Here is a 284,744-nt window from a genome sequence, read left to right as displayed (position 1 = left end):
TTTACAAAGGGAGTTCATTCAATTTTACCTTCAATGGGATATGAATATATTCTTGAATAGTTCTTTAATGGATAGACGCTTTCCATGCAGGAATGACAAAATCATAACAGTAATTAAAAGGCTATTGGTAAGCCAAATACATCACTTGCCACTGTAAAAAAACAAGGCTATTGGAAACTGAGTCTTTCTTATGGGGCATCTCTGGAGAGATCTCCAGCAACAGATGGATTTATTTTAGTGGGTAATTTATTCAACAGATAAACAAGGTGTTACAATTCAGTGGCCCTGCTCTCACTCTTATCATCTTGGGCCTTCTGGGAAGGTTGAAAAAAAGGATAACATACTGAAACTGAAATGGACAAAGTCAGATGTTTTGCCTTGACCAAAGGTGCTATCATTAGTTTTAATGGATGAGAATTATTGAAAAGTCTATATCCTTAATAATAGACCTTATGTATCTTCTGAATTCTGATATGACCAAAAACTGCAAGACTTTAATGCACATGCCAAGGAAATATTTTCACCAGATGAAGGAACTTCTTTGTGACCCATTAACTGACAATCAGACCTTTTATGATCTTGAGTCTGAGAACTGAGTCTAATGGAATTGAAGTCAAAGGTTGCTCTTGAACCCCATTGGAGGTGAGTATCATTCTTCTCAGAACCCACACTGCATTAAAGTTTCTAAGCCTCAAATTTGGGTCAATATTTTACAATTTAAGGGGCTCCCATAGATTCCTAGAACTGTGCAACTGATGGAGACTCTAAGGTAAAGATGATCAGGAAAAAACTTCCCCAGAAATAGATGCCCTCTTAGATACGGATAGCTTTTCTCAAGACATCAGAACAAGACTCCTCATCATATCCCACTTTTTTCCTAGCTTGATTATGCCATAACTAGACTTTGGGACTCTTATCCATACTTGTTCTCACTCTGTTTTAATTTAACCTGCTTATGGGATGGAGATTTCTTACTAGCTTAATTGGAGATGGTTTGTGCCATTGCTAACGCTTTTTGTTGCATGTGGATAAATACATGGGGTATTTTAGATACTTAGTTTCTACAGGGAAGTTATGAGCAGGCAGTTTGGTTAAAATGAAAATTTTAACTAAGTAGCTTGTGCATAATAGTGAAATTTCCTTATTTGGCTCATTCTCTCATCATTCATTTTTGTTTGATCTGATTCATTGGTTCCTGAGCTAAGGAGCATGATCCGGAGCCTTAATATTAGCCTCCTAATAGTCATAATAGCAGCCTCCCTGGTCCCCTGTATTCTCACAAAGTCGTAAATGTCTACTGCAGTCATCTACTAAACACTGAATGAGGTGGGGAATTAAGAGATGTTTTGTAGGAGGCCTCGGATTTCGATGAGCACTGGGCCCAACAGACCAAACCAATAGAGTTCAAGCATGGTAACTCTGCTTTGGAATTGTTTACAAGTTGTAAAGAATTAACTATGCTGCAGACAACTAGTTAGGCTGTGACCAATTGGTTGGTGGACTAGACTGTTCACAATTAGGTTGTTGTCTATTTCTTCCCTGCATTTTCCTATAAATGCTATCTATCATGTTCTTGGCTAGAGTTCTTAGAACCTGCCCAATTTGTGAGTCATATTTTGCTTTGTTTTTTTCTTTGCTCAAACTCTACCTACATAGATGACCTAAGGAATTCCCTCCTCTTCACTTCTTAAAACCTAGAAATGGGCTACAGTGGACTCTCATTCTTGCATAGATGCAAAATTGGGAAAAGATTAGCAGCTCTTAAAATGGAACACATGCTTTCTACTCAGCCAGTCTCCATCATTTCCTGTTGGTCACCATTTTCTTGTTTCATTACTTTAATTTCCTAGTAAATGCTTAAGCTTGTGAGCCCTGACCTCAGGCTTCCCACGGGTAAGAGCTTCACTGAACCCAGGTAATTAAACCCTCCTCTCATTTAACACTTGGCCATGAAATTCCAAATGTGCATAGATATTTTCTCTTCATTCAAAGCATAATTTGCTTAAAGTTTGTAAACACCATATGCATATATGTTTTCAACTCCTAATTTTAAGAGGAACTTTGGGCTTGGGGTCATCTTTCTTGCTGACTTGGATTTGGTGGAAATAATTTTGTCTCCTGTAAAGTGTAAATTAGGCACCAGCTGACTTCTCTGCAGGAAGTTACCTCAACTGCCCTTGTGAACCAGTATGTTGGCCTGAGAGCTGGGCCAAACAGCCCACAGGTGATTTCAGAAATACCCAGTTTAGCTGTAAATCACTAAGCAATGTGTAATCTCACCACATAGGAAATGGCTTGTCATAGTCCTCTTCAACCCTATAAATTCTATCCTTTCTTCAAATCCCAAATCCAGTCTCAACTTCTTCTGAAATCCTTCCAAGGCTATACTGGTTGTGTAGACAAGGCTTATTATTCAGGACAGCTTCTATGACTGGCTTTGTTCCTATATCCCAGACCTTAATCCCAGATCCTTCCTCACTTCCTTGCCTCATCTCCCATCACACTCCTTCTTGGCCCTCAGCTTGCCATAATCCCATTACGGCTGCAGCCTTAATTTCCCTGGCACCTTATGTCCTGATACAGCCTCTCTGACTGCATCAGCTCTATCAAGGTCTGTTCCTCCCTTGGGACCTGTACTGTTACCACCACTGCCTTCATCTTCAATAAATGCCAACTCTTTTGTCTATCAGATGCCAAAAACAGTAAGAGGATGAGAAAATGAAAGAACAAATTCTTGGAAGGCAGACAGAGAAATGGGAGGAGGAAACTCCACTAGATGCTGACTGACAGAGACCCTAGTGTCTTCTTCATTCAGAGTTGAAAATGAACTACTGGAAACATGTGGGTACGTGATTAGCCACCAGTGGTCCAAATCCATTTTTCTGTTTAGATGGTATCTTCAGACTTGAAAAGAACTTTCCTGAAGGAAGAGGCCAACACGACCAAGGGAACAGTCTGAGAGAGCAAGTAGGGGAAGCACTACCATTAGGAATGAAAAGAATAAGGGGACAATGGACATTCGGGCTGCTCATAATAGAGAGTCAAAAACAATACAGGGTAAAGGGATTGGTGATTTTTTTTTTTTTATTGGTACCTGTCAATAGGCAGTATTGCATAATGTGCCTGGGTCCAAACATTTAAAAATGAAACAATGTTAATTTAGGGTGTGCAGATAGGACATGAGATAAACTAATTGTTTGGATTAAAGTAGTCTGACTTAATCGCTTCAAGAAATGATCAAAGTTTGGTTCACGTATCTAATACATAATGAACATTGAATAATATCACAAGCATGTTGAGATTATATGGACAAGATGCCTAATGAAATCACGCTAGATAACATCTAACATGATGGTGAAATGCTGTCCACCTATCAGTCATCTCACATTCATGAGTTAAGTGACTTCCTGATATCTACAAAGGCCTGTGATGAGCCAGATGTTAGAACTACTGTAATGAGGATGAAAGACATAACCCCTGACTTCAGAGTAATACTGCCTAGGATCAGTTATATTTGGCTGGAGGCAAGTAACATCTATGTCCTCAGGGGACATTGAGACATGAGGGGCACTTTTAGTTGCACAGTGACTGAGGTTGGCACTGGCAACCAGGGATACTAAAACATTCTGCAGTGTACAAACTTTACTAATAAGCCAACAGTGCCCCCATTGGGAAATAGTGGTAGTACAAGGTAGCATGACCCACCATCTTTGAAACAAATTTTTTTTATCATAGCAAGACAAAGTACATAATTTTTTTTAAGTATAAATTTTCAAGTTTTCTTATGAAATCCCTTTTAAATATCATGATATTCTTCTAAGTGACTTTGGAAAACACAAGAATAGAGGCTGAGAACAAATTTAAGTTACTATTAGTTTTGAATTTCTATCACTTAATTTTTTTGACCTTGAGAAAGGATCCTAACATAAAGCAAATAGTAGCTAGTTCACTGAGGTGGTATATATGTTGTTGGGAGGACTAAAGGCAGTAATGCCTACAATTGCTTTATATAGTATCTGGAAATCCAGATACTAACAAGAAGTAGCCATTATAGACAATGTGGCCTAAACAGTTGTGGTGTGGAAAAAGATGTTGTTATAGGTAGAAATAGTGGGGGATGAATTCTTGAAGAATAAGGACATCTGAGGTAATGAAGGGAAGAGAGGAATGAGAAGGGAAGGAAAATGGAGAAATGATCAAGTCATGAAGACTCACCTGGAAGGTGTTGTTCTTATTCTATTGCAGTATGAAAAGTGATTCATTTCCTACACAGATAAACTTGAGCAATCACATGCCTCTGAATTTCACCCTACTCTAACCCTCATCTTCTTGATGAATCCAGTGCACCCCCAGAGGAGACAGGCAAACCCATTCTCTCAGATATTCCTTCCTCAGGTGTTTTCCGTCATCTGAAGGAACAGGTCAGTATCCAATCAAAATCTAACCAAGCCCTTTACCTAGCCTCTCTTGGTAGACTATCACTATATTACAAGATCAGGAGCAGGGGACAAAAACAAGAAGTCTAAGAGTGTCCAGAGTTTCCTTCTATCTTTGTTTGCTTGTTTGACAGTGTTAATTGTCTTGTCAGAAGTTCTGCAAAGTTACTTCAGATTATTATTTGGGCAAATGTCTCTTGGTTAGTGTGTCCCCCTAGCCATGAACAGAGTTCTAATGTTATAGAGGCAATTCTTGTGCCAGTTGCATAATCTAGAGCAGAGTTTTGGCCTGTGATCATGAAGGAGGCAGAGCCATGAGGAAGACTCTCTTTTCTAGCATTTACTCCCAGGCAGGCCATTGTGGGCTTTGTAAATTCTTATTGACTCTCCTAGATTGTTAATGTTGGGCTAATTATAGGAAGTCCCAGTTTTACAGGTCAAATATTGGTTCCACCCACAATTTAATGAAAGAGGCAACATCCCAGCTCCAGGGTAGAAGTTGCTCCTTTCTTAGTCTGACCTTTGCTCATGCTTTCCTTTCCTGTTCAGTGTCCTCTCTAGGCACATCCCTGTAATGGTATTTAACAGGTTCCAAGGACAGGCAGCTCTATGAGAAGGTAAGTTAAAACTTGCAGTCATGGCCAGTGGGGCACATCTCTGTTCTGTGCTTTCAGATGTCACCAGGAAGGTTCTCTTGGATGGGTTTTGGCATCTACCATCGGCTAAATGCTGAGCTCTTCAATTGGTCCCCTTGATCAGAACAGACAGGTGATTAAATTGTAGTGACATTTGTTTTGTTTAAGAAAGAAAAAAATAAAGACATGAAACTATTCCTTGCTTTCCAAATTCACACTCTAGAGCTGATTGTCCAGCAACATTATGAAAGGATCTTGGCCTTCCATATTGAATAATCTCCAAAACCTATCTTCCAGGCAAAAATCTCATCATTCCATTTGTGCTATGAAATCAATAATCAAGAAGGCAGTAATCACTCTCTGCAGGAGGAAGCTGTAATAAATTAGTGATGTCTGCCTTGAAAGCAGAATAGAAAGGTGGCAACATGTCTTCCATTTGTTTGCCATCTCTGGTCTACCACCAAAACTGGATTATGGAATTGCTTTTCCTGTTATTACTAGGGTCACAGTTCAGTCCATTGTGCCTGTCCTTGGAACCTGTAATTACCATTAATAAACCTATTTTTACCTGGGTAATTGTATCCCATATCTTCATGCCACTCAACTTTTTGCATTCAATAGAATATTTACTGAGCCCCAGCTGTGTGCCAAGTGCTATTCTAGGACAACGTGTCAGTGAGGAAGAAAGGCAAGATCCTGTCTTCATGGAGCATATTTCCAAGTAGGGAGGCAAATAACATACAGTTACACACAAGAACATTTCAGGAAATAAGTGCTTTGAAGAAATAGAACATACTGTTAGTCAACTTTCTGTCACTGTGACAAAATGCCTGAGATAATGAACTTATAAAGAAGAAAGATTTATTTTGGCTCATAGTCATAGTCAGGTGGCTCCACTGCTTTTGAAACTGTGATGAAGCAGTTCATGGTGAGGAGGGTCCAATGAAACAAAGTTGCTCACTTAAGCTGTGGGCAGCAGATAGAGACAGGAAGGGGTCAGAGTCCCAATATCCCCTGCAAGGCCCCAAGAACCTAACTGCTTTCCACTAGGCCCTACCTCCTAAAGGTTTCACTACCTCTAAATAATGCCACAGGCTGGGAGCCAAGCTTTCAATACATGGACAGTTGCAGGATGTTCAATCTCCAACCACATAGCAATGAGGTAAAGAATGACTAAACAGGATTTTGTTTGTTTTTGAGAGAAGAGATACATATTTGTAAGATAGTAGGAGAATGGCTGTATAGAAAGAGAAATCAACGATTCAGGAGAGAGAGAAGGGTAATAACAAGAACAACTTGGATTTCCCTTTCTCTTCTACATACAATGTCTTTACCAGATCTTCTTTTCTCTCACTGATCCCTTGGCAATCTGTGGCCATAAGCTTCTCTATGCCTCCAAGGTCTTTTCCATCTCTTATGTCTCACTTATGTCACTGTTGTCATTTCTCAATGACAGTCTCCCATGAAAGTGCAAGATACCCTCGCATCTGGTACCTTCAGATAGGTGTAGGTCTTTCTATACTATCTGAACTCATGCATGGGTTGGTTTTTTTGTGTGGGGGTGCCAGGAATTGAACCCAGGGGTGCTTACCACTGAGCCACATCCCCAGCCCATTTTTATATTTTATTTAGAGACAGGGTCTTGTTGAGTTGCTTATGGCCTCACTAAGTTGCTGAGGCTAGCTTTGGGAACTCTGATTCACCTGCCTCAGCCTCCCAAGATGCTGGGATTACAGGCGTGCACCACCGTGCCTGGCTCACTTGGGTGTTCTTAAGGTTGGGACTGTCTATCATGCTGTCAATAAGAAATGGCTTCCCTCTTATACTGTTATGCTCGAATTCGGGACCCCCAAAAGACCACCAGAGACCATGATCGATGTAAGCAGCAAAGAGGTGTTTATTGCAAGCTAGCTCGGTCCTCCGCACACACAGCAACTGGTGATGCTGAGAGGCCTCGAGCCCAGGGTTTGCAGCAGTTTTATACATTCTTTGGAGAAGGCAGGGACCCCCACATACATCGTAGCATCTCTTAGCAAATCATCACACACCACAGGAAAATCAAATAACAACTCTAAAACATAATTAGCACATTCACTGGCAGGAACAAGTTGGGTAGGGATGATTGGTTACTACAAGAGGGGGATTCATTTGAACTGATTGGTTTAAGCCAAGAGGGGTGTTCGTGCTGAACTACATGGTTTCCCAACACGTTATCAACCACCATAAACTACTGGGAGGGTCATCTGGCATCCCAGGTATTTCCCTGTCTCATGCTGATTGGTGGCTGCTAGGGAATTGCTATGGATCCCCACCTAGCCTGACTGAGTCAGGGACACCTGGCTGCAGCAGATCTCTCCTGTTATTTGTAGATAAACACTTTAGCAGGGTGGGAATGTGCCTAGGAGTGCTCTGTGGGGCTTTCCAAGGACAAAGGTCATGTCCCTTCCTTGGACAGGCTTTGCTCTGAGGTAGAGGCTGGTTTTTCAATACTTCTTCCAAAGGATCCATTTTCTACATCTGTTCCCTCAAAGAATCCTCTCTGTTTTAGGCAGCAATCGCAAAGAGATTTTTGGTAAATCATTATGGTCAGAGAGTATTAATCTTTCTCAGTAGAAGGTCAGAGCAATCCCTATAACCACAAATTCCCAAATTTATGGCCAGCTGCTTATTTCCACAAATTTTTTGGGGAAGGGGGATACCAAGAATTGAACTCAGGGGCAGTTAACCACTGAGCCACATCCCCAGCCCTTTTAATTTTTTAATTTTTAAGACTGAGTCTTGGGGCTGGGGATGTGGCTCAAGCAGTAGCACGCTCGCCTGGCATGCGTGCGGCCCGGGTTCGATCCTCAGCACCACATTCAAACAAAGATGTTGTGTCCGCCAAAAACTAAAAAATAAATAAATTAAAAAAAAAAAAAAAAAAAAAGACTGAGTCTTGCTAAGTTGCTTAGGGCCTCACTAAGTCACTGAGGCTGGCTTTGAACTTGTGATTCTCCTGCCTCCACCTCTTGAGTTGCTGGGATTACAGGCATGCACTAACACACCCAGTTCATTTCCACACATTTCTGAAAAATAGTAGCAAGCATAAAAGTATTCATCACCAGAGGACTTTGGGCCCAAATCCTCACATAGATTTCCTAAACTTTGTGAGTTCAGTCAGGCTCTGCAGAGGTTATAATCAAGTAGCTCAAAGCATAGACTAAATTCAGTCCCACATGTAATCGTGAGCCCGACTTTTTTTTTTTTTTTTTGGCACCAGGGATTGAACCCAGGAGGGCTCGGCCATTGAGCCACATCCCCTAGCCTTTTTTTGGGGGGTGGGGGAGCAGGGGGAAGACCACACTAAGTTGCTTAGGTCCTCGCTAAATAGCTAAGGCTGGCTTTGAATTTGTGATCCTCATGCCTCAGCCTCCTGAGTCCCTAGGATTACAGGCATGTACCACCACACCCAGCCTGCAGCAGATCTTAATCTTAGCTAAAGTGGTAGTATTTTACTCTGTTCCAGGACAGAGCACTCACCCAAGGTCAGACAGCCTACCATTAAGACAACTTCTCTAAATAAGAGGGCAAAGAGTTAGAAGATCTCAAAATAAAGAATTTAAAGAAATGCCAAGAGGGAAAAGAAACACAGCAAAACTTTTATCTTTTACTGATTCTACCACTGTGGCCTGATTGTTTCTTTGACCTTGACCAGTACCAAAATTCCCCTCTTCCTTCATCCTTCCAGGGTGCATGTCACAAGGTGTGATAGAGGTTCACAGGCTCTTCCTAGAGATCTGTGTGCGCCATAAACATAAAGCTCCCAGCTTGCAATTAATAAAACAATCGAGTTGTAACTATCAAGTGTTACCTCTTCAGGATCTCCTCCCAAAAGGATCCTCGTATCTTCTTACTCTTATTTTCTAGATCTGACATTATGATCTTGTTGCTAAAAGCTCAGTCTTTGTCTCTGATGCCAATCCAATAACAAGGACATGGTTTTTGAGAAAAAGGAAAAAGAAGGTTTATTGCTTTGCTAGCAAAGGTGAAACATAGGGGATTCCTGTCCCAAAGGCTATGATTCTGCCCATCAGCAGGAACAGGGAGCTTTTAGAGAGGTGACTCACTTGTTAATTTGGGAAATAGTCATTTCTGAGATCTTCTGGCACCATCCCCAAAGTCTGGATTGCTTCATTCCTATGGTGGGTGTGTACTCAAGTACAGATAAATCTGCCTAAAATGGGGAAGAAAGGCCACCTTGTTTCCCCTGGGTTTAGGGAGGTACAGGGAGAGAGAAACATGTCCATTTAAAAAATAAGTTGCAGTGGCAGAGTAGCAAGGGCAATCAATATTCAAAACATAAAGTGGAACCACTGTTACAATCTGGATTCCTGAGATTTGTGCCTCATCACATTGTGAGAAAGAGAAAATCTGATGGTCCATTTTGAGAATATAGTATTTAGCCTTAAATGTAAAATTAAGGTGAAAGATCCAATTTTTGCAGCCATTTCGAGCTTCCCAACCTGTATCCAGTCATAGCTATTTTAACTATAGCCCTTCCCTTTGCCCACTCTAATTTTAAAATTAGCCAGTCACGTAGATTGCAAGCCTGAGCTTCTCCTATCAGAGCCTGGGATTCCTCCACATTTCTCCACCATAATATTCTGCCTCACCTTCTGCATTAGGGATAAAAACAGGCAGACTGCCCACCCAAGTGTGATTGCTTGCCACACTTCATTTGGTAGCACACTGTTCTGCAAAAGTAAAGTTTGCCTTACAGAGTAACCTTTGAGCACATGCCTGATTTCTTGTGGCACTCCAATATTTCTAAAAATATGGCAATTCCTTTTGTGATTCTTCAATAGAGGAAGAGTTAAGAAAAATTCTTCAGGCAGCCAGGTTAAAAAAAAAAAGAGCTCTTTCAGAAACTTTCCATTGTCTATGGGTCAGTATCTTCTTTGAAATTTAATTTTTACATCCCAAAGCTCACGTCTGTTTTTTTGCTTCATACTTTAAACCTAAAACATGTTAACTAGTTTACGTAAGATATATGTTTGGTGGGCTGGGTACAGTGGGATCCCAGCTACTTGGGAGGCCAAGGTAGAAGGCTGTGTCTGAGGCCAGTCTGAGCAAATTTGTGAGACCCTGTTTTGAAATAAAATTAGAAAGGACTTGCATGTAGCTCAGTGGCAGAGTGCAATGTGTGAAGCCCTGGGTTCAATTGTCAGAATCACTAAATAAACAAATAAATACAAATATGTGTGTGTGTGTGTGTGTGTGTGTGTTACAGTTTAGATATGAGGTATCCCCTGAAAGCTTATGTGTGAGACAATGCAAGAAGTTCAGAGGTGAAATGAGAGAGCATGAGCATTGTAACCTAATCCTGGATTAATCCCGATAGGGATTAACTGGGTGGTAACTGAAGGCAGCTAGAATATAGCTGGAGGAAATAGGTCGGCTAGGTCAGTGGGGGCATGCTTTGGGGGTGTATATTTTGTCCCTGGTGAGTGGAGTGCACTCTTCTTCCAGATTGCCATGTCCTGAATCACTTCCTTCCTCCAAATTTCTCTACCATAATATTCTGCCTCACCTCAGGATTAGAGCAATAGAGTCATCATCTATGGATGAAGACCTCTAAAACCATGAGCCAAATAAACTTTTCCTCCTCTAAAATTATTTTTGTCAGATCTTTTGGTTATAGTGGTGAAAAAAACTGACTAAAACAATATACATACAGATATATGCATATATATATATATACATAAATATATATACACACACATATGAATATTATGTGTACATATATATTAATATATTTATATAAAAATCAGGTACCAGTTACATAAAAGCAAGCCACTGTCTCTTTATCAGTGTATGAATTTTGAATGTATAAAAACAGTATTAAATTTTTTAAAATCACTTGGATTGTAATATGGTTGCTTGTCAAGTCATGTTTTTCTTTTCTTCTTTTTTTAAAGGGTGCTAGGGATGGAACTCAGTGATGTTCTAACACTAAGCTATACTCCCAGCCCTTTTTACTTTTTTATTTTGAGACAGGGTCTCATTAAGTTTAAGGCTGGACTCAAACTTGCGATCTTCCTGTCTCAGCCTCTTGAGTAGCAGGAATTATAGTTGTGTGCCACCATATCCATATTTTTTCTTTCACTCTTGTAACTCATGAGACAAAACTGACAGTTATCAGATTTAATCTTCAACTAAATAATCATCACTCTGACTTTAAGAGGAAGAGAAAGCAAAAAATAATAAACATAAGAGTTATAGAGTTTCCCTCTTGGTGTAAGAAAGTCAGGAGGAACATGCATATGTTTTCAACAGAAGGGATAGTGTTCTAGTTTGTAAATTGGGCAGCCTCACAGATGCCTCACTACTATAGTTGGATCTAAAATGCCCCCGGGGGTTCGTGTGTTGAAGGCTTGGGCATAGCTTGGTACTGTTGGGAGGTGGTGGAGACGTGAGGAAGTGGGGCCTAGTGGGAGGCAATTAGGTCATTAGGGGCATGCCCTTGAAGGGGATATTGACACTCTGGCCCCTTCCTATTTCTCTTTTGCTTCCTGGCAGGAATGAGATGAGCATCCCCTTCCACATGCTCCTACCATGATGTACTGTACCACCATAGACCTGAAGCAATGGGGCCAATCAGGCCATGGACTAAAACCTCTGAAATCTCTGAAACCATGAGCCAAAATAAACTTTTCTTTTTTTTCCCTAAGTTTATTGTCTCAGGTGTTTTGGCACAGTGACAGAAAGCTAATACACTCACCATGATTTATAATGTACCAATATGGTACAAACATTCTTTTATAGATACATCTTTTTTTTTTTTATTAGCTACACATGACATTACAATGATCTTAGCTATAGTTACATCTTTTTTTTTTTTTAAAGAGAGAGTGAGAGGGAGAGAGAGAGACAGAGAGAGAGAGAGAGAATTTTAATATTTATTTTTTAGTTTTCGGCGGACACAACATCTTTGTATGTGGTGCTGAGGATCGAACCCGGGCCGCACGCATGCCAGGCGAGCGCGCTACCGCTTGAGCCACATCCTAGCCCCTATAGTTACATCTTATGTAAAAAAAAAGTGGTTTCATCTTTTTCCAAATGGGTATTTTACTATTCCACCACATTCATCATCGAGATTTTCCATTCTGCTCTGATATGAAAAAGTGTCCTTATGTCTGTTGTACTATTCTAAACCATTGCAAAGTGTGTCCATCCTTAAGCCAATACTATAAAGTCCTAATTACTATAGTTTTATACTTTATTTTGATACAGCTATGAAGAATAATATGTATACTATGAATTGAAATGCATTTTACTGTCATGTATAACAAATTAGAATAAATAAACAAATGTAAAAATTTTTAAAAATCTTTACATATAAAAATTTTATATATTTATTAAATATTTTCATATTATATATTATTTAATGTAATATATCTTAATATATTATGAATATATAGTTTATACATTTATTTGTGTATATATATGTAATATATATATATATATATATATATATATATATATATATATATTTCCTTCTAAATAATTTTATCTGCCTCCCACAACTTTGACTATATAGTATTTTTATTTTTATTCAGTTTAATATTTATAATATTAGGTGTATCCATAGTTAATAATCCTGGAGAATTAAACTTTCTTTTTTTTTTTTCTTTTTTTTTTTTCAGTACTGAGGATTGAACCAGCCATCTTATTTTGTTTTGTTTCATTTTATCTTTGGTACTGGGGATTGAATCTGGGGGCACTTTGTCATTGATCTATATCCCCAGTCCTTTTTAATTTTTAAATTTTGAGACAGGGTCTCACTAGGTAGCTTAGGCCTTTGCAAATTGCTGAGGCTTGACTTGAACTTGTAATCCTCCTGCCTCAGCCTCCTGAGTTGCTGGAATTACTCAATTAAACCTTGTTCTAGAATGGATGTATGTGATTTCTGCTATGTGCCTAGTAATCTGGGAGCACTTTAATCGGGTTTCAGAGACGGAATAATTAAATCTGAGTTGTGATGCCTCTAAAAGCCTATTTACATCTGTGTCAACTTTAATCCTAGGGTACAGGCATCCCTTTGGGGTCTCCATCAAAAAGAAGAAGAAGAAGAAGAAGAAGAGGAAGAAGAGGAAGAGGAAGAAGATAGACGAAGGAGGAGGAGGGGGAGGAGGAGGAGGAGGAGGAGGAGGAGGAGGAGGAGGAGAAGGAGAAGAAGAAGAGTTTATCAATCTTTCTTCTTGGCGGACCCTAAATTCCAGGCCTTATGCCCTAGCTCCATGAGACTGTAAAAGGCATTGCCTCGCCTCAATCTCTGAGATTGGCAGGTACCCCACTAAACTCTCATTGCGAAGAAATATGAAAATTATTGCTTTGGTATCTGAGTTTTAAAGGTCACGATTCTGAACTTATTAATTCTGGATTTTTTAAACTGCTGCTTCTGTTACATTTTCCAGATAGATAATAATATCATTGACACATAATCATATTTTTGTCTCTTAGCATTTAGTATTTATACAGGAGATGTAGTGTATTCGGCCAGACTAATTTTGAAGCTTGCCTTCCAGCCTGATGCTTTATATACTGTGTACTTTAGTGTGAGTCTCATTTTAGTGATTTGGCATAGAAGGAACAAAGCATTTTCAATCCACATAGAAAGCTCTTTCTGTCAATCTGAAAATGTTATTTTATTCCATAATTATTGCTTCTTCCCCATTTTTTCTGTTTTTAATTAGTAGAATTATTTACAACTATGTATAAGTCATGTCTCAATTTCCTGTTCTCTGTAATATTCTCTCACATAACTTTTCCCTTTTGTTCTGCCTCCTGGGAGAAATATTCAAGCTTGTTCTTCATGTATTCCTGCTTTTATCTTCTATATTATCAATTCTGTTCTTTAAGGATATTTTTAAATTTTGCTATCTCACTGTTTTATCTCTTTGTGGGTTTCTGTCTTGTTTTATAAAGGCTATATCTTTTATTCTACTGAGGGTACCACAGCTGAAATTTTCTTTTGGAGTGTACATTACATTATTTTTGAAGATATATTTAGCCTCTGAACCTTCAGTCAATTTCCTTTCCCTTGTTTCTGTAATTTATTTACAGGTTCCATATTAAACTGCCTTTCTCTTTAATCATAACCTTTATCATAATATAGCTTACATTTATTGAGTTCTTACTATGGACTGTCTCAAGCATTTCTTGTGTATTGACTCACGTAATCCTCACAACTCTATGAAGTAAGAAGCATTATTAATCTTATTTTACAGGTGTGAATGCTGAGACATCAAGGTTAGTAATTTGCCCAAGGTCACAGAGCTGTAAGTGGTGGAGTCAGGATTTGAACCTAGACAGTCTGGCTCCAGAGTACCAGTCAGATTCATTTTTTAAAAGGCAAATGCTATCTCAGAATTTGACAACAGACAATGTATATGGATTCCACCTAGCTCTGTTTCTATTTGTGTGAAGGTCAAACTCCACTCTCAGCTCTGCAGTTGAAGGGCAGGTTGAAGTGTGTGATAATCAACCCACTTCTGACATCTGGTAGGTACTCATCTATTTAAACTCTGCACTGGATACTTAAAACCAATGTGGTTCTTGAAAAGCTATAGTTTCAAATGGGTTCCAATTCTTTCTCTCAATACCTACTCTGGCAGCTCTTTATTTGTAGGGATTACATGACCCAGGATATAGGTACTACTGCCAATCCCTCACTCTGACATCTCCAAACACACACACACACACACACACACACACACACACACACACACACACTCCACCTCACTACTTAACTACTTACTGCCTGGTTAAGTTCTGGGAAATTGTTGCTGTCTTTATACAGATGAAAGAGATAACAAAGAAGGAAGAGGAGAATCCATCTTTATTACCTCATAGAACCCCACAGTAGCACAGCAGGGTCTTTGAGTCAAAAGGCACACAGTGGGCAAGTCTGAAGAGTCTTATGTTTTTCAGGTATGTTCTGTTTCATGAGCCAAAGGGAGGGAAAAGTTTGTCTTAACCTTCATTTGTCTCTTAAAGATGCCTCTGAGCCAGGCACTGTAATTCCAGCCTTTCAGCAGGCTCAGGCAGGAGGATCATGAGCTCAGAGCCAGCCTCAGCAACTCAGTGAGGCCCTAAGAAACTTAGCAAGACCCTGTCTCAAATAAAATATTAAAAAGGGCTGGGGTTAAGTGCCCCAGGTTCAATCCCCAGTACCAAAAGAAAAAAAGATGACTCTGAAATTCTGGGTTTATGTTCTCCCTCGAGTTTCATTCTTAAGCTGATTGTAAGCTTCTCCTCACCATTCCCTACTATGGCTTCCTAGACACTTTATCAGAAGTCCAGAGATGCTGTATTACAGGCTGTGAAGCAGATGCATTTTAAACCAGAAGTCCCTCAGCCATTGTTTTTAAAGCCTACCAGATTAGAACAGATCAGTGATCAAAGGCATTCTGAAAGGTATCGAAGAACAACATTAATTTCTAAACCTGATTGCTTTCATCAGTTCGGCCTTTGTATATACAAAGATATTTTTCAACTCAGTATCTTCCAAATCCTCAGGAAAAAAAAATCCAATCTAAACTATCTGAAACAATCTTATACCAGAAAAAAAAAATGGGGCAATCACTACTAGTTGCCTGCCCAAACAATAATATTCTCTCGTCTTCCTGAGTAACACAACTCCAATTTTAAAAGGACTGACTACATTTTTCAGCTTCCTTTAAAATTGTGTGGCCATGTGACATTATTTTAGCTGAGGAAATGTGAGTAGAGGCCAATGGGGATAGGGTAAGGGGACAGAGCCCAGGAAAAGAAAAATCCCTAAACAATTGGAGATGGCACCTCTTTTTTTTTTCTTCCTTCTGCTTCCTACATGGAACACACATATTATGCCTGGATTTTCAGCAGCTATTTTAAACCATGAGCAACCTAGAATGGAAGCCCTGTACTACATCTCTTGGAATTTCCTGGGTGATAGGTACATCTTTAGTCTGAATGAGGTGGCTCTTCATGGGCTCATAGGGCAGCTTCAGGATAGGGGCTTGTCATCAAGAAAACCTAGCCATGATGAGAAGCCAGCAACTTTCTGGGAAGAGGAGAAGGGTTGGAGAATTAAGTGAATAATCAATCATGCCTCTCCAATGAAGTCTCCATAAAAGTCCTTAAAGCACAAAGTTTGGCAAGCTTCTGGGTTAGTGAACACATCCATGTGCTAGGAGGGTGGTGTACCCCATCTCTAAGGGGAAAGAAGCTCCTGTACTCAGGACCCTTCTAGATCTCATCCTATGTACCTCTTTATTGGTTGTTCATCTATGCTTTTTATCATATCCTTTATAATTAACCAATAAATATAAGATGTTCCCCAAATTCTGTGAGCTGACATAGCAAATTATCAAACCTGAGGAAGAGGTAATAGGAACCTTTGATTTGTAAACAAGTTGAAAGTGTGGGTAACTGGGGGGTATATGTCTTTCAATTGGTGTCTGAAGTTAAGGGCTGGGGACTGGACCCTTAACTTATGCCATCTGCATTAACTTCAGGTAATGTCAGAATTCAGTTAAACAATAGGATACCAGTTGATATCTCTGAGAGTTGGAGAATTGGTTGGTGTCACAAAAACATACCTCTGGTTTCATAAGTGAAGTATTGAGAATGTAGAGAAGAAAAATGTTTTCCCTATGCAACCACCATGTTAACTACCTCTACCATCCTAACCCACATACCAAAAATGGCTCAGAAAACATACCAGGCACTGAAATTAGACAACTGCAATCCCATCAGTTTAAGATGAGACATTTGGGCTGGGGATGTGGCTCAAGCGGTAGCGCGCTCGCCTGGCATGCGTGCGGCCCGGGTTTCGATCCTCAGCACCACATACAGTCAAAGATGTTGTGTCCACCGAAAACTAAAAAATAAATATTAAAAATCTCTCTCTCTCTCTCTCTAAAAAAATAAATAAATAAATAAGATGAGACATTTCCGGGCTCCTGTGTGCCTTTCATGGTATTCAATGACTTTCTGAGCATCAGATCACAATGTTGACAAAAAAATCCAAACTGACAGAGTGCTGCACAGGCTGAGCTAAAATCCTGGCAGAGATTCAAGGGCCTGTTGCATGCAGGTGCCGGGCCTCCTACTGCCTTCAGGCAGCCCAGCTGTAGTTCCACATTAACGACACATTCAGGAATCTTACAGCATAGGTCATCCTTTGGCAAAAACCCCATTTTTTTCCCCAAATAAAATAGAAGTTGTAAAAATTATAGTAATCCTTTAACTTTCCATTTCAATGTGGTTAGGAATGTGTATTCAGATCATTACATATACCAATGAACCCATTCCTAGTTTTTCTGTCTGTAGCCATGTTGCAATCATAGCTCACCACGGAGTAATAATAAAATGCTTTAATAAGAATTTATTTACATATATATTCATATAAGGTGTTTTATAGCCCTTTCCTGATCAATTTCGAGTTAAGATTCTGTGCTTATCAAAAATTCTCACTCTTTTCTTTCTCACCTACAATCTGTTTTTTAAAATCATACTGATTTCATCTGCATGGAAAAGCAGAGTCCAAGATACACTGATTTTGGTAAATGAAAAAATACTGAAAATCTTACCAGACCCCCAAAACACATAGGCTAAAACTGCAACAGGACCCAGTTTTAAGACATGCATTACCAAAACTTGGGGTTTTAGAAGCCTAGAGACATTGGGACTGAGGAAAAAATCACCCTTGGGCAATTTGGGTAATTCCCTCCCTGAAAAGCATGATTTGATAGGAATCAGAAAGATTCCTCTAGCTGCAAATTTTCTGCCACTGACCTATTTGAAATACTACCTATGTCTGAAATCCTACCACTGAAGACCTCTATCCATTCTTCTGAAGTTAGGGCAACAGGTGCTCCTGGGAATGAGAACAATAGACAACAATGATTTTATTCTCCAAGGACAGTGACCTAGTTTATCAGTGCCTTCCCAACCTCACAGCTACCTGAGAAGTAAATCAAGACTCCAAAAGAGATGAGTGGGGGAAGGGATGTGGGGCATGAAGAGTGGCCACAGCAGAGAGGTGGGGAATACTCAAGAGGGGTGGGGAAGTAGGAGATGTGGGGCCCCAAAAGGGTTCTTGGGAAGGAGAGGGGACATGCAGAGGACTGTGGTCTAATGCAGGAACTAAGGACAGGTGGTCTTCAGCATCATATTTTGCCCCCAGTGGAGACACCTGGGTAAAGGAGCTGACCATAGGGAATAAGAGGCAGCAGTGTATGGAAAAAGCCAGCATGTGCAACCCCTCTGACTTCATATGGACACTGCCTTGCCAAGACCAATACAAATTCTATAGATGCTGTTCCGGTGAGCTTTGAGCCTGTCTCGCAGCCCTTCACGAGGTCAGTCTCCAAAAACTGGTTTCCTAGTCACGTGGGAATGAGTCAGGGCCCTGCCAGGCTGGATGGGTGTGGGAGTGGGTGGGAGCCCAGGAGACTTGCACAAGCCTGGACTGCTGAGGTCATTGGAAGGAGTGCAGCCGCCTTGAGAAGCCCAGTAGGATTCCTCCGGGAAACTGGGAGGGGAGGAGCTCCAGGCAGCAGGATCTCTGGGCCCTCTGATGTGCCCTGTCATTTCCTGGACCAGTGTATTAACAGGAATAATGAGGCTAGATCCTGTCTGTCCCTGTGGGTAAGAGGAGCGCCTCAGAGGTGTTAGAGCCAACACCCCCAACCGCCCCAAGCTTGACCTTTTGTTCCTGGACTGTCACCTGGCACTCCTAGGCTGGACAGTGACGTCAGTGAATCTCAAGGGGCTTGCTTTCCTGAGCTGGCAGGGAAGAATGAGACTCCCTCTGGAGGAGACTGGTATTGGGGTCACTCCAGCTTGGGCCTGAGGGGAAAGGAATAAGGGATACTGAGTCTCCAACCCAGCTCAGTCTTGAGGTGAGGGGCCTCAGCTAACCCATGATTTCGGCAAGTGTAGAATACAAGCACCTCCATTCCCCCAAAACCAGCAGCTGTGCAAAGACAGGGAGCCAGTCTGACAGGAATGAAGACATGGTATGGAAAGCAGAAAATTAGACATAGACGAGCCTATCCCTGCTGTTAAGGAGTCCTGTCACACCTAAGCTGAAGTCAAGAAGAAAACTCTCCTGTGGTGATATCAAGAGAATATGCCTCAGTAGGAGGAGGGGACTTTTAAGCTCCCACCAACTCACCACCATGTTTGCCCACCTGTAGAAATTCTCGATTGTCTTTTGGTTTAAAACAGCCAAAAAGATGCACTATCTATTGAACACCTCCTGTGTGTTAACATCCTGCATGTGTATTCTTCAGGGTACTGGGACAGGCACAGATAAAGAACCACGATCCTTTGTGTCATCACTCTGGGCTTGTCTGAGCATGACAGTTTGTTTACTCATATGACCGTCCAGTCACAACACAGGGGCAGAAGCAGCCCAACTTCACCCTTGGGGAGGGAGGGGGACCAAGGGAAGTGACCTGCTGGCCCAACCTGATCCCAGATACTCAGCAGATAAGGCTGAATGTCAGCATAGGCAATCTCCAGCTCTGGTGGAGCAAACAGTGAAGAACAGGGGCCAAAACTGGGCTGGACTCACGGGTGGCTGGAGGTCACTGAAGGTAGCATCAACAGAAACCTGGAAGTCTAGTCAAGCAGGTTATCTACTATAGGGAATCTTCAACTTTGTTCCAGATTTAGGAGAATTCTCCGGTCTGTGGCTGGGCAACTGGCAGGTACAGGCAGTGAGGTGGGTAACCTACCGGGTTACCAGAAAAGGAACCTGAGAATAGAAGATAAAGGGGAATGATGGGGTTCAGGACTTGGATTTTCGGATGTGATTCTGGGTTAGATTGTTTTGGATCAGTAGAGGGGAAGGTGGATGAATTGCACAAAGTTAGGGAGTAATGTGAACTGGATGCTGCATGGGAGGAGATCCACCAGCCGGGCTAAGAAGAATTGAGAGCTAGGGGAAGGGGCTGAGATCTTGGGCATCAAGGAATCTATCTTCTGCCTATTAGGGTACACAACCAAGACCTCTACTAGGCCACATGGAGCATTTGTATGAACTAAAATGGTGCTCCCACTGGGCAGACCAATATTGTAGACACACCAAAGGCACATAGATGGCACCTTCATAGGAAGAGAAGGGGTCCACTTCCTCCCATAGATGCAGCCCACAGCAGAGGAAACATGCAGTCAAAGCATGTGCTGGATTTCAGTGTCTATTAGGTCAGCCATGGATGTCCTGGGAATTGCTCAGGGATAGGGCTCATATACCAACCTGTACTCTCCCCGGAAGTGGGCAAGCCTAAACCTCCCAATGAGCAACCGTGACTGTGGGTGGGCTTAGCTTCTGACAGAGGAAGTGGTATTGGAAGAAACTAGTCTTTGTGTAAGTTGAAAACCAGCTCCCACACCTCAGCTGCCACCATGCAGTGTAGACTGTAATTGATTCTTGTTCACACCATGTTGGAATTTCAAGAATCAGTGCTAATAACACCCCCTCCCAGCCTTGCAGCCCCAGAGCCATAGCTGGAGAGAGGCTGATAAGCTGGGTAGGCTCAGCCACCACCTTCAGCTAGAATCCTGACCTGCAGGTTACAATAATTACCAGGAACAACTAACATTTATGGAGCACGTTGCAATTTACCATGCACTTTCACGTGCATTCTCACTTGCTCCCCTTGAGGTAGGGATTACACACCCCTGCCCTTCAGGAGTCCCTCCTCTCCACCTGCATCTGCTCTTCGTATCCGCCTCCCCACCTCTACACACACACACTCTTTGGGAGTCCTGATTGACTCATCTCAGGCCGTCCATCACAAACAAGAAGACAGATGCTGAGAAGTCTTACATGGCCAGGTGGCATGGCAAGGAGAATGGAACCTCCTGCTGGGGTTCCCATCACAGTCTTGCCATTTCTGCCTGTGTGACACAGAGCAAGTTGTCTCACCTTTCTGCATCTAAGTTTCTCTATACATGAAATGGGGCTATTAGTAGCTACTTCATGCATAAGATGGTTGTGACAGTGACAGTTTAAACACTTAAATGGCCTAGCATGGACAAGGACTCTTAGTATAGAGGGTCTGCTTTCATAACATCACCTGGAACTAGGTCCACCAATTTGTAAAATCTCACATACTGTCTGTCTGTGAAACAAAATTTGTTTGTAGCATCCTACATGGGATTTTTTTTTTTTTCCGGTACTGGGGATCAAACCCAGAGGTACTTTACCACTGAGCTGCAACCCTAGTCCTTTTTTATTTTTTAGTTTGAGACAAGGTCTCAAAAGTGGCTGAGTCTGACCTCGAGCTTGTGATCCTCCTGCCTCAGCCTCCTGAGTTGCTTGGATTACAGGTGTGCATCACCATGCCTTACTCACTGGGAAATTTAATTGCTGATAAGTTTATTGAGCATGATTTCACCCCCACATAAATAGACAGAGTCAGCTAGGTACTCAGAGAAGTTGTCTACAAATGCAGGTAACTAGGATGAGGGAAGCAGGTGAAACTAGCTAGACTGGGCGGTGTGTCTCTCCCCCGAGGGAGGATCAACTGACCAAAGGTGACCAAGTAGGAATATAAATCCAAAGCAGCACCTCCCCATCTTCCTGTTTTTCATCAGGATCTGACCATTTTTTCAACAGAGCCCCCCCAATAATAATTTCTTAGTATAAAATATTCAATTTTAGCAATTCTTTTGAATTTCTGTAAAATTTGGGGCCAGAACAGACCCAACTGCAAGTAGCCAGTTTATGCCACAGCTCTGAGTTGCCCTCTCTGACTGCCATCCCCTGAAGCCTCTGGTGCCTGCTGACCATTCCTGCCTCTCTGGACCTGGCCTTGTCTATCCCCACACTGGACACCACCCTGCTCCCTCGGCTCTTTTGAATCCTTCAGGTGATAAAAGTTCAGCAATGTAGGGCACGGGTGTTCTGCTTGGAGCATTTCAGAGGGAAGAGTTTCCATAAAAATTAGTCAAACACCATGGAGTATTTAAAAATACTGGGCTATACAATACAAAATGAAATGAACTTTTTGTTGTGAGGATGCAGTAGGAAGTGTTAAGTGAATCGCACATATATAAGATAAGATGCTGTGTGCTCACTATAATTTTTTAATACTCAGGGAAGAGATTTGAGTAACACATGAAAATGTCATTAAATAAGGGAGGAATTTCTAAGTCAAGCCTCCCAACATCTGATTACAGATGGAGAATCAGAAATTTGCTCAGGGTCCCAGAGTGGGAACCCAACACAATACTGCCCATGTGCTCACTAAGTCCACTCCTCCAACTTTAATGTACAATTTCTGCTTTGGAGGTGCATTCACAGTGTGTCATCTCATGCATATTTGTAAGGGGGTGCTTCTGGTTGTGCGGGGTGTCACCAGAGCCTCAGGAAAGTAGCTTACATTTGCCTTCTACAGTTTCCCAAGGGCTTTCATGTGTTTCTTTGCTTTTACAAAAGGGGCAAAGGCATAGAAGAAACTGGGCCCTCAGATAAATACCACTTATAAGTCATGAGACATCGTGAGCGATATTTGGCCTTTTTTTTTTTTTTTTTTTCCTTTTTTTGTAATTGTAGATGGATGGACAGCATTCCCTTAATTTATTTGTGTATTTTTTTTTTTATGTGGTGCTGAGGATCGAACCCAGTGCCCCTCATGTTCAAGGCAAGCACTCTGCCACTGAGCTACAGCCCCAGCCCCAGTATTTGGCTTTCTTGAGCCTCCTTTTTTCTTCCTCTAGATAATGCTAGCTGTACCTTAGTATGGTATAATTATTCTGAGATTTTCCCAGCCCCATTAAAGACATGTTGCTGAGTCACTATGATATTGGACCTGAGTCCAGTCCAAGGATGCTTCTTGGTTGACAAGTGATACCTTGAGAAATGGTACAAAGTCTCTGAATCCAACAGAGAAGAGTCCAAGGACAGAGATGCACATGTGCATGCACCACCAAGTAATGGCAGGCAGAGAAGGCTGCTGAAGGGGTGGCCCTTGGGAACCCATCCCTGGTAGCTGTGGCAGTTCATCCACCCTGTGAACCAGACTTCAGGTCACCAGGCTTTCCTGCATCAAGGACCAACAAATGCCTTGGCTGGAGCTCGTGGCCCTGTACCTGGCTGGCTACTGGAGCTGGAACACCTCCTCCCTTACTTTTGAATCATTTGGCAATCCTGGTGCACGATGAGACCAGACTGTTATAGCAGTGAATTACAGAGACGATGACCTCAGCAAGACAGGATTAGTGCTGAAGACAGTCAAGAGCAGCTCCTGTACTCAGACTTGCGGAGAAAGTCACACATTCTGGTAGTGCTAAAACTTGAGAGGACTGACATTCAGGGTGGAAAGGATTTTCCTGAGGGGAACAGTAGATGAAGAGTGACATTTGACAGGGACAGGGACAGGATAGCCTGTGGTCTCAGTTGGGCTCATTCTAAACTTCATCATTGTGGTCCTAATTAACTTGGGAAAATCTCTTAGTTTTCTTGCCTATTGTCCTCCCCAATTATAAAAATGTAAATTCGTCTTCATCTGGTAGATATTTACAGTATGCAGGGCACTGTATTGAGCACTTTGCATTATGTGTCTCAATCCTCATAATGAAATAGATTCTAATATTATTTCCATTGTCCAGATGCAGAAGGCGTATAGAAGTTTAGTTATTCACTACCCCCCCCCCAAAAAAAAAAAAGAAAAGAAAAGGAGTGATAAATTTTCATAGGAGGATCTGAGGAAGTCTTCACAAAAGAAGTAACATTGGAAATAAGAAAAGGAGAGAGGACAGAAGTATATTTTAAGCAGAGAGATCAGCTTATACTAAGACTCAGAAACAGGAAATGAGCTGGAAAAAATTAAAGTAGGATTAGACTGTGAGCGTTTAAGTGGAGTTGGGCAATGATGTGTCATGGAGGACTTTTGAGTGGGGGGGTCACATGACCAGATTTGTTAGGTGGCTTAATGATTCTACAATGCCTTTAAGAATCAAGTTTTGCATCCTTCATTTATTATGGGTTCTACAATTTACTCTTAATTCTCCACCACTTGCATTCCACTCCCAGTTTTATTATCCCAGTGAAGTTGATCTGTCTGCTACTGTTTAAATTCTCCTTAGAAGGAGACAGGCCTCTATCTGCCTACACCTGCATACACATATGCACATAGAGTGAGATGCAGGCCTGGGAAGAGGAACTGGCAAGAGAGAGTGGGAGGGAGGAAACGGAGAAGTCGACAGCATAAACAGATAGGCACTGTAGCCAAGAGGAGGGTTAGGAGAGGGAGCAGCTGGTCAGCAAGTCACATGTTGCCAAGAGGTTAAATTGGATGAGGACTAAAAAAAGGCCCTGGGATTGAGCGATGAGAAGGTCACCAGGGACTACAAGGACAAGTTCTTTGCCCTGTTGAATCAGAGATAGAGCAGCACAGACAGCACAGGCACACTCAGTTTCTAGAAATTTGCAAAGGGAAAGAGAAAAAGATTGATGAGTGAAGTGAGATTTGTGTTGTACTTTTTAAAAATTCTAACTTGTTATGTATGACAGCAGAATGCATAAAAGTTCATATTACACATTTAGAGCACAATTTTTCATATCTCTGGTTGAAAGACACCATTTCATATCTCTGGTTGAAAGACACCATTCGTGTCTTCATACATGTACTTAGGGTAATGATGTCCATCTCATTTCACTGTCTTTCCTACTCCCTTGCCCCCTCCCTTCCCCTCCCTCCTCTTTGCTCTATCTAGAGTTTGTCTAATCCTCCCATGCCTCCCCCCAACCCCATTATGAATCAGTATCCTTATATCAGAGAAAACATTAGGCATTTGGTTTTCTGGGATCGCTAACTTCACTTAGGATTATATTCTCCAACTCCACCCATTTACCTGCAAATGCCATGATTTTATTCTCTTTTAATGCTGAATAGTATTCTATTGTGTATATATACCACATTTTTTTTATCCACTCATCTACTGAAGGGCATCTAGGTTGGTGCCACAGTTTAGCTATTGTGAATTGTGCTGCTATAAACATTGATGTGGCTGTGTCCCTGTAATATGCTGTTTTTAAATCCTTTGGGTTCAGACCAAGGAGTGGGATAACTGGGTCAAAAGGTGATTCCATTCTCAGTTTTCAAAGTTTTCCATACTGCTTTCCATATTGGCTGCACCAATTTGCAGTCCCACCAGCAATGTATGAGTGTGCCTTTTTCCCCACATCCTCACCATCGTGTTGTACTTTTTAGGGGCAGGATGTAAACACAGTTGAGAAGATGAGCTTCAGTCATGTGAAGGGGCACTGAGAGAAAGCAGGAAGGGACTGAAAGACCTGGAGGTAGAAGGAGGAGACTTCAGTCTTAGAAATGGAGAAAGCTACAAGCTAAGTTCTGGGATTTCCTTAGAACAACAGCTGAGAGATGAAGTGTGCAATCTGATAGGGGACTCTGAGAAGTGGGTTTCTATCCTTTGCTTCACAGAAATATCATGAAGGTCATTGTTCCACCTTCAGAAATCTGGCCTTTATTCTCCACTGCCCCCAGACACACATGCTTACTTCATGTTTCTGGGACTGTCCCTTCTCAGGGCCTCACTTTTCCTGCCTGAGGCTCCTTAGGGAATCCTGGAGGAATGGAGGGTCACATAAGGAGAGGGTAACTGGCAGAGAGGATGGCAAGCCAGGGCTTGGTAATGCAGCTGGAGGCCCGGGACTTCTACATTCTAATATCAGCTTTTCTTAAAAGACTGGGCTCTCTCCAATTCATGGATAATTCCTGTTCTACCTGTTCACCAATGATGCTTCCATTTCCATTGCAAAGATGAACTCAAAGAAGCTGGTATCCCAAAGGATATAAAAGATAGTAGTGTATGGAACAGGAGAGACCTGCAGCTGCCAGCATACATGTCATGTTCTTGCATACTAACATAATCACAGTGCAACAGTGAGTCACAGCAGCCAGCAGAGCTGCAATGTGATTAAGTCTTTATAACCCCTCTGCCTGAGCAGGACAAGGCATGTTCTTTAACCCCTCTTCTGCCTTGGCCTAGCACAGGAGGGGCTGCCTTTGGGTAGACTTAAGATGGTAAGTCCAGGGCATTGGGAAAGGACCCTGACTTGCAGAAAATACTTCTCTGAGATAGCAGCCAAAGGATGCAGATGCCCCTGGGAGAGGTGACACATGGAATCCCAGCATCCCTGGCAGTGGCAGCAAAAGATTGCCAAGAGGACAGGTTGTCTTACTGGCATTCTCCACAAACTTAAAATGCCATCATCCACCCCAAGTGTCTGTCCTGGTTTTACTTAACCAAATATTTCTGTCATCCGAGAGTTTATCTAAGTGAGTATAAGAAAAATCATTTCTTTTTGTAATTGTCCTATTTGAACATGTTTAAAGCCTGTCCTGAAATCTATGGGAAGGGGACCTGTAACTACCAACAGTAGTAAGAGAGGCAGTCAACTGGGAACAGCAGGCAGATGGGAAGGTGGGGTGAAGAGGTGGCTTGAAAATAGGGGATTAGGTAAAAATGCACACTGAACACTGAGACTCCCTCACCCTTTCCCTGCTAGTTCCAAAAATAATGGCAGCCAGGCTCAAATATCCCAGGAGAAAGATTGGAAGATCTTAATCTGCAGAACTGAATCACAGCAGGAGAAAGGTGTACAGATTTTACAGATACTGGCATTTGGAAACACCTCTGTGCAAAAGTCCCATTGTTATTCAGATACCCTACAGCAGTTGGCTCTACTCTACCAGATCCAACCTCCCCTCGTTTTTCTTTATCTCATTTTCTAACAGCTTTATTGAGCAATAATTGACATATTCATATTTAAAGTGTACAATTGGTACATATATGCATACACTCATGAAACCACCACTACAATCAAGATAGCAAACTATCCCTCAAAGTCCCCCAAAGCTCCCTGGTAATCCTCCCTCTTGCCACTCCCTATCCCACTTTCCATACCCAGGCAATCATTGATCTTCTTTCTGCCAATCTAGATTAGCTTTCATTTTCAAGAATTTTATAAAAGTGGAATCAGAGTATATACTCTTTTAATCTGGCTTCTCTCACTCAACAGGACTAATTTGAGATTCAACCATGTTGTAGGTACCTTCAACCTTTTTCAAAATAAATATTTTCAAATGTCCCCTTTAGTCTCTAAAGTTAAATTCATAGTTAAAACATTCAGTCTACTCATTTTGGTTTAAAAATCATGCTGCCCTGATGAAAGGGAAATAAAAGTAATTTGTGATACAGTAGCATGTGTTCCACTATGTGAGGAGTTGGGCAGCATGTGGATGACTTAATAGATGCTTTAATCATCTTGTAGTGAATAAGTTCAAATTCAAGGCAAGTTAGACCATATTCAACTGAATATTGTTGACACTTTTTAAATTATATTTTGCAATGTTTCTAATACCTGTGTATTTGAATACCCTTGAGTAAGGTGAACAATTGCACATAGATATTGGTATATTTAAACACAAGCAATCCTGTTGCCAGTAACATGTTTTCCTGAATAGTGACAATCCTTGGTTAAGTTGTAAATAAAAGCCCAGTCTCCTCTCAATTTAAACAGTGGTTGCATTCTTAAAAATCACAGGGTATATTAAGACTGTGTGAATTATTTGTATTTATATAAAGCAAATTCGATATGGATCCAATAATTATAAATAGATTTGTGTCCACTAAACTATCCAATAAGATATTGAAAGTAGAGTAGGACACAAATAGGGTCTCCATCCAATAAATAAACAATACTTATGACACACTAATACAAAAAATATACATTTATTGTTTATCTAAAATTCAAACTGTGTTCCTGTGTTTTAGCTGACAACTCTAGACACAGCACAGTCTTTGTTAAATGGAACTGATCCACAAGTCAATGAGCATACTTAGCTCACACACACTTCAATCTAGCAGGTCCCCCAATAACTGTGACAACTAAAAATCCTCACGACTTTCCAAAATTCCCAAGAACTGTCTCTATTGAGAACCATGGTCCTACAGTGAAGATGGCCAAAAGCAAGCCCTGCCCCCACCCCAAACAAAACCCTCATCAGTTTCTTAGTGATCAATTCAAACATTAATGAACAGCTAGACAATTCAAAAAGAACTTTAAGGTCAAAGACAAAGGCTACAGCAAAAATAAAGGAAAATGGGACTTAAAAAAAGATCAAGAAGAAAAATATCTAGGGGAAAAATGTAGGTGGTCTTTGGAAAGTTAATAGCAAGAAGAGAATGTTATAGGAGAAGGACACATCTAAGAGCACTTGGAAATTAGAGTTGAAAAAAAATCAATAGGAAGGGCAGAAGATGAATTTAAGAGAGTATTCCAGAAAGTAGAATAAAATAACAAAGAAGTAGATAATAGTAAAGAAAGAGCTGGAAAAGAAGAGTATCAATTCAGGGACTCAAACATCCAATTAATAAGAATTCTAAACAGATACAACAGAAAAGTTGAGAACAATTCTAGAAAAATTCTGAGAACAAGAAGATACAGATTTTTTAAAGGGCCTATCAGGTACCAGCACAAAGAATACAACTTATACATGAGAACATTTCAGAAACTTGAGGATAAAAAGAAATTTCTTAAGAGGAAGAAGTATATCAAAATAACTAACAGTAAAAATAGCAAATTTAGGGCTGGGCACTGGCTTAGGAGGCTGAGGCAGGAGGATCTCTGAGTTTAAAGCCAGCCTCAGCAAAAGCAAGGCCTTAAGCAACTAAATGAGACCCTGTCTCTAAATAAAATATAAAATAGGGCTGGGAATGTGGCTCAGTGGTCAAATGCCCCTGAGTTCAATCCTGGGCACCCCACCCCACAAAAAAAGCAAATTTGAGGTCAGAGAGAGACTAGGTATTGAACCCAGGAAATCTTTACCACTGAGTTAAATGCCCCACCCTTTTTATTTTTATTTTTCTAAATTTTGAGACAAGGTCTCATTTCTGAGGCTCTCACTAAGTTGCTTAGGCTGGCTTCAAACTTGCCATCCTCCTGCCTCAGCCTTCTGAGTTGCTGGAATTACAGACATGGGTCACTATGCCTGGCAAGAATAGCAACTTCTTAGCTATAATATAGAAAGCTAGAAAACATAGAGCAATGCTACATTTTTTTTTTATCCATTCCTCTATTGAAGGGCATCTAGGTTGGTGCCACAGTTTAGCTATTGTGAATTGTGCTGCTATAAACACTGATGTGGCTGTGTCCCTGTAGTATGCTGTTTTTAAGTCCTTTGGGTATAGACCAAGGAGAGGGATAGCTGGGTCAAATGGTGGTTCTATTCCCAGTTTTCTGAGGAATCTCCATTCTGCTTTCCATACTGGCTGCACCAATTTGCAGTCCCACCATGCCTTTTTCCCACATCCTCACCAAACATTGTTGTTTGTCTTCATAATAGCTGCCATTCTGACTGAAGTGAGATGATATCTTAGAATAGTTTTGATTTGCATTTCTCTAATTGCTAGAGGTGATGAACATTTTTTTCATATATTTGTTGATTGATTGTATATCCTTTTCTGAGAAGTGACTCTTCAGTAGAGGAATGGATTTTAAAAATGTGGTATATATACACAATGGAATATTACTCAGCAATAAAAAAATAAAATCTTGGCATTTGCAGGTAAATGGATGGAATTGGAGAAGATGATGCTAAGTGAAGTTAGCCAATCCCCCCCCCCCCAAATAAACAAATGCTGAATGTTTTCTCTGATATAAGGTGACTGACTCATAGTGGGATAGGGAGGGGGAGCATGGGAGGAATAGATGAACTCTAGATGGGACAGAGGGGTAGGAGGGGAAGAGAGGGGGCAGGGGGTTAGCAAGGATGGTGGAATGTGATAGACATCATTATCCAAAGTACAAGTATGAAGACATGAATTGGTGTGAATATACTTTATATACAAACAGAGATATGAAAAATTGTGCTCTATATGTGTAATAAGAATTGTATTGCATTCCTCTGTCATGTATTTAAAAAATAAAATCAATTTTTTTAAAAAAAGAAAAAAAACATGGAGAAATGCTTTCCAAATTCTAAGGGAAAATTAGTTTTCAGTCTAAAATTTTTATACCCTGCCAAGCTATCAATCAAATATGAGGATAATGAAATACACAGACTTGAAAGATCTCAAAAGAATTTTCTCCCATGCACTCTTTCTTAGTAAATTCCCTGAGAATGTGTTCCATGAAAATGAGGGAGTCAATAAACAAGACAAAGTTTGCGGATCCAGGAATGGGGATCAAATATAGGTGAGAATCAAAGAGTATTTCTAGTCCCAGAGCCATGCCACATAGTTGGCCCTGAGAGCAACTAGTCAGCTTGGAGAAAGAGGATTGAGGCAGGAAAGCTGCCTGAAAGTTATCTGTTAAATTATCTGACATGTAACCACGTGGATAAACATATTAAGAGGAGCCAAGTAATTTAAGCAAATGGGATAGGGAGGCAATTAACCCTGGCAATGTCCAAAAGTTTACAGAAAAAGGAAACATAATTACAAACATTCTTGGCTCTACACTAAACAATATTTATAGAGTTGTAATAATATAAACACCACAGTGGAATTTAACCAATAATTACAACATAACTATATTGGTAGAAAGAGGGATAGAAAACTGAAGTGAGGGATAGCAAGAAAATTATCTCTTGTTGAATCTATGAGAAATTACTAAAACCTAAAACTGATGACTCTAACCAACGATATACATATGATCACATAAATATATATAGTGAAAAAAAAAAAAAACTAAAAAAGAGTTTAGGAATCCAGCAAGCCCACTACAGGAGACATATCCAAAGGAAATGAAATCAGTATATTGGAGAGACATCTGTACTCCCATGTTTATATCAGCACTATTCACAAAAGCCAAGAAACAGAATCAACCTAAATGTCTAACAGTGGATGAATGGATAAAGAAAATGAATTATGTACATAGTATAAAATACTATTCAATCCCTAGCTAGTCTCCCCCTGGCCGCAAATTTACTATTTTCACTATTAGCTATTTTAGTATGATGTTTTTCCTCTTAAGAAACTTCTATTTATCCCAAGTTTTTGAAATGTTGTCATTTATAAGTTATATTCTTTGTGCTGGTACTTGATAGGCCCTTTAATTTTTTTTTTATCTTTTTGTTCCAAGAATTTTTCTTGAATTATTTGATAAATGCCTTTTCTTCCATAAATAAGGATGCAATCCTGTTATTTGTGATACCATGGAAGGATCTGAAAAATATTATGTCAAGCAAAATATGCCAAATACAGAAGGACAAATACCAAATGATCTCACTCATATGTGGAAATTCAAAAGGTGATCTCACAGAATTAGAAAATAGAATAGTGGTTACCAAAATTGATACTGGAGTGGGTAAGAGGCGGAGAAAGATTGGTCAATGGGTACAAAGTTACAATTAGATAGAAGGAATAAATCCAGGTGTCTTATTGCATGGTAGGGTGACCACAGATGATAATAACATATTATAGATTTCAAGATAGCTAGAAGAGAGGTTTTTGAATGCTCTCACCACAAAGAAATTACAGATGTTTGGTTGATGTGCTAATTATTCTGATTTGATCATTACACAGTATATCCACACATCAAAACATCATTGCATTCCAGAAATATACATGTTATTATATGTTGACTAAAAACACAAATAATGTAAATATTGATGGGGGAAACTACAGTTTAGAAGTCAATGCTATAGGAGTCAGCTTTTTTCCTTTATGAGTCTTTGGATATTGTTTGACTTTTAAAGGTAAGTGTGTGCTTCTTAGATAAAACTGAAAATTAATTTCAAGAAATTAACGGCTATGGGGCTGGGGTTGTGGCTCAGAGGTAGAGTGCTTACCTAGCACATGTGAGAATACTGGGTTTGATCCTCAGCACCACATTAAAATAAATAAATAAAAGGAGCAAAGTAGACCAGCTCCTTTGAAAAGGGAGCCAAGGACTCTGGATAGAAAAGGACCATGGAGGAGGGGGTTGGGGAAGGACCTGCTATGCACACCTGTTACAGCCACATGCTCTCTGCTTTCCTCTGCCCCTCTCTCCCTTTTGTGTTTTGCCAAGTCACCAAAGGCAGGAAGCTACTTTCTCTTTTATACAGAGCAACAAAGGGATGATTGGGTTCAATAATGAGGACTGATAACTGTAACAGAAAAACTATAACTGAGACATGGAGAAGCCACAGAAGATGCAGGCTGTTTTCTCAAACACACAAATAATAATAATAATAATTATTATTATTATTATTGTTATTATTATTATTATTATTATTATAAAAGAAAACTGGAGTCAAATTAAACAAAGATTCCCAGCTACTGAAGCACATTGGGGGCAGGGTAGGGGCCAGCGGGACTAGAAGATGTGTCTATCTCTTTAAATCTTGCTCTAAATTGCAGGTTGCCTTGTTGCGGGGTGAAGATTAGAAATTGTTTTTTCAATTATAATTGAGACTTTTATGTTGGTAGAAAAAAAATCTATACAAATGGATTGTGTGGTGTGTGAGAGAATATGGTATGTGACACAGGTAACCATATTTAGGAAAAACTGTCTGCTCGGATCACAAACCCAGAACCCCCATCCTCTACCATCTGAATAGGTAGCAGCTTTACCTGGACCACAGATCTGGAGTTCATAAAAAGCGATCGCCTTATATTAGCTTAACCTGAATCCAGGACTTGATGAGAAACAGCATGAGCTTCTTGAGCCTAGGGCGTCTCAAACCAGGTCTGATTATCTGTCCACATTGGCTAATCACAGATTCTGGTTGAGGTGACATTGAAGTGACTCTGCAGAATATACTGTGGTCCAAGTGTGTTTGTGTTTCAATAACTACTTCATGAAGAAACTTTGATCACAACATTCAATGTTCATCTACTGGGGTGAAGGACGTGGTGTGGTTAAGAGTCGTCTGACCCTCTTGCCCAAACTCTGACAGCTCTGAAAATCAAACCCAGCTTCCTCCCTCTCTATGGGGCCAGCTGAAGGCAAAGTGTGACAACATCACAGTCAAGTTTTCCTTCCACCCAATCTTGCCTGTTTCCTAACAAGCAATGATCTCAAGAATTTCCCCTAATAAATGTCTATTCACTGATAGAAAAAAGAACAGGAGATGAAGAAGAAGAAGGAAGAAAAAAGAAAGGAACATTGAATGTTTAATAAGTTTGTTGAAAATCCACAAACCAGAGCTTCAGGTAATCATTTCTGAAGAGGTTATACCATACTTTGGTTGATTTTTCTCATTGTGCATTTTAACTAGACACTAAATACCCGTCAAAGTGGATTTGATTTGATCAAAGGTCCAAAACCACCATCTCTCAAACTGCAGAGTTCTGGGATCCCCAGATAATCTGTGGCAAAAACTCCCTTCATTTCTGATGACGTGTGAAGTGATCTTGGATCTGGCTACAGGGAACTGCCATTAGTCAAGCGGAAGTCACTCAGGGCTACTATGCACTCACCCTGGTGGTGGTGGGGCTTGTGGTGGGGAGGGAGTTCTTGACACAGCCATCCACACCAGCAGTTCTTGCAGTAGGTCACAGTGGACTCATAAGAGTGTGCACATGTGAGAAAGAAAGAGCCTGCCTCCCTCCCCTAGTTCCCTGCCTTCCAACTTCTTCCAGTAATAACACGCTAACGATGCAGCTGTCCCCACTCCTCAGGATACCAGCTACTACTCAATTACTGCTGACACTATTTATTGAGTGGTCACCGCATGCCAGGCACATGCCTAGCTTCAATCAATCCCTGTAACAACCTCACGAGACCATGAATACCATTTTCCATTTGAGAAAACAGGCTTTAAGAGGTTAAGTAACATGCAAATACCAGATGGAGCTGGTATGCAAACTAATGGAATCAGAGCAGAAATCCTGTTTCTATTTTTGTATAAATAAATTCGTCTTGGGTTTCTGTCACTTACAACCAAAAGAGTGCCATCCAGTATAGAAACATTTGTATGATGGGCAAAACATGAAGCCACCAAGCCACAGAAAGGCAGGCAGCTGGGCCTGAGAAGCTTCTGGAGCCAGAGATTCACACCCTTGAAGGTTTCATCCCTGGTTTCTGTTGCTCTGCATGAGATTGTTTCCTGCATTAAGTGTTTGATAGTTTGTTGGCTTAGAGTGATTATTTCTGAGATTACAGGTGATTTTTAATTTTATTTTAATATTTTATCTGTTGGATTTTTTTTTTTTTTTTTTAGTTTTCTGCAATCTGTTTCTTATATAATGTTTAAGAAGGTTTGAAGAAAACAAAATTAAAACAAACTCCAAAGTGCTAACTGCTCGCCCCCCACTTCACTGTTAACTATCCCAGAAAATATACCAGGCAGAATCCTGAAGGCTAGGGACATGGACTAAATGTGACTGGATGAAATGCAGAGATTTCAAATTTTTTTTCTCTCATTTTCTCTTTTTCACCCCAACTTAAAGAGGCAGACGGGGCATCACAGAACAGAAAGCAAATAGTATGCAAGATGCTTTCTTTCCTGGCTTTTATTTCCAAAGCTTAAGCACTAGGTAGGGGAAAGAAATTGTGGATGGAAGCAATGTATGAGGAAGATGCATGAACTAGATTCTAGATGCATGATTCAAGGTTCTAGAAAGATCTGCCAGTGAGAGGGGTAGGAGGCAAAGTCTCTAAGCACTGGTGCCAGAAACTAAGCTTTTCTTTTTTCTTTCTTTATTTTTTCTAACTGTTCATTATATGATTGTGTAAAAAAGTTAAGACAACTCTCTAGTTATTCGTTCATTGAACAATGTGAAAGTATATATGGGAAGCACTAATGTACGGAAACACTTCAGCCTTCACAAGAAAAGCACCACCAAACAGGTAGTTCTGTAAAGAGGAAAAAGCCATTGGATCAAGTCTCTGAAGTTGTTTCTATTTTGAAATTATTCCTTTAAATTTACAGTTCATCAGAGTCAGAACTCAAGCCAAGTGAAGTCCTGTGAAGATATTTTTTTTTTGTACTCTAGTTTCTGAAAAACCTTCAGGAATTGCACATTCATGTTTTTTTATGCATAAATGCACTCTGTCCTGCTTTCTGCTTCTCTGATTCTGGATGTTACCCACCAAGGGTTCGTGAGCTGGATGCTCCAGGATATATTCCAGAGTTTTCTCTGCTGACCTTCTCCCTTCCATCTGGGGATAAGCCCAGTCCACAGATAAATCACATCCTTCTACCAAGTAATGACCAACTTCTTCAACCCAAAAAAGAGATTAAGAGTATAGGACTGGGAGTTGTAGGATGGGAAAGAGGAGCATCTTTGCAACTCATTCCATTTTGTTTGTTCTAAAGGTTTTTCAAAATACATTTATATTTTATTTTGGAAGAGTTTTAGACTTACATAAAGTTGCAAAGATAATACAGAAAATGACTATGTACATATCACCCAGTTTCCCCTAACGTTACTAAAACTAAGAAAAAACAATATCGGGCAATTTAACTAGACTTTAGATTTCACCAGTGTTTCCAGTAATGTCCTTTTTCTGTTCCAGAATCCAATGCAAAATACATACTCCATTTTGTGATTTGTTATTTTTAAATTTAATTTTTATTTTTATAAAAGTTACACATATTCACAGTTGAAAAAGTAAAACGATTGGACATGACACATAACAAAGAAAATCAGTCTTTGGTCCAAGCCCTCCTCTCCTCCAGTTTCTCTCTCAAACAAGGTCAGCTTTCCCACTTCTTTCACCCTCTTTCCTCTCTATCCAGTCACCTGGGCCTCTGAACTCTTCCTCAAACATGCCAGGCCTATACTATTTTAGGGCCAGTGGTTTGCTCAGACTTTGCCCATGTGACATCTACCCAATAAAGTCTACACCCTGACCACCCTGTTTGCATAACCTCACCTACACACACCCATTCTCTCCTACTCTGCTTTGTTCTTTTCCCTCCTAAGACACCATTCTTATTGATTGGTTTTGTATATTATTCTCTTTTCCTACCCGAAGACAGAAACCTAGAAGACAGTGCCTGGCACACAATTGTCACTTGATGGATATTGAATGGATGCACATTGACAGAAAAGGAAAGCCGGAAACTGTTAAGTTCCATCCTCCTTCAGGTCTGCAGCACCTCTAATTCCCCTACTGACAGAGCCTACCATGGAGCCAGCTGCAAGGAAAAAATGTGAATTGCAAATTCCAGCCCCAGAATTACACAGTAGAGTGGAGAAGGGTGGTTTTACAGCTGAGAGACAATAATGTAATAACTGGAATATACACACATATACTATCACCCTGCACTAATTATTCACAACTGAGTCCTCTTATATACCATTATTCCATTTCTTCTTCTTATTATTATTTTTTTGTACAGAGGATTGGACCCAGAGGACTTTACCACTTTATTCTCAAACTTTTTTTTCCCCCCAGATTCTTTTATTTTTAGACAGGCTCTTACTAACTTGCTGAGGTGGCCTTGAATTTGTGATCCTCCTGCCCAGCCTCTGGAGTCACTGGGATTATAGGGGTGCACTAGCATGCTTACATTTCTTTTGTTATACAACGTTTTTCCTAGATTTATTAATTTCTTTACTTTTCTATTTCTCAATTTTATCTCAGTTTTGTACTCAACAGTCTCACATAAAACTCAATACAAACACATCAGAAAGCTATAGGTTCTCTGAGCCACATCATTCCATGCAGTTCTCTGTCCTCTTGCCTTGTTTTTGCATTGGTTTAGCTTCCTTATTCCTATATCAAGTCTTCTCATATTCCCTAACAGCCTCTCAATATAATTTTCCATAGTCAAGTGCATCAGATCATCCATCAGTTCTTTTATTTTTCTTCATCCTGGAACCCTCTACTTCCTGCTCCCAGCTGGGTTGTTTCTTCTGGAGGCCTGCTGCATAACTGTTGTTCTGGAACTTTCCTTCCTCACCATCATGAATGTCCTTCTCTCCTATATCAAATTCTATATTTCCTGGATCCCAGTTTTCCTCTTTCTTGGATTATTTTTGAGGCTCACATCTTCCAGTATCTTTCTAAGATAGATGTTTTCCATATTGAACTGGTCTGTTCTCAGCTTTGATGAATAGGTTGGGCAAGGAAATTTAAGTTGAAAACTATTTATTACAGTATATTAAAGATATAGTTTTGTGGTATTTTAATTTCTTAAATTGCTATTGAGAAGTTCTGGGTTATTCTGCCTCCCAGTCCTTTTTATACATCCTATTTTTCTTTTTTGTTCTCCTCTGGACTTTTCTAGTTTCCTGTGGTGTTTGTATGTTTGTTGATTTGCTTGTCTGTTTGTTTGTTTGGGTCTCTGGTGATTCATGACTGTTTGCTTACATGCAAAAAGGAGAACCTGAAAGGCTATTGACTGTTTGGTGTGTATGAGTGGGGCTTGCGGATTGGCAGGCCTTGCCTTATTATAGGATGATTGGGAAAGGATCCAGGCATTTTTTAATATCCTTTCAGTATTTTCTCCTAAACTGGTTAGTTTTTCCAGAGAGAAATGATTTTGTTTCTTATTTTAGGTATTTCTGAGGGACTGGGTGTACTGGGGGAAGGAGATCTGCTTGGCATAAGGACTATTACTCAATCCCATGCTTTTCAATATGGTACTCTTTTTTTTAATATTTATTTTTTAGTTGTAGTTGGACAAAATACGTTTATTATTTATTTTTTAGTTGTAGTTGGACAAAATACCTTTATTTCACTTATTTATTTTTTTTATGTGTTGCTGAGGATCGAACCCAGGGCCTCGTGCGTGCAAGGTGAGTGCTCTACCACTGAGTCACAACCCCAGCCCCTATGGTACTCTTGTTCTGCCCTCTGTTGTCCCAACTCCTCTTCAGTTCAGCTTTTGTGGAGAATACATTTGCTCTCATTCCCTGCCAGAGTAAACAATTTGCTGACTGTTTCGGGAGGAAATATAGAAGTCTAAAGGTCTTATTCAATCTTCTTGTTTGGAGTCACACCCTGTGTTATTTCTTGGATCTACCACTATGTGACTCTGAGAATATTGTGTAGGACCTGAGTTTCTTCCTCTCACCTCTGAAGACCTTTGAGACATTGAGGGTCTTCAGCCCCTCCCACAAGCCCTGATCTTCAGAAGATGGATTTCTCTGTCTAGTGAGTAATACAGATAGGAAGATACAGGAGATGAAGAAGTGGGAAGTGACAATGGGATGGAGCAGATGGAAGACTTCAAAGTACTCAAGAAGGATAAAAGTTGATTGAAGAAGTGGGGGGTGGGAGTGCCTCATCAGGTAGTCCAACACAAAGATCATATTGCCACCACAGCATGTTTGGGGCCCAGTCAATAGACAGAGGATTCTGGAGGATGATGAAGGTGGAGAGTAAACTGGGGCCAGATTGTGGATAGTTTGAGTCTCTTATCTAAACCAGTGGATCTGATGATTAAAATCACCTGGAGAGCTTTTTAAAAGTGCATGAACCCCACCCAGGCTTTCCCAGGAATTTACATGTCTTTAAACTTCCCACATACTTGTGATGAACTGATATGTTTAGGGACCACTTCCTTAGGCAAAGGAGAACCATGGATGGTTTATAACCAGGAATCATGATAAAATTGGAAACTTTAGAAAGATGAATTGGATAGGCATCTTCAAGGTGAACTGAATGAAAGGACAGGAGACAGGGACTCAAGAGAGTTTATTTCAATATCCCACACAGATGATCATGAGGATCTGTAGGAGGAAAGTGATCATGGAAACAGAAAGAAGAGATTATGACAGTCTGACTGTGGTGGTTTAAATTGTGTCCTTCCCCTAAAATTCATACATTGAAGTCCTAATCCCCAGAATCCTCAGAATATGACCTTATTTAGAAATACAGTAATTGTAGAGGTAATTAGTTATTTTGAGGACATTCGGATAGTCCCTAATCTGACTAGTGTTCTTATAAAAATCAGAAATTTGGACACAGGGAAGACATGCATATTGGGAAGATATGTGAAGAAAAGTAGGAAGAAGACAGTGTATACCAGTCTCTCCATAGCTGGAACAAGCCCTTCCTCCCTAGCTGACAGCTTGATCTCAGAGTTCTAGCCTGCACAACTGTAACAATAAATTTCTGTGGTTTAAGTCACCCAGTTTGTGGTACTTTTTACAGTGGCCATAGAAAACAAATACACCACAATTTTGGAAACATCTTTCTAGATCCAAGTTACCTCTTCTTCACTATACCATTAGCAATGTTTCCTCCAAGCCACCCTCTAGAGAAGGCTGGAACCTCTAGTTGCAGAGTGAGGCATGTGTTTCCAACATGGTAGGATGAATTTCTACCTGAAGAGTGAAAAGGGTGGCTTTTCCAAATCATCAGCCAGTTAGCTCCCAGAAGCCACCTGAAAAAGCAAAGAACCAACTCTAGAGATTGGACACAAAAGACGCTATTCGTGTGGGAAACAATGTTCAGTCCTCCCACATGAGGAAGGTATTGTTACCAAGAATTTCAGACTATGGGTAAAGCCAAAGGACAAGGGAGACTCATTTGTGTGGAGTCATTAACATCCCACTGGGGGCTCATCCAGAGAAGGCAGAGCTGAAAGACAGGGAACAATCTACAAAAAGGAAAAAAAAAAAAAGCAACATTGACGATTCTGTCATTTAGTGGTTTAACCTATGCTGAAATAACTATCTTTCTTGGTTACAAAAATAATTTCCAAGAACTCAATACATCAGAATTAATGGCATGATGGATGATATAGTTTCACGGGACAGGGAGGGGTGAGCCCCCCCAGAGCTCAATTCTTGTCCTCCCTCACATTCTTGGTCAGCCTAGACCCATGGCCAGCTACTAAGTGCAGTCCTTGCTAACATCTTTGACCCCTTTAATCATTTGACCTGCCAACCTTCTCCCACCACCTGCTCACTCTAGGGCTGGCTGCCAAGTTCTACTGGAAAAAGTTATCACAACTGTGATACCACAGGGTCTGCTAAGTATTCCTACTCCCCAACACATCTAGCTCTTCCTGGTTCATGGTTTTTCTTCTGGAGTTGGCTTTCTGTTGCTTTCCTCACAACCCTTCAAAGAATTTTCTAGGTTCCACAGTCTCCTGTTCCATTTCCATGCCTCTCATTTTCAACTGAGGATGTCACTTTAATTTTCCAGTTAAGTAAAAGTCTCCAGGCATATGCCACATCAGAACTTCTCCCTGTCCACAGCAATCCTTTCCGGAGTTCCTCCTATTGCAGAGGAAGAAGTGATGATTTCAATTCCGTGTCCAGGCAAACTCACCTCTGCTCTTTCAATCCTCATTACAACACCAACAAGGTTGTTTATTTAAAACCAACAATACTTTTTATTACAGAACATTTTAAACTCATAGGAGTGGTTTTATTTACTTTTTATATCTTCAAACATGTCCTTTTTATTTGTAAGTTTAGGTCTCCACCAGCCTTAAACACAATAAAAAGAATTTTTTGTTGTTGTTGGCTTATTTTGGTACTAGAGATTGAATCCAAGGATGCTTTACCACTGAGCTACATCCACAGCCCTTTTCATTTTTTATATTGAGACAGGGTCTCACTAAGTTGCCCAGGTTGGCCTCCAACTTGGGATCATCCTACCTTACACTTCTGAGTAGATGGGATGACAGGCATGTGCACTATGCCTGCAGTGCTTCTGTTTCTTAACTTCCTATGGTCTAGTTTCAATCCCTACCATTCCACTGAAATTAATCTTTAGTTTTGCTAACTTTATTGTTTTGAAATAAATTGCAATTTTTAAAATTTTTTTAAGTTGTAGATGGACACAATATCTTTATTTTTATTTGTTTATTTTGATGTGATGCTGGAGATAGAACCCAGGGCCTCATGCATGCAAGGCAAGCACTCTACCACTGAGCTACAACCCCAGCCCTATAAATTGCAATTAAAAAAAATTTTTTTTTAAAGAGTTTCCATATGTCCTTTACCAGTTTCCACAAATCGTAGCAGGTTAAATAAACAGAGTTCATTTATCAAAATCAGGAAATTATATTGCTATAATACTATTAACTAAACTACAGACTATTAGAATTTCACCAATTATCCACCATTGTCTAACTTCTAAAAACTGTTCTTTTAAAACAAGCTTTTTAATCGAGTCATCTTAAAGAACTTCTTAAAAAAACTTAAGTTCTGAATATAAAAATAAGGAATCTCAAGTAGAAAATTAAGAGCTATAAAGAAAGAAGAAAATAAAAAAGACCCACAATCTGACCAGAGATAAAACTAACTTAGTAGGATATAGAAGAAATAGAAGACTATATTAAATACCGCCAACATGGTGTTATCATAGGCAAAATTATGTGGTTTTCTTCAGGAAAAAAAATATTTAAGAGATAAGGGAAACAAGTATGTTAAATGATTCATGAAATAGAGTAAGCAACTGCCATGTGTAAACTTTGGATTCAAATTTAAATATACTGCAAGAAAAAATTTGAAGACAATCTGTGAACTATGAGTATTTATTTGGTAATTTTTTTTAATTGTTAATTTTTATGTTTATCTAAAGAACATTTGGGCTGGGGTTGTAGCTCTGTGGTAGAGCACTTGCCTCGCACATGTCAGGTACTCAGTTCAATTCTCAGTACCACATAAAATAAATAAATAAAATAAAGGTATTGTGTCCATCTAAAACTAAAAGAAAATATAAAACATTCATTTTGGAGATATATATGGAACTACTTAGGAATATAATAACTGTTTCAAATAGGAGAGTAGGTGAGGATATAGGACAGATTCGCCATATACTCATAACTGGTGATATTGAGTGATAGATGAATCAGACTCATTAAACTATTTTCTCTACCTTACTATGTGTTTTAAATTTTTCCATCACAAAATGCTTTAAAAAGAAAAAAGAAATCACCACTTCCCATTTCTCATCAACAAAGTTTGATCTTGATACTCATCTATTAAATATTTATCACACATTTTATTAATATATTTTATTAGCCTGATATTAGTGAATATGATCTTTGCTCTCTCAAACTTACAGCCTAGTTTAGAAGATTATACTTTCACAAAGAAAAATGGAGAACAAGTTGGGACAATATTTAACAATGTGTTTAATCAACTGTAATCAAATTTCATAATGTGTAATCTAGATAATTTCCCGGGTGGTCAAACTGGGGAGGAGTCGGTAGGAGTTAGAAAGTGAGGTAGGGACGGGTAGAGGCAGAAATCTCTCTAGAAGGTTAGGCTGACCTAAAGGCAGTTGAATGCAATAGGAAAGTAAAGGTTGAAATAATTTTACAGAATAATTATACCTGTTTTCACAGGGGGGCAGGAAGGGGAAGAGGATAAACCAAGAGGAGTCTGCCACCTACTTAGTTAATGGTTCTTCGTGTTGGAGTACCAGTAGGTGACAATGGATGCCAGTTACATTGTTCCCATGTGGTAATTATCATAATTATAAACACCAGGGAATAATATTTACCTGTCAGAAGACTGGGTGAGTAATGGGTGTCTCCCAAACCTGTTGCTGAATAAAAGCAACTGCAATTTCTGGAGAATCAGCTTTGATTAATGAAGCTTCTGTGTTTTGGTCTTTATTTTGAGTCTCCAAGTTGCCATTCAGATTAACAAGGTCACTTCATGATTCACCTAAGAAAAAAGGATCTGCCTGGAAGTCCAATCTGCCTCTCAGTCACAAATGGTCTTAAGTAAGGCATGACTCAGTCTGAGTTGTAAAGTGCAATTTAAGGAATCCTAGAAAGAAACCTATGCCCCCAAAGATCTCCACCAAGAGCTTGTCCACATGTCTGAAATTACCCCATTATGTATCTTGCAGTTGTGTTCAGTTCCCTTCTTACGAATGTAAGCATTCCTGTACAAAGCACACTGAAAGCTCAAATCTTTCGGTTTGAATGTGATTAACCTGCATTTTAGGGGAGGAGAAAAGTTCCCTGCACCAGAAAGGTGGGGGACAAAATAACCAACACCCTGCCTGGCTTAAACAAAAAGGCCCCTGTCTCAAGACTCAGACAAGACCGGTTCCTCTGCTTCTGCAGGAACCTGCAGTAACTAGAAAGCCAGCTTGGTGGAGCCCGCAGGCAGCCCACCCTTGGACGTGCAGAGTGTCAGTCCTAGCTGTTCCCAGGGGGGATAGCACGTGGGAGGACAACTAGCTGTGCTCAGAACCTTGGTGGCAATGGATGCAGTTATGTAAGGTCTTATGAAATACGCAGGACCGGCCCTGGAACCAGTAGTAGGGCTGCGAAGGGAAGGGAGACTCATACCCACGCAGGATATGGCTCAGTCCCCTGCTCAGAGGGGCGCTCTAAGAGACTTCGGTACTGGCTGGACAAAGGATGCTACGCCCGCCCTGCCCCGCACCCGCCCTGAGCTTTAGGTCTCCAGGGCTCACGAGGCCTGCTCTGGCGGAGTTTCAAGTTGAGCTAGACTGGAGGGCTTTAAATGAATGACGTGGTCTATTTCTGTATGCGATTCTCATCGTCCATCCCCAAATCGGCTCACAGCCACGCTCGCCCTCACACTGCAGCGATCGGTGCTCACACTGCCACCTATAGAGGAAAGGAGAAATTGCAGTTGGGCAGCCATGACTGAAAGGAAGATTTCAGAACAGGGTAGTGTGTATTTGGGATTACCAGAACTGTTGGAATTACGTTTATATTCCTTCCAAAGAGCACACAGCACTTGGCAAAAGATTTGATCTAGCCCCCACATCCTCTGGAGGTTTCCCTTTGGTTATTGTTTTTTTTTCATTACTGATGAAAATATCTACACAAATGCAATTCAGTGTTGTAAAACAGATGTTCACCACCAAAGCATGTAATTGGTGCACATCTGACAGAGCTGGTTTTTTTTTTTTTTACCAGTGCCACCGCCGTGATGTCAGTGTGATTTCCATCACAGTTGGCTCTGCCCTGCCTTCATTGCTCAGAGTGACCTATGTAACATCACCAGTGGTCATCATCTGGGTTATTCACAGCCCATCAGTTACCTCATTACCCTGCTGTGCACCAGAGCATGTCTTTCTTCAAGCATTTCAATACCATGATTCCGAAAATGAATGAACACTGTAAAAAATAATTTTAGAATAATTCCATTAGAATGATGGTTAAGAGTTTTAATCCTGACTCCAACTCAATGCCTTTGTGACCTTGAGAAGGTTATTCATCCTCTCTGTGCCCTAGTTTCCTCACCTACTGCATGGAAATCATAATAGAGTCCTCAGGGATTGCTGTGCATTTTGAGTGAGATAATACATGTGAGCACTTGTAGTACAGCATGCTGAGAAAGAAAAAGGTACTTGAAGCTCAAAACATCCCATTGTGTGCTCAGGTTTGAGACTTGATAATTTGAGGTTATACAATAACTTCCCTTCTTTGTGCCTCTGGCTTTTTGGTCTATAAAATGCAGATGATAAGAGTCACTCTATCTCACCAGGTATTTATGAAGATTAAATAAGGTAATATGTCTACCATGTTTAGACATGGTAAAGATTCAATTTAGGTTAGTCTTATAAACCTAACTAGCCTTTGCTATTTTTAGTATTCTGCTGTTCAGAAGATTCTGATTTTTAGACTTCCAGATAAATAATCTTCATCTGTTTGTTCATCATTTTCCATGTGTCTCTAGTACAATCATATGGGATCCTGCTGCCACCGTGGGAGGTAAGTGTCCTCATGCCCAGTTTACAGATGAAGAAACTAAGGCTCAGAGTGGTTTGCTCACTTGCCTGGGTCAACAGCAAGTGGAACTAGGACACATACAGCTTATTTCTCCAAGATTAGCGCTCTATTTACTGTATCACAGCTGCCTTGATAGTGCCTCTCAATATGATGACTACACATTTTATCTTATAATCTTTTGCCAGATGTCCACACAGTTCTCAAGTTTTTCAAGTTGTGGCAACTTTGTAATAAGACCACAAATGTTCAGGAAACTAAAATACAATTAGAGTCCTTTCTTCATAACAAACCTCCTTTGTGATTTTTTAATGGCTCATTAGGTGTTGCTTTCAGAGGGTGGGCTGCAGAAGGCCACAGAGTGGACCTGGGGAGTGGGAAGGGGCCAGATTCTTAAGAGCCACAGGTGTTAAACCTTGCCCCTCACCCATTCTCAGCACTTCACACTTTCTTTTTGAAAGCTCCTCAACTGTAGTGAAATTACTGCTTTTCTTCCTCTTTCTTCCCTGACAGACTGTAGGCTCTGTGAAGCTCAAGACAGTGTCTAATGTGTCAGTTCTCTCCAAGTTCTTTCGATTTTCTTTTCATAAAAAAAAAAAAAGAAATGCTGAGAAGAAGCTATTGATTGAAAGGAGTCAAGAAACAAGATGACATTTCTTTAGACACTTAATAATAGATCTAAACCAATCTATATTATAGAGAAAGAGATTAGGAATAGATTTCATTATTTTGGCCAAAGAGCCCACTGAAGAACTAGCTTCCTTTCCTGATTAAAAAAAAAATACTAACCACCAGCATTTGTCTGATACCACCCATGAGCAGACACTATGATATATACACATATGCTGAGAGACTTAATATATAGTTGGTCCCAAGTAGCCACAACTTCCATGTCCATGGATCAAAAATATTGGGGGAGGGGCTGGGGCTGTAGCTCAGTGGTAGAGTGCCTGCCTCGCACATGTGAAGCACTGAGTTCAATCTTCAGCATCACATATAAATAAGTAAAATAAAGATATAAAAAGAAAGAAAGAAAGAAACAGGCTAAGGGAGTTTGGGCTTATCAGGATCACACAGCTAGTAAGTAAAAAGAAGTTAGACTTGAACCCACTTCTAACCCTAAGAGAGAAAGCTTTAAGTCCCATCCTGCCTCCCAGGAGTGGCAGAGCAGCTGCAAAGTGGTGCATCAACTCAGGGGAGGCATCTGATATGGAGGCATCTTATGCGGTAAGGGTATGCATGCTTCCTACACGCACCATCTTGATTCCTTCATTTTCCACCCCAGTGGCTGGAACTTGTACCAGAGTGATTTTCTTTGGCTTCTTCCTCTGCTGTGCCTGGCATTCCTGGCCCTGACTCAGCTCCAGTGCTCTCTGGCTCCAGGGCAAGCGGCAGTATCCGGTGTCAGAGATCAGCAAAGCCCTCCATGTGACCACCCGACAGACTGGCACTCATCTTCCTGGCAGACTGCAATCACGCCTACAACGGGTGGTTTCAGTGGCTGTCGGCCAGGCCAGCCGAGGCCTCATCTCTCAGTCGAAAATGCCCAGGTCACAGGGAGCAGCTGATCTTTGTGCGTCCCTGGCTCCCAAGGCCAAATGTTTCCACTCCATCATGCAGTCCTAACACCTCCCATGTCCTTTATTCATGTCTCCATTTGCCCCTTTCCATTAAGCCTCCCAGAGCCAGATTCTTTTATCACTGACTAGCATGGACAATTTGCTTCTGGAGTTTGATTTCCAAATACACAACAGCCCCATTAATTCCAGCCATAACTATGCAGGTAGCCCCAGATATTCAATGGCTTCTTATGTCCAATATTTTTTTTTAAGCTTTTTAAGGGTTGTTTGGAACAGAATTCCAAATCCATTTTCTTGTTGTATTTGGCTCTAAAATAAACATTAGGCCCCGCGGCAGACTGCAGAAACCATCAATCACATGCTGGACACCTGCAGGAAAGACAGTGGAACACCAAGCCAGTGCCAGATGCTCTATGCCAATGTGGTAGTCTGTGCCAGCCCGGAACTTGAGGAAAAGTAAGGACAACTGGAGAAGGCATTGCAGGAGGCCAGGATTCAAGCAACTCACAAGGCCACAGAGCAAGAGCTTCTTAACTCCCAGGAGCAGAGGAGCCACTGAGAAAGCTCTTAAAATGCAGATTCCAAAGTCCCTTCTCCTGAGATTCTAATTCTCATTCCTTGGGCCTACAGTAGGGTCCAGAACCTTCAGGACCAACTGGGATCCTCCTGAAGCAAGAGATCCACAGATCACACTCAGAGAAAAGTTACCCAAGGGACTAAGAACAACCAAGAGATGGACCCAGAGCATGAAAAGAGAGGGAGTATGAAGAGAGGAAGAAAGAAAGGAAGGGGGAGAGAAAGAGGATGTGATATGAATGAGAAAAAACAAATCAGAGATCTCCAGAATCCTACATCTCTTTCTACTACTCATGAATCCCACATTCCAGACAGCAGTCAGCAGCCTCTCTTTGTACTTGTAGTATGAGCAACACCATGGCAGTCATCACACTTTAAATTCTTTTTAACAGAATTATGTTTATCCTGTTGAACTTAAAATATACCTCCCATTATTTTTATCTGATCCCCACAGAATAAAAAGATTTGAAAACTAATTATCATGTGACTGACTTACAGTCCATAATCTTTGTTTATGAAGCAACCTTATTGAGGTATAATTGATACATAATAAAATTCCCATGCTTAAAGTGTGCAATTAGAAAAGTTTTCACACAGGGAGACACCTGAGAAACCATCCCCACAATCAAAATAATAAACACATCTCATATTCCCAGAAATCTTCTCATTCTCTTCTGTAATCCGTCCCTCTGCATCCTATCCTCTAACACACTTAAGAAACTACTGATGGGTACATAAAGAAATTTATGTACGTGGAAACTTATAACTATTTTTTGTCTGACTTCTTTATTCATCATAGTAGGTTTTTTCCTTCTTCTTCTCCTTCTCCTTCTCCTTCTCCTTCTTCTTCTTCTTCTTCTCTTTGCTTGTGCATGTGTGAGCTGTGGGTGCATAAGCAATACTGGGGATTGAACCCAGAGGTACTTTACCACAGAACTACATCTCCCACCGGCAGCTTCTTCTTCTCCTTCTCCTTCTCCTTCTCTTTCTCTTTCTCCTTCTTCTTCTTCTTCTTTTTGATACAGGGTTCTGATAAGTTACCCAGGCTGGTTTTGAATTCGCAGTTCTCCTGCGTCAGTTCCTGAGAATCCAGGGTTACAGGTGTGTGCCACCATGCCCAGCTACCTGATCATTTTGAGATTTATCTATATTACTATATATCAAACTCCATTTTTTCATTGCAAAGATACCCCAAATTTGTTTATCCATTCATCTGTTGATGTAGGTTTGGGCTGTTTCAGCTTTTCATTATTACAAATAATGCTTCTAAACTCTTTGTGTGAATATACATTTTCATTCATCTTGGATAAATATCAAGGAACAGAATGATTAGATCACGTTAGGAATATGTTTAAGTTTTTAAGAAACTACCAAATTGGAGCTGGGAGTATAGCCCAGTGGGAGAGTGCTTGGCTAGCATGGCTGAGGTTCTAGGTTCAATCCCCAGCATTGCAAAAATAAAGAAATTGCCAAAGTCTTTTCCAAAGTGACTGTACCATTTTACCCAAGCATCGTGTGAGAGTTCTAGTTGCTCCACATCCTTTGAAATACTTGGCAAGGTTGGTATTTTTAATTTTAGTAATTCTAATGGATAACCAATAGTGTCTCATTATTGTTTTAATTTATATTATTTCCATTGATAAATGATGGTCAGCATCTTCTCATGTACTTATCTCCCATCCATATGTCATCTTTGATTAAGTGACTGTTCAAATATTTGTCTTATGTGCAGGAGAAAAGGGTTGTCTTATTATAACTAACTTTTCCCCTCATGATTAAATTAAGAGCAGTGTATTTAATTCATTGTCTTATAAAAACATTTCATATTTTATGTTTTTTACCCTGAAGTCAAAGAAGTGATAAAAAATACGAGCAAATGAGAAATTCATTAAATTTCATTTTAGAATACCATAATGTTATTAAACAGCTCATAGATAACTCTTAAACCAAATGCTTATTCTTTATGACCTAATAAATAAATAAACATAGGAGAGTGTGGGAATGTAGCTTAGTGATACAATGTTTTCCTAGTGTGCCCAAGACCCTGGGTTCAATCTCCAGTACCACCAAGAAAAAAAAAAAAAGAAAAAAAAAATATATATATATATTTATATATAAAAGTAAGTTCAAAGCTTCAAATGAATAAAATTACAGCAAACTCTAGGGAAAAAAATTCTAAATGGAAACAAAAAGTAATAAAAAAAGTTTTCTCAGGAGCCAAACACTAACAAAATAATTTGTAAACTACAGATTATACAATGTGATTGGCTACTATAGTGGAGTGCTTTAAAGTGTACAATACAGGCATATAATATATACTGGGTTTACAAATTAATATCTCCATTATTCTGTGTTTACCTGGTAAAATAACTTTTTCTATCTCAAACATCAGAAAGAAGCAAAGGAGGTCAGACACAGTGGCACATACCTGTACTCAGGAGGCTAAGACAGGAGAATAAAAAGTTCAAGGCTAGCCTAGGCAACTCAGTGAGGCCCTGTATCAAAAAATAAAATAAAAAGGGGTGGGGGACAAGAAGCTCAGTGGTAGAGCACCCCTGGGTTCAATCCCCAGTACTGCAAAAAAAGAAAGAAGCAGCAGCAAAAAAAAAAAAAAAAAAAAAAAAAAAACCCAAAATGCCCGGAAAAATCACATTAGGCTAATTGCAATGCCTTTACACCACTAGGCAATGATGAAATCACAAAAGAGGTCACAGCAAGCCAGAAAGCCCCAGAAAAGCAATTATCAACTTAGTGCTTTTCCTATCATGTAGAAATATTCATTTAGCCACATCATGTACAACCACAAAAATGGAAAGTTATATTCCATGAATGTAAGTTATGTCAAAATACATTCTACTGTCATGTATAACTAAAAAGAATAAATTAAAAATTTTTTAAAAAATAGAAATATTTATTTAGTTCACCAAAGGTGGTTCCAGGAATGATATCCCTCCTGATTAAGACATGTAATATGTTTCCTTAACACTTGTGAAATTTGTAGCATCATAAAAATGATTGGTAAAAAATGCTAATATCCCCTCTTGGTGTGTTGACCTGAGTTGATGGCCACTCTGAATTCCGCACATGCATTGTGTCTTTTAAAAAAGCAACATACTATTCTATTCTATTTTTTTTTTTTTTTTTTGGTACTAGGGATGGAACCCAGGGATGCTTTACCACTGAACTACGTCTCCAGCACTTTTTATTTTTTATTTTGAGACAGGTTCCCACTAAATTGTTTAGGTCCTCACTAAGTTGCCTAGGCTGGCCTCCTGCCTTGGCCTCCAGAGTTGCAGGGATTCCAGGGGTGCACCCACCATGCCGAGCTAGCAACATAGTATTCTTGACCAGCACCTTGATTTACTTCCTAAGCATTGTGTTGACCTCTTCATAGGGTGAACAGCTGTGTTATATTTTTACTTTTTCCATCTCTCCTTTTTCCTTTCTGGTGTCCCAAGATTTCTTTTACCCTTCTGTCTCAAGGACTTCCTCCAGTCATTCTTTAGGGTAAAACAGGTGTGCTGGTGACAATTTCCCTTCATTTTCTCTTATCTAAGAATGCCAATTCCCTCCTTTATTTCTGAATAATGTTTTCAATGAATATTGGATTCTGGGCTAACAGGTTCTTTCTTTCAGGACTTGAAAAATGTGGTGCTTCCTTTTGCCCACCATAGTCTCATAGTTTCTGAGAGGCACTTCGGCTGTTCAGATCTTTTTAAATTTTATTTTATTTATTTATGTTTGCTATGTGCAAGATGTCATTTCTCTCTCTACCTCTGCTTTAATTTTGAAGTTTATAATGTGTCTTAGGGTAGATTTGTTTGGATTTAGCCTGTTTGGGGTTCACTAGCCTCTTAAACCTCTAGATTTATGTCTCTTGTCAAATTTAGAAAATTTCCAGTCATTGTTTCCTCACATTTTGGTTATGATATTTTTCAGTTCTAAACTTTCCATTTGGTTCCTCTTTATATCTTTTCTTGGCTGAGATATTATTCTGATTTGTCTTAAGCATGCTTATAATGGCCCACTGAAGCATTTCTAAAATAGTTTCTTTAACATTTCTGTCACCACCTGTGTCATCTCCACATTGGCATCTATTGATGTCTTTTCTCATTCAGGTTGAGATCTCCCTGGTTCTTGACATGATGAGTGATTTACTATTATATCCTGGACATTTGGAGAATTATAAGACTCTAGATCCTATTTAAATTTTCTATTTTAGCAGGTCACTTCATACACCATGTCAGTAGGAAAGGGAGTTTGATACTTCATTACTGTCAGGTAGGGGTAGAAGTCCATGTTCTCACTTGTCCTCCATGAACAGAGAAGGAATGTCTTTACTGCTGTGAAGGTGAGAGAGCCAGCTCCCCACGTGGCTTCTACCAACATTATTGGACAGGGGTGGGGGGTAGGGGGGACAGTGTCATGGAGATACCACCCCAGCAGGGAAGGTGAGGGTGATTTATTATAAACTAGATAAGAGTAGAAGTCTAGATTACCTTTAATGATAGGCGTAAGGCCATGTTGGTTATATGGGTCATATTTTTCTGCTTCTTTACACACCAGTTTGAGCCTTAAGTTTTGATTTCATGATGTTTTGAACAGATCCTGAGAATTGCTCAGTTGATGGCTATTTATTCCCCACTAGGGAAACGAGACCCTCCTGTGCTCAATACTGAGTGCCCCAGGAATTTGAAGCTTTCCAGTCTGGTTGGTAAGAACTGGCACTATCCCCAGCCTTCTGTGAGCACTGAACCTGGTTGCCTCTAATCTTCTCAGGTGGTTAGCCAACGCAGCTAAACTAAATTTGAGGAGACACTCAGAAGATCTCCTGGGTTCTCTTTATGCACTTCTTTGCTCTCTTCATCTGTCCCATGAACTCTAATTACTTTTGTGTCCCCAGACTCTTACCTGTTTCCTTAACTCAGAGAGTTTGCTCAGGCTTCTGTCAGATTCCCTCTCTCTGAACTGTGGCTTGGGAACTCTTTCAAGCAGAAAACTGGAACAATTGAAGGAATCTCCTCCTCAGTTCTCACCTCTCAGGAATCACTTCCCTTCATTGCTTGATGTCCACATCTTGAAAGATATTATTTCATATATCTTTATGACTTTGTGGTTGCTACTGTCATTTCAGGCAAGAGGGTAAATCTGAACACATTACTCCATGTTGGTCACAAGCAGGAGTCTCCTAGGGAAGTTAATTTTTATTTTTTAAAAAAGAAATCAAACTTTCATAAAATTTTCAAGAATAATACAATGAACAGTTACCTATCCTTTACCTATATTCACCAGCTAATATTTTGTCTCATTTTCTTCTCTCCAGGTAAAGAGATATAGATAAATATACACACACATCATTGTTTTTGCTAAATCAATTAAGAGTAGGTTGTAGGTATCATGCTCCTTAACCTTAAATACTTCAGCATCTACCTTCTAAGAACAAAAATTCTCTTTCTCTCACCCCCTTCCCCACTCTTGGTACCAGAGATTGAACCCAGTGGTGCTTAACCATAGAGCCATATTCCAGCCTGCTTTTAATTTTTTTTTTTTAAATTTTGATATGGAGTCTTGCTAAGTTGCTTAGGGCTTCTCTAAGTTGCTAGGCTGGCTTTGAACTTGGGATCTTTCTACCTCAGTCTTCCAAGCCACTGGTATTACAGGGTACATCACCACACCCAGAAAGAATATCTTATACAAATACAAAACAATTAACAAATTCAGAAAATTTAGCATTGATAGCAAACTATTATATACTATATAGTCTTTGACAATGCACCTTATAGCAATTTTTCCAATCCAGAATTATAAAATGCCCTTTATTTATCAAAGACATATTTTAAAGTATAATCCAAATGAGTCTATAGTTAGCCATATGCCAGAAAGTCAAGGGGATGAGATTGTCAGCCTGCTCTGCCCCCAAACTTCAGCCCATTCTTAGCTTGCCCCATTTTCTTCCTATTGTCTACCTTTGCCATCCATTCCTCTCTCCATCCTCCCATCCACTGTCTCTTATGTTCTGGAGGCTTCCAAGTGGTAGGGAAGAGGAATGGCATGCCCCAAGGGTCCTCCTTGGGGACCCTCTATCTGGGGCCTGTAGATGGAATAGCTCTCTTCCTCATTTGGCTCTATGATGGGTGTGAAGCAGAAATACTCAGAAGTGCTCAATGAGGTCTGCAGAAAGCCATCCGTGATCTACATGAGGACCTTCTTTGGCATGGATGCCAGGGAGGGATAGGCTTGGCACTGGGAACTTCCTGTGACTCTCTCATATGTCAGACCACCCAACGCGCATGACCTTTCCTCTACTCTGCTAGAAAGGTTCCCTCATAGTAGCACCAGAGATGGGTGTAACCCATTAGGAACTGAACAGCCCACCTTTATCCTGTCTTGGTGAAGAACATTCTGTAGAATCTCTTTGATGTCTCCCAATAAAAATAAAGCAGGCACAGCCTCCTTTGTGTCAGAAGCTGGATCTGTCTGGTAGGCTTGCCTGTCTGAAGCTGCCCTCACCCCCACCCCATTTTTAAAACTACTTTCTGTGTTTTGTGGGTTTTGTTTGCTTGTTTGTTGTTTGCCATTCTGTTTTTCCTAGCTTTTATTTCTCAGCCAGCCCATTTCACTGAGGGAAGCCCCATTCCCACCTCCCATGTGGGACAAGAGCAGGAAGGGTCCAAAAACTCACAGAATGAGATTTCAATAGACAAACTCAGAAGTGAAAAACAATGAGACAAAAAAAAAAAAAAATCCTGCTACAAAATAAATGAGGTGCAAAAGGATCAACTCTGAAATATGAGCAGCAAACCTCATCCAGTACCACTTGTGCCAGAGGCCTCCCAGCTATCCCGACTCCCCATTAGTTCCCATCCTGTCTGCTTGCCATGGCACCCACATGCTTTGGCCTTTTGGAAAAACCCCAATCCCAATTGCTGATTCCTGAAATCTGACACCCGATCTACGTCAGATCTTCCTCCCTCATTATTGCAACTAGAAGGGCCCCCATCTCCACAGCCCTCTGTGTCATTCATGTGCCACTGCTCTGGGTCTGCCTGGACCTGAAGTTTGTCTATAGACTTTGAGCCTCTCCCAGACTGCAAATTCCTGTGGCATCATGAAAGAAATTTAAAGCTGTGTGAATAATGATAAGTGCTTTGGAGTCAGACCTGGTCTCAAATCCCAACAAATGGCTGACCTGGACTAGTTCCTAATCTCTTCTGTGATCCTTAGTTTCTTGATCCATAAACTGGAGACATAATTTCCATATAATTATGGTGAAAATGAAATGAAATCAATTATGCGAGGACTCTGTTCAGTACCTGACATATCAGATACTTTGAATAAATGTTCGTTCTCCTCCTCTTATTCGTTTTTGAATCCCCAAAGCCTAAAATTCACTGCCAATATTTTATTCATATTTTAACAGTCTGTAATTACATGACTAAGTCATATTCATCATGGAGCAATCAAAATATAGAGAGAGGCAAGGTGGGTGTAAGGGCGCATGCCTATGATCCCAACAGCTCAGGAGGCTGAGGCAGGAGAATAGCAAGTTCAAAGCCAGCCTCAGCAAAAGCGAGGAACTAAGCAACTCAGTGAGCTCTTGTCTCTAAATAAAACACAAAATAGGGCTGGGTTGTGTCTCAGTGGTCAAGTACCCCTGAGTTTAATCCCCAGTACCAACAACAACAACAAAAGAATATAGTAAGAGGTAAAAAGAAGTTAGAAAATCATCTCTAATCTCCAAACCCAAAGATGACTAGTATATAAATTGTGTATATGTGTGGAGATATATATATATATATATATATATATATATATATATATATATATATTACCTTCCAAAACTTTAAGACTACAAATACTCCTCAACTTACAATGAAATTAAGTGCCCATAAACCTATCCTAAATTGAAAATATCATAAGTTCAAAATGATTTTAATACACTCTATTGAACATCAGAGCTTGGACTAGCTAAACTTAAACATACTTAGAACAGTGATATTAGCCTATAGTTGGACAAATCATCTAACATGAAGCCTATTTTATAATAAAATACTGAATATCTCATGTAATTTATTTAATGCTGTACTGAAAACTGGAAAATAGAATGGTTGTGTGGAAATGCACATGCAATCTTAAAGTCAAAAAATCAAGTGCTCAGTGGTAGAGCACTTGCCTTACACTTGTGTGGCACTGGGTTCGATCCTCAGCACCATATAAAAATAATTAAATAAAATCAAGGTTAAAAAGACTATTTTTAAAAATCAAGGTCAAGCCATCGTAAGTCAGACATTGTCTACGTGTATGTGTGTGTGTGTGTGTGTATTTATTTTACTGTGTACAATGCTTTACAATCTTTTTATATGTAACATACAAAAACATCTTTCATTGTCCATAAATAATACTTTTTAAAAATATCATCCATTATAGCTATAGAGTAATTCTGTATAGGGATGTATCTCAACTCTCTCAACCAATCCCCTGTTCTTCTTTGGAAGGGGAAAAAGGCTGGAGATTGAACCCAAGGCCTTGGACCTGCTAAGCAAGTGCTCTACCACTGAGCTATACCCACAGTCCCCAACCCCATACTCTTGAACATTTATATCATTTGCAATTTTTTTCCACTATTTCTAAGCAATCACTGTGATGATCAAGATTGTAAATTTTTGTTCTCATTCTTAATTATATTCCTGGGGATGGAATTGCTGGGATAAAGAGAATGTGGAAACATTAACCCTTTTGATACACATTGATGAATCGCCTCCAGAAAGTTGATATCAGTTTATATTCCTACTCAGGATATATAGTGATTCTTTTCTTGTCTGTCTTGGTATTTAATTGTTATTTAAATGCCATCTTTAAAAAATGTCACTTGGGTTTATTGAACTAAATGAGTACACTTCTCTGTCCATCTTGACCCTCACACCAAATCCATCTACATACTTGCAAGTTTTGCCTCTCCAGAATGAAATGGTCACAAAGGGAAAATTCTTATAATTTGCTTAAAGCTGACTGACCTTTGCCTAAGAAAGAGGCAAAAGACCAAAGAGATAGAGGAACAAAGACAAAGTGTTGAGAGGAACTGAAGAGCAGCAGGGCGAATCACGGGACTCCAGTGCTGGCAGCAATGAAGATCAGGATTATGGGGACAGGTTTGGAAGAGAGAGAATAGGAAAGAACAGCCTTAGAGGCCATTCTGAAGGTGATTCAGGCTCTGCCAGTGGGAGTATTATTGAAGATATCTGGCTAAGTTCGAATCCAGCCCACATTGGCAGACAAGTTACAGTTTTTACTTGCTCTTACGTAAACTCTTTATATAATTTTTGCTCTCCTAGTAATCATTTTCTCCTCAATCCAAACTGGCCCGATAAATAATAACTAGGAACCTTTGTAGAGCATTTTCCATGTGCCAGGTGCTATGCCCTACATGAATAATCTAATTGGCTCTTACAATGACCTCTTAAAATCTGCACTATCATTATACTCATTTTACAGAAAAGGAAACTGAGGCTCAGGGACATAGAGCAGCTTGTTCAAAGCCAAACAGCTAGTGAGGGGTGGAGGAGCCAAGATAAGAACCCAGACCCCAAACCTGCCTATCTTTAAAATAACCATAATATTTTACAGGGGCTACTGTCTTTTCCCAGTTCATGAGCATACTGGATCATATTTCATATGGAAGGCCAAACAGTCATGAGAAAATCAAAGTAAGATTCCAAAGGAGAGTAAAGAAAAGATGTTCAATAATCCTACCTCTCTCCTTCCCCAACCCCAATTATCCAAACATCTACTTTGTTAGAACAATTCATACCTCCCTCACCAAGCAGGGGTGGATTTAATGTACTTGACTGTTGGGAAATTGGACACTAGTTTAGGCTCAAAGGACCAATCTATTCCATGATTCACATATTGACTTTCTCCCCATACAGTCTGCTCTAAAATGGGTACTAGAGGGCTGAGGATGAAGCTCAGTAATATGGTGCTTACCTAGCACAAGTGAGGCCCTAAGTTTGAGTTCCAGCACTGCAAAAAATAAAAATTTTTAAAAAATGGGTACTAGGAATTCACACTTCACAAGCCCTATTTGTACCTGGCTACCACCCCTTAGGCCATGTCTGCCCATGGGGGCTCCTCTCCCACAGACCACAGTGGGACTTGGCCATAGTGAACAGGCGCAAACTTAAAGCTTTAGGAAAGAGCCACAGAAGGACCTTCTGTCTGCAGCTCCTGTGGCTATGTGGCTAACCAGGGCAGCTGCAGCCCCCTCCGTTTTCATGCCACAAAGGAGCAAGAGGTTGTTACTGAGGCTCCCGGGCTTTGATTCTCAGTGGGTTTAAAGCCTGGGCTTGACCTGAAGGACTTGTACTTTCTCCAGCCAATACTGACTAGATCATATAGGGAGCCATTGAAGGCACTGTGACATATTTCTGTTCCTCATGACAGCATCTTCCTGGAAAAGGCCAAGATAAGTGTTTCATTCTGGCTCATTGCAACACAAACTACTTCCCAGCAGCTGATGGGTGGGGAGGGAGGGTGGGAAACTGCTTCATTATTTCCCAGTTGAGTTCCACTCCCTCAATGAGACTTTTCCAGACTATTCCTGCCAATGAGTCCTTGAGCTGCATCCCTCCCCTCCTCTGCAGCTTCTCTGACCTTCTGGAACATTGCTTGTCTCCATCAACCATGCAATTATAATGCCTTGTTTGTTCCATCACGAAATGACATGTGAATACCGCCTTGTTTCCTTTACCAGATTGTGGACTTCTGGAGAGCTGGGCTGTATCTTCAGATATTTTTATATCTTCCTCCACCTCAGAACATAGTGTTACATATCTTCCTGGTCTCCCTATTTAACACTCCCAGTTGAATAGCCTCCTCTACTCCAACCTGAAATATAAATTATTTACTTTGTTTAATATCTGACCCTGTTAGGTTTGTTCCTAAAAGATGGGGATTTGTGTCTGTTTTGTTCCCTAGTTTTTCTCCAGCATTTAGAACAGTGCCTGGTATAAAGTACATACTCAGCTAACACATACTGAATTAATATATGAATTAAGGAAGAAAGATGAATTGAAGCACCAATACTTCTGGGAAAATGACCCTTTTCCACTTCAACTTTCCAATGACAATTGTATGTATTTCTCTTTATGAGTTTCAGGAAAATTTCTTTAGGATCCCAAAATAATTTCTTTTTCTTTCCTCCTCCTCCTCCTCCTCCTTCTTTTTCTTTTTAACTTTATTTCTAACTCAGGAAATTCTGGGGTAAAGAGTTACTTCCAGTAAGTAACTGAATTTTTGCTGTACTCTAGTGGCTACATATATTCTCATTTAATCAACATGTCCCTCCCTTAGATTAATACTATTAAAACCATCATTTTACTGATGAGGATCTGAATATTCTAGAAAGCAAATAACTTGACTGAACTCACAGCTAGTAAATGAAGGAGCTGGGATTTGGACCCAGACCATTGCTGTTGACCAACAATCTACTTTCCTCATAGAACAAAATCCAGGTTTCCAGGATTTTGCTTGAGCTTCCTTCCCCTAGGACCCCAGGCCTGCACAGACCAGGCAAGCCTTCTCTGGGTTGAGATACCCAGGAAAAAAGTCAGTTACTAACCAGAGAACTAACAGACAGTAAGTTTATGGTAGGAAAATAAACTGAAACAACAGTTCCTGATCAAGGAAGTCTCTCGTTAGGTGCAGATGAATCATTTTAGTTGCACCCTAAACATTAACTAAAAGAAGACAACTGCAGGTAGAGCAGGTATCAGGATAGGGGGAGGAGTTAAGTTTCGGTCATCTTGAATTTGAGATTATCAGTTCAGCTCTCAAAAGCAAATATTCTGAGGCTGGGTTGTGGCTCCATGGTAGAATATTTGCCTAGCATGTGTGAGGCACTGGGTTCAAATCTCAGCACCACATATAAATAAATAAAATAAAGGTCCATCGACAACTACAAAGAATTTTTTTTAAAAAGAAGATATTCTGTGAACAGTTGACATAAGTCTGAAGTTCAAGCAAGAGAGCAAGAGATATAAATGTGGGAGTCCGCATGTTGGAAACTTGTCTAAAGCAAATGCCTCAGGGCTGCCAAATTTGCCTCTTAGCTGTCAGAGCCTCAATCCCGAGGACTATGTCAAATGATTTTGAAGAGCTAGTGAGAGCTACATATGGGTTTCAGAGTGACCTGAATTGCCACAGCTGCTCCATTAGGAAGCTCAAGTTTGACTTATTTCCCTTCTCGCTGGAGTTCTTTTGGGATCCCATGAGTGTATGTGATCACACTCATTCACATCAATTCACATCACAGCAATTATTCAATGGCTGGAGTGGTTAACCCCAGAGATTGCCTCTGGGATTCCCTTTTTCTTCGGCTTACATCTGCCCAAAGCACTTGTAAATGGTTGCAATTCTTTTTAGATATGTTAAAACCACAAGCCAGGCCTGGCATCTAACTTGCTTCTTTTAAAATGACTTTGTCTGGTCTAACTTTTCGATGACTTTCTTTGATCTGAAACAGGAGACAATAATTTCATAGCATAATTCAAGGACCCTCCAATTTCATATATATATATATATATATATATATATATATATATATATTTTTTTTTTTTTTTTTTTTTTTTTTTTTTTTCTTGGCACAGAATGTACCACCCTAAGTACTCAGTCAGGACACAGCCCACCCCTGCTCATCCCCCACTTCTTCCCCCCACCCCCCAAGAATGAAGATGGAGATTACTAGAATGAGGGCACCCAAGAGAGCGGTGCTCAAGGAGCATTTCGAGAACTCAGAGCAGTTGACATAGGTATCTGAAAATAACTGACTGAATAGATTTTTTAGCAGCATTGAGAAACCAGCTGAGGTTGGAAATCATAAATTAGTTCTGCAACCAACTAGCCTGGCTGTGGAATTTTCTCTAGCTGAGCTCAAGCAGAGAAAACAAATGTTAGGGATGATTCAGGGCTAGGAAGTGGCCTGGCACAGGTGCATAAGGAGAACAAGTTATGGATCACTGATGAGAATGCAGCTGAAACAATTGCAGTAGGTAAGGAAGGGAGGGAAAACCAGAAGGAACTGGTATACCATATCCCATCTGCAGGTGAACCAACAAAGACCTCAAGAGGACAGAGCATGGGGCTGGGGGCTGGGGGAAGGGGGGCGTGGATCCAGGAAAGGCCAGTCCAGGAAATTAATGCAGCTGACACCTCAATGCTCAGTTGGGTTCAGTCCCCTCAATCACCCTGTCTTCTCCTACAAACAAGGCAGCAGGAGTCCTACACAATCTCCTCAGTCATGCTATATCCTGCCCACCAGAGATTCCCAGATATGGGGGTATAATGGAACTTCAGTTTCTCAGGAACAATTCAGTGCCTTCAGCTTAATCTGTGCCATTCCACCTTTTATTGGAATGACGCTGAGATATTTCACAGCACAGAGGAATAGCTGAAGCATTACATCTCAAGAAATCAAGGACCAGGGAAGCTCTGAGGACCTCAAGAACAAGAAGTAGGGGTAGGGAGGGGGAGCATGGGAGGATTAGATGAATTCTAGATAGGGAAGAGGGGTGGGAGGTAAAGGGGGCAGGGGATTAGCAAGGATGGTGGAATGTGATGGACATCATTATCCAAAGTACATGTATGAAGACTCGAATTGGGTGTCAACATACTTTATATACAGAGATATGAAAAATTATGGTATATATGTGTAATAAGAATTGTAATGAAAAAACAAACAAACTACATGTACAAAGGCATGAATTGGCGTGAACATACTTTATATACAAAGATATGAAAAATTGTGCTCTATATGTGTAATAAGAATTGTAATGCATTCCACTGTTGTGTATTTAAAAAAAATAAAATCAATTGAAAAAAGGAACAAGAAGTAGAGACTCAAGGACCATTAGAATGATCACTCTCATCTCACCTTCCTTCTCTCCTTTGATCTACAGGTTACCATCCCTCTCTCTTCCTGAGAAAAGGTAAGAGCATGGATCCTGGAATTAGTTGCTTCAGATTCTAATTCTAGCTCTGCTTTTCCTTTCACCAGCAGAATGACCTTAAGCAAGTTACTTGTTCTCTCTGTGCCTCAGTTTCCTTGTGGCAACAACCATAGTATCCACCTCATAGGTTTGCTTAATGATTTAATATTTCAAAAGAACTTGGAAGAGCCCCTGCCTCGCTCCAGGTTCTGTCTACTCTAAGAGAAGAGTTTGGACATCAAAGATATTTAAAAGCTGCCTAGGGGTCAGGAAACAGCAGGAACTATGGTACTACTCACAGTCAGGCAGGAAACATACCATCTTGTTAGAAATAGGAGAATATATTCCTCTCAGACCCTGCTCTACCATTGCTTCCCTTACCCTCAACGAATCACCCCACCTAGTACATCAAGAGAAAACTGGGCACCTTGCTCTACACACTACTCCTACATTCAGATGTCTGCTTTGAAACCCATCCCTTACCTTTCCTTCAGCCCTGCAAATAAGATGTCCTCTATGACTTAAGAATAATCCCTCCTACTGTCTTTCGTGCTTTCATGTTCTTCCTGAACACTTTTGTTCCATCAGCCATTCCCTTTCTGGCATCTTCTTTCTGCCCACCCACCACAGGTCTTCCACCTCTTCCTTCCCCTTCCGATCAGCATTGAAGCAAGCACAGATCTCTCATACTCAAAGACAAACAGCTCTCCCTTGACCGGCTTCTTTAGGTCTCCACGTACCTTCTTCACCAGCATCTCAAGAGAGTTGTTTCCACTTGATGACTCCATTTTCTTCCTTCCCATTCTCTCCTCCACTCTCTGTTCTCCACTTCCCACTCACTTCTAAAAACTGGACACCTCCCTGCCATTGCCAAATGTCAGACCTATGCTTCATTAGATGTCACTGCTAACCTGATTTGAAACTCTCTCCTCTCTAGGTTTCTATGGGAATACTGTCTACAATCATGCCCCTGCCTCTCCCACCACTCCTTTTCCAAGTCTTTGGTGGGCTCCTTCCTGTCTCCCCTCACTTTTGAATGATCCATCTTCCAACAATTTACACCCTCTCTTCATCTTACAGTTTTTTGACATGGCCTAATTGAACTTCAAGGTTTCAACCACTCCCTACATAAGCTAATGAAACTCACATCTATACCCATTATCTTAGTTCTCCCTCTGAATGTCAGATTGTCTATCCAACAGCCCATGTGGCATCACTTGGAGGTCCTCCTGAGGCCTTGCAAATACATGATGGGGGTTTAGGGGGAATGTCTAAAACCATATCTATAGAGAATAATTGGAGACACAAGAGCTGTCTGATCCACAGTGGAGAATCTGATGGGTTAGGGTGGCGAACTGGACCATAGAGGCCAACAAGGAAAGGAACAGGAAATACCCTGTATATACCCCAAAGGGCCAAATGAAGGTCAATAATTGGAAAGGACAAATTCCTAATGAACTCAAAGACTTTGAAAGTCAGAATAACTCAAAGGTGGATGTGGCAACCTTATAAGGTTTTGAGACCTTGGTAACTGAGACATCAAAACATCAGCTTTAAGTTCCTTCAAACTTCAGGAGTCTATAATTCTTTGAGGAAGAAAAACTGAGTTTATGTAGATTTGATTATATTTTCATTTAAAACCTGATGATGCTGCTGCCAATTGGGTAGCTGTTTGCTGGTTGGAGGCTTTAAACACCTAAAATGGAAATAACAGGGGCTGGGGATGTGGCTCAAGCGGTAGCGCGCTCGCCTGGCATGAGTGCAGCCCGGGTTCGATCCTCAGCAACACATACAAACAAAGATGTTGTGTCCGCCGAGAACTAAAAAGTAAATATTAAAATTATCTCTCTCTCTTAAAAAATATTTTAAAAAAATAAAATATAATAAAATGGAAATAACAGCAGGAACATTTTAGGATAACTGAGGGAACCGAAAAAATTGAATAAGTTCTAAGTCAGGAAGAACTGACAGTAAAAGAAAACTCATCATGGCCCCCTTTCTCAGAGATTTGTACTCAGTTGTAAGGAAACATTCAGTGGATACAGATTTTGCGTTACCCAAAATGCAATAGAACCTTTGTGTTAAAGCTCTGTGTCAACAGACCTAACCAGGGACAGGCAGGGATCACTGCATCTGGGTGGAGCATAATGACCTGAGAGCCAGGCAGAGAAATACTTTTGTACCTGAATCTACAGCTATCTCTGCTTTCTGGATAGAGGACTGAAGTTGCTGTCGGGAGAAGGGTGGCTCCCACTTAACATCAGGTGCTGGGCATGTCTATGTGACAGTGTACCCTAACACTCCGACAGCTCCATTCCTGGGCCATCCCATCCCATAACGTGTAATTATACTTATGTTTTCTTGCTTATGTGACTCCTACAAACTCTTCCTGCTTTCTCCCTATTTAGACCCTACATTTGAGAAGGCTCTGTTCTGGAGGAATTTGGGAGCTTAAAGGAGTATGATCCCTGGAATCTAAACTGCCCTCTGAGCCATCTTCCAGCTCCCTGGGACCCTGTCCATCAGCCTTGAGCCTACTTCCATCAGCCTTGAGCCTACGTAGGCCTGTTCCCTGGGTCTAGAGCGTAGGCTTTGTTGCCTGTGAATGGACTCGTAGGTATGATGAATGGCTAAGGCCAGTGTACAAAGCATCTTGAAATTAAGGATGGAGCCAGGAAGAGAAAGGGGCAGACTAGAGACTGAGGTCTTCCATTTTTCACTCTTGCCCTGGGTCTTGAAAATCCTAGATGTCTGTCCCAGGTACAAAGATGAATGAGATCCAGTCCCCGACTCTAAGGAATATCAAAGAATCAAGCAAACCAGAACTCAAGGTAATACTCAGACTAAAGATTGCTTCTTCTGTCATAAGCCTGCTTCCTCTGAAAGACCTGCTCCTTCCTGGCAGGAGGCAATTGAAGCTCAAAGTGCCTCCCTATCAAAATGATCTCCAGTTCAATCTGACCCCAACCCATGCCCAAGTTTCTTCATCTGTCAAGTAGAAATCATAATAACTACCCCTCACATCTTGCATGACCACTTTAAGGATAAATTTAGAACTGACCACCTGATTTCCCAACATCCAAGGCTATTCTAAGTAATGGCTTCTCAAAGAGAAATGCAAGAGCTAATTTGGGGTGAGAGACATTAATACTCTGGACTACATATCATGGGCTAGCTGTACCAAATTTTTCAGTATGAGCTGGTCCCCATGTTACCTAATGTGCCTCTCTATACTAATACCCCTTAATTGACATTCATAGGTATGTACCCAAGAGATGGAACAAAATTTAATATCAGGCCAAGCAGAGTATAACCTGAGAAGATAGATCTCTAGCAAGGACTAATGCTAGCTGTGGGGAAACAGGAACACTTTCTCCTTATGGTACAGACCTTATGGAAAGCATTTGGCCAATATCTATCAAAACCACACAGTTACCTTTGACCTCCCAAGCCCACTTCTGGGATTTTATCCCAGAAGTACACCTGCATTCCTATGAGATGACATTTGTACAAGGTTAGTTATGGCAGCAGAGGTTGCAATAGCAAAAGGTCAGGATTAACATAAGAGTCCATAAAAGAGACTAGGTTAAATATATACTGTGATACATCCTTACAACACAATACCTTAAAGTGGAACAAGGAAGATTTCTATGCATTGATGTGGAAAAATCTCCTTGATATATTATTTGTGCAGGAAATAGCTTGAAATAAAAATGCATCTTAATATTTTTACATCTGCTCATGTTTCATAAACTCCATTTTATATTGTTTTTATTTTTAAGTCATGTGACTATTTTAACTTTGCAAAGAAAGAAATTAACAAGGAAAAAAGTCTCTCCAGAATGCATTACAGAAGGGTAGAGTGCTGGACTGGTTGGCAAAGGAACTGATTTGATCCTGGCTGGGTTCCTGGCTGCTCTGAATTTCCTCAGCTGAAAGAGAGAAGGGAGTGGCCCTTTCTGTTTTCAGTTCCTTCCAGCCCTCCTCTTCTATAAATAAAATGCTTTCCTGGATCATGCCCTGTTTTATATCATTGCTACCTTCTGTGCCCTTTCGTTTGTATAGACAAATGCAAGTTGACTGAGAATGTTTGGCACCAACTTCTGGAGAATTCCCAGCATCTCACAATCCATATTTGGTTACTTCCTACTCGAGGATTGTATTTCTCAATTGTCTATGTTCATATGCTTCCCTCTGAGGCTTAACTTGGAGGCTTTTAAATTTTCACTTTAACTTGGATTAATCCTTTTAGAGAGCAATTTGGTCATATAAAGTCACTCATAAAAGAGTTTAGTAGAGCTTCCTGTTAATTTCTTGGGTAATTAACCTCTACATAACAAAGTCCAGTTCTGTTTTGTTCATTCATTTGGAATTACTTCAGTTAAAGATTGTGGGGATGAGGAAGTATGGGTGATAGACATCCATGCACATAGGATATAGAAGATGAGGACAGCTGGATTGCTGTGCTGTGTCTCTGGGAAAAGAAGGGCAAAGCCGGGGACTGACGAGGAGTCAGACAGGGTAGTACACTGTGCCTAGGGGTCTTTCAGGGCTCTTTGCAGGACAGATTCATTGCTGTGCCTTGAGATTGTGCGAAGGAGAGACACTGTGTAGGAGTAGTACAGACAGAAGTTAGGCCAAAGGAAGACGGAGGAGCTCTGTGAATATAAGATACCAACTTATCTGTCATATGCTGGTTGGTCCTGGTCCCAGCTACACAGGAGGCAGCTTGACTGTCACATCTGGCCAAGTGCCTGATGCTGGTGTGAACAGTGTTGATATAACCTCCTGAGATGCTCAGAAATCCCAGCATGACAATTTTATCTCTTTTTTTTTTTCCTTTAAAAAGACATTTTTGCCCAGAAACTTAACATTTGTTAATTAAATAAAATCCTCAATTCAATAGTCATACCCCTCAGTATTTACCCAAAGGAGTTAAAAATATATGTCCACACAAAATCTTCATATGAATGTTTATAACAGCTTCATTCATAACTACACAAATTTGGAATCCAACCAAGATATCCTTCAGAAGGTGAATGGATAGATGAACTGTGCTACATTCAGACAATGAAGTATTTATTCAACACTAAAAATAAATGAGCCATCGAGCTATGAAAAGACATGAATGAAACTTAAATACATATTACTAAGTGAAAAAAGCCAGTCTGAAAAGGATTCATCCTGTATCTAAAAAGTCATCCAGTCTAAAAAGGCAAAACTATGGAGACAGAAAAAATATCAGTGATTGCTGGAGGTTAAGGGGAAGGGTGAGATGAATAGGTGGAGCATGGAAGTTTTTAAGACAGTGAAACTAATATGTATGATACTATAATGGTGAATATGTGTCATTGAACATTCATCAAAACCATAGAACACATGATGCCAAAAATGAATTCTAACATCAACTATGAACTTTGGGTGATAATGATGCATCAATACTAACAGGTGTACCACTCTGGTAGTAGATATTGATAATGCAGGAGGTTGTGCATGTGTGGGGCAGCAGGTAGATGGAAATATCTGCACCTTCCTCTCAATTTTTCTATTAAAACTACTCAAAAATAAAATCTCTTTTTTTAAGTAAATCCAAATTTCCCTCCCTCAAAAACGGATTCTTTTCCTCCATATTTATTTATAGGCCCTGATTATAAGAACTTAATTTTCCAGAAATGAAATAATTGTGTAAGTAAATTTCTGCTATTTTTCATGTAGCATTGCCTTAGAAGTCTATGGCTTCAAAGTCTCCATAATGATTTCTTTTTTTTTTTTGGGGGGGGGGGTAATGGGAGTTGAATCCAGGGGCACTTAACCACTGAGCCACATCCCCAGCCCTTTTTAGTTTTTATTTTGAGACAGGGCCTTGCTAAGTTGCTGAGGCTGGCTTTGAACTTGCAATCCTTCTGCCTCAGCCTTCCAAGCTGCTGGGATTACAGGTATACACCACAGTACCCAGCTATAATGACTATTTTGATATATACACTATAATTTAGTTAACCATTTTCCTGTTATGAAGTTCCCTGTACATTTAGCTTTCCTATCCTTAGACAATTTTCCTTAAAATAAATTCTCAGGAGGGGCATAACTAGATTAAAAGATATGAACATGGTGGATATTTTTGTTACTTTCTTGTTTTTCCCCTTTCTCAACTTTATCCTACCCATAGCCATAGAGTTTACTAATACAATTAGGCAGATTATCTATCTATGTATCTTGGCCACTATTTGAGGGTCAAGATTTTATTTTTCTATGTACTTTAATAAACTTTTTAAAAATTACTTTAAGTTACTGTAACCATTGTTTTTATTTTAAAAGTAATGCTACAACATTGATACATATAATCTATTATATTCTTGAGTTCATTTTTGAAATTTTCCATTGTTATCTATCAATCCTTTATCATTTTTTTCTGTAGACTTGTTGCAAAATTATTCCTTCACAATAAAAACGAATAATCTTTGCTAGTTTTTCAATACCTTATTTATTTATTTTTCAATACCTTTTTTAATTTGTTCTTTTTCATTATACATGACAGTAGGATATATTTTGACATATCATACATACATGGAGTATAACTTAGCATTCTTGTGGTTATACAAGATGTGGAGTTACACTGGCTGTGTATTCATATATGAATATAGGAAAGTTATGTCCAATTCATTCTATTGTCTTTCTCATTCCCATCCCCCTCCCTTCGCCCATTTCCCCCACTGGTTGGTCTTTCCCAGTACATCTGGAGAACCTCCACTCCTCCCTCCTCCCAGCCTATTGTGAATCAGCATCTGCATATCAGAAAGAACATTTGGCCTTTGGTTTTTTGGGACTGGCTTATTTCACCTAGGATGATAGCCTCCATTTCCATTCGTTTACCAGCAAATGCCATAATTTCATTCTTCTTTATGGCTGAGCAATATTCTATCGTGTATATGTACCACCCATGACTTGATTTAGATGTTAATAAACTTCTAGACCAGGAGTTTGTTTTGGTGTGTGGTGTGAAACCGCAGGAAGGAGCAGAAAGCAGTTTTTTTTAAAATATCTTTATTTTTAATTTTTTTCATTTTTTTATGTGATGCTGAGAATCAAACCAAGTGCCTCACACATGCTAGGCAAGCACTCTACCACTAAGCCACAACCCCAGCACCCAGAAATCAGTCTTTATTGATTATATTTATTTTACAGCACATACCATCCCTTCCCTGGCCATTCATTTGGGCAACATGAATACAGTGGGAGTAGTTATTTTTAAGTTAACTAGTCAACTTACACACTCCTCCACAAGACTGGTCTTCAATTTTTTCAACCTTGAGTCTTAATCTAAACTTCCCTTCATCAATTAGCCCCAGGCCTTCTACATGGCAGATATTCCAGAATTGTTATTAATTTGATCTGATTTAACATCAAAATGAGCTGTTATTTGAAAAACTAAAATGGAAGCTGGAGGATATTGCTTTTCATCATCTGGACACATCCTCACTGGTTGGTCTTTCCCAGTACATTAGTAGACACAGAATGGAAACCTAGCAAAGCTGGGGTGGGCACAGCTAATAAATAGAGCCTGGTGCTTGCTAAGCAGACAGTCTCAACTTCTAATTATGTATCTACCACTTCCTAGCTGGAGGCCTGGGGCAATCTGAGCTCTAGGAACCTCACTTTTTAACAAAAGCCCCAAAGAACTCCCATCATGGTCTAGAGGACAGTTAGAAATAATAGAACACCTAGCACGGTGTGTGGCCCTGAGAAAATGCTAAGTGCTGGTTAACAATGATCATCCTCCTTACTTCCATAGTCCTGGAAAATATAAGTGCATTAAAAACTCTGGAGAGGCTGGAGAACATCATGGGAAAGCATGAATATCAAGAAGGAAATGTAAAAGGTATGGAAGAACCATTTACACACTCATTCTGCCCACCCCATCCCACTGCCCCCTACACACACACACACACACACACACACACACACACACACACACACACACCCCAGTTCCAGGCCCACCTGTCTTTGCTAAAGATGCTAGGGACATCTCATCATACATAAAAATAGATCCTGGCCAATCCTCTAAACTTTGTCTGAGTCTCTCGGTTTATCAGTTTAGTTGTCAGTCTCTAAAAGGCTGAAAACTTCCCTGTTCATTCTAGCACACAAAGCAATTCCCATTTCTGAGAATTTCCTTTAAGTGCACACCTATGAAATAATGTCTTTATGAAGTTACCAACCACTGCAACAGAAGACTGGAACCACCTCAAATCTCCATCACTGGTGCACTGGTTAAATAAACTGTGACACAACCACACAAAGGAACACTCTGTAGCTATAAAAAAAGAATGAGGAAACAGGGGACAATTTCCTGGGTTTATGGTTAAGTAAAAAGAACAGGTGGGCTGGGATTGCAGCTCAGTGGTAGAGCACTTGCCTAGCACGTGAGAGGCACTGGGTTTAATCCTCAGCACCCCATAAAAATAAATGAATAATGGGCTGGGGTAGTAGCTCAGTGGTGGAGCACTTGCCTCACATGCGTGAGGTCCTGGGTTTGATCCTCAACACCACATAAAAATAAATAAATAAAAATAAAGATATTGTGTTCATCTACAACTAAAAAACTTTAAAATTAAATAAATACATGAATAAAATAAAGGCATTGCGTCCGTCTACAACTAAAAATATTTTTAAAAAAACAAAACAGGTGTAGCACAGGTTATAATGCATGCTACCTTTTATACAAGATTTCCAAGAGCAGCAGCTTCCTCTTCCCAAGTTGGAAAATCACTAACATAGGATTCATCCCTGGAAACCAAGGCATGTTCCACACTAGGACATGAACAGACGAAAGGAGAAAAACTATACCATCATATTAATGGGTAGTAAGAATTTATTTGGTCTCATACAGTATCCATCCTGATTCTTAAAAGAATTTTAAACTCATTGATATTAGAGATAATACAAAGAGACTCTCTTAATACTATAAATTTATTAAAAACCAATAGGAAGGCTGGGTTTTTGGCTCGGAGGTAGAGTGCTTGCCTAGCATGTGTGAGACACTAGGTTCGAATCCTCAGCATCACATAAAAATAAAATAGAGATATTGTGTCCACCCATAACTAAAAAAATAAATATTTTTTTTAAAAACAACAGGAAATATGGTGAAATAATAAAGGTACTGTTATAAAATCAAATTCAAGTTAAGAATAAGTTATATTTGGGCACATTCTACAAGTTCTAACCAACATATTGAAATAAGAAAAAGAAAGAAGAAACAATTACTATTGATGTAGTGTTACAATGATGTAGAAACAATTCAAATGATGTAGTGTTAACCAATATAGGTCAGGCTAAAATCAGAAATATCAGGCAATAGAGCCCTATGTGGCTACCAAAGATCAAGAAGTAGAACTACATTTACTATTGTGAGAAAGTATCAAGATGTAGTATTAAATGTAGGAAGCAGATTACAAGCAGTTTCATACTATGATTTCACTTAAAATATATATTTATATTGTTGAATATATATGTAGAGAAAAATATGGAAGGAAATTCACCAAAATATATAGAGAGATTATTTCCCTGAGGTATAGGGTTATTTTCGATACTTTTCAGTTTTCTCGAATGCTTTATTATGGCCATTTTTATAATAATTTTTAAAACCAATAAAACTCTTTTACCCACCAATGGGTTGTGCATACACAAAAACATCATCTGAGGTCCTTGGGGTGAGTTGCATTTCTCCTTAAGTGGTAATGTTTGTGACCTAAGGTCTCTTTTCAACTCATCCCTACCTCTCTGAAAAACCATATTGATTTTGCTTGGCTTGGTTCCTGCCCCTCTGAAGGGAAGCCGTAAATCACTGGGTTCCAACAAAGCCTCTTCTGGACTCTATTCCTCAGTTGACCATGGTATCAGTATGTCACCCAATCCTAGGCCCATTCTAGTTTTCTGAAAGAAAAAAAAAAAAAGCTCTGAGATCTCTGAAGGCGGCCCAACTTACCTAGAGTTAAGATCCACCTGAAGTACCAACAGTGGGTACATGTGGAAGTCACTGGCAGTCTCCGACCTCGAAAAGCCAGGCTTCTCAGTCCCACTGTTGGGCTGAAAGTCATGGACAGACCATGCCAAGTCCAACCACCTCCTCCCATGTTGAGGACCTCAAACGTCCCTCACCTCTGCCCCCAGCCTCCACCTCAGAGAGCTGGTTCATTCTGCTACCTCATTACTCAGACCACATTTCATAAACCGTGTACTGGCTACCATTCCCCACCTCATCTTAGACACATTGCCTAGCACAGGTGACTACTATGTGTAGTACATAGGGTCCTCTGATTCTCCACTGTATACCCTGAAGTGATAAGAAGGCCCTCAATTTCTCTAGGGAGAGGACTGCATTGACCCTCTCCCTGTGTCAACTTGAGTCATAATCTAGAAGCCCTTCCTAGAGCCTTCTTGTACTTACCCCATATCCTGCCATCTTTCTTTCTGGCCCAGTACCCACCACAACATTAAAGGTTGGTCAGGCCAACTCCATGAGGCTGCATATCCTCGCTCCAGCCAGGAGCATTCCCTTCAAATCACTGTAACATTTAAGTGAGTGAGCAAGCCACACCATTGTCCCAGCATGACTCAGTAGACTGAGATGAAGTCTAGCCTTTGATCATCTTGAAAAATATTGGCATAGGCATTTGTTGTCTATCCAGAACCAGCTCCCTATCAGCCTCCCCTTTGCATAATTCAGTTACAAACCAAAAGTAGTATACAAATACAAATGCCTTCAAATAGAGTTGTTTTGAACCTGGTAAACTTCACTGTATACTCATTTCTACCTGGCTTGGTTATTTGATTTCTAACTCCAGAGCATTTAAGAAAAGCAAACTAGAATGAGAGAAAGAGGAAGTTGTAGGGTAGACACCAGAAGTGACAGGCTTATTAGCATGGAAGAGTTGGATATACGAAACCTCCTAGAGGAAGCAACAACCCGTGCCTCCGACACGTCATTGATTACCACACAGCACAATAATTCATGTTCATAACGGGAATCCCTGGTAACCCACACATGGACCTGAGACAACCCTCAGCATACTCCCTGAAGATACCTAGGATACCTAGGTGTTCCCAAAGAAGTCCCAAACCTCTGAAGGCTGCCTACCCTGCTCCTCCATGGAATGCTTCCATCAAAAGATTTTGCGCAGACATCTACAATGGCAGCAGCAATAAGTTTTCATAATTTATACAGTTCTCAGAAACCGATCAGAAAATATTTCTACTACTGATCTATTTCTATATTAACACACTTAAAGTACAAATAGTGTTTAACTACACATGTGCCTGTTCCTAGAACTAGCTAATAGAAGGGAAAGAGAGCTAAACCAATTAACCGTAATGACAAGCTTTCTGATTAAACTCACCTTCCTCGTCTGGAAAATGGAGCTAATAATACCACCAGAAGCACTTAAAAGATTACCATAAAGATCTTATAGGATGGCTATGCGGAAGTTCCATAGAAAGGAATAAAGACTGTGTTCTACTATAGTAATTCCCCTTATCTAAATTTAATCCCCTTATGGTTTAAAATTACAGAAGAAGAAAAACTACAAGTACATATTTCTCAAAGGTTAGAGATTACGCAAAGCTCATAGACAAAATAATTGACTTGGAATTAGAGACAGTTCATAGGGGACTTCCTGCCAGTATTAGCAGAAGGACATTGTTAAAGGAAGAGCGACACCTACCGCACCTAACTATACTGCAGTTGACCCAGAAGGCTTCAAACCCAAGCATGACCTATGCAAATTTTAATCAGTTACAAAAATAAAATTAAAAGTGGCCAACTAGTATCTTCTCTGGAAAAAGCACAATATTCTTACATTTAAAAATAACTTACATCCAGATGCAGTGATGCCTGCCTGTAATCCCCGCGACTGAGGAGGCTAAGGCAGGAAGATTGCCAGTTTGAGGCCAGCCCAGGCAATTCAGCAAGACCCAGCAATTTAGTGAGAATATGTCTCAAAACAAAAAATAAAAAGGGCTGAGAATGTAGGTCAGTGGTTTTATCACCCCTAGGTTCAATCATTGCTACCACAAAAAATTGGGGGCAGGGGTGATGTCATGAAAATAGAAGGGAAACCATCAGGGTAGAGGAAGGGAAGCCGAGGGACAGAGAGGGGACAGCAAGGGGAGTTATTAGGAGGTAAAATTGACCAAATTATGTAGTATACATATCTGAATGTGTCACAATGAAACCCCACTATTCTGTAAATATGTGCCAAAAATTTTTTTAATGTTTTTATATTCAAATGCAATACATACTAATTGTAGAAATTTAAAGAAAACAAAGATCCTCCATTAATATCCTTATCAACACTTAACACTTAGAGTCACTGCCACAACCTTTATCATTTTTCCCTTCATTCTTCTCGTCCTCATTCTCCATCTTTGCACATTGTTTAAAAAATCCATTAAAGCATGCTCAGGAGGCTGAGGCAGGAGAATGGTGAGTTCAAAGCCAACCTCAGCAACAGTGAGGCACTAAACAACTCAGCGAGACCCTGTCTCTAAATAAAATACAATAAAGGCTGAGGATGTGGCTCAGTGATTGAGCGCCCCTGAATTCAATCCCCAGTAGCAAAAAAAAAAAGGCAAAACCCCTGATGCTGATGAGGGATAATGATTGCTAAGAGTTTAGTGTGTATTATTCCACACAATTTTGTGATACTAGAAATGCATATCATCCGAAACAATAATAAGACAGTACTGCTTTGTTGCTATTCTTCAGCCAGAAACCACCAGGGCCAGAAACACAGGTGTAGTCCAGGAAGTTGGGTTTACTCCTCTTTGTGGTGAGGGGAAAAGCACACCACAAAGAACTGTGGGCTATCAGTAAGAGAATATGAAAGAGAACTTATTATGGAACTCAGGCTTACGGTATGTGGTTTGAAGAAAGCAGGGCATTGCTTGGCCTGGATGACATCAGGACACAGGGCAATTCTATGACTAGGTATCTGAATAAATCTCATCTAGAATTTAAGCTAACACAAATGGCATTGCTTCTTTACCATTAGCCTGGATAGGTGGATGCTTGGTCATTTTTGTTGGTTTGGCCAATATTCTTGTTTGTGCCTGTGTCTGTGATCAGACATGATAATGGAGTGGTTTCATTTTCATCTTGATCTATTATTTTTTAAACTTTATTGCATTATGTTAATACCTTTATTTCTATTTCTTTATTATATGTGGTACTGAGGATCAAACTTAGTGTCTCACATGTGCCAGGTAAGCACTCCATCACTGAGTTACACCTTTAGCCCCTTGGTCTGTTATTGACACTGAGTATCCTTATCTAGTGTTGATGTTCTGTGATGTCAGTCAAGTCCAGTGGAACACTAACTGAATGACTTTGAGCAAGTAACTTCTCTAAGCCTCAATTTCTCTGACTGAAAAATGTAGTTAATTATGCCAATCTTTCTAAGGTTGAGTTTAGTGTTTATAGTGTTTAGCCTAATGCTTGTGCCATATTTAACAGGTTATAATATTTTAGGACATCATCATCATCATTAGTACTATTACTATTTAAGGCAACTATTAAAATTTAAGGCATTTATGCTTGGAAAGGGATGTTATATCTCCCAGGGACACTTTCATTCTTTCACTCTGAAAAAATGAGCAGGAAAGACCTACCTGTGAACAACCAGACATAAAGAAAGAAAAGAAGAATCTAGGCTGGAGTTCAGAACTCAAAAGAGAGAGAGGAATATTTAACTGTATAAGGGATCACCACAAAATCACCTGTTGCAGGGCATCAGCCTGGGAGGCAGAGGATCCCAGAGGCTGTGATGTGGCACTGTAAAACCAACAGAGCTGGAGCTAAGTGGACTCCTGTAGGAATACTCAGCCGATGTCACCTTTCAGCAGGGCCCTAATTCTTTCCATTATTCACAGTAAGCCAGCTCAGAAATGGCCATATTCATTAAGTTAATAAATATTTATTATTATTTATTTATAAATATTATTATTAGATACTCAATACTTACTATCTACCATATGTCAGGCACTGTTCTAGGTACTGTTGATATATCAGTGAACAACTTTCCTTAAAGAATTGGAGCTTATCTATCAAGCACGCTTACTTGTGTCTCGGCTTAAGTGGTGAATGACTGCCAAGTCCCCTTTTCTTGGTCATGCAGGGAGAATTCAGATGAATCCAAGTGAGGCAGTTAAAAGCCCATACTTGACAGACATGCAATGTACTTGTGAAGGCCTGAGCTTTAACCGTGAGTTAGTTCTCTGCTTCAACCTCCCTGACTACACAGGTCCAATCAGCCTCCTCAAACTCTTCAGGGAGTCCTTGGTGTTTTAAAAATAAGCTATGATAAAACACACAGACATGGAAATAATTATCATCAAGGTAGAAATTTATTCTTACAGATCCCTAGAAGTAGGAGGCATAGCATTCAAGGGGGCCACAAGGGGAAGCACCAGAATCAGTAGGGAAGCTCGGGGAGCAGAAGAAAACCTGGGCTAGAGCCTTTATTGTGGGAAGGGATGGGAGAGGCAGGATAAGCAAGTTTTAGATTGGCTAGATTGAATAATTCCAGTTGGCTCTAGGGCATAGGGGCTGTCTCTAGTTATCTGTACCTGGCCCTGGGGTGATAGATCAGGGGGATAAAAATCCAGCACTGAAAAGCCCTGAGAGATCTCAATAAAGGAGATAGTTGGGGTAGGGGCTCTGGATTGACTGGTGTGCATATAAAAGTTCACCTGCAGGCAAGTCCTTTGTCCCATGGAGGGGATGTGTCTCCAGAGTCAGCAAGCCCCCAAATAACAAAGCATCAAAAAATACCAAACATAGCTGAGCACTGTCACAAATGCCAGTAATTCTAGCTTCTCCAGGGGCTGAAGCAGGAAGAGAATCGCAAGTTCAAGGCCAGCCTAAACAACTTAGTGAGAGTTTGTCTCAAATTTTTTTTAAAAAAGAGCTGGGGATATAGTTGAGTGATAGAGCAACCCTGGTTTCAATCCCCAGTACTGCTGAAAATATGTGTATGTGTGTGTTTTATATAATACATATACATATATATATAATATCAATTTATAATGTATACATACACACTATATATATATATAAATGAATAACTGGAAATCACTGTGGCCAGGTGTGGGTGTGGTGGTGCACACCCATAATACCAGTGACCGGACAAAAGGATCACAAGTTCACCACCAACCTCAGCAATTTAGTGAGACCCTCTCTCAAAATAAAAAAATATAATAATAATAATAATAATAGACTGGGGATGCAGCTCAGTGATAAAGCACCCCCGTGGTCAATCCCAGTACCAAAACAAAAACAAATTTATCAGAATGCCATATAATAACTGCATTAAACTCATTTTTTAAAAATACAGAAGATAAAAAGGCATAATGAATATACCTGAGGTGAACCTCAGTCCCGGGAGGATTTTATTCCCTATCTCTTCAACTCAGAGGACTTGTTTGAACCCAAGAGGGAAATGTTGGTCCTAGGATACAGTGGCAGTTGCTGACTCCTGATCCCACTCCAGGGGGAGGCGGGGAAAGACTTAGCTTGCAGTGTATTAACTGCCACTTCCTAGAGCCCGTGAGATGGTGTCAGCCAGGACATAAATGAGGTCTGAGACTCATCTGTAGGCCTAAACCCTAGGCTCAGTCAGTTTAGGGAAAACACTAGGCCCAGGGCTGGGAGCCCTGGTTTTCACTTATTTCTTCACAGGGTCTGGAGCAGCCCTCTAAATCTGATCCCTTATCTTGACTCTTGCAAACATCTCTGCCTCCACCTAATATCCCCAGGGAGTTGAATCATTCTCTGTTTCTCTCCCTCTCAAATCCCAATCAGGACCTGATATTTCACATCAATCCTCTGGACTTGCTATTTACAACTTGCTATGTTACAGAGAAGCCCCACCAGAGAGAACAGAAAATTATAGAAAGATTTCTTTGTTGCTTTTATTATGGTTTTCCTCAAGCTGATGAAATCTGTTCCCAGTCAACCAAGAATAATCATCTGTCGCCATTTCTGGCCCCCCTCTGATGGGGCAGAGTAGCCAGGAGGGTCAGAGCCCAGTGGGTACTAAAAGAAGCCCTTTCCTGACATTATCAAGGCCACCAGTCAACTTGTAGGACAGCTGGGGAAAGGGAAGGAGCTGAGGAAAGGGAAGGATCTGGGGATTCCTAGGAAAGAAAGTGGCTCTGCTTCCTGTTGACATCAGGGCTAGTGGTACGATAGAACTGCCTTGGTATACAAGAGCCAATAATGAGCATCTCTTTCTAGCTCTTACATTGGCAGCAGACCACTGGTTAGAGGTGGCAAGCTGAGAATCAGTTTATGGACCCATAACAAGAGCCAAAAGAGAGAATTTGAGATTGAAGGTCTTAAGTGGGCAATCTAGGGAGGTAACACAAAACATAAGACCCCCCCAACAGCTGCTGTATTATACAAATCTAGCAAGCCCCTGACTGCCAGAATCCTAACAATCCTCCCTGCAGGGACATAGGGGGCAAGACCTTGGTTTGCCCAATCCTGCACACTCCTTCTGTGCCCTTGTCCATGGTCTTCTCCCTTCCTCACCCCCAATCCAAAGATGATGCAATTGGCCATATTTCTTCCAAAGTTGGTTTTGCATTCCTATGCTAACCCTCATTCTTGGGGCTTGAATTTTCCACCAACTAAGATGGGGTTCCCCTCCATTTATACCTGTTTAGCCTTCCTCATTTTTCTTACATTCATCATGCCAGTTCTCCAACCACAGCCACAGTTCAAGGACCACAGGGCCCAAATCCACTGTGATCTAGCTCCTCCTCTCCTTAAAAAAAAAAAAAAAAAAAAAAACCTCTTCTTCACCCTCACCCCACAGATTCCTGTCCCCTTGGAAATCTCTTCTCCTGCAAAGGGAAACCAACCCATAACCTCAAACAAATAGGGCTGCAGGAGGATTAACCAAATAATATGGTGCCTCCCTCCACTCCCATACAAGGACCATCAGGTCACAAAGGTTAGACACATCTGAAGTTTACAGAACTCACAGATCTGCCTAAAACCTACACACTGGCTAAGATCTGGCCAGAGATGGCCCAGGACAAGATGTCTGTGAGGAAGTGGCCCTCTTTCCACTGCATGAGAATCACAGTGGTTGCATCTGTCATGGTTATCACATGGTTAAGTCATATGATTATGGCTTAGTAAGTCATTGTTTACAATAACAGGATCTACTGGTACAGACAGTGCTTTATTTTTTATATATTTTCTCATTTAATCCTTGCAGCAACCTTGAGGTAGGTATTATTATCCCCACTTTACAGATGAGTAAACCAAGGTCCCTAGGTTAGATTACATATCAAAGATCATATTATTAGTGGCAATACCACTGATAACTCCAAACCCAAGGGGACTCCAGTAGTTCACAGGCTGCTGCCAAGGAAAACAGAGCAGAAAACTGGTAAGGGCAGGATCATTCACTGGAGCTTCAGGGGATCCCTCACCAGGGATGAATGAGGCACATACACAGGCCAAGACCAGGACTGAGCAGGAGAAGCCTAGAGCACGCAAGAGCTGTGAAGCAGGAAGAGGTCTGGGTATTTGGTCAAAGTTCATAGTCTCTTCAAATGTGCACAGATCCCAGCTTCCATGGACAGGATAAACAGGCTTCCAGGAGCAATAAGTCCAGGGACTGGCCACAGGCAGCAGGGCAAGGCCAGGAGGAGCTGCCACAGAGTGGCACCCGCTTGGCTTGGCCCAAGAGTGGTCACCGCAGGCAGTGGTCCTTTAACTTTATTAAGGCCTTGAGAAGCTGATGAAATCCATAAAACCTCCCCCAGAAAAATACAGACACACAGTACAGACGACATTTTGCATACAATATTAGGGAGTCCACAGGCCCCAGGTGGGTGACTCCTGCTTTGTGGCAATGGTATCACCCTGAGTAAAGTCACTGATGCACACCTATCTTCAAGCTGCTTACATGTCCTGTGACTGTTCCCCCTTTTGTCATCCCCTAATATTTATAATGTTGTTAAGTTCATTTTTACTGGGAGTAAAGGAAAGGGGCTTCAGCCTACACTGCAGCCAGGGAAAGAGCAGCTGTGGCATGGCAGTGGTGGCAGCCAGAAGGCAAAAACAAAGAGAAGGATGGGGGTCACATGTACCGCTGCCCTTCCCACCTAGAAGGTCACTTCAGGAGCTTTTCTCTACCCAACTTTACAGAAGGGTTGTAGGGAAATGGGGAGAAGGGCAGTGTTTAGTTTCCTTTTGGGAAAGAAAGCCATTTCCTGACTGGCTACAGGGTATAAGTTCTGCAGGCAATGACCTATTCCAACCTTCCCACCTCTACCCCGACCCCTAAAACACCTAAGCATCGGCCCAGTCATTCATGCACACGTGGCCGTGTCTCCTATGAACACCAATGTATTTACACCTACTCTTTTGTGGAAGGGAAAATGGGACAGGAAGAATCTCAGGGCAGAGGTTTCATGTTGATGCATGGGGATCATGCACTCCCCACAGAAAATCACTAAACTGGAGAATCAGCAGAACCACCCTGAGGAGTCAGTGCACATTAGCCCTACCCACCTCCATGGCTCTTCCTTCTGGCCAGGCCCACCCAGAGCAGTCACTGCTCTGAGCCCCTCCCCAAACCTAATGGGCTCAAGATAGGAGGTCAGGGCTGAAGGGTTACAAAGGCTCAGAGGTGGGGAGGGGAAGGTGGATTCCCTGCAGAGAGCAGTTCTGATTTTTCATGAGAATCACAAACGAGGCAAAGACCCTTCCCCAAGTCCATCAAGGCCTGGAGAGGGCAGACACTGAAATCTAGGTGATCACTCAAAGAACACTGGGAGGCCAAGATGGTCTTCCAGGCCCAGTGACCCTGGTCTCAGTGATCACTTTGTTTCAGTGGTCATTCATGCACTAGTGGTCACCTGCCTGGCTCTAGATGGATGTTTCATCACATGTGGCTAGAGGAGCCCCAGTTAGCCGAACGTGGGCTGGGCTCGGGCAAGGATCAAGCAGGAAGGGTGGAGGGAAGCCACCAAAGCCACTGCCCCTCTTGGCCAGGGCCAGAGGCAGCCGTTCATCTTCAGGAGAAGGAGAGGGAGGGTCTTGGCTGTAGCTTGTGGTCCCAGATGGTGGGGCCCCCAGGTCCAAGCCCACCTTGTCTCTAGCCAGAAGTTCCCTCTGTCGCCGTCGTTGCTGATGCCGACCAATCAGGAGGAGAGTCAGGGATGCTGCAAGAACCCCCAGGAAGAAGCCAACCAGTCCAGCCCCGACTGTGCGGGCCCGGCTTGCAGGGGCTTGTTGGCTACCCCATACCAAACTGTAAGCCGCAACCACACGGGCTGCCCCACCCTCCTGACATTCACAGGCATAAGCACCCATAGCCCCTGGGGTCACCACCACCTCTAGCCCATCCCGCCGGGGGGTGAGTGCAGTCACTCCACTGGGCTGGTGCCACACACAGGATGCCCATGCCGAGCTGGGGGAACATGGCAAGACCACATGTGCCGCTGTAGCCACGGGAACTTCAAACACTACGGGGTGTTCTGCAGAGAGACAGCACAGGCACAAAGGTGATGAAGCTATAGTCTGGGGGTACAGGAGAGAGAAATGTGGGGTGATATCAGACATGAGATGGGGACAAAGCTGAAAAGGGGATGCCCAAAAAGGGTAACGCCCTGGGACACTGGCTGCCGTGTCTTCCAGGATCCAAATTTTAAACTAGGTATAAAATGGACAACTTTTAAATCCTTTTTAGCCACTCTACCCACAGTTTTCATAAACCATACAGACCTCCAGGCTCTTTCGGACACAAAGAAGAAACATCTGCCGACTCTATGTCTTGGACCAACCTACAGAGACGAGAATACTTGGTAAATCCATTGGCAGCATTCTCTTCTACTCTCCTCAGTACCACAGTACATTCACACACAGATTACATTTCTATCATCAAATAAATCACCCCTAGAATTAGAATTTATCGCCTAAATTTTCCCCAATACCTCATATTCCTCATGATATCTGCCATATCAAATTCAACATATATTTCTAGAAGCCCATGGTCTGCTAGAAAGGTGTTTTGTGGGTGAGCTTTAAAACAAATGAGAATATTTGATCTCCAACACAATACCAACAACAAAAATGCCAGGCACAGTGGTGCATATCTGTAATTTCAGCGACTCTGGAGGCTGCAGTAGGAGAATCACAAGTTCAAGTCCAGCCTCAGCAACTTAGTGAGATCCTGTCTTAAAACAAAAAAAAAAAAAAGTGGGGATATAACTCTGTGGTACAGCATCCCTGGATTCATCTCCTAGTACTGCAAAAAGAAAAAAGAAACAATAATCTTCTAAAAAATGGACCTGATTGTCCACAACCACAATGTTTTTTTCGGGAGACACACACACACAAACTAGAGTTGTTGTTGTTTTTCTCTTTTTCTTTTAGAAAAACAGCAAATTTCTTTTCTGTAAATACTAATCAAAATCCTGTGAGGATGAGATGACTTTTAATTTCATAAAGTAGCTTGTCTATGGAGGAACTCACTTTCTCCAACAGCTGTTAATATATATTGGCCCTGATGTTTCAAACAACACAATCTGGTATTTCCACGATGTGGGTGGACAGTGATGGCAAGATGGACAACTCACTGCTGAACTCTATGGCATCACTCTCAGAGGTATGGATACCAATGAGATCTCTACTAAGGCTGTCAGTGAAGGCCAGGTAAAAAGTCTGAACACCTGAAAGCCTAGACTAGAGGCAGACTCCATTTGAGTGTGAATTCCTTCAGTATAAATTAAAGTCCCTGAAATAAGCTCCAAGAGTGGTATGAATGAACGCAAATTTCCAGGGTAAAACAAGGCTGGCTGTTGAGTCTAATGGTAAGTGGGAAATACAGGAAGACTATACGTACAGCTGTAACCACAGGAACATCATAGTCCATTTTTTTCTCTTTTGTGTGAACTGATATGAAGGGCAGAATGTTCAAAAATATCAAACTAGGACACTGGCATATACAAACACCCCATGCTCCTCCTCTTACACCCTCCAAACTCACATATATCCCAAAGAGAACCTTTAAGGCTCAAATACAAAGGACACCTAAGGCCAGTGAAATTCTTATTTTAATAAACATTACAACAAGAAAGGAAAGAATAAACCATTTTCTTTTCTCTAGACATGTAAAGTTTTCCCAAAAGAAACTAAAAGACCTGTCACAGTTCTTGATTGAAAATGCAAAACTGCCAGGCCTGATGGTACATGCCTGTAATCCCAGCAACTCGGGAAGCTGAGGGAGGAGGATCCCAAGTTCAAAGGCAGCCTGAGAAACTTAGCAAGGCCCTAAGCAACTTAGTGAGATCCTGTCTCAAAATAAAAAATGAAAAAGGGGTGGGGATATGGATAAGTGATTAAGCACCTCTGGGTTCAATCCATCATACTAAGAAAAAAGAAAGCAAAGCAGGACAATCCTGCCCTCCTAGAATTACTTTATGTCCTCAACTGGCAAAATGTCAAGTCTGATTAAGAGATCGTACAAGATTTTACACTTATAATTAAAAATGAATATCAGAAAAACAAAATTAAATTTTATGAATACACTGACTATAAGTCAGTTATCATTTTAAAGTTTCATGATCTTTTGACATTTGTAATTAATCAGTTTACTTCTAAAGGATTTGTAATATTGTTGTTCTACAGAATATCAGGGTTCTATAATATGCTATGGTTCTATTCACACTTGAAGTTCTGGGATACACAAATAGACTGTAAATTAACGAGGCTTCAAGCAGAGAAATCTCAAGGTTAGAAAAATGCATGCTCCAAACAATTGACCAAAAATACCCATTAATATCTCAATTAAAGATTTAAAAACACTTAAAAAACATATAAACCAGGGTTGGGGCTGTAGCTCAAATGGCACAATGCTTGCCTAGCATGTGTGAGGTACTAGGTTCGATCCTCAGCACCACATAGAAATAAATAAAATAAAGGCATTCTGTCCATCTGCAAAAAAAAAAAAAAATATATATATATATATATATATATATATATATATATATACACACATACCAATATCAATTTTGATAGACATTACTTAAACTCCAACTTAGGTTATTTTTTAAGTGTATTTAGCTGGGGAAATTAAAACATCGACTAGATATTTAATGACACTTAAGAAATTAAATTTTTGGTATGATAATGGTGATATCCATTATATAATATAATGATTATCTTTTTAAAAGAATCTATCTAGGTGAGAGATATATGAAGAAAGATTTATAGATGAAGTGCCAGGATGTCTAAGGTTTGCTTCAAAACAATAGGTAGAAAGTGAGAGTGTTGATTAAAGCAAGATTGACTAGGAGTTGATAATTTTGAAACGGAGGGATAAATACACGGAAACTCATTATATTAGTCTCTACTTTTGAGTATGTTTGAAAATTACTACAATAAAGTATTTTAAAAGTATTTTAAAGAGAGTCCTTATCTGGTAGAGATCTACGTTGAAATATTTAGGATGAACACAAACAACGTCAGGGATTTTCTTCCAAAATATGATGTGTATTTTTAAGTTAATTGCTAAATGGCAAGTGGACCATAGGAGCACAACATGAGCAAGAGAAGATCAATCAGGAGGTTATTAGAGCAGTCCAGTTAAGAAGTAATGAGCTTACATTACTGGTGGTAGCAGCAGAGGTGAAGAAGAGAAGCTGGACCTAGGATAGGTTTGGGGGCTAGAATTAATACAAATTGCAATATAATGCAGGCAAGGTCTGGCTTGAAAACCTGGAAGAAAGGGGTTCAGTTAATCAAGATAAGGACCAGAGAAGGAGCATGTGAGGGAAAAAGGAAAACAACAATACAATCTCAGACTTAATAAGTGTGAGTTGCTTATGAAGAATCCAAGGGGAACATCAGGTAGGCAGCTGGATAGGGAGTGTGTCTCAGCTAGAGACACATTTGTGGTCAGCATTAGCACTCAGATGGCACTGATATCACCTAGAGAGAATGTTGAAGAGTAAAGAGAAGGGGTCCAGGACTTAGCCCTGAGGAATATCAATACTCAGCAGCTAGATGAGAAAGGAATCAATAGGGTAGCAGGAGAACACAGAGTCACAGAAGGCAAGAGAAGAGAGAATTTCACGGAAGGAGGGAGTGGGAGACTGTGAAAACACCTGAGAGCCCCTATAAGATGAAAACTGAGAAGCATCTACCAGAGATGGATTCAGTCCCACTGTCTGACATGGAGTGTCATTGACTGTCATTTGACTAACATAGACTCAGTGCCACTATCAGCACAGGTCTAGCACAGAGGCAAAGACATTGATGAGACAGCACCAGATGAACAGACAGATGAATCAGTATGGGCTGACAGATGGACACAAAAGTGATACAGACACTAACAGAAGAGAAATACACAGAGTGACAGGATAGCATTAGCAGACTGAGAAACAAACAGACATGTGGATGGGACAGAGTTCTGGGACAAGAGACCAGTCCAGCTACACTTACCCTCGGTGCTCCCCAGCATGGACCACACACGCTTCTAGCCGGAAACTCCAGGCACAGACAGGGTCCTGGGCCAGGATGCACTCTGAGCAGCTCTGGAGACGGTCACAATTGGTTGTGTTCACTTGTATTACCTCAGTACTGGAGCCAATCAGGAGCCAACCCTACAGAAAGGGAACAGGAAGGGGAATGTTGAATCTCCCAAATCTCAGGGTCACATAACTGGCTCTAGACTCAGATGTCTCTCCACCAGACTCCCCAAAAATCTACAACTCACATGGTACAATTTCATGTTCTCAATGGGCTGAGGCTCTGGGAACAAGGCCAGATCTTCAAGGACACTGAGCTGGGCTCCAATACGCACTGCTCGGTGGAGGTGTCCATCCTCTGGGAGGCAGCATGGATCAAGAATAATGGCATAACTGTCTCTGTGCATGGGGTTCTGATGCCCGTATGTATTAGGAGACCCTCTGTGGGATGGGAGTATGTAAAATGCTTGACTGTTCAATGTACCTGTCCCCAGGTAGAGCACATCATACTCTTTCCCTGAGAGGCTGGCCACCCTGTGGGCCACGACTCTAAGATAGGCTGTATCCGTAGTGACCAGCAGAGGGTGGACGTCAGCTGGAGACACTGGCCTATCCATGAGTGGGTGGTCTCGGATGAAGGTGAGCACGCGGTCAGGAAGGGAGAGTGATGAGTCAAACTGCTGGAACTTCATGTTGTTGGTGATGCACTAGAGGAAACACAGGGCTTAGGGCGCCTCTTGCTCTTTAATTCAGGCCTGTGATGAAGACCTGCCCCCTCCCCCTCACCTCTCCAGGTCTGGGCTGGGGCACATCATTGTCCATGACAGGCTGTCCCCTACTGCAGTCATGCTTTAGCTCTCTGAAGGGGCCATCCAGCACTGTCCGAATGTCTTGTGGTCGGAAGGCACAGACAGCAGAGATTGCAGCCCCTTCCCTGAAAGAGTCACAGGTTGGAACCAAATATCTGGGGAGAGCTGAGGGACAGCAACCCATCCCTTGTCGAAAGAAAAGACCTCCTCTCTTGGAGGAAATATGTGGGGAGCCACACAGCCAGTGGGGGAGAGTCCACCCCTCTGAGAAGACAGCACTTACACTGCACCAACCTCACAAATCTCCCACCCTGTAACTCTCCTTCTCACCACTGGAAGGAAAAGATGCCATAAAAGATAGGGGTCCCTGCTCCAGGCTCAGGTCGAAGCACAGCCATGTCCTGCAGGACACTGGAGGCCCGGCCATGCTCTGGCCCAGGACACAGTAGGTCAGCTTTCAGAAATGTCGTCCACCTCTGCTGGAGGGTCTTCCGGCCCCCAAGGTCTCCCTGGAGTGACAAGCACATGGTAAATTCTCTTTAGAAGATTAATACTGGGCAAGAAGTGTGAAGATCAACCCAAGTTTCCTCCCTGACTTCAGGGTAGCCACAGACAGATGGGGAGACTCAAAAATGCAAGGACAGACAGAGAAACTGTGAGGACAATGAGATACAAAGATGGATGAGGTCACAATTATAATGACAGTGATGAAGTCAACTGTGTACTTATAAAGTACAGTTTATAAAGTACCTTGTTTAGCCTTCAGATTAACCCTTACAGGTCAACACTGTTATTATCCTCACTCTACAGATGAGTGTCAAAGATGATAAAGGTCCTACCCAGGGTCACAGAGGCAGTAAGTGGTAAAGCAGGATTGAACCCAAGTCTGTGTGCCACCAGTTCATGTGCTACCAGTCCACCTCCTATGTCACAAGGATAATTGTGGAGGTGAAAGAGGCAGGGACCCTCCCTCACACTCCTCAAGCTCCCAAGGTGGAAAAAAAAAATCAAGGCAGAGAAAAGCATGAGACAGAGGAGAGATGCAAAGGCCCTGAGAGAAAAAGACAGGAAGAAGAGAGCAGGAGACACCAAACAGACAGCTGGGATGGGGGTCTCACCGCACACACACGGGCCACCCGTGGGACCTTAATGCGCTCGTATGAGTCAAATGCTCGGGTAGTCTCAGTAAAGAAGAAGTAGATTTCGTCGTCTCCATCTTCATCCCCCCACTCGGCTGGGCTCAAGGCCACCGCTGCGACAAAGGCGGGGGCTGGGGAGACCAGTGGCCTCAGATCCTCACAGACACAGCTAGGATCACCCAATCTCCACCCAGTCTGTGTCCCAGGGCTCCCCTTCCCCTCTCCCCACCGTTAAGCCAGGATGGCAAGGTCTCTGTGCGAATCCAGTCCTCAGCACGACCCACAGCTCGAGAGATAATCGGCTCCGTCCCCAAGTAGTTTTTCACCGTGGCAGCATAGAGGACGCCCCCTGCAGGGCGACAGGGAAGAGACAAGGCATCAAAGACTTACTGAGGGAAGCAAAAGTGGTCACAGGCAGAGCAGGGAATAAAGCAGGGCAGCAACTTTCAGAACTGAGCGCCCACTAAGTGCCAGACACCACTGAGTACATCACAGGAATCCCCTGATTACCAGTAAACATAGAAATAAACCTCTTGGGACAGTAAGGAAATCAGGGTTAAGGGAAACTGCTGGAGTGTCCACTAGCACAAAGCGAGAATGAAGGCCTCTCCTGTGGAAACCAGGTTTGTTTGGGCAGTTTTGTGCTGTTACAATATGCTAACTAACTATATTGTGACTCTCCAGGAGGGGCATTGGCTTGGTAGCACATTCCAATCTTATGTCATTTCTCCACCATGGTCAAGTCTAAGGAAACTAGTATTCTTTCTGAACATCGGTGGGTGTGTACTGCCCTAGATCGGGTCACAAATGTAGGTTATACTAGAATTGCTAGGGGACTTGATAAAAATGCAGGTCCCTGGACCCAGCATTCTCATTCAAAGTTGGAGGCAGGGGTGCATCCCAAAAACCTGCATTTCAAAAACAAGCAATCAATTATTCTGATGCAAGTGATTCAGGCCTCCTTTGAGAACACTAGCCCAGAAGATGAATGGAGGTTTCACAAACAGCTGGAGAAGCAACAGAGGAATGGGGTCCTCCCTCCTGCACAGAAGAGGGGCAGAGGCATCACACAAATGGTGGGTATGGAAGAAGAGAGAAATCCAAGACACTCTGGGATAGGAGGGAGGTGCAGCTCTGTGCACTGAGTGGGAAAGAACTATAGCCACCTCTAGTAACACTGTCAAGGCCTCAAACACAAGCCGAAAGAAAACTGAAACAGGGCAGCAGCAGGTCACGGACACCTGCCTAGAGTCAAGACACCAGGAGGCTTGAACTACCTCTACCTAAAGGAGTAGCATCTCTGAAGAATGAGAAATTTGTCAGTAGAAGGAGGTCTTCACAAGCAGTAAAGAGGAAAACCACGTCTGGGGACATGGGACACTGGAGGCTAAAGCCCAGAGGGAGCTGTCATGCAGGGCAAGTGAGCAGAAAAGAAGCTGTAGGGGTAGAGACGGGCACCAATTGTGAAGAGTCTCTTCTATCATGGGCTTTACCCTATTATTTACCCTATTATTAACCAAGCCAGGAAATGACAGGAGAAGGCCCATGATGGGAAAAGGTAGAGAGAAAGTGAGTTCATCTGTTGGACAGACTAAGGGTTAAGTGGCTTCAGGACATGGGTCAGAGATTCCAGAAGGCAATGAATAAGAAGGATCTGGGAAACAGGGCCAGAGTCAGCAACTTGGGAGTCATCACACATCCTGCTTAAGTCACAGCATTAATGACACAAAGGTAAGAGCCAGGAAGAAAAATAATGCAAGGTCAGGAGACTGAAGAAGCAGGAGAAAGCAAAAGAGGCTGATGTGTATGAATGTACCACAATGAATCCCACCATGAATGTGTGGGTGTGGGTGTATGTATTATTATAATGCACTAATTAAAACAACAATAATAACAGAAAGGATATCAATAGTGTAGGGCAATCAGATCAGGGGGAGGAGGAAGGGAAAGAAAACGGAAGACACCAGGAATGAGATCGATCAGATTTTGTTACGTACATGTATAAATATGGCATAATGAATCCCACTATTATGTATAATTACAACGTACCAATAAAAGTTTTTAATAAAAAAAAAAAAGAGGCTGTGTACTGGAAGCTGGTGCACAAAAATCTCAGCAAGGACCATGAAGGCTTGAGCTCACTGGCTTCCAGAAGCAGATGAGAGTAGAACCACATGGAGGAAAGCAAAACCATCTTGGAGATGCTCCAGAGAAGCTGTGTGCCACAGGCACTGGTAGGATAACCAGTCTTGAAAACTCTAGAGCAAAAAATGGCCAGGAAGCTTCTGAGGGCAGCAGAGAAGGGTGGAAAACATGGGGAAGAGTTAGGAAGGGGCAATTGTTCCATCATTTAAAGTGTGGAAAGAATCCAAGTGTTTCAGGGCCAGGAAGACTTGGCTTGAAACCCTGAATATATACTTGTAGTATGATACAAATGAACTTCCCTCAACCTTAGGCAAATGAACTTCCCTCAACCTCAGGTTCCTCAAATTTAGAATAGAGATAAAAGTAAATGCTGAGGATTAGATGAGATAATTACAGAGCCCTAGCAAGGGTGTGACACATGGCAGTTATTCAGTATGTTAGTTACATATCCTTATGAAATCTCAAAGGGCCATATGCTTGACTTGCCAGAAGAAGAGTGGGAGCTATAAAATTACAACCCATTATCTTCCAGAGAATTTCTGGAAATAAAAACCAAATATTGGTCATAGGTCCCGGCAGCAAATAAAGCAGCAAATAAACCAATCCTCGTACTTTCAAGGAGGGAAAATGTGGGTACAGAAAAGCTTGGATTAAAATTTTCTCTAAACATCAGATGTGGTAGCACACACCTGTAATCCCAGCAATTCTAAAGGCTGAAGCAGGAGGATCACAAGTTAGGGGTTAACCTCAGCCTCAGAAACTTGCAAGGCCCTAAGTAACTTACCAAGACCGCATCTCAAAAAAATAAAAATAAAAAAGACCCGGGATGTGGCTCAGTGGTAAACGCCCCTAGATTAAATATCTCGCAAAATTCGTAAAAAGCCAAACTCTCATCAAAACTGTGTCATAGATACCTTGAGACTGAAAGGAGATGAGCTACAGGAGACAGTTATGAATATTTAGGGAGCATGGTTTAGGATATAAGGTTAAGGAAAAACAATCATTATTCTGGAAAAAGTAAAGGACCACAGGAAACTATGCAAAGACCCAGCAGTGGATGGTGGAAAAGAATCCCAAGGTTTAAAGAGATCAATGGAGGAATCAGCAACAGTGGAACCTAGAAATGCAGAAGAGAACACAATCACTCAGGGTGGAATAGCAGAGGGTCACTGACACTCAGGCACAGGATAAGGGATCAGACAAGTCAGGAGGAAATAGCAGGGCTCCAGATGCTCCAGGAATACCAGGGGGCTTGTCACAGTCCTTCACACTCACTAACCCAGAGAAGGGTGTTATCAGCTACAGGTGTAAGCAAATACACAGTCATGAGGACAGGAGTCCAGAGGAGGATTCAGGACACTGCAGGCCCAAGAGCCTCCAAGACAAACTCAATTCCAAAGCAACTAAATTGCAATGTTCATATAATAAAATATCTTTTAATGTGCAATTGTTTGGTAAAAGATTGCTGAACGGATTAAGTCAGTAAACATTAGTACATATCTAGCTATTGGCAAATGATGATGGGTAAAAGAGTGATGTCTACAATTGAGTTCAGTGAAAAAGCTTGTTAGGGAAAAAACTACTGGGGATAAGAAAATTCAGCCCTATTTATTTATTTGTTTGTTTGTTTACTTATTTAGGTACTGGAGATTGAATCTAGGGAGCATTAACACTGAGCCACATCCCCAGCACTTTTTAATTTTTATACTGAGACAGGGTTTTGCTAAATTGCTTAGGGACTCACTAAGTTGCTGAGGCTGTCCTTTAACTTGCAATCCTCCTGAGTTGCTGGGATTACAGACATTCACCACCATGCGCAGCTAATTCAGCACTATTTCTATTTTTTTAAATATGCATATATGCCTGCAGGAATAGGAAAGAGTATTGAAGGAGCTGTAACTCTACTGTGTTAATGATGCTTTGTTTCTGACTAATGGAATTGGAAGCAATTTTTGTTCTCTTCATACTTTTTTTTTGTATTCACTGAATGTTTTTTGTAGTGAGTATCTTCTATTTTTATAACCCCCAAATTAAGATATTTTCATTTTAGTAATATAAAGAATTAACACTCCAGAATATGAAGAATCACAGCCAAAGAAAATCATAATTGTGTGTGAAACAGATTCTTACACTGTGCTACTAACCCAATACTGAAAGGCCAAGGGGTGTGTTATGGCAGTGAATTTTTCACTACACTATGGAGGTTTTAATTTCCATTCTGATGTCAAATGCTCACTTCTAAAGGAGATTAGCAATAGGAAGTATATGTTCATTGGTTTTTAAAAGATTGTAAACATGCCCTGGCCTTGCTTTTTCCATTTCCTTTTCTTCTTGTGGTCGGATGCTTTTCAGAATAGTTACCTCCTACTCTAATATTCTCCATTTCCTTATGTAAGGACTAGGCCAGCTGGCTACCCTCTTCTTTTTTTCTAACAGCCTATTAGTAGGACATAATTAGCCGTTTGGAGTTACAGTGTTTACTCTTCTTTTCCCTCTATTGGCTGTGATGGATTTCTATTAACTGTCTTGTTTCAGTGTATGAATGCCAATCTTGGGGCAGATACACATGCATTTAAGAGGTAGGCTTGGACCCAAAACACTGGCAGCAGCCAGTGCATTTGGAACATTTGTAGTGCTCCTTGGCAGATGCATTATCACAGGATGCAGTGTCTGAAAACAGTGGATAAAAATCACAGGATGAGTTCCCAAGGAGAAAAGCAAAAGCTTTTGAGCTTTTCTGCTCATCTTGATGAAAGCCCAATTTGTTCCCTTTGGTAAGGGAAGACCAAATATGAATGACTGCTAACCTTGCTGATATCCAATGACGCTAAGCACTCAGAGGAGGGAATGTAGGTGGAACAGCAGGTTTGGAGAAGGTGAATAAAAATGACAAGCTGAGTTTGGAGCATGATGATATTGAGATTCCTGCAGGACATCCAAGCAGAGGCATCTGAAAAGTAGCTGGGTATGTGCTCTATACCTTCAGGACCTGGGAAACACATACAGACTGGACAGGTATTTGAATGGAATAGAAAAAGAAGCCACATGCCTGGCTGAGATCACAACTATTTAGAGTGAGAAGAAGCTCTTGGATGGTAGCCTGAGGAACCCCTACATTTAAAGAATGAGCAGAAGACAAAGAATCCACTAAGGAGACTGAGAAGGACTCAAGATTGGTTTTAGGCTAGCGTGAATGTTACTGTCAAAATATTTGTGATTTTAGGCTAATGTGGATGTTACTGTTAAAAAATTTTATAAATTTGAATAGTGCAAATAAAGATCATTTTGCTACTTTTATCTAAGTGTAGTATAAATTAATGTCATATTGGAAATATAGATTTATAAGGCTTTTCCCAAAAGAAATATAAGTACCAATAAACACATGAAAAATTGTTCAACATCACTAGTAGAAATACCAATTAAAATACACATTAAATTGGACTTTGGAGGAGGGCACTGTCTCTTTGTATGTTTGTTCACTATAATACTTGGGACTGACAAGGGTGTGATGAAGCAGGCTCTCTTATTACTACTGGTGGGACTGAGAATAATTTATCCAAATCTACTGATCACCATAAAAAAAATCTTTACACTCCCTGACATAGCAACTCCATTTCTTAGGTTGACTCATATGCAATTAATTAGATTCATGTAAAGAATTAACATGAAACTTATATAAAAAAATTTATGTTGTAGCTTTTCCCTGTACTGGGGACTGAACCTAGAGCACTCTTAACAATGAGGTACATCCTCTTGTCTCAGCCTCCCAAGTAGCTAAGATTATAAGCATTCACTAATTCATCTGACTTGTGACACTATTTATAAAAGCAATAACTGATTTTAAAACTTGAATGTATACTTATATGGAAATAATTAAATTATCCACATTAATCTGATGGAAATGTACACAATTACTAAAAATCATGTTTTAAATAATAATATAACTACTATGAGAAAATGCTCAGTATTAATAATACCAAATGAAATATGCATAATTATATTTTACTTATAAATACCCATAGACAATTAAAGAAACATAAACAGTTAAGGAAAATCCTCATTACACTCCAAAATAATAATATTGATTACCTTGTGATGATAGAACTACAAATAAAAATTTTACTTTCTTCTTTATAACATTTCTGTTTTCTAATTTTCTACAATGCACATTGTAATTTTTATAATTTAAGAAAATACTTCTGTTATTATATTCTAAAAATACTTTAATTATTAAAAGTTCTTTCTTTTCATTTCAAAATATCTCTTTTATGTTTAAGGATATTTTTATAGATTTTTAACTGAGAAATTTGGTTCTAGTCCTTACATACTGTTTTCACAAGTTTCTACAGTGCCATTTTCAAAACAGAAGGGCACAGTGGATCAATACTAAAAGCCCCAAGTGAATACTGGCTCTTATGTAAACCAAGAAAATTTTTAAGTGATATCCCTGTAAAATAAGAACCACAGATGAAAATTTATAATACTGGTATTGACTGTGATTTAGATCTGAGGCAACTAGAGACAGAGTTCCTATGTTAACTGGAGATGGTGGTTCTAAACTAGAAAGTGAATTCTGATCACCTCTGTCAATTAACAGCTAAAAAACAAATCTGAATTGTTTTCCTGTGTTTTTTTCTTCCTTTGGGCAATGCTGAATTTTATCTTCTGGAAAAAAAATAAAAATAACTTGAAACCTTCTTGAAAGTGCTCTTTCCACTTTGTCACACAATGATTTTATTTATGAAATTAGTCTTCTTAAACCACATCCTAATACAAATTCACTGAGCGGCTGAAAATAAATTATTTGTAGAGGTTTTCACATGCTTAAAGATTATTGCTTGAAATAAAGTATGTTAACTGATTACTTTAGATTATTGCATTTCAAAGTCATTTATGCTAATTAACAATTTTGCAGAATTAAGAAACATTTACAATGACTGAAACTCAAGAAATCTTTGTTAATGATACCAATGGCTGGCTCAGAGTTTTCCCAAAGATGCTAACAAAAAGCCAAGAAAAATATTGTTTTATTCAAACATGTGTAAGGATAAACAAGTCCTCATCAATTTTAAGAGTAAATGATGATAATCTTGATAATGTTGGTATACTTTTTTGGGGACGGGGGTAGATACTGGGTGAGGATTGAACTCAGGGGCACTCAACCACTGAGCTACATCCTCAGCCCTATTTTGTATTTTATGTAGAGACAGGGTCTCACTGAGCTGCTCAGTGCCTCGCTGTTGCTGAGTCTGGCTTTGAACTCATGATCCTCTGCCTCAGCCTCCCGAGCCTCTGGGATTACAGGCATGTGTCACCAAGCCAAGCAATTGGAATACTTTATGCTCACTTTTAAAAGTTTTTTTCCTGAAAAGGAAAGTCATTAACTGAATGATTAAAGAATGATTTCATCTGTAATGCTTTTAATACATTTCCTAAAAATGAAGTCACACATAAGAAAAAAACTTCATCATTAGATCCTGCATTCTAATTTTTGTTTTACACAAATACTGTTCAAAACTACAGGTAAAAATTAATTTTATGATAAAGTTGACAAAAAGTCAGTGAAGAAAGAAAAATTAATATGATGAATGATGCTAAGTAACTGATTTAACTATTACTAGATAGGAAAAAAATTAATTTAGTTGCCCATCTCATGCCTTTCATCAAAATAAGTTCCAAATATAGCAAAGAGTGAAATTGGGGGGAGAATTTTTTAGTAAGAAAAAATTTTATCTGCTCTCTAAATGAAGACGGACTGAGCCAGGCACATGCCTCTAATCCCAGCAACTCAGGAACCCGAGTCAGGAGGATCACAAGTTCGAGGCTAACCCCAGCAATTTAAGGCCCTAAGAAACTTAGTGACACCTTGTCTCAAAATAAAAAATAAAAAGGGCTGGGAATGCAATTCAATGGTAAAGCACCCCTTACTTTAACCAAAAAAGGATAAAACATATAATCACAAAAAGAAGTGTAGGACATTAATAGTCTCTTAATTGGCCCAAGAACAAGAACAGAGGATTGCCAAAAAATAAATTTTAAAAAAGTCCTAAAACACAAAGATGTTCAACTTTACTAATATTCAAAGAAATACCAATTAAAACAATGTGCCATTTTAGTACCAAATTAACAAAGTTTTTTTTTTAATGGCAACAATACATTACAGTGAAATTTATGTGAGAAAACAAAACACTCTCATACATTGCTGGCTTAGGGTGTAAATTGGTACACCGTTTCTAAAAACTCAATTAGCAACAGATAATGAGCCATAAAATGTTCACACCCTTTGCTGTAGTAATCCATTTCTAGACATCTTAAGGAAATGATCTAAAATGAGGACAAAAAAAAAAAAAGTGTACAAAAATGTTTACTACAGCAATATGGAGAATAGAAAAAACTTCAAATAATCTAAATAAAAACAATTTATAAACAATTTGGAATTTCTTAATTTATGGTATGCTCAGGGAGTGAGTAATGATGTCATTAAAAGTCTCTCTACAAAGAATTTTTATATTATGTATGGTATGTATCTATGGTATAAATTCACACAATAAAATTCAAAATTATATCCATGGGGTAAAACATTTAAAAGTACTATAAAATTTCCATGGAACTGCTTATTTTATACAATCAGAAGAAAACAGCTGGGTTTTCCCCGAATTTGGAAGGCGGATGTGGGATGGTCTGACCGCAAATACAGGTCTTGTAAGACAAAAACAATTTGCTCTCTAGCTACCAAAGAATTAGACAATCATTTTCCAGAATGACTTCCACACTTGAGCAACCGTAGATGTATTGTTCAAAGAAAGCACCCACAGGAATTTATTTCACAATCATTGCTGATTCCTCCAAACAACAAAGCACTAGACAGCAAATGTAAGCACATAAGTATATATGGATGTACACACACATTTAAAAGGCTAGACGTGCCAGGCATGGTGGCACACTCCTGTAATCCCAGAGGCTCAGAAAGTGAGGCAAAAGGATCGTGAGTCCAAAGGCAGCCTCAGCAAAAGTGAGGCACCAAGCAACTCAGTGAGACCCTGTCTCTAAATAAAATACAAAAAGTAGTGGTTGAGTGGCCTTGAGTTCAATCCCCAGTACCCTAAATAAATAAATAGCTAGAAGCAAATATCCTAAAATACTAACAGTGGTTTTCTAAGTAGAGATATTCTAGAACTGTATTAATACAGTAGCCACTGGGATACAGGGGGCCATTTACATTAAATTAAATAAAACTTAAAATTATTTCCTTCGATCACACTAATCACATCTCAAGGGCTCAACAGCCACAATAGCAAGTGGTTACTGAATTGCACAGTGCAGATCCAGAATATTTCCATCATCATATAAAGATTTTTAGACAGTGCTATTCTAGATTTATTTTCTTCTTTATGTATTTTTTCCAAATTTATTACAATATGCATTGTAGTATATTCCTCTTATAAACAAAAAAATAAATACTATGGGAGAAGAAAGTGACATTAACAGAGGAAACACTCACATAGAGAAGCAGAGGAAATATTCTCTGGAGAGAACTTTGGGGAAATAATACCCTGTGGGAAAAAGCAGGTGGTCACAGGCACTCAGGGAAGAACAGGAAAGGCTAAAAAAAAGACATGGGAATAATAGACATTCCAAGGAAAGAAAGGACACAGAAATTCCAACAGCAGGGGTGGGGAAGGAGGCAATTAGAGCAAGAAATCACAGGTTCTTGTCTCTCCCCACTCACCAGCCATTACAGCTGCTGACCGCTGAGCTGGCTCAAAAGGACATTTCCCCCGGCCACTCTCAAGTCTTTCAACCTGCTGGAAACTGGACACATCCTACAGACCAGAAGGGGGGCAGTTGGTTTAGGGGTCACAGGGAAGGTTCATAGTGAGAAGTACAAAGATGGTCAGATGAAACAAAAGCTAATTCCCCTTCACCTCCCATTCCTTCTACTATCATCCCCACACTAAGTCACTATTCCTGATTCCCTGCCCCCATTCTTCATTTACCGTCTCTGCTACCCCTTTTTCACAAGTTAGTCCTCTTTTCTTAATACCCACAACTTATATGCCCTGATGAATGCCTACCTGGGATGGCCCTAAAAAAAATGCAACAAGGCTGGATATGGGTCTTTCCTCTGAAATGCTGCTGAACTGTGGAGTCTGCAACTAGCTAGAGAACATGCTACAGGACAAAGAGGACCAGAGAAGAAAGCAGGTCTCTTCAGGACTGGAGCCCTTAAGAAAGGCAAATAAAAGTACAGGCTGACAGAGGACAAACTAAAGCCCAAGGCCTAGGGGGAAAAAAGGAGCATCCTCCTTCTACTACCCCAAAGATGAAAGACAGTGCCAGAGCCATACATCCAAGAGGAGAAGGGAATCTATAAGGTCATTGAAGAATGACCTGAAGCTAAGATGAAAATTCAAGATTTTAAAGGCAGTACCATCCTCTAAGGACTGACCTGGGTGGGAGGCAAGAGACCAAAGAGTTCCACCAGGGCCAGTCAGAAGCTACCTTAGGCTAGCATCCAGCACTAAGAAATCCTTCAAAAAAAATCTAAAAATGGAAATTGCAGATGATTTCAACCTAGGACTGAGAGGGAAGTCAACTGTGGCTGACTGGGAATCAAAGTTACAGCACAGAAATGCCAGGTATGCTATCAGTAGCTCACAAACTGGTGTGGCTATGGCTTAATTACTGTGATGTAGAATAACAGAATTAACAGAATTTAATCAAAGAGTAACATAGATATATATCTCCCAAGCTTAGTATACTACCAGCCCATTCAGATTCCTCATCTCTTTTCTGTAGATGCAAACAAGATTTTATTTAATCGAGACACTCTTGAAGAGGGCCTATTAAAATGAGATGTCTGAGGTGTCCAAAATAGGAGATATTGGGTCCAAAGAGCCTAATGGATTGAAGACCCCACAGAGGCACAAGTGCTCCACTTGTATGGCAGTGGGAACATCTTCCCCTGAAGAAAAAGGTAACAAGTTTGGTGATATCAAGGTGTTTGGGCACTCTGGAAATGTAGTAAATACCTGCTGCTTGCAGCTGCCTTTCTTCCCTCTCACCTGAATGATAGCAGTGCCCTCCTTTCCCCATGCTCTCTGGTCCCATCCCCAGTTTATCTATATATACACCCCAGATTAATCTTCCAAAGTATCAGCCACTGACTGGATAGTAGATTTTGGAGAAAAGGAAGACAAAAAGGCTCACCATTGCCTGGAGTACAAATTCTAGTCCAACCTATTTATTTTCCACTGCTTCTCAAAATGATCTTTGTTCTAGCCAAACCAAATCACCTATTATTCCTAGAAAACAAATTATGTTGTCTTATCTCTATGCCTAAAACTGCTCCCTCACATTTTACCAAAAACTAAAAAGATGAGTCTCTTCTCAGTTCTCATTCTCTTCAGTCATCACATACCATTTGTTACTTATGATTCATTCTCCTTCTTGAAATATTCTATTCCTTGGCCCTTGAAACTCTATCTTCCTGGAGTCCTTTCTCCTATCTAATTGTCACTTCTCTAGCTCCTTCTTTTTGAGCCTCTACATGTATATTCCAAGAATCTATCCATAATCCTTTTTACATATCTTTCAAAGGTCTCATTCATTCTTGTATTTCCAGTCTTTCTATGAAATCATTCCTCAAACTCTACAGGTCTGATGTCTTCCAAACCCTAGTTCATGTTTTCATTGGACTGCTAGACTTTCTCACAGAGATTGCTTATCAACCCTTTACAACTCAATGTGTCAAAACTAGCCCCCTCATGGCATCATCATGTCATCTAGTCTTTGAGAAAGTGAGCTTCCTATTAACTAGACATATTGTGATTATTCTATGGTCAAAATAACCTTCAACTGGAGTGTGAAAAGGGCAAGACCTTTCTAATATATTCTCTACAGAATATAGAGAAATAGATATATAGAACATATAGATTATGTGCTGCATCATCATGGTGTCAGTTAGCACAGTCTCTCAAAATCAGTTGTGATGGAAGCAAGTCCCTCAAACTGTAAGCCATGGCTGGATAGAAAGGTTCTCATGAAAGCACTGAAGTTAGAACTAGTTCTTTGGTCTTGGTCGAGGTGAATAGAAGGCATATAAAGGACCTCGCCCAAATGGTAGGTAAATAAAAAAAGATGAGAAAGATAGCTCCTGATACACCAAACATGTCAAATGCCACAAGAAACGGAAGCCAGATAAGGTCTTTGGGGCTGTGGGCTGAACTAGTAGGACAGGACAGTAGAGCAGGACCAGACAAACCTAGGTTTCAATTTTGGTTCTGCCTCTGCTAGCTATATAATCTTAGATATGGGACTTAAACTTCTCTGAACTCTTTCCTTACTTACAAAATGGAAACAAATAACACCTAAATATCATGATGTGGTGACAAAAAATTAAACAAGAATATAAAGTAGTGACAAGCCTACATAGATACTGGACGCAATGGTCATTATTATTGTTAGAAACTAAAATTTTTCTCTGGTAACCGCTGAAGTTCCTTCAACAAATCAAATTAAACTATGTTCCCTCTACCATCTGATAAGCTGGCAATGAAGGACAGTACTTCAAAGTTGGAGCTGGTAGATACAGTGCTTAAACTTCCTTTTTATAAGAACCTTCATTTCTCCATGATCAATTCTGAGCAAGTTGTTGTATAAAGAGCAAAACCCTCAGAAAATTATACATAATTTCAATGCCATCTGTCTAGGACATGAGCCATTCAGCACTAAGGATAAAGCCAGAACTCAAGGAGAGGGAGTTTGCTGGGTAGCAGGATAAGGCTCAGGGTGTGGCTTGAAGGGTTAAGCTAATCTCTTTCTCCTATAAATGAGTTTTGATCAAAGAATTTGATGAGTCTGTTAGATAAGAGGATACAGAGAAAGAGCCAGATTGGTGAGAGTGCAGAATACAGAACCCTGGCTTCACTCTTCGTTGCTGATATTCCTCAAGAATGGATAGGGATCCAAGTCACACCAATCCTAACAGATATGTCCAGAACATTCTCCATCTAGATATCTTATCTAGATGTATATCAGTACCACTACTACTTCAAGCTTGATGAGAACTGAAGGAAAGTAGACCCTCAACATTACCTAATGGGATGTAAAGATTTTCAACATCAACCTGAAATGAGAAACCTTCCCAGGATGAGAGAACTATCCAGACCTTTGTAAGGAACCTATCAGCTGTTTTATGCCAAAGGACTTAACCTAAGTTCAACTAACCCCAAGGGTAACCAAAGGGACTGGAACATGAAGCATATGCAATTATAACATTCTAAGCCCAAGATATGAGGCTGGTCTGTAACAAAGAGGCATTTGGAAATACATACTGACTTGATCCAGGTGGATTACTGGATCACAGCAAACTACAGAACAGGGCAGTTAAGATCCACAGTTAAGGATCAGGATCAAGAAAGGGAGTTGTTGTACTAAACAGAATACAAAAGACATGTGAGGTTTTTTACTCACCTAAGACCTAGGCACAAATGTGTGGTGCTAGAGGACTGTGCTAACAATGTTTAACTGATGTAGAAAGCTGAAAGTTCAAAGACAATTACCATCCCAGGAACAGGGCAGTGTCTAGACTAGATGTCATTGGGTGTACATGTGTCCCAAGATTGCCTAGGATTGAGGGTAATGAAGCCCAGGTTTTCAGCAGCAATGAACAGGATCCAGAAGAAAATGTGGCTGACAGAGTATCCACCCTGAAGGCCAGAGTACTGGGCATCACATTAGTGGGCAGTGACATCAGAAGGTATAAAAGCTGAAAGTCATAGCCTACACAGAATGAGGTTGACAGTGGAGGGAAGAGAAGGGGGCGAGAAACAATCACATGCTATAGAAGGAAGGAGGAGGCATGGGTTACACTGATTAAGAAATAGGCCCAAGGTGCCTGGCCAAAGTATTCATAGGGCAACAGAAACCTAATTTTCTGCTTTCTAAAGGCTCTCTTGGATCTGACCTCTCCCCAGCCCAGCCAGCATCCCTAACTTCATTTACCATCTCACTGCATCTCATACCTCACCCTCTACAGAAAACTTCCCTGTCTCCCTTCTTTTTTTACCCTCCCTCAGTAGCTGACACAGGCTCCACCCTGTGAGGACACCCCTTATCCCAATGCTTATCATGCACAGTATTTGTTTTAACCATGCCCCACTTGGTCACTCACAGAAAACCCTTCCCATCCTCCTACCCACCACCCCCACATAACTCATATTGGTGCAGGCTCCCTCTCCCTCTCCTCCCACCCTGTCACTCACAATAACCCCGCACTTCGGATCAAAAGCGAAGGTGCCACAAGTGAGGAGATGAGAGGCATTGACAATGGCGAGAATCTGGACAAAATTGTGACATTCATCCTGGGGGTTAGAGACGGTTAGAATCAGAAGCAGCAGGTACAAGGAAGGGTAAGGTAGGATCAAGACAGTTAGATGCAATTTGGGGATCAGGGATGATGGGTGATGGTATCAGCATCCCTGCCTGGGATGAGAGAACTCCAGGGGCCTGACACCAACTCAGGGATGGGCCAAGTTCTCAAGGACTCTCAGGACAGAGCCTGAATTTAGTTACACCTACCTCTTTCTTGCCTTTCTTCCTACAGTTATGTCTGTGAGCCTCAGGCACCATCCAGTCAATCTGAGAAAGGAGTAGTGACCATTTTCCCCAGGTCTCCCACCCAAACTCCCTTGAGATCAGTTTGACAACCTCCATCAATTTGTGAACTTCTGACATCTCCTAGAGCACTGTTTTTCAATTTATTAATGGAAGGTTCCCACCCATTAATTGATTAAGTAATTAATCAATTGTGAAATCACAACCAACATTGTTTTAATGAAATAGAATCTATCCAATGTATCACACATATATAAGAGCCAATACTATTTCAAGGAAAGTTTCTTTAAGTACACACTTGTGTACCAGTAACAATATAGTACTAATGTGTGATCAAAAAAGTTTGGAAGCTGTTTCCCTAAAACCCAGACACTGTGGCCTCCTCCCCATCACCCTGAATCTCTCCCATAGCCTCCCTAGACATCACAACCCTATCCCTATCACTTGGCTAAAATAGTGGATAATCCCTCCCTTCTAGTATCACCACTGTTACATCTTGAGTTATTATAAAACTCCCCAACCCACATTCCATAAAACTATCGCTCTAACCACATGATATAGGGCCTGGGGACCTCCCCACTCTCATCACTCACCCTGCGAGATCTTTCCCCTGAGAAAGGCAGGGATAAAGCGAAGATGGTGTCCCGGGCGCCAACATAAAGTGTGTGGGAAGCAGGATCCACAAGCAGAACAGAGTAATTGTATATATGAGGAACAGCAAACCGGGTGAGATAGGAGTCAGCCTCTGCAGAAAGGGAAGGGGAAAGGGAAGAATGATATCAGCCATTGCTTTGTAAGGGTTGGATCTACTACAGCAAAGCCGAAAGGCCAATTTTTGTTTTCTCCCAAAATACCATTTATATGGCAGCTATCAGGGAAAAAACAGCACCTTGACAGGTCGACCATCTACACTACCCCAAGACAACTGATGATGTCAGAATATTTAACATGCAATCCAGTCAAGTATGCTTTTTCCATAAAAATATAAATAACAGCATAAATATTAAGTCTGTGATTTCTATTCATATCAATGTGATCCCTAATTTGAAAATATACTAAAGAAGGTATAAGTACTATTCTAAATTGTGGGGTTTTATTTTTGAATCCTGCTTAATAGTAACTACTTTTTACTTGTAAATGTTTTACTCTTTTACCAATACATTCGGAGTCTACCTCCTCTCTCAGTCACCTTCCTTGACCTTCCCTCACCCCATTTCACTTAAAAAGGTATAGTTTAGTGTAGTGGGAAAAATTATGTGTTTCAGAAATGGACCAGTTTGGATTTAAATGTGGCTCTCCCACTTACTATATGATCCTGAATACATTACTTGCCCTCTCTGAGCATCATTTTCCTCATCTGTAAACAACACCATCCAGGATTGTTGGGAGAATTATGTGAGATAACATATGTGGAAGCACCTGGCATGTACTACACATTTAACAAATAGTCCCTGTCTTCTTTATGGCTGCATTCTGCTTTGGCCGAATCTAACCCCTTTCAGCATTCAAAACTCATTTTAAAAATAACTTCATATGTGTTTACCTTCTTAGCTTAATCTAATTCTGAGGATCCTATCCCTATACAACTCTGCTCTATAAGTTTCAGCTGGTTGAGTGTCCTCATGGTGATAACTAGCCATCAACCCATTCATTCCTAGCTATGCTGAGGTGAGCCCCACCCATCCACTGTTCCACTGGTGCTTATTTCTGCGCTGTATTCTTCCTGCTCTCTCATGCTTAGTATAAGTTCTGAATTACCCAACCTCCTTTGTTTTCCCTGCTCTGCTTCACCTTGCCTTCTAGACATCTCTGGATTTCTGGACATCAATTCAGCCTGGCAACCTCAACTTACTTTTTAGCTATTGTTCCAGCACAAACTGAAACTCCAGGCTCTGACCACAACTTTGCCCTGGAGATTCAAGCATCCCTATATGTTTCTGACCTGAGTTTAGACTCTAAATTACTGTTACCCAGTTGTAAGCTTTTTCCAAGGGTACTCTTGGTTTTACTGGTTCTGTCTGCCTCCATACCCACTGAGAAGAAAACAAAGGTCCATACCACACTCATGCCCACCTCAACAGAGTCTCTAAAATGTGAATGACCACTTTTAACCTTGTGGTATCTATCCCCTGGCTTCTTTCACATCTTTTCCAAGGACCTGGTCCACTCTTCTTTTTTCCTTCTGAAGACTTCCAAAATCATTTAAGCAAAACTTTACTGTCAACTGATAAAATGGTTTCCAACAGTCGATGCAGGGAATGGCCAGAGGGAGCACAGAAGGTTCAAGGAGTTAGGGGGTTAAAGTCAATCTGATTCATGGAAAAATGGGAGCTAGTGTCAGAGATGAGAAGGGACTGAGTTTGGAAGACTGAGGTGGTGAGCTGGGTAAGAGGCTTGATAGCAGAGGGTGCATTGAACTGATCATAGAGAAATGAAGTTCAGAAGATGTAAATGCTGAGCTGGGGATCCAGGGAGTGGTTGAATTAGAATGAAAGAATGAAAGGCCTGGGAATGGAATGGGCTTCAAACTGGAGTGTTCGACACAGGTATAGGTATGAGGGACTAGGGGAATAAGGGAGAAGGAACTTCTAAATGGACACCCCGATCAACTCCCAAGCCCACCTAGGGCCTCAGTATCCTCCTCTGCACGGTAAGGGATTGACCTATCTAGCGGTCCTGGAAATAAGGGTCTGAGGGAGCAACCTGGGTGTGTCGTAGATGCCGAGGCGCGAGGCCCGGGCTAGGGCTAGGGTGAAACAGCAGAGTGCCGGAGTCTTGTCTGGGTCCCTGAGGGGCTTAGGCGCTGCGGGGGCACGGTGCAAGGCGTTGAGGGGGCCGTGGTGCTGCTCTCCAGGATAGGAAGCGGGTGGGTGTGAACAAGTGCGGGCGAGGGCTGCGCGCGGCGCAAAGGGCTGAGGACGAAGGCGTCCGCACCTTACCAGAGATGGGAAGCGAGGTCCTGGGCACAGAGCGTGAGACGCGGCCGGACACGGTGCCGCTCAACACCGCCAGCAGGAACAGTGGCAAGGGTAAGACCCGAGGTGGCCCTGGGCCCGGGCGGGGCCGCGAGACAGAGGCCAGCATCTTTGGCTCCGCCTGGCTGCAGGGTGGGGCGCGGCCAGCCGCCTCGGCTCCGGGCCACCGGGCCGCTGGTCTCGGCCTCACTCGGGTCCTCTCGGCCCGGCTCGGCCTGAGGCGCGAGACGAAACCCAGCCCGGCTCCGCCCATCTAAAAGGAACCAATGTCGGGCCTTTTTCCTTTCTCCAGCCAATCGGAATTGAGTAGAGGAGGGACTGAGGAGGAGAGGTTCATCCCAGGCAGAGGTGAAGCCAGACCCAGGTATAGGTGGGAGTTCTACCTCTGAAACAGGCTGGAGGTGTCACTTCAGGACCTCCGGTAGCGAGTTTGCTCCAGTCACTCCACAAACCCAAATGTCCATAACTGTAGGGAAAATACATGGGTAAATGGATACAACCATCAAGTTTCTCAGAATTATTACACAATCACCAACACAGAGATACAGCGACACACACACACACACACACACACACACACACACAAGAAAAAAAAAACACTAAAAATCGCAGTCCTTATCCTTAACTAGCTCAGGGTCGTAATGGAGCTCCCAAATGTAAACAAACAACGGAAAATAGGTAATTGCAATACAAAATTATGCATGTTTGCTGTAGTAAGGTGCCCCAAAGGGGATGTAGATATTTTTTGCCAGAGAAAAGCAGAAAGGTTTTACAGAAGAGGTGACATTTGAATTGAGCCTTCAAAAACGAGTAGAACTTTGAGATTGAGGGACAAAAACTGTTCACTTGGATATCCTACATACAAGGCAAATACGGGTCCTGACCATAACTTACTATCCCCTACATCCTAATCCCAGTTCCTCCTTCAAGCACTTAGACCTTTAACTTATAGGCTCTAATTTATAGTATTTATTGCTTCCTCCTTTCATCCCCTTTGCATTAGTTATCTAGGCTGCATAACAAATGTAACAAATTCACTTTCAGGATTTGGTAGCTTTAAACAAAAACAAATATTTATCTCTGCAGATGGGGCTGCAGTCATTTAAAGGCTTCACTGGGGCTGGAGATCCACTTCCAAGATGGCTTACTTTCATGCTTGGCAAATTGGTGCTGGATGTTGGTAGTTGTTCTTCACATAGATTTTGTGGGTTTGCTTGAATGTCCTCACAACATGAGACGGCTTCCTCAAAGCAAGTGATCAAAAAAAGCAAGAAAAAAGCCACACTGTATTTTATGACTTAGCCTCAGAAGTAATTAATATGTGATCGCTTCTGCCATATTCAGTTGGTCACACAGATCACCCCTGATGTACCATGGGAGGGGGACTTTACAAGGGTGAATATGAGGATTTCAGCCATGGAGACTGGCTACCACACCCATATGTATGCAGCCCCATATCTTGGTAATTCTGATTATAAATAAATCTGTCCTTTTCCTTCCATTATCATTTATCATTTAGGACTTCATCATCATTCACCTGGACTGTGAAATAGTTTCATTTTAAGATGCTATTTGCTCTGATTTGATCATTATACACTGTATATATGTGTCAAAACACCACATTACACCCCACAAACTTGAACAATTATGTATCAATTAAAATTAACTAAAACTTGTGGAAAAAAAAAAAACCTTTTCTCCATTCTCTCCCCTTCCAGATTGCTGTCAGAATAATCTTCCTAAAGCACAAGTTTTAGTTTATTCATTTGAAAGTTTGAGGGTCTATTATGTAGTAGACATCTTGATAGGTACTAGAGATATGATGTAAGACATGGTTCTTGAATGCAAATTGCTTATTCTAAAAAATCATATTCTTAAGATTAGTACCTTAGATCTTTCTGAAACCTTTCCTAATGCAAACCTTAACACATGGGGACCTTCCTTGAGTTTCTTCCTCTGGCACCAGTATATACCTCTCTTTAGGTGCTCCACAACAATCTATTAGAGGACTTAGTTCCTTTTCTGACAATGAGTTAGGTGTTGATTTTTCAGTCTTTTGATTTTTTTTTTCCAAAAATCTTTTTTCAAATTTTATAGCAACACACAAAAGTTCGTTTTATATTGCAGCCTAATCACATTTAAGTATACATATTCATAACATTACTGAAATGAATTTTTCACAAAATCATACTTCCATCATGTTTACCTTTATTTCAGGAGCTAAATTCTAGTGTTTTCTATTGTGTTGCATTTTATTCTATTCCATTTCTTAAATTGCTGGTTGCAGTCCACTAAATTGATTTTTAATACTCATTAACAAATTGTGATCCCTACTTTTCACTGTTCTAGGTAGTCTCATTCATACTAATTTAATTACTATCAACTTTCTAAATCTTTATTTCCAGGCCATATTTTTCTCTTCAGATGTTGACACATACATTTCCACTCATTTTAACACAGGCAACTTGATTTCAACATGTTCAAATTGAGACTGTCATAATCACCCCATTCAAGCAAGGGTAACTGGGTAGACGGTGGAATCAATGTTCTTTATCTTTTGACTTAGCACCATTATCTTTTCAACCAGGGATTTTGCATTCATTTATTCAATAAATATTCATTGAATGCCTACTATGTTCTAGGCCCTGTCATTCTGGATTCCTCCTAATCCATCCAATCTCCAAGCCTGTTTATTTTAACTCCTATTTCTACCTACATCTCAGCATCCCCTTTAACAATCTCTAATTCAAGTCAGTATGTTCTTTTGCCTGAGCTATTTTCTACTCCAGTCTTGACCCATGTCCAGTTACCATCACCCCAACTTCAGCACCCAATCCTTTCCCCTGGGGCAGATAAGTGTTCTGTCCATTACACAAATCAGGTCATGTCACTCTTTTTCTTACACACTTAATTGAATCCATCCACTCTACCTTGCATTTGCCATGGGATAAAATCCAAAATCCTTAATATGATCCACAAGATCTTACCTCTGGCCTTTTGCATACCTCTCCTGCTTCATCTTTACCACTCCTCTTCCACAAAACTATATCCCACACTGTCTGAGCTTCTTCATTTGCTCAGAATTCCCTCTACATGGAATGCTCTCTGTGCCCCTTGCTTGGCTAGCTCACATTTACTTTTGTTCATCACTTGAAATGATAATTTCCCCTTTTCCAGGAAGTTCACCCCAATTCTTCAAGTGTATACCATCCTATGTGCTCCCATAACCTTGTGTTTTCTCTGCTGTCACACATATAATGCCACATTGTCATTGCCTAAGTACTGGTCTATTCCCCATAGACTAAGTCCAGGAAGACAGAAACGATTATATTTCAGAGCCCACCAGTACCTAGTATATACTCGAAAGTCAGCAAATATTTGGTGACAATTTACTTAATACCTCTCTCAGTGCTTATTACATTGCTTAAATATTTAAATGTTAGTTTTGTTTCTCCAAAAAGCAAACACTGAGATAAGATTAATGGTATAAGGATTTTATTAGAAGAAACACCTGAGAGAAAAATGTGGAAAGGGTCAGGAAAGGACAGGAGAGAGGTCACACTGTGATGGAAGAGTTTGACTCCTAAGGAAAAAGAAAGACTGAGAATGTTCAGACAAGGCTGTTAAGTACATGTGGAGTCAGAGTTGACTGCTAGAAGAATTCTGTGTTTCCCAGGAACAGGTCTGCTTTATCCCTATCATACTCCATCATTGGCTGAGAGCACCCTGTGGGAAGAGAAGTCTCTGGGCAATATGGCAGTAGATTTCTAAGGCTGCAATCGATCCCCTGGTCAGTAACCCTCCTTGTACTTTAAGGTTTCTAAGCACTTTCATATGGCATTACAGTTGGTTACTCTCAGAGAATAATTCTTCAAGGAATTATGTAATATTCTCCCACACTTGGCACAATTCTTTGAACATTTTTCAATAAATTCTGTTCCAGATGAATAGAGGGTACAGGAAAAAAAGTTATTGTAGCTGAGAGCAATGGGTGTATGTTTTCAAGTTAGTCTGGTGTTAAGGTTGAGTCTGATAAAGTAGTCACTTATAATGGACCTTGTAACCAAAAAGGAAACAAAAAAGTTTTTTAAGCAAAAAGTAACATGAGTAAAATCTTTTTACAAGAATGATTCTGACATCAAGTGGAAAAGATAATCTGGAAATTGGAGACAGGAAAACTAATCTAGAATACATGGGTAAGAAGAGCTATAGATAAGTTACCCTTTAAATTGAAACACAGGGATTCTATTATACATCAGACTGCAGGGTTTTAAAAAGGACACTAGTGTTAAATATTTCTGTTTTTATTCTGAGGAGCTGGTAAGAGAGGCAAAATGGTCTAGTGGAACTAAAACACAGGCAGGTGACTCTTTTCCTATTGAAACCTTTCCTGAGCCACTCATTAAAACATTGCCTCACCTCACCTGCATTGCTACTGTTATGGGGAGCTGCTCCAGAAAGCACTAAAAGTCTGAATTTCAAATCAAATAGAGCTTTATTTACCTGGCCAGGGACTGTCACCCACCATAGAGACTCAAGCTTTGTGGGAGGACAGCAGCTTCCTGGTCCATCTAAGGAGAATATAAGAACAAAAAAACACTAGCCAATCACAGAAATTAAAACATTAATAAGTGGGACCTGTGGGCTCTAGGCAGGACTGGAATTTTCCAGTCAGCAAGCAAGCAATAAACAGAAGCTAAAAAAGCATTAGCTTTGCAGTTCAGTTGACCACAGTCCCAGGGCTCAAGCAGGTGCTAGACAGTCATATCCTGAATTTGGGCAGGGGTTGGTGGGGCGAGAATCTACTTCAAAGTCATGTACACCCACTAGGGCAGTCAAACCCAGGATGTAGCTCACCACAACCAACGACCACCGCTGCATCCTGAGTAGGGTACAATTTGTGGGGTACAAAGTACAGAAAGACAAATTTTTAAATAAGAAAACAGCTTTAGTTTCTATTTCCTAGAAAAGGGTCATGCAGTTCTCTCTTCACAGGGACAGTAACACAGAAACTAAGATGGAGTTTCTATAGTCACATCTTTTTACTCAAATGACTACAGTCACCGTAGTCCCATAACCCCAGTAAAGTGGAATTGTTGCAAGTGACTAATGAGTTTCTACCAGAGCAATTGCTTTGCACACTCAGTACTAGTAACTTATTTGATGCCTACTTAAAACTACAGTTATCTTATGGCCTACACACACATTTTTATCTGTCATCTTACTAATATCTATAAACCCTATGTCTTTTATCCTATGCAAGTCTACAAGATCAAGTTGCTATGTTAATTAATCTTATCTATATATTAACCCACTTGCTTATAGTTATTTATAACTATACTGACAAACTGACTTATTCTATGGCTTAAATCCTATGTTTTATAGTTACATGATTTTTCTACTATTACTTAGGCTTATTCCTGATGAATTTATGTCTTACTATCGCTTATCTATGTTATCTTACCTTATTCCTATAGTCTTTAATCTATATCTATTGCTTATTGATTATATATTCTATCTTACCTTATACCTATATACCCTATATCTATGACTTATTGATTATATTTATCATTTCACACCATAACATTACCTCACTTGCATCTCTGGTAACAGAGGCAGAGAAGAATAATGACAGAAACTGTCCATTTCTGATTTGGTACTGGAATTTCTTTTTCTTTCCAGTAGACTAATTCAGAGGAGAATATTTATTCCACCAGAGTTCAAGTCCCAGACCAAACAGCCAATAAGGTCAGGTTGCTCCTAGCCCATCTGAAGTGTGTTGAAGGGGCTGTAGGAATTAACTGAAGTAAGTGACAATGAATCCGAGTAAAAGGACACCATCTTGGAAAGGAGTGGTTCGAAAAGACTAAAAAGAGCGGCCTGAGGGTAGATTAAGCTCTTTCATAAGGGGATTGAGAGAGCTTTCATGTACTTATTGTACCCCAATCCTTGCACAATACAGTGTGCTCGCCATAAATATTCATTGAATAAAATAATGACTGAGTGAGTGAACGATGCTACTAACAGGTTCCATGGGAGGAAGAAGGAGGCTCAGGTTTAGGACATAATTTCCAACACAGATACAAAACTCTACCTAAAGACTAAACTAGGACTGGTAGCAGTGGGTCTGAGGACTGGAGACCATGAGCTGAGGCGCTTTGAGGAAAACCTGAGGCTGCCCCACCCAGGTTCCGCCCCGCCCAGGTCCTGCTCCGCCCCGCCCAGGTCCTGCTCCGCCCCGCCCAGCTTCCGCCCTTTCAGACCAGGCCTCGCCCCCGCCCTGCTACAGGCTGAAGGGGGCGCCCACGGCCAAGTGCCTTTGCTTGAGATCCCGACGGCCAGGTAATGGGCCCTGCTTTTTCTGCGCCTCTGGGTGGGAGAAGGAATCTAGAACCTCGCGGAGGGAGGACAGCGCCTCGAAAGCTGGGCTAGGGCGGAGTTCAGACCCGCCCTCTGGCAGGTGTTCGCAGCGCAGTCCTGACAGAGCTGAAGCCTGAGGCTCCCTCAGGCATCTGAGGCGCGCCTGAGCGGGCTGCAGGCCTGTGGGGCCTCGAGAAATTTTTAATGTCTTTAGTCAGAAGAAAACAATGATCCCTTAAGGTCAAAGAAAACGTTTTGATTTTTTTTTCTCATAATAGGGGAAGACTTGACATTTTTAGGGCCCACTAAAATCGATTTTTTTTTTTTAATGGAGGAAGGGGACCGTGAAGAGAAAAGTGCCTAACTAAAGCCCAGAAATTTTTTGCTGGGATGGAACGCAGGGCCCCGTGCATGCTAGGAACCCTGTGGGAGGAAGAACCATTGAATCATTTAATGCGGAGGGCATGAGAGCTCCTGCCTGTGAGCCCCAGGTGGAAGCTGAAAGCCTTTGGGAATCTGAAAGACACCTGGGGGATTATTGGGTGGGCTGGAGATGTTCTGGAGAGTGAGCAAAAGACACAAGTACAACTCTGGGGCCAGGGTAAGGATTTTGGATTTTGTTCCAAGTGTAACTGGAAATCACTGAAGGGTTTTTAGTAGTGGAGTAACTTGACTTTTGGTTCAGGCACAGTTCCAGGTTAAACCATTACGAGGGTATTCTTGGCAAAAGTAAGAAGTGTATAGTCAGCAATAAAGTCAGATCCTGCCCAGATGCAGTATATGATCATGTTTAAGGATACCCTTACCACATTTTTAGACAGTCCTCCAATTGCACATTAGTGTGGCATCTAAAAATGACTGCAAGTTGCAACTGCAAAGAAATCTTAATCATGGGGAAAAGTACATTTGTTCCCTAACCCTCAAAAACAACGTCAAAACACTGAAACCTCTCATTACTAAGTATATTTTTGCATACTGTAAAACTAATATTTATTTTTGCATACTGTAAAACAAACACTAAGAACTAAAGTGTTTTTTTAAACAAAACAAAAAACTTCTCAATAGTTTGAACAGTGCTTTGCTTGCTTGCTTCTCATAATATAATTTAGGATTGAGCACATATCTTTTCTATGCCTTGGCGGTGTTATACTCCAAGTTTGGATCAGTTCCAATACTTTATCCTTTGTGCTTTCCATTTTGTAAAATACCCCTGAGAGTTCCTTTAATAATGAAGTTCTTTTCTTGCCCATGGCACTTTCATTCTTTTCTTCACAACCACTTTCCTCATTTATGTTGGTAAGTTCACTTTCATTAAGTTCCTCTCACTGCATACCTAGAGTCTATGAAAAGGTGGCAGTGTCAACATTCACACATTCAGCTATTTTTTTCTGTAATTCCATTTATGTTCTATTTGGATTTCACTTTCAACATTGCCGCTTTTGTTTCTTTGCTTCACTTTTATTTTTGTTGGCCAATACCCACTTTCATTTATTGATTTTTATACAATGTTATGTGGGCTTGTCACAAGGAGACAAGGAAGTAACGCATTACCCACTGTGCATAAACTGAATAGCAAATATGCAGTGACCATTGACCAAGAAATTTTAAAAGAAGTAACATAATTGATCACTGATCATTATGTGCATCTTTTACTTACATAATAATTTGTAGACTAAAGAGCTAGATGCAACTTTTACTTTATATAATTACTCATAATTAATATTCCTTAGCAACTGAAATTTGAACTGTTTTGATAGAGGACTAATGTTAATTGTCTACACTATGGTAACTGAAGTCTGTATACTGGAATTATTTAAACTGAGAACTAACTATACTTAAAATGACAGTGTTTTCAGATGTGAAGGAAGATGGACAGTTAAATAAGACGTCTGTGTTTATATTTGTGTGAACCTGTCAGTCTCAAGTTCAGCATTCTATATAGAATTGGTCTCATGCACTTAATTTAAAAATAAAGTTAAGAGATACTTATAAGTTATAGCATATGTTTTCTTGGTAAATATATTACACATTGATTTGGATTTCTGGTTCAAGAATACTTTCAACAGTATTCATTCATTTAGTTTTTTCAACTGTAGCCAGAACATAATTAGAATTCAATAAAAAAAAAAAAAGAAGTTGAGGCTAAGGATATAGCTCAGTTGGTAGAGTGCTTGCCTAGCATACTACAAGGACCTGAGTTCAATCCCTAGCACCACCACATACACCAAAAAAAGTTGAATGAATGCTGACTTCCATAGCCTAAGAAAGAAATACAAAGAAAACTACTTCACAGATTCATTTCAAGAAACAGACACATTGGTGCATCATTCTCGTATCATCTAGATACCAAAATGTTTCTGAAAATTATCATAATAATCTTTCTCTTAAAGAAACTTTAATTTTCCTTGCATTGTTGAGCTAAAATTATATATACATACACATACACACACACACACACACACATATATATATATATATATATATATATATATATATATATATATATATCCATTTTAGTTCCCAGAGCAGGGGACGATTTTAATCTTTTATCTACCTTTTTTTATGTTTCTTTTATGATTGTCCTAAAGTTCTTTTTGAAGTATTTTTATTGATAAACAAGGAATAGAAAAAGTGTCATAGAACTTGTACATATAGTTTAATAATTAGTCACAGTAAAGAAATAGAACATTACTAAAAAAAAGCCCTGAACATCCCTTTGTCCCTTCTAGTCATAATGTCCTCCTTCCTTTCTAGAGAAAATCACCACCCTAGTTTTTGTGATAATAGTTTCCTTGCTTCTATTTATGGTTTTACCACTATGTATGATCCCTAGGCAAGCTAATTAATTTTATTATTTGTAAAATTTACATAGGTAGACTTATGCTATGTGTACAAACTATTTGTCTTCTTTTTATTCAATATTATGATTTTTAGAGTCCTCAGCATTGTTGCATGTAACTGTAGTTCATTTGTTTCATAATGTGAATATACCATGATATAACCATCATAATGTAGATTGACATTTGTGTTGCTTATAGTTTGGAGTAATTGTGAACAAGTCTAGTATAATCTTTATGTTGCCAATATCTGACTTTGTTAATGTAACCTGATGCATATCATTTTTCACACACTATGTGATTGTGAACAAAAAATCCAAAAAGATCTATGGATAAATTATTATAATTAGTAAGAGAGCAGCAATGTTGTTAAATGCAAAGTCAATATGTAAAAATGAATTATAATTCTATACATTAGCCAAAAATTAACAATGAATTTTTTAAAGATGTCATGTAAATTAATATTTAAAAAATAACAGATACCTAAGACTAAAATTTTTAAAAGAATGAGAAAAATTTGGGAAATTATGGATTCTTTTAGATTTTCTGTATACACAATCATATCATCTGCAAACAATGAAATTTTCTTTCACTGTAGTACCTTTTATTTATTTGTTTTGTTTATTGCCACCTTCACTACAGTGTTGAATAGAAGTGATGGTAGTAAGCTCTTTGTCTTATAGGGAAAGCTGTCAACCTATTACTGTTAAGAATGAATTTGTGACTGGGGGTATAATTTATGAAGCCTGGGGTTTATTCCTGGTACCAAAGAAAAAGAAAGAATGGTGTTTGCTCTAGGTTTTTATAAACATTTTATTAGATTATTCCTGTCATCTATTCCTAGTTATTGTCTTCTTTTTATTCAATATTATGTTTTTTAGAGTCCTCAGCATTGTTGTATGTAACTGTAGTTCATTTGTTTCATAATGTGAATACACCATGATGAATGAATCTTTTTGAATCTTTTTCTTGCATGAACATTATGTTTCAACAAAGACTTTTTCTGCATTTATTCAGATGATCATTTCATTTTCCTCATTTACTCTTTTAATGTGATGAATTACAGTAATTGATATGCTTTTGAGATAAACTCACCTTGGTCATGATGTGTTATTTTTATACATTGCTAGTTTAAATTTTCTTTCTTTCTTTTTTTTTGTTTAGGATGCTTACATCTTATGTTCATGAGTGAAATTATCTTACTTTTTTTCTTATAATATCTTTATCTGGTTTCAGTATCAAAAGATTATGCTAACCTCCTAAGATTCATTGAGAAGTTCCCACTTCTATTCTCGAAAGAATTTGTTTAAAATTGAAATTCTTGGTCTTTGGGAGTTTGATGAAGCCCATCCATAAAATCATCTGGCTTTTGGCTTAATTTGTAGGACAATATTTGATTATCAATTAAATTTATTCGATAGTTATAGACAATTTAGGTTTTAAAATTTCATTTTTATTTGTTGTTGGTTAAATACCTTTTTCTAAGAATGTGTTCATTTATCATATTTATTGGCATAAAGCTATTCATTCTATCCTCCTTTACCCCTTTTCATGTTTTAACATTTGTAATGATAACCCTTCTTATTCCTGATATTGGTACCTTGTTCTCATTTGTTCTTGTTTCCTCATCTGAGGTCTGAAGATTAGGGTAAATAGCTAGTAAAAAAGGAAAGCAAGGTTTTTGGAAGCAGAGAAAACAGCATGAACAAATGCACGAAAGCAAAGTTATATTTGATATTATTTCAGTGAAAACCTTGAGGTGAAAAACAGCTTCCAGTGAGGTCGATAATCAAGTCATGAAGCGTCTTGAAGAGAATTTAAATTTTACCTTATAGGAGTTAGGAATAACCCAAGAGAAACCCAAAAGAGGAATAAATGAGGTTATACTTTCATTTTTAAGTATTACTATGTACTAAACACATACAGTACTAATGAATGAAGTCAACATGACAAAGTTTTCCTTGGGAAAATTATAAAGGGAGAGACAGTCATACAAGCCAATTACTGTACAATATAATAACTACTAATAAAGAAAAAAAAGGTTTATGAGTGCCAATAGCTTTTTCTGAAACTAAAGTTAGATTTTATATAACTTCTATATTGTTACCACTCAACATCTCTAAGCATCTCATGCTTACATTAGTCAAACATCTAGATCCCTTGGGTACTATTAATACAGGATAGCCTAGAAAAGCTTTAGTACCCAATTTGACTCCTTCTGGACTTAGTCCTCTCAGCTAGTATTCTTTGTTTTAACAGAGCACCCAATTCAACATTGTGAAAGCTAGTTGTTTTTTCTTTCCTTCCTTATAGGTATACAGAATATCCAGATAGTGGCTACACTTCTACCCCTGGTTTGGCTGCCATGCATCATGGGCGAGCTATTGGTAAAGGGCCCTCTACTGCCACACAGACTAGCCAGCAACCTCCTCGACTTCTCATTGTGCACATTGCTTTACCAAACTGGGCTGACATCTGCTCCAACCTCTGTGAGGCTCTGCAAAACTTTTTTTCTTTAGCCTGCAGCTTGATGGGCCCCAGTCGCATGTCTCTCTTTAGTTTATACATGGTACAAAATCAACATGAGTGCATCCTTCCTTTTGTGGTGAGTATTTATTTATTTTATCCTGAAAGCAAATATGAGGTTTTTGGAACAGAGATCATAGTTTTTATTAATAGTAAAAGCCACACTTTTTCCCTTATCCAGTAGCCCTCCAGTGGTACTATTAGACTATCATCTTGCCTACATGGGGGGCTTCTCCTGCATAGAATTCTCCAAATTATTAACATTTAAGGTTGAAGTAGGCTACACATTGCCCCACTCCACTCTTGAGAGAAGGAGAAAAACCTTGACCTTTACAGTACTTTGAAATATAAACAACTGACTCCTTTCACCCACTTTGAAATCTGAATGTATAAGGAAATAAGTCTCTAAATCTCTTCAGAGGTCTCTGAGGCTAAAGGGTCTATTCAAACACCCTTTAACTTCACAGACTTGTCCTTTACCCCAACGGCCAGTTTTATTTTTCAGAAAACCCTAACTGTGCAAAAACATAAAAATACTTTCTTTATGTTCTACTCAGGCAAAACTCTTAATTCCCTTTGGATAAAACTCCCAATAGAGTTTTAAAAAGCATTGGCTGAACCATGGATAATGTTTTACAAAGCACCCCCACAAGCAACTATCTATTCTTAAACAAAATTCAACTCTTCCCTTTTTCCCTTATATAAAAAGTTCAGAATCACAGGGGTGAGAAAGACTTCTAGAGGTTCTATGCATCTTCTTTCTTGAAGCAGCCTTGCTGCTAATATATTTATCAAATGGACATAAATTCTATTCTTCAAGATTCCTAAGGGAGGAATTTCATAAATCTGTTGCTACATTATTAGTGTAATATCTGATTAGAATACACTCATTTTAATTAATGCCTTATTTCTCCTATTGAAAGTAGAAAGATAACGTTTCTGTTGGTTTTTTAAAGAAAGGAAAACAATATACATTGCTTTATGCTTCTTGGGTTACAACATTAAAAAATATAACATATCCTTATTGCTTTGATGTGTCTTAGGCTCATAGAAGCTAGGGCTTTTCAAAATGAATCACATAGGGAATGTTTTGAGTATAAATGCTCCAAGTGCCAAGTCTAGTGATTTTGTCCGTGCATTGTTATTTAGGCTGAGTTGGGGATGAGAAATGAATAAAATTAATTAAGGGATTCAACCAATGTTTTTTACAACTTGAATAAAATTTGGTTCCTCTATTCGTTGTGTATTTCTATGAAACAAATTATACCAAAACAATGGCTTAAAGCAATAAACATTATCTCATGGTTATTGTGAGTTAAGCATTCATAAGCAGCTAAAAGGTGGTTCAGGCTAGGAATTCCTTGGTTGTAATCAAGGTGTCAGCCAGAGTTTTAGTCATACAGAGGCTTGACTGAGGCTGGGGGATCCAGGTCCAAGATGGAATATTAATATGGCTATTGGCAGGAGTTCCTATTTCCTTACCAGTTGGATCTTTCCATAGAACTATTTGAATGTCTTCATTCTGTGGCAGCTGGCTTCTCCTAGAGCAACTGATTCAAGAAAGGGATAGGACTGGGAATATAGCTCAGTTGATAGAATGCTTGACTCACAGCACAAGGCCCTGGATTTCAATCTCCAGCATCACAGGGGAAAAAAAAAAAGGTGAGGGGAGGGGTATAGTAAAGAGGAAGCTAGGATACCTTTTATGTCCTGGTATCAAAAATAACATACTATCACTTCTTCCACATTTCCACCCATACTGTTCCACCCTAGACAGAGTAACAAGGATAAGATTTACCCTCTTGCCTAAGATAACCAAAACGTGATTTATATGAAAATAGCTTCCAAGACACTGCATAACATACTTTTAGAAATGAAAACTATAGCTTCTGGAATGGAAAATAATGATAGGGTTAATGGCAGATAAGACATTGCAAAAGAAAAAGCTAGTGAACGTAAAGACATAAGAAATAGAAATTATTCAAAATGAAACACAGAAAGATAAGAATACTTACTTTTAAAATTAAATAGTGCATAAGTGAGCTCTGGGACCACTTTAAGAGTCTAATACACATATAATTAGATTTTCCAAAAGAGAGGTGCAGAGGACTAGAACAATATTTGAATAATGGCCAAAATTTCTCCAATTCTGATAAAAACTTAAACCACAGATCCAAGAAACTCAGCAAATGCCAGGCACAGAAAATAAAGGAAACTGCACAAAGGCACATCATAAAAAAAATAATAATAACCTTGTGTTAAGGAGAAAATCTTAAAAAGGAACCAGAAAATTATAAAAAATTTATACTTTTATAATGCTGTAACCCAAGAAGCATAAAGCAATATATATTGTTTTTCTTTCTTTAAAAAACCAACAGAAATGTTATATTTCTACTTTCAATGAGAGAAATAAGGCGTTAATTATCACATACAGTAAAACAAAGTTAACTGCAAGAAAAGGTTTCTTTCTTTTTCAACATAATTGTTTCAATCCTTTACGATAATTGTTCTTGTTGATGCTCAAACTGTTCCCTCTTTGGCCAGGGGAAGCCACATTTCCTTCACATTTTCACATTGGATGCTGTTTGGTTTTTTTGTTTTTGTTTTTATTTTGTTTTTAAACCAGACCCTAATAGTGTTTGATAGCATTTTTTGCTTTCTAGAAGGATAAGATTGTCCCATGTTCTTATATATTTATTCCCAGACCTGGATTAGCCAGGAAAAGATTTCTTAATGGAACCAATTTAAATAAGGAAATAATAGAGCTGGGCATCGTGGCATGTGCCTGTAATCCCAGTGATACAGGAGGGCTGAGGCAGGAGGACGGCAAGTTGAAACTAGCCTGGGCAAGTTAGCAAAACTGTCTTAAAAAATAAAAAGGGCTAGAGATATAGGCAGCAGTAGAATACTTCTGGATTCAATCCCCAATACTGCAAAATAAATAGATAGATAGATAGATAGATAGATAGATAAATGATAGTAGAATAACATCCTTAAATTAGTGAAAATACTGTCAATCTAGAATTCTATACCCAATAAATATCTTTCAAAATCTAAGGTGGTACTTCCAATTCCAGACAAGATTAACCCATTAGGCCCCAAGTTTTTAATTCTTGAATATTTTAAAGAAATGTACACAGGTATATTATAATAGATTAGAAATCATAATCTATTTGTATTATTATATTATTATGTATTATATATTATATATAATAAAACATTAGAATTAATATAGTATGATTATGTATAATATAATATAATGTATATATTTATTAATGTATATGATTATATATTTATTTACATGTAAATATTATACATAATTAGTATGTTGCCATATATTATATAATTAATATAGTAATATATAAAATCTTTTATTATATTAATTTATATCATATTATTATCATATAGACAGAAAATATAGTTAAGTTTTATGGGTGTTTCACATTTGAGTTAATGGGACAAAATTGGTTAAATAGATTTCTTATTTATCTTGCTAAGTAAATCCCTGGGCAGTAAATATAACGCAAACATAAGAAGACTCTGAAAGGATAAGAGCCAGATGTGGTAACACAAACATGTAATTCCAGCTACTTAAGAGGATGAGATGGAAGGCTGAGGCAGAAGGAAGGCAAATTCAAATCCAGTCTGGGCAAATTAGCTAGACTGTGTCTCAAAATGAAAGTTAAAAAGAAGGCACAAGATGTAGCTAAGTGGTAGAGTACTTGCCTAGCAAGCATGATATCCTGGGATGAGTCCCCAGTATCACCAAAAAAAAAAAAAAAAAAAGGGGGGGAAAGTTGCACTAAATAGGAACCACAAGATCTGAGAGATGACACAGCAAACAGTTTGCTGGGTTTCTTTAGCCTCATAAAACCTGGACCAGGTCCTGAGAAACATCTTCACTCGAATGCAGACCAAACAATACCACCCCCCAAAGAAAGCCTACTTATTCTAGCCAAAAGACCATCCTACTCCAACCAATTCATCATGGGAAAACACACACACACAATTCAACAGCTATCAGTAAAGACCAAGTGGGGAGTTCACTCTTGCAGAATTGTGATAAAGCACCTCTCCTTCCCTGCTGAGCAGTCAGAGGAGACTTAGCGGAAAGCCAGGACTTTCATATACACTTGACAGGATATTTGACAAGGGAAATAGAAAAAATATAATATAAATTACACCTATATCAGAAATGAAATGAGGTTATCATTGTAGACCCAGTAGACATTCAAATGGTAATAAAAAGAATGCTACAAACAGCTGTACATGCATAAATCTGATAATTTAGATGAAATGGACCAGTTCCTTGAAAAGTACAAACTATCACAATCACCCAGTATGAAATAGATAGATCATTTAAACAGCCCTATAACTATTAAGGAAATTAAACACATCCTTTTAAAACTTTTGAAAAAGAAATCTCCACATGGTTTGGGGAATTCTACCAGGCACTTAAAGAAGATTTAACACCGTTTCTACACAATCTCTTTCAGAAAATACAAGAGAAGGCAACAATTCACAACTCATCTTTTAAGGTAGTTATCCATACCAAAAACAGACAAAGACAGTACAAAAAAAAGAAAACTGAAGACCAATATCCTTCATGCATATACATGAGATAAACTTACCAGAATGTTAATAGAATTCACCAATATATTTTAAAAAAATACACCATGACCACATGGGGTTTATTTAAAGGATGTGAATTGGTTTAAAGTTTGAAAACCTGTCAGAATAATCTATATTTAAAAATTAAAGAATAAAATTAGATGATTATATCAATTGAAGCAGAACAAGCTTTGGACAAGATTCAATACCTACCCATTCACGTAAAACTTATAACTTTTTAACTTCCTATTTAATTGAAGTGATGAATGCTTTCCCTCTAAGACTAGGAACATGACAAAGAAGTCAGTTCTAACCATCCGTACTCAGCATAGCACCAGAAGTCATAGGCATTGAAATAAGGTAAGAAAAGGAAATAAAAGGCATACAGTTTGGAAGGGAAGAAATAAAACATCCCTATATGCAGATGACATAATGGTCTATTTAGAAAATCCCAAGAATTTTGTGCTACTTTTTAAGGACAGAAATGTCAAAAAATGTGTGTATATTTTTTAAAAACTACCAAAATGCCCTTTGGGAGATATACCAAAACCTTGAATTAAATGATGAGAGCTTGATCCTCAGATAGAGGAATTTAATCTTCAGATCCTTTCCACTGGCAGTTTTGCTTCTAAGAAATTCTCTCTACAGTAACCACTAATCTTCTTGTTACAAATATACAAACATACAAAACACTTATTGGTCATTTTCAGACACACAATTCACAGAAATTACCACTCGGTAATATGTTAATAACATTAAGCAGGTATTATGGAATTCTCACTGCACAGGAGGCATCGCTAAATGTTTCTTCATATCTTTCACTTATAACCTAATAATAGTTGTGCATCACTTAAAAACAGGGATATGTGCTGATGAATGTGTCATTAGGGGAACATCATAGAAATACATTTACACAAACCTACATGGTGGAGGTCCATCACTCAACATGGTCTCTTTATGCAGTCAAGAGATACAAGATGTATAAGGCTGCTGCTGTTGTAATATTGGCATGCTATTTTACAGTAAACTTTTTTATAAGTAGAAGTACACTCTAAAATAACTAAGGTAAATATATAAAGTAGCAACATTGTAGGTTATTATCACTATCAAGTAACACGTTCTGTATATAATTGTATTGCTGTACTTTTATGTGACTAGCAGTGATGCAAATTTGTTTACACCAGCATTACTACACATGTGAGTGATTCTGATGATGCAATGGCTGTGACTTCATTAGGTGTCAGGAATTTTCAGCTCCGTTATAATCTTTTTTAAAATTCTTTTTATTTTTGCATATTCAATGTTAGCAGAGATCCTATTGCTTAATAAACATTTGTTCAGATAAAATAAGTGGAAGAAATTGCTCATCTGAGTCACACTTCCCAGTGATAAGTCTTCCCCTGGTTCAACATATGGATCTAAATAAAACCTTAGCTGGAGGGAAGGAAGAGAGGAAAGAAAGGAAGCTTCTAGAAAGATATTGAGCAACTAATGTTGCATGCATGTTCAATTAGGGCATAACAAATCCCATTATATACGATCATAATGCACCAATAAAATTTTTTAAAAAACATTTTCTGTATCTGACAAGGTCAGACACATAAACTTGGCTAAAACAGGCCTCAGAGAGATCAAGTTCCACTTCACTGAAGAGAAAGTATCTACCAGGTGTGTCATCAGGAGATTCAGGTTCAGTAATTGGTGTATTCTACCAAATGAGCCTGGTCAGACCCTCCAGTTTCTATTGAAGCTGAATATGGTCTCCATTTCCTCATCACTCAATGTGAAGTCAAAGACCTGAAAATTCTTGACAGTATATACTGGTGTCACAGACTTGGGGATCACCACCACATTCCTCTAGATCTGGAACTGAATCAGAATGTGGGCAGAGGATTTTTTGTGTCTTGCAACAATCTCCTAATCTTGGGGTCCTCCAGTAGTGAAGGGTCTTCTGGTTTGGCCCAAGTATTTCTGGAAAGCCCAGGGGACTGTAGGTTGTGACAGTGATGCCTTGGAGTGGCAGTACTGGATCCATTTCTCCTAGGTGAGGTATGGGTGACACTTGACCTGATTGGTCACTGGTTTATATTCAAGGCTTATTCAAGATCCTTTCAATCTGGAAATGGTTGAAGTTAGAGACACCAAGGGCTTTCACCAATCCCTCATCCACCAGCTCCTCCATGACCTCCCAGACATCCAAAGATGTTACTTTACTAATGAGGTTGTTGCCTTTATCATTCTTTTGGGGAATAAGTCTTTCCCACACTGAAATCCCTGGGGCCAATGAATAAGACAGACATCCATATAGTCTAGTTTCAGATTCTTGAGGGTCTTCCAACAGGCTTCCTTCACAAGTTTCCTTTCAAAGAAGGTGCACCACAACTTGCTCACAATAAAGAGGTTCTCCCACTTCACCACCTTCTCTTGGATCTTCTTCTGGAAGGCTTCTCCCACCTCATTCTCATTATGATAGACATAGGCACCATCTATGTGGCAATATCTTGCATCAATGGCCACCATCAAGGCTTCTTTGACTTTGCCTGGGGGAGACTTCCAGGTGCCTAGAACCAAAATGGGCATCTTGGCTTTGGTGCTGAGCTCCACAAAGGTGGCCATGATTGGTGCAGAAATGGTTCTGAGAGAGCAGATAGATGTCTAATGTCCTCCATTATAATTTTAACAGACCACCACCATCATTTACTGCATGTGGTACCTGACTATATATGTATTTGTTTATATATATAAACAAATTTATTTATATATATATATAAACAAATATATAGATTTGAACACAAGATCCTCCTGCCTCAGTTCCCAAGCTGCTGGGATTACATATGTGCGCCTCCATGCCCAGCAGTAGATAATGAGAGTGACCAGATATTAAGGGAGAGTGTTCTTTCCAAAAATAGACTTGTACAAGGAAGTACACAGAGGGCCTAGAAAAAATCTTAACAACCTGATTTAAGTTTGGACAAGCAAAGAATCTTTGTCACATTCAGTAGAGGGATTCAACAATCTCATGATAATCTGGTAAGGAGGATATGTAGGGGAATAAATACCCTGATCTCACTCTCCTCTCATATCTAGATCTAATCCTGATGCCATTGGCTACACCCTACTTGAAGCAGGAATGTGAGGGAGTTCATTGAATCAGTCCCTATAGATTTGCTTCCTGAGGCACCAAACAAGGTAGAGGAAAGTAGAGAGTGATCTAGAAGGGCAAATGGAAGGTATCACATAGGAGGATGTTGGGAGATAGGACCATGTCCCAAACAAAGGGACTATTTTTTCTACACAAGTAGCTGTTTGTTCCCCCGGCACTCCCCAGTAAATATAGCCCTTGTTGAATCCTTTGATTCCTTTATCACTCCATAAAGAAAGGCAGACAGATTTATTCTTGTCAGGAGCTTAGCTAAGCTAGGAAAGAGAGCTGAGCTGCCAGATATCACAGTAAATCAACAAGTCAAAAATGAGAGGGTTAAGCCTTTAATCACTTACTGTGATAGTATAAGCAAGAGTCTAAGCTGGGAAAAGTGCCAACTCTGCTGTTCCATTTGCCCCGATGGAACTGTGCATTGGCTGAAGGTCAAATGGACCAGCATTGATATGGGAGTCATCTCACTGTGGAGGGAAACTTGAACAAAAAATTCAGGCAGTTTTCTGACAGTTTTCTCAGGAGTTTGGGACAGCAAGTAGGAAAGACTGGGAGTGGAAAAGTACTCAGTATTGAGAGCAGGGAAAAGTGTCTTCAAGTTTTCTTTCTCCTTCCCCCATAAGGACATCTTGGCAGAAGCCCTTGAAGAGGACCTAGCCCAAGAGCTCAGATAAAGAGACCTAAGAATGAAGGCACCAGAATCAGGAATGCAACTATTCAAAGAACATGCTGTGTCAGACTTGAGTCCTTTTCTGCAACCCCCTTCACAGATAGCAATACATTGGTGGTGCACTAAATGTAGTGCAGAGAGGGCAGATTCTCTCCCATTGTCACCCCATGAGGCCTACAAGGCAAAACCTTTCAATTGCCTGTAATCCAGCCTGAAAAAAATCACACATAGGTTTTTAACCAGGAGGCGTATTCTTTTCTGATAATTCAGGAAAAATTGCAAGCCAGTATTTCCTTCCTACAGAATAATAAGTTCAGCAAGAGTTAAAAGTTCAAGAAAATTACAGGAACAATGGTGTCACCTTTTGTATAGAACATTCCAATCTTTAAGAAAAACATGACCTCAAATCCATTGACACTGATCTATATCTGACATTTTCTATCTACAGAGGGAGCTCAAAATATACATGGAGGAAATCTTATCCAGAATGAACACCTCAATATATCACCTCATATTTAATTTTTGAGTATAATCAAATCCTTCTGAACATCTTATAAGGAATCATGGCAGATGATTCATAATTAAAATATTAGACTTCCTTTTATATCCACTATGTCCTTAATATAAATAATTCTGACCAAGATTATTCATTTCCCTTCAAAGCAGGGTTTTGGAAGAATACCCTTACTGTGAATATCTTTCCAGTTATTTTAATTTTGCAAAAATGATAGTAAGGTAGAACAGTGTTCTTAGGAAAACTCAGACAGATGTCAGTTATTCATGACCTATAAATGTGATGCAATTTCCAACAGGATAACCAGACATCCTGATAATGAAGCTTACATTAAAAACACACAAAAAATAAGACTATCCAGGGACTATTTCTATCAGATATTAAGAACATATCCAAACAGTATGATCCTGGGGAATGAAAAGACAGAGCAATGGAATATACAATTTAAAGTCCAAAAATAAAGCACAGTGGTACATGCCTGTAATGCTAGCAACTTGTGAGGCTGAGGCAGGAAAATCACAAGTTTTAGACCAGCATTAGCAACTTAGTCTCATTTTTATGAAATGATTACCTAAATACAGTAATCAACAAAATCAAGGCACAGAAAAGTATTGTAGTCCCTTCTATTTAGGAAAATATTGATAAGATTGAATAATTTATATTTCTTTCTCTGGAAAGAATCCCAGATTCTGGTGATGTTGATTATCTCCAGAAAGTTACTGGTTAGCTAAAGAATAAGAGTGGAAAAATAATTTTTTTTCTACATAGCCTTTCAAAGTTTGAACCCTGTGAATGTATGTATTCAAAATAAATAAATAAAAATTAAATATTAAAAACAAATTTATGCTGATAAAATATGAATTTATGTATGTAAGATTTTACTTTTTCATAAAAAATTTTAATCCCCTTTCTTAACTGTATTCTGATTTTTGATGTTTTATTGGTGTTTAATAATTATACATAACAGTGGGATTTGTTGTGACATATTTGTACATAACATAATTTGATCGATATTATTCCTAAATACATCCCTTTACCCTCCTCCCTCCCCCATTATCTTTTTCCTGTACTCTACTGGTCTCCTTTCAATTTATTTTATTTTTTCTGTTTATTTTGTGTGTGTGTGGTACTGGAGATTGAACATAGGATGCTCTACCACCAAGCGACACCCCCAATCCCTTTTTACTTTTTATTTTGAGACAGGTTCTCACTAAGTTGCCAAGGCTGACCTTGAGTTTGAGATCCTCCTGCCTCAGTCTCCCAAGTCCTGGAATTACAGGCATGCACCACTGCACCTGACACCCTTCCATTTTTTAAACGGAATTTTAAATTGATGCATTATCATATGTAAAAGTGGAGTTCATTGTGATATATTCATATGTGCACAAAGCATAATTTGGCCAATTTCATTCCCCAACACATACCCTGTCCCTCCCCTCCTTTTCCTCCTACCTCATATTCCCCCTTTGTCTATTCAACTGGTCTCTGTTATATTTTCATGAGATTCCTCTTTATTCATTTTTTCTCTCTAGCTTCAACATGTGAGAGAAAACATTTGGCCCTTGACTTTCTGAGTCTGGCTTATTTCACTTAGCATGATATTTTCCAGTTCCATTCATTTACCAGCAAATGACATAATTTTATTATTCTTTATGGCTGAGTCTAACCTCCAATGAAATATATGTGAGTTGTCCTGAACTACCTAGAGCAAATTATCTATAGGATAATCTTTCAAAGTTCATGTGTGAAAGCCCAGAAATAGAATTAATAGAAATAAAATTCTTAGTTGGGAAAGATACATGCCTGTAATCCAAGCCACTTGGGAGGCCTCATAAGGCAGGAGGATGGCAAGTTTGAGGCCAACACGATCAACTTCATGTGACCATGTCTCAAAATGAATAAAAAGGGCTGGGGATGTAACTAAGGGATGAAATGTCCCTGGGTTCTATCCCCAGTACTGAGAAAGAAAGAAAGAAAGGGAGGGAGGGAGGGAGGGAGGGAGGGAGGAAGGATAAAGAAAAAAAGAAGAAATAGAACTCTTGGATTTTTCCAGCCAAGGCATGTATATGATGTCCAATGAGTATTAGCCATATTGGAGTCTTCCAGGTCTACTGATTCTTGGAGTTTACCTAGCATTATCAATTGTTTATTCCTTATTTCTCTATATTGACTTTCTTATAACCCACTAGAGGGGGCCACAGCTTTATAGTTTCTGAAACCCTCCTCAGTTTTACCTCAATCCTGGCTTATACTGGACTAACTCCAGCTTATACATTTGTGACTGATGCCTCCAGCGAAAATATGGATGTCATGGTATTTAAGAACAAACCTTGATTTCATGAGCACACCCTTTCAACTATATTTCTAGGAATTAAGTCCTACAGAGATACCACCTTGAGAATGCCCTTGACCTCATGTCAGTACTTGCCTATCACCACTGTGCAGTGAGATAGTTAAGATTCACTCCAAACCATAAAATTTGTGTTGCTTTCTTCAAAATATTCAGCCTAACATCTGGATTTATCTGGTAATAGAATCTAGGCATGGAAAGTGGATGCAGTGTTGCACGCTTGTAATCCCAGCTACTTGGGAGGCTGAGACAGGAGGGTAATAAGTTCAAGGTCAGCCTGGGCAACTTAGCAAGATCTCAAAATAAAAATAAAAGGTCTGGGGATATAGCTCAGTGGCACTCTGCCTGCTTGCCTAGAATGCATGAGGCCCTGGATTCAATCCCCAGTACTGACATCCCACCTTCAGACACTCTCTAAACAGAGAGCTTTGAGAAAACACCTGATGAAATCAGAGTGAATTTCCATATACACTGCCTGAAAGCATGTGCCTAAATAAGAATAAGACCAGTTTGAGGTCCTGGATGTCATATAAATACCAGGACAGCTTTCTCTTTGAGATGGGTTACTATTGGTCCTAGCTAAGGAGCTCCATACTTAATTACTATGCTACATGGAAACAACACCCCAATATTCATTTGAGCTTATTCAACCCTGAGTTTGTGGTATAATAAATAATAACTGTCAACAATCTCATCACCAGTTTCAATATATAATTCACTGAAAAGAGAACAAGCTGTAGAGTGATCCAAAGGACCCACATTTTCACTCAGGAACTCCCTAGAGCATGTTTGAATCCTCTACAGTGAAAACCCTACAGTCCCATCCAGAGAAGTGAGGTGGAGACACAGAGGAAAGTTATGGGATTGAACTGGCTGTGTCATCTCCTTTAATTATGCCTCACACCCAGATTGTATATTTCAGGCAGCTGCAGAACTATAACTTGGGAACACCAGACTCATTTTCCTACCATTCAGTCTTTCTTTACCTAAGAGTTCCCATTGGTTCCCTGGCTCAGGTAGTTTCATGTTTTAGATTTGGAATTCAATTCTGAACAATTTGTATGATTACTGTTAGAATGATGCCTAGATAATTCATGAGAGAAAAACAATATAGGACTAACACCAACTAATCGGGCTAATGACCTATGCTGGGTTCACGAGAGCTAGCTGCACTAATAAATTAAGAAAACAGAGAGCTACCTGCACTAATAACTTAAGAAAACAGCAAAAGAAGCATGCAACACACAGAAATACCTCTTGCTTGCAGGAATCAGTGACGGCTCTCAGTCTTAAGGGTCCTTTGGAAGGAAAGAGCAAGCCACCTGAAAATCCTCTATTGGGAGAAAGACATTAAGTTCAACCCAAATGAGGCAAGGGATTGGGTTTCAGGGGGGTGTAGCCCAGTCTCATTGGGTGACGCCCACTCCCAGAGCATCATTCCTCTGCTGAGGTGGTGAGATCCACCTGTTTCTGCAGGTAGCAGAAACACCTCCGTTGCTCAAGGCTAAGGGTTCATGCTCACTTCTGTGTGGCAGCTCCCAACATAGGGCTTTCTGTAGCTTTCATTAATCTATCATCTTGTGATATATAGAAATTGTGTGTGGGCCAAACTATAGGAGCTCTTCAAATCCTAGGCAATTAATGTTTCTGCAAAGCCTGCATTTTAAAATCACTTCCAGAATCAAAGTAATTAAAAGTGAGTTCCTGAGAGATCAGATTCCATTTTCAAGGGGGCACAAAGCATATTTGTATTTTAGCCTACTTTCTATTGAACTTGTATCTCAAAGATGTGGGTTTTTTTAGATGAACTGGGCACACAATTTCCTCCTGTGAAAGCAAATAGGAAATATTCTCTTCTACCTTGGGCATTTAACTTTACTTATATGAACCAGGAGTACCCTCAAATGACTAAACATATTCTCTGATTACTGTCAGAAAGAAGAGCTCAATACCAATACTGCCAAAACTACTGCATTCAGTATTTAAATAGACAATACCTTGCTGACTTAAGTAGAAAAAGATTACTAGAAGATTACATCTTTTTTCTGAAGGTTATCATCTCCTTCTGATAGATACATTCTGTAAGCTATTCTATTTTTAAAATTTTAAAAAATTATAGAAAAACTGAGGTATAGCTCAGTAGTAATGCTACTACTACTCACACATTCCTACCATATGTGAGGCCCTTCATTCAATTCCCAACAGAGAGAGAGAGGAAGAGAGAAAAGGAAAAATGCAGAAAACAACCTCTTTGTTTTCATTCTGAAGATAAAAATACATTTAGTGTTTGATTTTTAAAAATTTTATTAGAAAATTTAAATGAAGAAAAAATATAGCCTTTTGATTGTTGTCAACATTGTCAGTAGAAACATACTATAGTTACTTCCAGAACACTATCAAAAAGAGAGAAATTTTTAAAAAGAGCTGAACTTTTTAAATGACATTGAATAAGTTAAGATTAGATTCAAATGAGAGTAACAGAAGCCTTAAAACTAACATGGCTTAAATAAGATAGAAATTCACTTCTTAATTTTAGACAATCTAGGGCTGGTATGGTAACTCAGCAATCAATAGAAAATCATATCCCTAACTTGTTTCTTCACCATTTAACTACCATCTGCCACACAGCTACTGTCCCATGATCCAGGTTAGCTGTATTACCTAAATTCCTCATCCTGTCTTCCATCCAGAAGCGGGGGAAAAAAAGGAGAGCAAATGCTGTCCCTCTCCCTTTAAAGACATCATTCAACCAAAAGTTGCAGCCATCACTTTTGCTTGTATCCAATTGGCCAGAACATAAACATATTAAAACACCCAGCTATATAAGAGACTGGAAAGTATAGCCACTAATTCAAATAGTCATCCACCTAAAACTTCAGTTCTGCTACCTAAAAGATGAGGACAGATATCAAGAGACAACTAAAAATCTCTGCCACCAGTAAAAACAGAGAAAGACAGATAAAAGTAATAGAAGGAAAAAAACACAACGTTTTGGAAGCTATAATAAAGATGGGCATATGATAATTGACTAGGAATTTTCAAGAATACTAAATCTTAAGCCAATATTGGGAAAGCCAAGGAGGAAATTACCAAGTTCTTTAAAATATCCAGAAATGAAAAAAAAAACAAGTACCTCTGATGGTAAGAATGGCAATAGAGTTAAAAGTAGAGAGATAGTTGAACATTTGGCCTTTCGATTTCTCCTCTACTCCAAAAGTGAAACAACTGAACCATCCTTTCTCCAACAGAAAACTGGAGGTTTCATTTCTATAGAAGGACTCTACCTAGGGGAACACCAAGCACAATTAAAGATGAGAATAACTTATCTAAATAGGGAAATTAAGTGAATGTCTCATATTGAATGCTGAAAACTCTCCCAACAACACACAGTCCCTTTCATTTACTTAGTTTCCAAAATGCTGGTAAGGAAGCTATTCCTTCCATGAATGGCTTTTGCTGACCAAGAAAGAAATGCAGATACTGAGATCAGAGACTGCAACAGAATGGCTCAGGCTAATCACCTATAGCTAAACCTAGTCAGCAAGCCCTACCAAGTATATAGGGCTTCACCACAACTTTTTTAGTGCCCAATTTGCAAATAAAGCAGATACAACAAGGATCAACACACAATTTAGGAAACTAACATGAAATATAGACATAATCTTAGTCCATTTTCTATTTCTATAACTCAATACCTGAGACTGGGTAATTTATAAAGGAAAGAAATTTATTTCTTACAGTTCTGGTGACTAGGAAGTTCAAGGTCTAGGGATTGCATCTGATATGAGCCTTCTTGGCAGTGGGACTTTTTAGAGCCAAGAGATGGTGCAGAGCATCACATGGCGAGGGTACTCACAATGATGCCCCAACTGGCCTTTATGACAGACTCACTCTTGTAATTACCAACCCACTCCCTGGATAATGTACTCAGACATGAATCCATGAATGGCTTTCCCCTCATGACCCAATCACTTCTTAAAGGTCCCATCTGATACCAATTCTTTATGCCTCACAGTGGGAGCTAACTTTCAACATGAGTTTTGGTGAGGACATTTAAACCATGGCAGATAGCAAAACCAAAAGAAATGAAAAAAATAAAACTTGGAGATGCAAGAAGATACAAACAAACAGAGAAACTACCATTGATATCCTCATAGTTAGAGAAAAAGATATACCAGGATAGAGGATGCTTTTTTTAAAAGTCCATGAACAAAAAAGAACTCTTGAAAATTTTAATTTAATAATTGAAATTGAAAACTCAATAAGAAGCTGGACATAGTGGCACACACCTATAATCCTATTAATTCATGAGGCTGAGGCAGGAAGATTGCAAGTTTGAATCCAGCCTAAGCAACTTATTGAGGCCCTAAGTAACTTAGCATGACCTGGTCTCAAAATTTAAAAAAGGGCTGGGGATGTAGCTCAATGGTGCCTCTGGGTTCAATCTGCAGTACAAAAAAATCAATAGAAAGGTTAATATTCATAGATAATTTGAGCCTAACTCCAAAAGAGCAAAATTATAAATAACAGGAAAAAAAATACATAAGAAAACTGGCAAACTAGTTCAGGGTATCCAACATCTAAACAATAGGAGTTATAGAAAGAGAAAATACAAGAGAGGAAATCATCAAAGAGATAAAGAAATTTTTCCTTGAACTCAACATGTTTCTAGATTAAAGGAGACCACAGGTGCCCAGAACAGTAGATGAAAATATATTAACACTAAGATACATTTCATGAAACTTCTGAAAACTGAGAACAAAATTTAAAATCTTACTCAAGAGAGAAAGACTTAGTTCTTCTACACATGGTGACATGTGCCTGTAATCCCAGCTACTTGAGAAACTGAGGCAAGAGGATCAACCTAAGCAATTTAGTCTCAAAATAAAAAGGGCTGGGAATGTAGCCCAGTGGTAGAGCACCTCTGGGTTCCATTCCCACATCCCCAGTACCAACACCAAAACAAAAGAAAGTGGGGGTGAGAAGAGGTAGGGAAAGAGAGAATGAAAGAAAGAGAGAAAGAGGAAGAAAAGAAGGAAGGAACCATGCTTTGGTCTTCTCAAAAGCAACCTAGAAGGCTAGATGACAGTGGAGCAAGGTTTTCAAAATTCTGAAGGAAAATTCTGTCTAATTCTGTCATCTAAGTAAATTATTAATCAAATGTGGCACACGCCTGTAATCCCAGCCACTAGGGATGCTGAGACAGGAGGATTGTGAGTTCAAAGCCAGCCTCAGCAAAAGCAAGGTACTAAGCAACTCAGTGAGACACCGTCTCTAAATAAAATATTAAAAGGGCTAGGGATGTGGCTCAGTGATTGAGTGCCCTGAGTTAAATCCCTGGTACCCCATGCCCAAAAATGTGCAGGTGAAGTATAAGACATTTTCTGACATAAAAAGTCTAAAAATAAATTTTTCCAATATGGTAACTTTGGTTGACAACAATTAACTGAATATTTCAAAAAAATAAAGAGGGATTTGAATGTTCCCAACAAAAGAAATGACAAATGTCTGAGGTGATAGATATGTGAATTATTCTGATCATTACACATTATGTACATGTGTTTAGAATATCACAGTATACCCCATAAATATATACAATTATCATATGTTCATTAAGTATAATATATTTTCAAAAATTTTTCCTCCTATTAACCCTCTCCTAAGAGCCTCTGAAGAATATATTCTCCAAAAAGAGGGAGTAAACCAAGAAAGAAACCAATGTAGGATCCAGAAGACGAGTTTCAATACAAAAGCACAAAAAGAAACTCCAGGATGATGGCTCACATATCCCTGTTTGCAGTGTACACCCAGCACAGCACATGAACAAACACTCCAGACAGAAAGCAAGCCACAAGGCTCCACCCTGGGAGACAGGTCTTCAGAAAAATAAAGGTGACAAAATAGCTACAGTATCTTAATATATTGAGAGGGGATTTAGACAACTGATGAAAAGTTTAGGATTTAAGGAAGTAGAAAATTATGCAAACTTAAAGATTAACTCTAGGAAAAAAATGGATAGTAATTATATCACATGACTCAGATGCCAATAATTTTTATACAACCATAATGAAGTAACTGAATATTGATCAAATTTAAAACTAAATATTGAGATGAAGGGATGGGATATAGGAGAGCTATGTTGGGGGTGCATATTAAGGCAAAAAGCAAGACATAAACAAGTCAATGCCTACAACTGAAACTCAAACAGCTATATTACTGGGTAAAAAAAAAAAAAATTTTGCACAACCAGGTGGTTCCTAATTCTTTTTGTTTGTTTGTTTTCGGTACAGGGATTGAACTCAGAGGTACTCTACCACTTAGCTACATCCCTGGTGCCTGCCTCTTTTGTTTTTTTCTGAGCTTTGTTTGTTTTGTTTTGTTTTTTGAGACAGGTTTTGCTTAGTTGTGAAGCTGGCCTCAAACATGCTATCCTCCTGCCCCAGCCTCCCATGAGCTGGGATTACAGGCATGTTTTTTAACAAAAAAGGAGACAAAACTGAGTAGCAGCTGAAAGAATATTTAAAAAAAAAAAAAAAAAACATTTTTATTGGTAGCTGTCTGTATGATTTTTGGCATATAACTCAAAAGAATTTGACAATCTGATTGACATACCACCTTAAATTTATGAGAACAAGTTTTTTTAATGCTGCAATAATAGAAAATAGGAATAGAATTGATACTGAATATTGTATCATTTATTCAGTAACTTGTTTATTTATTCACAGATACTTGAACTAATTGAACTCAGCCTGTCCATCCTATTAAAAGTGCATTTACAATTAGAGTTTATGCTTCATGCCACTGTTTCTCAAAATTGTTATATGTATATTGTTTTGATCAATTGCATATAAACAATAATTCTAATAATGACCCAATCTAGATTACTGTTAGAGCATAATCATAGGGAATTTAGATATTTTGCTATTTAGAGATATTTTTGATGCATAGAAGTGTGAGACAATCAGGTTGCTAAGCATAAAATTACATTATGATAAAACTTTGTGAGAAGTGTAATGGAAGTATGAGTTCAAGGAGAAAAGGAAACAATATAATGTCCACTTCTTAAAAAAATAAGAGCTTGTTCAAAAATTGAATAATGGTGAATATCAAATCACCACAATATTCAGATTCTACTGCATTATGTTTTGAACAGTGATATTAATAAACTATACTAGCTAATTATTAAACTAAAACTAAGGGTTTTTTCTTTCAAAAGTTGAGGGCTTTTAGTTGAACAGAATACAACAATTTTTGTTGCAATTTTTATTCAATGCAGAAATGTAATTTTATTTCAAACAGCAAGATAAAGTGGGCCAGGGAATTATCATATACCATAGTGTTACCGCTGTTTACTGGTGACTAGTCCTTGCTTCCCCAGATGCTGAAGTAGAACACCAGAGTAGCACTCCGAGGCAAGTGGAGAATGGAAAGTGGAAGGCTTTATTAAAGGACAGCAGAAAAGACTTCTTCCCGGAGGAAGAAGGGATCCCAAAAGGCAGAATCAGTGGAAGGGGGAGGTCTTCCCTTTTATATCTAAGGTCTTCTTTTAGTCTTCCCACATTTCTGTCCTTTATTTCTCTCTATCCTGTGGTGATAGAGTGCAGATGGGAAGGCGAAAAGGTGGGAGATAGGTGGACTGATGGGGCAGGGAGGAATAATCTGGGCAGGAAGGGCCTGGGGTGGTTTGATTAGCACCTCCCTGTTTTCTGGGAGCTGCTTCTTTAACAGTTCCTTAGGATGGGTTCCAGGCCTTGGGGACAGTAACTTTTCAATTTCCCCAGGTGTTGTTCTGGTTTCCTGGACTCCATTCTCGATAATGGTCTCCATTTTCTTTATCTTACTTGATATTAGACCCGATTTACCTAACTACACTAACTACCTATCTTTAAATCTGGCTTCAATAGTACAATAAAGTAACAATGTTTTCAGAGAATTATTTTTAGGTGAAAAAATTTAAATTGTCAGAGTAAGAAATATACTGTGTATAAACATACTCCTGAAAAGCCTGAACTCAAGCTGTGACAAGGGAATCTACAACTGAAACAAATAAAATTTGGGAAAAGTATTCTGTAATCTGCAAATAATTTTAGAAGCAGATATTTCTGCATCAGAATGTTATAAACTAAAACACCCTCAAAACTTTTATTAACAGCATTTATTGTAATAGTGTAGCTTTCCATGACACATTAATTTTTGGCTTATTTCCTTTTTCTTTCTCAAATTCAGCTAATGAAATATATTGAGTAAATTTTGAGGTAAATTTTTAAACTCTGCTTTCTGAACTGCTCTTTGCTATTTAGTCCATCTTCTTCTGTTTTGTTATCTTCTATTTTGTTATCTTCTCTGTTTTGTTATCTTGCCCCAAATTGCCCTCTGTTTCACATTCTCCTTGATCTTGTATTTACCTGATACCTTTACTCATGTCTACTGAAATCATGTGATCCAGAATAAGTATGTTTGTGTGGGGGAGGGGCGGTTCAACTGAACTTTCTGGTGGAGCTGAATACCTCATAGAACTCTGTATACTTTCTATGGTACTCTTTTCTTCCCTCTATGTCCTTTTAAAATCTCCTATAACTATACATTTTATCTTGCCTATAAAAGGAATCTGAGGTATTTCTTCTACTGGAAAAATGTCTTATTTATATGGCTTTTCTATGTCACTACTACCTGCCTGGGTTTTATAGCTATTGTAAAAATCTCTTGGATCTTCAGTCCTGCTCCAAAATTTTCAGGTATATCAACTGAAGATGAAAAAAGAGGGCTTGTGTCTTTCTCTTTTACCTGTGTCTTTTGACAATATAACCATCCTGCTTTTCCAGCAGATTTCTGCTTCTTGTTTTTGGTGAAGAAAAAACACTGAAGTATTAATTGGAGTTGGTTAGCTCTCATCTTTCCTATTCTGATCAATCTGACCTGAGGATGCCTTAGATGAATGCCTTTTGGAACTGCCAGAAGACTCTGAAAGGTTCCTCTTTTGTTTCTTATGCCTTTTGTGACCTCAAGAGGAAGAGGATGAGGAATAAACAGATAAGCAGAAGAAACACTGAAGAGGAAGAAGATAACTTTCTTCTTTTCTTCTTTTACTTTTTTCTCTTCTTTTAAGAGCACTTGTTTCTGTTTTCTTTGTTTTCTGCTTTTCTTCCTATTCAACTTTTTCTCTACATATATTTATGAAGTTTCTGCAAAGCGTCCTCTGTATCTTTAAAATCTCATCCAAAGCCAAAACTTTCTTATAGTAACTTTCAGAATTTAAAAAGTTTTCTTCTTCTAACTGCCCTCCTCCTTCTACAAGTAGTTGGCAGAGGTATTTTCTTGCATTCCTGTGAGTTGGGCAGTTGTCTAATGCAAGCTTAAAATCTTCTGGACTTTTTTAGATTTCCTTTTGTCATGTATAATGTTCCTTGAGCTACCAAACCTTCCACATTTTGCTTATCTATTTCCGGAGCTTTATTGTATCCATTCATAGCATCCACATGGCATTAAACCTTAAGATAGTTAACTCCAGTATTCACACATATTAAAGCCTAAATGCAGACAAATTTTTTCTTAATGCAGGAGCAAAATCATCTTCAGAGAAATTTTTGCTTTATAGACTTCTCATTAAAGATGGTGTATTAGATTCATCTATTCCTGGTTTTCCCAGAAGGAATTCAACTAATTCTGGATTAACAAATCCCAGGGATCTCTGTATAATATTTTCATAGGAATCTAGAGAATTACTATTTAGTTCAACACTCCTCCTATATTTCAAAGGAAGTTCTTCAGAAGTAATTACACCTAGTTTAATAACCAGATAGGTGTGGCGAAAGAGATGAGCTATAAAGAGACACTGCTAGTTTTTCATGAAATCTGCCAAAATCCTTGATTCCATTTTGAATAATGTCACCAGTTTGGTAATATGATAAAGGATCCCCATGGTGACTGTGAAAAGGCATATCTCTTAATGGAAAAATAACTGTGATTTCTAAGTGGGATATGTCTCTTGTGATGCCACTTCCTAAACAGATTAATACAATGAAAAAACAAAATTCCCAAAGTAGAATTAATTCTTTCAATCACTATATCACCATTTTCAATATCTTGGAAAAACAGCTCATTCCCCTCCACATTAAATATTCCCATGACTTGCTTTAAAGGTGGGATGACTGCATAATGATCTACATTGTCTTCATTAACTTTAGAAGTTGTAGGTACATCTGATTTCTAGGAAAGTGCAAAAAGTTAATCTGCTTTTTTGGAGATGAATTTTTGTATCTCAATATTGTTAATTAACTCTATTCTCTTTTCTGCCATGTAAATGCTACTTGGACAGCAGCCTCCAGCAGGCTCTGATACCCAGCATAGAAGGCTCTAGAAGTACTGATTGTCCTGCTATTCATTCTGGTGTAGCAAGGACAGCAATGACCACAGGTGGTAATTTAGCAACTGCCCCAAATGGTCCCCATCCATGACTAGAGATTGTGGCCTACTAGAACTTGATTCCGTGTCCACCACTTGAATCAGTGGTCAAGAAGGTTGAGGCACCAGCCTGGAAGCTGCCCCAAATGAACAGCACTTACATAGATGCTTCCTGTAGGATAAATATTTTTATTTTAAAATGTTAATATTTTAAAATGTGCTGGTAGAAAAAAAATAAAATAAAATAAAATGTGCTGGAAGTTCCATCTTTAGCAACTCCTTACATTTAGAATTTTAAAATTTAGGTGTCAACTTAAAATGTATGAAGTTATATATGGCTTTTCAGATTATTTTGGGATGTTTGCGGGAAGAAAGCTCAAAACCTATTAGGCTATTCTTAAGGCCTGATTTGTTCTCATTTCTTTCTTGAATATTTCCTTATCTCCATATCTAGATTATGAGTTCTTTTTGTGTCAGAATTATTTCCAGGTGCTTGTATTTTGCCCAAGATTCAGGAAGAGGAAAAGGTAAATAAAGGAAGCAACCCCAAAGAAGTCAGGAGTTGACTTAAACAAAATTCATACCCTGGCAGTTCAAGCTCAAGGATTTTATGAGCATTGTAGATATTACTCAGTTCTGTTCTTTGGTCAGAAAGGTTTCCCCATCCCAAAATATAAATCCTTCTTACCCCCTGCCTTCCACTGATGCATGGAATCCCTTCAAATGGTGACACAAATTTTCAGACTGCATCTATTCAAAATGCATATATCCTTAGAAGAAGTAACATTGACCTAAAATCAAATTAAATTATATTGTTTCCTAAGAGCAAGTTTTTGTAAAAAAAAAAAGTATGAGAAGAACCAAGAGGTTACTTGTCTGGGGTTTACATGTTAGCTTCTTAAGTTTACTGCAAACCATACCAAACATCTTTTCTTTACTGAAATGATCCTGAAGGATGATTAGGCAGAACTTTTTGATTCTGAAATGATCAACCATATCAAAGTCCTCATTTCTGGGAAAACATGATTCTTAAGTAGAGAAGCTCTGTGGTGGACTGAGAAATGAAGGTAATGTCTAAGGGTAACCCTGCTAATCCTCCAGTTTGCAGATTACACAAATTAAAACTCAGCAGTCACAACTGGACCTTCCATTGGGTAAATGAATGAATTAAACACTTCCTTTCCTATGGTTGGAGCTAAAGAGATCACCATGTTAAGTGAAGTAAGCCAGACTCCGAAAGTCAAGGGATATATGTTTTCCCTCATATGTGGAAGCTAGAGAGAAAAAAAGAAAAAAAAGAATCTTATAAAAATAGAAGGATGATCAGTAGGGTAAAGGAAAGAAAACAGGAGGAGGAATGAGGGCAAGGGAAGGTACAGGGTGGATTAAATTGACCAAATTATGTTACATGCACATACAAATATACCACAATGAAACCCACCATTTTTAGGGAAGAGAGGTGGGAGGGAAAAAGAGGGAGAAGGGGAGTTGCACGGAAGATGGAAGGAGAACCTCATCGTTATACGGAATACATGTATGAGGTTGTGATGAGAAAAAGAAAAAAAAAAGTGTCTCACATTAGATTGGATAGAGAGAAATGATGGGGGGGAAGGAGTAGGGGGGATAGGAAGGGCAGCAGAATAGAATAGACATTATGATTGCTATATATATATAGGTGACTCTATGACCAGTGTGATTCTGCAATCTGTACAGTTAGAAAAATGAGAAATTATACCCCAATGATTCAAATGTATGAATTGCCAAGATCATTGTAATGTCATGTGTAGCTAATAAAAAAAAAGAAACCCACCATTTGTATAATTATTGTGTACCAATGAAAATTTTTTAAAGTTAATACAAAAATCAATGGTCTTTTCAATTATTTGAATCCTTGCTAGAAGCAGAACCACAAATCTAAAATCTAAATTTTATTTAATCTTTTGAATATGTTCCTTAATTTACAGATTAATAAATCAGAATTATTTTCTAGATGATATAAAATAGTAGATTGAAAGCAGTGGAACGGTACAACACAAGGACTGAATGAATGCACTCTAATGTAAACTATGGACTTGAGTTAATAATATTGTATCAATATTGCCCCATCAAATATAACAACTATGCCATACTGATGTAAAAATATTATTAACAGAGGAGAAAATGAGCTGGAAGAAAGGGAGTATGTGGAAACTCTCAATTCTATAAACTTAAAACTGTTCTGAAAAATAAAGGTTATTTATTTAAATAACTATATAACTCTCTCTTTCCTATATCTGATAAATCTACACAAAACCTTTGTGGCTAAAAGTTTTCCTTCATTTGGCATAGGTAAGATTTTAGTGCATAGTAGGCATTCAGTACCTATTGGTCAGATGAACAGATTTTTCAGGAAAGAAACTACTGAGGAGTAATTGATAAGGAAGTTAGACTGCCAATTAATCTGAAACTTGGGTCACTGAAAATTTGTGTCTTTTATTGATTTTTTTTTCCTGCAGCAAGTAAAAGGGAACTTTGTTAGGTTGAAGGCTTGCATTTCAGAGCTTCGCATGATAGAGACAGAAGGTTGTTTCCGACCACAAAGCACTTCTCTACAGCTGGCAATACAGGATGGACTCCAGCAATTCAAACAATACAGCAGATATGTGACCACAGGTGCTGCTCTGCCCTACACTTCCCTGGAGGTAAGAGATGCTGGCCTTTAAGACTCAAAGCCATCCTCCCATTTTGGTCTAGATAGGTGTTTCATTATTTATAATCCTTAATCCTTGTATTGTTCTCTGTTTCATATACATTGAATGTAATTTTTCCTTTTTTTTATGTACTAGGAGCACTTAACTACTGAGTCACACCCCTAGCCCGTTTTTAAATTTTTTTTTTTTTTGAGACAGGTTCTTGCTAAGTTGCTTAAGGCCTTGCTAAGTTTCTGAGGCTGGCTTTGAACTTACGATCCTCCTGCCTCAGTTTCCCAAGCCACTGGGATTGGAAGTATGGGTCACTACATCCAGTGAATATAATTTTCAAGGCTAGATTTTCAGCTCCCTGCAAACAGAAGACATATATCATATATGATTTTTAATATGCAGATTGTCAAAAATGGAAGATCAAAAATAGGAACTAAAGTGAATTAAGGAAAAACTGAATCAAAATAAAATCTGAATATTCCATATGCCTCAGATTTTTGAAACTTCCAAATATTAAGCTTCCTAGATTGACATATATAATTACCTGAGTACCCTTAGGAACTGAAATAGTTCTTAATCAAATCTTGTCATCAAATGAAGTAAAGTTTCTTGAGATAAGCAATTATGCAAATGTAAAACATCTACTATTCTGGTGCCAGATTGAAATAATCTTAAAAATATAAATAAGTCATGGCTGAATATTCCATGGATATATAAGGGAGATGAATTAAACACTTTCAGCCTTTGGTAACCTCGGACAGCAAACAGATGCATTAAAAAATAATTGCAGAGACTTCTGGTTTCCAGTTTTACATGTAAGGAACTTGGAAGTCACCACTTCATCCTAACAACTAGCAAAATGTTAAACAAACTCAAAGGTTAACAACTTTATTTGGATCCCTAAGAGAAGTTAAGATCACAAAGCAAACAAACTACTGCCTCCAAAATTAGACACAGACAGATACAGAAAATCACAACACACTAGATGAGAAATCTCCACTGGAACCAGAGCTGGAGTAGGAAAACTTGAACTTTAATTGACGAATTGCTGGAGGATAAATATGGACAAGTCTGAAAGTTAAAAACTCCCAAGACACCCTGTCATGAGAGCTGGCCCACAATTTTGTGAGTTTTGCCTTCAGAAGTACAACCAGACTCTCATAGTAAATATCAGGGGGAAATTCCCTCATACCTCAGACTGGAGAGGAAGAGTGTTCTGTTCTTTTTAACAAGTTGTGCCCTCAGGAGAAACAAGTTCAACAGAACCCAACCTGCTGGGATTTTATCAGAGCTTAACTGATAGGGAGGATAAGAAATACCAAACTCTTTTTTTTTTTTGGAAAACAGTTTGATGGCTCCTTACAAAACTAAACACACTCTTGGATTGTCAGCCAACAATTGTGCTTCTTGATATTTACCCAAAGGAGTTAAAAATATGTGTCCACACAAAACTCTGCACATGGGTGTTTATAATAGCTTCATTTGTAACTGCCAAACTTGGAAGCAATCAAATGTCCAGCAGTAGATGAATGTTTAATAAAACTGTTGTTCATCCAGACAATGAGATATTATTCACTGCTAAAAACCAATGAGCTATCAAGCCAAAACAGACATGATAGAACCTTAAATACATATTACTAAGTGAAAGAAGCCAATCTGAAAAGGCTATATAATTTATTATTCCAACTATATGTCATTCTGGGAAAGGCAAAATTATTGAAATAGTGAAAGGTTGGTAGTTGGCAAGGGCCATGGGGAGGGAGGAATGAATAAGTGGAGCATAGAAGATTTTAAGAGCAATGAAAATACCTGTATAACATTATGTTGATGGGTGCATATAGTTGTACATTTGTCAAATCCATAGAATGTACCACACAAAAAGTGAGCCCCAAGGTAAACTATGGACTTGGATGATTATGATGATTATGATGTATCTATGTAGGTTTATCAATTGCAACAAATACACACTCTGGTGGAGGATATTGATCATGGATATTGCATGTTTGAGGGCAGAGGGTATTTAGGATATCACTTGCTATCTCAATTTTGCTCTGAACCTAAAACTTATCTAAAATAATAAAGTTTTTGAAAATAATAATTATTGTGGATTTCATAGGCATCCTACTTCATCAATCAAAAACATCTAAATATGGGCTGGGGATGTGGCTCAAGCAGTAAAGCGCTCGCCTGGTATGCATGAGGCACTTGGTTCGATCCTCAGCACCACATAAAAATAAAATAAAGATGTTGTGTCCACCGAAAACTGAAAAATAAATATTAAAAAATTCTCTCTCAAAAAAAAATCTAAATATTTTTAAAAATGCATATATTTAACAATTGCCGGGCACAGTGGCACACACCTGTAATCCCAGCAGCTCGAGAGGCTGAGGCAGGAGGATCAAGAGCTCAAAGCCAGCCTCAGCAAAAGTGAGGCACTAAGCAACTCAGTGAGACTCTGTCTCTAAATAAAATACAAAATAGGGCTGGGGATGTGGCTCAGTGGTCGAGTGTCCCTGAGTTCAATCCCTGATACTATATAATTTTATGTAGGAATTTGTGTTTGGCAAGTGAAATTTAATGGAACAATAGAATTTAATGGAACATTTATATATATATATATATATATACATACTTTTTTTAAACAATTGCCTTCAAGTTTCAAAATCCAAGACAAAACTTATGAGAAAAACATACAGTGTGTTCATTTAGATGGAATAAAATATTATACACAAACACCTCAATATTCCTTTAGGTCCCATATATTGGTCAAAGATTAGCACATTTTAGAGTAAAAAAAAAGCAACAGAAATACCTTAACTGGATCCAAGATAAACAAGGGAAGAATCAGTCTAAGAATGCTGTAAGGAAGCACTATAGAAAGAAGGAACAACAGGCTTCCTAATATTTAATGCACACTAGTGAGTGAAACTTAAGGATCTTATTTCCTTTGTTTTTATGTAAAAATTAAAGCATTTTGAACAAATGATATGATACCAGTGCTTCAAGCAATCTTAAAAGATTAAAACACAGGTGTTGCTTTTAACTGGTCACTTTGTAGGCTCAGCCTGATTGGAAGGTTCTGATTACCTATTCTACCACAATCTGCCAAATGAAATTGGTCTGTATCACTTCATGGCCTTTTGGCTAAGATTAAGTGAAATTTTATTTGTAAGTTACAGTTAAATCATCCTCTTTACACTAAACATAATAGCCATTACCATAGACTTCTGCTGTGATATTCCTCACTCTGGACCTCTAGGAAAATAAACATGTTGATTCTTGGATTTTATTTTCAGATTACTGTCCTGACTTCCCACCCTGGAAAAGAAGTGGTCAAACAACTGGAGGAAGGGTTGAAAGATATAGATCTGGTCAGGGTCAGAAGGCTTCAAGTTGTTGAAATCACAAAGGGAATCCTGGAGCTCATGGACTCAGCATCTCCAGTTGAAGAGCCCAGCAATGATGGTAAGGGGGATTTTTTGGTTTTTGTTTTTGTTCCAAGATGGCATCTCATTATGTTATCCAGGTTAACCTCAAATTCACAATCCTCCTTGCTGAAAGAATTTTTTTTGAAGTTAAAAGAATGATAATATCTGTAATGAGTAGTTTTTATGGGTCAATAAAATTGTTTTCCATGATCTTCTTATGTTCTTAAGTGATAAATTAACCAGCAGATTCCACTGCAGTTCAGATGATTTAGGTGTTAAATTTTGTAATAGTTATTTTATTTCAGAAATAATAGTTAAATTTTGTAATAGTTATTTTATTTCAGAAATAATAGTTAAAGCTGAAGTATTATAAGTCTAAAAAATAAAACTTACTTCATCCCCCTAATCACTTTTAAGATATTGTGGAATCCTTACAAATGTTCCTTTCTATATACATACACACACTTATCCATACATACTTAATATTTTAATGGGATCATGATATACCTAATATTCTATAAATTCTTTATGTATGTTAGATAGCTATCAGTATTATAACTCTATCTCATTTTGAGACTTCTTGATTTATTATTGTGTGGCTGTACCATAGTTTGTTTAATGACATTAATTTTGCTGTTATAATTAATGCTGCATGAACAGATTTACATGTAAGGATGGCTGCATAAGCTAATGACCAATGCAGTCACACAGACTCCTGTATGCAGAAAGGCCCCATGCTTGGGGTTTAATGCTTTTTGGCTGCTGTCTTGAAATTCTTAGTAATTTTATGTAGGAATTTGTGTTTGGCAAGTGAAATTTAATGGAACAATGGAGCATATGCCAGGCCTGGGAGCATTGACTCACATATGCCCTGCCTCCTTCCCACCTCCTCAGAATGGGTTCTCATTTGCCATCTCACCAGCCTCAGAGACTCTGCCCTTCCTACCCCTGTCCAACAACCACTGTTAGCCTCTGTTCCCCTGCTAGACCAAGTCCTGGACAATTCAATCAGGGTGAAGCAAAAATGCCTTTTGTGCTGAGTTGCAAGACCAGGGCCCAGGCACCTGTGAGAGTCTATACTTCTGGATAAAATTGTTTTCCATGATCTTCTTATGTTCTTAAGTGATAAATTAACCAGCAGGACCTGAATGTGTCAGTCAGCTTGTTGTCACTACGACCAAAATACTTGACAAGAACAACTTAGAGGAGGAGAAGTTTATTCTGGCTCATAGTTTCAGAGGTTTAGTTCATGTTCAGCCAAGTCCATTGCTCTGGGCCCAAGGTAAGGCAGAACATCATGGCAGAAGAGTATGGCAGAAGAGTCACCTCCTGGTGGCCAGGAAGCAGGGCAGGAAGAGGGATTGGGCTGGGGAAAATGAACCCTCCAGAGCATGCCCCCAATGACCCACTTCCTCTAGTGCCTCACCTGCCTACAGTTACCACCCAGTTACTCCATTCACACTAAGATGGACTGATTAGGTTACAAAACTCATGATCTAATCATTGCACCTCTGCTATAACTTGAGTGATAGATGAATCTAAACTGGTTAAAAAAGAAACTCTTAAACTTCATAATTTGGTAATTCCACTTGACTTACTAAAATGATTTCATAAGGGGCTAGGAATATTGCTCAGTTGGTAGAGTGCTTGCTTCTCGTGCACAAGGCCCTGGGTTCAATTTCCATCACCACACACACACAAAAATCATTTCATAAATGTCCTTTGCCTTAGAATTAAATCCAGCAAGGCATTAATGGTCTTTCCTCACCTAATCCTTGGCCTCGATTTACAGCTTTTCTCCCACCTCTGTCTGACAAGTCCTGGTAATGGGAAACCATGAGTTCATCTCTGAAAGTTAATTATATCTTACTTTCTCACATCTCTGAGTCTCCTTTCCCAGTGGCCCTTTCCTCCTCCTCTGCTTGGCTAATTCCCACTTGTCCTCTAAGACTCAGTTTGAATAAAATTTCTTCCAGGAAATGTAGGATTATAGATTATTTAGATGTACTTATTTATACTTATCTGCATTTTCCCCTCCAAAGTAATCCTGGGAGAAATTCAAGAATAACAGTATAATGTTAAAATCAAATGATTTCCTTTTGCCCATTAGACTAGCAAAGATAAAAAATAAACAAGAAAAATGTCTGGTTGGGAGTCTCATTTACTATTGATGGAAGTGTAAATTGATATGATTTTTTTGGAGAGTCATTTGGCAGTAACCATATATATATATGTGTGTGTGTATATATATATACACACATACACCTATATGTTTGGCAATAACTATATATAAACATAAATATGTATATGTATATATCTAAATATAAATATATATATATAAGTATATATACACACAAAGTTTTACCTCCTAATAACATTTCTAGGAATTTATCCTACAGATAATGTTTGTATACTCAAAGAGTTATATACTCAAAGAGAAGGTGACATAATTTGTGAGTCCAGAGCAAAGCCAACATGCAGAGCCCCTTCTTTCAAAAAATAGATAAAAGACCATTGAACCAAATGTGGTGGCACAGGCCTGTAATCCCAGGGGCTTGGAAGGCTGTGGAGCCAGCCTCAACAATTATCGAGGCCCTAAGAAACTTAGCAAGACCCTGTTTCAAAACAAAGACTGAGGATGTGGCTCAGTGTTTAAGTGCCCCGGGTTCTATCCCTGGTACAAAACAAATAAACACAACCCATTTTAAAAAACCATTTTTATATGTACTAACATATAAAAAATTTTCTCCCATGGACTCTTTGTGGAGTAATATGGTGGGTCTCCTGTTGTGTGTGAGTGTGTGTGTGTGTGTGTGTGTGTGACTGTGTTGTGTGTGTGTGTGTTTAATTGTGATAAGAACACTTTACATGTGATCTACTCTTGTAAAAAGTTTTAAGTATAGAGTATTGTAAACTATAGGCATAATAATGTTGTATAGTAGTTCTCTAGAAGTTAATTGTTTATTTATCATGTTCTGGTGTTTTTTTTCTTTTAAATTTGCTAGTAATATAACATTCCCTCAATGTTATTGTGTGGATATGAGATGTTCCCCAAAAGCTTACCCTCCTACAATCCTTTCTGGCTAAATGGCCCCTTCCAAGGTTGTGACACATGGAAGTGCCTGTTCTTTTGATACTATTATTGATCTCTTCCTTGTCCCACAAGAATAACTTCACTCTTTCTCCCCCCTCACTTGTTCCCTCCTTAATTAATTAGGAAGTTGGTAACTAAGGGTGTGGTTTCTCTGTCAAATTCTGACATATATGGATGTTTATTGCAACATGAGGCCTCTGACATTGTTTTGGAGGGTAACCAACCTTAGCCATGTGGTTTGTGAGCTCTCACCTATTATGCATACTCTGCTTTCCCAAGCTAGACTCCTCATTAACTATCCTTCTTTGTGTTCCCATACCTCTACTCCTAGTAGTCTTTTCTCTGAATTCCTTCCCCTGTCCTCTTCTAGCCAAATCCTCCCACTTAAATCCTAATTCAGTTTCATTACTACCATATTAATTTTCCTCTCCTTAGAATAACTATTATCACTTGTGGTCTGTACCACACAATTCAGCACTTAATTATATACCATCCATAATTGTCTACCATTGCTTTTTTGTGTGTGTGATAATTTTGTCTGTTCACCTGACTTGTGAACTACTTGCTATCTTTTCAATCTGCATTAAAGTGTAAGAACCTTGGAATTAGAAACTTGTTTTACCAATTTCTGTGTCACAGTGTAGAGGATATTCTAGATTATCAGAAAGTATTTTTTAATTAATTGATTACAGTTATATGTGTGGGGCTATTTGGCTCAGCATCCCCCACATCCCCTTACTTTGGTAACACTTCCATCTTCCTAGTTAGAGTGGACCATGACTCAGACTGAAGCAATCATAGTTCTCCAGGACATTAATCAGAGTCCTTTGCATTGAATTCCCCAAACTAAATCTTGTTAGAGTCTGTAAACAAGTCAAAATAACACCTGGCATTTTGCCAGGGGAATGTTAGAGTTCGTAAACAAGTCTGGATGGTGCCTGGCAAAATGCCAGAGGGAGTGGTTTGAGAAGTAACAAAAGCGAGCCATTAAGTGTGGAGATTCCTTATTGGTTGACTGATGTATCTAGTTTATGCTAATTAGATAAGCTGTGTGGAAAGTATAAATACTGCTCCTGTCCTGCAATAAACGGCTCCTACTCCTGCTGTATCAACGTACACAAGTTGTTCGTCACCACCCCCACCCCCACCCCACCCCACCCCACCCCACCCCCCGGTTATTCTGCTGCAGCCGGACTGCAGCAAAATCTGAGGGAGAGAAGCTGTTTTTCTTTCTCTTTGGTCAAGGACAGATAAGTCATCAATTTAGAAAGAACTTGTGTCTATAATAGCATAGAGCTCAGAGTACTCTGAGGCTGCATGAAGTCTTTATTTAGAATAGTTAGTGGCTTGTGCTTATAGAAGAGCTTATAAATGCAGGAAAACCCCTTTTATCTTGTTTTACTGGTATTCTCCCAGTATCTTCCTATTTGCTTCTAAATAATTTATTATCCCATAAATTGCTTTAATCCCTCTGTGGACCAGATATATATATATATGCCTCATTGCTTGAAATATCCCTAGTTTATCTGCACTCTACTTATAATTAATTCCTTTATTTCTTTAGTTTCCTTTTGATTCATTTTGGCATCATCAGGATATTTTCAACAGCAGCTTCTCTCATTCTCAGAAGGATGTATGCTCCAGAAATAGGTTGCCTAAGTCTAATTCACAGGTATATCACTTCCTAACTGCACAACTTTGAGTAAGGTATTTAGCCTTGTTAAATCTTAGTTATTAATTCCTAACCCATGTAGTAGTTGTTGTAATTAAATGAAATCATGTATGTTAATTACCTAGAACATTATAAGTAGTCAGTAAAAAGTTAGTTATTCTTAATACTCATGAAAATTTTCTGAGACTTTTTTAATATTTAATTTTTTTAGTTATAGTTGGACACAATACCTTTGTTTTTATTTATTTATTTTTATGTGATGCTGAGAATTGAACCCAGAGCCTCGCATACGCTAGGCAAGCGCTCTACCACTGAGCTGCAACCCCTGGCCAGAGACTTTTTTTTTTGGTAGTGCCACAGATTGAACCCAGGGCCTCACATATGCTAGACAAGTGCTTTACCACAGAGCTATACTCACAGCCATGAAATTGGCTTATATGACCAGTTCCTAAGTAAACTGTCAGTTACCTGAAACTAAGTCTGTTTCTTATACATCTTTGTATCACTAGCACTTAGCACTCACCCTGACATATGGTAGATTCTCAATAAATGTTTCTTGAATAAATAATTGAAAAAATATCAAGTGATTTGGAAGAGGTTGTGGCTACTGTCTATGATGTCAGCTTAAATGTAACATATTCCAAACACTCATAGCTTCCCTATGTAATCCATAGTATTCACACATTTCTCATATCTAATTAGAATTTTTGAAACTCTGATGAACATGGCATTAATTAAATGAAAATTGTACTTTTTTTTTCCAGTTCTGGGGATTGAACTCAGGGCTCTTCCCACACTAGCCAAATGCTCTATCATTGAGCCACATCCCCAGCCCTGTACTCTACTTTTTGAAGACAGAAACAAAACAAAAGAAAGGTTGATATTTTAGACTAGTTTTGAAAATAGTAGTGAGAATATATCCTTCAGTCAGTCTAAATTCTTTCTTCATTTAGTACAGTCCTGCTTAACAAGAACTAAACATCACAAGGAAGACTTAGAGACTGAAAGATCCAGAATCATTGAAGAAAGAATTAACTTAAAAATTAGGAAAGTAGATTCACATTTTAGAAAATTTCTTTAACATACTCAACCTAATTGGAACTCAAGAAGTATAAATTAAGACAATGAGATATTATATACCTTGCCTGAATGGCTAACATAAAAGAATGAAATTACCAAGTGTTAGTAAGGGTACAAAACAACAAAAGCTCTAATGCTTTGCTACTGGGAGTGTAAATACGGACTCCAATTAAGGAATATTGCTTGGCATTATCTTAAAAAGTTGAAAATATGCATGCTCTATGTTTTAGCAATAAATAATTTTATTCCTAGGCATAAGAAGTGCCTATGTGCACCAAAAGCATATATAAAAATGTTCATAGTAACTTTATTCATAATAGCGCCTAATTGTATATGCTCCAGATTTTCACCAATAGTAGAATTCATGGTATATGGAAGCATATTAATATACTATCCAATAAAGAAAATTAATAAAGGAAAGGTATACCCAAAAGCATTGGTCAATTCCACAAACAGAACATTGAGAAACAAATGCCTCCTGGATAATTTTATTTACATAAAGTTCAAAAACAAGCAAAATATTCAATGTAAAAGGTAAGACCAGGAATCCTTTTGAGAAAGAGGGAGAGTAGTAACTGCAACTGAGCAGAGATGGGGGCTCAGGAGTGCTAGCCCAGGTGGTAGTTACCAGATGCTTCTGAGTCAAAATTTAATGAGTTGTATGTTTACATTTATGTGTTTTAACCTTTGTCAATATTGGTCTTATACTGTATAATAAAATAAATTTTTAAAATAAGAAAAATGTCCTTTAAAAGATCTAAAATTAAAAGGTTAACTTTATATTGCATTCACATTAATCAAGATTTTCTGATCATTTTTAACTTTTAAAGTCTATTAGTTGTTTTCTTCCAAATGTATAAAAATACTTTTGTTCATTTGTTATTACGTTGTTTAACTTGTTCATTTTATTCTTTATTTTAAAATTTAGCTGAAAGATCCTTCTGTGTGCTCTTTGTTGTGGCTTTTGTCCTATGATTTAAACATCTTTTGTAAATTATACAGACTTAAACATTACAGAAGTATAAAAGAGAAAAATGACCCAAAATGTCACTTTCCAGAGACAACCACTATTAACAGTGTAGGACACAGTCTACTGAAGTGTCCTACTGCTGTCCCTGCATGTACATGTGTATGGGTAAACAGGTAACATTATTGTTACTATTTCCTTTTACAAAAATTAGACTAATTATTACTCAGCCAAAAAGAAGAATGAAATTATGGAATTTGCTGGTAAATGGATGGAACTGGAAACTATCACGCTAAGTGAAGTAAACGAATCCCAAAAAACCAAAGTCTTAATGTTCTCTCTGATATGCAGATGCTAAAACACAATAAACAGTGGGAGAATAGAAGTTCAGTGGACTATACAAAGGGGAATGAAGGGAAGGAAAGGGGTATGGAAACAGGAAAAACAGTAGAATGAATCGGACATAACTTTCCTATATTCATATATGAATACACAACCAGTGTAACTCCACATCATATACAATCACAAGAATGGGAAGTTATAATCCATGTATGTATAATATGTCAAAATACATTCTATTGTCATGTATAAATAAAAAGAACAAATAAAAAATGACACTAGGGGCTGGGGTTGTGGCTCAGTGGTAAAGCACTCGCCTAGCATGTGTGGGGCGCTGGGTTCAATCCCCAGCACCACATAAAAATAAAATAAAGATATTGTGTCCAACTATAACTAAAACAAAATATTTTTTAAATGAGACTATATCATACTCACTTCTCTGGACATTATAGATATTTACTCTTAATTATTCATTTATTTAGTAATTTTTCCATTAGCCACTTAACAACTGAATCCATTCCTTTTAATATCTATAAGATATTACATTGTATTACTTCATTATCATTTATTATTTAACCATCCTATTGGATTTTTACAATATAGAACCATGTGGCCTTAAACAAGTTAATTTAACTCTTTATTCCACAAATTTCTCCTTCATAAAATATGGCAAAAAATAGCTACTTCATAGGGTTTTGTGAAGATTAAATACACATTGCACATAAAGCACTTACAACAGCACCTTGTACAGATCTCATCTATTGATTTTAATAGTAGTGTGGTAATAGTCATGTGTGTTTGTGTATACCTTTATATACCTTTTACTGAGAAAATGTCAAGCTCTAAATACTCATATTTTATGCTTTTATTGATACATTATAGTTATTCATTATAGTTCAGATTGTTTTGACATAATCATACATGTATGGAATTTAATATGCTCCATTTTAGTCTCTAGTGCCTCTTCTTTCCCTCCCCTCTATTCCCTTTCCTCAGCTCTACTGGTCTTCCTTCTATTTATTTATTTTTAATTGGTGCTTTATAAAATATGTAAAGGTGTAATTCACTGTGGTATATTTATACATACACATAGCATAATTTTGTCAAGTCTATTTTACATTTTCTCCCCTTTCCTAATATCCCCCCCATCTCTTTCTTCTCCCCTATTGATCTTTCCTCTATCATTATGATATCCAACACCCCCCCTTTTTTTATCCCTTATTTTGCTCTAGCTTCCACATATGACAGAAAATATTCAACCCTTGATTTTCTGAGTCTGGCTTATTTCACTTAGCATGACATTCTTCATTCCATCCACTTACCAGCAAATACATAATTTCATTCTTCTTTATGGCTGAGTAAAATTCCATTGTGTGCATGAGATATATATATATATAAATTTTCTTAATCCATTCATATCTTGATGGGCACCTGGGCTGGTTCCATAACTTGGCTCTTGTGAGTTGTGCTGCTATAAATATTGATGTGGCTGTATCATATTAGTATGCTGATTTTAATTCTTGGAGATAAATAGCTGGGTCATATGGTGATTTCATTCTTAGTTTTTTGAGGAATAGCCATACTGCTTTTAGAGTGGTTATATTAATTTGCAGTCCCACCAACAATGTAAGGGAGTACCTTTACCCCCACATCCTCACCAGCATTTATTATTATTTGTATTCTTGATAATTTCCATGGAGTGAAGTAAAATCTTGATGTAGTTTTGATTTACATTTCTCTGATTGCTAGGGACATTGAACATTTTTTCAATGTATATGTTGTTGATTTTTATTTTTTCTTTTGAGAAATGCCTATTTAGTTCTCTTGTGCATTTATTGATTGGTTTATTTGCCTTTTTTTTTTTTTTTTGGTGTTAAACTTTTTTCAGTTGTTTTTGTTGCTCTAGTTGTGTAGTATAATTTGAAATCAGGTATTGTGATGCCTCCAGTGTCACTCTTTTTGCTCAAGATTGCTTTGACTATTTGGGGTCTTTTATTCTTCCAAATGAATTTAAGGACTATTTTTTCTAGTTCTGTAAAGAATGTCATTAGTATTTTGTTGGGGATTCTGTTGAATCTATATAATGCTTTTGGTAATATGGCCATCTTGACAGTATTAATTCTGCCTATCCAAGAACATAGGAGGTGTTTCCATCCTCCAAGGTCTTCTTCAATTTCTTTCTTCGGTGTTCTATATTTTCATATAGAGATCTTTTACCTCTTTGATCAGATTAATTCCCAAGTATTCTTACTTTTAGGTGGTGGTGAATGGGACAGTTTTCATGATTTCTTTCTCAACAGAATCACTATTAGAATATAAGAAAGCTATTGATTTATGAATATTGATCTTATAAATACTGTATTTTATCAAAAAGAAGACATGATCATCAAACAACTTTTGACTTCAAAATCCCTCTACCCATTACACTACTTTTATTTATTTGTTTGTTTGTTTGTTTTTAGTTGTAGATTGACACAATAACTTTATTTTATTTATTTGTTTTTAATGTGGTGCTGAGGGTTGAACCCAGTCAGTGCCTTACACGTGCAAGGCAAGAGCTCCCCCACTGAGCTACAACCCCAGACCTGCACTACTTTTATTTTTGCATGTCATCTCTCCATTGACCACAATCAAGTTTATGTTACATAGTTGTGATTCATGTATATAATTTTATTTTCATGTATATAATTTTATTTTTTATTGTTCCCATAACATTTCTTCTCTGCTCTTTATCTATTTTGTTCCTCTTTCTTTTTCGCACACTTTAAAAAGGGCTAAGAAGTGTTGGTACAAGACAGAGATATGAAGAAGTTTCCCTCTTGCAGGGAAAGCAGTACACTTTACTTATCTTTATATGTCCTCCTTACCTATAAGCAATCCTACACCCTAGAGCAAATTCCTAATACTGGATCTTGATCATAATAAATTTAGAATCTGCTAAAGTTAATCCCAAACAAGAGTCATAAATCATGGGAATAATGCTGCTAGCTTATTTTGTTCTAAAATAAATTTTGAGCCTCAAAGAAAAGATATGTGAACTAAAACCATTTTTTAACCTACTCTAATAAATTTGCTTGTAGATAATAGTGAACTGACCATTTACTGTTCAAAACATTCTGTTCTAAATAGTTTCTCCCATATTATCTTATTTAATACTTGTTTATCTAGATTAAAACACTAAGGTAAACTGAAGTCTCGTCCAAATTAAGTTTTCCAGGTTTCTTGGTGAAGGGAACAGGGATTCAAGTCCAAGTTCTCTGGCTCCAAAACTCACGTTTAACTCTTTTCCACTATCTCAGTTGAAAAATACAATAGAGATAATTAACAATTCAAAAATTCATCTTTGAAAAGCCTAATAAAGTTAAGAACCCTCTGGTGAAACCAATGAATAAAAAAGAGAAGGCATAAAAGTTAAAAAAAAAAAAAGGAGGGGAGAGTAGGCATAAGAAAAAATGTTAGAAATTAGAAAAAAAATGATATAGTAATGACAAAATTGGATTTATCCCAACAATACAAGGTATTTCAAATTAGAAAATGTGTGTGTGTATGTATGTGTATGTATAATTTACCATGTCAAGAGATTAAAAGGCAGAAACCATGTTATCTTAATAGATACAGAAAAATGTATGGTAGGGCCAGGTGCAGTAGTGCACACCTGTAATCCTAGCAAGTCAAGAAGCTGAGACAGGAGGATCACAATTCAAAGCCAACCTCGGCAGTTTAGAGAGGCCAAAAGCAACTTAATGAGAACCAATCTCAAAATAAAAGAATTTTTAAAAGACCTGGGGATGTGGTTCAGTGGTTAATCCCACTGAATTCAATCCCTGGTTAAAAACAAAAACATGAATAGGACTAGGAATATAGCTCAGTGCTGGAGTGCTTGCATTCATGAGGCATTAGGTTCAATACCCAGCACTGCAAAAAGAAAATGAAAGCATACAATAAAATTAATATCCATTATTTAAGAGAAAAATCTCAGCAAACCAGGAATAGGAAATAATTCAGTAAAGCGTATCTGTCAAAAATCTACAATAAATATAGTTTTTACTGGTGAAATGTTCAAAAGTTTGCCTTTAAAAATCAATAATAAGACCTGGCATAGTGGCACATGCCTGTAATCCCAGCAGCTTAGGAGGTAGAGACAGGAGGATTGTGAATTCAAAGCCAGCCTCAGCAATTTAGTGAGGCACTAAGCAACTCAATGAGACCCTGTCTCTAATAAAATACAAAATAGAGCTAGGGATGTGGCTCAGTGGTCAAGTGCCTGGTGAGTTCAATCCCTGGTACCAAAAAAAAAAATCAATCATAAGACACAGACCTGCCCCCCATCACCAAATTAATTCAATTTAACATTGTTATTCTAACCTAGTAGGACAAGAAAAAAAGTAAAGGATATGATGATTGGAAAGGAAAAAACAAAATTCATTATTTACAGATTCTTTGATTGACTAAATAGAAACCAAAAGATTTAATGGAAAAAAAATTTATTGTAACTAATAAGAGTTGTGCAAAGTGGCTGCATATAGGATCAATATACAAAAAACAATGAAGAAGAGACCTGGTAGAGATTCAAGATGGCAGATTAGAGGAAAGCTGCATTTCTAGTTGCTTTATGGCTTGGGATTCAAGCAGTGGGGATACTGTTTCCCAGTGAGGTGGGTGAAAGAGAGATTTCACTAAAATTCAATCTCAGTGAAAGTGTCTTAGAGACGCAAAACTTCAAATGCATTGAACAAAGAAGAAAGTACATTGGAGACAAGCTGGTTGCAGCAGCAACAGCAGTAGCAACAGCAGCAGCACTGGTTCACCACAGAGGAGAGGAATAACACAGAGAAACACAAATGAACAGATTTGATATATGGAAAAAACTGAAGTCAAAAAAGCAACCTGAACTTAGCTGATCCAGAGGCTGCACCATGAACTGGTGCTTGAAAAGTGCTCTGTATTTCTCAACTGGCAAAGCAAAGAGCTAAGGTAGGAGCCATCTTGAAGAGACCACATTGCAGCTGCTGCTACTTAAGTCAGGATATCATAGTAAACATTGCCATACCACCCAGTAAGCTCCTATCCTGTGGCCTAGGGTGTACCTAGTAGAACATGAGTAAAACAAGCACAGGGAAGATTGTATCCAAGAGGATTCAAGTAAGAAAAATGAAGGGAAGCCAGTTCAGCTTTTCCTTTAAATCTGGTGGCTCAAGTGACCAGCTGACAAGGGTTGGGAATATGAAGAGGTGGGTATGAATACACTCAGGGACTAAACTTGGGGAGGCTGTGTTCATGGATAGCTGTGTGTGGACAATTGACTCCCCTACTCCACAAGTAGAATTCCTGGGAGGCTTCTGAGATCCAGACTCCCACAAGAGATTGGCATCTGCCTGGCCCTAGGGGTGTTTTGATCTAATCTCTCCAGAGCACATGCCACCCAACAAAGCTCCTATGGCCTGATTATACCTAAGCCCCAGCTGCTAGAACTCCCCTCATACAACTCTGCAGGCAGCCCCACCCTGAGAGTTCACTGATATGGTCTATGCGGACAAAACTACAATTGACAGTGTGTCTCACTCCATCCTACCTTATACTGATGAGAAGCAAAGCTGAGAGAGCTATTTCAACCAGCTTCAGTCTTAGGCCACTTCAACTGGCAGCTCAGTGAGCAGCACAAAAAAGAGGAAGGGGTTAACATCCCCCAGCCCTTACACACACACACACACACACACACACACACACACACTCCCCCCCCCCTCTCTCGACATAGACCAAGAACAAATGGAAAGGACAGTTGGGCATCCATTCTGTTCAACTATTTTGACCACCTCAATACAGACAATTCCTTCACTTTTGTTTAAGAATCTTTTTTCCATTTATTTCCTTGTCTCCCCAACCCCATTGGTATTCTTGCTGTGCTGATTGGTTCATGGATATGTATACACACACATAACACACACACACACACACATATTTGGTTTTTTTCTCATTTTGGGCATTTTTTAAATGTAGTTATTTTCCTTGCTTTGTCTTTTGAAGGTTAGAGTTTTTACTTTGCTTTATTTTGGTTTGGTTTGGGTTTTGTTTCTCTTTTTTCCTTTCTTTTGCTAACAAATTCTCTTCTTTCTTCCTCTCTCTTTTTAATTTATTTTTTCCTATTCTTTCTCCTCCTTCATTATAACCATCACTTGCTACATCTCTTCTGCATTCTCTCTGTTCACCTTTTAAACATTGTAAACTCACATTCTTTTTTTTTTTTAATTGGTATTGTGGATTTAATTTAAGAGTAAACCCCTGAGCTACATCCCTAGACTTTTTTTTCTTTTTTCTTTTTTCTTTTTTCTTTTTTTTTTTTTTTTTGTACTAAGGATTGAACTCAGAGGCACTTAACACTGAGCCACATCCCCAGCAGGTTTTATTTTTTATTTTGAGACAGTGTATCACTAAGTTGCACAGGGCTTCAGCTCTCAAACCACTGGGATTACAGGCATGTACCACAGCACCCAGATCACATCCCTTTTTATTCTTATTTGAGACAGTCTTGCTAAGTGGCTTTAGGTCTTGCTAAGTTGCTGACGCTGGCCTTGAACTTGCAATTCTCCTGCTTCAGCCTCCCTAGTCATTGGGATTACAGGCGTGTGCCACTATGCCTGGCTTATAAACTACTTTCTTCTACCTTTCTATCACATTTTCCTTTCTCTTAACTGTATTTTTACCGTCTTTCAAAACTAATCCATTTATATAACTCTTGCCTCCACCATTCATGGTGCTGCAATTACTACTGCTGTGAATGACATAGTTGACGCCTACCATTTGCTTTAAAGCCAGATCTAGTTCATGGTTATTATTGGTTTTGCTGTTAACAATTGCTGACCTCACCATTCCTAGTTTTTTGTTTGTTTATTATTAATGTTGTAGATGTCATAGTAGGAGCCAGGTATTTATTTTAATGTTGCATATTGTTTGTCACTATCATTTGTTTCCCCCTATCCTGTGAGGTATTGGGAACCTACAAGGACACTACAAGTTCACAGAGTAGAAACTTTACTGCCGAACTAAACTCAGACAAAAGACTGCACAGTTTGCTCTACACACAAATTAATGACATTCAAACTTCAGCTATACTTTAATACAAAGAAAGGAAGTGACAAAAATCCAAGCCAATGTCCAGGCCCCAAGTAGGAATGTCTAGGTATAGGCCCTCAGATCCTACTCATGGACATCCACTACTACATCAAAAACAGAGAATTAGCCAGGCTCAGTGGCACACATTTGTAATCCCAGCAGCTCTGAAAGTTGAGGCAGGAGGATTGCAAGTTCAAAGCAGCAAAAGTGAGGTACTAAGCAACTAAGTGAGACCCTAAGTAAAATACAAAATAGGGCTTGGGATATGGCTCAGTGGTCCTGAGTTCAATCCCTGATACACACACACACACACACAAAAAAAAAAAACCCACAGGATTAATCAAAGCCTGTGGATATCACATCTGTAAGAAGATTTCAATCTAGACCACTCTAGCATACTTTGACAAAAGAAGTCTGTGCCCTAAAAAGGCTCATACATAGGAGTGGAAGAGAAATCCATCCCAACAGATACATAAAAGTCAACACAGGAAGACATGAAATATGAAAAAACAAGGTAACACAACACCTCCTAAAGTTCATAATTCACTAACTGACCTCAAAGGTATTGAAGAAGACAAAATACCAGATAAAGAATTCAAAAATTTGATTTATAAAAATGATCAATGATTTCCAAAAGAACACAGAAAAACAATGGAATGAGTTAAGGAAGTCAGTACAAGAAATGAATAAAAAAATTCAATAAGGAGATAGAGATATTGAAAAAGAACCAAACAGAAATCATGGAAATGAAAAACACAATAAATCAAATAAAATATTCAGCTGAAAGTCTCTCTAAAAGAATAGATCAAACTGAAGACAGAATCTCAGAGTTGAAGACAATGGCCAGCCTTCAACACTCAGAGAGTACTAAAGAAAAGAGAATAAGTAATCATGATTAGAATATACAGAAACTCTGGGACAACATTAAGAAACCAAATTTAAGAATCATTGGAATTGAGGAGGGTTGCAAGATGCAGGCTAATGGAACGGATAGCCTCTTCAGGGAAATAATAGCAGAAAATTTGGAAAATTTTCTGAATAAGATGGACATCCAGATACAGGAGGCATTCAGAACCCCAAATAGAAAATATTAAAAAAAATTCTCTACAACACATTATAATTAAAATATCTAACATGCAGATCAAGAATAGAATTTTATGATGATGTCCTTAGCCCAGCAGCTCCAACAACTCGCCCTCCCTCAGAGTGATCCCAGTTTCTTATCTAGAGATGAAGTTTCCTCTTTGTTGTTTGACCCCAAGGAAGTGTCCACCATCAACAAGGACACTGCCTTTGCCATCAGATGCACTGGCCTGGAAGAGCTGCTTCAAATTAATACTGCCTTTGAGCAGTTTGAAGCACCATTGTTCAGCCAGCTAGCAAAAACCTTGGAGTGCAGTGTTCAGATCAAAGCCATGAACAAACAGTCGGATGAAAATATTTCATTATTTCTTATTCACTTGTCCCCTTACTTCCTGCTTAAGCCAGCACAGCAGTGTCTGGAGTGGTTGATTCACAGGTAGCTGATGGAATTTCAGAAATAACTGTGGGCTAAGCTCTTTTAAGAAATTAAGTAATTAGCCAAACACAGTAGTGCATGCCTGTAATCCCAGTGACTTGAGAGGCTGAGACAAGAGGATTGCAAGTTCAAAGCCAACTTCAGTAAAAGTGGGGCACTAAGCAACTCAGTGAGACCCTGTCTCTAAATAAAAATACAAATAGGGCTTGGGACGTGGCTCAGTAGTCAAGTGGCCCTGAGTTCAATCCCCAGTACCAAAAAAAAAATTAAGTAATTGAGGACCCCTTACTATTTAAAACTGAAAGATTAGGTATGTTGAGAATTTAATATGATGGATAGAACTTGAAATAAGCATGTTTTTCTGTTAAACACACTACTGAAAGATCCATTTGTTTTAAACTCGTTAGTTCTGAGAACCTCTAAGGACAGAGCTAGGGTACAACTGAAGTTTGTTTCGTCTACTTTGGAAATTGTGTCTGTAAGTTTTCTGCTTATTTTCTCACTGATTGGCATCATACACAGCTTACATATTTTTGTTTGTTGTCCCCATATATGTGATTTAGAAGTAGAAAGATTTTTATTCCATTAATAGAGATATGCAAGTATAGTGGTTTTCTTCTAAAGGAAGCAAGTGAGTCATCAAGAAAACATAATTTTAACTTTGGTCTTCTGATTACTAGAACATTAGAGATAAAAAGGAATGTTCAGAGGTCTACAGAATTTCCCTTTGTTGTCTAGCACTTAAGTTTCTCCCAAATAGATTCTTAATAAAAGGAGTACTTCTGCATTTGAAAAAAAATAGAATTTTTAAACACTCAAGAGAAAGACATCAGGTCACATTTAGAGGCAAGCCAGTCAGAATTACTTCCAATTTCTCAGCATGAACTCTAAAAGCCAGGAGTGTTTGAAAGGATGTGTTCCAAGTCCTGAATGAAAATAACGAACCAAGGTTGTATATCCAGCAAAACTATCCTTCAAAGTTAAAAAGAAAGTAAAAACCATCAGGCTTGATGGTGCACCCCTTTGATCCCAGTGGCTCAGGAGGCTGATGCAGGATTGCCAGTTCAAAGCCAGCCTCATCAACAGAGAGGCACTAAGCAACTCAGTGAGACTCTGTCTCTAAATAAAATATAAAATAGGGCTGAGGATGTGACTCAGTGGTTGAGTGCCCCTGAGTTCAATCCTCAGTACTTAGAAAAAAGAAAGAAAGTAAAAACCTTCCAAGATAGGCAGAAACTAAAAGAATGTGACCATCAACAGTAGAATGGACAAAGAAAATTGATCTATATATATTTTTATATATGTAAAATTTATTCAGCCATAAATAAAAATGAAATTATGTCATTTGCAGGAAAATGGAAGGAACTTGAGACCAATTACATAAAGTGATATAAGCCAGACTCAGAAGGCCAACATGTATTTTCTATCATTTGTAGAAACTAGAGTGTAAAAAGGAAAAGAAAGGTCCAGGGCAATCACATGAAAAGCAAAGGGAGATCAATAGAATAGAGGAAAGGGACTAGGTTGTGGGAGGGAGGGAGAAGGTGAAAGTGCTGGAGAGGGATATTAGCCAAATTATATTGTCATATTGTGTACATGCACTAATATGTAACAACAAATTCCACCATTATATACAACTATAATGCACCAATAAAAAAAAATAGGGAAAAAACAGCATTTCTATAACTGGAAAAAAGCTCTTGAACATTAAATTTTTAAGAAATACCTTTGCAAATAATAAAATATAAGGTACTTAGAACTAAATCTTTTTCTAAGTTTTGTTTTGTTTGTGGGGCGGGGGGTGGTTGTTTGCTTTTGTGGTACTGTAGATCAAACTCAGGGCCTTGCACATTCCAGGCAAATACTATTAACTGAGTTACAACCCCAACCTCTTAGAAATAAATTTTAACAAAAAGATTTATAGAATAGTTACTGGGAATATTTAAAACTTCATTAGAATATAACTTAAGATATAATTAAGGGGCTGGGGATATAGTTCAGTTGGTAGAGTACCTGCCTCGTATGCACAAGGCCCTGGGTTCAATCCCCTGTACCACAAAAAAAAAAAAATATATATATATATATATATAATTAAAGGGAACATATTAATGAATAGAACATTGAATATCATTAGGCTTCAGTTCTCCCCAAAATGATCTATCAATGCAATTCTAATTAAAGTTATTCTCTCAGAGTTTTTCATGAAACTTGACAAATTGTTTCTATGTTGTGTGTATACATGTATGCACATATATGAGTAATATATATGAAATCTTATGTATGAGGTTGTATACACATATAATTTGAATACCCTCACACATAATGAGGTTAAGATATATAATAAAGCTATGAGTTTGCCTTGGCAACTATTAAGATGGTTTATAAAACTATTCTAATTAAGATAGTATCATATTGACAAATTAGCTAGTCTAGAACATATTAGAGAGCCCAGAAACAGAAAATCACATAAAAATTTGATATGTGGCTTAGCTGACATGTCAAAACAGTGGGAAAGGATAAATGTAATCATTAAGTCATACTCAAACCGTCAGTTTTCTATATGGGGAAAAATGAAATTATATCCCTACCTCACACCATTCATAATAATATATTTAAGATAAATTAAAGACCTGAATATGAAAGGTAATACTTAAAACTTTTAGAAGAAATTGTATACCAAAAGTTTTTATGACTGGGGTAGGGAGGAGGAAGAAAGATTTCCTAAATGAGAAACAAAGTTTGTTAACCATTATATAAAAGATTGATAAGCATCTAATTAAAATTTTCTGTTCATCAAAAGCCATCATGAAGAAATTTACAAGACAAATAATTACATTTCAAACTTATATGAGCAATAAAGTGTTGATATTGGAAATAAATATTATGAGGCATATTCACAAAGAGGGATACTAAACAGTAATGAAAATGAAGCATAGCTACCTTTAACAATGTGGATGAATCTTTTCACCATTGAGAAAAAAATTAGATAAACAAAGGAATAGACAAAATGATGCTTCTCTATAAAGCTCAAGCAAAACTAAAAAATAAAATATTATTTAAAGTACTACAACTATTTTTAAAAGAAAACGAATGAGCCAGGCATGGTGGCATATACCTGCAAACCCAGCTACTTGGGAAGCTAAGGCAGGGGATTGCAAATTCAAGGTACCCAGAGCAATTTAGCAAGACGTTATCTCAAAATAAAAAGGGCTGAGGATGTAGCTCAGTGGTAGAGTATCTTTGGTTCAATCCCTTGGATGACAAAAAATAATAGAAAGGAAAGGAATGATAAAAATAAAATTCAGTGTGGCAAGGTTTCCTCTGAAGGAGATCCAGGAAAAACATACAGATATATCAGTGGTATTAATGATATTCTACATCTAAAGTTGAACAGAAGAATTCACAAGTGTTCATTTTATTATATTTCATAGCTTATAAATATATTGCATGTCTTCATTTGCATATAATAAAAATTTTATAATAGATTCTAAAGACTGGCAAAGTAGTAAATATGACAAAACTAAAAAGGCCACTGTGATCAATACACTTTGGCATCCAGAGGGCATCTGTCCAGGTTGACAACAGTCTGCACTTGATGTCTATGTAAGTCTTTCAACTAGTTACAAATCAACCTAATGATGCTGTCAACTAGCCTACATTTCTCAGCCATGTACACAAGGATATCAGGTTCCCTTTCTAAGTGCTCACAAACCATCTGTTTAATATTTCCTCCTAGAGTTTGTCAGGGATCGATGTCAAGCTCCTTTCGAAAGGTATTTTATCCATATGTGTTCTCAGGAAACACCACATGTTAACAACCCAAACAAAGAAGATAAAGATTCATTGCATCTTAAAAGATTCCAGAAGGAATTGGGGGTTGGTGGAAGTACCTTCTGTACTTAGTGCAGTTGTCAGACTCCAGATAGTTTTCCCCTTCCAGTGTCTTAGAAAACAGACCAGAAAATAGAGTTGTTCCTTGAGTTTGTCTTGAATAATTGTTTTAAAATCATTTCCCTGTGGCATTCAGCCTAAGGTAAAACCACTATTGTATAGACACTATTATGTGTCCACTCAACTTACAGTTTTGATAGCTGTATAGGCCCATAATTCATCACCACAATCTGGATACAAAACATTTTCATCATCCCCAAAAGACTTATTTTGCCCCTCTATACCCCCTGTCTATCCCCAGCATGGACCACTTATCTACTTCTTTTTTATTTTAATTTATTTATTTTAATTAGGTATATATGACAGCAGAATGCATTTTGATTCATTGTACACAATTGCACAGAACTTTTCATTTCTCTGATTGTACACAATGTAGTGTCACACCATATGTGCAGTCATACATGAACATAGGATAATAATGTCCATCACATTTCACCATCCTGCCCCCATACACCCTCCCCTCCTGATCTACTTCTCATCTGTACATTAGTTTGCTTTTTATATGAGTGGAATCATATATACATCTTTTATGTCTGAAATTTTTTAATTCAGATTTTGAGGTTCACCCATGTTGTTTATATCAGTATTAGTTTCTTTTTATTGTTGCGTAGTAGATCAGTATTAGTTTCTTTTTATTGTTGAATAGTAGAATATTGCGTGAATATATCACATTTTGTTTAACCATTTACCTGTTAATAGACATTTTGGTGGTTTCCCATTTTTAAATATTGTTAATAAAGCTGCTGTGAGTATCCCTACATAAATCTTTATGCTGACCTGTTTTAATTTCTCTTATATCTAACTTTATGGTTCATCTTTTCCCATTCATTCACTTTCAAACCATTTGTGTTTTTATACTTAAAGTGTATCTCTTGAAGACAGCATCTAATTGGAACTTGCTTTTTATCCATTCTGATAACCTATGAGGTTTATTTTTAATGTGAAGTCCACTAACATTTACCTTAAGTTTGGCTGGATTTAGGCCTACTATTCTATTTTTTGTTCTGTTTTTTGTTGTTCATCATTTTTTCCCCTGATTTCCTGCTTTTTTTTGGGGGGGAGGCAGTATTAGAATTCTGTTTTAATTTCTTACTGTCATTTAGTTATTAATCTTTGCATTATTTTTAATTACATTGTATATTCTTAACTTTTCACAGTCTACTTAAAGTTAATACAGATCACTTAACATAAAATGTAGAAAGTTCTTAGGGATTAAATAATTTTTAATTTTTTTACAGCCTACTTAGAATTAGTGTACCATTTCATGCAAAATATAGAAAGCTTGAATTATGTAGGTTTACCAGCCTCCATACACATACACTGACTTTTATGCTATAGTCATCATATGTATTACATCTATGTTATAAACCCCACAAGACAGTATTTTAAGTTTTGCTTTGTACAAACATATGAATTTTAAAGAAATTAAGAAAGAAGTAGTCTCTTATATTTACCTACATAGTTTCCATTTCCAGTGCTCCTCATTCATTCTTAAAGATTCAAGTTTCCCTTAGCTATGATTTCCTTCAGCTTAAAGAGCCCAGCTATTATAGCATCTTTCTGGTGGTGACAGATTCTCTTAGTTATTTATCTGAAAGTGTCTATTTCACCTTCATTCTTGAAAGATATTTTTCTTATATATAGAATTATGGATTGACAGGGTGTTTATTTCTTTCTTTCATTACTTTTAAGATGTTACATTGACTTCTTGTCTCCTATGGTCCTTAAATCATTTTTCTCTGTATGTAAAAATCCCTTTTCTGGCTACTTTAAAGAAGTTTCTCTTTATATTTGCTTTCCAGAAGTTGGATAATGGTGAGACTAAGCATGGATTACTTCTAATTTGTCTTATTTGGAATTCACTGAGCCTCTTGAATCTTTAACTTATATCCTTAATCAAGTTTGGAAATTTTCTATTATTCCTTTAAATACTTTTTCTAAAGCCTCATCCTTTCTCTTCTCTTCTTCTGGGACTCAATTACCCACATGTTAAAATAGTTCACACAACCCAAGACTCTGTGGCTATTGTTTGTTTGCTTTGTCCAAAATTTTTTAGGGGGTGGGAGGGTACCAGGGATTGAACTTAGGGGCACTCGACCACTGAGCCACATCCCTAGCCCTATTTTGTATTTTATTAGAGACAGAGTCTCACTGAGTTGCTTAGCACCTCACTAAATTGCTGAGGCTGGCTTTGAACTAGTGATCCTCATGCCTCTGCCTCCCAAGCCATTGGGATTATAGGCATGCGCCACAGTGCTGGCTGTCCAAACTTTTTTCTCTCTTCTTTGAATGGATCTCTATTGATCTAAGTCACTGACTCTTTCATTATCATTCTGCTTTTAAGCCCTTGAGGTGATTTATTTTTGTTGTTGTTGCTGTTTAGATATTGTATTTTTAGTTAATACTTTCTATTTATTGATATTTCTCATATCTTCATCCTTTTTTATTCCCACATTTTATTGGTGTATTATCATCTCTTCATGCTTTATGAACATATTTTCCATTTCTTGTTGAGCATAATTCTAATTATGTTAGTTTAAAGTTTTTATTTGCTGAATCAAACATCTTTATCATGTTGAGATTTGCATTTGTTGATTTGTGTTTTTCTTTGAGACTGGTGATAGTTTTCTTTCTCTGTCAATAACATGTGGATTGTATTTTGTGAATTTATGTTATACAGACTCTGGATTGTATTACATTGCTCTAAAAAATGTTCATTTTTTTAAACAATTAACTTCACTAGACTCAGACTACAACCTATTGTGCCTGCAGTCATTGGTCTCATTCTTCAAGCCTGAACCATAAGTTGCTTTCAGTTTGCCCCATACACTTGTAATAGCTAGGTGCCTGGACTAAGTTTAAATGCATAATTTAGGGCGTTGTGGCTCTGGTACTCTCCTTTCGCGGATTTTTTCCCTTACTCTCTGAAGGCCCTCCTAACCCTGTATCCTTTCCCTGGCAAAGCCAGTGATAGAGGCTTTTCTATCAAATGTTTACCTCTCACACTGCTGTGACTGCAGCCATCCTCAAGGCAAAAATGCAAAAAAAAAAAAAAGAGGATCTCATTCCTCACTGGTCAAACTCTTCTCCAAAATCTCTCCACCTTTTTTCCTGTCTCAGAGTCCTTATATAGTTGGTTTTTAAAATATTTCCCAGAATTCATAGCCATAATTTTCCAAAAGATTAATTTGTTATGAACTGGAACCTAACCAGACAGGAAATCTTTTATTCACCTATGATCAGTTTTTTCTTTCTTTTTACCTCCTTTTCTACCTTCTATTCAGTTCAATAAAATTCAAGTTCTCCTTCATTTTTTCCTCTAAGAGACAATGACTTAAAATTTCTTTTGATTAAATCCCAACTCTCTTCTCCCCTCATGCCCCAACATGCATAGACACATATGTTTTACTAGACAAATGACGTGTATTGCTGCCACCCAAACTGGGGACAATCTGGCCATTTCTCTGTCTGAATTAGCCCCATCATATACCTAGCACTAAATCACTAGTTAGTGCAGTGCAAGAATTAATTGGGGCACAGCTATTTACATATTCAGTGTCCAGAAAGAGATTCAAATATAGATATAAATATAAGATAAAGGTGATATCGCAAGTCTATATTTTCTTTTCCCACTAGGGAAAAGATAAACTTGTTCAAAAAATGTTGCTGGGACCACTGGTCAGTCCTTTAGAAAAGATCCCAAATGAAACAGACTTAAATGTAAAGAATGATATTTTAAAATACTGAAAGAAAACATTGGTGAATTCTCAGCATAAGATTTTCTAACCATGACTCAAAATCCACAATAAAGAAAAGATTTATTTAACTATATAAAAACTGAACTACATAAAAATAAAGAATCTTTGACATGAAACACCATGAACAATGTCAAAAGACATCTTAAAATCTAGGAGAAAGTATTTGTGATTTATATTAAGGGGAAATAGGGAAAGACTAATATCTCTAACATAAAAAGAACACTTAGAAATTGAGAAGAAAAAAGACAAAAACCAAAATGAACAAAAGTGTGAACAGAAAATTCAAAAACAGATTTTTAAAGGATCCTTAAACAAATGAAAATATTATCAGCTTCACTAATAATTAATGAAAATTAAGACTACACCAAAATATCATTTCCCAACTATTAGATGACAAGAGGTAAAAAATATCACAACACATTCTGTTGGTGAAGCAACACTTCCATACATTGCTGGTAAAATGCATGGTGGTATGACCCTTTTGGAGGAGAATTTGGTACTAGCTAATAAAATTACAGATGCTTCTGAGTCGTCAGTCCCTCTTTTAGGAATACCTTAAAGATACAAATCCAGCAATACAAAAATTAATACACACATGCATGCAAGGCCACAAAATTATTATATAGTCTAATTTATTTTTTTTAAGAATATGTTTTAGGACTCTTTGGTTGCAGTGTCTTTTTTAGCTTTCCTTTACTCTGCCTAGCTTCCCAGTCTTTTCTTTCAATGGTTCCTCTTCTGTTTTCCCCTCAGCGTAGATCTTTCTCTCAGCTCCTTAGGCTGAAGGAGGCAAAACTCGTTGGTATTATCCTCTGGGCCATGCCAACAGATTTAATGCCTTCTAGCCTCACTTCCTTCTTCATTTAATCTTCTGGATAACCCATCCCTGCTCTCCTCTCCCATCACAGTCCCTATGAAAACACTTCTTCCCAATCACCTTTTCAATTTTCATGAAATATATATTAAACACTTTGGGTTACATGATATGGATTTTAACTTTTGCAGGAAAAAAGACTTTTACAATAACTTCTAAGTCCAGGTTTGGTGGCTCATGAGGCTCAGGACGGTAAGGCAGGAGGATCAGAAGTTCAAAGCCAGTCTCAGCAAGGTGAGGCACTAAGCAACTCATTGAGAACCTGTCTCCAAATGAAATACAAAAAAGGGCTGGGAATATTGCTCAGTGGTCGAATGCCCCTGAGTCAATCCCCACTACTACTACTACTACTACTACTAATAATAATAATAATAATAATAATAATAATAATACCTTCTAAGTCTAATGCTTCTCAGGTCAAATAATACTTTAGACTTTGGCCTATCTCAATCACTAGTGATCAACCTATCTTACATATTGAAAATTTTTTCAATAAAATAAAAATAGAACATTAATTTCTATAGATTTAAAGATATTTTCTTACAACTTGATTCACATACCTTATTAAAAATAATATTTTCAGAAAAAAAAAGAAATAAAAGAAAATGGCATGGCTTTTAGTATCTAAAAGGCTTACATCTGTGTAGGCAGCTGTGAGGCAACTTTATAATCTTTCCTTGGTTATAGTTGTATGATGCTTTAAAGTCTACTAAGTGCTTTCAGGTGTCAAGTGTCTTTATTTTATATTGAAATGAACCCTTAGGCTAGGTATCATTATCATTCTCACTTTATAGATGCAGAAATTGATCTTAGAGAAATGAAGTGACTGGCCTGAAGTCATGGAGAAAGTAAGCAGCAGGCTGCTTTTACAATTTTATATTTTCTTCTGTTCAGTGCAGCATTTATTGAGCTCCTGTTGTATGCCAGACAACAACATTGCTGGGGGTACAGAAGTGGATAAGGTGCTATATCTGGTACCCACAGGTACCAGATATAGTACAGAACACACTGTTCTCAAACCAATGTTCTTCTTTCCTACACCTAAAGGATCTCCTGTTTGGGCTAGCCAAGGAAGAACGAGCCATGGAACCCAAAGCAGAATTGGCTGTCAGGAAATAATTGCAGGGCCCTAGAAGTGTGAGGATGTAGTACAGCTTCTCCTAAGGGGCAGTTGGCACTTGTGTTCCCTTAGAACACACAGATGAAGAAAAAGAGATTCAAAAAAGGCTATTCTCCTCGCAAAATAATTTCCCTGAAAACTTTTTCTTTCCTAATTCATTGATTACAAAGGGCTGAAATAGTAAGTTTGAAATTAGATTGAGACCTGTCTCAGAACTATGGGTACCTGTCATAGGTCTAAATGTGTCTTCTCATTATATTAAACCCTAATCACCAATGTGATAGGATTAGGAGATGATTAAGTCATGAGAGAGTGTGGTGCCCTCATGAATAGGATTAGCACCCTTATAAAAGATTCCCAAGGAAATTTGTTTGCATCCTTCCATGATGGAGGGAAGGAATATATCCATCTAGCAACCAAGCAATTGGCCCCTCATCAGACACTGAATCAGCTAGTACCTTGATCTTGGATCTTATATCTTGATCTTGGATCTCCCAGCTTCCAAAACTAAAAAATAAATATCTGTTGTTTATAAGATGTATATCCTATTATGTTTTGTTACAGCAGCCTAGATGGACAGAGATAGGGCCCACAGTGTCCTAGTTTGTCAGTAACAATATAAATCATCCATTGTGAACTATTAGTGTTTCATTCTTTGATTACCTATGGGGGAAATTTTTTTTTTAGTCCACCTTGGGCTGAACTAGCCTGATAAGGGATATTTGGGTAAATAATCTCTAATGGTAGAACTTCTGGGTGGCTAACCAGGCCTAGGAAAGGGACATGCCCACTAGGCAGAGGAGGCTGTGTTTGAGCTCTTCCATGAAACTCCCAGAGTCCTTTCCCCTCTCCCGGGTGCCCTCCACCACCATACCACAGGGAAGCATAGTGGGAGGGGGCTGGGCAGAGATGTGTGGGATTCCCACATAAGCTGACAATGTGGCACACCCTCAAATAAGTACTTTTAAAATACTAACTCAACAATTGTTAAGGAGTGAAGAGCTGCAAAGAAAAGAAGAAAAGAAGCACTGAATCAGTTCTGTCCCAATCTTTCTAAGCAAAACCAAGCCTTGCAGTAAGGGGACTCAGCCTTCATCAAAGCAAGTGTACTGACCTGTTACTACATGAGCAAGCTCCTTTGGGGGTCTCTCTTTCTCTGCCAAAGCTTAACAGCCAATCTTCATTTTCTTTCTTGCTGTGCTTTAGCCTTCTGGCTATTCTCCAACACACCAAGTTCATTCCCAAGACCTTTGAATTTCCTTTTCCACCCCTACTCCACAAGAAACAATCTTCCCACAAATGTTTACATGATTCATTCCACTTCATTCAAATTTCTGTTCGACTAACAGTTTTTAAAGAATATTCCCCTGGCCAGCTAAGCTACACACATACACACCCCTTCCTGCTTTATTTTTCTTTATGTTTACTAACATTATTTGCATTTGTATTGCTTTGTTTGTTTATTGTCTTCTCCCTTTAGAGTATAAACCATAAAAGCAGGTAAATTATCTCTTTTTTTGATGGTACCAATCAGTTCCTGGCTCATATAGGCACCAATTCAAGCACTGCTTGAATAACAAATTAAACAAATGAAAGAATTAATGAGTAAGTTAATTAACAACAATATTCTTCCTGAGAAGAATTAAATTCTCAGCAATATAAATTTTCTCTATTCATTACAGTTATAGGGATATAACCCTTTTGTTGATCAGAGTCCCAGGAAGGTCACTACTTGTTTCATTCCTGCAGTCACTAATTTGCACTGAGTCCACAAGGTCATAACCACCACTGCCTGTTACCTCCTTTCATAGGCTTCTCCTTTTTGCCAGGATCCAAGCACCACTTCACAAATGAGGCAAGTGTGCTCAGAAAGACAAGCTAGAGTGACGTAATATTGTGAACTGTAGGAGATTATCCTCATGCTATGTTGATTTGAGGACTGTGGTTGAATGGCTCTGCATAGCTATTCTCTTGAGCAAGCTTCACCTGCTATGATTACTTATCCTAGTTAACATCCTGTAGCTACTTCTGTGTTCAGAGAATAGCCACTGCTGATTGTAAACTGACCCTGGCAGGACAAGAGCCAATGACTCCATAGTCTCTATAGTGGTCCTTGATATTTTAGGGGGACACAGAGCTCCTTTTAGAATTTATTTTCCTAGATGGACAGAATGATTTTTTAATTACTTATTTTTATGTGGTGCTGAGAATCAAATCAGGATTGAACCTAGGCAAGCACTCTTCCACTGAGATATAGACCCAGACTCAAAATTCTCTTTTGAGAATTTAATAAAAGTTAAAGTCTATTCCCTTCCCCTGCCCATACAAAATACTTGAAATTACATACAATTTTAGATGGTTCCCAAAACCTATAAAGCACATCCATGATACCCAAAGACAAGCCACATTAGGGTCATTTGGAAAGGACCATGTCTGGTGTCTAGATTAGGACCTTTGTGGGACTGGGGAGAATGGACAGGAGATTCATTTTCCTGGGTCTCTATTTGAGATTTCATGTCAAGAAACAAATATGGCCATTGTATACACATACAGAGAATCCTATTTTAAACACACTCCAATTATGTAACCCTATTTGGGGGGTTCCTTCTGAGAGGGTCTGCTTTAGGTATTACCTGGCTTTCAATCATTTAGACTTTCTAAATTTTTCCCATTATGGTGTGATCCTTCCATAAGAGCTTTAAAAGAGCTCAGTGAAGGATGTCACTGCTGTGGCCACAGGGAGGCAGGGTAAGTCCAAAAACACAGTCTACAGCAACAGTGACCCAGGCTTTTTTCATTTGGCACAGCCATCCAGACATGGCCACAGCTTCGTTCTAGTAACCCTGCGTTTCATGCCATTAGAGGGGCTCATCTCATTAGGCACACAGTGTGTACTCTCCAGCCAATGTAGGAGACGTCTCCTCTCTGACCCCCAAGGTTAGCACATATAGTTGTTCATGTGAGGAATACTGCAATAGGGGTTGGTGTTGGGTTTTGTTTTGTTCGTTTGTTCTTGCAGAACTTGGGATTGAACCTAGGGCCTTGCATTCTGGCAAGAGCTCTAACACTGAGCTACCTCTCCAGCCCTGTGGTTGGTGTTCTTATGTTTTGGTAGTTGGCAGGGAATGAGAAGAGGCCAAAGGAGAACAGGGTATAGAATAGGGTGCAGGTGGTGTAAAAAAAAAAAAAAAGGAAAATATATTCTTATTCTATAAGAGCTAGCTAATAATTTTGTTGATGAGAGAGAAGGAAGAAAATTATATTTGTTAGACCTATTGCATGCCATTCTTAGATTTCTCTCATATTTTAATGCCTCATGATAAGTAGGAAATGGGTTTTATTATCCCTACTTTGCCCAAAACCACATAGCTAACAACTTTTAAGGTACAATTTAACCTGGTGTTTCCACTAAATCCCACTGCCTTTCATAAACTCAGGAAAAGAGGAGGGAAAAGCCCTTAAGAAATAATTAATAAGTGTCATTGATATTGCCCAAATGAAGCCCACAGATACCCAGGGGTGCTAATTAAATTCAGATAAGGGAGGATATATTTAATCATAACTTCTGGACAAAGTCAGTGCTGACTTGAATGCTGGAGGAGGTGCAGGCCATGGATTGACAGAGTTATAAAAGCACTAAGGAAGGAAGGAAGTCATGTGACAAGGAGACTAACTTAGCTAAAGCAGAAGAGTTACAGGAAAGAGTAATAAGACCAATTGTTTGATTCAATGGATGCTTGCTAAGCTTTAACTCTGTGTAAGGCACTGAGTTGGGGGAGAGGGAGAATGCAAACAAAAAGAAATAATTCCTATGCTTGAAGAGTTTAAATGAGAGAGAGCATATGTGTTCTGATATAAAAATAGTACAAAGGTAGAATGTAATGTGAACCATGTATATGTGAATGTAAACCAAAAGCTGTGGGAATATGTTCATGGAAGTTAAACCAAGACAGACAACATGAAGAAGGTGGCATTTGAACTTGATCTTGAAGTATGACAGGAAACCAAGATCTAAATAGGTAGCAATGAGGAAGAATAGCCTAGGCCATCACAAATGAAGGGAAGGGTAATTGAGGAATAAGGAGTTGTACCAGATGGTCCAGGATGAGTAAGTGACCGCAATAATGAATATGTGCTCTATAGAAAAGGAGAGATCTGAGAAAGCATGTTTCAGAGAAACTGGGCCAGAACTCATATCTAAGTATTAGAGAGGAAAAGAGGGAATTTGCTAAGACAGCTCAGGATCTACTGCTGTAACCTAGGTACAAGAAAATTGAGCCTGACCAGTGACAAAGAAAATGGAAAAGAAATTCTCCCTCTAAAGTGTCCTGGTTCACACATTAGTCTTTAGTGCAAATTAGTATGGATAATGTGAGCCTGTCCCAGAAAAATACTTACTCCCTTCTGAGACTGCAAACCCTGAAGTCCAGCACTTCTATAGAAATTATATGAGAATTTTTCCAAAGGAAGACTCTCTACTCTGTGAGTCTTCCAATAATGCATAGGCTAAGAAGTTAGAAAGAACCTCAGGAATTTTGGTGGGTGTCTAATTGCCTGGCTCATCTGAGAAATACAACATTTCCCTTCATTCAGGGGCTGTATTCTGCACGGGTTCTTTATAAAGTTGACTTTGTCAGCACCCTCTCAGAGATGTACTCTCCTTCCCAAGCTCAAGACTAATATTCTGGCCCAAGTCAGGATATTTTGGAGAAAAGAACCATGACCTCAATAATCACCAAGAAGAGCAGAGGTAACACACAATCCCTGCCATTGGGACACATTCCTGAGCCTGTAGATCTCTGAGCCACACTTGAAGGGGCCTGCTGCTCCTCTTCTCTGTGCTCATTTCTTTATTTTTTATTATTATTATTAGTTCTTCAAAACATTTTAAAGCTCTTGACATATCATATTTCATACATTTGATTCAAGTGGATTATGAACTCCCATTTTTACCCCGTATACAGATTGCAGAATCATATCGGTTACACATCCACGTTTTTACATACTGCCATACTAGTGTATGTTGTATTCTGCTGCCCTTCCTATCCTCTACTATCCCCCCTCTCCTCCCCTCCCCTCCCATCTTCTCTCTCTACCCCATCTACTGTAATTCATTTCTCTCTCTTGTTTTTTTTTTCCTTTCCCCTCACTTCCTCTTATATGTAATTTTGTATAACAGTGAGGGTCTCTTTCCATTTCCATGCAATTTCCCTTCTCTCTCCCTTTCCCTCCCACCTCTCGTCCCTGTTTAATGGTCATCTTCTTCTCATGCTCTTCCTCCCTGCTCTGTTCTTAGTTGCCCTCCTTATATCAAAGAAGACATTTGGCATTTGTTTTTTAGGGATTGGCTAGCTTCACTTAGCATAGTCTGCTCTAGTGCCATCCATTTCCCTGCAAATGCCATGATTTTGTCATTTTTTAGTGCTGAGTAATACTCCATTGTGTATAAATGCCACATTTTTTTTTATCCATTCATCTATTGAAGGGCATCTAGGTTGGTTCCACAGTCTAGCTATTGTGAATTGTGCTGCTATGAACATCTATATAGCTGTATCCCTATAATATGCTCTTTTAAGGTCTTTGGGGAATAGTCCAAGAAGGGGAATAGCTGGGTCAAATGGTGGTTCTATTCCCAGCTTTCCGAGAAATCTCCATACTGCTTTCCAAATTGGCCGCACCAATTTGCAGTCCCACCAGCAATGTACAAGTATACCCTTTTCCCCACATCCTCGCCAGCACTTGTTGTTTGACTTCATAATGGCTGCCATTCTTACTGGAGTGAGATAGTATCTTAGGGTGGTTTTAATTTGCATTTCTCTGACTGCTAGAGATGGTGAGCATTTTTTCGTGTACTTGTTGATTGATTGTATGTCCTCCTCTGAGAAGTGTCTGTTCAGGTCCTTGGCCCATTTGTTGATTGGGTTGTTTGTTATCTTATTGTTTAATTTTTTGAGTTCTTTGTATACTCTGGATATTAGGGCTCTATCTGAAGTGTAAGGAGTAAAAATTTGTTCCCAGGATATAGGCTCCCTATTTATCTCTCTTATTGTTTCTCTTGCTAAGAAAAAACTTTTTAGTTTGAGTAAGTCCCATTTGTTTATTCTTGTTTTTAACTCTTATGCTATGGGTGTCCTATTAAGGAATTTGGAGCCCAACCCCACAATATGTAGATTAGAGCCAACTTTTTCTTCTATCAGACGCAGAGTCTCTGTTTTGATATCAAGCTCCTTGATCCATTTTGAATTAACTTTTGTGCATGGCGAGAGAAAGGGATTCAGATTCATTTTGTTGCATATGGATTTCCAGTTTTCCCAGCACCATTTGTTGAAGATGCTATCCTTTCTCCATTGCATGCTTTTAGCACCTTTGTCAAATATAAGATAGTTGTAATTTTGTGGATTGGTCTCTGTGTCCTCTATTCTGTACCATTGGTCCACCCGCCTGTTTTGGTACCAGTACCATGCTGTTTTTGTTACTATTGCTCTGTAGTATAGTTTGAAGTCTGGTATCGCTATACTGCCTGTTTCAGAGCAATTAGATGAAAGAAATTAAAGGCATAAAGATAGGAAAAGAAGAACTTAAATTATCACTATTTGCGGATGACATGATCCTATACCTAGAAGACCCAAAAGGTTCTACAAAGAAACTACTAGAGCTAATAAATGAATTCAGCAAAGTGCAGGATATAAAATCAACACGCATAAATCAAAGGCATTCCTGTACATCAGCGACAAATCTTCTGAAATGGAAATGAGGACAACCACCCCATTCACAATATCCTCAAAATAAAATACTTGGGAATCAACCTAACAAAAGAGGTGAAAGATTTATACAATGAAAACTACAGAACCCTAAAGAAAGAAATAGAAGAAGATCTTAGAAGATGGAAAAATATACCCTGTTTATGGATAGGCAGAACTAATATCATCAAAATGGCAATATTACCAAAAGTTCTCTATAGGTTTAATGCAATGCCAATCAAAATCCCAAAGGCATTTCTTGTAGAAATAGATAAAGCAATCATGAAATTCATCTGGAAAAATAAAAGACCCAGAATAGCAAAAGCAATTCTCTGTGCTCATTTCTGACCAGATCTTTCCCCTTCTAGTAGACACATTCATCCTCTAGATATGCCAATACCATCAATAAGGCTATTCCAAGTCTTGCTCAGGTCAATTAGACATCCTCCCTTCTTAAGGGAACTGGTTTTCATTGACCTGACCATTCTGTGTCGATTTTATAGTTTAACTATCTGAGGAAACCCCTATTTTTCTTATTTCCAGATTCTTAATAACTTACAACTGTATTTTCCCCACTATATCACCTATAGTAGGAGTTTCTAATCTTCTACCCTTTACACTTATTTTCTCTTCTCCAAAATTTTATCATTTGAACTCTAAGTAATTTTATCCTCTCTACTTCCAGAGCTCCTTTGCTTAATTCCATTTCTTTAGTTCTATAACTGCCCTGTGTGCTTTAGTAACTACCTCACTGAAGAGAAGCCACTAAGTCATTTCCATCCTTGTTGCCTAAGTCAAAGTCCAGGCAACAACCTTGGAAAAATTGAATTACTTTTTGTTTTGCCAGTGACAAAATAATATTCACATTATTTTTTTAAGGATGCTTCTCTTTATTTACAAGGAATGTTTGGCAGTGTCTTTATATTTATCATTATACTAACCTAAAACATAATAATGGGACAGATGAGACTTTGGGGAGAAATGGTCAATAATAATGTTGCTTTATAAATTCCTAAGGGCAAAGAATGTCATTTATGTCTGATGAAATGAATGAAATAATTAGTTAACTGATGAATCCCCATAATTATCCATGGAAAAGTTAGTTTTAATCCTCTCTGGTCACAGAAAAATGCATTTGGTACCCGCCTTGAGCCACAGGATAAGGCATTAAATATATGAAGTCATCTAACTCTTTCCACTCCTCTCCTGTGTTGAATCCAACATGTTGGACTAAAGTCCCTTTGTTCCCTGTGGAGTCTGTCACCACTACCTACTTATCCTCAGGAATGTCGTTCTAGAAATAAATCAGCCTTCTCCCTTGGATTCCAGCTTACACAGAAGTTAATTCATTAGAGAAACTGGTTTTTCTTAGGCCTTTTATAAAAGTATTTCAGAGAGTCCCTCATGATGAAGTCAAGGAGGTCAGGATCCCCTTCAGTTTCTTCCAGTTCTTGCCTCATTTCCTCTGTCTATGTTTCCTCCATCACCTTATATTTGGATTTCACTAACATTCTTTACCTGCAAACCCAGACACCAACGCCAGAGATAGTGTTGCCTGAAGCTAGAAGTACACCACAAAACCTCGTTACCCCACTACCCAGCATCACTCGTTCAAATTTGGAATTAAATCACACTCCACCAGGCCAATCCGTTTTTTTTTTTTTTTTTTTTTTTTTTTTTGAAGAGAGAGTGAGAGAGAATTTTTTTAATGTTTATTTTTTAGTTTTCGGCTGACACAACATCTTTGTATGTGGTGCTGAGGATCGAACCCGGGCCGCACGCATGCCAGGCAAGCGCGCTACCGCTTGAGCCACATCCCCAGCCCGCCAATCCGTTTTTGCCACAGCCGAGTGGTTCATATTTTTCTCTTTTTTTAATTTTTTAAAATTTGTTCTTTTTTTTTCCTTTTTTTTTTTTTGATTTTTTATTGTTGGTTGTTCAAAACATTACAAATTTCTTGACATATCATATTCCACACTTTGATTCAAGTGGGTTATGAACTCCCACCTTCACCCCATACACAGATTGCAGAATCACATCAGTTACACATCCATTGATTTACATATTGCCATACTAGTGTCTGTTGTGCTCCGCTGCCTTTCCCATTAAAATTTGTTCTTATGACAGAAGTAATAATTATATTTTCACTATAAAATAATAGCATAAAGTCAAAATCCCCCTTAGTAACTATTTAACTTACATTTCTGTATAATTTCTCTCCTTTTTATATTCTAAAATATTGTTAGACACAAGAAATTCACAACTACAATAAAATTAACAAATGTAGAAGTATGAATAGTAAAAAGGGAACATATCTCAGAGCCCTGCCCCACTTCCCCTCCCTATCTACTGTTAACAATTTGATGATAGCCTTCTAGATCTTTGAAAAGTGCACTTTACAAGTACATACATATGTATGTACTTAGGCAGATGGTTTTATGTTTGTACAAATTGAATCATATCTGTTATACAAAAACTTCATTTATTCATTTTATTTATTTACTAGCTTTCCATGTCAGTACATTTAGTTTTACATTGTTAACAGCTGCATAATATTCCATAGTTTAAGTGTACCATGATTTATTTAAGCTTTCCCTTATTGAAGGACACTGGAATTGCCTCCTGTTTGGGGTTTTGATTATTTGTTATGACTACAATGATACCCTGAACATCTTCGCATATATCTCTTTGTGTACTAAGAATTCTTTAGGCTAGATATCTAGAAATGCAATGAATGGGTCAAAAGATAGGTACATTTGAATTTTATATTTTCAGATTTTATAATTTAAAAATTAACACTTTAACCACTATTTATTTCCCTGTCTTCTGCAGAGAGTTCTATCCTGGGAACTGACATTGAACTTCAGATTATAGACAACGATGTTATCAGCATGGAATTTTTCTTCAAAGCCTGGCTGCATAACAGTGGAACAGACCAAGAACACATCCATCTCCTTCTTCCTTCACAGTGTTTCAACAACATTTCCAGTGCCAGGGATAATCCAAGTACACAACCCACCAAAGATATATCATATAGGTTATAAATAGTCTTATCTAGGATTAGGACTGTAGTTCAGTGAATCATCAGAATACAGAGTAGTTGAGGCTTAGAGATTGGATGAGGCTGTCCAGTGTTAGCACAAAGATTAAGAGGAAAACTTTTTTAAAGTAACACAGTTAAAAAGCTAGACCTAATTAAGCCTAGATAGTAAGAGCTAATTAGTTTAGGAGCAAAAACTTAGATACCTCAATGATAGGTCATCCGCTACACTACATAAGAACACAATCATATATTTTCTCAGTATTCTCATTTTTAATGTGGCAAACATTATTGGCACTATAATTTGAGTCATTTGATACCTCAATATCCACAGGACCTATGGCAAGAAGAAAAGAGCCAATATTAAATAGAAATCTCTCTAGGCAGGTACAAAATTGAGAAAACTAAAGCAACTCCAAAGGCAAGCCCTAGGGAGAACAACTAGTGTTCACAGACCATGTTCCCAAGGCAGTTTGGGCAATAATTGAAACTAAGAGATCAATCCTATGTTCCAGGCATGCCAGCAAGGTTCTGCATATTGTTCTGGCTGATCTTGGTACTTAACTAGATAGTAAATGAGGCCATTTCTATTCTCCCTATCCCTTTGAAGGTTGGGTCAGGGACTAGATTAGCAGGGCCTGCAATCAATACCGTCACTCTGAGCTTGGGAAAGCCAATTGCTTAGGGACCAGCTTCTAAGGGAAAGGATAAAGTGGATTGAATAGAACATTGGTAGTGGCTACAAACATCACTGAAGGTTGAAGGTTAAGTGGGATGTGATACTTCCTGGAGCCCTTCACAGGCTCTGAAATGATACACTGGGGTTTCTGTCTCCTCTGAGGGCTCTTTCTTGACCATTAGCAGTATATTTGAGTTTTGTGTTTGTTCTCTTTTCTTCATCTATAATAGAACTCTGCTCTGACCATTGTTGCTTCAGGACAGGGAAGAGCCTTTTGGAGGTATAATTAAGTAAAGTTTATGATTTCCCAAGACCTTTTCTTGCTAGGGATAGCCATCAGAACTCTGCTTCCCTCCAGGTAGCTACTGACGTTATACAGTAGCTAGTTTATAATTAACATTATTGAATTTTCTTTCTCTGCCAAGCAGTATGGTAACTTGTTTCTTTGAATTATCCCTTCTCGTGTTTATAATGATGTAATGAGGCAGGTACTATTACCATATGTCATTGAATCTAAGATGATATCAATTATAAGATACATCACTATTTTATGTACCACTAAGAAAGAAAACATGCCAATTAAACATGAAACAGTGTTTCCTTGTTACTTAGAAGTATTATTTTATCTTTATTGAGAGAGTTCTTTTAGATTAGAGTAGTAAGTGTTAAGAATGTCTGTCTGGCCAATGGCAATTGTAAGACAGATATAGAGTAGTGTGAGGGGGGAAATATGTCTTCAAATCAATTAAGTACAATATTATACCTGTTTTATACATGAGAAAGCTGAGACAAAGAAATTAAATACTTTTCCATGGGTGTATAGAAAAATTAATAGCAGAGCCACCATTTGAAGCTAGACAATTCCAGTGCCCATTCTTTACCCTTAGGATCAAAATCTGTATTTCATACATCTGACCACTTGCAGCCCAGAGAATCAAAATGCACATCTGTCTGCCTCCAGGCCCTGAGCCTTTATCCATCACTAACCTGCCCCATGCTAGACAACTCTGAATAAAGGAGCTAGAGGTTCACTTTTCTCATTAGGAGGGTGGGGGCCCTACTACAACCAGTCTTTCCTCCACTGTTACATGACATCTGCCTATAATGCTAATTAAAATTTCTGTGGCTTCCCCCACACCCTTTTTCCAAGGCTTTCAACACCAGAGTCAGAGTCAGAATGTTCATATCCATCTGTAATCATGTTTCAGAATCTTCAAATCTTAAGGTACATATAGAACTTAGACCAAGACTTCAGTCAGTTGGTGTACTGGGGACATCTTCCTTGGAGCCCAGATGTTCAGGCACAGTTGGAATGAGGTCAGGGGAAATTAGGCTTCCTCTAGGGTGATGTGATCTGACTGAAATTATAAACAACCACAATAAAGATCATACTGTACTCAGCTATTATTTTTTAAACTAATGCATTGCCTCACATATGGAGTTGTGGACATGTGTCTTACTACAAAAATAATGAATGAAGCAAACAAAACAAAAACTGTGAACTCTCCTACTATAGTAGGCTCTTAGGAGGAATGCTCAACTCATCTCTAGGAGCTTCACTTAGAGATCTTGCTCTGGCAAACAGAGCATGCAGGCAGTCACAGATTAATATCTTTTCCTGTTCTCCAGTATGGACTTTGCCACCTCTGCACCTCAGCTCTGGGTGGTGAGAAGCATGCCTGCATCTAGATCTAAGCCCTGCTAAACAGTTTTTCCAGTCTGTGTAGTCCTCAGCCCTAGCTGCAATAAGAACCACATGAGGGCAGGGCATGGTGGTGCATGCCTATAATCCCAGTGGCTCATGAGGCAACTTAGTGAGACTCTATCTCAAAATAAAATATAAAAAAGCACTAGGGATGTGGCTCGGTAGTTAAGTACCTTGGTTTCAATCCCTAGTACCCCTCCAAAAAAAAGAACCACTGGGCTGGGATTGTGGTTCAGCAGTAGAGTGCTCACCTAGCATGTACGAGGCCCTGGGTTCTATCCTCAGCACTACATAAAATAAATAAATAAAGATATTGTGTCCAACTACAACTAAAAAACAAATAAATAAATAAATGAGAACCACTACAAAACTTTATAAAAATACATATATCTGGGCTTCATCCCCAGAGATCATGATTTAATTGATCTGGTTTAGACCCAGACATCAGTATTTTTCAGAAGTTCTCTTTAAGTTAGGCACAGTGGTGCACATCTGTAATCCCAGCTACTCAGGAGGCTGAGGCAGGAGGATCACAAGTTTAAGGGCAGCCTCAGCAACATAGTAAGACCCTGTCTCAAGAAAAAATATTTTTTAAAAGTAGGTGGAAAAAGGGACTGTGGCTGTAGCTCAGTGGTAAAGTGCTTCCCTCACATGTGTGAGGCACTGGGTTCAATCCTCAGCACCACATAAAAATAAATAAAGATATTATATATCCATCTACAACTTAAAAAATGTTTTTTTAAAAAAGTGGGTGGAAATGTAGTTCAGTGGTAAAGTACCCCTGGATTCAATCCCCAGTACGGGACAGGGCAGGGCAGATTTCTCTAGGTGATTTTCATTGCAACCATCATTAAAAACTTTAGCTAGATGAACACAGCTGCCCAGTACTAAATACGAGGGACTAGAAGTAGAGAAGTCAAGCAAAGAGGAAATGAGGGGAGCTGAAATCCTAGGAAAAGTCCCTCCAACTGACTTTCTGTGCTCTAGGAGATACCCGGCCAAGAGATAGCTCACCCAGAATTAATATCTATGTCTTATTCACTGGGTTCAGGATCCAGTGAACACAAGCTGTTAGGTTTCAGTCCAAAGGCATGAGAGATAAAGGGATTCCATGTATAAGTTGATTACCAGCTGAACCTGACATTTATATTGCCACTGTTTTTTTCCATATTATTTCTACTTTTGTTTTTACCTCACTAGTCATTTCACAGTTCATTCCTGTCAACTACCAGCCTTCTCACAAGTACTCAACATTTGTAGATTTGTAGTTGTCAATATTCAACTCAGGTATGTTCTATTGAAAACTTTTTAATATCAAGGATTCAAGCCTAATGCAATGGAATACTGAACCCTATAACATGAGGCTATAACTGCTGGAGCAGAAGCTAAATACAGACAAAGAGTGTAATACCTAGATAAATAGATCATACCCAGTCTCATCCCTCCTCAGAACTCTTGTCTGATGCTGGTTGGAGTGATGCTCCAGGGCCCAAAATCCAATAATTAGGTTTCTTTGAAAAATTAAAAATAAGCTACTTCAGAAACTTATTCCTTCCATACCCCTGAATGTCCCTAGAAGAGCCCACAGAGAAATAGTAGCAGTCATCTGACTGCCTGACTTCTGCTTTCCTGCTCTTCCTTCTTCTGGCCTGCAATCTTGCCAAATCTTAGCCACAGGGAAGCAGCAAAGACAAAATTTCCTTCTGTGATTACCAAAAGGCCCCTGCATGTTTTGGCATCAGCTGCCTGCTCCACAGAGGACACAAATTTCTCTCAGACTGGATTACAAGCCAGATCTCTTGCTGTGAGACAGTTGCTCAGCCCACCTAGAAGTAAAACAAGTAAAAATCATGTCAGATTCAGAAAATGTGTTAACTATCATGTAAAGCAATAGAAATACTGTTTCTATTTTGCACCTGGTTTACCTTCCCAAACCAATTGTGATTTCCTCTTCCCATTCTCCTGCCTCCTCCCATCCCTCCTTTGCCTGGTAGAAGTGAAATGGGTGGAAGATGTTCTCTTAATGACATAGCCCAAAGTAACTTGTGACCCACAGTCTCTCCTCCAATGCCAATTTTACTATAGTGTGCCTGAAATGTGATCTCCAAGAGCGACTTCTCAGCCCATCCCTGCTCCCTGGTACAGCTGACGGTGCCTCCAGAATGGATGACCCCAAAGGAGACCTCAGCACGCTCTACCAGATGGCTTCCCAGTCCTCAGCCTCTTGTTACAAACTCCAAGTAATCAAGTATGGTCCAAGGAATCTCCCCAATCTATGAAAATGCTATTATTACTGGTTCCATACCTAAGAAGTCCAGAGATTTAAACTACATTTTCAAGTGTCAGACAGGCAAAAGCCAGTTCCAAGGTAGCTGATACAAGTTTGGCATGAGAAACCAAGGTCAGGCTACTCAACACACGATGGGAAAAGAGGAGGTGGTGAAAAGAAGCGCTGCTGCAGAACACTTTGAGGTCTTTATGAGAACTGGAAATCCAGAAAGTCTCTGAACACAGGAAAAGCATGATCACTAGAAAGGTGTTTAATTGTCAGTGAATGTTCATTGAATGCCTACTATATTTAGACATCAGAATAGAAATTCAATTTTCAAGGAGCAAATGGCACGCAGACTCTATCCCTGCCCCTCCCATTTCTCTAAGTATTAGAAATTCTAAGGTAGAATGAACAATGATGGCAAAGGCCACTTTTACTATTTCCTAGTTCCACAGATCCCATGCACAGATTCCTGAGCTTTGAGAATCTTCTGTGTGCAAGATGTCACGCTAGGTACTAGCCATATAAAACTGAATAATTCATGGATCCTAATCTAAAAGCTTTCACAGCGGGGTCTTAGACTTATGCTGAATTTAAGTGTATCTGGGTAGAAGTTCTAGATATCACTGAATAGTCTCTCTCTGCCATCATCTCTTCCCAGGGCTCTAAAATCTAGCGGACTCTGCGAGTCATTGACATATGGACTCCCCTTCATCCTCAGACCCACAAGCTGTTGGCAGCTGGACTGGGATGAGCTGGAGACAAATCAGCAGCATTTTCATGCTTTGTGTCACAGCCTTCTGGTGAGTATTCTGTCCACAGGTGAGAAAGAGGTCAAGTACCAGCCTCTGAAAAATAGCCACAATTTCTTTCCTAATCTAGACCTGCTTCAACCCTCAAGAAGACAGGGAGGGAAGCTGGAAATACTTTGATACTTGGAATAAATATCATTTACCTTTGTTGACTGTATGCTATAGAGAATAATTCCTGAATTTAGTTATATAATACTAAACTTCAAAATCCCTTATTTTACAAGCTTAACATTTAAATGGCAGAGAATTTTCCACAATAATATATTTTAAAACCTACTTCCCTCCTAACACTGTGCTGCTAGACATTATAGTTCATTTAAATGAACATCCCTTGGTCTGTACCAGACTCTGTGCTAAGCCATAGATATATATTTAATGAAGACATAATAGACATTTTCTTTTCCCTCAAGAAACTTATTCTCTAATAGAAGAGATAAATAATTTTTTAATTGTGAGAAGTTTATAAAGGAAAAGAATAAGCTGCTATAAGAGAGCCTATCTGTGGCAGTAACATTTAAACTGAGATCTTCAAGATGAATGGAAATTAGCCAGGTGAAAAGTGGTAGGAAGAACACTCAAGGCAGGGAAAGGAATGTGTGGCTACTTGAAGACTGGAAAGTGCTAAGGGAAGGATTAAGAATGGAAAACCCATTATGCAACCAAAAAAGAAAGAAACTGTGGAAGTAACTCAGTGGCAGAGTTACTCAGTGCAAAGTCCTGGGTTTCATCCCCAGCACTATGAAGAGCTGGGGCTGGAGGGTGAGGGGGAGCCATTGTGACTAAAACATAAAGGAGGGAGAGAGGCAATAGGTGGGGTTGAAGAAGCAAGCAGGGGTCAAATCATGCAAAACTTTAGACTAAATTAAAGACTTTGGAGTTTAAGCAGAGAAAGAAATCATGAGAAATTATATCATCTCTCTAAAACTTTAAAATATTACTTGGACAGAAATTAGAACTAAAAACTAGCAGAAGCAAGAATGGAAACAAGAAAATAAGGTAGAGAACATTGTGGCTTGGATTAGAATATTGGAAGTCAAGATGAGAAAAGTAAACAAATAGAGAAATAGAAATATCAGAACTTAGTGTAGGATTGGATGTTGGGAGTGAGGAAGAGTAAGTAATAAATAACTCCTTGGTTTCTGACTTGAACAATTAGAGGTTTGTCACTCCCTGAAATGGAAATAAAAGAACACACACACACATACACACACACACACAATGGAATACTTAGATATCAAGATAAAATAACTGCAAATAGAATCCAAAGACAGATAAAGAATGAGGATTTGACCTAGTAGAAAGTAGTTGATCAGGACAGCACGGCCTTGTGTCTCTCTATCAGAAGCCAACTTCTTTTCCTGTTTCAAAGCCCACACTCCCTTTTAGGGTCCACCCACTGAGTTCCTGTTTCCTATCTGAAGAACACCCACCTCCTGTCTTTGCAGAGCAGAGACAGCAGACCAGTTCTGATTGTCAGTGCCCAACAGCTCAGTTTACTTTTTGGTTTTTTTGTTTGTTTGTTTTTTTGGTGCTAGGGATTGAGCCCATGGCCTTGTACATGTGAGGCAAGCACTCTACCAACAGAGCTATATCCCCAGCCCTCAGTTTACTATTTACTCCACCCAATTCCTCAGAATCCTGGAGAAGATATATCACTTAGGAGAATTTCTCACGTGTCTTCATTACAGTGTGTGTGTATGTTTGGTGCTGGTGATCAAACCCAGAGCCTCACACATGCTAACAAGTGTTCTACCACTGAGCTATACCCCCAGCTTCCTCAATACATTTTTATAGTATATAATATTTTAAACATACATTGGCATTTTAACACACTGCTACAGTGAATATAAATTTTATAGAAAATTATACCCTTCAGCACTTTTACTAGTAAGGTATCCCAAGAAAATAATCAGAAGAAGGGGCAAAGATGCGTGTACAGGATGTTCATCTCCATGTTATTTATCATGGTAAAAAAAAATGGTAACAACCTAAATGTCCTAAATAGATAAGTGATTAAATATAAATAGGAGAAATATTATAGGATCTATAATTGGCCAAGCAATGAAATATTATGTAGTCATTAAAAGTAAGGATGGGAAAAAGTATTCACTTCCATCCTGGCTTACATACACAAGATCAAAGTCTCCCTGCAGTTAACCTCATGGTTAATTAAACATCTGTGTTTATTTGTTTGTTTGTTTTGTTTAACAATATTTACTGACCACTATGTGCCAGGCACTGTCCTAGGGATGAAATGACCTTATCTTTATCAATCCTCTGTCATGCAAACACACAAGTATATGATTGACCCATGACTAATAGATACCCATTTTTTTGGAGTACTTAATAAATATAGGCACTTAACCAAGTGTTCTGTATGCTTTACCTCAGTTAATCCTCACAGTACCATACTATGTGTGGTAGAGATTGCTGTCCTTATTTTTACAGATGGAGAAAGCTGTAAAGAGACCAAGAGATTTACCAATCATCACACAGCTACCAAAGTGGCCAAGTCAGAATTTGAACCTAGTTCTATTTGACTACAAAGCCCACGCTTTAAACTTCCCTGTGTATACACAGATAAGTACAAACTACAACACTGAGGCTAATCCTCCCTTCACTTAACCCCCACGGTTCTGTATTTCACTGGGCTTGAAGTCACTTTTAAAGTGGCTAGGCACTCATAACCACTCTTCACTCATTTTGTGCCATTGTTCTCTCAGCTCTGTTCATTCCATCACTGAATTAAAGACCACTCTCCTAGTGTAGAAAAGAAAAACAGTATTGAAATGGCTCTTCCTTATTGCTTTCTACATAACATCTCCAAGCAGCAAAATTCCTGCACAGCAGTGTTACAGAGAGAAGAATTTTTCACAAGTTTCAGCTTATTCATTCAACCACAATTCACATTGTGACAGACTCTCGAGTTTTAGCCTCCCGCACCCTGTTGTCACAGGTTTACCACACTTCCTTAGTTTTATCCTTCCTCTTGTATTCTTTATTACACTTTTTTCATATGTTCTTTTAAGATTTGATGTTAAGTCAGCTCCTCTCTTGCCTTCTCTTTCTCACTATGAGTTTCCCTTCCACCTAACTTCTCATTCTAACTTCTGTCTTTCTGTTAATAGCAGCACCACCATTGTCTAGTCACCCAGGCTTGAAACCTCAGTCACTTTCAGCCATCTCGCCCTTTACACCCATTTCACCACTAAGTCACATTGTAACACTGAGGTGGAACTGCCCTTTCTTGTCTGTTCCCAGGCTGTTCTCAGCAAGACTTCTTCAGTAAATTCCTAACTGGCTTCCCTACCCAATCTCTCCCTCTTCTAATTTGCCTGGTACATTGGTACCATATTAATTGGCATGTTTTTTGTTTGTTTGTTTTCACTACTAGGAATTGAACACAGGGGCACTCTGCCCCTGAGCTATGTCCACATGTCCACAGTTCCTTTTTTAAAAAAATATTTATTTTTTTAGGTGTAGATGGACACAACATAATGCCTTTATTTTTATGTGGTGGTAAGGATCGAACCTGGGTCCTGCCCGTGCTAGGCAAGCGCTCTACCGCCAAGCCAAAATCCCAGCCCCTCCTTTTTTTTTTTTTTTTTTTTTTTGAGTACCAGGGATTAAACCCAGAGGCACTTAACCATTGAGCCACATCCCCATCCCTTTTTTTATTTTTAATTTTAAGACAGGGTCTCATTGAGTTGCTTGGGGCCTTGCTAAATTGCTGAGGCTGGCTTTTGTAATCCTCCTTCCTCAGCCCCCAGAGCCATTGGGATTACAGGTGTGTGCCACCACTCCCAGCAATTAATTAGACTTTTAATGGGGATTGGGGGGCAGAGTCTAATTCTCTAGAGAAATTCTTCATATTTTTACCTATTTTCTTTAACATACTAATCATAGGCAATTTGAAGTTCTCATCTAACCCCAATACCAGAGTCAAGTGGATTTGTTCTTATTGTCTCTTTTTTCTTTCGGTTTTTAGATATATTTTACTGATTTTCAGCATATTTGACAATATTTTAGTGAAAGATGAACTGTCAATAAATAAATTGTAGTGGCACATGCCTATAATTCTAGCTACTCAGAAAGCTGAGACAGGAAGATCAAAAGTTCAAGACCAGCCTGAGCAACTTATTGAAACCCCGTCTCAGAATTGAAAAAAAAGAAAGAGAGAGAGAGAAAGAAAAAACTAGGTTTATATCTCAGTGATAGAGTGCCTCTGAGTTCAATCCCCAATACTATAAGTAAGTAAACAAATAAATAATCAAACAAAATTGTAGAGTCTCCAGTTGGTACAGGCTTCCTCTAGAAAGGGCTCACCCTTCCCTGCCCCAGGCAGATAAAGTGGCAGCTTATCATCCTACTCTACTCAGGAACTGTGCTGAGTCAAGGCTAGGCTGTACTCATGGTCTCATTTTAGTCATGGTATGTTATGGCCTTTCAGAGTTCTCAACTGAAAGCCTAGTGTACTGTGTATATCCCCTACCTTGAATCTAATCACTGCCTTCCAAAACTGCTAAAACACTGTTTTTTAGAGGTTTTCTCCTTAAATGTTTTTGCCTCCTGACATATACAACCCTATGAAAATGTACTGAGTGGAAATTTAGCTTGAGTCCCATTCCTCCCTACCACTAGGTCTCCACCTAAAGATTTACTGGTTTCTCTGTTCCTTACAAGTGCCTCATGAGTCAGAAATCCTAGATTCCTGAGCCCCACTAGCACCACCACCATCCTGGCCAACCCAGAATCAACACATACCCTCAAAGTAAAAGGAGTTGTAATAATTCCCTCTTCTGTCTGGATTTCTCCCTTTCTAGAAACTGAATTACCTCTAATCCTCATTGCCACAGCAACTTCTCACTGCCTTCGAACAAATTGTCCTGTAAATTATGCAGTTTTTCTACTTGTTCTAAGCAGGAGAACCTGTTTCCCATTAGCCATTCCAACCCAGACACAGAAGTAGATGCTTATTAAATGCTTATTTATTCCCCCTTTGCCATCTGACTAGACATATAATACATTTTCTAATTTGTGCTTAGCCAGTTGGCTGGTTCCATTATGTTTTCATTTTCAGGCTCCTGGATTTCCCTACAAGTATAAATTTATTCAATGCTGTCTTTTCCTCCAATCTTTCTTCTGAACCAAGTCCATATTGCAATAATTGAATCCTAGTGATTAATGCCAACCCATGAGGCCTCATCAAAAGTTGTGTAACTTTTCTAGTTATGAGCTTCAGTCAACTGCAGTCTTAACCATTATTTCCACTCCCTGATTTTACTTGAAAATTATTATCTTTCTGTCTTCCTCAGAGATTATTTTTACTTTACTTGAATATTTTACTTCAATTTCCTCAGAAGATGAGCTTTACTCAGTCTTTTTAAAAGATAGATGTTGTCCACCATTCCCATAAATTTCACTCTTAGATTAATTCAGACCATAAGAGAGCCATGTGTTTTGATAGCATTCTTTGGTACTTTTATAGATCTATATCTAAGAAATGTTCAATTAACTTTAACAAAATTGAATAGACATTGATAATTATTAAATTTATTTTTAATTTTTAAAATGTAATACTCCATAGTGTCTACTATATGCCTGATACAGTTCTAAACACTTTACAACTTTTCATTTATGCCCACAACCATCCTAAAAGGTAGGAATTCTTATCCCTGTTTTATAGATAAGGAATCTGAAGCTGAAAGAGTAGAGCCAGGATTGAACCTAGAAAGTCTAGCTCCAGGTCCCAAATTCTAAACCACTCTGTAACCACATGAAAGTCATTATACTGATTGCAGGAGATGTCTGAAACATATTCACTATTCAACAAGAATCCATAAGACAGCTTCTCCAAGACATTATGTCAGGAAAAGTTGTGAGGATCCTTGTAGCAAAAATGGGTTATTTGTATTTCTGAGAGTTTATCTAATCTTAGCTCTATTATTGCCCTACCCTTATTTTTCTTTTGCATAATCTCCTTAATTATTTGTGTCCTTTTGTGCTTTTTAGAAGAACATAATAATATGACATTTTTCTAAACTAACATACTTGTTTTGTGTAATGTGTTAAGAATAAATATAAAAATAACTAAAATTTTTCCAAGTCTTTAGGAGATGAAATCTATCCATTGCCAGGAAAATAACATTTTAATTACCAAAGTCCACTGTATAGTCCCAGTTATGTAGCTAGTGACTCACTTTCCACATCCTCATTTCTCTTACAAAGTCATGTCTGTGTGAACTAGAAAAAGAAATGAAAATACCACCTAGGTCTTTCAGTTTCCTATTTAAAATGTCAGAGTCCCTAGAGATACATTCCAGAGCTTTCCAGGCCATGTCTGCCCTAATTGGCCACAGAAGTGACAGGACTCCAGCCAGGATGTGTCCAGCAGGAGTCTGAGTACACAGGCAATGGGCTGGTTGGGCTGCAAATGGGTGGAGAAATGGAAAGTCCTTGGCTGAATAGGCAAAGAGTCAAGCCCTAGACTCCAAGCCAAAAGCAGGGTGATGGCAGGTTAAGCACCATTAAAAAAAAATGGACAGAATGAGTAAATGAGTGTAGAAGGTAGCATGCATGGAAAACGGGTGTGAGGATAGCACCTCATGGGATCAGTGGGCTTCCTGTGACCCACTTCTGTCTATTTTTATTATTTCATCTTTCACCATGCCCCTTCCATTCTCCATTTCAGCCACATTAATAAATTACTAAATGTTACTCAGATAAGCTAAACTGTTTCATACCTCCACACCTCCATAGTTGTTTTAAGTGGCGAAAATAGGCATCTTTGTCTTGTTCCTGCTCTTAGGGGCAAAACATTCTGTCTTTCACCACTACATACAAGGTTAGCTGTGAGTTTTTCATAAAGGCTTTTATCAGGTTGAGCAAGTCCCATTATATTCCTAGTTTGTTCAGTGTCTTCATACTGTTCACATCCCCCTGCATTCCATCTTTCATCACTACATACAAGGTTGCGTCACCACCTAACAAAGATCTACTCCTTTTTTCCAGATTCTGCTTAAATACCTTCCCTTTCAAGACTTTCTGTCCCCAACTTACCCTGCCCCCACTTATTTTGTCCTTCCCCACCAGTGTAGCTCTTGCCACATCTAACCTTCATAGCACTGATAACAGTATGAATTTGTGCCATAGCTTTCTGATATAAGAAATGTCATATTACTATGTTCTTTTAAATTAAATTTAGAAAATATTATTTTCCAAGTACCAGGTTATTGACACAGTCAGTATCTTCATGGTTGCTTTTCCTCCTAGGGTTATACCTAGAATCAAAGTGGCCTAACATAGTCAGAAAGATAGGAAATGGCTCTCTGGTATTCAGCACACCTCCAGTACCATTGTTGTGTAGAAGTGGGAGGAGCAGACATCGATGTCTTATTCTGCTCTTAGGGACAAAGCATTCACCACTACCTGCGGAAGTTAGCTGGAGTTTTTCATTGAGGCTTTTATCAGATTAAGGAAGTTCTGTAATGTTCCTAGTTTGTTGAGTGTTTTTATCATGACAGAGTATTATTTTTTGTCAAAAGCTTTTCTGATTTTTCTGGATGATTATGTAGTTGTTATCTTTAATTCTATTAATATAATGTATAATTCTATTAATATAATCATTGATTGATTTTTGGGCATCAAGCCAAACTTGCATTCACAGAATGAATTCCATTTAGTTATGGAATATAATTCTTCTTAAATGTTGATAGATTTTGTTTGTTCCTATGTTGTTGAGAATTTTTGTATATGTATTCATAAGGTATATTCATCTATAGCTTTCTTATGATGTCTTTGTCTGGTTTTGATATTGGGGCAATATTCTTCTCTAAAATCACTTAGAAAGTGTTCCCTCTTACTCTGTTTTTCTGAAGAACTTGTGAAGGATTAGTGTTATTTCTTCCTTAATAATTTGGTAGATTTCACCAGTGAAGCCATCTGGGCCTGGTCTTTTCTTGTGGCAAGTTTTCTGATTATTAATGCTATATATCTTTATTTGTTATAGGTTGTGCAGAAAACAGTTAATATAACAGACCTAAGACTCCTATCCATAGAAAGTCCTGCTTGCAAGGTTGACCTTTGGTTAGCACTTGAGAACTTGAAATTTGGGAGAGTTCCCACCATTTCCTAAATAATAAGAGTGGTTCACTGGGCATCAATATGGTTTATACTAACATCTGCTTTTACTCTACAAACGAAGAATATTGGTGCATGCCAGCTACAGAGTGTCTATATAACCATCCCCCAGTAAAAATCTTGAGCACTTGAGTCTGATGAGAAATTTCACTTCTGTTATCATAATTCAGTGCTGAAGAAATAGAGCATATTCTATGTGACCCCACAGGAAAAGAGGACTCTTTGAAGCTTGCACCTAGTTTCCTCTGAACTTTGCTTCATGAGTCTTTTTTCTTTCCTAATTTCTTTGTATCCCTTTGCTATAATAAATCATATCCATGAATACAACTCTATACTGAATCCTGTGAGTCCTCCTAGTGAATCACTATGCCAAGGGGCGGACTTTAGGTCCTCTAATACCAATTTATTCAGATTTTGTACATCTTGAACCTTTCTAAGAATATGTCCATTTCATCTAGGTTATCTAACCTGTTGGCATACAATTGTTTGAAATATTCCCTTACAGTCCTTTTTATTTTTATAAAGTCAGTATTTTATTATGACTTTAGTAACTTAGTAACTCTCCTTTTTCCTTAATCAATATAACTAAAAGTTTAGTGATTTTGTTGATCTTTTAAAAGAATCACTTTCAGTTCCATTGATTTTTCTCTATTATTTTTCCATTCACTAGTTATTTCTACTCTGTTTTTTCTTTTGCTTGCTTCAGTTTAGTTGCACTTGTTTTTCTAGTTTCTTAACTAGATTTTTTTTCTTTGAAATTTCTCCTTCTTTAATGTAAGAGTTTTCCACTATAAATTTCACTCCAAATCCAGTTTTAACTGTGTCATGTTTTACTGTTATATTTTAATTTTCATTCATCTTAAATTATTTTTTAATTTCTCTTGCGATTTCTTCTTTGACCCATTAATTATGTAAAGTATGTTGTTTAATTTACACATATTTGTGAATTTACCAGGTTGTTTTTCATTCTTTATTTTTAATTTCATCCCACTGTGGTTAGAGAAAATACATTGAATATTCCATGTTCAATTGAGAAGAATGTTTAATCTGGTGTTTTGGTATTTGGATTTTTTTTCTGTGCTATAGATCAAAACCAGGAACTCACCCCCACTAGGCAAGTGCTTAACCACTAAGCTACATCCCCAGTCCAGAATCCCTTTTATCCACTTCCTCTAGTCCCCTTTGTGGAAGTCAGTATGACAGCAGAGAATATTGAACATTGTATATTATTCTTCTCCCTGTCTGGTTTCTAACTTTCTGAGGTGAAAGGAAAAGTAAATATCGAATTATTCTAATTTCTTCCTGATGTCCTTCCAGGTTCCATTTAGAAAGGATTCTCTCTCTTGTTTTATTTTTTTAAGAATTTGTGAAGGATTAGTGTTATTTCTTCTTTAAACATTTGGTAGACTTCACCAGTGAAGGCATCTGAGCCTGTCTTTTCTTGTAGGAAGAAGAAAAGCTATGCCAAGGTATGCTTAGCTATTTCCTTAACTAGCTGTGGTTTCACTTCATGAACACATGTATTCCTGTGCTAATGAAATATATCTCTTCCCCACAAGCAAAGCAAAATGAGTGGTCTTGTTCCTCCTGCTGTCAATGACTGCCTCTGAAACACCCTCACTCAGGAGTTGATCTGTGCTTCTTCAATTGCATTCTGAAATTAGTCTCAGGCCGTCACACAGATGGCAAACCAAGGCAGTGCTGGTTTAGTAAAATTAAAGCTTCCACCTGCTATAATGAACCCCTACCTACTCTTCAAGCAAAGCCTACATCAGTGCCTCTGAAGCTGTTCCTTTCACTCCTGTCCCAGCCATATACCCAGATATAAGTAACCACAACTTCTTCCTTCCCTTTAAAAAATCCATTTGGCTGTGACTAACAGAAAAACAATCCAACTGTAAATTAAATAATAGTTTATTTTTCTCCTGCAAAAAGAAGTCTGAAGATAGACAATTTCAGGGCAAAAGCAGTTGATCAATGAGAACCTCAAGGACCAGAGCTCTTTCTGTTTTTGTGCCCCAGCATTCATAGCAGGTGTACATCATCCTTACAACTGGTCACAAGAGAGCTGATACACCTAATACCAAGTCCTGTCCAAGGGAGAAAAAAGGAGTAAGGTGCAGAGGCAAAGGCCTACCATAATATTACAAAGTTTTTCCAAAAGACTCACCCAGCAACTTCGACTTGTCTCATTATTTAAATCCAGGTCACATGATCACCCCTAGACCAATGACTGAAGACTGAAAATTGGGTAAAGCAAAAGGAGTAGAGAATGGGAGTGGTGGCTAGCCAGTGGTGGCTAGCCAGGTATTGCCATAACTTCCTTTATAGCCTTAGCAATTAGAAGTTAAGTGAAGAATGAAATGAGGGCTGGGGTTGTGGCTAGAACGGTAGAGCGCTCACCTCACACATGCGAGACCCTGGGTTCGAACCTCAGCACCACATAAAAATAAATAAGTGAAATAAAGGTATTATGTCCAACTATAACTAAAAAATAATAAATATTTTTAAAAGAATGAAATGACTTTAAGTTAAGCTAGGCTTGGAGTATGACATAATATTCAACTCTGTCCCTGTCCATCTGCTCTACAGATTTTCAGGCCCTCTATAAAGTCTAAGTGTCCTGGGCTGGCACTCTATATGACAAAGTTCCTAACTATAACATAAACACAGACATCTTTTTACTTTCCTTCTTGTAAGTAAAAAGTTTAACATATAACTCATGCTCCTTTCTTTAGAATTAGCACAAAACATATGCTAAATTATTCAGCAGTCATCTCCAGTCATTAAGCAATGTTTTTAAGTCAAGGACCCCAAAGGCTGGTCTTCTAGGCTATCCTCAGACAATGCTTTTTCCCAGCCTCAGACACCTGCTATGGCAATTAACCATGTCCATCATAGGTACCACTGCCTATCCTAGCAGGTCAACCCATGACTTGAGTAATATCTTCAAGCTTGGGCCCTGGTACTATTAATCTCTGTCCAGGAAGAGGGTAGAAATTCCAAGCCTTAAATAAGGACACCTTGAAGTTTGACTTCTCTATTTCTCACTTTCTCTGAATGCTTCTGGGAACTGAAGATAAGTCTTCATGAAATAAGGATGTATTTGTTGCAGTTCCTCAAATAGACTTCAACCAAACTCTCTGTAAATCAATCCAGAAGTTTTAAAACATTCTGTAAAATCATTTCAGCAACACAAGTCTTCCCAGTCCTCTGACAGTCCCAGCATCAGCAGTGACTTTTAAAAGACTGTAATCATTTCCACCTACCAGTTATCCAACAGAAACTTAGCTACTGTCTAAAAATCCATAGACTTAAATTCTAGTGTTCAAAAGTTTTCAGTATGCAACACTCAAAGATTTTTAGTAACCCCACAAAGTAGCAGGAATAAGTTTCTTCCTTTTATGTCTGTCTTAGCAGACATAAGAAAAAAAATGTCACAGTGGCATAGTTTTAGCCCCTAACCTCTTGCATCAGTGGCAAGATACCTTATGCTTACTCAAGTCTTGGAAGGATTTGTCCAGGACTTAGGGGTTACCTGGGGCACAAAATTGTCAATACTAAAAACAGGCAAGCCAGACAAGTTGAGCATCCTAAGACTTGGACAAACATTAGTTTATAAGCCTTCTCCTTACTCTCTTATAAACTCCAAGAGGACAAGGAACATGTCTAATGAATTTCTATCAACATACACCTAGTGCTTGGAACATAATAGGCACTAAATAAATTTTTAACAAATAAGAAAATTTACAAAAGAATGCATGAACTAATGTAAAAACTGGATTTAAAAGTTAATAATAATCCAGGACTGAGGTTGTAGCTCTGTGGTAGAGTGCTTGCCTAGCATGTATGAAGCACTGGGTTCAATTCTCAGCACCACATACAAATAAGTAAAATAAAGGTCCATCAACAACTAAAAAAAAGGATAAATAATAATAATAATAATTCAAATCCTGAGCCCTATCAGAAGTTACTTCAGCTAACTGAAGAGGAGTGCTCTTAGAAACTTCCTAGTTATCCCTTTGGGCTTAAAGAGGCCATGACCCTGAGGCACACAAATAGCCCAACACACACATGTACCATGATTCCTATATCATTTATTTCCAACCTGATGGATTTGGTAAGAATCAGATTTCCCATCATATTTTGGATATGTCCCTCAGGAAGATAGCACACCTCCAGATATAAGATGCCAAGAATTTCTGAAAGCACCTATAAAGCTCTTAGCACAGTGCCTGGCACCTGTTAAGCATTTCATTAATGTTTGTGATTATCATTATGGTTGTGATTCATTTTCCCATGCCCAAACCACCTAATCACCACCACCACCATCACCACCCACAAAACAAACAAACAAACAAACTTCTGTGAGGAGGTAGTATTATACCTCCAGAAAAATCAGTTGATTCCCACCCCACAGAGAGGTCACCAGCCACAGGAACGGTACACACTTCTTGCACCACTTGTTGGTGCCTACGAGACTCTTCAAACCTCTGTGCTGCGTTGGATGACAACACTACTTTTACAAGTCAAGAGAGCCTCCCCTGCTACCCCTTCCCACCCAGCCTCTGTGAATAACTCCAATACAGCAGGTGTTGCCACCTCCCTAAGTCACTTCCTACTTGTCTTCCTTAAGACACTGATATCCCTCTTTTCTCTTAAAAGCTTTTCCTTTTCCTTGTGCCTTTCTCATACAATATTTCTTCCAACTTTTCATACAAGTTAGAGTGGTTAGAACTGGTGTTGTTTTCTTTCATCTTATGTAGCAGGGAGACTTATGTTTGTGCCAGATATAACTAATGATCACCCCACAAAAGGACACAATTTACAGATGACTGTAACCTTTCTGGCTCCATATTTCCTGGAGTTTTGTGGGTTTCCTTGGAAAAATACCACGGAAAATTGCCTCATTTAAAAAGGTGCAACTACAAAGTCTGCTTTTAAGTCTGTTTGTCTTTTCTCCTTACCCATGTACTAACCTCTGTCATCTTCATGGTATGTGGCAAAATGCCACCTATCTTTATTCACAGAGCTGCTGCAACCAGAATCCTGACCCTTGGCTTTGTCCTGTGACTAGCTGGGTTGATCTCCAAAGCCCTGTCTCCACCACCACAGCCTGGTTATACTAAAGATTTCCTCTCCCTGTCCCCTCCTTCTCTTACCCAACAGGCTGCTTTGAGTACTTTCTTAAACCCATTCTGGGCATTAGAGGGGCACACCCCAATCATCCCATTCTAACTGCAGTCAGTAGCAACACAACCAAACTTTATCACCCTCAAATTAAAACCTGAATTTCTATACCACCTTCGACACATTTCTGTCACTTAGCTTGCTGGTGTGGTGGTGATAGTTGTTGTTTTGACAGTACTAGAGATTGAATCCAGGGGTGCTCTACCACTGAGCTATATCCCCAGCCCTTTTAATTTTCTTAATTTGGGATAAGGTCTCACTAAGTTTCCCAGACTGGTCTCAAACTTTCGATCTTCCTGCCTTAGCTTCCCAAACAGATGGGATTACAGGCATGCACCATGGTGCCTGGTTTACACATCTCTGTTCCCAGACATTGTTAAGAATTATAATTTTTTTTTGGTGGTGCTGCTGGGGATTGAATCCAGGGCCTTGTGCATGCTAGGAATGTACTCTACAGACTGAGCTATATCCCAGCCCAAGAATTATAATTCTTGAGCCAGGTATGGGGATGTACACTTGTAATTCCAGCAACTCAGGAGGCTAAGGCAGGAGGATTGCAAGTTTGAGGCTAGCCTCGGCAATTTAGCAAGACTCTGTCTCAAAATAATATTAAAAAGGGCTAGGGGTATGGCCTCTGGGTTCAATCCCCAGTACCCACTCCTCACACACACACACACACAAAAAAAAAAAAAGGAAAAAAAATATTCTAATTCTCAGCTAGAGATATAGCTCAATGGTAGTGCACATGCTTAGCACACATGAGGTCCAGGATTCAATCCCCAGCACCAAAGCAAACAAACAAATACAGGAAGAATTATAATTCTTAAAACCCAACACTCACCATTGAATAATCCACTTGGGGTACCACCAACTTCAAATTAAAGAGCATTTCTTAACTTGTGTTTCACTCTGGCATATCCTGGACTAGGGAGGAAGATAGTACCTTGTGGTATTGGTGATTCAGGCAGGAAGCCCCTCCCTCCCAGGCCAAAGTGAAATGTTCTGTCCTCCCCAGTACCCCCAGAGGAACAGGGAAGTCTCAGTTGAGACTGATCCTCAAAATATGCCAAAGACTGAAGGTTAATTAGCATTTATATATGTCCTTGTTTCAGAAAAGAGAATGGATGCTATTGGCCAAAGGGGAACCCCTGAGCCTAGGACACAGCCAAAGAGTTCCTGCCAGCACCTTCTATGTGATAATGCCATCGAACTCGCCCACATTGCTGGTGAAGGCTGTGGCCACACGGGAACTCATGCTGCCCAGCCCCTTCCCCCTGCTGCCTGAGGACCCTCCTGAAGACAGCCTTAAGACTGTGGAGGCAAGTGGAACCCAGGTCTCATGGTATAGATAGAGGAGAGAGAAGATAATTGGGGGAGGGTAGAGAGGGGAGTGATCCCATGGGTGTGGCATGAAGGTCAAAGAAGACTGCAGGGATGGGAAATGGGGGTGAGAGCAGTGGGTAGTCAACGCTAAGATTAAGGCAGCAAAGTGAGAAATGAAGTAGAAGGGAAACTCCTACTTGGCTTGAGGGAAATGAGGTTTGAAAAGAGAACTGAGAGAGAAAAAGGTCACTGGTATAAGCTAAGGACTGGGAATTAGTGTCATCCTGGAGGAGCATAAACACAAACACAAACACACACACCCTGAAATCTAATTAAAATAAACACCAATGGGGAGCTGCAAAGGAGAAAAGGGAGAGTGTCAGAAGGGAAAGCTGAGAGCAAGCAAGGGAGAATGGAGGCAGGGGAGGAAGTCAGCACAGGCAGGTCCAGCACTAGGTGGAGCACTGAATTCTTGTTCTATCTGGTCTAGTTTTATCTTTGCTAGCAGCTATCCTGCCTACTCCTCTCCCCCTCTGAATTTCTAACACTTTCATCATGGAAAGGAGACTGTGGGGCTGGAAAAATGAAAGGAGTACATTAGGGAGGAAAGGGGAAAGACAAGACAGAGTGGATAGCAAAGGAAAAAAGAAGGGAGGAGGGAGTGAAAAGAGATGCCCAAGAAACTGAAGCTTGTATATGTGTTTTAGTGTCTTTGGATGTTTATTTTGGTGTCCCTGAATGTGTATGTGCTGTCTGTAGGTGGCTGCATGTCTGTGCCTTAGTGTGTGGCTCCTCCTGTGCATGTCTGTGTGATGATGCATTCTTCCAGGTCTAATTCTCTGCTGTACAGGTGTTAGGTATTAGACCTGTTTCTAGGCATCTATTTCTATTTGTTGGGAAAAGAGCAAAAGCCAATCAATGTAGGAACCAGAATAGGAAGGGCCTCAAAATTAGACTCGAATGCAAAGGAGTGAACAGTCCTGAAAGCCATCTTCTCCTCCTCTCTTCTCTACATTTGGATTCTGTTTTTCCTTGGCTAGTTTCCCCAGCCTGGGGGTGGGATGGGGAGGCTCTGGAGAGGGAGATCCGGAACTACATCAACTATATCAGTGCTGGATTGCCAGCAGACTTGAAAGGACAGAGCCTGGCAGCCAAGAGGATGCAGAGAGAGGAGGGCACGAGTGGCTGTGGCTCACTCAGTGTCTCGATTTGGGGCCAGTGGTTCCTGGCACAGGATGTTGTGGCCGGAAAACCTGACTGCTCAGGAATGCTGTGCTCCTATGTCCCTCCTTCTCTGCTCAACTCACCTCAGGCCAGGAATTCTGTGTACTTGCCTTGCAGATTGGAGAACCCCCACCCCACAGTATAACCTGAGGACACTCCCTCCCTCAGCCACCCACACCAGATCCCTGTACCCCTTAGGATTGTCCTAGCCACTCCCAAGAACCTGGTGACCCACTTCCCAGGGCCAGTTCATTCAGAGTCCCCAACCACTTGGGGTTGCCCCTACTTTCATACCCTTGGCTGCCATTTACCTCATAGCACTCAGGCTTGGACAGCACAAGGACTACATACATCCTCCAACCTCTCACATACAAGGGTCTCTGCATCTTACATTATGTGACCTCAAGTTCCCAAGTGAAGCTCCTCCTTTCTTCCTCAGAGCATACTGGATGGCCTGGAGCTGGAGCCCACCTATAGCCCACTACAGGTTTGGAGCCATCTGTACTCACACCTGAGCAGCACTTTTGCCAAGCCTCAGGGGCGGCTTTACCCAAACTGGGAGAACAGGACTCCAAGAAAGGTACAGCTCCCCTTCTTCCCTGCCTTCCTCACATCATTCCCTCCCCTTTATTCCTACAACCCAAGAGAACACTCTATCCCCATCCCCAGCTCCACCCTGACTCAAGGGAGCAGCCCTCCGCCCTGATCCCACCCCAGGTGAAGGAATTAACCAGGCCAAGAAAGGAGGGGAAAAAAGACAAGGAGCTGGGATATGGCAACCTGTTAATCCCAGCTACTTGGGAGACTGAGGCAGGAGGATCACAAGTTTGAGGCCAGCCTAGGCAATTTAAGAGACCCTGTTTCAAAATAAAATAAAAAGAGTTTGGAATATAGCTTAATGCAGAGCACTTAACTAGCATATGGGAGGCATTGGATTCAATCCCCAGTACCAGCAAAAGGGAGGGAGGGAGGGAGGGAGGGAGGGAAGGAAGGAAGGAAGGAAGGAAGGAAGGAAGGAGAAAGAAAGAAAGAAATCCCAACCCCACAGGATAAGGAGGCTTGTCTGCTTAGGCATTTACATATAAAGCTTGGGTGTTTTAATTATAGTGTTTATGGTAACTCATTAGTCATTTAACAAGACCATTGTTCCATTAAGCAAACTGGATATACTGGAACTACAACCATAGCTCTCTCCTTGAAAGAAAAAGTGGAAGGGAAGGTGGAAAAAGAGCTGCCTACGGGAAAGGAAAATAATATTTATAGAGTGTCAGTCATTTGTCAGGTTTTATGACAAGTGCTTTCACATATTTCTCTCATTTAATATTCCCAGCATCCCAGCAAGTTGTATTATACTCACTGTACAGATGAGAAAAGGGAAGCTAATCAATCTTGGTAACTTGGAGACAGGGCCCTGGTGACAAGGGTTGAAATAAGAAATTGAAGGAGAAATATTTTTTAAGACCCATGCTCTGTAATATTTGGGCTGCCCTTTGCCCTTATGAATTTTTTCCAAGTTTCTCAGTAACAGATCTTTTAGAAAAATTCCCATTTTGTCTTAGCTAAAATTACAGGAGAAGGATGTTTCCCAACTCCAGTCTAGAGTGGGAAGTAATTGACCAGATGTGTGGGAACAGAGCCCTCCATGAGTTAGATTGTGGGCAAGCTGACAGAGAAGGGACACTGGGCAAGGAGATGACACTGTAGAGGCTGCAGGCCATGGAGACTCCACAGTCATATCCATGGGCCTTGAGTTTTTCACTCTAGAAAGGGAACATGTGAGGGACAGGAGGCTCAAGGGGGAATAGGAAAGGACCTCAGCATCTGTCTGATCTTCAGAGAAGCCTTTGCTTGCTCTCTTCACAGGCTGGGCAGTTGCAGACCAACAGAGTTCGTGCCACAGTGCTCCCCCTGCCAATGACTCCAGCCCTGAGCACAGCCCCCAAGTTGCCAGCAGCCAGCAAAGCTTCCTCAGAAGCCTTCTTCCGGCCTTCTGAGTGGAGGAAAAGTATCCCTCATGGCCCTGAGTTACTAGCACCAGAGTGTAGCCACCCTACTCAGCCACCACATCCATGCCAAGACCCGCACAATGGCTATCTGTAATCACACCTGCCCTCTATCCACCTGAGCCTCCGTGAGCTCAGGCGAAGAAAGAGCCTTTCCTTTCTCTGTCCTCTATGCTGCCACTGCCCCACTCAGGCTGAGAAGCAACACACCCAAGCCTATCCCTTCTCCAGCAGGGACCCTTGTTTTCTTTTCAATCATTTGATACTATTGTCACAGATGAAGATTAAATGCCTAGTAAACCTTCACCATTGTTAGGAGCATTCCCAGCCCAGAATTTCTCCTTGTAGCTCTATGTAAGCAGATGGGAATAAGGTTTTCAACACTCATGAAAAACAAGGACTGAAACCCAAGCCTCATTCCAGAGCCAGTGCTCTTCCCAGTATACCCACCACATTGCCGTTCCTTTAGCTCCAAATAGATAAGTGCTTGGTGCTTGTTACCTACATGCAAAGTGTGTGTGTTGGGAGTTGGGGGCTGTCATATACCTGAGAACAGGGGAAAGGATGGTGTCAAAAAGGCTTGCTCCTTTCTTATTCCTCTCTCCTTAACTCTACTCACCTGTCAGCTCCCTCCACCCACAGAATAGTTTTACCATTTGTAAAATACTTTCTCTGTGCTTCAGACTACACTAAGTACTTCAGAAATGTACTTGCATTTCATACAAACCACCCCAGGAGGTATTTAGAACATTATTAGTTTCTGTACTTTACAGAAGGCAATAGGGAAGACTGATGTCATACAACTCACCCAGGGACAGAGTTAGAGTCCAGCTGAGATTGGCCTTGACTTGACTACCCAGGTTCTGAACTGCCCACACTGCAGGCTTCCCTCCCTGGGTCTCTCCTCCTCTTATGGCCCCCAACAAATTCCTGGTTCTCTTTTTGATCCCCTCCACACTCACCCAGCACACCCTGCCACTGTGCCCACTCTGTGTCTATTCACACACAGAGACCTCTTAAACTCAAGATGACTTTAATGAGAATCTTTAAAATTTTAAAAATATTTCTCTGGCAAAGAAAAGTGCAGGAGTAAGTACCCAGGCAACCTCCATACAGGCCCTTCAAACTGTATCCACTCTAACCAAGTACCCTTTCTGTAGATCTGAGCAAACAGCTGTCTGTTCTTTTGGGAGAGGGATAACTAAGAGTGCTGACCCTCCCCAGAGTCTATCCCTCAGCCCTGCCATCAGTTCCACTCCCCAGCACTTCTAGGGACTGATGATCCTCCCCTTGATTTCCCTAATCCCTTGATCCTCGGGTCTCATCTGGGCCCCTCCCACTCTCTGGTCCTATTTGTTTTAACAGGTTTCTTTCATCCCCAGTGTCACCTTACCATGGTCCTCATATCAGCAACATTCTCAGGTAGAGCCCTCTGTCTTGACTCCAGTTCTGTCATTCCCTACTCTAGAGAACCCAGAGTCCCAGCCCCCTGAGGCCCCACTCTTCTGAACCTGACTGTACAGGGCAGTATCTGTCCTGTGGCCCTTGCTGCCACTGCCAGTTGTAGCACCAGGTTCAGGCAAGGCCAGACCCTGGGGTTTGGGAGCTGGGAGGGGCTTTATGCTCCGAGGGGGTGGCACAGCATAGTCATCAGTAGCAGGGTTGTAGGGGAGCTCATAGCCCTCCTCCTTCACTCGAGCCTGACACCACCATGCATCCTTGGGCTCCTGAGGCAGATCATAAAGGCCCCGGAGAGGGGCTGGGGCCAAGCCCTCAGGTTCATCATAGATGGGGTCCTCTTTGGTGTCCGTCAGCTTGGCCTTCTGTAACTGCTCCTGCACATGCTCATACAAGTCCCAGTAAAGAGGTTTCTTGGGCTGTACCTTTTCCCCCGCCTGAGCAGAGGTGCTGTCCAGGGGGTCTGAGTAGAGAGAGTCCTGGGAAGGGCCTGGAGGAATGCGCAGGGAGTCTAAGGGCTCAGCATACAGGGCTGGGGTATTGCCTGGTACGTCCTGGGGAACAGGAGGAGACGCCAATTTCCCTTCTGCCACCTCCCCTTCTTGGGAGTCAGCTCTGAGGACACCTTGCCCCTCTCTTGCCTTCCCCTGGGCCTTCTGCCGATGGATGGCAGTCTCAACTGCTTGAAAGATGTCATTTCCCTGTGCGGTCTGGAAGGTGAAGGTTCCAGGGCCAGAGGGGCAGCGGCGACCCGCCTCAAAAGAGAACATGACCTGAGGAGGGTGTGAAGGGAAACACATTACTAGGAGTGTCAGAAGAGGTAGATCACAGGGCCTGAACTACTTAGGGCATTTACAAACAAGTCTGAGGATGGAGGGTGGGGTTGGGGTATAGGCAAAAGGAGGATTCAAAGGGCGGAGTTTTCCATCTTTCTATCCTGCCCCTCCTGGCCTACAGCTGTCCTACTCAGGAAGCCCACCCTCACAGACCTCCCTGACAGCCCTTGCACCTTGTCACCACCATAACGACGCAACAGGGTATAGGGCCAGGAAAGGAGTGGCTCTAGGATCTGATTCTGTGTTCCCACGGTCAGGAGTGTCAGTCTCTCAGCCTCTACTCTCAGCACATAGGAGCCATGCAGGCCACAGCGCTCAGCAGCCTCAGTCCTCTGGACGGTTATCCAGAACTGGGATCCTGGAAGGAATACACAGTTAGATAGGCACCTGGGGGATGGTGCACTGTGGGCAGGGGTGGAGACCCAGAGGACTCCGGAGTAGTGTCCAAGCGCTCATTTGGAAGCCGAATCTCAGAGGCTTCCTACTTCTCTAAGAGTCCCTGGCCCCTGTAATCACCAACTCACCAAGAGCACGCCTCCTTCCCACTCCACCCCTGCCTTCTCAGGTATCTACCTTCCCAGGTGGGGCTGTACAACGAGTTCTCCAGCATCTCCAGGGCAGAAAGCTTAGGTGGGTTCTCTGCCAGCACCGGAGCCCAGCTGCCTTTCTGTAGTAGAGAGAGCATGAATGACGCTATAATTTCCTCAACGCAGTTCTGGGGTACGGGATAGTAGACTGCCTCTGTTAACCACCCCACCTTAAACCGCCCCTTAAGCCCAGGGCTACTTGCCACAGCCCCTCGCCTAGAACCCCGGTCCCCTCACCTGAAAGGCGTTTCGACACAACGTCTGCACCCAAGCGACACTGGACTGCGCGTCCGCTGCCAACAGGTGCGAGCGCTGCGCAGTGTCCAGGCGAAACGCAACGGCGCCCGGCTCAGGGGGGCTATCCACTGCCACAGGAGCCACGCTCACACATTCGGCCAGACGGATCACCTTGCAGTCCAGGCGGCGCGAGCCCCCGCGGCCACCTCCAGAGTTCGACCCCTTATGGTCAAAGAACTCGAGCCGCGCTACACCATGGGGACTGGCCGGGTAAAGCACAGCCCAGGTCTTCCTCCACTTCTGCGGAGAGGGAAAGAAAGAGAGGCGGGGGAGGGAGCAGAAGTGCGCGAGCAGCAACACCCGGACGGCAGAGGAAGGACCCGCGCAGGCCAATTTGAGGTCTGGCACTCCCAGTCAGGAGACAAAGTTTCCCAAGAAGGACCTCCAGCATCAAGAGTGTATATCCAGAGTCTGCACACGCTTCTGTGCGCAAAAGCAATTTTGCGAGAGTGTGCAAAGCCATTTCGCGAGAACGTCACCGGGCTCTCCAACTGCCAGCGCCCGGCGCTCCAACATGCTACCCGCCCCCTCCCTCTGGCTGGACCCTTTCACTCCTTCTACCCCGATGGGGTTTGGCATTCCCGCCCCCGACTACCTTGGTCCCGAAGCGCTGACTCTGCAAAAAGAGCGGTCCTTCCATCACAGCCCCGTCCATGGCCCCCGGCAGTTCCTTCCGCGCTTCCTGACCCTGAGGGCGGGAGGCAGGAGGAGGGGCTGTGGGCGGGGCTGGCCCTCCCTCGGCCCCCACAGCTAAAACAGGGGAAGGGCGGGAGGAGAGGAGCAAGAAGGAAGAAGTCAAGGTACCCACCGAAGACAGGCGGCGCACTACCTCTAGGCCCCTACCCACAACTCTGGGGTGCGCACAAGTGGCTCCACCCAGAGAAACTTTGTGATTTCAGCCAGAGGGCCCTGGCGCCTGGTCTTGGGGACAGCATGTGACGTCATGTGCTCAACGTGACATCAGAGTAAAGGATGTGCCATCACCCCCAGGAGCCCTGGGGACACCAGAAAGGCCAAGTGGGCCTTTGAAGCTTTGAGTTCCCTTGGCCAAACCCACCCGTGGCCCTGCCCGAGTTGTACTGTTTACACTCGGGCTAGCCAGGGACATGGAGGAAGGGCTGGGGGCTGGAAGGCTTCCCACCGCCACGGGGGCCGCCGCCCGGTGGCCGCTTGCAATCCAGCTCTCTGATCGCAGCTGCCCAGCCTCCAACCTGCGGGAAAAGAAAGCTTCATTGAGCCGGGAGGATAAGGGGAAGGGGGGAGGTGGCGCGGCAGTGGCCAGCTCCACCAGGGAGGGGAGGACGTAGAGTAGGGAACTGGCTTGAGAGGAATGGAGGGAGAAAGAGGAATGTGGGAGGGCTCAAGGGGACGTGGGAGGGACTAGCAGCGAGGGGGGAGAGAGGGGGGGTCCAGTCTCCCCTGGCCGAGCACTTTTTTTTTTTTTTTTTGGAAGTCCTAGCACTAATCTCCAGGACCAGGACTCTTCTCCCAGTCCCTAGGGCCCTTTCCAGCCAAAGGTAGGGAAGGCAAGCTGCCTGAGAAAGGGGAATTTGGGATGTAGAGGATGTGGAGGGACCTAGGAAAAGGGGTGGTGTGGGATGGAGTCGGGGAAACCAACCAACTGAGAGTTTTATTATTGTCTAAGGGGAATGAGACACAAGAAGAGTGGGGAAAAGAACAAATATCGAGGGTGGGGGCTGCAGGGTGTTTCATGAGGGGCAGCTGGGAGGCAGGGGGCTCCTCTGTGAGGCCCTACCCCTGAGCCCCAAAGCCAAATGTTCCCAAAACAAAGCTGTCTTGTTGAGCTGTTTGTCTGGTTTGGGGAAAGCATGTTCAGGGAGCCCCCTCTCTGTGGAGAGGTTGTTCTCAGCCCTGGACAGAGAAGGCCTTGGGCAAAGAGTGGAGAACGCACCCTGGCCTCCCGTTGCCCGGTGACAGCCACACTGGTGTGAGCAGAAGGCTTGGACTACCCCACCCCATTTTCTGCCCAGCATGAGGCCTAGCGGTTACTGGGCTCCTTGACCCTGCAGGGCATCTGAAAGTCTGTGTGCTGAGAAGGGAATGCAGCGGTTTCTCCACAAGCCCTTTGCGGCTGCCCTCCCTGCCTGGGAAAGAGATAAAAATTTGCAGATAGGAATCTGCCTAGATAGGACTCCCACTCAAGGGTTCTGAGGGTCTCCCAGTCTCCCTTTGCCTGTCTCTCTCCACAATCTGTATAGCTGTCTGTCATTTGTCTGGCTAATCGGGGTCATCCCTACTCTGCCTGCTCCTTGGATCTTGTCAATTCCTCTCCTCACATGTCTTCTGTCTCTCTCCCTCACTCCTCATTACTGTGTGCACGATTCTTTTCCATGTTACTTTCCATCCATCTTCAACGTGTCTCTCTCCACTGTCTCTTTCTGTGTTGCCCCCTTCATTCCCACAGTCTCCCTTCCTCTCACATCCTGTCCGGGTCTTCCTCTCTGTGTGTCTTTTCTCAGTCTCTCTTTATCTTGACCATTCTCTGACTCTTGGTTTCTAACCTCTGTCTTCTGATCTCTGGGTCTCTAAGACTGGTGAATGGGGATAAATGAAGATGATGGCAAACTAGGGAAGGACATGTGGGTTGTAACTACTTATTATGAGTTTTATTATTTCCAAAAGGGAAAGAGAACCCCTTCCCACACCCCAATCTGTGTCCCTCTTTGACTTTGTGTCTCTGCCTTCATTTAGAGTGTGTTTCTATCTCTCAGTCATTAAGGGAATCTCCTTCCCCACAACTCCTCCCTTCTTTCTCTGACTCTGGGCTTTACACACTCTCTCTGGGGTGTCCAGGCGTTTCCTGCCATGCGACCTGTCAGCATCTGGCTGTGGAGTCCATGGGGCCTGCTGCTGTACCTCATGTGCAGCTTGTGCTTGGGGTCTCCGTCCCCTTCCACGGGCCCTGAGAAGAAGGCGGGAAGCCAGGGACTGCGGTTCCGGCTTGCTGGCTTCCCCAGGAAACCCTATGAGGGCCGAGTGGAGATACAGCGAGCTGGTGAATGGGGCACCATCTGTGATGATGACTTCACACTGCAGGCTGCCCATGTCCTCTGCCGTGAGCTGGGCTTCACAGAGGCCACAGGCTGGACCCACAGTGCCAAATATGGCCCTGGAACAGGTAGGTCAGTAATATTCCCGACATAGTCTAGGTAATACCTGAGTGTGGACTAAGTGCAGGGAGAGAGAATGCCAGAATGGCACAGCCACTAGGGCATACAGCATCAAGAACAGCCAGCTTCAAGTAAACCCACAGGGGACAAACTAGCCAATATAGTTACTTCCAGAACTGTGACCTCAGGCTAGTCGCTGCTTTCTATGAGCCTCACATGCACCATGTGCACAATGACTAGATGATTTCTAAGTTTCTTTCTGCTGCAAAAAGATAATTGTAAAAAAAAACAAACAAACAACAACAAAAAAAAGACACATGTACAAGGACAGCCCAGATACAGGTGAGTCTTGTAATGATTAAAGTAAAGTTGGTTTCAAGGGAAGATGAGAGCTAGTAAATGATGTATGGATGTTCTAATGTCAGAAAGAAGCACAGATACTGCAGCTAACAGAATCAAACTAGAACTGGCATATAGAGGTTGAGGGGGTAGGCTTAAGAGAAATTCTCATTGAGGTCCGGAGGTGCTTCACATATGAACCCATAGTGGAAATGATAGACAGAAGCGAGTGTAGCCTGCAACTGATCCACCAGTTCCCACTAGCTAAACCAGCTTTGGAATAAGGTGTCCCATGCAAAGATCACATTTTAAGAGGAACAGTAGAAAATGGAAATATTTTCAGGGAAGAGCTGCCTAGATGTGAAAGATTCAGAAGCCTAGTTTCAGAGGGAGTAGCTTAAGAAACCAGAGGTGGTTTGGTATAAAAAGAAAAGGTCTTGAATAGCAATTACATGATAGTTGTCTACAAATATGGAAAGGACAGTCATGTGGCTGAGGGACTGAAAAGACTGAATCGGACATGGTTCAGGAAAGTTATAGTCACAAGGAAAAAAAAAGAAAAAGAACAAAAAAGAATCACAAGGACTTTTTTGATGGTTACACACACAGTCTGTTGGGAAGGAGAAAGGTATCCCAGCAGAAACTGGGTAAGTTCTATCAGGGTGTAAATGAGGGGGGGTCCCTGCATCTTGGCAGGAACAGACAACTTTTAGGTTCTGCCCAATTCTATGAGGACATCTATAAGAATTCAGTATGGTCCAGACAGAGAAAAGAACAAGAGACTATGTGGCAACATAGACAGGACAAGCACATAGGAGAATACCAGGATGAGGAGAAAGGATCTTAGATTTCCAGGTGTCATGGACAGGCCAAACTCCTAAGCCTCATTCATTGGCAATGTGGTTTAAGCAAGTCACTTAATTTCTCTGAACCCAGTCTATTCATATAAAATGGTCTTCTGGCAGCTCTGTTATAAGAATGGTTAATTATATATACACACATGGTAGAGCACCTGGCACACAGTATGTACTTGATTAATTATAACTATCATTGAATGGGTAAGAACTGATCAGAACTTCAGTGTTGGTTCTTAGTTTTTTATTCACCTTGTTAAATTATTGAGTATTCTCAGATCACTACCAATCTTCCATCAATCTTATGTCCTTTACTTTTCCCCACCATGGTCCCTTGTTCCTTCTCATGGCCAGATGGCCAGGTGTAAGGCCCTGATGTTCACTCTTCCCAGTATCCCCCTTACTCCATCCTTCTTTCCCAAACTTCTCTCTACCCTCATCCCCCACCCCTTCCATAGGCCGCATCTGGCTGGACAACCTGAGCTGCAGTGGAACTGAGCAGAGTGTGACTGAATGTGCCTCCCGGGGTTGGGGAAACAGTGATTGTACCCATGATGAGGATGCCGGAGTCATCTGCAAGGACCAGCGCCTACCTGGATTCTCAGATTCCAATGTCATTGAGGTCTGCAGTACACACCACACACACACACACACACACACATATGCACCTATCGGGATGGCCAGACAGCAGGGACTGTAGGATGGTCTTATGTAGTTAGAGAAGGTATTAAAGATTAAAGGTAGTGGGTCCCATAGGCCACCCCCATGAGGTGATTTGAATTGGTGGGAGGCTTGGAGGTAGTGAACAAATGATACAGCTTCTAGGAGCTGTATAATCCACTGTTTTTTATTATCATTAGCATTCAAGGTACTAAACTTGGCATGAGCTTCTCCAGCTCATCCCAGGACACCCCAAGGAGGCATCCTGTGCTCTCCCTCTCATTAGATGTTTCTGCTCTCCTGGAACATCTCCCTTCTTATTTTCTACTCCTTCAAAGCCATTTCCTTTATGGAGTGCCCACTCCTGCTCCATAAAGGCAGACCTAAGTCTTCCTTCCTCAGCATCTCCTGGCAGCTTTGGCCATTTCTCAGTGCACAGCATGTCCCTGCACTCTTGTGGTTGCAGAAGAGTCCATAAACCTCAGACTGACAGCAGGCATGGCATCCTTCTTAACCTGCTGCAGTCCCATTCCACCACTGAGTTTACAGCAAGCACACTGAATTGGGGTTCCTTAAAGTTGGCAGGATATATGAGAGATGATACTGGGATTCCTTCCCCTTTTTGTGGTTCCATTGCCAGGTAGAACATCACCTACAAGTAGAGGAAGTGCGACTTCGACCAGCTGTTGGGTGGGGCAGACGACCCCTGCCTGTGACTGAAGGCCTGGTTGAAGTCAGGCTTCCAGATGGCTGGTCTCAAGTGTGTGACAAAGGATGGAGTGCCCACAACAGCCACGTGGTCTGCGGGATGTTGGGCTTCCCTGGAGAAAAGCGGGTCAACACAGCGTTCTACAGGTGAGGGGCGCGGGCGATGGGTGGAGCGAACCGAGGCTGGGTCGTGTTCCTTGAGGAATGGTGTTCAGCGACCTCTGAAAGGGTCTGAAGCTTTGGGGGGACACGGGGGTCTGGAATAATGAAGAAACTAGGAAACTTTTGCTAAGAGACCGTGTGGGACCATGAAGGGGTCCCCAAGGGAGATCTGAAATGGGGACTGTGAAGTTCCCGCTCGCGCGCGTCGGAGCCAGGGGACTGCTGAGTGGCTGCTGGGGTGACGTCAGCGGTCGACGGGCAGATTCTCTGGGCCTCGGAGCGCGCGGAGCCTCGCGATTTCCGAGTTCAGTGAGGGCGCGGCCCGCCACTCCGGGCTGTGCCTGGGTGTGTCCGGCGCGGACTGGACGCCCGGGCCTTCTGTGAGCGCGAGTCATCAGGACTCTGGGGAAGTTCTCCCAAACATCCTTTGGCCCAGGCGCCCTACCCTCTCCATCTAGTTTCCCGGGTACCGAGTCACACTGGTAACGGTTCTGTGCTTACAAGGTCTCCCTTCCTTGGAGCATCTGAAGTGGTCATTTTGAGAAACGGATTTGGGAGCCATACATGTATTTGCAAATCTTTCCACTGTCTGTCTATAATCTATTTCGCAGGCCCAAAATGCTTATTTTCTTCAGCTCTTGGTCAGTTTTGCTAAAAGGCCTCTTGACATTTAGATGATTTTCCACTGAGTACACTACTTCAGATGTGGTCTGATAGAGCAAGGCACAATAGAAATGTTCATCTATTCATCTTTGATTAAAGCATACCTCAAATTTGCATTGCTTTTCTGTTGAGATAGCATCCCACTGCTTACATGGAACTTGTAATCACCTAAAACGGATTCAGATCTTTGCTTACCTTTAATACTGATAGGCCTTTTTGAACCTGAATATATGTTGAGTTTACCCTATTGAGTTTTTTTAAATATTTTTTAATTGTAGTTGGTACAATATCTTTATTTATTTTTATGTGATGCTGAGGATGGAACCCAGTACCTCACATGTGCAAGTCAAGTGCTCTACCACTGAGCTAAAGCCCCAGCCCCTGAGTTGCTTTTTTTGGTGGGGTGAGGGGGTTGATATGTCATTTAAAAGCCATCTCATGCTGCTCCTGTGATATAATCTAGAGTTTTGACATGATTTCCCCTCTGTCACCCCTGCCAGCCTTCTCTGGTGGACAGACATGATAGCTATGCCTTCTGGCTTCCTCAAGATGACCATAAAAACCATTGCTGAAATGTTTAAAACTAAAGTTTAATTCTTGCTGAGTGTGGTGGCACATGCCTGTAATCCCAGCTACTCGGGAGGCTAAGGCAGGAAGATCACAAGTTGAAGGCTAGCCTCAGCAATTTAGCCAGGCCCTAAGCAACTATTGTTAGGCATTATTATTCTCCAGCTGTATCAAAATAAAATATAAAAAGGATTGGGGATGTAATTGGCTCAGTGGTAAAGCACCTCTGGGTTCAATCCCCAATACCAAATAAATAAAGCCTAATTCTTGCAAAACTTTCCTCTAGGTTTATACCAAGCCTCTAACAAACAGTTGTGAAGATTTGTGAAGAAACACAGAACATTACAATGATGTAACCCACATTTTGCCATCCTATCTAAAATGAAATCATGGAAGGTTTTGTTGATCTTTGCTAAAATCCAGATACACCATGTTCACAGCCAACTCCAGCCTTCAAATTTACTAATTACGTCACTGAAGGAAATAATAATCCTTTGAATATATTTTTATTGAAATCCTTTTAGATCTATAAGGATCTTTTTTCCTAAATGCTCACAAACTTTCTATTTACTAAGTTATTCTTGAGTGTTATATATCTATAGATTTTCCTTTTGTTTAACAATATATTATCTAATCTCAATAAATTATCTAACAATATATTATCTAATCTCCCATCTTTTCCATATTCCTTAAATTTTCCTTGACTTGGCAGTGAGACACATCTGCAAGTTCCATCAGCTCTGGGAAATATGCTTTATCTGGTCTGGAGAATGAAACCATTTTAAAACAGCTATGTGCTGTGTTTCTTTACTATCATCCATTTGAGGCTATATTTCATTTTCTGTGCTTGTTCTTTACCTTTCCTAATTCAAACATCAGGTTCTGAAAGAACAGTAGGACTTAAATAGCAGTCATTCCAAGTGAAGTGAATAGCATGAACAAAGTTTTAAAGATTCATTCATTCAACGTTTATTTATTGAGACCCTACATGTGCCAAGTGTTGTTGTAGACACTAGGGATTCAACAGTGAACAAAACACAAAAATTTCTGATTTCATGGACTAAGGGAGAATCAGAAAACAAGTAAAATCATAAAGTGTAAGGATGGTAATGAGTACAATAAATAAAAATAAAGCAGGAAAGGGAATGAAAAAGTAGAAGTGGGACTGTAGTTTTAATAGAGAGGTCAGAGCTAGGCATGGTTGCACATGCTTGCAATCTCAGCAACTGGGGAGGCTGGGGCAGAAAGATTGCAAGTTCAAGGTCAGCCTTAGCAATTTGGCCAGAAACCCTCAGCAATTTAGTGAGACCCTGCCTCAAAATAAAAAGTAAAATCATTTAAAGGAGTTAAGGAATAAGTTATGCAGACATATAGATCTCATTTCCAGAAAAAGAGATAATAAATAAAAAGATTCTGGGGACTGTGTTAGTGTAGTGGGGAGGAGAAAAGGCATTGTTATTCTCCAGGGGGCCATTGTGGCTGGAGCTGTGAACAAAGGTGATAAGTGGGGCTATTTGGGACATTGGCTTTTACTCTGTAAGATAAGAACAGAGTAAAAGTAGGGTTTGAACAGAGGTGTGATATCTGAACTCTGTTTTTAACCTCTTCCATTAACTGCTTTATTAGTAGATGCTAAGGAGGCATTAGGCACAAAAAGACAGGGTAACTAGTAGAGGTTATTAGACAAAGTAAAAGGTGATGGTGACCAATGGACATCGTGGAAAATGATCCAATTTTGTGTGTAGTTGCAGGGTTGACAGGACTTGATGATGAAATCAGCATCCTGTGAGAGAAAGAGGAGTTAAGTATCATTCCATAGGTTTTGGCCTCAGCTAAGTATAGTATTAGCCTTCTCTGTTAAGGAAGACAGTGGGTGGGACATGTTTTCTTGGAGATAGAGAGAGGCATGGAGATTAGAAACTTGGTTTTTTTTGGGGCTGGGGATGTGGCTCAAGTGGTAGCATGCTCGCCTGGCATGCGTGCGGCCCGGGTTCGATTCTCAGCACCACATAAAAATAAAATAAAGATGTTGTGTCCACCTAAAACTAAAAAATAAACAAAAAAAAAAAAAGAAACTTGGTTTTGGACCTTTTAAATTTGAGGTTTTTTAAGATGTTGAAATGGTAATGTTGAAGAAGGCAACTGGATATGTGACTCTAGAGTTCAGTTAAATAAAGGTATATAAAGGCCTGGGCTGAGGGTGTGTAGCTCAGTTGTAGAGCACTTCCCTAATATATATGAAACCCTGGATTCAATCCTCAGTACTGGGAGAAATAATAGGAATACAAAGTCTAAAAACTGCACAACATCACCAAGAGATTGAGTATATATTAAAAGGGTGGGGGGAAAAGTCCAAGGACTGAACCTCAGGAAGCTTCAGTATTAAGAGGCCAGGAAGATAAGATGAAATGGAAATAATGACATAAGGTAGGTAGAAACACTACCAGAAGAGTATGGTAACCTGGAAGCCAGAAAAGGAACTTCAAGGAGAGATTGACTATATCAGTGCCACTGAGAGATCTAAAAACATGAGGACTAAGAAATGAACATTTGACTTTGAAACATGAAAGTCATTGTTGACTGGGACAGAGATGATAATGAAAAAGATATACTTAGAAGATAGGAAACGAGAGTAGGGTTTTGCTGAGAAATAATGAAAGAGAGATCAGAATGAATAGAATGAGATCATAAAATGAAATTTTTAGTGCCAGATTTGAAGGTTTGACCATTGCCTTGTAGAAAAAAGGTTAACAATAAAGGTATTTTGGATAGGCAGTGATAAAAAAAAAAAAAGCCAGTGCTTTTGAAGGTTTGCATGATAGTAGTGAGTGGAGACAGGAAGGTCTAGATGCAGCAAACTAGTTAGAAGTTTGTTGTAAAAAATGAAACTTATTAGGCGAATGACAGCTAAGTTAGAGGGAAATGAATAGATCTAAGAAGATTAATAGGATATAGAAAATGAGAAAAGAGACACCTAAGATGATTATGAAACTGCCTGAGAGAATCAGATGTCTCCTGGCTTCAGGTTAATAGAAATAGCTTTAGAGATGGACCATGCCTGGGAAGCCCTAGAGAACCTGTAATTGCCCTAGATATGTATAGCCTGAAGTGGTTTTCACAGAGCAGGAATATTTGCTGTACATTTGGAATCTCATAATGAATCTGGGATCCGAAGGCTGTGGAAGGAGATATGCTAAAGCACAGAGGTCATTGTTAGTGGGGAAAGAGATTACAAAAGTCCTGGGAGACTCTGTGATGATGATGAATCATAGATCTTCTTTCACAGGTCTTGTCAGACAGAGGGAGCATCCTTAGAGGTAATACAATTATGAAAGATAGCCAAGACAGTATGAAGAAACTTGCCCTCCTTCGAGGGAAAAAAAATTGATTTGCTGGCTTTTAGTGGAAGTCGAAGAGATCATAACCTAATATATTTATCATTTTTAAATTTGTTGGAGTAGTTCTACCCTACAGCATGTGCAAGTTTTAGAATTTTAGAAGAGAAGAATGTTCAGATAATTGAACTATTTACTGCTTTTGTACATGTAATGAAATTGAGGCTCTAAGAGCTTCAGTGCTGTTTAAGAAGTCATTCTTTAGCTCATTTCAGTTTGATAGATATTTATTGAACTGCTACTCTTTGCCAAGCACTGCCCAAGGTGCTGAGAATATAAAGGTGAATGAATGATGAGAGAGGTAATTACATACCAGCTCATAGAAGACCTTATAGGCCATGTAAAGTATTCAGGACTTTATAATAACAGTAATGGGAAGCCATTAAAATGTGTTCTAATGAAGAGGGCTGTGAGATGACATGATCAGGTTTGTGATTCCAGACCATCATTTTGATTGCATTTCTGAAAATAGTTTGGAGAAAAGTAAGAGTGAATGGATTGGATAGATATAAAGGAAGTAAAATTGACAAGACTGAGTTATTGATTGACTTCAGGAGCCAAGGAAAGAAGTCAAGGTTGACTCCTAGGTTTTTGGAGTGACTTTTGCTAAGAGGGTTTTTTGGTTTGCTTGTTTGTTTGTTTTTGGATCTACATTATATTTTTCAATGACTTCAAGATATCTAATCAGAGCTGGGCACAGTGGTACAAGCCTGTAATTCCAGTGGCTTAGAAGGCTGAAGCAAGAGAATCACAGAGTCCAAAGCCAGCTCAGCAAAAGTGAGGCACTAAGCAACTTAGTGAGATCCTGTCTCTAAGTAGTATACAAAATAGTGCTGGGGTTGTGGCTCAGTGGTCAAGTGTCCCTGAGTTCAATCCCCAGTACAAAAAAAAAAAAAAGGCTATCTAAGTAGAAACAAGAAGAAGGCAGTGGAATATATAAGGTACGATATGAATGAGACCATATAAGTATGGAGTGAGAAGTATGTCATCTGAATTTAACAATGTAAAATTGAGAAACAAGTATGAAGTGAGAATAATACCTACCAAAGGGTTTTTTGTTTTGTTCTGCTTTTGTTTTTGTTATTGGGTTTTTTGTTGTTGTTGTTTTTTTTTTTTTTGTGTGTGTGTGTGTGTGTGTGTGTGTTATTTTGTTTGCAATACTAGGGATTGAACCTGGGAGTTTTACCACTGAGCTACATCCCCTTTTTCTTTTTTTTGTATCTTTTTTTTTTTTCAGGTAGAGTCTTGCTCAGTTGCTTAGGGCCTTACTAAGTTGCTGAGGCTAGCCTCAAACTTGTGATCCTCCTGCCTCAGCCTTCCAAGTCACTGGGATCACAGGTGTGTGTCATCATACCCAGCTCCCCACCCCTTTTTTATTTTTCATTTTGAGACAGGGTCTCCCTAAGTTGCCCAGATTGGCCTCAAATTTACAACCTCCTGCCTCAGATTCTGGAGGAGCTGGAATTACAGATGTGCACCATCGCATCTGGCAAGAGCTCTGAAAATTTAAATGACAAGATAAACTAGAAGCTTGCAAAGACCAAGAAAGAGCAAGTAGAATTAGGAATAAAACCAGGTTATTGTAGTTTTATGGTATCCAAAGAAAGAGAAAAGACAGGAGAATCAGATGGATGGCGAAGTCTGTAAGATGAAGGCTGAAAGATGTCATCTGAATTTAACAATGTAAAAGTGATTGCAGAATGGTGGGTAGGGAAAATAAGAGAGAGTGGGTTAAGGAATGAGTAGAGAAAGAGGACATAGAAATGGTGAGGACTGAAATTTCTTCTGATCTTCTGGAGTCACAAAACTGGAATTTTTTGCTGTGGAGAGGTATTGGATGAAGGGTGTATTTGTGTGCATGTGTGGTGTCTGTGTATGTGTGTGGTAGAGATTTGCCCATGTAAAAGGATTTAGTTGAGAAGAAGTTGTGTGTGAGAAGAAAATAATTGTAAGAGATGGAATTCAGAAACATTTGTGGGGAATGGCCTTAGAAAAGAAACAATTTGATGGAATAAGAAGTTGTAAAGATGGAGGCAGGATTTATGTTTGATGGTTGAAGAAAGAAACCAATAATAGTGAGAAACAAGCACATATATATAAATGAAGACATGTATATCAAGATAAATATGAACAAAGATCCTAAAGAATCACCAAATCATTTATAAAACATTTAATAGATAGAAATTTAATATTGATAAGATGCAATATTTTAAACTACACACACACACACACACACACACAACTACCTTAGAAGATTGTAATTACCTTACAAGATTCTTAACTTAGAAAAGATGGTTTTGGTTTTGGTTTGTTTTGTTTCAGTTCTGGGAATCATGCTAGGCAGATGCTCTACCACTGAATTACATCCTTAGCCCATGAGGTATGTCTAAATTTCCAGATAATATTAAATTCTCAGTACTACACTGGTGCTCATGATGTTCTCTTTGGGTTCATTGGTTAAAGAAAATGCCAAAAGCATCCCATAGTAGACATATTGAGAAAAAGACATTAAGAGAAAAAGTTTCACACCATATATATTTATAAGATGAAACATTCTAAACTCTCAGTAATGTCTCAAGAAAGGAAACTGAGAGTTGTATACTCCTTGGTAGGAATAGTAGACATTTTGGATGTTTTGACAAAAAGACCAACTAAGTAGATACTCAGAAAGAAGCTGGGGGAGGAAATGCCAAACACCTTCTAACCTGTTTAAAATGCATATATTAAAATCCTAGTGCACCTTCAGCAGTACACGATGACAAAATATGACTTCTCAAAAGAAACAGCAAAACAGGAATAAATTCAAAGAAAGGATAACTAAGATGATGACAGGGAATTACATAAACTTAAAAGAGCAGACAGACAAGACCTGCATTCATCTATATATAGTTAGACCAGACAAAGAGAGACCATAATTAAAGTCTTCAAATTTAAAGGGAGAAGAGGGATAGAGAAGAGGGCTCTGTCTGTTATGACATTAGACCTAATGAAACCCCTCAAAGCAGGATGTAGTGGCACACAGCTGCAATCTCAGGAGACTGAGGCAGGAGGGTTGCAAGTTTGAGGTCAGCCTCAGCAACTTAACAAAATTCTATGTCAAAACACAAAATGAGGGCTGGGGATGTGGCTCAAGCGGTAGCGCACTCGCCTGGCATGCGCGGGGCGCTGGGTTCGATCCTCAGCACCACATAAAAATAAAATAAAGATGTTACGTCCACCAAAAACTAAAAAATAAATATTAAAAAAATTCTCTCTCTCTCTCTCTCTCTCTCTCTCTCTCTCTCTCAAAAAAAAAAGGCATTGTGTTGTGTCCATCTACACCTAAAAAAAAAACACAAAATGAAAAAAGGCTGGAGATGTATCTCTGTGCTCAAGTGCCTCTAGATTCAATCTCCAGTCAAAAACAAACAAACAAAAAACTGAGAATAAAATAACTCAATTAATATCACTCTGAAATATTTATTTCCCTGGAAGTAAGTTTGGAAAATGAACTCAATTTGTGAATGACCAAAGCTTATGAGATTGGAACTTGAAGAGGAAGGGTACACTTCCCAATAAAGCCAATTTAATGTTCTCAGATATCCAGCCTTGGTCCTTGATCATGATCTTGCAGCTGGGACCCAGACAATGCCAGAGTCTTTCTTGAAGAGAGCACCCAAGGGAAAAAATGATGCAGTCAGCTTCCCCAGGCCAGTTCTCTATCCTAGCCTGGTCATTGTGGCAACCCTAATACCTTCCCAAGGTTTGCCATCAACATGTGGACCCAGGAGTCCCCCTTTCCCATCTGTCTTATCTAAGTTGGGACGCTGTTCTGGTGTTGGGACACTGTTTATCCTAAGCTCACAGTCTTTGTTACTTCCTCCCTACCTGGTCATGAGCTTGAGGACAAATAGCTATGAAGAGTAGAGCCTTGGGAGTATCTGATGATAGAATATCCTGCCATCAGGAACCCATCTGACTGTTGGAAAAGAAATCTTGTCCCTCGTTCTGATGGCACTGACCTTTTCTATTTGTTTCTACACTGATCCTGACTACTATTGTCTCATCCTCACAGAAAGTTGAGGAAGCGAGCGGCCAAAGCCTCGGCCCGACGCTCCAAGTCCCTTGGAAGGTAATGGGGCAAAAGCCCCGGGACCTCCTGCACTCCCCTGAGGACCCAGGAGGTGGATGGATGGATGACAGACCATCCACGTCCATCCTAGAACCCAAGCTGATGGATTAGGAATGTGACTAGAGAATGGCCATTCCTGGGGGAAGGTGGGGAGGCAAGCATGTGGATGGGCAAGATTTGATTTTAGGAAACACAAGGAGGAAATAATGTAGAAATAACTAAGAAGTCCCTTATCATTATATTTCCTCCAAATAGCTTGGATTGCAGCCTCAGCCATCTGGATTCCTGCTTCTTCTCCCCAACTCTTCACCTCCCTTAGTTCACCTGCAATTTCATTCTCTCTCCTCCCTCAACCTTCCCTCAAACCTCCTCTTCTCTGCATGAGTTTTAAAATTGGATTTCCCATCCACTATCACTAAGTCCAGAGAACGACATGAGTTCCTGAAGTGCATACATTGATTGCCATGTGTTTGGTGGTGTATGGGGAAGTCCAGCCACGCTTACTTTGTCCCTTCCCACATTCTGCATGAAAGGTCCTTTCCAGAAACAGAAAATAACCTTCTACATCTCCTGGGTCACATATCTAACCAATACTCCCACCAACATCTTTCTCCTTTTTGCAGACCAGTCATCAAGCCTAAAGTCAAACCCAAATCCCGAGTGGGCAGGGGGCCAATCAAGAGGTAAATAAATTTGGGGATGGATGGAGAGGAGCAGGAGCACAGAATCATGAAGTTGGAGGAATCAGGCTGTGGTCAGGGATGAATGCAAGAGAGGCCTCTTTGGCTGAAAGAGCTGACCAAGAGGTGGAGGAGCAGGAGCTATGACAAAGCCCTTTCCAGATTCTTTATGGAAATGTTAAGTAAGACTGGCCCCACATCAGTCTCTGGGGAATTTAGCTTGCATAAGATTTTTGCACTTTGTTCCACATGTTTGTCCCCTTCAGTGAGTTTTACTAGATACATTGGCATTTTTCTCCTTCAGACACTGTACTTATCTCTCTCCCAAGAAGTTAAGTTTGCCTAAGGGATCAGTGTTCCCATCCTACCTTTATGTAATTAGGTTTCTAAAATGCCACCCGTTTACCTGAAGTGGAGTGAGAAACTTTCCAGGAATGGAGTGAGATTCACAGTCCCTGCCTCTCTGGCCCTGCTCACACTATTAGACTCCCAGTTCCATGACTCTCTCCTGTGCCCCTTAAGAAGTTAAGGAAATGGGAAACTTCCAATCCTTCCTCCTGACTGATCTCTAAAAGGCAGTTTGCATGTTAAAATTAAGTCCTGCTGACGACTTCTTTAGCAGTGATCGAGGTACACAAAATTCAGCTCTTTCACTGTCCCCTCCTTTCCTCAGCAAGTTCCAGGGTCACTCCTGGTATCCCTTATTCCCCAGTTTCTCCCTCTAGTGGTTGCAAAGTAGCTCAAAACTTGAGGGTGTTCTTGCAGTACCTGTCTTAGCTTATAGTCATCTTTGCCTCACATGGCCATAGTCTGCACTTCCCTGACCCCAGTATTAAAGCACACACTGCTGCATTGATTTTGTTCATTGTAGAGAACAGAAAAGAGAGAGTTTAGAAAATAGAAACTTTTTCCTTTGATGGCCTCTCTGACTTTTATTTGCAGTAGAACAGAACTTTGGGGTGGTACCTTATCTCTTTGATCTTCAGGATCCATTTCCCCTGAATTTCCAAAGATATTCTGTAAAATTTCCAGGCTTCCTTTGTCCATTTTGTTAGAAATGTTTCCTTCTTTCTTTGTCTTCCTAGCAAATGGCTTCAAGTCATTATATTCCTTCCTTCCACGTACATTGATAGGGAAGATTACCGCAATAATTCATCACCAGATCAGCCTCACAGGTCCATTCCACCTATCTGCTTCCCTTTATCTCTGGGCTCTACCCAGGTGTTCTGCAAAGAGGGTACGTCTCTTTTTTTTTAATTGGCAGTACTGGGGATTGAACCCAGGTTCGTTCTACCACTGAGCTGTATCCACACATCCCCAGCCCTTTTGTTTTATTTTGAGGTAGGGTCTTACTACATTGCTAAGGCTGGCCTTGAGCTTTTGGTCCTTCTACCTTAACCTCCAGAGTCTCTGGCATTGCAGGTGTGTGGCTTTTAAGGGTACTTCTATTCTCCCCACACCTCACTGCAATCTCTCATTGCAAAAAGCCTCCCTTTCTTCCCCTCCTCAAGCATCTCTCTGCAGTATTATTTCCAAGCTTTACCATCTCTAATTTAGTCCTACTTACCTGCTCAGATGTCTAAGGGACATCGTTGGGTTGAAATTGTAGAAGCATGGACATCTCATTAAAGACTTCTACAGCTCAGCTCAGATCCTAGGCTACCTTTGTCACTGTTATTCCCATCTACATTCCTTCTCTGACCATGCAATCCCTCCAGCTTTGTCTGTCCTGCATTCATATGTCTTCATTCCTGCTTATGCCATCACCAGTCCTTCCTTTTTGTATTTGTTCTTTTTTGTTATACATGTCAGTAGAATGTATTTTGACATATCATACATCCATGGATTATAACTTTCCATTCTTGTGGTTAAACATGATGTGGAGTTACACTGGTCGTGTATTCATATATGAATATAGAAAAGTTATGTCTGATTCATCCTATTGTCTTTCCCATTCCCATCCTCCCTCCCATCCCCCCATTCTCCTGTCCAATCCGGTGAACCTCCACTCCTCCCTCCACCCACCACCCCCATTTGTGAGCCAGCATCCACATATCAGAGAGAACATTTGGCCTTTGGTTTTGGGGGCATTAGCTTATTTCACTTAGAACTGGTAGTCTCCAGTTCTATCCATTTACTGGAAGATGTCATAATTTCATTCTTTATAGCTGAGTAATACTCCTTTGTGTATATATATACCACATTTTCTTTATCCATTTACCGATTGAAGGGCACCTAGGTTGGTTCCATAGCTTAGCTATTGTGAATTGAGCTTCTATGAATGTAGATATGGCCATGTCACTATAGTATGCCACCAGTCCTTCCTATGGCCACCATCTGGTCTGTTCTTCCTGTAACTGCTCACCATATTCTACCTTACAGAGTTTTTGACCTGGAAGCCCCTCTGGCCTCTGGAAAGCCATTTAGATCCAAGACTTCCTCATCCTTTGTATCCTGACTTGCTCAGTTACTTCAGTCTCAGCATGATAGACAGGTTCTACTCATTCTGGATATTCAGGATCTAGTTGGTGTTGGCCACTACCCACTGATTATTGCTTCTGACTGTATAGTTCTGGCTTCCCACTTGATTTGTACAGCAGCCTAAGCTCCTGGCTCCTTCATGAAACCACAAGGTTTCTGTCAAGCAAGTCAAGACTGGTTATCCTTTCCCTAGGGTTCTTTTGCTGCAGAAGTTCCCCAAGGACCCTCCTGTCTGGGTGGTCAAGGCACTTTCAGCTACACTCTTGGCAATTCCTGTGTCTCTCTCAAGAGAAACACAAAAGGGGAAAAGAGGGAATATGTGTTCATAAGAGGTTGGGGGGATGGGGGAGCAATGGAGTGGGCAGAGGTTTGTGGGGCACAGAGGCAGGAGCATTGTTTTACCCTACTGCACCTCACTCCTGTCCCCCCAGGCTGCTGGCCCAGCGGCAGCAACACTCCTTTGGTCTGCATGGGGTGGCGTGCGTGGGCACGGAAGCCCACCTCTCCCTCTGTCCTCTGGAGTTCTATCGTGCCAATGAAACCACCAGGTGTCCTGGGGGGGCCCCTGCGGTGGTGAGCTGTGTGCCAGGCCCTCTCTACACGGCGTCCAGTGGCCAGAAGAAGCAACAACAGTCGAAGCCTCAGGGGGAGGTGTGTGAGACAGTGACTGACCTTTCCCAGCCCAGGTGGAAAACCCTTTAGTCTGGCCAACCCCCTCCCATTAAGCACAGCCCTGACCTTTGAGAACAGAGAGGAACCTTCCAGGGGGTGGGCCACAGACCTGACAACACCCACTCCCTCCCACCAAACATTCTACTTAGTCATGTCCAGGCTGTTTCCATTCACCTCTGCTGGGCACATCTCTCCCCTCTACAGGCACGTGTGCGTCTAAAAGGTGGAGCCCACCCTGGAGAGGGCCGGGTGGAAGTCCTGAAGTCTGGCACATGGGGCACAGTCTGTGACCGCAAGTGGGATCTGCAGGCAGCCAGCGTGGTGTGTCGGGAGCTGGGCTTTGGCAGTGCACGAGAGGCTCTGAGTGGTGCCCGCATGGGGCAGGGTGAGGGGGCAGGGAGATGGGAGGGAGAAGGAAGGAGGAGGTTCACATTCCCAGGGGGCATATTCCTTGGGAAGGTAGAGTTCCCTGGGCAATGAAGGTCTAATTACAAACTCCTGAGCTTTTATTTCTCACCCTAGGCATGGGTGCCATACACTTGAGTGAAGTTCGATGTTCTGGCCAGGAGTCGTCTCTCTGGAAGTGTCCCTTTAAGAACATCACAGCTGAGGACTGTTCCCATAGCCAGGATGCTGGGGTGCGATGCAATTTGCCCTACACTGGAGTGGAGACCAAGGTCAGTCATACTTTCCACCTTTGTTCAGGTCTCCCATCTCTCATTTTTTCTAGTCCTGACCTCTATTCTACAGCCTTATAGCCCCTAGTCCATTGTTCCATTGCCCTACCACCCTGCAGCTCCTTCTGCCCCCATCACCTGCTAGCTAAATCACTCTAGCCACAACCTTACTACAGACCCCACCACCCCACCCCAAAAGCTTCCCCTGGTGCTTCCATTCTGTCACTACAGATCCGACTCAGTGGGGGCCGCAGCCGACATGAGGGACGAGTTGAGGTGCAAGTAGGGGGACCTGGGCACCTTCGCTGGGGCCTCATCTGTGGGGATGACTGGGGGACACTGGAGGCCATGGTGGCCTGTAGGCAACTTGGTCTGGGCTACGCCAATCATGGCCTGCAGGTAAGTAGGAAGGAGAAGGGAAGCTAAAGCTATTGTCTTCAAAGCCTGTTTCGGGCAAAGGACTATGGAAATGAGTCCCTTGGCCAACAGGCTGGATCCTGAGGCCTCACAGAAATACCTACATATGTCCCCAGGAGACCTGGTACTGGGACTCGGGGAATATAACGGAGGTGGTGATGAGTGGAGTACGTTGCACAGGGACTGAGCTGTCCCTGGACCAATGTGCCCATCACAGCACCCACATCACCTGCAAGAGGACAGGGACCCGCTTCACTGCTGGAGTCATCTGTTCTGAGAGTGAGTGAAGGTTAGGGTGTCACAAGTGAAAGAAGGGAGACTCTGGGCCACCCCTTGTAAGGAGAGAGGGTATAATAATATGGAGGGGTTACTCCTTCCCCGTGGAAAATCAGTCTCACACTAAGGGGAATGGAAGCACCCCCAACTGTCCCTGCCCCTCAGCAGTGACTCCTATCCCTCTTCTTCCTTTCCCATGCAGCTGCCTCAGATTTGCTGCTGCATTCAGCTCTGGTGCAGGAGACAGCCTACATCGAGGACCGGCCGCTGCACATGTTGTACTGTGCTGCAGAAGAGAACTGCCTGGCCAGCTCTGCCCGCTTAGCCAATTGGCCTTATGGCCATCGGCGTTTGCTCAGATTCTCCTCCCAGATCCACAACCTGGGACGAGCTGATTTCAGGCCCAAGGCTGGGCGCCACTCCTGGGTGTGGCATGAATGCCATGGGTGAGAGGGCAGAGGGTGACAAGTAGAAGGGCAAGGTCACAGGGAGGAGGCAAGCCTGATGGAGTCAGGGAAAGAAACAGGAGTTCCCTTGTCCCCACAGGCATTACCACAGTATGGACATCTTCACTCATTATGATATCCTGACCCCCAACGGCACCAAGGTGGCTGAGGGCCACAAAGCTAGTTTCTGTCTAGAAGACACTGAGTGTCAGGAGGGTGAGTTGGGAATCAGAATATACTTCACCACCACCAAAGCACAGCATTTTTTTTTTTTTTTTTTACTAACATATGCCAATCCCTTCAGATGTCTCCAAGAGGTATGAGTGTGCCAACTTTGGAGAGCAGGGCATCACTGTAGGTTGCTGGGATCTCTACAGGCATGACATCGACTGTCAGTGGATTGACATCACAGATGTAAAGCCAGGAAACTACATTCTCCAGGTGCCTGGAGTATGGGGCTTCCAGATGGCAGGTGGGATGGGTATTTCATACACATTTGGACTTGAGAATTGCAGCTGGGTCAAGTTGCCTTTTTAACTCACAGGTGGTCATCAACCCAAATTTTGAAGTAGCAGAGAGTGACTTCACCAACAATGCAATGAAATGTAACTGCAAATATGATGGACATCGCATCTGGGTGCACAACTGCCACATTGGTATTTGATGGGAAGAGCAATCCCAGGAGGATTGGGAGAAGGGAGGAAAGGCTTTCATTTGCTTTTCCCTAAGTGGTTTCTGCATCTCCCCTGTGCATTTGTTTCATTTTGATTTTCATTTTTGCTTTTTGGTAACAGAGATTGAACCCAGTGGCACTTAACCACTAAGCCGAGAAAAAAAAAAAAAAAATATATATATATATATATATATATTTCTGAGTTAGGGTCTCGCTAAGTTGCTGAGGCTGGCATTGAACTTGCAATTCTCCTGCCTCAGCCTCCCAAGCCACTGGGATTATAGGCATTACACCACTGTGCCCAGCTCCCATACACTTCCGGACCTCAGTCTCTCCACTTCTTCCAACCTTTCCCCACAATGGATCTGTCTTCCTGCCCCCGTGCAGGACAATCCCCCACACTGCCTGTCTATTCTGCAGGTGATGCCTTCGGTGAAGAGGCCAACAGGAGGTTCGAGCGCTACCCTGGCCAGACTAGCAACCAGATCATCTAAAGGCTGGGCCACCACCCTCTTCTGCAAACCACCACTGGCCCCCAATGGCAGGGGTCTGAGGCTGCCATTACCTCAGGAGCTTACCACAGAAGGCCTGATGTCAACAGGCCTGCTGCACTCATCCACCTGTGCACTATGAATGTGGAACTGTCAAGTAGAAATTACTGCCCCCTTCCTAGGCCAGCTGTCAGTATTTGTGGCCAAGTATGGGGAATATCTGCTCCCAGGCCCAGCACCGAGCAGAACATACCACAAAGAGCAGCACCTGACTAACTGCCCAGAACAATAGATGTCAGCAGCTTGTTTTCTTGAATAGGGAGGTCAGGATGGTCAGCTCCCATAGCTCCCCTAATTTCAGGGGGCCTACAGCTTTACCTCTAGCCTTTAGGTGGGCAGAAAGATCCAGCCCTCCCCTCCCATTTTTGACTATAACATGTTGCTAGGTATAATTTTATTTTATATAAAAAGTGTTCTTGCGATTCTTCAGAGCCCAGGAATTGGTGCTGGTGATTGGAGGGACCTGCCCCCCACTGGTTCATTAAATCCTCTGCCCAGGTGCCCTCAGAATACAGGCTAGGAAGTCCAAGAGGAAATCCGAGCAAGAGCCTCACACTCTTGCTAATCCAGTCATTCTGTGACCTCAGGAGTCACATATAACGTCAGTGTTTCTGGCCCCCGCCGGATCCTCACTGCCAGCTGGGATTGGGTTCGAACAGCTTCATAAACATCTTCAGCATTTTGTACCAGCTGCTCCCCAATGGCCAAGATCACATCACCAGGTCGTAGACCAGCCCTGTGAAGAAAGATGGAGAAAAATGGAGTAGATATCCCACTTCAAGGACACATACACACCTCTCCCACCCCACCTCACAAAACAGTCTCTCCTTCACCTGTGTGCAGGGGAACCCAGGATGACTTTATGGATGAGCACACCATGTTGGACATCAGGAAAGCTTGGTTCTCGAAGCTGTAGTTCAGCAAGAATGCTGAAAGGACACAGATAACCCTATCAGTCACACCTAGCATTCTCCCCACTTCAAGACTCACTGACAAATGCATGGCTAGGACACACACTAGGTACTACAGATACCAAGGCAGTTCCCTTTTTGCCTTCTAGCAATTAGGAAGTACAATATGTACATAAAAGAGAACTGATTCCAAATGACACACAGAATTAAATCAATAGCACTAATGTCATTCTAGAATCCTAAGAAAAGCTTTAAGGGGGCAATAGAACACAGGCTGAGCCTAAGGATGGGTCTGATATTTATATAAAACAAGAACAACATAAATAAAGACAAAGGAGTGGGAAATCAGGTTGGCTGGAACAAAGTATTCCTGTAGGAAGTAACAGAAGTCAAATCTAGAAAGCTGTTAGAGACAGGTGGAAAATGGCCATTAAGTGCCAGATTAATGGATTAAAAACTAAATCACAACAGTAACAGGATGGAATCTATCCAGTAACAGGGAGACAGCTAGTAACAGGTAGTATAAAAAAGTCAAGTTGATAAGAGGGAACAACTCTTTTAACAGTGAGAGGCAGCTCATCTTAAATGAAGACAGAAGTGAGAACAAAGCTCAATACGGGATCAGTAGCTCATCACTGTAGTGAGGGGAGAAGTTTCAAAGGGAGAATGGGTAAAAGAGACCTGTCATCTGGAGATGGGAGTAAGCAAACAGCTTCAACCAAGTGGCCCTACATGTCACTATTCCTAATGCTCATACCTGGGAGTAAGAGTCAGCATCATCACTCCAATATAGCGGCGCTGGCACCCACTGATTCCAAACCAGGAGTCTATGAAAGGGAAACAAATAAGTCCCACTCAGCTACATCCTTCCTTCCCCTCCCTCTCCTTCCAATAGAATTCCCCTCCAGTGGGCTGGGGCTGTGGCTCAGAGGTAGAGCACTTGCCTGGCATGTGTGAGGCACTGGGTTTGATCCTCAGCACCACGTATAAATAAATAAAATAAAGGTCTATCAACAACTAAAAAAAAAGAATATTAAAAAAAAAAAGAATTCCCCTTCAGTAAGTCCCAAGGAATGCCCCTGCCCTATATCCCATCCACCATTGTAAAGGTATCCCTTTCCCTCTAAGCCAAGCTCACTTTTCTTTTCCCCACGATGCAAAAACTCTCTAAGGCGATCAGAAGGGATAGCAAAGGAGATTCCAGCTGTGACCTTCATGGTATTCACTCCAATCACCTCCCCATCCTGCAGGGACACAACCCAAATAGATAGTAAGGGTGGGAACACCTGAACAGGAGTAGCAGAGACTATTGAGGGGATATGATTGGACACTGGAAGAGAGGCAACAGCGATTGCACAGAAACTTGTATTTGTAAGTCAGAAAAGAAAACCACCATTTCTACGCTGTCCTGAGGCAGGAATTCTTAGAAGAAAGATCACACTCACCAGGTTAACCAGGGGACCTCCAGAGTTTCCAAACTGCAGGACAAGAAGAAAATATGGAAGAGTTCTAGGGATTCTAAGCCTGGGGACATAACCAAGTTATAGGCATTTTCTCCAAATTGTCTTCTCTCCCAGCCCATGAATGAGTAGCTGCCTTTTTGCAGCCCAACCTCTGAATATAGGCTCATAAGTTGGCACCTGTACTACACATCCACCAATCCCATTTGTCATTTCTCACATATCAGGACGTACATCAATAGCTGCATCAGTTTGAATGTATTCCACATTGGTTTGGGGGAGTCCCAGGTCTCTTGCTGGACGTTGAGCAGAGCTAACAATGCCAGATGTGATCGTGTTCTGCAGTGCAAACGGACTTCCCATGGCAACAACAAACTCCCCTTGTCGGACATCAGCGGACCGTCCCAGGGGCAATGTGGGGAGAGGCTCCTAAGGAAGAATGAGGCAGGGGGACTGTTATCTAGAGATGAGAGTAAGCAAATAGCTCCAACCAGACGTGACTTACTCCAACCCCACCTTGGTCTGAATCCTCAGTGTGGCAATGTCTGCCACAGGATCCACAGCTGTGACCATGGCCTCATATGTGTCGCCACTAGGCAGCCTCACACGGACTCGGCGCCGATCGGCCACCACATGGGCATTGGTAACGATAAGCCCGTCAGCAGCTACCACAAATCCTGAGCCGTTCGAGATAGGGACTTCACGGCCAGAGAAAGGGTGCCTGAAATAGGAAAGGGAACCACGGAGATGAGGAAGCTCCCATTCCTCCCGTTCACCCGCCCTCGGGCCGCGACTAGGATGCCTCCAATTCTATCCCACCATTACCGGTCCAGGATCTCGATATAGACCACGGCAGGTGCCGTCTTCTCCACTACGTCTGCGATGAAATTGTACTGGCTCCGGGGTGAGGTGGGTGGCGGAGCAGGGACAGCAGCAAGGACCGATGGGGGACCCCGACCCCCGCCCCACAACAGCAGCAGCACAGCCCCCCCAGCGCCCAGCGCTACCGCCAGCCACACGCGCAAGCGGGTTCCAGGGGTCCCCGAGGACTCCTGGGTCCGGGGATCTGGAGTCTCAGCAGTCAGTCGTGCCCGGGGGTCCGGGGTCCCAGACGTCAGACACGCCCGCGACTCAGGGACCCCCACAGATAACCGGGCCCGGAGACCGGGGGTCCCATAAGTCACCCGGGCCTGGAGGTCAGGAGTGCCTGACGTCAGCAGGGCCCGGAGGTCAGGGGTCAACAAGGGTCCCTTACCCCAGAGAATACCCCCCAAAGCCCGCAATCCGCGGAGGCTCCAGCCTGCACCCCGCCCCGCCCTCAGCGCAGCCATCAGCTCCGCCTCGGTTGCCTCCTCGCCCGCCCTACTCAAAGGCGGTGCCCCGGACGCTAGCAGGCGGACAGCGGGAAGCGGGGCACGCTGGTACCTGAAGTCCTCCAGAAGTGCACGCCGGGACCCAGGATTCCCGGAGGCGGACTCCGCCCCGCTCCACGAATGCCGGGAATTGTGGTCCCGGTGGGACGCCAGTTCTTAGGCTGCCCAAGAGGCCGCGGGGCATGCTGGGACCGCTAGCCCTTCCGGGGCGCCTCGGACTTCCAGTCCCGGCACCCGGGCTGATGCCCCAAGACTCCGCCTTCCCAGGAGCCCCTGCGGCCCGGCGCGAAGATGGCGGCAGCGGCGGCGGCAGGGCTTCCTTGAAGCAGCTGCGATGGAGCCTCCCCCGGCCCCGGGGCCGGAGCGGCTCTTTGACTCGCACCGGTAAGAGCTCCAAAGAGAAGAGGCCGGCTCCCGCGTCCTCTCGGCCTTCGGCACTTGATCACCTCGCCTTTCGCCCCCAGGCTCCCAGGTGACGGCTTCCTGCTCCTCGCGCTGCTGCTCTACGCGCCCATCGGGTTCTGCCTCCTCGTCCTGCGTCTCTTTCTGGGGATCCACGTCTTCCTGGTCAGCTGCGCGCTGCCGGACAGCGTCCTTCGCAGGTTCCGACTCGGGCACTCTGGGAGTCTCTGGGCCGGGACCGGCCGGAGGTCGCACAGTCACCACAGCCTGTATTCCCAGGTTCGTGGTACGGACCATGTGTGCAGTGCTGGGGCTGGTGGCTCGGCAGGAGGACTCCGGACTTAGGGATCACCGCGTCAGGGTCCTCATTTCCAACCACGTGACACCTTTCGATCACAACATAGTCAACCTGCTCACCACCTGTAGCACCGTGAGTGGGGGCGGGAGCGAGGCCCCGATCGCCACCGGGTAGATCACTGGGCCCAGTCTCAAGGCTCACCTCTCCCGGCTTGGGGTTTCTCTTGGGAGATACTGAGCCTTGCCCCTGACCCCACTCCACTACCCCTTATCTCATTTATTTTCTCATTTCCTTCCATTCTTCTTGCTTTCTCTCCTCCCGTTTCCCAGCCTTTGCTCAACAGTCCCCCCAGCTTTGTGTGCTGGTCTCGGGGCTTCATGGAAATGGATAGGCAGGGGGAGTTGGTGGAGTCACTCAAGAGATTCTGTGCTTCTACGAGACTTCCCCCTACCCCTCTACTGCTGTTTCCTGAGGAAGAGGCCACCAATGGCCGGGAAGGTCTCCTGCGCTTCAGGTGAGTGAGCACAGATATCTGGCTCCAACTGGTTGAGCTCGTGGGCACTTAGTTTTCAAAACTTTCAGCCTGTCCCATTCAGTCCTAGTTCATTCCCTTTTTTTGTCATTTTTAGTTCTTTCCCTGGATCTCTTCCTTGTTTATCTGCTTGTGCAGCTGGACCATTTACTGTTCTAAGTTGGGTATTGCTGGCTGGGCTAACTGGACTCCCATCCTAGTCTCTCTTTTCTCTTCTAGTTCCTGGCCATTTTCTATCCAGGATGTGGTACAGCCTCTTACCTTGCAAGTTCAGAGACCCCTGGTCTCTGTGGTGAGTGTGTGCTAGACAGGGAATCTCTGGGGTTTGGAGGGGAACTTTCCCACCCCTGGTCTTGGCTTAGGCCTCACTTCATACCCTCCCCTCAGACGGTGTCAGATGCCTCCTGGGTCTCAGAACTGCTGTGGTCACTTTTCGTCCCTTTCACGGTGTATCAAGTAAGGTATTAACTGTCCTCGCTTTTTGGTGGCTGGGGAAGAGGCTTACCTCAAGGTCAAGGACGTAGTGGCCTCTGCTCTGTCCATTTGTAGATTTTTTATTATCAAAGTTCAACCACAGAGGCAATAACATTTACTATTTCCCCACCCTCACCATCACTGTCCCATGAAAAGAGGTACCAAAGTAAGGAAGAGATGACAGTCTCTATGCTGAGTTCCCTAATATGGCACTGGATTGTTTTTTGCAGGTGGCTTCATCCTGTTCATCGCCAGCTGGGGGAGGGGAATGAGGAGTTTGCACTTCGAGTACAACAGGTGGTAGGGTACACAGGCAGGGTGGAAGTACCTCCTTGGGGAGAGGAGTAGGAGGTCTTAAGGTCTTGACACTTAAAACCTTGCAAATTTCCTAGTTGTTGGCCAAGGAATTGGGACAAACAGGGACACGCCTCACACCAGCAGACAAAGCAGAACACATGAAGCGACAAAGACACCCCAGACTGCGCCCCCAGTCAGGTGTGTTTCCTCTATACACAAAGCTTTTTGATTTTGTTTTTGTTTGTTCATTTTGTTTTGTTTCAGCCTATTGTGATTTCCTATTTCTGAGCTAGTCAGCCTCTCCTCCTTCCTAGTTCTCTGTTTACCATGTATCTGATTTTTTCTGTTTTTCCTTTTTTTTTTTTTTTTTCCTGCAGCCCAGTCTTCTTTCCCTCCCTCTCCTGGCCCTTCTCCTGATGCACAACTGGCAACTCTGGCTCAGAGAGTCAAGGAAGTTTTGCCCCATGTGCCACTGGGTGTCATCCAGAGAGACCTGGGTATGGGAAAGGGTGGCCACACACAGTGACAAACACAAGGAGGAAAAGTGGGTTGTGAAGGAAGAAGATGAGCAGGGAATGGACTCCCTTCTCCTCTCTTCCTTTCTTCCCAGCTAGAACTGGCTGTGTAGACTTGACCATCACTAATCTGCTTGAGGGGGCTGTGGCTTTCATGCCTGAAGACATCACTGAGGGAACTCAGTCTCTGCCCACAGCCTCCACCCCAAAGGTGAGACCCAGGAAGTGGTCAAGTCCAAGATTTAGGGTAGGTTGGGGCAGTCTACATATACCCTATCCCTAGTTTCTCTTTTTGATCCTGAGACCCTAGCACAGTGCCTCTCTTGCAAAGTAGGCATTCGATGCGTGTTTAATGATGATGACTTCGCAAGCCCTCTGACATTGTGATCACCTCAGTTCCCCAGCTCTGGCCTGGTGACCCCTCAACCCACAGCCCTAACATTTGCCAAGTCTTCCTGGGCCCGTCAGGAGAGCCTACAGGAGCGCAAGCAGGCACTATATGAATATGCAAGAAGGTGAGGGGGATAGAGGACAATGAGTAAGAAGGGGCAAGTTGCAAAGGGCATTATGGAGCTAATGTGACAAAGCCTACACAATGTCTCTCCCTGTGTCCCACAGGAGATTCAGAGAGAGACAGGCCCAGGAGGCTGACTGAGCTCAAAGGAACAGGATGGCACCCAGAGCCACAGGACGGAGACTGGGGGCAGCCCTCACCCAACTCACAAAAGGCCGGATGAGTGGGTGGTAAAAAGGGAGGGATGGGGCTCCCCCAATCTCACATTAAATTCAGGGTTTTCACTCAAGGTCTCTGTTGCCTCTCTGGGTTTCAAAAGCCCCATGAGCAGGTTCCTTTTCCCTTGGTTAGAGGGTACACGGGTAAGTCTCCTTGTAGGTTTGTGAGGGGTGGCTAGAATGGAACTGTTCGAAATCATCTCATGCCAAAAAATAAGTGATCCTGAGAAAGTGTAAATAAAATGAAGATAGGCAGCAGCTGGACCCCAGCTTGGATGTTCAGCACTGTATGAATACACAGGTTTGTAAAGCTGCTGCTGTAAAACTACAAGTCCCAGAATGTCTTTCACAAACACAGGACTCTCGAGTTCACACATGCTCAGTGTCTTGGTAGAAGCCTGTTTTCCATAGGTTCCTGGATAGGTTAAATCAAGTGGAGCAAATGGCCCCACCCTAAAAGCAAACTTTAGGATTGGAGTTTGAGCCTAGCCTAAGGGTGGAACCGGAACTTACCTTTGTACTTCAAGCAGGTCAGGGTTGGTTGGGTAGGTTTGGAACCGGCTGCCGTCCTGAGGCGTCTCACAGCTGCAAGCAGGTTTGAATCCAAGATTCTTGTGACCCTGCTGTCCTGCCCCCACCCCTCATATTATTTATTTTCTTCTTGGGAACTTCCAGCAGGTTATTATGTCTCATTCCTGCTGCCCCCAAGAACCCCTGTGTTACAAGATTTTTACTACAGGTTAAAAGTTAACTATCTATGGTTCCTTAGAAACACCTAGCACTGTCTCCCAGCAAACAAGAAATGCTGGAAAGAATGGACCCTGGGGCCTTATTACCTGAGGGTAGAAGTTAGGAATCCGGTGAGGTGGGAAGATGGTGTCAGACACCAAATATGAGGTCTTACTAGCTGCCCTGCCTCCTTTAGGTTCTGCCGGATAGCCACCATGGCCTCTCAGCCTCCTAGGCTGGCAGAAGAGTCTAGCCCAAGTCCTGGGGAGTCTGAATTGGCTGTAAACCCCTTTGATGGGCTTCCCTTTTCTTCCCGCTACTACGAGCTGCTTGAGCAGCGCCGAGCCTTGCCCATCTGGGCTGCTCGCTTCACCTTCTTGGAGCATTTGGAGAGCAGCCCCACTGGAGTGGTGCTAGTGTCTGGAGAGCCTGGCTCTGGCAAGAGCACCCAGGTGGTGGGAGATTCTGGGAATGGACAAGGGGAGGGGCTAAGGAATTTGGCCTTTTTCTAGGTAAGGGATGGGTTGTGCGGGGCTACAGGGGAGTTGGGCAAAGGGAGATGGGCTATGCTGGTAAAGAACCAAGGACTCCCCAAATCAGGAGCCCTGGCCGTAGGCCCTCCCCAGCACTTCTGACTGAATCCCTCTATCTCTGACCGATTTTCCTTTTCTACCCCTACCCCAGATCCCTCAGTGGTGTGCAGAGTTTGCATTAGCCAGAGGGTTCCAGAACGGCCAGGTTACTGTCACTCAGCCTTACCCTCTGGCAGCCCTGAGCTTGGCTGTGCAGGTTGCTGATGAGATGGACCTGACTCTGGGTCATGAGGTTGGATACAGCATCCCTCAGGAGAACTGCGCAGAGTCTGACACCCTGCTCAGGTGGGGTCCTTTGCAGGCCTGACCTGAATCTAATTTCCTTCACCAAGTAGAAATGTCCATACCCTTCCCCAACCCAGTTCACCCTTTTAAATCATGCACAGTACAACTATTAAATTAAGCCTCTGAGTTCCAGCCAGGAATGTGAGTTCCCGTCACATTCACCTTGAAAATCTAACTTCCCTGTTTATGAACCAGATGTCCTCAGTGGAGTTGAGGTGTCATAGTTATAACTCCCCAAGCTCAGAAAGTCAGTCACAGTATCTTTTTCTGACTCTCAATATCAAAATCCAGGTCCCTTGAGGAGAGGTTCCCCTGGACTTCTAGGACCAATCAGTGTCCATCCTGATTCCTCTGCCTACTACCAATGTCAACAGGTTCTGCTGGGACAGGCTGCTTCTGCAGGAGGTGGCCTCATCCCGGGGCATTGGAGGCTGGGGTGTGCTGGTGCTGGATGAGGCTCAAGAGCGGTCGGTGGCCTCAGACTCACTTCAGGGGCTGCTGCGAGATATCAAGCTGAGAAATCTTCCAGGGGACCCTAAAGTGGTTGTGGTTACCGACCCAGCCCTTGAACCTAAGCTCCAGGCCTTCTGGGGCAATCCTCCTACTGTGTATATACCCAAAGAGCCTGGTGGGAGTCCCACCCCTGTCTACAGAGACACTATCCCTACTGATCCGGTGGAAGCTGCCTGCCAAGCTGTGCTTGAGTTGTGTCAAAAGGAGGTTCCAGGAGATGTGCTTGTGTACCTGTCCAGTGAGGAGGTAAAATAATGGGATTACAAAAAAAAAAAAAAAATGCTTAGGCTGACAATGTAGCTCAATGGTAGAGGGCTTGCATAGCATACATGAGGCCCTGGGTTTGATTCCCAATACTGCAAAAAAAAAAAAAAAAGTAATCATGTATGCCTTCCTGTCCTGAGGGAATGGGATACTGGAGTGGTGGTATTTACTCTGCTGGGGTCTTAGGGAAAACACCAAGGATTTCAGGATAGAGCTGCCACCCACTTTTTGATTTCTAACGCAGGGATTTATGGTTCAGTGAACTGAAATGATAACATCCCCAACTTTCTGAGTATATACAGTTTTCAGAGTGAAGGGCCATAGTTTCCATCAGTTTGACAAAGGGGTTTCTGACTCCCCCTAAAAGGTGAGAACTGCCCTAATAGCCTGCCCCTCTCTTCAGGAAATTTCCCTGTGCTGTGAATCCTTGTCCAGGAAAGTGGGGACCTTAGCTCTCCCAGGACCTCAACCACGGGTGCTGCCCCTTCATCCAGGCTGTGGCCAAGCGATACAGGCTGTATATGAGGACACAGACATGGGTGCCCGGAAAGTTGTGGTCACTCATTGGCTGGCTGACTTCTCTTTCTCCCTTCCTTCTATCCGTCATGTCATTGATTCAGGACTGGAGCTTCGAAGTGTGAGTGAGAGATAAGGGGGAGTGGGACTAAAGACAAATGGCCCACTCTGATCTGTACTGACTTTGGTTGGGGGGTGGACAACAGGTTTACAATCCTCGGATCCGGGCAGAATCACAAGTATTAAGACCAATTAGCAAGTGTCAGGCAGAGGCAAGACGACTTCGAGCAAGAGGGTTCCCACCAGGTAAGAACCTTTACCCTCAATGAGATCAAGCAGAGCAGTCATAGCACATCAGCCCTGAGAAATCTACTTTCCCAGGTCTTTCTCCCCTCAGGGTCCTGCCTCTGCCTGTACCCTCAGTCCTTCCTAGAACTAGAGGCTCCCCCACTGCCACAACCCAGGGTGTGTGAAGAGAATCTGAGTCCCCTGGTGTTACTACTAAAGAGGAGACAGATTGCAGAGCCAGGGGAGTGCCACTTCCTGGACCGGCCTGGTGAGCACCAGTCCTGCTCAAGTGCTGCTCTCTGACCTGCCTGCTCAGACTTTACACCCTCTAAGCTCTGTTTCCTCACCAGCTCCAGAAGCATTGATGCAGGCACTGGAAGACTTAGACTATCTGGCAGCTCTGGATGATGATGGGGACCTATCAGACCTGGGAGTCATCCTATCAGAGTTTCCCCTGTCCCCTGAGCTGGCCAAAGCCCTGCTGGCCTCCTGCGAGTTTGACTGCGTAGATGAGATGCTCACCCTTGCTGCCATGCTCACTGGTATATTTATAGCTTTAAGCCACAAAGGGGTTAAAAATTATATCACTTGTTAGTCTGGGGTGTGTGTGTGTGTGTGTGTGTGTGTGTGTGTGGTGCTGGGGATAGAAGCCAGGCTAGACAAGTGCTTTACCACTGAGCTACACCCCCAGTCCCTCACTCCTATAAATCACTGCTTGTGTGGTCACTGCAACCCTTCCTCTTGTGTTTTAGTGCTCCTAAGACTTGTCCTTTCCTCTGTGCTCTAGTTCCCACCTCCTACAGGGCATAATCACCTATCCCTCTAATTTCTGCAGCCTTTTCTCTCTGCTGCTTCTTACTTCTCTTCTTGCTTACATCTCTGTCTTATTACTGAAATCCACACACCTCTGCCTCTTCAGCTATACAACATGATCTATCTCATTCTATATAATGTGTTGCTCACCACTGGATTATCATTGCAGGCCCACATATCAGCTTTCAACTTACCAGTGACCTTCCAGATACACAAACTCAAAATGGAGACTTCTAAGCCTTTATTCGTGACCTTCTGATGCGAAAGTGCTGACCACTCCCACTTTGAAACTGCTTCCTCCCTAGGCTTCTGTGGTGCCACTCATCTATTCCTTGGACTCCCTTATTCTCTGTTCATCCATTGTAAATTGGTCCTCAGGATTCTATCCTTGGTCTTTGTGTCTTCTCATTCACCAAACTCTAAGCAAGTTTATCCACACTCATGGTTTGAAACTCTGCCTTTATACTTAAAATATCTAAACTTTGTGCCTCGTATCTCTCTGCCAGTACCATTCTTGTAGAGGGAGAGGGAAGGAGGAGGGAAAGATAGAGGGAAAGGAGAAGAAGAGAGACCCATTTTCTGTTGGACATTTCTACCAGAATAGTCCATGGTATCTGAACTCACGACCCTATTAAGCTACTCCTTTACCCATCACCACAAAATTTTTTCCTCTCTTTGGATTCTCAATTTCAGATAATACCATCACCTCTGCTCCTCTACTACCATAATTCTAAAATAATCTTTCTGCAGGTTTTTTTATTTTTATTTTATAAATATCATTTTTAATTAATCCATTCCTCTGCATATTCACTGTCAGTGCCAATGTTAGGTCCTCATTGCTCACTGAATTAGTAGTCTCCTAACTAGTCATGTGAATATTTTCAAATGTATGGACCCCCTTATTAAAAAATTCCTCTTTAACAGCTATTCTTTTTAATTTTTTTTAGTTGTAGATGAATACAATACCTTTATTTATTTATTTATTTTTATGTGGTGCTGAGGCTCAAACCCAGTGCATCATGCATGCTAGGCAAGCACTCTACCACTGAGCTAAAACCCCAGCTACAACCTTCAACAGCTATTCTTTACCTTCAAGATATATGTAGGTACACATCTGTAACTCCACCAACTTGAGGAAGCGGATCATAAGTTTGAGGTCATCCTCAGCAACTCTGTGAGACCCGGTATCAAAGAGAAAAGGTGGGGGGAGGGCTGGGGATGCAGCTTAGTGGTAAAAAGTTCTCCTGGGATCAATCCCTGGTCTCTCTCTCTCTCTCTCTCTCTCTCACACACACACACACACACACACACACACACACACCCCTAAAAAACTTCTTCGCACAACACATTCAGACTCTCATGACCTTGCATATACCTACCTTTAGCTTTAGCTCCTGCTATTCTGCCACATGCCATTGCCTCAGGTGGCTTACAGTTCCCCAATGTGCCATGTTGTTAACCTTGATTAATAGTCATGCTGTTCCCAAAGCCTCAAATATCCCCACTGAACTAATAATTCCTATTCAGAATTTCAAAAATTAGCCCCAAAGCCCTCATCCTTTTCTCTTATATCACCTTTTCTCTTATATCATGCTCCTATCACCCAAAGCTGCCCTCTTCTGTGTTTCCAAAGTAGTATATATATATACCTATCATACTTATCAAGTCTGCTTGCTTGTTGGTCTCTCCCACCAATTAATCTTCTTGAGGGCAAGAGACTCCTTCATTTACAGCCATTCCTCAGAATCCATGGGAGATTGGTTCCTGGACCCACTGTGGATACCCAAATCCACTGATGCCTATGTCTTTTATAATAAAATGGCATATGAGGCTGGGGCTGGGCTCAGCGATAGCACACTTGCCTGGTATGCATGAGGCACAACATACAAATAAAAAACAAAATAAATAAATAAAGTTCTATCAACAATATTTAAAATATATATATATATATATATATATGGCATAGCATTTACATGTAAACCATGCACATCCTCCTATATATCCTAAATCATCTCTAGATTACTTATAAAACCAAATACAATGTAAATACTATATTTTTAAGGAATTATAACCAAAAAAAGACCATACATTTTCTGTTTAGATGCAGTTTTTTTCTGAATATTTTTGATCCACAGTTGTTTGAGTTCACAGATGTAGAACCCATAGATATGGAGGCCAACTGTGTTAATCCCTAGTGTCTAATAAAGTGCAGAGTATGCAGAAGTTACCAATGTTTTTTGAATAAAATTCCCAAAGGGGCATTTGTACCTTTTAAATATTAGACCTGTACTACTATCCTTTCTCATTCCCTCAAACCACCTTCCTCTCTTCAACCTCCAGTTGCCCCTGGGTTTACTCGTCCTCCACTGTGTGCGGAAGAAGCTGCCTTGCGTCGGGGTCTGGAACACCCCGATGGTGACCACAGCTCTCTGATCCAGGTTTATGAAGCGTTTATACAAAGTGAGTGGCCCACTTTGCTCCTTCTTAATCCCAGATTTTTCAAAAAGGAAAGTGGTGTGCAACCATCTGACAGATCTCTGAGCTCAGGAAGAGGAGGCCTTTTGGCCATAGGTTGTATCCTTTAGGAGGCCTCAAGGACGTCAGTTGTAGCTGGTCTCTTTCCTCTCCTAGGTGGAGCAAATGAGGCTTGGTGTCAGGCTCGGGGTCTAAACTGGGCAGCATTGTGCCAAGCCTGTAAACTTCGGGGAGAGCTCCAAGAACTCATGCAGCAAATTGAACTTCCCTTGACCCAACCAGCCTTTGGCTCTGAACAAAATCGCAGAAACCTTCAGAAAGCACTGGTGTCAGGATACTTCCTCAAGGTTAGGGGAAAGGTTTGGGGTGAGAATGATAAACACAGAGGAGACAGATATTTATATGCTACCTCTGAAATTTGGGGTGAGAATGATAAACACAGAGGAGACAGATATTTATGTGCAAGTACCATTCAGAATATATAAAACCAAGAGGGACTATTCCTCTGAGTTTTTGGAGTACAAGGGACTATGGAAATACCATATGTAGAGACAACACCCAAAGGTAATATTTTTACTTTTAAAACTCTCACTACCCCTACTAATTCTTTCTCGGCCCCCTTGTCTTTTTTCTACTCTCTGCCTCTTCTGTTTACTTATTCCTTCAATATCTTTGTCTTTCAATGAGGTGGCCCGAGACACAGATGGGACTGGAAATTATCTGCTCCTAACCCATAAGCATGTGGCCCAGCTCTCCTCAAATTGCTGCTACCAAAATCGACGTCCTCCAGCCAGACCCCCACAATGGGTGCTATACCACAGTTTCTCCATATCCAAAGACAACTGCCTTTCCATTGTTTCTGAAATTCAACCTCAGATGTGAGTTTCCTGACACACCTCCTGCACTGCCCATTCCTCTACCTGGGACCAAAACTAAAACTGTGAAGTTAGAGAGACTTAAGAAGAAGAGATCTTAGTGGTTTGAGGGGAGAGGGCTCATGGAAGGGGTTGTAGGAAGTTCAAGAGTCTGCTTTATAAGAGAAGATAGTGCTTATCTTGTTATGATTCTCTCTGTCAGGTTGGTGGAGTTGGCCCCTCCATATTTCCTGAGTAACTTGCCCCCCAGTGAGAGCAGAGATCTCCTGAACCAATTGAGGAAAGAAATGGCAGATTCATCGGCAGAGAGTGAATCTTCCTCCACCCAGGAGTTCAGAGATGCCTGTGTCCTGCAGTGACCTGCCTACCTAAGGATTAGAGCTGAGCTCAACTCATGGTCCTCCTTCAGGCTAACACCAAAGCAGACAACTAGATTTAGAAAGCCAGAGTTTAAGGTCAATGTAAATTCTGGAATCTAAAAGGAGTAGAGGGAATGGGGTAAGCCACAATCTATATTGGGTAGAATCCTTCCCTTAGCCTTCTTGTTGCTTTCCTTATTTGCCAGGGACTGACATGCTCCCCATTCTACCAAGTTATGTCAGATCCATTCTTGTACTCCCTTTTGATCTATAAAAGATTTTTCTATGATGCCAAGTTTGATTTTGATTTTGCAGCAGAATGTACAACAAGCATGAAGAAATGACATCATTTCAAAGATCTGGGGCCAACTCCTGGAACCTCTTGCCTGGCTCCCACCCCTGGTCAAGCCTTATGCTGTCTGACATAACATAAGCACAGAATATGAGTAGTCTGGCTATCATCGGCCCTGCCTCTCTTTACTCTGTCACAATATTCCAGCCTCCAGGGGAGGAAGAATGGGAGTGCTAGAGGAATCAGACAGAATCTTTCCTTTGTCATACAACTTAGAGCTTACTCCTTTTTAAACTTGACAGTTACTACAACCATCCCCTCACTGAGCTCACCATCAACAAGCATCCCAGCAGCCTCTGGCTGAACTTGACACTTAAGGAACATTCTTTCTTTATGGCTATGAATACCTTCTCCCATTTTGCCCTTGGACTATTAACTTTGATATTCTTCATCATCTTGCACATTATAAATATGTTTGTGGAATTTGGCTGGAAAACAAGATTTAATCCTTAGAACTCTGCTTTTCTTCCGAATACCCTCTCGGAGATTCTGTCTGTTCTCATCATTTTCTATATTCATCTGTATGGGGATGTCAGTTTATGTCTCTCAAAGATACTTTTCCAGAATTTATTCTTTCTAGGTCTAACATTCGTTTTGCCTAGAGTTAATCTTACTATTAAACTTCCCAATTCCCCCTTTCATCATCCTCAGCACCATTGATTTCTTGATTCTCCATGTTTCCCATCTGAAATTATCTTTAATTTTTTTTAGTCTTATTATTTCCAAAGTATTCTGGTCACCCTAATTCCACTGGGCCCATTAACTTTCTCTCCATCCCCCTCCCACCGTGGGTACTAGGAATTGAACCTAGCACTATCTACCCAGCTCAATCTACCACTGAGCTACTTCCCTAGCCTCCCCCCATCCCATCCCCTTCTTTGAGACAGGGTCTTTCGAAGTTGCCGAGGCTGCCTTTAACTTGTGGTCCTTCTCCTTCAGCCTCCTGAATAGCCCGGATTACAGGCCTGTGCCACTATGCTCAGTATGGACCCATTAATTTTGCCCAGTTTCCTCTTCTCCCTTTTCTGTCCCTGTGGGACACCAGAGCCAGATTTTCTTCGTAGATGTTATATTTTGTCTGATGTATAAGTATTCCTCTCACCTGCAACCAAGTGCACTGTGAAGCTCGAAAAGGAGAATACAGCCAGCAGATTGAACATAGTACAACATGAGACTCAAAGTCAAGAAGGAATCCTTAGCTATTATTTTACAGTTGAGGGATGAGATGCCCAACATGACAACCCTCTGGTCCCTGTCGTGATCAGTCAGATTCTGGCGCTCCAGCACCTTCTCCATTATTTCTCGGTTGTTGCTGTCTTCCTTTCTTCACACCTTTGTTGTAACCCTAGACAGCACCTGCTGCAGCCAACCCTTCCCAGCACCACTTGCTGCTCTCAGTACTCAGTCCAGGGCTCTGAGCCTATTCACCGCAGAACCCTTAGTCCCTGAAGAGAGTAGCTACCATTGGCCAGCCCATCCCCCTCCCTGCACCTTATTGGCTATCAACCTATAGGTCCCGCCCTTTCACACCTCAGGTTCCACTGGCCGCTTAGATGCGGTACTGTGAAAAATGGCGGGAAAAGCCCTGCGTGAGCACCCTGGGAGTCTACTCGGTGGGGGCCTGGGAGCCCACCCGGTGGCCAAAGAGCCGTCGACGATAATCTGAATTCCTGCTGCTTCTCATACACCCGGCTGCCAGGAAACCATGGGCCTAAGCAGCCGCGCTCCACTGCCCGAAACGGGCGTTCCACGCGGCGCCTTGGTCCGGTAAAGAGAGCTCGGCGGATCCAGCAGGCGAAGCTCACACTACCGAGGCAAGCCCAGACACAGAAGCCACTTTGTTGTCTTCGGCCCAAGGCTGCAGATTCTGCAGCGCGAAGAGTGACGAGTTGTGCAGGCAAAGCGGGTCCGGCGGCAGGGGCGGCCGCAGCGGCCGTGGTAGCGCGTCCTGCTGCAGGTGCAAGAGCAGCCGACCCGCGCGGTGCCTCTCGGCCTCGCGCTCCTCTGCGGTCTGGCGCCTGGGCGGGCGGAGATGCGGGGTCAGCGAGGCGGTCCTCGCCCACCCCGCGCCTCACCGCCACTTGGCCGGCCCCGCGGGCCCCAGTCCGCCCTAGCTCACCGCCACTTGGTGCGTCGGTTCTGGAACCAGGTCTTCACCTGTGCGTCGGTCATGCGCAAGGCCTTTGCCAGCGCCGCCCTCTCGGCCGAGGCCAGGTACTTCTGGCGCAGGAAGCGCCGTTCCAGCTCCAGCACCTGCGAGCGGGAAAAGGACGTGCGCGGCTTCTTCCGCTTCGGGGGGGTCCGGTTTTGGTAAGGGTGGCCTATGCGGCGCGTCCCAGAGAAGGGCGACAGCGCTGCTATGGGGAGGAAAAAAGAGCAGGGTAGGGTTTGCGGGGTGGCCCGAGGTATCGCTGAGAAGAGACCCTGGTCCTTACCCGGGCCCCAGGCTCGGCCCAGCATTAGCAGAAGCATCCAGACAAGAAGGGATATCGGAAGCAACGGCCCTCCGCATGAGTAAGGAGAGATGTCCCCCATAACTTCACCCTGCCCACCCCGCAGTGTGGACAGTGGAATTGCAAGGTAGGGCGGTACAGGCACCGACGACAGCTCCCTCCCCATTGCTCTCATCTGCAGGATCAAAAGGTCCGGGGTGGAGGAGGATCCCCCGAGATAATCTGAGGGGAAGTAAAAAAGAGGTCCCTGAGTTGGAGCAGAAAGAAAAGAGGAAAAGGGTCAGAGTGTGGCATGACGCTGGAGGCGTCGGGCAACCTCACCGGTGAGCCGATCCTTGGCCAAGCGTCGGCCGCTGTCCATCCATGGAAAGGTGAGTCCAGCTAGGCTCCCGGCGCCGCCCAAACCCGAGGGCCCAGGCACCGCAGGGGCGCCTCCCGCGGGCGGCGGCACTGGCAGCGGGCGATGAGCCGGAACGCGGATCACGCCACCCGGCCCCACTCCGGAGCTGCTGGGCAGCGGGGCCAGAGAACCTGCAGGGCCATAACCCGAGGCTCCGTGGAATCCACCCGAGAATGCCGCACTCTCGCTGTGGCTCTGGCCGGTACGACCCGGGCCTAGGCCACCCCCCGGGGGTTCGGAGCCGCTCAGAATCTGATCGATGCCGAAGCTGATTGGCTCGTGGTGCGCAAGGTTGTGTGGAGCCAGCACCGCGGGCTCCATGGGTCTGAGCCTGGGAAGACCTCAGGAGGTTCCGTGGATAAGTAGAGTGCCGCAGATATAAAGCTCTGGGAGCCCAGCGGCGGCGCGCCCAGGTCAGCGGCCTCAAGGGCCAGCGAGGCTGGCCACAGCCGGGCGCCGGGCCCCCCAGAACAGCAGCAACCCTGTGCGCCTGGAAAAGCCTCGCGGCTGCCCGCCCCTGCCGGGCGTCTGCACTGGGGCTCGCATCCCGGAGGAACGCGGCCCGCCGGGGCCCCCGAGCTCCCTTGCTGGCTCCGAAGCACAGATGGACGCTAGTCTGCCGAGGTCGCTGCCCAAGTCTCGGGTGGAGAGGGTTGGCCAGCTCGGACTGGGGCAATGACTGACAGACCGGCCCCGGGTGGGCAGTGGGGGCTGGGGGTAGGGCAGGGGCGGGGCCCGACTGTTAAAGGGGAAAGGACGCCTGTTTGCGCCAAACACCCGGCGGGATGTGCGGGGCGGAGGCAGAGGAGGGGAGGATGTTAGGAACAAGGCTCAGCGCGGGAGGGGCCAGAGCTTGGGCAGCTGAGTCAGCCAAGATGCTCACGTCGCCTCCATCCTTTCTGGCCTCCGCCTTTGGGCTGCCTCCGCTTCACCGGCTTCCTCGGCAGGTGCTTCTTTCCCCAGGCCCCACTCTTCACCTCCCGATGGGTCCTTCTTGCCAACTCCTGGATTCGTTATGACCCCCACCTAAGTGTTCTCTAAGATCAAATCTCGTTGAGGCTTCCCGGCTGCGTACGAAGTGGTTGAGGAACAGCAACCCGCGATCTAGAGGCCCAAGAAGAGGACAGGTGTGGGAAGGGAATGGCAGGGCGAGTTCGGCGGGCTCGGTCCGGGGACAAACACTCCGCGTTCTTGATCCTTAGTGTACCTCCTGACCTCTCCTTTAGAGCAACCGGTCCTGTCCGGGCGCATCGGTAATTGGTGCCATGTTTCTTAGAATTTCGATTTTCCGAAATCGCTGCAAATCAAACCCTTTGCTCAACCTTGGCCGACTTATCATCCCCAGTGCAGGGAAGCCTGAAGGCGGGATTCTGCCCCTTTATTCTGAGCCCAAGAGGTCTTTTCGCATACTTTCCCCTCTTAAAGACCGGAGGACAAAATCGCCACCGGCAGCACGAGGGACTCGCTGAGGCCTTGGGAGGATCCCGGACGCCCAGTTTCCCATTCACACTTTATCCCAACCAAACCCCAGAAAATGACCCTGGGGCGTGCCAGCGAAGGGAGCTGGAGAAAGGCTGAAACCGCTTGGTGACCTTGTGACCTCTGGCGGAGAACCCAGGAGCTGGGAGTGTGTGAACTCTGCGTCCTTCCTCGGGATGGGACCCTGGCCGGGAGGGCCCCAGAGCCTTAGACCCGCCCCCGCCGCCACCCTGCCCGGTGCAGGCCGCCATAATCAGGTTAGCTGGGCCGGAATTACATTACCTTCCCCAGCCCGCCCCGGCCCTGGGGGGGGGCCTGGCGCCTCCGAGCCGGTGAGACTGGGCGCGGGGAGGGGGGCACTCTTATCATCCCACAGCGGGTGGGCACCGATGAGCTGCACAGCCTGCCTCAGGCACGTGGTGGCCAAAAGACCCCGCCCCGTTGTGCCAGTCCCCTACCCTAACCCGAGTCTACTCCAAGGTTCGCTCTACCCTGCAGGTTTCCCGTGTGAACCGAAATGCCTTCTAAGTCCAGTAAATGGATCTCCCTGGGAGCACTGAACTTCCAATAGATTCCCCAGGATCCCCTGGGAAAAACTGGTCCCTCCTTTCTCCCCAGCAGATGGGCTGGCAGCCTGGCGCCTGAGGCAGGGTGAGCGGGTCTTTTTCCTCCTGGGAATGAAGAATGATATTTGGGCATCTGGGCAGGAAGATTAAAAAAGAGACAAATGGGTTTTTTCCTCACCCAAAACTACCAACCCCTCGATGTTCCCAAAATCCTCAGTCTGAAGGGGTTGGTTGAGCCATGGGGGGAGGAAGTGGACATTAATAATATGTGATAATCTCCCCAGAGTTGGCCACCTCTATCATCCAATTTCTCCAGCTTGTCCTCAGTCCTGCTCACAGAAACAGACCTTCTGAAACTGGGGGGCTTCTATCAATTTGGCAGCTGTGTTTTTATCTTGGTGTAGGAAATTTACATCATCACCTTCCCTATCCCTTCCAGAAACTTGCCCTTTTTTAGCAGCTGCTGGAGGCTATAAGGAAATGTGTAGTCTCTGCTGTTGAGGCAAAACACTCAGAAATAGCATAGGCTAGACTCAACTGATTGGGAACAGAGAACCTAGGGAGATAGCCAGCCAAGAAGTGCGGCCTCTGACAGGGGGCTTGCCTGCAGATTAGGAGTTTGCCACTCCCTTCCCTGCTCAGGGGGGTGGTTGGGGAGGGAGTGAGTAATTTCAAGTTGAATGAATCTTTTTTAATAAATCAATGGGCAAATCAATTAAAGAAAAAAGAAACATCATGCATAACTGGCTTACTGTACATCCCTTTCTTTTTGAGGTGAGTATAGATGGCACTGCTTCTCACCGAGAGATTGCTCAGTTGACCCTTTGAGAAGAATGATCACAAACTCAATAGTACATATGAATCTCCTGAGATTTTTTTTTTTTTTTTTAATTTCAGTATCCCACTTCAAGAACAGAGGGCATCCAGTTCTGTCAGCCACAGAGGTAGGGAAATTCTCTTCTTGCCTCTACCTCTCTGGTTATGATTCTCAGGGAAAGGATAGTTCCTGCTAGTTCAGGTTGAAGATTGAGGCACTGGGGTGAGCGCCTCCTAATACACACCACATTGGATGTGTCTTACCATATTCTTTGTATCTGTGCCCCCCAAGTCTTCAGTCTGAGCTTGTAGCCTCATAGGAAGAAGCCAAACCCTAGCCGCTACTCTTATTCCCTCCTTCCTGTCATTAATCCATGTCCTTTATTCAAGATGGTTCCCACTCCTAAATCATTTATCAGCTTAGTTCTTCCTGGCCCCAACTGACATCATATGAACATAATCATTGCCTGATTCTCCAAAAAACAATTATGTTTTTCTTTTCCTTTTTGCTGTCCATGTCCACTGCCCCCATGTCCTCATCATTCATTCTTGTATTAACACAGTGCAAACTGGCTTCCCTATAGTGACACTTTCTTTTCTAGTGTCTGGCATATCTTTCCAGGCCTTCCCTAACATGTTTTACTTTGTTGATCATCGATGGTTTTTGAAATGTCCTTTCTTTTGGCTTCTGTAATATTCTATTATTTTGTATTTTGGACTTTGTCACAGCTTACATCTCTCCTTCACTGACTTTGCTCCTTCTACTGAAGTGTACAAACATTCTTCAGAGCACAGACTTGAGCTTTCTTCCTTTCTTTTTCCTTTTTGTTTTCATACTGAGGATTGAAGCCAGGGCCATGAACATAATAGGCAAGAGCTCCAACACTGAGCGACATCCCCAGCTGCCCCCCCTTTTATTATATTTTGTTTTTGATGTTGATGGACCTTTATTTTATTCATACACACACACACTGTTGAGAATCAAACCCAGTGCCTCACACATGCTAGGCAAGTGCTCTACCACTGAGCCACAACTCCAGGCCCCCATTTTTGCTGTCCCCCTTTTAAATGTTTTTATTTTGAGGGGGTCTCACTAAATTGTGGAAGTTGGCATCAAACTGGGGATCCTCCTGCCTCGCTTCCTTAGTATCTGAGATTAAAGTGCGTGTCACCATACTCAGCAACTTCAGCTTTCATTATTTCTACATCTGCTCAGGTTTCATCCATTCCAGTATTCCCAACTCTCACATCTACCGAGACAACTCTGGGACATGATACTTTAGCCCCACCACTCCTTTCTGTCTGACCAGCTCACTTTGCCATTCCTGAAACTACTGTAAGACATGCCTACCTCCCAAATTCCTCATTCACCCTCTTGCCCAAGCCCCACAAATCCAGTCCCTGGCTAATTTCTTCTATTAACTTTCCTTTGGAGAATTTCAGATACAACCCTTTCCATCTACATTGCTAAAACCCTAATCTAAGCTGCCAACACTGCCACCTGGACTTACTTATTTGTTCATCCAGAAATTTTTTTATTGAATACCCACTATGTGCCTGGCATTGGAGATAAAGCTGTGAACACAATGGATAGTGGTGGATTTGCCTCTGAAAGCTTTCATTCTAGTGGGAAATGCAAATGAAAAATTAACCAAGTATGTATTAGCAATATGTAAAAGAAAAACATATTAAATAATAATAAACACTAATAATGCTAATAAATGCTAAGAAGAAAAATAGAGCAAGGAAGTGAAGGGGGATAGATAGTGATCACAGAAGCTTCATGGAGGGAAAATTGTAAAGGAAGGAGCCATTTGGATACCCAGAATTTCAAGTTGGGAACTCAGCATACCCTGGTGTGACTGTGGAGTAAATACTGAAGGGTTCTTTGTGACTGGAGAGACTATGCAGGGCCTTGCAGACCTTTATAAGACCTTTGGCTTTTATTATGATTGAAAAGGGAAGCTATAATAAGGTTTGTTTCTGGTGTTTGTTTACAAGTTTTGGAGATGAACCAGGGCCTCTACCACTACTTACCAAAGTTTTTAAACAGAAAAAAATAACTTGATTTTTCAATTTTATTTTTAACAGCTTTTTGAGGTATAAATGACAAACTGCAGATATTTGAAGTGTACAATTTAATGTCTTGACATCTATATACCCATGAAATTATCATCACAATCAAAATAAAACATGTTCATCAAAAACCTTCCTAGTATCCTTTCTGATTCATGACATCAGAATATTTCTGAGCTGCCCTGTAAAGAACAGGATAAAGAAGTGCAAAGGTGGACACAAAGAATGCAAAGAAGCCATTGCAACCACCAAGAAGTGGAAAGTAAACAGTGGCCATAATGAATAATTGGTTAATAAAGCAGGAATTTCATAACTCCTTGCTGCTTGTCCACAATTCATTTTGAAGAGAAATGGGTATTTTGTTGCATTCATGGGGGAACACCTCCCTCCTCACCTGCTCCCACTTGTACTAGCTCCCTGTTGTCCTAAGGCTAAAATCCCAACTCTTAGTCGTTGCCGTGTCTGTCACCACTCTCAAATCCACACCTTGACCTCCTTTCCGATATTCCTCTCCACTTTGCCTTTCTTTTCTATTTCCATCACACTTCTACCCCTTCTTCCATGTCTAAATTGTGCTCGCACAAAGTCCCACTTTTTCCACAAAGCCTTTTGAGGTCTTATTGGGACCTCACCCTTCTCGAATCTCCAGTTGCACTTGTTGTCGATACGTCATAGTAAACTTAATTCTTTTAAAATTTCGCTGTAAGGACCCAGGGATGGCGGTGCACAAGCCCTCACGACCCCAGAGTCCTCCCCAAGTGTGGGGCTGGGCCTATGCTACTGCAGGCGCTCGCTACCTAAGCGTGTCTCCGTGCCGCAGTGTCCTATCGTCCTCCCCTCCTCCTTCGGCATCTGCTCTGCATTAGTCTGTCCCAGGCCTCCGCAGGCGCCGATGATTAAATCATCATCATTAACCAGGGCTTGCTACCCCCCCAATCCCCAGCAGCCGGGGGAAAATGGGGGGGGGGGGGTAGTAAGATCACTACCAAGTCCCTGGGGGATCTCCCTCCCCACCCCACCCTCTCTGAGACTCCGCAAAGCCCCTAGAAACTCCGGCAGCGGAGCTGGAAGAAGGCCTGCTGTCTGGGTGAAGCTCCGCAACGCGTCAGCCTACGAGGCGGCCTTCCCAGGAGAAGACCCAAGCCTTCCTTCTTCAGCTGGGTCACAGTCACTGGAGACTGACGTGCCTGAGCGGTAGCTGGCCGTGATCGCCAGGCCTTTTGGGGTAGGAAGGGGCAGTCTTTGGCAGGCTCCAAAAGTTAGTCCTGAGGTCGGATAGGATCTACTTTGATGGCTCCTACAGGAGGTGGAAGTGATAGGACCCTTACCACACACACCCCCACTCCCTAATTATGGATTGAGGAGGGGGAGGGGCCAGTGGGGCTCAGGTGAGCACTCGGGGGAGTAAGAGACATGGGCGGGGCCTTGCAGAGAATGAGCGAATCCGAAAAGACCTAGGCCCTCGTTGCCTGGAGACAAGTCCCGCCCCGCAGGCGGCACCGGAAGTGGCAGGCCAGGATCAGCCTTTAAGATGGCGTCTCCTCAGGGGGGCCAGATTGCGATCGCGATGAGGCTTCGGAACCAGCTCCAGTCAGTGTACAAGATGGACCCGCTACGGAACGAGGTGCAGGGGCGGCAGGGTTACTGCTGTGGTCGGCTAGCGGTGCGAACTGGGGCGGGCTAGAGGACGGGCGGTGGCTGGCCAGAAGCCCAATGCGCTTGCGCAGAGACAGGGTTCCCGGTGCGCAGGCGCGATTGCGATCGGGTTGCCAAACTCAGAGCTAGAACGCCTGCGCATTGTGCAGCCAACCCCGTGTAGTCTCCCCTGGGAAAGGAGGGTCTGGCGAGTCCACGTGAAGAGACCCCTGCTGTGCGCGGAGCCCTCTGCTGGGCGGAGGCGGATTGCAAGCCCCTGGAATTTAATCCTCTGCTGACAGCGGAGGGTGTGGGGCTGGACTGGAGTCTGATGAAAGACACGACCCCCAAGCTGGGAAGGCGCACGAGGTGGGGTGGGCTGGGGTGAGGAATGGATAATAGGTGACGGAGGGTGTGTCCGCAGGAGGAGGTCCGAGTGAAGATCAAAGACCTGAATGAGCATATCGTTTGCTGTCTGTGCGCTGGCTACTTCGTGGATGCCACCACCATCACAGAGTGTCTTCATACTTGTGAGTGCCCTAAATCCTACCTGATTCTTCCAGGCCCAAGCCCTCACCAAGCAGACCGTGAGCTTCTGTGCCTCCTGCCCCACCCATCCCATGTATTGGGTTCCCAGGGAGTTTGAAAGTCTGCTTTTCTCTTCTGCAGTCTGCAAAAGTTGTATCGTGAAGTACCTACAAACCAGCAAGTACTGCCCCATGTGCAACATCAAGATTCACGAGACACAGCCACTGCTCAACCTCAAACTGGACCGGGTCATGCAGGACATCGTATACAAGCTAGTGCCTGGCTTGCAAGACAGTGAGTAATCAAATTGACTTTCAGAGGCTTCTTGAGATCTAATGAATGCTGGGTGACAGCTTGAGGTGACAAGGGTTTTGATGGGAATTATGTAGGTTTTAAAAATGCCAACAGCCAAAGGAACAAAGAAGGAGGACTAACAGTTTACTCCCATACTTCACACCCTCCTAGGTGAAGAGAAACGAATTCGGGAATTCTACCAGTCTCGAGGCTTGGACAGGGTCACTCAGCCCAGTGGGGAAGGTATGTCCCTGGTAGCAGGAGGGTAAAGCTAAGCCCCCAGAGAAAAGAAGGGTATGGAACCTCCTCAGTACCTTATTTTTCTCAGAGCCAGCCCTCAGCAACCTTGGCCTCCCCTTCAGCAGCTTCGACCACTCCAAAGCCCACTACTATCGCTATGATGAGCAGCTAAGCCTATGCTTGGAGCGACTGAGGTGAGGAGCAGTTCAGAAGTTGTGTGAAATGATAGTGCCCAGAGCAGGGGAGTGGAGAGGCCAAGCAGTAAGGGAGTGTCTGTGTACTTTAAGAGTATGCAGGGTGGCTCCTGGTATAGGAAGGAAGGAAAGATGGAGGCTCCCTAACCTGTGTTTTTTTCCCCCCAGTTCTGGCAAAGACAAGAATAAAAGTGTTCTGCAGGTGAGAGGGGTTGAAGGGAGGGTTCATCTAAGAAGATTCAACTTCCTGTGGCCCCTCCTTAAGCACTTTGTCTTCCCCTCCCCTCCCTGTCCTTAGAATAAGTATGTCAGATGTTCTGTTAGAGCTGAGGTACGCCATCTCCGGAGGGTCCTTTGTCACCGCTTGATGCTAAATCCACAGCATGTAAGTAATCCCACAGTAGTTTAATTTCCTTTTATGAAGGAGAAGGAGTTAAGAAAGGACGGACAAAGTCTAGGGTACACCAGGGTAGTTCTAGACCAAAGAGGAGAATTCCATTTGCCTCTTAGGTACAGCTCCTTTTTGACAATGAAGTTCTCCCCGATCACATGACAATGAAACAGATATGGCTCTCCCGCTGGTTCGGCAAGGTAAGCCAGGCAAAGGTGGGCTGGGGCCCTTATATAATAAACTGTCCACTGACTACTTCTTCCCCCTTTCTTTCCTTAGCCATCCCCTTTGCTTTTACAATACAGTGTGAAAGAGAAGAGGAGGTAGGGGCCAAGCCCCAACCCCATCCCTTACCCTTTCCCTTCCCAGATATTTATGTGAAATTAACTGTGGCTTTATTTTTTGAAATAAAAGCTTTAAAAAAGCATCTTTCTTCTTCCTGCCACACACTCAGGCTTTGTCCTGTGTCCTGCTTCCCTCAAAAATCCTCATAAGTTTTACTCTAAAGACGGGCCTCTCCTCTACTGTGAAGGGCCCTCAATGTCTTGCCAAAGGAGAAGGGGATAAGGCCCTATAGTGAAACTTAGAAACTGAGCCAACTGAAACCCACCCATACCAGCTCCTTTTGGTGAATGGAGTGCTTTCTGGGAGCAGCTCTCACTGTCCTTGTATGCTGCAGCATGTGATGCAGAGTGGAGGTGTCCTAATTGAGTATGGGGAGAGTCCTAATTGAGTATGGGGAGAGGAGGGCTAGGGTTCAATAGTGTCTGCTGAAGAAGAGTGATATGTTAAAGAAACATTCAAAGAATTGCACTCTGGTTCTATAACCTGAGTAATAGGAAGAGAAAGAAGGAAGGAATCTGAAAAACAGTTGAGACCTGTGTGTTGGCACATGCCTGTAATCCCAGCTACTTGGGAGGCTGAGACAGGAGGATTGTAAATCCCAGGTCAGCTTCGGCAATTTAGTGAGACCCTCTTCCAAAATAAAATATTTTATAAGAGCTGAAATGACTCAGTAGTAGAATACACCTGGGCTCAATTCCCAGTACTGCAAAGAACAACCAAACAAAAACAAAAGAAATTGGGTAGAGGTGGCAGGGATACAGTTGGAAGCTTGGCTTATTCTTATAGGTTTCCTGCGGTGGGAAGAAGGAAGTGGCTAAGTGAAGCCAGGGTGGGGAAAATTGAGGAAAGCTGGCTGATGTAGAGAACACTGGCAACTTCAAAGAACAAGAGGAGTTTGGCATGATCCCAGCAGGTCAGGAGGCTGAGGCAGGAGGATCCCGAGTTCACAGCCAACCTCAGCAATGGCAAGGCACTATGCAACTTGGTGAGACCCTGTCTCTAAATAAAATACAACATAAGGCTGGGGATATGGCTCAGTGGTTGAGTGCTTCGGAGTTCAATCCCCAGTACCCGCCCCCTGCCAAAAAAAGAAGAAGAAGAAGAACAAGAACAAGAAAGAAGCAGCAAGGCCCAAGCTCCACTGAGTGTTTGGGCAGACGTCCCTTGTCTGTATAAGCCTGGACATGCACTCTGGGCGCTGGCAATAAACTCAGCCAATGTTCTTTTTCTATGGGCCTCTAAATGGGATAGCAATTGGGACAGGCACAGAGGCCAAAGCAAAGACTTCCTGAAGGAAGCAAAGGGGGCTGCTTCTGAGTCTGGAACAGTGGGATGGAACAAGAAGCATAAATGTCAGGAGATGGAGAGTGGAAAGATTGGAAAGCCTAAATCTCACTCTGGCACTGACCTATTTCCGACTCCACTAAGTCTGACTTTAAGGGGGTGGCTGTGCATACCTGTTGAGAACCAAAGACACTGCACTTTGGTGAGTGAAGGCCAGATGGCAGAGGACACAGGTGAAAGCCTGGCCGTGGTTACAGAGGGCTGTCTGAATTGGGTAAGAAAACTGGAGACTTGACTCTGGATGGGGAATATCTGAGGTCACTTCTAGAACTCCCCTCCCCTTACCATAATCTGCTTGTGCTTTCTAGAAACCTCTAACACTGGGTGTGGATGAAGAGTGTGCCATCAAGGGAAGGCAAGCATAGAAAGGTTGAAGGTGCTGAGAAAGAGTGCCCTAGTGCATGGGGCAGGGGACAGGTACCTGAGAGGGAACACTGCAGAACTACCTGGGTACAATCCCATCCTGACCCAGGTCTCCAAGATTACTAAAGCTTCCCCTGTTTCTGGGTCTCATGCCTGGAATGCCCCCCCCCACACACACACACACACCTTCCGGTGCACTGCTCACCTCCAGCAAATTCTTCCCGATCCAGAGTCAGCTTCTAATGCCTTTGAGCCAGCCTCAAAAACATCTGGAGATTTGGGATTAATGATATCCCAGCCCCGCCCCGCTTCCCTTCCTTCCACATTTAAACTCTGCCGTCGCCACAGGAGCTCGAGGCACCCAGGCTGTTACCAAAGAGTTTATGAGCAAACTGGTATTTCCTAGGGTGACTGGTTTGGAGGAGGAGGGGCGGCGGAGAATAGGAAAGAAAGAACACTCCAGGGGACATTTTGCATCCGGTAGCTGCGGGAGTTGGGGAGCAGTCTGACTAGCCCAACGATAGCCCTCCAGTTGGGTTTGGAGCTTGGGGGTGTAAAGGTGGGACCGAAGATAAGATCTAAGCATGAAGCCTAAGATGCGGTCTTTAATGACACGTGGCCTAGAGGCTAAGGAGCTGCTGAAGGCGTTCTCACACCCGTCCCTGGGACGGAGCGTTTGCAGAGGCTGAACCCAGCTCCGCGCGGCAGCCTTGGTTTTGTCTGTCAGCGTAGTAGTGGCGGCAGCTGCGGTGCTTCTCCCACGGTACCTGATGTTGACAATATGCAGGCTTTGCGTAGCTCGCCCCAGGGGCCTGTGGATCCATTTCCCCTTCCCACTCTGCCGCCGGGATCACTTGGGTCTCGATCGGTGCCAGGGTTGGCGAATCACTTATACTGTTCTCTTGGGCTCCGTGACTCTGAAAGCACTGGAGCGCAGCGATCTTTCAAGTTCAAAAGAGATGCGGCCGCAGCGCCGCCTCGGCTTTTCAGTGCTGCGAAAAGGACCCGTCAGTCCTGCCTGCAGGGCCGAACCCGCCCTTACCCCTGCCTACCTTTTTCGCAGCTATTTCCGCTGCTTACTTTCAGCCAGAGGAATTGAAACCCCCTTTCGCACAGAAGGGACACTTGGGTCCCTCTCCCGGACTGGCCAGTCTCCCCCAGGAATTTAAGGGGGGCGGGGGTGAGGAAAAGAACTTTCCTAGAACAATGAGGGAAAGAGAGTCTGAGTGTGCAGCCACTCCTTTCTCGTAGCCGCACACACTTGGGATGGCGGTGGGTGCATGCAGAGCTCTTTGCCAGCAAGCGAACGGGCCAGAAAGCCTCACAGACCCGCCGCCCACGGAAAGAAAAATTTAAATCTGATCGGGTGACTCGGCAGTAATTTTTTTCTGAAAGAGAATATCCCAGAAGTTTGCGAAAAGGTGCGATACACCGCTCCACCTTCCTTGCCTGAATATTCCTTCGTAAAATCCCACTGTCCTCTCACTCCGATTCAATAATTTTCCCTAAACATAGAGAGGAGGAGGGCAAGCACATTTCTAAGAGTGTTCTTCCTGTCCACAGCCCCGGGGAGGTTATTCTGGGTGTTCTCAAACCCGCTATACACTCAATTCAGACAGATGTGCAGAGCGGGCAATCCTGAGACTAATGGTCCTTTATTGAACAGACCTCAATAAAGCGGGGGAGGGTAGCGATCTTGGACCCGCCTTGGTGGAGGAATCTTTGGGTGAGAGGTGAAGGTTTCGGGAGTGGGACCGGGGGTTGTGCTGGGAACCGAGAATGGGAAATCTGAAAATGGATGAAGAGAGGTGTTTGAAAAGTGTTCTTAAATGGTAATAAGCTGCCTTCTCAAAGGAGTAAAGGTCAGAATGTGAGGATCTCTACAAGGGGAGGGAGTACAAGACCCTGACATGTCTGAAGCAACAATGAGGGGAATCTGAGGATGTGAGAGATTGAGAATGTCTGGGGAAGCAAAACTCTGGGACCCTGCCAGGCTTCAGTGAAGACACAGTTGGTGACTCTCCCGGGAAGGACTTATGGCAGGAAGATTTCACACTGTAGTGGGAGGTATGGCCGGAAGACCAGTGAAATGACTCAGAAACAGGGAGCTTCAGTGCTTTGCAGCTGGGGTTGGGGAAGTCTTTGAGACAGTGGAGTACCCCCTCAAACCCAGAACCAAGGTTTAATCTCTCAATCTCCCTCATTAATCACTCACCCTCCTCCTACCCCCCTCAGCGGATCCAGTTTCTTTCCAGCTTGCGTTCCAGACACTTCACTGGGGAAAAGCCCCCTTCTGTGGCCCCAGAATAGTCTATACTAGTCTCTGGCCGACCTTAGCTGGGCCTCTGTTGTCCCTGGCATCCTCCCTTTACTAGTCTCACCTCCCCCAGGCTTGTGTCTGGTGATCTCAATCCCATTACCTGAGCCCTGCTGCAGAGAAGAGAAGGTAGGCAGAAGAGATGGAAGGGGAGGGAAGGCAGAAGCCTATCAAGAGAGCCCCACACTCCTCACAGACATACAGAAGTAATTGAGAGCAGAGGTCGAGATGGATATAAAAGCTATGTAGTGGATGCATGAGTGAAGGATGCAGTGTCTGCTTTTGGTGACGTGCCTCGGATGCTGCAGATCAGTTCCCGCTGCCTCCTGGGATCCACTTTAATTGCAGATTAAATGAAACCACAAGGATGGTACTGAGAGCTGAGGCCTGAAGCAGGAGAATCCCCCCCTCCCCTGACTCCCACCATTAACAAGCAATTAACAAGGTCCTGAGGCAGCTCAGCTTTCCACAGTGGCCTAACTCTGCTCTCTGACCCAGCAGTGGCCCATCAGGCCTCAAGTGGGTTGCCCAGGCCAGGCCTCCATGAGGGAACTATGTAAAGGACTGGGTGTTTGGGGGTTGGGAGTGTAGTTGTAGGGAGCCCTTTATAAAGAAGACCCTTACTACCAAAGTACCTTCCTTTTCTTGTCAGAGTCCTTGGCCTAGGTGCTGAGGATCCCAGCCTTTATGGCTAAGCCCCACCTGCAGGCTTTACCTGCCCCAGGGAATAAACAGGTAGACAGAGGGACTTTGCAAAACTAATAAAAGATTCAGAGGTCTACAGGGAAGGTGACATAATGAATAGTCTAGGTCAGATGTGTCTGGTTCTTCATGGCACTGCCCGAGAACAAACACCCCTGCCCCCACATACCCACACATACACAAAACCAGAAAAACATTAATTTCTGACTGCTCTGGCAGCAGATCAGCATGTTCTCTGACTTTGGACTATGAAGCCTCCAGCTATCTGAGATGGAATATAGGAAAGAAACCCAAACCTTGCCAAGACTCCACTACTGGGACTGGGACTGGGACTGGGACTGGGACTGGGACTGGGACTGTGCAGTCCCTTAGCGCCTTTCTGTGAAGGAGGGTGGTTGTTTGTGGCGGTATGAGCCCAGGACCAGACTAAATGTGGAAGAGAAATAGGACACTGAAAAAATAGGAATAAATAAACTAGGCCTCAGAATTTGTGCTTGGATTGGCTGGGGTGTCTATCTCACCATCTGATGGGTCCAAGAAGTCTGCCCTTCAAATCAGACTTCCATTGAGAGTGACTCCATCCTGGTCACCCTCTCCCCCAATTGTTCATCTGGGCTGTTTCTGAGCCTCTACAGGCTAAGGAAAACACATCTGAACTATAGAAATTTAATAAAATGACAAAGATCCACTGATAGACCAATAGAGGAGGTCCTCAGTGGAGACCAGTAAATACTGGCAAAGACCGCTCCTGAGTAGCACTGGCTGAAGGCAGGAGTTGCCAGGTCTCTCCAGAGGCTCAAGACTCCCCCAGCTGTTCCATGTGTTTTGACTTAGTCTGGGCCTCTAAACCATGGTAGGGTCCACTCACCTGCCCTTGTTTCCTTGTGACATCCCCACTATTGCAGTCGCTCTGCCTGTCCCATGTCTGGAGTCCCTGACCCCTTGTGCCTTACTAATCACTTTCAGCCTCCAGGATCATTTTAAGAGCATTTACCAGGGATTGGTGGCGATGAAGGGTGCCAGGTTAGAAGACTGAGTTCAGGGATCCTCATCTGTGAAACTTTGCAAATTCCCAGCTGTTGGGGCCCTGGAAAGCAATTTTTATCGCTCACAAGTTTATGAGCCAGAGCGGCGCCTAGGCGCGGAGTCGGCAGCATACAAAGTTTAGGGGACTAGGCCCAGTTTTAGTGCACACGCGACTGCGCGCCACAGCGCAGAGATCCACAGCGCAGAGAGGCCCTAGTCGGGCAGGCGGCTCTTCTGCCTACTTATCTCCGCGCCTCTCCTCACTGTAGATATAAGGCTGCCGGGACATCTACCCGCTCCAGACCCGCTGGGGCCCTGGGGAGAGAGGGTGGGGGCGCAGAAGGAGGGGCACCTGGCTGAAGCTGAAGCCCTGCGCCGGGGGCGGGTCCGAGTCAGGGGGCCCGGATTGGGAGCCAGTGCTGGGGCCCTGGTGACTGCCGAGCCAAGCGCAGCGGGTGGCGGGACAACCATAACCCAGAGGGCCATGAACTCCGAACGCCAGCCCCGAATACCCTTCAGCATCGCAGACATTCTAGGCCCTCGCATGGTCCCCCGAGCACCCACTGCGCCACAGCTTCCAGAATCCTGCCCTGATCCGACGTCGCCGCTGTGCGCCCTGGAGGAGCTGACCAGTAAAACTTTCCGCGGACTTGACGGGCGCGCTTCACAGCCCTTTGAAGGTATAACGCGGGCAAGGTCTTGGACCCCAACTTGGCTGTCTCTTCATTTCTCTTTTCCTGGTTCTTGGTTTCAAACCTTCGTCTCATCCCGGCCGGGTCACCCTAATCGGCGCTTGCCCTCAGTCCGTGCATCAGGATTCGAATCCCCGGCTTCCGCCTCTCCTCCGTTAGTTCCCCAGACTTTGTGGCTGCTCCAGGAAGCCACCAGCAAAAGGCCAGGCTGTCCAGAATTGAGCGACCCGTTGGTCGGTTCGCAGTAGGCGGGGTAATCTCGACAGAGAAAGGCCGGAGAGTAGGAGACAAAAGGCTCGAGTCGCAGGCTGTAAACTAATGAGCCAGGGCTTGGACGAGGCAGAAGCGCGGGGAGGCGACACTTGGGTCTCTCCAGGAGACCAAGCTCTGCTCCAAGTCACTCTCTTCATGAGGGGGAGCAAAGAGCCAAACGTCTTTGGCTTGGCGTTGGGGGCGGGACACCGCACTCCGACTTTCCTCGCTTTCTGTACTCCCATTATCAAACTTTGGGGCTCTCATAGAAGGCGTTGGTATCACTGAAAAAGTAAGTGTAAGCTGAGTGCCCTACACGACTCAGAAGTCTAAGGAAGGGCACGATCTAGGTCCTGTTACCTTCACCAGCCCGGGACAGGCACCACTGCTCTGACCTACCTCTGGTGTCACCCCAAATCTGCTAGCCCGCACAACCTGGGGCTACAAAAGGCCTCCAAGCTGTACTTCAGGCGGCCTGATCCTACACCAGAATTTCTCGGGCCTGTCCCACCCTCCTTCCAGCCCCCTTCCTCCCTCACAAGCCCTCAGTGTTCAGCCTCTGGTAACTCCAGTGGCATGCTGCGCTATGCTCCCCACACCCCTCCTCAACCTGACCTCCGCAGTTTTTGGTAAGTACCGCGGTGCTGGTCCCCATCTTTCCTGGCTCCCTCTCTTTCGCCCACCTACTGGACTGATCTCACTCCCAGCTTTTCCTCCAAGGATACAACCTAATTCCCGCCGGCCTGAGACTGATCCCCGCCCTATCCCTGCAGGCAGGGCCGCTGCAGACGCCTTGGGCCCGGCCCCTGCCGGCCGCAGACGACGCAAGTCACGGACAGCCTTCACTGCGCAGCAGGTGCTGGAGCTGGAGAGGCGGTTCGTCTTCCAAAAGTATTTGGCACCTTCAGAGCGCGACGGACTGGCTGCGCGACTCGGCCTGGCCAACGCACAGGTTGTTACTTGGTTTCAAAACCGCCGTGCCAAGCTTAAGCGCGATGTGGAGGAGATGCGCGCCGACGTGGCCTCGCTACGCACATTGTCCCCAGGAGTCTTGTGCAGCCTGGCGCTGCCTCACGATTCTCAAAGCCCTGGCCCCAACTCCAGCCCCTACCCTGTTGGGCCTAACTCCGGGTCCCACCTATCAGACGAAGAAATACAGGTGGATGATTGAAGGCAAACCGGATAACAGCCCTGAACTCTGGAGCCCCGGACTCCTCCCTTCCGCACTCTTTGTCCTGTCTGGGTTCCCGGGTGGAGGGAGGAGGTCCACCTGGGCCTGTCTGGCCTACAATCCAGGCGCCCATCTTTCCCATTGTTGAGAATAAAGTCGAGGCTTTGCTGCAAGATGCCTCAGTCCCGGCGCCCAGAGCCAATAACAGCAAAATCTGCTGGTTATTGGGGAAATATGGTGCGGACACCGTGTACAGCGCTTGAAACTTGATGTTTCCTTTAACTCAGGTGGCAACCCTATCGGGTAGGTGTGTGATTAGGCCCATTTTACAAAAGAAGAATCCTGAGGTCAGGATTCGCTCTTCAGAGCTGATGCTTGTCATTCTGCCTAGGAGACATTGGGTGGGAAGAAGAAAGTGGGTAGGACTTGGGCTGTGGCTTGGGCCAGCACACTCCCCACCATGCTCCTACAGGCTACCTTTGGTGGTAGGACTCTAGGAGGCCTCTCTGTTCTGCAGAGGGAGGCTGGCACCTCCTGTGCCAGAAATGTTCTTAGCACCACCAGGTCTCAAGAGGGTGGCAAAGCCTGGCCCCAGGCAGAACTTGGAGTAGCCAGGCTTTCAGGGTGGGAAATCCGGTCTAGCTGCAATACTGACATTGTGTGTGTGTGTGTATAGTTGAGATTATTTATTTATATGTAGTGCTGAGGATGGAACCCAGTGCCTCACACATGCTAGGCGAGTGCTCCCTGGGTTACAATCCCAGCCCACTGCTGACATTGGTGTGCTGGGGATTGAACCCAGGGCCTTGTGCATGTGAGGCAAGTACTCTACCAATTGAACTATATCCCCAGCCCCCAATGCTGACATTTTTGACACTCATTTATTCTGTTGGCTATTAAGCACCCTCCTGCAGGATGATGGGGGAAGGGAGGAGAAAACTCTATTAGCTGCAGGGCTTCCCCACCCTTGGCCACCCCAGCCAAACTTCAGGAGACCATGCTTAGGCTCTTTCCAGCTTTCCCTCTTTTCCTCAGTCGACCGGACCTCCTCAGATCCTCCCTGTGCTTAATGGAGGTAGCCAGGGTGTTAGGCCTCAGTTGCAGGTGGAAGGCCAACAAGTTTTTCCAGGAAGGGTAAACAGGCTGGAAGGCAGGAGGAGACCTGGCATTTTCAGAAATAACTATCCCTCATTGAGCCATTCCAAGTGCTTTGCGTGGATTAATCCTCACAATGACCTCAGGGACAGAGGTTTTTGTTTTCATTTTAAGGATAAAGAGACTGAATCACAGAAGCTTAAGGGAGCTTGGCCAGGTCATGCAGTTTGTAAATGATCAGGTGGAGCTAACTAACCTTTGTGCTTGTCTGACTCAGGAGCACATGCTTTCAGCAACTACAGCTACTGTCCCTGTAAAGAGGACAAGGTCTAATGGGAAGAAGCAAAGAACTTACAAAAACAGGAGAGGAGAAAGGGCCAAAGTTGGGAATGTAGGCATTGTACCTTAGAACATGGTTCCAGGAGGTTCCAGAGAGACCCGAGAGCAATGTTTAGGGTAGGCTAATATGGCTATATGTGTATGATGGATCAGACTGATAGAGACTGGAAGAAAGCAGTACATCTCTGGCAACTGCAGAAGGTAAGAAGATAGAGAATTCAGGGCTAGACTTATGGGCTAGGATGAGGAGGTGGTCACAGAAGAGGAATCAGTATGATTGCCCCAGTGACCAAGGACTGTAGGAGTTAGTGACAACCTTACAAACCTGTACAACTGGGGGGGGATGGCATCAAGGACAGAAAAAATGACCACTGCTATATTGCTAAGAAACATTCTCTGCAGCTGTGTCGTCCCCTCAATATATACACAACACACATACCACCCCTGGTTCCCCTTCCTCCCTTATTCCTTTCATCACTTTCTAAAGACTGTCCCTCTGGAAACTTTCTAGCCCATGACCAACCCTTCTTGGTTTGCCCAGCACTTTCCCAGTCTTCACACTGCAAGACCCATACCCAGAAAAACCAGCATGGTTGGTTATCCACTTTCCAGTCCTGACTACTTTGGAATTTAGGCTGCTGAGTCAGAACACTATCAATCAGGAGTGGTGTGTATAGGGCACAGTGGGGAAATGTGTCAGGGTCCTGTGGCTCTTGGCTTAAAGATTCAAGTCTTTAAAAGGTTAAGAGAGCTGGGAAGAAACATTTGCAAACAAAAGCAAGAAGCTAGCCCAGTTTAAAGGTTAAAATCCCACACAGTAGTGGGTGACCATGCTTTGAGGGGCTGTGAATCTTAGAAGTACCTAGATCTCCCTTCCCAACCCAAAACAGGAAAGCTAGATGGACAGACTTCTTAAGGCATCACTGCAATATAATTACCGTTTAAACAAAAACAACTACCCTTCCCCACACCCCACCACCACCTGCCAACTCCCGAGGGAAAAGCCAAGGAATCCCAAGGCAAATAAGGTTTCTTAATTCCAGCAATGCCAGTGCTGCCACCTCTTCTACTCAAGCCTTGGATAACAAAACTCAGACCTGTCCCACCAAAATGGCCTCTGGATGGATGTCTGCTCTCTAAGCCCTAGAACAGTGTGCATCACAATCATCTGGCAGGCATATTGAATCACAAATTGCTGGCCCCCACTCCTATGGTTTCCAGTTTGATTTGGAAGGCCTAGCTTGGGGTCTGCAAATTTGTATTTGCCACAAGTTCTTGAATAATACTGATGCTGCTGGTCCAAAAACCACACTTGGAGACCCACAGTCTTAGGAACTCTGGGTTTTATGAATTTAGGCAGTGATTCACTTCTACTCCTCCCTTTTCACTGTAGGAATCACAAATATATAGGATAGTTATAAGCAAAAATAGTTTATTTAGCATCCTGTATATACTAGGCACTTTGTGGTATTTTCTTATTCTCTGTTAATCCTCACAGCAGCCCTGTGAGGTAGGAATTGCCTGTTTTATAGATGAGGGAACTGAGGCTTAACTATTTGGAGATTTGCCCAAAGTGACCCACATAGTAATGGTAGACTTCAACCTGCTACACAGTATTTAAGGGGCTTAAATCACAAACAAAAAATTTTAGGAAGTCTTGTATAAGAGTGAAATTTCAATACCTCCTATCTCCAAGTCGAACAAGACTAAATGATTCCTCTGGGGAAGACATTTGGAAAAGAGGGCTAAAAGTGACCCCCCCATCCCACTGCAGATCCACACCTAAATGAGCTAAGTGTCCTAGGCAGGGTCAGTACGGAATCAGCCAAAGGAATCTGCCAGGATCTTAGAGAAGCCAAAAGAAAATCATATTTCTTACACAGGAAGTAGAGAATTATAGCCATCTTTGGGGCAGGGACATTTGATGGGGAAACTCTTGGGGAAAGGCTAATTGCAATGCCTAGTGCTGGGTGGAAAAAGTGCCCAAGGTAGCAGCAGCCTGGGAACCATGTAATAGGAGAGTTGGCAGTAGGGAATGTGGAGATGTGTGGGCCCCGCGAGTTCCAGAAATCAGACAGTAAGGGACATTTTGAATGCAAACCTTAAAGAATCTTCCAGGAGTAGGAGGATGTGGGTTTAAGACCATCAGACAAAGCAGAGGTCAGAGTGTGCATAGCAATGTAGACAGGAAATGACACAAGGGACTGAAGTAAACTGGGTGTTGTAGCTAAAAAGATAGGGCAAGAGCTGGGGTGAGGAGGACGTAAATGTCATTAAGCTAAACTGTGGGACTCAAACCTTATTCATTACTCTGACCTCATTCCTGAGCACAAAGTTCTAGCTGGTGAATGAAGCCAAGAAGCAGAGCAAGCCCCAGATGCAACCTTATTGACTCTTATGTAGTCTAAAGACCGGAACTTCTATATAGTTCCTATCTTGGGCAATGGTGGATTTTGTTTTTCCTACCACCCCTAGAAGAAGCCATCTGCTTAAGAACCAAAGAAAGGATGTTTCAGTTGATATGGGACTCCCTTCTCTCATTGGAAGGTCTTCAGTGGCAAGAACAACTGCCAGCATTGTCCTCAACTACAGCTTTTGAGTACAGCATCTCAAAACATGCAGTGAATTGTCCCCACAGTATCCCCAATCCCTTGGGATGTCCACATGGCCTTGCCATATGAGGGACAGGTCTTCTTTCATCTAGCCTGAGGCAGATGCTGGGACCAAAATCCCAGGATGTCCCAGTTCTTTGAAGGGTCCTGGAGATGAAGAGAGTGGGGTCTTCTACTCTGAGTCTGAGGGAAAGGCCAATTGGAGTGGCTCAGGTGATATGGAGGATAATGCAAGGGTGGAGCCAGACCAGGGGACCTTGGAACAGTGCTTGGAGGATGACTGAGGGAGAGTAGGCCTGAGGCTCCTGGCTCAGAATGGGCAGATTGCTGGGGGGCCCTGGTCAATCCAGGTGGTACACAAATTCTCCCTTGCTGATGATCCTGCTGAGAAGGAAGAGAGAGAGGAATATAACCCCACCATCCTGTGTCCCTTGCCCTATGAGATGCAAGGTAGCACTGCTTGGTGCTGTGGTCCCAACCAGTTATACCTGGCCTGAGAGTGAGCCTACCTCCCTTACCAGAGCGAGCTGCAGAAGGCAAGAGCGTAGCTCCTGGGCTGCATCCAACTGAGAACCCCCTCTCAGAGTCTCCTGGAACACAGCAGCAGCCTCCCTAAAGCGCTTTGGTCCCAGAGAGATTAGAAAAGGCAAAATTTAGGTGTCAGGGGTCCCAAGAATTTAAAACTGATTCCGTCCTCAAGCTGTCCCCACCTCCTAGTATTGCAACCAGAAGCTTCTCCAGAAAAGGTCAATATAAACCTATTCCCTACCTCATCCCACCCAAATCTCTCCTTTGTTTCCAGCCTCAGTTCTATTACCTGTAGTCCCATCAAGGCCTTGCCCAGGCGGAAGAGGCCCCGGGGCCATCCAGGCTGCAGGGTAAGGGCCACCTGGGCATCAGCCAGGGCCCACACTGGCTGACCCAGCCGCTCATGGCAGAAGGAGCGATTTCCAAATAACCTGATAAACAGAAAAAGTGGACAAAGGTCCAGGTCCTCAACACCCTTCCTTACCCTGATGTCCCAGCACAGTGGCCAAGCTCCTACCTACCGGTGGTCCCGGGGATTGAGCTTTAAGGCCTGGGTGAAGAGGTCCACAGCCTCATGGTAGAAACCACTTTGAGCAAAGCTGGTACCCAACTCTAGGGAAGAGAGAAAGTAGGAAGGTTCCAATGGGGGTACCACCAGAGGTTGGGGTAAGAAGAAAGAGAAAAGATCTTACTTGCCAATTCCTGGCTCTGCTGTAAGGCAGCTGCCACCAGTCCTGTAGATGCCTAGGGATGGGAAGCAAAGTAAAGCAAACTTCAATGCCTCAGTCTCCCAAATCTTTCTCCTCTATTAAGTTATACTGTAATCAACATGTAATAAAAGTACCAGTCCTATTTTCCTACAGAGTAAACTACCCAGGGTCAGAGTGACAGTGATGAAGACTGACCCCAGGTCTCTTGGCCCTAAAGCCAGAGAACTCCTAGTGGATAGTCCCTTCAACCCTGAGATCTTGTGCCTTTCCAGAACATTTTGGTTCCCCTGCCCACCTCACCTGCACTTTACAACTCTGTCTGGGCCTCTCCTCTTTTGAAGGGTTCCTTTCCTCTTGGCTCATCTTCTCCTGGGTGCCCTGGCCCCTGATACGGAGCTCCTGGCTCACTCCCTTCTCTCGGTGAGCACTGGGGGCCCAATCCCCAACCTTGCGCAAAGCCAGAGACACAAAAGTGCTAGATAGATCCAGTGGGTCCTGTGGGCAAAAAGAAAAGTTAGGGGCACAAAAAAAGACAAATAATGTATATAGAAGCTAAAGAGTTGATCTCATAGAAGTAGAGAATACAATAATGGTTACTAGAGCCTGTGAAGGGTGTTCAGGAAAGGGGATGGAAAGAAGATGGTTAATAGGAACAGGGTACAGCTGGAGAGCAGGAATAACTTCTAATGCTCTATACAGCACAGTAAGATAACTGTGGTTGATAACAATTAATAGAATATTTCCAAACAGCTAATAGAGAGGATTTTGAATGTCGCCAACACAAAGAAATGATAAATATCCAAGGCAATAGATATGCCAATCATGCTGATCTGATCATTATATATCACATACCTGTACTGAAATGTCACTGTACCCCAAAAATATATACAATGAATATGTGTCAATTAAAAATAAAAATATTCTTAAAAATAAATTTTTAAATTTTTAAAAGGAAAGTTAAGGACAGGGTGAGGATGAAGTAAATCCTGGAATAGCGGAGAAGAGGGTGAGAAGAGTTTAAGAGGATAGAAAGGGGCCCTCACCTCTTCCTCACCACACTGTCCCTGAGCCAGTTTCCCGGGGCTGGCTGAGGGGCTCTCATCCCCGTCTGAGGTAGCCTTCACCTGGATGAAAGGTGTGCAAGTTCAGAGTTGGGATCATCTTGCGTCTCCTGCCTTCTCAGCCCCCAGCTTCCTGGCCCTTGCTGCTCTGTGCACCTGCCTGCAGAACTCACCTTGGACTCCCCACCATCCTGCTCCAACCGCTCCTGTCGTTTCCGTTCCTTTTGACGCTGTAATGATGATGATGATGATGTACCTTTACCGTACATCACACACTAGACTAAGCTTTGCATATACTATCTCATTTAATCCTTGCAACTCTATGAGGTATTATTATTATTATTATTATAGGTTAAAAGAAGACAAAAGAGTCACTAGCCAGAGACGTCACTGTAAGGAGGAGGTAGATTCCACTAGGGCAGTACTGTGCCATTCGAATTGCTTTGCCAGATGGCCTCCAGGAGACCTTCCAGTCCCTGGGCCCCTTAGGTCCACCTGATGAAGGAATCCACTGCAGGACACCTTAAGCTCCTTCCTATTCTCACAAAGTTTGCTTCTTTCCCTTCCCTAATTCCCTCCGGGTTCCCTTTTTCCACCCTGCAGACACCTTCTTCTTGCGTCGTTTCTTCTCTGCTTTTTGTTTCATGCGCTCCTCCTCAGCCACCAGCTCCTCGGCCAGGCGGTTGGCTTCCTGAAGGAGGAAGGGCAAGTGACAAAAAAAGAGAAAGAAACAGGGAAAATGAGAGAGAATGCGAAAGGGAGGCAAGCTGTGTGGAAGGGCCTTAAAAGGTACAAATTAGGGGAGCATCCAGGGGTGGAAATACATGTATTGAAAGGACCATAAAGCCCCTTCTTGACAATCTCACCTCTTCCGTCACCTGGAGTTTCTGGGGCAGGGCCACCTGAAGCAGGCTATCTGAGTCACTGGGGAAGGATGCAGAGGCAGAGGGACTTTGAGAAAAGGGCTCAGCCCCTTGCGGAGGGTATAGGAAGGACTTTTGGAAACCACAGTAGGTGCCCAGTCCCTCAGCCCCCTTGCCCCTGACACTCTGTCCAGTCGTGTTTCCTTCATCACAGAAATGGTCCAAGGGGTAATCTGTTAGCAAGGAAAAAGAGACAGGAAAGAAAGAGGAACATGAGAGAGGGGCATACCCGAGGGCCAGCCCACCCCAGGGTTCCAGCCTTGATCCCAGGTCTGGGCCTGCACTCCCCACCATGATGCCATTGCTGCAACTGCCTGCTGCTCCCATCCACATGGATCCGGTGCAGGCCCTGGGGATCACTCTCCACAAGCTGGCGAAGAAAATCCACTACGTCCTGGGAGGGGGAGGGGAGGGGAGGCTGGTGTTGGGGGAAGTTCTGGGAGAGAGCAAAGGGTTGGCTGGCTTGAACTCTACTGTGGCAGCCACAAACCAACCACCCAACATAAAGAATCCTTTTGGCTCTGACCTCTCTCCCATTCACACCTGGAAAATGTGCTGCTCCTGGCTCTCATGATGCATCACCTCGCCTTGCTATTCTGCATTCCCTGGGGCTGAGCGTGGCCTTCAGCCCAACCTTCTTCACCATCCAGTGTCTTCTTCCTCTGACCTGCCACTATGCCAGCTACACTAATGTCCCTGGAATTGAGCCTGTTTACCTGTCTTCCCTCTGTGTCCCATCATACTCTTGAATGTGAATAGCTATCAGGACACCCAACCCAAAGCTACCTCATGCCAAAACATATATGCATGGCAGCTCCCAGCTGGCCTCTCCTGCTTCTCATCTGCTTCTCTCCAAAACAAAGCTCTCAGAGATATCTCTCCTGCTCCAAAACTTCCAGTATCCCACATTGTCAGGACCGTAGGAAGGACTGAATCTAGGGCCTTGGTCTAGGATTTGGAGCCTTCCAAAGCTTGCTGGCTGAGCTTTCCAACCTTCCCTTGCAATCTTCCCTGCTTAGCTGCCATCCTCCCTTGGCCACCAGGCTCCCTCTATCCTTAGGGCCTCCAGTCCTTGCTGGCTCTGATCTTCTTGTCACATCTTGTCTCATCTTGAAGGGGCAGTTCAAATTCCATCTCGCCTCAAAGCCTTTTCAGATCCTTTCATCTTCAATTTTTCTGCCCTCTCTCAACCAAATTGTACCCACATAGTCTTTTATACAATTTAGAACCTTATTTTTCATTGATTTATATTGCAAGTTGGTGTGGCAGCACATAACTGGAAAAACAGCTATGCTAGAGCGGAGCTACTTGCATTGCATTATTGATTCTGTCACTGCCTGGATATTTCATTTTGTAGAATTCATTTGAGTTTATTGTACTCTTTTTCATTGACGAAATGAGGAAACACTCTTTGAGGCTTGACCCACACACTTTTTTTTTTTTTTTAAATTAATGCTGGGGATTAAACCCAGGACCTCACTTGTTCTACCACTGAGTTCAGTGCTCCCATCCATGATTATGATAACAGTTTGATACCCCCAGTCCCCACCCCCTATGATTCTGATAATAGTCACTCCCTTAGTGATTGTAAGCTTCAGAGGATAGGAATTATCATATTACTAAGTAGCCTATGGCCACACATGATCTGGCCCCCTAGTATCTTTATAAATTTCCTACTTTTTGGACACCCTCCTCCAGTCACAGTAATATCCTTTGAAGTTCCTACAACACACCAACTGAGATCCCATCTCAGTGCTTTTGGATTTGTTATTTCCTCAGTCTGGAATGGTCTTTCCCCAGTGAATGGCTCACTCCTTTGTTCCCTTTACATCTCTGCTTAAATGTCACCTTCTTAGGAAGGCTTCTGATGGCTCCTTGTAAAAACAGACATCTCTTTTCTCCACTCAGTGCTCCCCATCCTTCTTCTTGCTGTTTTGCCCCACTTCTTATATGTGACATACTATGCTATTTATTTATTGACTGGCTACCTCTACTAGACACTTCTTTTTAAAAACTTTTTTAGTTGTTGAGGGACCTTTATTTATTTATATGCAGTGCTGAGAACTGAACCCAGTACCTCACACATGCTAGGCAAGCGCTCTACTAGATACGTCTAACTCAATCAATGAATAGAAAATTTTTTTGTCTGCTTGGTTTACTGCTGTCTTCCCATCACCTACCACACTGTTTGGTGCTTAACTGGTGGTCAGTGAGTGTGTGCTGAGTAAGCAAAGAGATCACTGAGTAGGCTATTCCAATGGAGAAAATCCAGTGACTATGTCAGAAAAGCCTTGTGTGACCCAGTGAATCTGGGCTTTATCTTGTCAGTAATGGGAATGGACCTGATCTGGGCAGTGAACTGTTCACAGAGCTGAAGAAGAAGATGGATCTAAGGGTGTAATGTTTATTTAGCAGGCCATTACAACTGCCCAGGCCAGACAGAATGAGCCCTTGAAACTAAAAATTGAAAAAAATTTCAATTTTCCTGCAGTGGGAGCAGGAATGTAAATGAGGCGAGGGTTTGTTTCAAAAGACATTTCAGAAGTAGATTTTAGTGACTGCCTAAATGTGAGGTAAAGGAAAGTGGGAGTACAAAATTATTCTCAGATTTCTGGATTAAGCAACGGAGTCAGAAGCTCCTGTTATGAACCAAAATTGGGGTTAGAGAAAAGCAAACAGCAGGGGCAAGGTGGCATAGTAATCCCAGTGACTGCAGAGGCTGAGGCAGGAGGATTGCCAGTTCAAGGTCAGCCTCAGCAATTTACAGAGACCCTCAACAACTTAGCAAGACCCTGTCTGAAAATAAAATAAATAAATAAAAAGGTCTGGGGATGTAGTTCCAACACCGTTGAGTTCAATTCCCAGTAGCTACAACCCCCCCCCCCCCCCAGCAAAGAAAAAAGAAAAGAAAAGAAAAAAACTGATCCTATCCTTCTCTTAGTAACCTATGGCCTACTTAAGGACATCCAAACCTTTGGCCTTTCCACTCACTCTTTGCTGTATCTCCAACCGTCCACTACGATCTGACCTTAGTGACGTTCTCTCAGCTTTTCCTTGCTTTAGTGTCTTTGCTCGCACTGTCCTGTCTGTCTACAGTATCTTTCTCAGGCACTCATATCCAAGCCTCAACTCAGGAACCCTGGTCTTCTCAGTTCTGCCAACTTCGAGCATCCATTACAGTAGGATTATCCGCCCCATTCCTGCCCAAGATCCTCAAGAGCAGCGTCGGAAGCTACTCCTCCCCAAAGCTCCCAGAGCCGGGTGCAGCGCCAGCACAGAGTAGGTGTAAGCACAGCTGATTGAAAGTAGGCGTAAACTAGAGGACCTACGCGCGTTCGCGTGCGCGCGCGCTCAGGCATAGGGGCAGGTGGCAGTATTTTTTACCTCTTTTCCGCTGTCCTCTGGTACGAATTCCTTGTAGAGTTTGGGGACTGCAGCGACCCCCAGCGGGCATCCAGGACGCACAGGGCAGTCTACAGGAAAGGAAGGCAGTGCCGCTTCAAGGGAGCTCGGGATTGTTGGACCAGCGTCCTCCACCCTCCTCCTGAAGCATAAAATCCTACCAAAGCCGTCCAGACCACAATAGATTCAAGTGGGGCTGCCTCTGCGCTCCTGGGCCCCCTGTGGTCGTGTCACACCCCACTCACCTAGCTTGATCCGCCCCACAGTCTTTGGAATCGGCGCCATCTCCCGTCAACAGTGACACGAAAGTGAAACACAGTCTAGAATTTGATACCGGGCAAAGGGCGGGGTAAGATAGAATAGGCGCCATCTTTATTAGGGGCAGAGGCCGTCGATTACGGAGCGCGAGAGAGTACAGTCTCCGCGGGTCCGGGATGAGAGAGTTGGTTCATGGTAGGAGGCGGAGTCCGAACACCGCGGACGTTGGGCGGAGCTGGGAAGTGAGAAACGTTAGATTCGTTTCCGACTCGCAGCCCATGGCTCAGGCTTCTCGCTCGGATGGCCTTCTGCCTCCGCTAGCTACTTTGCCCCAGCTGTGGGCGCAACCCGCGGACTCTGGGGAGAAGCTATGGGAGGGGAATCGGGCTGGCGCCAGCCGCGGGGAGGATCGTGGCAGGCAGGGGCTACCCGTTCCCGGGAGCATTCCCTGTCTGGATGCACGGCCCGGCGGAACTCCGGGAGGGCAGCAGTCCTGGCTGGCCTCGGCCGACTCGGGTGAGGAGCACGAGGCTGGCGCTGCGGACTGGAGGCGGGAGCCTGCAGCTGGCGGCCCGATACCGCTGGCGCTGCAGCGTCTCCGGGCTGTGTTGTTGCGGTTGCACCGCGAGCGAGAGCAACTCCTCCTGGCCCGGGATTGCGCCCGCCACCTACAGGCGGCCGTGCACCTCTTAAAGACCCTGAGTCCCCGCACGCACGACAGCGGAATCCGCCCCTTCCCGGAGCTGTGTCGCAACTTTCATCTACACCCACCTCGAGAGGCGGTTCAGAGAATCGGCCTACGGGACATTCCTGAGCCGCTACTCCTAGCACGCCCCATCGGACTAGCGGCCCGCTGCCTGGATGCTGCCATTGAGATGCAGCTTCGTTCCCTGGGTCGGGCGCCCGCCAGCCTAAGCCTGACGTCCCAACTCGCTGAACTGTTGTTGGAGCTTCCTGTCTATCACAAACTGCAGAGAAAATCCATGGGCCACCTCCCAAGGGCAGCGTGCCCTTTCTCCCCTACCCGTGTGCTCCATCTCCTGACCTGGGAGCGGGGTTGCCAGGTGGCAGGTCGGCTGGATGAGGCATTCTGGGGATTGGACTTCCGGGACCAGCTCCGAGAGCGATGCCATGAGGAGCGTGAGCTGTTGCCAGGGCTGCTGGGCCTCATAGGGAGTTCAGCCAACAGTGAACTGGGGCTTGGAGGGGCTGGAGCCCTGTGGAGCCAATATTGGACCCTGCTGTGGGCAGCCTGTGCTCAGAGTTTGGACCTAAATCTGGGACCCTGGAGGGACCCCAGGATAGCAGCACAACAGCTGAGTCAGGCACTGGGTCAGGGTGAGTGATGGGCCTGGACCATGTTTTGGGAGAGCTGGGGTATCTTCTCCCTACTCTGCTCATTCATCTCCTGGTCTGACAACAGAAGCAGGCAGTTTAGAATGAAACCCCCAGGGTTCTAACTATAGCTTCAGGGCTTTCAAGGCAAAGTCTTGCTTTTCACTCCTCTTGAGTCTTGGAGAATCCATCATTGAGTGGGCAGGGTTGTGGGATGGGTGGCCTTGTTTTCAGGCTCTAGAGTAATTTCTCCCACTAGCATCCCTGCCTCAGGAGTGTGAGAAGGAACTGGCTTCTTTGTGTCACAGCCTACTTCATCAGTCTCTTATCTGGAGCTGGGACCAAGGTGAGAAAAGAGGGATACTGGGGCAACTCAAGTCCCAGGTTGCCACTCCCCCATCAGACTATATCTTCTTTTCCTCAGGTTTTTGCCAGGCCTTGGGATCAACCCTTAGGGATCAGAACAGCCCTGCCTCACTCTCTCATACTACTCAACTGTTGCAGCAACTCTTTCCACCTCTCTTGGATGCTCTCCAAGAACTGAGGTCAGGATTGATCCATTGCCGCCTTCCAGGTGAGAGGAAGGCCTGGAGACAGGGAAACAGAACAGTTGAGGATATCCTTTTTCCTTCAGTCTGTTCTGAAGTCTGTCTTATCCCAAAGATGCTCCATGTCCCCTAAGATACTCTGCTGCTCCCTTTCTAGGTCCTGCACCTGCCGCCCTGGGACTCTGTACCTTACAGACTACCTTGCTCTGGTTCTTGAACAGAGCTCAGCAGAACCTGGCAGCTTGGATCCCAGGTTCCTTCCTGCTCCTGATCCAAAAGGACCTACCTGTGAGTGTTTAGGGAGTGGGGAGGGGAGCAGCCTGGGCTGGGCTGTGCTCTCACTCCCTGTTTTCTATCCAAAGCCTCTTTTGCATGAGGCAGAAGCTCTGTCCAGCCTGGCCTTAGAGGAAAGCTTAGCCCTGGAGGTAGAGCAGCAGCTGGGCTTGGAGATACAGAAGCTCACTACACAGATGCAGGTGAGGAGAACAGGGTCCCTGACAGTAGAAGTTTAAGAGCCTATTCTGTAACATCTTGGGGGGTACAGTGGACAGAATGAGCAGAGTGGATCATTTCAGTAACTTGGAATGTCTACTAAACTAACCTGTTATTGATTTATTGATTATTTTAGTTTTCTCTCTTACTATGGAAAATTTAAACATATACAAATATAGAGAGAAGAGTATAATGGATCTCCCATGTTTCTACCACCAATAAGGGCTTTAACAATGATCAACTCATGGTCAATTTTATTTCATTTATATACCTCCCACCCTCTCTAATTATGTCAGACTCTCATTTTTTGATGTTAACAGCCACTGACCATCATTGCCTAAACTCATTATTTCATTAGAGGTTGCAAAGGGGTGCTATTCCAATTTTATTTATTTATTCATTCATTTCTTCCTCATTTATTAGATCACTTTTATAAAGACAAACATGTCCTCATTAATGATTTGGTTACCCTGAAGGATGTGTATGTGTGTATGTGTGTGTGTGTGTGTGTGTGTGTTTTTCTGTTTGTTTGTTTTAGTATTGGGGGGTTGAATCCAGGGGTACTTTACCACTGAGCTGTATCCCCTGCTTTTTTTTTTTTAATATTTATTTTTTAGTTTTAGGTGAACACAGAATCTTTATTTTATTTTTTTGTGGTATTGAGAATCGAACCCAGTGCCTCACGCATGCTAGGCGAGCATGCTACCACTTGAGCCACATCCCCAGCCCCTATCCCCTGCTTTTTAGATTTTTCATTTATTTATTTATTTTTGGTATCAGGGATTAAACCTTGGGGCACTTAACCACTGAGCCACATCCTAATCCTTTTTAATATTTTTTTAAATATTTTTTTTTAGTTGTAGACAGACATATGCTATTATTTTATTTATTTATTTTTATGTGATGCTAAGGATCGAACCCAGTGGCTCACATGTGCAGGCAAGTGCTCTACCATTAAGCCACCACCCCAGTCCCCCTTTTAATATTTTAGAGACAGGGCCTCACTAAGTTGCTGAAGCTGGCTTTGAATTCACAATCTTCCTGCCTCAGCCTTCTGAGCTACTGGGAGTATAGGCCACCATGCCCAGCCCACTCTTTTTATTTTTGAGACAGGGTTTCACTAAGTTGCTTAGGTTCTTATTAAGTTGCTGAGGCTGGCCTCAAACTTGGAATCCTGCCTGAGCCTCCCCAAACACTGGGATTATAGGCATGTGCCACTATACCCACTGAGATATAATTTGCAGAGAAAAATCAGGATAAATGATTGTACCTTTCCCCTTTGTTACCAGTGTTCAATACAATGTTTCTTCTTTCTTTAAAAGCTTAATTTGTATTTTTATTAAAGTAATGCACATCCATAGTATTAAAAAAGTGAAATAGGGCTAGGGATATAGCTTAGTGGTTGAGTGCTTGCCTAGCATGTGTGAGGTCCTGAGTTTAATCCCCAGCACCAAAAAGAAAAAAAAGTGAAAAATGAAATAGAATATTTTTAAAAATATTTTTTTTGGTTGTTGATGGACCTTTAATTAATTAATTAATTTATATGTGGTGCTTAGAATGGAACCCAGTGCCTCACACATACTAGGTGAGCACTCTACCACTGAGCCACAACCCCAGCCCATAGAATATTGTATAAGGCTTCTCATGAAAAAAATAATGCGTTATTTGTCCTCATCATTGATTCCTACTTCAGAATGGTAACCTTTGTCCATGCTTAACTGTTTCTTCTAGGATTTCTTTTATATTTATCAATAAAACCATTGTTCTTCTATTTTATTTTTGCCCCATTCTATATATTATCTATTCCTACTATGGAAGATGTCTGTCTTTTGTTTTCTCTTTCTGCTCAATTTTCTCCTCTTTGCCTTGAATAGGGGCATGGCTGTGGACAGAGTTCATATTAACCCTCTACTCCTTTCTTCTGCATTTCTGCTTACCTAATGTTTTGGTGCTATAAACTCCCATAGTTCTTCTGGCTCTTAAGAGTTCTAGTCCATCTGAGCATGGTGGCAAATGCCTGTAATCCCAAAGGCCTCAGGAGGCTGCAGCAGTAGAATTATAGGTTCAAAGCCAGGCTTAGCAATTTAGCAAGGCTATAAGCAACCTAGTGAGACCTTGTGAGTCCTTGTCTCAAAATTAAAAATAAAAAGGACTGGGGATGTGGCTCAGTGGTTAAGAGCCCTTGGGTTCAATACCTGGTACCAAAAGAAAAAAAAAAAAAAAGAGTTCTAGTCCAATATCTGCATTTGCATTTCTATCTAAAATACCGCTGTCTCCTTAAACTCATTATGTCCCAGAGCAGGCTCATTATGAGTAGGGCAGATAGTGATAGTCATGGGAGGCCTGAGGAAGGAAGACCATGGTGGGCATGTGTTTTATAGAAAGTTCCATGGGCCTATGACACAAGTTGGTGGCTGAGCAGTCTCAGAAAAGCAGCAGGGGTTACTGGAGGAAACAGTTCATAGATCCTTGGCAGTAGTAGAGTTGGTCTGACCAGAGCAGAGGCTGTGTGTGCTATGTGTATGCAAGTGTGCATGCGTGCACACATGTGTAAGCCTGCTGTATATACATGTTATGTGTTGGGGAGCGGGTGTGGGGCTGGAGGAGTAAGCAGGTTAGCATCAAATTATGTGGAGGGCACTGAATGAATCTAAGGTTTATCTCATGAGTGATGGGGAGCCACTGTAACAGGAGAAGAGGAACAGTGAAAATGATGAAAGAAGTTTGTTCTAGCCATAGTGGCTGCATAGAAGGGAGGTGGGGAGACATGATATGATATGAGAAAGGTTCAGCTCTTGGATGAGGTTAAGAACAGAGCAAAAGGAACAAGAGACAGTGTGTTCACCATGTGGACCAAACACTGCAGAGCACTGTATGCCTCACTTCTCTGCCTGGTGACTATACTGCTAGGCATCTCCTCTGGGTGCCCCAGCATATACAGCGCTGGGATGACAGAGAATCAGGTGTTATGAGTTTTCTCCTTAGATGAACTGTAATGTCCCAAAAGGGGCAAGGGTGATCTCATACTGTGTATCTTGTATCTCTTCAGAATTTTGAGTGTGGAGGTTTCTAACAAATGTCCAGTGATGACAGGACAATTACCTTGATATTCAAGAGAAGGGGAAATCTGGTTTGTTGGAGAAGAAAGAAAGAGTTTAGAGTTGTACAGATTATTGTCAGATGTGCCTGGAAATCTAACAATAATGTCCAACTCTAAACTCTTTCTTTGGGTCACATTGGCCCTTCCCCATCCCCTATTACTTTCTTCTCTTTAGGTTCCCTGGCATCTGCATTATTTTTACAGAGAAACTGCCATATACTGCATTTTTTGGGATACCTGTCTTCCAAAATGGGCTATAAAACAGAGACCTTCTTTATTGCTGTCTTCTCTTCCTCCAAAACTACAACCTACCAAACAAGCCACAAAAACAAAACAAAAAAACAGCACATAAGTCATTTCTTGTTTTGTGGGCTATGTTACTCTGGAGAAATGGTATCAAAAATACTGATCATGGGCTAGGGATAGCTCAGTTGGTAGAGTTCTTGCCTTGCATGTACAAGGCCATGGGTTCAATCCCCAGCACCAAAAAAAAAAAAAAAAAAAAAAAAGAAAGAAAGAGATCCCTCTCTCTGGCATGTGCTTGCAAACACTGGTGGTAATAAGGTGTCTTCTCTTTTTTCCCCTAGAGTTACTACAGAATAAAATTAACTTCAAAGACTTTCTATTCACTGAATAAAGCTGAAAGCAGAGTATTCCTAGGGCAGTTGTTCATAATTTGTGTCATGGACTCCTGGAAAACTTAATGAAAGCTATAGATCTTTCCTTGGAAATGCCACAATCATGCATACAATCTTAGGAGTTTATGGACACCAAGTTGAATACCTCAGATTGATTGACTAAATTGCAGTACTGGGATTGAACCAAGATGGGCTTTACCACTGAGCTGTATCCTCAGCCCTTTTAATTTTGAGACAGGGTCTCAGTAAATTGCCCAGGCTGGTCTTGAACTAGCAATTCTTTTGCCTCAGCATCCTGAATAGCTGGGATGATAGGCATGCAACACCACAGCCAGTTAACACCTCAGATTTAAAGAAACATCATAATTTGAGAAGTCCCTAACAGATAAGCCTCTTTTACTTTTTTTTTTTTTTTATCTGTGCAGCTCCTGCCTGAAGAGTCACTAAGTCTCTTTTTCCAAGAATGTCATAAACAAGCCACACAGGGCTTCAAGCTCTACATGCCACGTGGTCGGTACTGGAGGCTTCGTCTCTGTCCTGGTAACTTTTTATCCCAGCTTCTATTTCTAGGGTCCCTGGGGGTAACAGTATCCCAACCTCTCCAAATACTGTTTCCACACCACTATCTCCATCCTTGTCTTGACTTTCTATGCCCTCCTTCCTGAAATCCTACATTTTTTCACAAACATTCCAGAGTCTCATATCCTGTCCTTTCTCTTCTCTCACTCCAGAACTTCCCCATGTTCCTAGTGAGTATGCTGGTTTGGTAGTCCGAACTGTACTGGAGCCTGTATTGCAAGGATTGCAGGGATTATCACCCCAAGCCCAGGCCCTTGCCTTGGGTCAGGCACTGACAGCCATCCTAGGTGCTTGGCTCGACCACATCCTCACCCATGGGATCCGGTTCAGGTGGGGAGAAAAAACTGTGGTAGGAGGAATGGAACTGGGAAAAGGGAGGGCTTAGGAGGGATAGAGCAGTTTGGAGAGGCACAAAGGTCAGGTGGTCACATTGTACCTGGACATTTAGCCTGCAGGGAGCACTGCAGCTCAGACAAGACTTTGGAGTGGTCAGGGAGTTGCTTGAAGAAGAGCAGTGGGGCCTGTCCCTGGAGCTTCGGCAGACTCTGTTCATGCTCAGCATCTTCCAGCAGCTAGATGGAGCCCTGCTGTGTCTACTACAGCAGCCCCTGCCCAAGACTAGAGTCCACCGGAGGCCTCCCTGTTGCTGTGAGTCACTCCCCACCCCCAACCGGAGGTTCTCTTAGCCCCTCCCTAACTGTTTTAAGTGACCCACAGCCCAGACTCACCATTGATCTGCTTTAGTATCTTTTTACAAGCCACCTGCCTTCCACTTCTTTCTTGCCAGGTGTTTGTAATGAAGTCCAGGCCACAGAATGGCCCAGCAGCACCCTCAACAACCTGGAGAGCTTGGAGCCTCCTCTTCGGTCTGGAGCACCCCCAGCCCAGACCAATCAGCTGCTAAGCACCCTAAGGGGAGGAGGACCTAGCCCTGAGGCTTACCTGGTGGGAAATCAGCAGGCTTGGCTTGCCCTAAGGCTGAACCAGCACCCCCGTTGGCAACTGCCCTTTCTTTCGTGCCTGGGGACCAATCCTGAAATCTAAAGACCAGGAGCTCCCCATCTCTGATTAGAAAAGCCCAGATATTTGGAACTGCATATTAAAGAAGCCTAGAATTGGGAACTTGGGAGAGAGCATACATTAAGCTACACAGAGCTTGGAATCAGAAGCTATGAATCCAAGATCACTCCAGTGCCCGCAATCAAGAGTGAAGGGCAAAACCAGAAGCTGAAACCTGAAGGTCAGCACCCTTGGAAGGGTCAGGCCTAGTTCCCCCTCAGTGAAGACATTGTAGGGCTGGAAGTGGGAGGAGGATTAGGGGTTGAATCTCAGAGTACAAGGAAAGGAAAAGCAATAGAAAACATGCTAGAAGCTGTGCCCTCTTAAATCCCAGAAACACGAATAAAACAGTTTATTCATGGGGAATCTCAAAGGTGGAATACGTATTTCTACCTATGGATCAATCCCAAGGATGGTTTTATCCTGTACTATATTTATTTTCAGTCATTTAAGAATACTGGGTTGTAGGGCCTTCCTATTTAAAGCTTTGGTTATTCAGTTACCTGAAGGGGGTCACCTCCGGTAAGTAGATAATCCCTGCAGTGGTAGAGTCCTCTCCTTGGAAGGAGACAGAATATAAAATGGTATTAATCTAGATCTTGTACATAAGGATACAGAAGGGGAAATGCTGCAAAAGACAGATGTATTTTTGTACAAAGGGGTTTTGCACTATTGTCTTCACTGTGGAACAAAAGGACTATTAACGATAGGTAGTAATTAGTGGCCGCTTGCTTTGGGTCCCTCGGTACTCGGTGCCGAAGCCATCCCCACCACCTCCCTGCCTTACTCTCTGGCCGCGGAGCTGGGGCAGCAGTCTGGAGCCTGAACAGGCTGCAGGCGATCGGAAATCAACTTTGCTGGACTGCGGACGGCGCAACCTTTCAGCGGCATCACTTCCGCCAGCGCGAGTCCTTCCGGGGCGAAGGTCACCATGGCGGCGGCCTTGGCTCGGCTCGGGCTGCGATCCGTCAAGCAGGTTCGGGTTCAGTTTTGCCCCTTCGAGAAAAACGTGGAGTCGACGAGGTGAGAAGAATGTTGGTGAGGAGGGGATGCTTCTTCTTCCCGCCACTAGCCCTCTCCGCCCCGCACTCATGCCGTTTTTCCCACCGTAGGACCTTTCTCCAAGCGGTGAGCAGCGAGAAGGTCCGCGCCACCAATCTCAACTGCACGGTTATTGCAGACGTGAGGCATGACGGCTCCGAGCCCTGCGTGGACGTGCTGTTCGGTGGGCTTCGTATGGGAGACAGGCTAGAGGGGGAGGCAGGAAATCCTCAGCCCCACACTGCGTTGCCCAGTGCCTGACTCGTTTGTTTGAATCCTCCCCAGGAGACGGGCATCGCCTGATAATGCGTGGCGCTCAACTCACCGCTCAGGAAATGTTCATCGCTTTCGCTTCCCACGTTCGGGCCAGGAACCCAGCGGGGAGCCGGGACAAACCTGGCGCTGGTACTGAACGGTGACATCGCGAAAGAAACCAACAAGCAGATTTTGACTTGGGACAAGGACACTTAAGCGCGACTTCATCATTCAAATCACTATCTGGAGGGCCACGGAGCAGGGTGGGATGGGAGAGCTTTGCCACTACAATGGTTGGGGGGGCAAGAGAAGATAGGGGTGAGAAGAGGTTTAAATGAACTTGAATTTTTTTCTTTCTTACCCTCACAGCTTAACCTTTTTTAATATGGCTTCTTACATCACTCAAAATACCGTTTGTTCTTGTTTACCAAACGTGCTATTTCCTCAATCCTCAGCTCTCTATCTCATTAGCTTTTGTCGCTCTTAATTCACCTTCTCGTGGTACCCCTGCCCCTCTTGGATTTTTCTTGCTTCTTAAACATAAAGGCATACTGCCCTCATCTTTTTTTTCTTCTTTGTGTTCTTCCTAGGGCAACCCATCCCCTGTCATAATTTAAACTATCCTCTCTGGAGTAAAACCCTACGTTTCTGTTTCGTTCAAATCCCAATTACTGCACTTTATTCAGGTTACTTACTACCAGCTTCTTCCAATTGCCATCAACGTTCTTTGTCTAAAACAGTATTAATTCCAGGAGGTGGAACAGACCTGTAACCCCAGTGATTCTGGAGGCTGAGGCAGGAGGATCACAAGTTCTAGGCCAGCCTCAGCAATTTAGTGAGACCCTTCTCAAAAAAAAAAAATACAAAGGACTAGGATGCAGCTTAATGGTAGAGTGCCCCTGGGTTCAATCTCTAGTACCAGAAATAAATAACTAAAAAGCTCTTGATGGTTGGGGTTGTGGCTCAGTGGTAGAGGGCTAGCCTAGCATGTGTGAGGCACTGGGTTCAATCCTCAGTACCACATACAAATAAAAGTCATTGTGTCCATATACAACTAAAAAATATATTTTAAAAAAGCTCTTGAGGGGCTGGGGTTGTGGCTCAGTGGTAGAACACTCGCCTAGCATATGTGAAATAAATAAAACAAAGGTATTGTGTCCAGCTACAACTAAAAAATATTAAAGAAAAAAGGTCTTGTATCACTATTGCATTCTCCTGCCTGGTCTATATTAATCACTTTTGTGGCTAATTTGATTCTCCCAAAGCACATGACTGCTTAGTGCTCACCACTACCTTCAGTAAAGAGTACCTGAAGTAGTTTTTCATACTGGATTAACCCCCATTAGTGTGCATAATGAAATCAATTTAGGGAATTACATCAGTCTTTTTTTTAAAGTGGAATAAAATTTTTAAATGTATGTCACATAGATTGGGAGGTTTTCTTTTAGGAAATTTTAGTTTTAAGCATATAATCATATATGATGTGTGTCTGTGAATGTGTGTGTGTTTGCATGTACTAGGTTGCAATATAGATGATTTGGGTGAGGGGGGGTCTCTCTTTGTTTATTTTTTGGTACCAGGGAATGAACCCAGGGGCTCTTAACCCCGGAGCCACAGCCTCAGCTCCCTGCCCACACTTTTTTCCTCAGTTCCCCCCCCCCCTTTTTTTTTTTTCTGGAGACAGAATCTTGCTAAGTTATTTAGGGCCTTGCTAAATTGCTGAGGCTGGCCTGGAACTTCTGATCCTCATGCCTCAGCCTCCTGACTTGATGGGATTACAGGCATGTGCCTCCATGCCAGCTTGGGTGCAGTGTGGATGATTTCTTACTGTGGTTGTAGGGGGAAAAAAACTGTCCTAGAGAAGAACTTCAGAATGCTCAGCTAGGCAATCAAAGATCTTAAGACATTGGCTTCTATGTAATTTGTCATATGCATTTCACATAAGCCTCCTTCAATGTTACCATAGCTTTTCCCTGTCTAAAAAAGTGTCTCCCCACTCTCCACCCCATTTAAAAAAGAAAACCACCTGGAAGCAGTATAGTGTATAACCAGATTGCCTGGGGTTGAAATATCACTTCTGCTTTAAGTAGCTGTGTGGCTTGAGACAAATTATTTAATCCATCAGTGCCTGTATCCTCTTGTCAAATAAGGATAATAGTAGATGGCTCTACTATTGTAATACATAATAAATGGCTCTCCATGGGTTCTGTACACTTGAATTCAGCCACACTCAGACTGAAAAAATTACAGAAAAAAAGACTGCATTTGTACTGAACATGTGCAGACTTTCCCCCTTGTTATTCCCTAAGTAATACAGCATAACAGTTATCTATATATAGCATTTACATTGTATAGGTATCAATGAGCTAGAGATTGATTTAAACTATACAGGAGGGTATATGTAGATTATATGCAAATATCTTGACATTTTATGTAAGGGATTTGAGCAGGGGCCTTTTCGTATAAGGGACTTTCAGGGGTCCTGGAATCAGTCAACTGATAGGATGAATGTCTGCCTCAGACAACTGACAGCATTAAGTGAGTTAACATCTGTAAAGTGCCTACAAGGTTGATGCGAGAATAATAAGTGCTATTATCTAAGAACTTATTCTAAAGTGGAAATCACACTGACAACCTGATTTGGTTCCCCAGCTCCATGATTAATTGTTAACATCTACCTTGCACTTATAAAGGTGATCAGTTCTGGGATACAAAATGAATAAATGAAATTTAGATATGTAATACGTACTACAATAGAGACAAGGACCAAGTACAATGGGGTAGTGCAAAAAGGGCTGAGCATTAAGTTTGGTTAGAGGGTGATTGTTGAGTAAGAAATCTACCAATAGGGAGTGGGGCCAGAAGTCAGATTATAGTGAAATATAAGTGAGCATGTTACATAAAGCATAAAGTTTTATGCAATAAGTTTCTGTGGAAAGTATGATAATAGGTAGAGAGAGCATAAGAATATAGAATAGTCTGGGTGTAGCAGAGTGGTACAGGATGTGCATAGCATGGAAAATCCCCAGCACACACCCCTCACCCCCCTGCCCCTCGCCCGCAAAAAAAAAAAAAAAAAAAAAAAAAAAAGAATAGGGCTTTCATTTAAAATGGGGTGGACTTATGTATGAAAATAGCTTTTATGTTGCACTATTGGTGAGAAGCAAATTACTGAATCCAAGTTGCATTTCTGAGCTAGTTGACTCTAAGTTGCATTTCTGCACTACCATAAAAGGTAATGCTGATGCTTCTAGGTCAACCTGAGGTGCAGATACTACCTCCTTCCTGCAGCCTTTGCTGACATAGACCAAAGCCACCCTCTCCCTAAGCTTCTCTGCTTCCAGGATTGTTCCAAAGAAAGTGCCTTCTGTAAATACAGGTACCACTATTGTGGTCTTTCTAGGGCTCATCTAAATAAAATAGTAATAGATTATTGGGCTGGAGATGTAGTTCAGTGGTAGAGCACTTGCCTAGTGCATGTACCAGATCTTGGATTCAATTCCCAGCACCAGTGGGGAGATGGGGTGGGAGGTAAGTGCGGACTAGAATTATAGGCCGAGTATACAGGATC

At 41.7% G+C, this 284,744-nt stretch overlaps 13 protein-coding genes, 1 long non-coding RNA gene and 2 pseudogenes across 36 annotated transcripts; 8 read left to right on the top strand and 8 right to left on the bottom strand.

Annotated features, from left to right (window-relative positions):
* Positions 1-78,068: 78,068 nt before the first annotated feature.
* Sema4f (ssemaphorin 4F) lies at positions 78,069-104,228 on the bottom strand. 3 transcript variants are annotated; one of them, XM_027943781.2, is made up of 14 exons: positions 104,039-104,228; positions 101,693-101,844; positions 101,064-101,123; positions 100,748-100,846; positions 96,211-96,304; positions 86,566-86,685; positions 86,316-86,467; positions 85,528-85,706; positions 85,175-85,322; positions 84,873-85,095; positions 84,637-84,746; positions 84,363-84,523; positions 80,643-80,701; positions 78,069-80,395 (listed from the first exon to the last, which is right to left on the bottom strand). In XM_027943781.2, the coding sequence occupies exons 1-14, from the start codon at positions 104,181-104,183 to the stop codon at positions 79,785-79,787; spliced, it is 2,313 nt and encodes a 770-aa protein (XP_027799582.1). In that variant the 5' UTR covers positions 104,184-104,228; the 3' UTR covers positions 78,069-79,784. The 3 variants fall into 3 exon arrangements, with proteins under 3 accessions (XP_027799582.1, XP_071457865.1, XP_027799584.1); XM_071601764.1 differs by lacking the exon at positions 101,064-101,123; XM_027943783.2 differs by lacking the exons at positions 96,211-96,304; positions 100,748-100,846; positions 101,064-101,123; positions 101,693-101,844 and having other exon boundaries at positions 104,039-104,224.
* Positions 104,229-110,342: 6,114 nt separating this feature from the next.
* M1ap (meiosis 1 associated protein) lies at positions 110,343-202,523 on the top strand. Of its 3 annotated transcripts, XM_027943765.3 has the most exons (10): positions 110,343-110,416; positions 115,585-115,876; positions 139,993-140,178; positions 143,475-143,643; positions 178,663-178,836; positions 183,340-183,502; positions 184,188-184,329; positions 198,780-198,986; positions 200,654-200,794; positions 202,078-202,523. In XM_027943765.3, the coding sequence occupies exons 2-10, from the start codon at positions 115,637-115,639 to the stop codon at positions 202,312-202,314; spliced, it is 1,659 nt and encodes a 552-aa protein (XP_027799566.2). In that variant the 5' UTR covers positions 110,343-110,416; positions 115,585-115,636; the 3' UTR covers positions 202,315-202,523. The 3 variants fall into 3 exon arrangements, with proteins under 3 accessions (XP_027799566.2, XP_071457858.1, XP_071457859.1); XM_071601757.1 differs by lacking the exon at positions 198,780-198,986; XM_071601758.1 differs by lacking the exon at positions 115,585-115,876 and having other exon boundaries at positions 110,381-110,416.
* On the bottom strand, positions 122,134-123,024 carry LOC139701846 (aldo-keto reductase family 1 member B10 pseudogene; annotated as a pseudogene).
* LOC114099476 (tetratricopeptide repeat protein 14-like) lies at positions 135,252-137,548 on the bottom strand (annotated as a pseudogene).
* On the bottom strand, positions 180,146-198,786 carry LOC114099448 (uncharacterized). The gene is made up of 3 exons (XR_003583900.3): positions 198,509-198,786; positions 182,968-183,080; positions 180,146-180,907 (listed from the first exon to the last, which is right to left on the bottom strand). It is a non-coding gene; the product is annotated as an uncharacterized lncRNA (long non-coding RNA).
* A 710-nt stretch (positions 202,524-203,233) lies between the features above and the next one.
* On the bottom strand, positions 203,234-206,099 carry Dok1 (docking protein 1). Its single transcript, XM_027943766.2, has 5 exons — positions 205,991-206,099; positions 205,336-205,635; positions 205,085-205,178; positions 204,685-204,869; positions 203,234-204,448 (listed from the first exon to the last, which is right to left on the bottom strand). Exons 1-5 carry the CDS (start codon positions 206,048-206,050, stop codon positions 203,636-203,638), a joined length of 1,452 nt encoding a protein of 483 aa, XP_027799567.1. The 5' UTR covers positions 206,051-206,099; the 3' UTR covers positions 203,234-203,635.
* A 615-nt stretch (positions 206,100-206,714) lies between these two features.
* Positions 206,715-227,290, top strand: Loxl3 (lysyl oxidase like 3). Of its 2 annotated transcripts, XM_027943834.2 has the most exons (14): positions 206,715-206,912; positions 208,210-208,534; positions 210,178-210,341; positions 211,020-211,234; positions 223,578-223,797; positions 224,023-224,203; positions 224,341-224,495; positions 224,727-224,894; positions 225,029-225,191; positions 225,391-225,634; positions 225,735-225,850; positions 225,939-226,075; positions 226,179-226,290; positions 226,728-227,290. In XM_027943834.2, exons 2-14 carry the CDS (start codon positions 208,222-208,224, stop codon positions 226,799-226,801), a joined length of 2,262 nt encoding a protein of 753 aa, XP_027799635.1. In that variant the 5' UTR covers positions 206,715-206,912; positions 208,210-208,221; the 3' UTR covers positions 226,802-227,290. The 2 variants fall into 2 exon arrangements, with proteins under 2 accessions (XP_027799635.1, XP_027799636.1); XM_027943835.3 differs by lacking the exons at positions 206,715-206,912; positions 208,210-208,534; positions 210,178-210,341; positions 223,578-223,797 and having other exon boundaries at positions 211,065-211,234.
* Positions 227,236-230,793, bottom strand: Htra2 (HtrA serine peptidase 2). Of its 4 annotated transcripts, XM_071601759.1 has the most exons (9): positions 230,655-230,793; positions 230,055-230,419; positions 229,746-229,950; positions 229,464-229,658; positions 229,215-229,247; positions 228,908-229,013; positions 228,527-228,596; positions 227,692-227,787; positions 227,236-227,594 (listed from the first exon to the last, which is right to left on the bottom strand). In XM_071601759.1, exons 1-9 carry the CDS (start codon positions 230,784-230,786, stop codon positions 227,429-227,431), a joined length of 1,368 nt encoding a protein of 455 aa, XP_071457860.1. In that variant the 5' UTR covers positions 230,787-230,793; the 3' UTR covers positions 227,236-227,428. The 4 variants fall into 4 exon arrangements, with proteins under 4 accessions (XP_071457860.1, XP_027799638.1, XP_027799640.1 ...); XM_027943837.3 differs by having other exon boundaries at positions 230,055-230,747; XM_027943839.3 differs by lacking the exon at positions 227,692-227,787 and having other exon boundaries at positions 230,055-230,747.
* Positions 230,794-230,852: 59 nt separating this feature from the next.
* Aup1 (AUP1 lipid droplet regulating VLDL assembly factor) lies at positions 230,853-233,923 on the top strand. Of its 5 annotated transcripts, XM_027943840.2 has the most exons (12): positions 230,861-230,986; positions 231,067-231,204; positions 231,284-231,434; positions 231,632-231,816; positions 232,054-232,126; positions 232,222-232,295; positions 232,539-232,605; positions 232,701-232,803; positions 232,983-233,102; positions 233,216-233,331; positions 233,517-233,635; positions 233,739-233,923. In XM_027943840.2, exons 1-12 carry the CDS (start codon positions 230,937-230,939, stop codon positions 233,773-233,775), a joined length of 1,233 nt encoding a protein of 410 aa, XP_027799641.2. In that variant the 5' UTR covers positions 230,861-230,936; the 3' UTR covers positions 233,776-233,923. The 5 variants fall into 5 exon arrangements, with proteins under 5 accessions (XP_071457861.1, XP_071457863.1, XP_071457862.1 ...); XM_071601760.1 differs by lacking the exon at positions 233,739-233,923 and having other exon boundaries at positions 230,853-230,986; positions 233,216-233,367; positions 233,455-233,543; XM_071601762.1 differs by lacking the exon at positions 232,983-233,102 and having other exon boundaries at positions 230,855-230,986.
* A 94-nt stretch (positions 233,924-234,017) lies between these two features.
* On the top strand, positions 234,018-241,851 carry Dqx1 (DEAQ-box RNA dependent ATPase 1). The gene is made up of 11 exons (XM_027943841.3): positions 234,018-235,033; positions 235,266-235,459; positions 235,834-236,218; positions 236,640-236,873; positions 236,959-237,058; positions 237,150-237,308; positions 237,391-237,582; positions 240,194-240,313; positions 240,485-240,675; positions 241,016-241,206; positions 241,406-241,851. Exons 1-11 carry the CDS (start codon positions 234,797-234,799, stop codon positions 241,560-241,562), a joined length of 2,160 nt encoding a protein of 719 aa, XP_027799642.1. The 5' UTR covers positions 234,018-234,796; the 3' UTR covers positions 241,563-241,851.
* A 1,864-nt stretch (positions 241,852-243,715) lies between these two features.
* Positions 243,716-245,088, bottom strand: Tlx2 (T cell leukemia homeobox 2). Its single transcript, XM_027943847.2, has 3 exons — positions 244,689-245,088; positions 244,034-244,271; positions 243,716-243,932 (listed from the first exon to the last, which is right to left on the bottom strand). The coding sequence occupies exons 1-3, from the start codon at positions 245,086-245,088 to the stop codon at positions 243,716-243,718; spliced, it is 855 nt and encodes a 284-aa protein (XP_027799648.1).
* A 6,107-nt stretch (positions 245,089-251,195) lies between these two features.
* Pcgf1 (polycomb group ring finger 1) lies at positions 251,196-254,357 on the top strand. 2 transcript variants are annotated; one of them, XM_027943794.3, is made up of 9 exons: positions 251,196-251,328; positions 251,764-251,869; positions 252,009-252,161; positions 252,333-252,404; positions 252,490-252,595; positions 252,764-252,797; positions 252,894-252,980; positions 253,106-253,186; positions 254,118-254,357. In XM_027943794.3, the coding sequence occupies exons 1-9, from the start codon at positions 251,236-251,238 to the stop codon at positions 254,151-254,153; spliced, it is 768 nt and encodes a 255-aa protein (XP_027799595.1). In that variant the 5' UTR covers positions 251,196-251,235; the 3' UTR covers positions 254,154-254,357. The 2 variants fall into 2 exon arrangements, with proteins under 2 accessions (XP_027799595.1, XP_027799594.1); XM_027943793.2 differs by lacking the exon at positions 254,118-254,357 and adding an exon at positions 253,266-253,413 and having other exon boundaries at positions 251,197-251,328.
* Positions 254,358-259,514: 5,157 nt separating this feature from the next.
* Lbx2 (ladybird homeobox 2) lies at positions 259,515-261,198 on the top strand. The gene is made up of 2 exons (XM_027943769.1): positions 259,515-259,763; positions 260,801-261,198. The coding sequence occupies exons 1-2, from the start codon at positions 259,568-259,570 to the stop codon at positions 261,196-261,198; spliced, it is 594 nt and encodes a 197-aa protein (XP_027799570.1). The 5' UTR covers positions 259,515-259,567.
* A 2,849-nt stretch (positions 261,199-264,047) lies between these two features.
* On the bottom strand, positions 264,048-272,253 carry Ttc31 (tetratricopeptide repeat domain 31). 9 transcript variants are annotated; one of them, XM_071601749.1, is made up of 13 exons: positions 272,114-272,203; positions 271,851-271,939; positions 268,758-268,902; positions 268,410-268,639; positions 268,151-268,234; positions 267,717-267,773; positions 267,526-267,606; positions 266,783-266,977; positions 266,465-266,516; positions 266,294-266,384; positions 266,062-266,203; positions 265,754-265,864; positions 264,048-265,628 (listed from the first exon to the last, which is right to left on the bottom strand). In XM_071601749.1, exons 1-13 carry the CDS (start codon positions 272,151-272,153, stop codon positions 265,329-265,331), a joined length of 1,617 nt encoding a protein of 538 aa, XP_071457850.1. In that variant the 5' UTR covers positions 272,154-272,203; the 3' UTR covers positions 264,048-265,328. The 9 variants fall into 9 exon arrangements, with proteins under 9 accessions (XP_071457850.1, XP_071457851.1, XP_071457852.1 ...); XM_071601750.1 differs by having other exon boundaries at positions 265,763-265,864; XM_071601751.1 differs by having other exon boundaries at positions 264,048-265,625; positions 265,763-265,864.
* Positions 272,254-272,370: 117 nt separating this feature from the next.
* Positions 272,371-280,250, top strand: Ccdc142 (coiled-coil domain containing 142). 2 transcript variants are annotated; one of them, XM_027943795.3, is made up of 9 exons: positions 272,371-273,464; positions 273,721-273,807; positions 273,886-274,035; positions 274,167-274,297; positions 274,372-274,485; positions 278,665-278,779; positions 278,971-279,148; positions 279,267-279,466; positions 279,606-280,250. In XM_027943795.3, exons 1-9 carry the CDS (start codon positions 272,405-272,407, stop codon positions 279,860-279,862), a joined length of 2,292 nt encoding a protein of 763 aa, XP_027799596.3. In that variant the 5' UTR covers positions 272,371-272,404; the 3' UTR covers positions 279,863-280,250. The 2 variants fall into 2 exon arrangements, with proteins under 2 accessions (XP_027799596.3, XP_027799597.3); XM_027943796.3 differs by lacking the exon at positions 273,721-273,807.
* Mrpl53 (mitochondrial ribosomal protein L53) lies at positions 279,912-282,378 on the top strand. The gene is made up of 3 exons (XM_027943797.3): positions 279,912-280,900; positions 280,990-281,102; positions 281,204-282,378. Exons 1-3 carry the CDS (start codon positions 280,809-280,811, stop codon positions 281,335-281,337), a joined length of 339 nt encoding a protein of 112 aa, XP_027799598.1. The 5' UTR covers positions 279,912-280,808; the 3' UTR covers positions 281,338-282,378.
* Positions 282,379-284,744: the final 2,366 nt, after the last annotated feature.

The sequence above is a fragment of the Marmota flaviventris genome, chromosome 14 (genome assembly GCF_047511675.1).
Source record: "Marmota flaviventris isolate mMarFla1 chromosome 14, mMarFla1.hap1, whole genome shotgun sequence".
NCBI lineage: Eukaryota > Metazoa > Chordata > Mammalia > Rodentia > Sciuridae > Marmota > Marmota flaviventris.
The sequence above is the reverse complement of the archived record's forward strand: the minus strand, read 5'-3'. Positions and strand labels throughout refer to the sequence as shown.

What these genes read in the sequence shown, in the direction of transcription:
- Sema4f (XM_027943781.2), bottom strand. Translation starts at nt 104,183, where the DNA reads ATGCTGGCCTCTGTCTCGCGGCCCCGCCCGGGCCCAGGGCCACCTCGG. An exon ending in CCCAGCCCAGACCTGGAGAG is followed by an intron (nt 85,096 to 85,174) that starts GTGAGGGGGAGG and finishes TGTTTCCTCTAG; the next exon opens with TGCATCACCAACAACATGAA. An exon ending in CATGCTGGGGAGCACCGAGG is followed by an intron (nt 80,702 to 84,362) that starts GTAAGTGTAGCT and finishes TCGTCTCTGTAG; the next exon opens with GTTGGTCCAAGACATAGAGT.
- Htra2 (XM_027943837.3), bottom strand. Translation starts at nt 230,560, where the DNA reads ATGGCTGCGCTGAGGGCGGGGCGGGGTGCAGGCTGGAGCCTCCGCGGA. An exon ending in CACTGAGGATTCAGACCAAG is followed by an intron (nt 229,659 to 229,745) that starts GTGGGGTTGGAG and finishes ATTCTTCCTTAG; the next exon opens with GAGCCTCTCCCCACATTGCC. An exon ending in ATGCTGACTCTTACTCCCAG is followed by an intron (nt 227,788 to 228,526) that starts GTATGAGCATTA and finishes GTGTCCTTTCAG; the next exon opens with CATTCTTGCTGAACTACAGC.
- M1ap (XM_027943765.3), top strand. Translation starts at nt 115,637, where the DNA reads ATGCATCATGGGCGAGCTATTGGTAAAGGGCCCTCTACTGCCACACAG. An exon ending in AGTGCATCCTTCCTTTTGTG is followed by an intron (nt 115,877 to 139,992) that starts GTGAGTATTTAT and finishes TTTTTCCTGCAG; the next exon opens with CAAGTAAAAGGGAACTTTGT. An exon ending in ACAGCCTTAAGACTGTGGAG is followed by an intron (nt 198,987 to 200,653) that starts GCAAGTGGAACC and finishes TTTCTTCCTCAG; the next exon opens with AGCATACTGGATGGCCTGGA.
- Ttc31 (XM_071601749.1), bottom strand. Translation starts at nt 272,153, where the DNA reads ATGGCGCCGATTCCAAAGACTGTGGGGCGGATCAAGCTAG. An exon ending in CAGAGGACAGCGGAAAAGAG is followed by an intron (nt 268,903 to 271,850) that starts GTAAAAAATACT and finishes GCTCTCTCCCAG; the next exon opens with AACTTCCCCCAACACCAGCC. An exon ending in AACTCCAGGTGACGGAAGAG is followed by an intron (nt 268,235 to 268,409) that starts GTGAGATTGTCA and finishes TTCCTCCTTCAG; the next exon opens with GAAGCCAACCGCCTGGCCGA.
- Pcgf1 (XM_027943793.2), top strand. Translation starts at nt 251,236, where the DNA reads ATGGCGTCTCCTCAGGGGGGCCAGATTGCGATCGCGATGAGGCTTCGG. An exon ending in CTATGCTTGGAGCGACTGAG is followed by an intron (nt 252,596 to 252,763) that starts GTGAGGAGCAGT and finishes TTTTCCCCCCAG; the next exon opens with TTCTGGCAAAGACAAGAATA. An exon ending in AGAATAAAAGTGTTCTGCAG is followed by an intron (nt 252,798 to 252,893) that starts GTGAGAGGGGTT and finishes CCCTGTCCTTAG; the next exon opens with AATAAGTATGTCAGATGTTC.
- Dqx1 (XM_027943841.3), top strand. Translation starts at nt 234,797, where the DNA reads ATGGCCTCTCAGCCTCCTAGGCTGGCAGAAGAGTCTAGCCCAAGTCCT. An exon ending in TGTACCTGTCCAGTGAGGAG is followed by an intron (nt 236,219 to 236,639) that starts GTAAAATAATGG and finishes CCCTCTCTTCAG; the next exon opens with GAAATTTCCCTGTGCTGTGA. An exon ending in CAGGACTGGAGCTTCGAAGT is followed by an intron (nt 236,874 to 236,958) that starts GTGAGTGAGAGA and finishes GGTGGACAACAG; the next exon opens with GTTTACAATCCTCGGATCCG.
- Lbx2 (XM_027943769.1), top strand. Translation starts at nt 259,568, where the DNA reads ATGAACTCCGAACGCCAGCCCCGAATACCCTTCAGCATCGCAGACATT. An exon ending in CGCTTCACAGCCCTTTGAAG is followed by an intron (nt 259,764 to 260,800) that starts GTATAACGCGGG and finishes CTATCCCTGCAG; the next exon opens with GCAGGGCCGCTGCAGACGCC.
- Tlx2 (XM_027943847.2), bottom strand. Translation starts at nt 245,088, where the DNA reads ATGGAGCCCGCGGTGCTGGCTCCACACAACCTTGCGCACCACGAGCCA. An exon ending in GGCCAAGGATCGGCTCACCG is followed by an intron (nt 244,272 to 244,688) that starts GTGAGGTTGCCC and finishes TCCTCCCCATAG; the next exon opens with CAGCGCTGTCGCCCTTCTCT. An exon ending in AACCGACGCACCAAGTGGCG is followed by an intron (nt 243,933 to 244,033) that starts GTGAGCTAGGGC and finishes CCGCCCGCCCAG; the next exon opens with GCGCCAGACCGCAGAGGAGC.
- Mrpl53 (XM_027943797.3), top strand. Translation starts at nt 280,809, where the DNA reads ATGGCGGCGGCCTTGGCTCGGCTCGGGCTGCGATCCGTCAAGCAGGTT. An exon ending in AAAAACGTGGAGTCGACGAG is followed by an intron (nt 280,901 to 280,989) that starts GTGAGAAGAATG and finishes TTCCCACCGTAG; the next exon opens with GACCTTTCTCCAAGCGGTGA. An exon ending in CTGCGTGGACGTGCTGTTCG is followed by an intron (nt 281,103 to 281,203) that starts GTGGGCTTCGTA and finishes AATCCTCCCCAG; the next exon opens with GAGACGGGCATCGCCTGATA.
- Aup1 (XM_027943840.2), top strand. Translation starts at nt 230,937, where the DNA reads ATGGAGCCTCCCCCGGCCCCGGGGCCGGAGCGGCTCTTTGACTCGCAC. An exon ending in CGGCTCTTTGACTCGCACCG is followed by an intron (nt 230,987 to 231,066) that starts GTAAGAGCTCCA and finishes TTTCGCCCCCAG; the next exon opens with GCTCCCAGGTGACGGCTTCC. An exon ending in TGTCATCCAGAGAGACCTGG is followed by an intron (nt 233,103 to 233,215) that starts GTATGGGAAAGG and finishes CTTTCTTCCCAG; the next exon opens with CTAGAACTGGCTGTGTAGAC.
- Loxl3 (XM_027943834.2), top strand. Translation starts at nt 208,222, where the DNA reads ATGCGACCTGTCAGCATCTGGCTGTGGAGTCCATGGGGCCTGCTGCTG. An exon ending in AGTCGAAGCCTCAGGGGGAG is followed by an intron (nt 223,798 to 224,022) that starts GTGTGTGAGACA and finishes TCCCCTCTACAG; the next exon opens with GCACGTGTGCGTCTAAAAGG. An exon ending in TGGAGTCATCTGTTCTGAGA is followed by an intron (nt 225,192 to 225,390) that starts GTGAGTGAAGGT and finishes TTTCCCATGCAG; the next exon opens with CTGCCTCAGATTTGCTGCTG.
- Ccdc142 (XM_027943795.3), top strand. Translation starts at nt 272,405, where the DNA reads ATGGCTCAGGCTTCTCGCTCGGATGGCCTTCTGCCTCCGCTAGCTACT. An exon ending in TATCTGGAGCTGGGACCAAG is followed by an intron (nt 273,808 to 273,885) that starts GTGAGAAAAGAG and finishes TCTTTTCCTCAG; the next exon opens with GTTTTTGCCAGGCCTTGGGA. An exon ending in CCGGAGGCCTCCCTGTTGCT is followed by an intron (nt 279,467 to 279,605) that starts GTGAGTCACTCC and finishes CTTTCTTGCCAG; the next exon opens with GTGTTTGTAATGAAGTCCAG.
- Dok1 (XM_027943766.2), bottom strand. Translation starts at nt 206,050, where the DNA reads ATGGACGGGGCTGTGATGGAAGGACCGCTCTTTTTGCAGAGTCAGCGC. An exon ending in TGTGTCGAAACGCCTTTCAG is followed by an intron (nt 205,179 to 205,335) that starts GTGAGGGGACCG and finishes TCTCTACTACAG; the next exon opens with AAAGGCAGCTGGGCTCCGGT. An exon ending in GTACAGCCCCACCTGGGAAG is followed by an intron (nt 204,870 to 205,084) that starts GTAGATACCTGA and finishes TATTCCTTCCAG; the next exon opens with GATCCCAGTTCTGGATAACC.